The sequence below is a fragment of the Schistocerca nitens genome, chromosome 1 (assembly GCF_023898315.1).
Source record: "Schistocerca nitens isolate TAMUIC-IGC-003100 chromosome 1, iqSchNite1.1, whole genome shotgun sequence".
NCBI classification, from domain to species: Eukaryota; Metazoa; Arthropoda; class Insecta; order Orthoptera; family Acrididae; genus Schistocerca; species Schistocerca nitens.
Window position 1 is genome coordinate 1,059,547,083 of NC_064614.1, and position 238,197 is coordinate 1,059,785,279.

The 238,197-nt window shown below is 42.3% G+C and overlaps 1 protein-coding gene across 2 annotated transcripts; it reads right to left on the reverse strand.

Annotated features, from left to right (window-relative positions):
- Nucleotides 1-30,407: 30,407 nt before the first annotated feature.
- Nucleotides 30,408-219,616, reverse strand: LOC126197697 (inter-alpha-trypsin inhibitor heavy chain H4-like). Of its 2 annotated transcripts, XM_049934657.1 has the most exons (17): nucleotides 219,475-219,616; nucleotides 195,172-195,338; nucleotides 177,271-177,381; nucleotides 174,493-174,631; nucleotides 164,625-164,739; nucleotides 160,031-160,191; nucleotides 136,135-136,338; nucleotides 130,507-130,654; nucleotides 128,099-128,490; nucleotides 118,450-118,728; nucleotides 108,195-108,291; nucleotides 101,081-101,185; nucleotides 80,913-80,942; nucleotides 64,308-64,349; nucleotides 57,508-57,620; nucleotides 48,373-48,512; nucleotides 30,408-30,772 (listed from the first exon to the last, which is right to left on the reverse strand). In XM_049934657.1, exons 1-17 carry the CDS (start codon nucleotides 219,574-219,576, stop codon nucleotides 30,721-30,723), a joined length of 2,397 nt encoding a protein of 798 aa, XP_049790614.1. In that variant the 5' UTR covers nucleotides 219,577-219,616; the 3' UTR covers nucleotides 30,408-30,720. The 2 variants fall into 2 exon arrangements, with proteins under 2 accessions (XP_049790614.1, XP_049790616.1); XM_049934659.1 differs by lacking the exon at nucleotides 64,308-64,349.
- Nucleotides 219,617-238,197: the final 18,581 nt, after the last annotated feature.

A 238,197-nucleotide genomic window follows, 5' to 3' on the forward strand; every position in this document is an offset into this window, starting at 1 on the left:
TTTTCTCAAACAGAGGAGGACAGTTTGTAGCACCACAGTACAACAACTGTCTTTCAAAGCCCTTAAATAAAACCCATCCAACGCTCGAGCCAGCCTTATTAATCAAAACTAAATTCTCTTGCAAATAACTGAGAGAGAAAGCGCTTAAGAGAGATCTTAAAGTGATTTAAAAGAATTTATGCAAGGAAGACAGCAGCAGTATTGTTTAACGCCCGTGCAACAGAACGCCCGTGCAACAGAAACCAACTTACGCACGATCACAAAATTTTTGAACATGATCTAAGTAGTGAGAATCTATTTCACCAGCTAGACATTAAAAACGAAAATAGACATTTAATAAAAGAACTGTAAAAGGAAAAAACCTCTAGACAAAATTAATCACGCTGAACTTACCGCAGTTAGTTCTACTATAAATATGATTTGCACAAGATGCGAGACTGAAATGTTCCTGGAACGGGCAAAAGTCACAATTGTAATTATGTAAGACTGCAGTGGCAGATGCTCACTGTGATTCATCGAACCAGGAGGTATAGCTTACATGACTCTAGCAAATTGGTTCCCCACCCATCACGAAGGCATGGAGAAACCGAAACATAGGACTTACCTCTGTTGCACCGCGTCTGTCTTCAGGCTGACTCTGGTACAGAACAGCACGAGGAGAAAGCAGCGCTAACTCGGCGCAATACAATGTTTACTTCCTACAGCGCCACAAACTCTAAGCCGGCAGGCGAACATCATTCTATTAAAACCACGTTACAAGAAGTCAACGCAAGTGCACTAGCAGAACAGATAACAAACAACACTCGAATGCGATTTCTGTGTGAATGCTTCTACGTAATCTTTTCTTACATTCACAACACATATGGTTTTTACTCCTACCTGATTTTTGTGGTTGCGCTCAAACACTGATGGTTTGCATATCCAAGCAAGTTGCACGTTTCATGCCACTTTGACCGTGCGAGGTGGCGCACTAATTAACAAACAGAACTCACATTGGGGAAGACGGGGGTTCAAATCCGCCTCCGGCATTCTAGATTTAAATTTTCAGTGATTTTTCTAAATCACTTCAAGCAAATACCGGGATGGCTCCTTCCAAAGGCCACATCCGATTTCCTTCCACATCCTTAATAAAAGCTATCCGAGCTTGTGCTCGATCTCGAATGACATGATTGTCGACATAAAACTTAGTCTTCCTTCCTTCATACCAGTATGACTTCCGTTGCACGCAGTTTTCATGGTTTTGCATGTTTTAATGGCCACTGCTGTTTCTTGGTAAGCAAAAGTTGGTTCGACACTTCTTTTTACAGTATTCTGCGAGATGATCTTGTATTCACAATACAAATAATTCGTATTACGATATTTTTGCCTGTGAAAACCTTAGCATGGTTTGATAGGTTACCCTCAAAAATGGCCGTATATGGCGTTATGGAAAGAAAGTAAGCGAAAGAGCTTACCTTTTTTATTTTTATGTCTCCAGTATCTTAAAATATCCGTATTACGTATAAAGATTAGTTTGGGTGATTCAGGAATTTCGTGATATACTTCCATCAATTAAACTTATCGAGTTGTAATCTCAGGAATTTAACAATATCCACGTTTTCTATGTACTTGGCATCATATATTATACAAATGCTCGGAAGAAATCTCGGACAAGTTCAGAAACTCATATGTTGTATGTTTTCAATGTTTGACGATTAAGAATTTTCTAGGAACCGTTCACTAATGCCCATGAAATTTCATATATTCTCTCTCTAAAAGTAAACTTAGTACTTATTACAATATTTCTGTCATCTGCAAACAACACAAATTGAGCATCTGATTATCATATTGATGAATGTTTATTGATATACAGAAGAAGAAGTCGTCCGTCTGGGTAGCTGCGTGGTCAGCGCAGCGGATGGCTAAGCGAGGGGCCCAGATTCGATTCCCAGCCGGGTCGGAGTTTTTCTCCGCTTGGGAGCTGGGTATAAGGTCATAAATGGCATTCCACTGTTGAGATGGCTGAATGGCCACGTCTCGAAAGCCACCAAAATAAATTAAAGGGACTTACAATGACGTGGAAAAAGTTTTGGGGTAGCGATATCCACATACACAGCTGGCGGTAATATCACACACACGTGGTATAAAAGGGCAATGCATTGGTCCAGCTGTCATATGTACTCAGGTGATTCACGTGCAAAGGTTTCCGTCGTGATTATGACTGCACAGAAATTAACAGAATGTGGAATGCTAATTGGAGCTGGGAGCATGGTTCATCCCATTTCGGAAATCGTTAGGGAATTCAATATACCGACATCCACACTGTCAAGAGTGTGCCGAGAATACCACATTTCAGGCATTACCACTCACGCAGTGGCCGACAGCCTTCCATTAAAGACCGAGAGCAGCGAGGTGTTCAAATGGCTCTGAGCACTATGGGACTCAACTGCTGTGGTCATCAGTCCCCTAGAACTTAGAGCTACTTATTAAATCTAACTAACCTAAGGACATCACACACATCCGTGCCCGAGGCAGGATTCGAACCTGCGACCATAGCGGTCACGCGGATCCAGACTGAAGCGCCTAGAACCGCTCGGCCACGTCGGCCGGCGCAGCGAGTTGTAGGTAGAGTTGTTAAAGGAACAGACAGGCAAGAACAGACAGGCAACACTGCATGAAATAACTACAGGAATCACAGTGGGACGTACGATGAACGAATCCGTCAGCACAGTGTGGTGAAATTTGGTATTAATGGGCTATAGCAGAAGATAATCGATTCGAGTGCCTTTGCTAATGGCACGACATCGGCTGCATCGCCTCTCCTGGGCTCGTGACCCTACCGGTTGATCGCTAGACAACTGGAAAACTGTAGCCTGGTCAGATGAATCCCGATTTGGGATGGTAAGTTCTGATGGTATAGCTCGAGAGTGGCGCAGATCTCACAAAATCATGGCCCCCGTCAACAAGGCACTGTGGAAGTTGGTGGTGGCTCCATAATGTTGTGCGCTATGTTCAAATGAAATGGATTGGGCTCTCTGGATGTTCAGCTACTTGGAGACCATTTGCACCCATTCATGGACTTGCCCCAAAACAACGATGGAATGTGTATGTATAAAAATGCGCAATGTCACTGACTCAGAATTGTCATTGGTTTGAAGACTTTCTGAACAATTCGAGTGAATGGTTCAACCTCCCAGATAGCCCGACATGAATCCCATCTCACATTTCTGGGACACAATCGAGAAGCCAGTCCGAGCACAAAATCGTACACCGCCAACACTTTTGCAGTTATGGACGGCTGTAGAGGCACCATGGCTCAATATTTCTTCAGGAGACTTCCAGCAACTTGTTGGATCTACGCCACGTCAAGTGGCTGCACTACGCCGGGCAAAAGGAGGTCCGACATTATATTAGGAAGTTTGTCACTATTTGTGTCACCTCAGTGCACCTGCCGGGTTCCCCAGAGCTTACCGTGAGAGCAGAGCTGCGCTTACAGCAGTTTTATCGCTGACTGCATCTGAATCCTAGAGATTAGGACATACACTACCATTTCGCATGTTGATCTTCTTCTAGTACAGTCAGTGTTGTCGTTCCACACTCAGTTTCACTTTCTTCCATTGGTCGATATGACAGGAGACACTTCGACTTACTGTACTGTCTGCAGAGGGGTTTGTTATGCTATCCATCACTACTTCTTCCCCATCCAGGGACAAAGTTATCTTACGGGTACTAAGAGCAGCATGACATGAAAGTTTGGAGGGTATTGGTACCTACCTTGATTATTTTCCATTATCCTCGTTGTTGTTTCAAGTCCAAAGGCTAGTTTGATGCAGGTCTAAGGCTCGTTACGTCTTTGTAGCTGATGTCAAGACATGGTCTCCATCTGTAATTTTTAAGCCCTACACTTGCCACCATTACAGAGTTAACTAAAGCTTGATGCCTCGGGATATATCCAACTAACCAATCCCTCATTTTAGTCAAGATGTGCCTTGATACTCTGTTCTACTCGATTCGATCCAGTAGTTCCGCATTAGTCATTACACCCACACGTCCATTCGTCAGCGTTCTTCTGTGGCACCACATTTCAAAAGCTTCTGTTGTCGTCCTGCCTGAGCTTTCACTCAAGGCTACACCCTAGTCAAATATTTTCGGGAAAGCCTTCTTAACATAATAACATATGTTAGATGTTACAAGATCTCTCATTTTCGGAAGGCTGAGGGGTTGTTTTGGGGAGGAGACAAAACAGAGAGGACATCGGTGTCATCGGATTAGGGAAGGAAGTGGGCCGTGCCCTTTTCGAAGGAACCATCATGGCATTTCCCTGAAACGATTTAGGGAAATCACGGAAATCCTAAATCAGAATGGCCGGACGCGGGATTGAACCGTCGTCCTCCCGAAAGCGAGTCCAGTGTGCTAAGCACTGCGCCATCTCTCTTGGTTCCGGAGGAGTGATTTAGCTGCGCTGCGAACCCTTGTCCACGTAGATGTAGGTGGGGATCTACACACTTACCTCACTAAACCTAGGTTTGTGTAGAATACTGTAGCAAATTTTGTTTTTCGCAGTACAATGAGTTCTCGTCTGTAAGAGTCATATGTTTGTCGAAAACAATGGTCGTTAGAAACTCAGAACCCTAGTCTGAATAGCGTACTTTCGGAGACCTCTCATACAGCCCTTCGCTTTTCTGAATCCTGTCTTTCACGTAAATGCTCCTACACGTGCTTGCTGATCCTCTAACTTGCGAAACGAGAAGTCCTAACGTTTCAGTTATCTTGACTCATCCACATCTAATTGTAAGAGGGACAATCTCTCTCGTCATATTTGCTGTACAGAAACGAGATGGAGCATCCTTCTCCTGTAGAAAAAGGAAGGAAGATTTGGTTTTACGTCCCGTCGATATCGAGGCCATTAGAGGCGGAGTACAAGCGCGAATTGGTGCCTTTGCCGAGAAACCATCCCGGCATTTGCCTGGAGCGATTTAGGGAAATCAAAGAAAACCTAAAGCTAGATGGCCGGACGCGGGTTTGAAGCGTCGTCCTCCCGAATGCGGGTCCAGTGTGCTAGTTACTGCACAACCACACTCGGTACGCCTGTAGAATACTGTGTTGTCAGTCTGGCTCCAAATGAGCGTGGGAAATTGATTAACTTTCTCATACGAAGCCTGTGTAGCTCATGCGCAAAACGGTTGCTGTGGATATTGGTCGCTAGAAAACGTGGTTGGAATGCCTGTTATGGAAAGTCACAGAGAGAACTGGAAACGTACACAAAATGATAAGAGCGCAATTTAACTTGTGTATCTCGATATTACATAAAATCAATGAGAAGATTCCCGTTCAGTAATGTAAAAGTCCCAGGTTGACTCAAGAGCCCTTCTACAAAAGACAGTACTTTCCGATTCTGGTATCATAGGAAAGATGGTATGTAGTTCCAATTTTTATACGCTCTCTCTGTCACGATCATTATCTACCTCAAGAAACAGGAGTGTTCTTAATGAATGTCTCCCTCGTGGTATTTCATTACATTTTCTTGATAACAACGACTCTGTGAAGTAGATGTTCCCCGAATGCATGTTCTCAAGAGTAGGCACTGATCTCAGACAATTCCAGCCATCGGATCTTTATCTTTTAATGTACGATCATTTAATTCACAGTGAACATGTCATAGGTTTCAAGTGTTCCTGAAAGTGATTTAAAAGTGGTACCAACCGTTATCTGGAAAAACCATCACACCTCTGTACAACTGAGCATGCGTCCAGACCGTCAGAGATAGAACCGTTAGAGATTCCAACTGTAGATTTTATCTCAATTACTTATCTTACCCACGCATTAACATTTTTTACATGATCGATCTTTCGACTGCTTTCGTGCTGAATTTCCACTTTTCCTCCATTCTTCCAACCTTTCTATATTTAGTCACAACTGCAGACAAATTGGCCTATAATTTATCGTATTTAACCCTACTATTTTTCCTCTCTCGTGCTCCTGCCAGTTCCAAGCCAACTATTCCTTGATGCTACAGCAGACTGTCCCACTAGCCCATACCTTCTCCTGCTTAGGGTCTTCTTCCCTCATTTGTTCTTTTCACTACTTCTTCATTACGTAACCGCTCATTTTTATATTTCTTAGATAGCACTGCATTGGGATTGCTTCAGGTATCCTCCTTAGATTTTCTATGATCCACGTTTCACACTTTCAATATTGTGCTCCCGACGTACACTTTGAGGAACACATTCTCCATTTGATGCCAGTACAGCTCTTTTATTTAGCAAAATTTTTGTAGTTTGGCCCAGTCACTTCTGAGGTATTCCCCGTTTCGGCTATCTTTTGTAATCCTTCTTCATACATAGAATCCTTTCAAATCTTCTACTATTATGTCGTCTATAATTACAATGTTAAAAAAGCCGTCCCTTAATGTGTGCTAGAACAATGTCTGTTACTTTCAACAGCTTTTATAAGCCGTCCTTCCACACAGCCTGTAGGGCTACGTCGTCTGCCAACTCTGGCATCGGTATCTCTTCCTCTTGAACTTTTATTCTTTTTCCGAAATTTTCTTTTATTGCGAACTAGTCCGCAGTATTTACTTTGACCTATGGACCTTGTTCACTTACAGTTTATATCATGTAAGGTAAAGTAAGATACTGGTTCACAAACTTAAAGAGTGTTGCACTGCACACAGATTTTTCCAGAATTGCATTTAGCATCTAGTATCACCTACAGCAATCTCACACCATTCGCTGATGGTTAATCCGTTCTCTGTTGAGTTTTCTACAGGTTCTTAATACATTGTGTAGCATCACTGACTCAAGATCCATGCAGTAACGTTGTGTTCGACACCAGTGTCTTGAAACACCGAAATATTCTATGTTTTGCGTAACTAACGCATGGTTCTGTTACACAAAGAAACTAAACTAGAATGTTCTTGTTATATTAAAACAGTATGGGCGGCCGAGAAACGGACACAGACTGGTGCCATCCAAGAACAAAGACATTAGTAATTTGGTTCAAATGGCTCTAAGCACTATGGGACTTAACATCTGATGTCATCAGTCCCCTAGAACTTAGAACTACTTAAACCTAACTAACCTAAGGACATCACACACATCCATGCCCGAGGCAGGATTCGAACCTGCAACCGTAGAGATCGCGCGGTTCCAGACTGAAGCGCCTAGAACCGCTCGGCCACCCCGGCCGGCATTAGTATTTTCTTTAATTTTTTGACCAGTTACAAAAATCAGAATCTATAACTGTCAATTATCTATGTCTCCATGGCTACTCTGCAGTTCATAGCCACGTGCTTGGCAGAGGGTTTATCGAACCACCTTCAGACTATTTCTCTGTCGCTCCACTCTGGAACAGTGAGTGGGAAATACAAACGTTTAAGTCTTATTTTATGTCAACGATTAATTCTTCCTATGTAGGTGAGCTTCAACAAAATATTTTTCCATTCTAAGGCAAAAGTTGGTGATGGAAATTTCATGAAAAGATCTAGCCGCAAGGAGAAAAAAAATTTATTTTAGACATTGCCACCCCAACTCGCGCATCATACCCGTCACACTCTCACACCTATTTCGTGGTAGTACAAAACGAGTAGCTCTTGTTTGAACTTTTTCGGTGTACTCCGCCCTGTCTGGGAAGGATCCCGCACCATGCAGCAATACTCCAGAAAAGGATGGACAGTACATCTCTGGCGCAGTCTTTCTGCCAACAAGGAGCGCAGCCTTTGGTTCTGTTTCTCCATGAACTTTCCAAGCCGGCCGTTGTGGCCGAGCGGTTCTAGGCGCTTCAGTCCGGAACCGCGCTGTTGCTTCGTTCACAGGTTCGAATCCTGCCTCGGGCATGGATGTGTGTGATGTCCTTGGGTTAGTTGGGTTTAAGTAGTTCTAAGTTCTAGGGGACTGATGACCCCAGATGTTAAGTCCTATACTGCTTAGAGCCATTTGAACCATTTTGAACTTTCCAAGTGATCCGATTTAAGTTTTTCGTAATTGTAATCCCTTGGTTTTTAGTAGAATCGACAGCTTTTAGACTTATGTGATTTATACATGAAACCATCAGCTGTATAATGGAATGACAACGAAAATATGTGCCGGATAGGGACTCGAACCCGGATTCCCCGCTTATTGCAAGCGGTCGCCTGATTCACCGCAAGACTCCAACTTCCCTATTACGTCAACCATGTGTCTACAACCTGCTCTCGTATATTCAAAGCCTCCAGTAAGTCCAACAATATGGGATCAATGTGAGGTACCCCGTCGATAACTCTCATTACTTCGTGTGATTAAAGAGCTAGGTGTGTTTCACAAGAACGAGTCCTTGCTAATTTTGTGCCAATAGATAGAGGCAACTCACAACGTTGGAACACAGTATATGTTCCAGAATATTCAACAAATCGACTTTAATGATACTGGCGAATTGCATCTCTTTCCATTCTTGTGTACTGGTATGATCCATGCAACTTCCAATCTTTAGGTAGAGATCTTTCGTCGAGTGAGTGGTTGCCTGTGACTGATAAGTGCTGAGCTATTGTATCAACGCACTCTGGAAGGAACCTGATTGGTATGTATTGTACCAAAAGGCTTGCCTCTGTTAAGTGATTCCAGTTTCTTCGCTATACCGAGGATATTCATTTCTGAGTCACTCATGTCTGCATCTGTTTTTCAATCAAATTCTGAAATATTTACGTCTTCTTTGATTTCTGAAAACCGTGCTTAGTAAGTCCGATTTACTGGCGGTGTCATAGCTAATATTCAAATGGTTCAAATGGCTCTGAGCACTATGGGACTTAACATCTATGGTTATCAGTCCCCTAGAACTTAGAACTACTTAAACCTAACTAACCTAAGGACATCACACACAACACCCAGCCATCACGAGGCAGAGAAAATCCCTGACCCCGCCGTGAATCGAACCCGGGAACCCGGGCATAGCTAATATTACTATTGCTACTGCGGAGCGAATTTATTATTTCTTGCTGGTGAAACTTATAAACGGCAATAATAATAAACGGTGTGTAACGAGTATAGAAGCAGATATTTTTATATGTAGTACTTTAATATGTACACACATCAATTTGTCTGTTGTTTTTTCTCTGTGTCAGTCTTCGCACAAACCCGTCACCGTCCGTTGTGGCCGAGCGGTTCTAGGCGCCTCAGTCGGAACCGCTCTGCTGCTACGGTCGCAGGTTCGGATCTTGCCTAGAGCATGGATGTGTTTAATGTCCTTAGGTTAGTTAGGTTTAAGTAGTTCTAAGTTCTAGGGGACTGATGACCTCAGAAGTTAAGTCCCATAGTGCTTAGAGCCATTTGTACCATTTTGAACAAACGTGTCACAAGCTTTATAACATGATGTATTCTGCATGGTCGTTCCATAACTGCTCCACTAAATGAAGTACGCCTGTCGGTATAGACTAACCGTTTTGCGTCCACTTGTCGACATTTCAAAACCTGACCTGCTGCACAGGGGAAAATAAGCACTAATGGGTTGCTCTTGCCACACATACGTGGAGGTATCAACCACCTAAAAATATGTGGGTTGAAATAGCTTTAATGATTACTCCTGTCGATGACTTAAATACCGATACAATGTTGTCCAGTACACCGTCCTTATCCACCAGTAGAGATTTCCTCACTTGTATCCATTATATCTTGTGTATCTGTATCTAAATTTCGTTTTACATTTTGAACCATGAAATACTGTATATATACAAGAGAAGAAGCAAGCAAAGGCATATGGATTTAAAGTTGGTTTACTGAACAACAGTATTACTCTTCACACATATTAAGAAACAAAACGTGACACATGTGAAAACTTTAGACTTTAAAGAAACAAGCACATACATCATGGCTGATTACCTATCAGTTTCCTAGGTGTGCCTTTCTTCACTGTAATCTGTTATAAGATTCTTCTTTTCCTTCCTGTCCTTAATTGCGGATCTGTAAGAGGAGGCATGTTTCTTCGTATTTGGCATTGTTAGTGGGTGGCTGACTGACGTCACTACTTATCCCCTGGATAGAATTTGTGTACCCCATCTTGTCAGTGGCTAGTGTTATCTCATGTGTAAGTGTGAGACCGTTATATAAATGCTTGCAAATCATGTAACTAAGGCGGGACGTCGGTATCAGCCGGAAATCACTTAACCGGACGTGAAAAACCGCCTACGGAAACACATCGAGCGTGACCCTCGTCGTTAATCCGCCATGTGGTTTCAATCGGGGGTCGGTGAGTCTCCTGTGTCCCGAAACCAGTAGCATTAATACGCTCCACTATCCGGACGGATCAATGTGCTGTACGTTATCTACCTCAATGAACGTAAACATTAATTTGAGGAAGGCGAATTTTACCTTCAATTTATTCGACTCTCCTCATCGAAGTTGAAAATTTGCTGCTTGTTATAAGGTGGAGGACTCTTACTTAGCGTCACCAAGTTGAAAGTGACGCAAGTTATTGTGACCGTTCCACTGTGGATGCTAAATCACTTATAATACTGTTAAGAGAATCTCTTGCACAGTGTTCATTTTGGCTGCTCTTAAAACTCGACTCAATCCTGCACTACTCCTTCGCGAATTGCTGGAAGTGACAAGAATGACAGTTCCCTACACCCGCGAAATAAAATGGATGATACGACATTCTTGTTGAATGGAATGGACAGTGTCTTGAAAGGAGGATATAAGATGAACATCAACAAAAGCAAAACGAGGATAATGGAATGTAGTCGAATTAAGTCGGGTGATGCTGAGGGAATTAGATTAGGAAATGAGACACTTAAAGTAGTAAAGGAGTTTTGCTATTTGGGGAGCAAAATAACTGATGATGGTCGAAGTAGAGAGGATATAAAATGTAGACTGGCAATGGCAAGGAAAGCGTTTCTGAAGAAGAGAAATTTGTTAACATCGAGTACAGATTTAAGTGTCAGGAAGTCATTTCTGAAAGTATTTGTATGGAGTGTAGCCATGTATGGAAGTGAAACATGGACGATAAATAGTTTGGACAAGAAGAGAATAGAAGCTTTCGAAATGTGGTGCTACAGAAGAATGCTGAAGATTAGATGGGTAGATCACATAACTAATGAGGAGCTATTGAATAGGATTGGGGAGAAGAGAAGTTTGTGGCACAACTTGACTAGAAGAAGGGATCGGTTGGTAGGACATGTTGTGAGGCATCAAGGGATCACCAATTTAGTATTGGAGGGCATCGTGGAGGGAGACCAAGAGATGAATACACTAAGGAGATTCAGAAGGATGTAGGTTGCAGTAGGTACTGGGAGATGAAGGAGCTTTCACAGGATAGAGTAGCATGGAGAGCTGCATCAAACCAGTCTCAGGACTGAAGACCACAACAACAACAACGACATTTTTCAACTGAATTGCCACAAGCCAGGGACACAAGTCCGTAGCGGTATTTACCTGGCCCGCAGAAATAGCTTTCACATCTGCAAAACGCGTCCTGAACATGCTGGCTACCTACAATTTGACACAACGCGCACATACAATGCGCATACATCACATCTGTGATACAACTAGTTGGTAGTCCACTGCTTGTTGTGGGGAATGTTAATGCCCAGAATACACCTCACGCAAGCGGTTGCGACAGTCACGATATTAATGGCAATCCAGCAACTTTCAAAGACGAAATTGTTTCGCTACTGATCGACGCACCGTTTCAAAGATAAGCCCACCGTTACAGCCTAGGTCAACAACAATTCTTTGTTTCTTTTTGGCATAGTGTAGAGCTTAGAAAGCCGAAAGGAACAGATCTGCGGACAGTTAAAGTGTGACCCTCGCTCTATGACTAAAATTTAATTTATAATTTACCCTCCGATTACTTCAGTGGAACTCAGTGTGTTACAAAGCTACCGTAGAAGCAGTTTCTCAGCCAATGTGTATCAGATATAAACGTTGTCAAGCATAGTGGAACAGAGTATACCAGGAAGTCATCAATAAATATAGATAGAGAATTAGAACGTAATAAAAAAAATAAGGTCCAGTTTTAGCGCCCCTCCTTTTTAACATTTACACTACTGGCTTTCATCTTATATTCACAGAGAAGGTTGAAGTTCTGATACGTGTAGGCGAGTATATCTCTTCAAGGTTTGCAGGGTACAGCAACTACGTTAATGTCTGATCTCAAACAATGGTGGCGCAGTGGCCAGCACTCGGATTCGACACGAATAGTGTTCAAATCCGCGTACGCCCATACAGATTTAGATTTTCTCTGATTTCTCTACATCGCTTCGGAAAAATGCCACGATGGTTCCTATGAAAGTGCACGGATGATTTCCTTTCCCATCCTTGAAGTATGCCCAGCATCTGCTACAGCATAATAATCTCGATGGTGACAGGACTTTAATTCTTGACATACCTTCCTTCCTTCAAATGGCAGCTTAAAAGACACAGAATACGTCAGAAAAATAATCTATGGTAATATCATCTAGGTACAAAGTGACTCTGCCATAAATAATAATACTAGACTCGTGCCGCATTCCTGTGAAGACTGTTGTAAAATTTTTGCGAATCTTCATCGGTCAAATGTGTGCATAAAACGCGTTGTTCATAATTCGTAGGCACATATCAGTATAATGACAGCTATGGCGAGAGTGAACTTCCAGATAGCCCAAGTAATTATCAATGACCCTCAGTCGTTAGTCACTGAAAATCTAGACAAAATCAACAAATCAACAAATGTCACTAGAAAACAGGAAAATTGTGAAGTGTGCATGTGATCCTGGCTATTACGGAATTGTTAACTTCTTACTTTCATACTCCGATATGCACATTTCTCAGAGCAAGCCATGTTGATTCGTAATCTTTGGTTGTGTTGCTACACCGTCGCTGTGTTGAGTGTGCTTAGAGAGAGCATTATTATTATTAGTCGAGGTGTGTTGAGAAGCAGACGTAGAGCCTAGTATTCAGGAAATTTTTATCTGTAATTGGTCTGCTAAATATTGAATACAAACTGTCTAAAAATGATTCAATAAGATTTGAATATTTATGAACTGTGTAAGTAATTTTGTAAAGAATTGTGATTCGAGGTAAACACACAGCTGTGCACACTTTCGCACAGTTAGCACTCTGTGTCATAAAATTAACTGTAGTACCAAGATTAGGTTGAAGCATTCAGCTCATGGACCGCTCACAGCTAGAAAAGTTACCTCTCCACCCCTGTACATACATTTTGTGGAAAAAAAAGCAAGGTCAGTTTGGGTAGGTTAATCTTTTGTGGAAAGTAAATTTTTGAAAAATCAGTCAGAATTGTTCCTAAAACCATTTATTTTTTATATAAAGTCAATATTGTTCACGCTCTTGAAAGTGAAGTTCTAAAGTAATTCTTTACAACAATATTGTTGTCGAAAATTTTTTTGTAGAACATTATTACCCAAAATTATTCCTATGTTAGAAATTCTATGTTGCCTACGTCTGCATTGCTTGTGGTGGTACACACGTTTTTGAATATAATTTTTAGCTTACCGTTTTAACTTAGCTTTGTTGAGACGCTGCTTGCTGTGCTCCACTTTCGAGAGGACATTTTTACTGTACCGAGATAAATGAAAGAACAGTTCAGAGCCGTAGTCATACACTTACACTATACATACAGAACAGCGTCATTGCAGCCGCGCGGGGTAGCCACGCGGTCTCATGCGCCTTGTCACGGTCCGCGCGGCTTACCCCGTCGGAGTTTCGAGCCCTCCCTCTGCCATGGGTGTATGTGTTGTCGTTAGCGTAAGTTAGTTTAAGTTAGATTAAGTAGTGCGTAATCTTAGGGACTGATGACCTCAGCAATTTGGTCCCATAAGACCTTACCACCACAATGTCATTGCAGAGTTAATCAGCGATCATGTCAGATAGCTTACATTCAGTGTGGAATTTGTTTTCTTGTTATGCAAAGCACATTTCAGTGAATAATGTGATATACCCATGTGAAACATTTTTCGCCTTCTGAGTCTTATTTCGCAAGTTAGCTACATAAATCAGCAGTGAGCTTTATTAAAGTAATTTGGATAATTTATGCAGACAATAATTAGTAGTTCATCTGTCGTGGAATGTGTTTTTCAAAAATGGTTCAAATGGCTCTGAGCACTATGGGACTCAACTGCTGTGGTCATAAGTCCCCTAGAACTTAGAACTACTTAAACCTAACTAACCTAAAGACATCACACACATCCATGCCCGAGGCAGGATTCGAACCTGCGACCGTAGCGGTCGTGCGGTTCCAGACTGTAGCGCCTTTAACCGCTCGGCCACTCCGGCCGGCGGAATGTGTTTTTATTTTCGCGTATTTCTGAGATGTTGAAAACTGTCCACTGTGTCGTCAGGCAACACACCAGTGCTCACTCTACTGCGCAGTATAGGGCCTTAACTAATCGCACTGTTCAGTAATTAGTTTCATACACGTACACTCTACACTACACTACACACACACACACACACACACACACACACACACACACACACACACACACACACACACACGCACTCACACTCACATTCACACACACACACACACACACACACAGAGAGAGAGAGAGAGAGAGAGAGAGAGAGAGAGAGAGAGAGTTATATGGGAGAAAAATTACAATATGCAATATGTTTGGGAGCAACGCGTCTCGTTACAGTCAAAGTTCTGTTGGTTGAAGTCTCTAATTCATCTACGCAGGGTGTCTTACATGAGACAACTTTCGTTTAAAATCAGCTCTAATAAACTGCGTAAATGGATTAATACGACTTTTCAATTAATAGAAACGAGCATATATTCAGGGACTTGAAGTACGACTTCAAGTAAATAGGTTTGACGTATAGTCACTGTTGAAAAACAGGCAACATCCTGAAGCAACCACTATCCACTCTGATGGCTAGAATATCACTGACTGTTGATAGCGGACTCTACATTCTAACTTAATGAAATTTCCATCCAAGGGTAGCATCATGACCGCGGATGTAGTGACTATACTACAAGCACTACTTTTAGACTGCGTGTGACCGCAATTTCGTATGTAACTCTAGCAGCAGCGAGATGGCAAACCCTGCTGCATATGCGATCTCTAAAGTGCTAGATGCGAAAAGAAGACAAATATGTCATCTTCTCCTGCTTTAAAACTCATAGTGAAATTACCAGTAATGAAATAATTGACCCTCTAACCAATGAAACGGCGGCATCAGGGAACATCAATTAGACTTAAAAACGAAGACTGTGTTATAAACGTGTGCTATGTAGATGCATGACATAAATGTGACAGTGAGATTGTAAGTACACAACAATATACAATAGCAATAACTATGCAATAAGTTACCCGAGGTTCCTTCAGCCCACGAAATGATGGAAATGTTCTCTTTTGGATGTAGTACATATTGAAATTATCTGATTGTTTAGGCAACTATTCTGTAAATTTCAAAAATGATTTCGAATGTCCTCTGATCCAAGAATGTAGGAAAAGAGGAGGGGGGGGGGGGGGAAGGTAGAGGGGCCCGGACCTCAGCTGTCACCTATATGAAATCACGCACGACCTAGCTGCTGTGTAGTAAAATTGAAAGATATTTTGATTTTCAGTCAAACGATGAAAAAGTGATGCATACAATCGATTGTTTTAAACTATCGATATAATGACAGAACTGTCGGCTGTCACCCATACCTACTTTAGCAAAGACCAACTACTGTACTTTGTTGGCCTTACTTGAGCCCAGTTATTGTTTTGTTAATCAGTTAAGTTCTTACTTGTAGATGAATTTAATTTTATTGTTTTTGTGCTGTGCGCTGTTGTGGCAGTTTCTATTTATGGATAAGTTTGCAACAAGAAAGTGATTTTGATTCGTCAAATAGCGTTATGGTAAGTTAAAAACACGTTTGCACGGCTGTGTGTGTGTGGTTGTGTGTGTGTGTGTGTGTGTGTGTGTGTGTCACATCTCCTCTTAAATCACTGGACCGATTTCGACCAAACTTGGTACACATATCCATCACTGTCGGGCAACGAACGCTATTGGGGTAAGAACCACTTGTTGATCATCATTGAAGAGATATGAAGTCATAAACAATGAGACGCATGAAAAACAGCCACATCATGCATGACGTTTAAATTTACTACTTCCTTACTACTAATTCTGTTCGCAACATATTTCGCAGAGAGTATCCACATATGCCGCTAACTCTACACACAAATACATAGTTCAAAAGGTATGACGTCATAAATACTGAGATGCGTGATAAACGTCGCGGCATACATGGAGTTTTCATACAGTTATTCTTCACTACTAAGACACCCTCTTTTCGTCGAGTCATCTTAAGGAAATTCCGAACACTTGGCAGGGCTTTCACAGTTTTCACCTGCGAAGGGCGAACGGCGGTAGGCGAAAACGACAGCAACCTATTGAGCTATGAAGTGGCGTTCCCATAGATATTTGGGCACCGCCAGGTTTGTCAGCTAGTATTTCAATACTTTACAAGGCAGAGCAGTGGCAAACATCATTATAAATGAAATTAAATTGAAATGAGTGCATAGAAATACACTTGGATTTGCCTGTATCGCCCAAGTGTCGTGTTGATCGGTAAAAATATCACCCAAATGGCGATGGCTCTATTTTCTCAAAAAAATTACTGAAACTCCTATTATCAGTAGCCCAAATGGCAAAATGTCGCCCAGTCTGGTCAGCGTGACGCTGATAATTGCAATTCTAGATGACTTAAGGTAATAGAAGAATTTTAATTAAAGGAAACATACTTTAATTAAATTCGAGATTGAACTGAGGAACGTGGGATGCTGTGATGTGCTGAACGAATTCTGACTTGGTATCAGATAAGCCGTAAATTTAAATACAGGACTGTAGTGCGAGAAATATAGCAATTGTGTAAATACATTTGAAATAGTTTAACTTCAGAAGTTATTGAACCCAAGCTTACGATTTTCTGTTAGTGAACATTGTATTAGAAGACTGAACTGTGATTTGTTAACAAAGAGGCAAAACATAATATTAGAATTTTAATTTGTTTGGTAAAAGAGTGAAGTTATCATATTACCAAATAAAGAAATTTTTATTTGTGCATTTTGGTATTTCACAGATACCACACATTTATATTCTCGGGTATATATGTTATATTTATTTTAAGAAAAGCTTTTCTTGCTTAATTTATAAACCAAATGCTATTTGTATGAAGGTTTCCTGAAACCAAATCATGTACACAAAATTAAAAAGTAGATGTGCCCTCCGAACAAATGAAAACATGAGTCTTTTTAAGGTCCTTTCTAACAAATTGATCGGACACTCCGTGCGCTCCATTTCCTTCGACAAAATTCTGGTTACGCCTTTTTTGAATGGTCTAGCAATGTCAGTAATGTTCCTAAATTCTCTAAAAATTCCAGAATTATTTTTAAACATTCAAGAATTTTCTGAAAATTTCTGCAGTGTTTTCGAACGTTCTGGAATCGTAGGTGAGATGTTACAGAAAAATGTGAAAAGTGCTTGAGTGATCTTCAGTGTTGTGGGAGTGGAAATCCCGGAAGAGATGTTGTAAACGTTACTGTGACACTCAAAAGGCATAGTTCAGCTCGATTATGTTAGACTCAAATAACAAGACAAAAAGAGGCGGAGGAGGGCGGGGGGGTGGGGGGAGGAAACCGGGATATCTGTCCTGGCCGGGGGCGCAAAATTCATATTCTTGAAGAAAGAAACCTTGTTTCACAAAGCGCCTAGCATTCTATGCACGTTTGTTTATTGATTATTCATATGATTTTGAAACACATCCTTGTTGGTTTTTGAACATTTATGATTCGTTTTGAACATTATTTGAAAGTTGATTTCTGAACTAATCATATGTTGAATTTTGAGTGCGTGCTTAATGTACGTGATGTCTCTGTCAGGGGAAACCCCGTCGCATAAAGAAACAAAAAAGTCTCCAGCAAACAAAAGGGTATGGGGCTATATGAGATGAGCCGAACAAACCCGAATTGGTGAATACCAGTAGCGGTTTTGTGTTGATTGTGTGTGCAAACGATAAGCGTAGTTATAATTATTAGTGAAACTGATAGATTCAGACATCCAGAGTGGAAATAAACGACTAAAAGGGATAAAAGAAAAATTACATATTATCGTCTCGGTGTATCCAAAAAAATGAAATTTTGACAGAAACGTTGTGTCGTATCGTTACACCGCTGAGGGTCCGTTGTAGCCGCTTAAATTCTATTCTCGGAATAACGTGGGAAACACGTTGTATGAACATGTAATAATCCCTAACCGGGAGATTAAACGAGGGATAACCGAACCGGTGATTCTGGCAGGTTTAGTGAAGTTAAAAGGAGAATAAGTTTTGAAAATGGCAGGAATAGTTACAAAGTTAGTGATGATGAGATTGATTGTTAGAAAGAGAAAGAAGAAGAAACTGGTACATCACATGTTATATAGAGGAATAAGACGATTCCAAATGTATGTAAAAATTTTTTACTGCCAATAATTTTCGATCTCATGCTTGAGAAACTCGACTGTATGAATGAAACGTGTAACTATTACGTGATATAAAACTTTTTACTTATAGTAGGTTTAATAGGCATTTGATACTGGTACTTCGTGAATCATATTTTGTCGTGTTATTTATGTAAATGAAGTAGATGAAAATAGCTATTTGTGAAAAAACAGTCTCGCTTATTTGGCGTGTGTTACAACTGCTGCAATATTACAAATGCCTACTTCGTTTTATCTAGCAGACAGTGATAAAACAGACATAATACAATCGAGAAACCACACAACTCTTTCGATAATATTCTTATTCACAGCCTTTTCAGCATAATTCAACCTTTTTATTTCTCATCTAGCAAAACGTTTGACGAACTTTGATGAGGTAATGCGTTCTCTTGCAGAAAGGGAAGCACGTTACGTAAGGCTGCAACAAGATTAGAGAAAAAAAAAACGCTGGGACCTAAGGGTGGAAGAAATGTGCAGTGTCTTCTTGTCTCGTGTCTTTACTCGTTTTATATTTCCTATATTTAATTTCATGTCACACAGAAGAGGAATTTATTAGCTAATACCTAAAAAAGAGTGCAGATTTTCTTAAGACTAATAGCAAATAAGAAGTGCAGATTTTCTTAAGTGTCCTTATTCTTTCAGTCACAAATAATCCCACCCAGTATTAACTGCGAGTTTATTCTAAGGGAAATGTGATGTCAAACCGGCTGACTGGGAGTAGGAGAGGCAGCACAAGGCATTTTAATTACCACTGTCCTGAATATAGGTTTGATGGTTTCCATTACTGAATATGCACATATGAATTCCACAGAGCTAAATACAGTGATGTGCAATAAAAGTATGCTGTGTGAAGAGGCGTGACACTGCACTTTGGCGCACTTGAGTCCAAATGACGTGTCTTTCATTCCCTCGAACGTACATGTTTTGTACATCAAACTCTTCAGATTGAAGTGCTCCACAAAATGAACAAATTTTTGAAAAAATCGGTTTTCCTTTAAATATTTGACGTCCTATCTCAAACTTTCGAGTGGGACAGTGGGGAGCGCTACTATAAAGTTTTTGCCCCGGTTGGGGATATGTCGTAGATCCTGGGCTGACAAATAACAAAGTCGGAAGCATGTCGAATTAAGTGTGCCTATCGAAGCGCTTGTCGCCAGGACACTTCCTTATTGTCAAATAGATTTCCGTCGCACGGTATGGAGGAAACAGCGGATAGCGTTGACCGCCCGCTCCACCCAGACCACAATCTTTTCTGTAGTTGTCCTATAATTTACTGATCTATGTTTATAAGATAAATTATTGGTCAAAATCAGGCAGGCAACTGTTAACTTTAGGTAGATAGGTATCTGTAAGTTACTGATGGACGATCATTTTAATCGGAAGTTGTACATACAGTATGTTAAGACACAGTGCTCCTTTCACTGAGTCTTTCTTTATTTTAGGGTTATCTTGTGTGTATTTTAGCAAGTACATGTACCTCTGGTCTGCCGTGTGCAGATGTTTCTGATTTAGTGGGAAAGGCAATGCCTGTTGTCCAAGCTTTACATATTGCTGAACCATACAGCCGAAAATTCTTAAAACTAAACCGGCTTAACATCTGCCTACTCGTTAGAAATATGGAATATATTACTGTAAAGGCCGGCCGCTGTGGTGGAGTGGTTCTAGGCGCTTCAGTCCGGAACCGCACTACTGCTACGGTCGCAGGTTCGAATCCTGCCTCGAGCATGGATGTGTGTGATGTCCTTAGGTTAGTTAGGTTTTAGTAGTTCTAAGTTCTAGGGGACTGATGACCTCAGATGTTAAGTCCCACAGTGCTTAGAGCCGTTTGAACAATTACTGTAAAGGACAAGGAAAAAAAGATGAATGCAAAATACTAATCCTTTTATGTAATTGTTGCTAAGCGCTAATTATTTACATTACAAATAACAGGATCCGCCTGGAAGAGATGTAAATGTACTTGTGTAATATAAACAACAAAAAATCTGGTGTGAAAACTCTAAGTTGTAACTGTAGTGAAGTTTCTGCGAGTTTCTTAAAGGACATCCGCCGCATGGTGCGTTGTGGAGGGTACGCTGTACCACTTCCAGTTGTCCTCTTTTCCTCTTTCCTGTTCCGCTACCAGGTTTGTTTTGCAACCTACGTCCTCAATTATTTGCTTGACGTATTCCAATCTCTGTCTTCCTCTACAACTCCCTCTAGTACCATGGAAGTCATTCCCTCATGTCTTAGCAGATGTCCTATCATTCTGTCCCTTCTCCTTATCAGTGTTTTCCACATATTCCTTTCCTCCCCGATTCTGCGTAGGCCGGCCGAAGTGGCCGTGTGGTTAAAGGCGCTGCAGTCTGGAACCGCAAGACCGCTACGGTCGCAGGTTCGAATCCTGCCTCGGGCATGGATGTTTGTGATGTCCTTAGGTTAGTTAGGTTTAACTAGTTCTAAGTTCTAGGGGACTAATGACCTCAGAAGTTGAGTCCCATAGTGCTCACAGCCATTTGAACCATTTTTGATTCTGCGTAGAACCTCCTCATTCCTTACCTTATCAGTCCACCTAATTTTCAACATTCATCTATAGCACCACATCTCAATTGCTTCGATTCTCTTCTGTTCCGGTTTTCCCACAGTCCATGTTTCACTACCATACAATGCTGTACTCCAGATGTACATCCTCAGAAATTTCTTTCTCAAATTAAGGCCGGTATTTGATATTAGTAGACTTCTCTTGGTCAAGAATGCCTTTTTTGCCATAGCGAGTCTGCTTTTGATGTCCTCCTTGCTCCGTCCGTCATTGGTTATTTTACTGCCTAGGTAGCAGAATTCCTTAACTTCATTGACTTCGTGACCATCAATCCTGATGTTAAGTTTCTCGCTGTTCTCATTTCTACTGCTTCTCATTACCTTCGTCTTTCTCCGATTTACTCTCAAACCATACTGTGTACTCATCAGACTGTTCATTCCGTTCAGCAGATCATTTAATTCTTCTTCACTTTCAGTCAGGATAGCAATGTCATCAGCGAATCGTATCATTGATATCCTTTCCCTTGAATTTTAATTCCACTTCTGAACCTTTCTTTTATTTCCATCATTGCTTCCTCGATGTACAGATTGAAGAGTAGGGGCGAAAGGCTACAGCCTTGTCTTACACCCTTCTTAATACGAGCACTTCGTTCTTGATCGTCCACTCTTATTATTCCCTCTTGGTTGTTGTACATATTGTATATGACCCGTCTCTCCCTATAGCTTACCCCTACTTTTTTCAGAATCTCGAACAGCTTGCACCATTTTATATTGTCGAACGCTTTTTCCAGGTCGACAAATCCTATGAAAGTGTCTTGATTTTTCTGTAGCCTTGCTTCCATTATTAGCCGTAACGTCAGAATTGCCTCTCTCGTCCCTTTACTTTTCCTAAAGCCAAACTGATCGTCACCTAGCGCATTCTCAATTTTCTTTTCCATTCTTCTGTATATTATTCTTGTAAGCAGCTTCGATGCATGAGCTGTTAAGCTGATTGTGCGATAATTCTCGCACTTGTCAGCTCTTGCCGTCTTCGGAATTGTGTGGATGATGCTTTTCCGAAAGTCAGATGGTATGTCGCCAGACTCATATATTCTACACACCAACGTGAATAGTCGTTTTGTTGCCACTTCCCCCAATGATTTTAGAAATTCTGATGGAATTGTTATCTATCCCTTCTGCCTTATTTGACCGTAACTCCTCCAAAGCTCTTTTAAATTCCGATTCTAATATTGGATCCCCTATCTCTTCTAAATCGACTCCTTTTTCTTCTTCTATCACATCAGACAAATCTTCACCCTCATAGAGGCTTTCAATGTATTTTTTCCACCTATCTGCTCTCTCCTCTGCATTTAACAGTGGAATTCCCGTTGCACTCTTAATGTTACCACCGTTGCTTTTAATGTCACCAAAGGTTGTTTTGACTTTCCTGTATGCTGTGTCTGTCCTTCCGACAATCATATCTTTTTCGATGTCTTCACATTTTTCCTGCAGCCATTTCGTCTTAGCTTCCCTGCACTTCCTATTTATTTCATTCCTCAGCGACTTGTATTTCTGTATTCCTGATTTTCCCGGAACATGTTTGTACTTCCTCGTTTCATCAATCACCTGAAGTATTTCTTCTGTTACCCATGGTTTCTTCGCAGATACCTTCTTTGACCCTATGTTTTCCTTCCCAACTTCTGTGATGGCCCTTTTTAGAGATATCCATTCCTCTTCAACTGTACTGCCTACTGCGCCATTCCTTATTGCTGTATCTATAGCGTTAGAGAACTTCAAACGTATGTCGTCATTCCTTAGTACTTCCGTATCCCACTTCTTTGCGTATTGATTCTTCCTGACTAATGTCTTGAACTTCAGCCTACTCTTCATCACTACTATATTGTGATCTGAGTCTATATCTGCTCCTGGGTACGCCTTACAATCCAGTATCTGATTTCGGAATCTCTGTCTGACCATGATGTAATCTAATTGAAAACTTCCCGTATCTCCCAGCCTTTTCCAAGAATACCTCCTCCTCTTGTGATTCTTGAACAGGGTATTCGCTATTACTAGCTGAAACTTGTTACAGAACTCAATTAGTCTTTCTCCTCTTTCATTCCTTGTCCCAAGCCCATATTCTCCAGTAACCTTTTCTTCTACTCCTTCCCCTACAACTGCATTCCAGTCGCCCATGACTATTAGATTTTCGTCCCCCTTTACATACTGCATTACCCTTTCAATATCCTCATACACTTTCTCTATCTGTTCATCTTCAGCTTGCGACGTCGGCATGTATACCTGAACTATCGTTGTCGGTGTTGGTCTGCTGTCGATTCTGATTAGAACAACCCGGTCACTGAACTGTTCAAAGTAACACACCCTCTGCCCTACCTTCCTATTCATAACGAATCCTACACCTGTTATACCATTTTCTGCTGCTGTTGATATTACCCGATACTCATCTGACCAGAAATCCTTGTCTTTCTTCCACTTCACTTCACTGACCCCTACTGTATCTAGATTGAGCCTTTGCGTTTCCCTTTTCAGATTTTCTAGTTTCCCTACCACGTTCAAGCTTCTGACATTCCACGCCCCGACTCGTAGAACGTTATCCTTTCGTTGGTTATTCAATGTTTTTCTCATGGTAACCCCCCCCCCCCCCCCTTGGCAGTCCCCTACCGGAGATCCGAATGGGGTACTATTCCGGAATCTTTTGCCAATGGAGAGATCATCATGACACTTCTTCAATTACAGGCCACATGTCCTGTGGATACACGTTACGTGTCTTTAATGCAGTGGTTTCCATTGCCTTCTGCATCCTCATGTCGTTGATCATTGCTGATTCTTCCGCCTTTAGGGGCAATTTCCCACCCCTAGGACAAGAGAGTGCCCTGAACCTCTATCCGCTCCTCCGCCCTCTTTGACAAGGCCGTTGGCAGAATGAGGCTGACTTCTTATGCCGGACTTCTTCGGCCGCCAATGCTGATTATTTATCAAAATTTAAGCAGTGGCGGGGATCGAAGCCGGGACCGAAGACGTTTTGATTATGAATCAAAGACGCTACCCCTAGACCACGGGTCTAAGCTAACAGGTAGAGCGTGGTAAAAACGACTGCCTGTATACTACCATATGAGCCCTAATTACTCATATCTCATCTTCGTGGCCTCTACGCGAAATGTATGTTGGCGGAAGTGGGATCGTTCTGCAGTCAAGTTCAAATGCTGGTTCTCTAAACCTTCTCAGTAGCCTTATTCGAAATGAGTGTCTTCTTCCCTCTAGGGATTCCCACTTCAGTTCCCGAAGCACATCCGTAACACTTGCATGCTGATCGAATCTACCGGTAATAAATCTAACAGTTCGCCTCCGAACTGCTTCGACGTCTTCTTTCAACCTGGCCTGGCACGGATCGCACACACGCAAGCAATAGCGTTAACTTACGTTTTTCTACATTTAGGACTAGCTCTCGTTCATCACACTAACTAGAAATTTTGTCTAAGTCATCTTGTACCATCATACAGTCATTGATAATCGACACCTTCCTGTACATCACAGCATCATCAGCAAACGATTGCAGATCGCTGCCCATCCTATCCGCCAGATCATTTATGTATACAGACAATAACGATCGTATCACACTTACCTTGGGCACCCAGTATGTTCCCACTGATTCCGATGAACACTCGCCGTCGAGGACAACGTACTAGGTTCTATTACTTAAGAAGTCTTCTACTCAACCACATATCTGGGAGCCTATTCCGCATGTTCGTACCTTCGTTAACAGCCTTCAGTGGCGTACCTTGTCGAATGCTTTTCGGTAATGTAGAAGTATGACTTTTGACAATGAAATAAGGAATTTGCTGGAAGAGTGAAATCCTATGATTGGCGTGTGTTGCTGTGCGTAACCCGACCGTTTCGTCGATAGATGCTTTGAGAAATGTGGAAATTTCACGTACCTGAGTGTAGTCTTAGGAACACTTGATTGGCTGTGGTCAAATGAGTAGAGGAGGGATGTGCTTGGAAAGATTGGCGAGGAATCCCAGACGCACAAGTAAATACGCAAAAACGTTGGACACGAAGCGGTAGCACTAACTGTTTACCGCTCCCGTGGGGACGATCTTTGTGACTATCCTCAGTTACGCAATGCATATTTAAGTGTAGAAACGGAGTGTCGCGTAAGCGGCCCCGTTACAAACATTCAAATATTACGAACAAATTTAAGAGAAAATAAAAGTTTAATATGGACACGCACTGTGTCTATTGTAAATATTCTAAATGTATATGGCCAACTAAACACTCGTTGTCGTTCTGATATTCAGTGATAAGAAACTTTCTAAAAATTCCACTGCAATGAAAACAAGAGACGTTATGAAATTTAAACATTAAAACCCAAGCCCGGTAATAAAAATTTCAGCGGGTTTACGGAAATTACTTACTTGTGTATTTAAAACATTTATTTCATTACAATCATTATGAGTTGTACAAAGACGTCACTCATCCTGCTCTACAACTGTTTCATAAAATCGAGCCATCGCGGAACATCCAATGCCTACAAGAGTGACGACCTGGTTGATTCGTGACACCCTGTGTTGGACAACAAGAAACTGAATCCACTCCTTTTGCATGGTACTGTCTGTCAGCTCTACAATCTCCTGTCACATGTCGTCAGTAGCTCTATGCTTTATTCTTCTAAAGAATAAAAAGATAATGTTGACAATGGACCAATAACAATAACTCATATCTCGGTTCGTGATAAGGGAGCATTTAAGCTTAAGTCTGATTATCTTGTGAGATGAAAGTTCACTCGTAGTTTACATATAATATAATAATAAAGCATTTCCGAGAAATATTGGCCGCTTCCCAAATCCAAAGATGACATGATTGAATGTATGTGCGGCTTCAAATATTCTACGTGAACTTGATTTTTGTATTTCGTGTAGAGAACAAATGCTGGAGCTGCAGCTCCTGCTACTGTTCTCTTCTTTCTTTGGGCTGTTCCTGACAGCACATTAGGTGCAACGTGGTTTCATTCTTTGTTGTATAATGTATGATAATTATAAATTAAATACAATTGCTAATTATTTAATGCTTTAAGCATTCCATTGCCCTAATTTGTTTTCTGAGTTCTTTTACAATAAAAGTTGTTGGATAGTGTGAATCAAATCGGCTGTCTTAATATGAGGATGCCACTGATCAGCCGCCATTGTAGCAGCTTTAATTGCACATCACATCATCAGTGCTCGAACCTGCCTTCACATTCCATTTTGATGACTTTTATAAGTCACTTTTCAGTAAAGCCAATACTAACGTTGTAATTCTTAATTATCTTCCCACAGCCGGGCATCACATTATTAACAACAGACCGGCTACGGTTACTAACAGTTTCGCCGATTTTCCACCCTCTCCCCTTTTCCCCAGTCACTCAATTGTAATCTGTCATTTCTCACTTTGTTTTCTTTACTCATTTCTCAATGTGTTTTCTTTGCTCATTCCGAACAGCATTCAGAACTGTATAACAGGGAGGGTAGGTTGCAAGAGCCAGTTGCTGTCTGCTACTGTAGTTTCGTCTGCTCCACAAGGTTTGTCAATAGCTATGGAGGAAGTAGAAACGCAGAAAGAACCAGCCTGGTCATCGGAAATGGTACAGCAGTACATGTTAGGTTGGCAGGTAACGACGTCCACATCTTTCGTTCTCCCCCTCCCTCCCCCCCCCCCCCCCCACCAACACTACCCCCACGCACCACCACAGGGAAACCAGAAGCGGTTAGGTAGGGTGCTAAAAGGGTGACAGTTCTGCTCGAGCTTCATGAATAGGGACTGATCTGTGTATAACCCACGGATGGCGGAATTTGAATACTTTCTGTCATTTCATTGCAGTTTCTTTTGGAGTCAGGGTTAATGATATTAGTTATCGGGAGGATAAATTTCATGTGGAGTTTTATTATTTTTTTTTTTTTTTTTACATTGGTAAGCATACTGTGTGCATGAATGAGCTGGGTTCCATGTGTGAGGTAGAACAAAAGAGACTTGGCTCCCAGACCGATTTGGTTGTGGACCACATTGATTAAACAGTAGTGTGATAGCCGCGAGTTTATATTTTGATTTGTTATTGAGTTTTATGAGTAATTCCAATTCCAAAGAAAGCAGGTTTGACCTGGTGTGAAAATTATCAAATTACCGAACTATCAGTTTAAAAAATCGCAGCTGCAAAATACTAACACGAATATTTTTGCAGATGGATGGAAAAGCCGACTAATGAAAGCCAACCTCCGGGAAGATCAGTTTGGATTCCATAGAAATGCTGGAATACGCGAGGCGATGCTGACACTACGAATTATCTTAGAAGATAGGTTAAGGAAAGGGAAGCCTACATTTATACCACTTGTAGACTTAGAGAAAGCTTTTGACCATATTAACTGGAATACTCTCTTTCAAGTTCTGAAGGTGGCAGTGGTAAAATACAGAGAGCTGAATGGTATTTACAATTTTTACAGAAACCAGATGGCAGTTACAAGCGTCGAGGCTCACGAAAGGGAAGCAGTGGCTGAGAAAGGAATGAGCTTATCCCAATGTTATTCAGTCCGTGTACTGATCAAGCAGTAAGCGAAACAAAAGAAAAATGTAGATTAGGAAATAAAAGCCAGGGAGAAGAAATAAAAATATTTACGTTTGCCGATAATACTGTAATTCTGTCGAAACAGAAAAGGAATTGGAAGAGTAACTGTTTCCGAGGGAATCAGAGTGGGAAACGAGACAATTATAGTAAGAGATGAGTGTTGCTATTAGGGCAGCAGAGTAGCTGATGATGGTCGAAGGAGAAAGGGTATAAAATGTAGACTGGCGATGACAAGGAAAGTGTTTCTGAAGAAGAGAGATACCTTAAATCGAGTGTAGATATGTCAGGGAGTCTTTTCTGAAAGTATTTGTGTGGAGTGTAGCCATGGATGGAAGTAAATCATTTAAGAAAATAAGTTTTGACAAGAAAAGAATAGTAGGCTATGAAATGTGGTGCTACAGAAAAATGATGAAGATTATATGGGTTGATCATGCAACTAATGAGAAGATGCTGAAAAGAATTGGGGAGAAGAGGAATTTGTGGCACAACGTGATTAGAAGAAGGGGTCAGCTGGTAGAAAACGTTGTGAGGCATCAAGGGATCACCAGTTTAGCACTGGAGGGAATCGTAGAGGGCAAAAATTGTAGAGGGAGACCAAAAGATGAATATACTAAGCAGATTCAGAAGGACGTAGGTTGGAGCAGTTACTCGGAGATGAAGAGACTTGCACAGGATAGAGTAGCATGGGGAGCTGCATCAAAGCAACAACAAACAACACATGTGTTTTGGTAAGAATACTTGTGTTTGATAGAACTAGGTTCCACGTGTAAGGTGGAACAAAAGAGACTTGGTTTCGAAGATCCGGTATGGTAACGGATTCATTCTATATATATAGAATAAATATATTAAAATAAATACATTAAACGGAATTGCGAGAGCCGCAAGTATGAATTTCAATTTGTCCTTGAGTTTGCCACTTGCAAGTCGGTAGCTTTGTATAGCCACAATGTTACATGGTGGTTGGTGTCATATAAGCCCATTATTTGGTAAGTTACAGTAAATGTATGCACTTTCAGTGCGTGAGTAATGTGTGAATGTGTTTTAAATCCTATTGTAAATCGATGCCATTTCATTGTGGGAGGCAGAGTTTCAAGCACGTGAGAACAGGATAAAAATATACTGCTTCATTTAACTAATCAGTAATATGAAAGGCAATGGCAAACCGCCTCCACTAGGACCTTGCCTAGTAAGGCGGTGTGGGTCTCCCGCATCGTTCCCCTACGCTCTGTAAAGAAGCATGGGACTTCATTTTCATTTTTTCCATAATATGAAATATATTTACTTAGCTGATTTATTTGGTGTTTCAACAACTGACCAGTTTAAAGAATTTTCGCGATTGGTGCTACTTGATTACATTTAAATCATCACCGCAGGGAATTTTCGGTAATCTTCTGACTCCTTCAGCGTTCGTTGAGCATTTGCGTGCTTGCCATTTTTTCTTCAGTTTTGATGAAACTAAAACTCAGGTTTTCTTTGTATGCTTTATGCCTTACGCTTCCATGTGTTGATCAATTCACAGTGTATCTCCTAGACTTAGCACAGGTACACTCTACTGCATAGACCTTACGTTTTATGACAGAAGTAGCAGAAATAGTTGTAGATTTTTATTCGGGATGTTGTGGAGTGAACATGTGTAGGAATGTTAGATTCATCTTCCTAATTTCTGTTTTCCGGCCACTGTGACCGAACGGTTCTAGGCGCTTCAGTCCGGAACCGTGCTACTGCTACGGCCGCAGGTTCGAATCCTGCCTCGGGCATGGATGTGTGTGATGTCCTTAGGTTAGTTAGGTTTAAGTAGTTCTAAGTGTAGGGGACTGATGACTTCAGATGTTAAGTCCCATATTGCTTAGAGCCATTTTTTCCTAATTTCTGTTTTTCTTGACCCATCCTATTCACCCCAGTACAATGTTTAGATTCAATGCATTAGGATAATTCGTTAAACGTTCATGTAATGTAGAGCATCGCATCTATTTATTAATACCTGAATATTGCTGTTTTTGCCGGCCGCGGTGGTCTAGCGGTTCTGGCGCTGCAGTCCGGAGCCGCGGGACTGCTACGGTCGCGGGTTCGAATCCCGCCTCGGGCATGGGTGTGTGTGATGTCCTTAGGTTAGTTAGGTTTAAGTAGTTCTCAGTTCTAGGGGACTTATGACCTAAGATGTTGAGTCCCATAGTGCTCAGAGCCATTGCTGTTTTGTCTGGACTTGGTCCATAAATAACCAAATGGCTAAATAAGCTTTGTGGCTCAAATGTTCAAATATTTTATGTTTTCAACATTGCAATTCCTCATGCTTAATGTACTTGTGGATTAGTAAGCTGAAAGATTCATTTATTTGCTCCTCTTGAATCGCGCGTTCCATGTCTGTCTGTATTAAATAACACGAACGATACGCAAAATTTCCATTCGTTATCGAGAGAAATGAAATAATGCCGTATACATTATTTAATATGGTCTCCCAGTGTTATGATGTTTTTCCAGAGTATAATCCGTCCCGGTAAACTGGCAAAGACTTATATTCCCAACAGGAACGCAGTAGTTCTACATTATTGCTGTAGTAATAGACAGGTTTAGTTTAAAATTTCAGTATAGTTCATGTTAATGTCTTCATTGTCACTGCCTAGTGCAAAGCTGCTCATTCCCATTTTTTTTAACGGGAAACATTAGGCATTGTCTTTTGATGGGCTTGTAAGCTGAAGACCGGTTACCAAGATCAATAAACTACTGAAGGACAACCGCAATTAATATTATAAATATTCACAAATAAGGAACTAAAGTGTAAGACATATATTTTGTTGCGACGACATTTTGGTGCGACGACAAACCGGAACTTAAGTAATAAAGTCGATATGAACAATTTTAGAGGACGTATAACGGGGAATATGGTCTATATAGAAAATTAAGATTTATTAACAATAAGAACAACAGTATGTTTACATGGTAACTAAATGTTACATTGAGTGTATTTCATTTTCCCGCCGTCCTCAGTACACCGCACACAACTGATGCACTTTGGCCTGTGTGTGCTCAGCACTAATCTTCATATTGTTGTCACCTGTGACGTTTGCCTGATTTGACACAGCTTGGAAACCTTCCACCGCTGTCCTGCACTGGAGCTACGCGATTACTGCAGACTTCCTACGGCGATCTGCTACCTTCCGTATGAGTGGCTGTCTTCTTGTTTCGCCGGGCCACTAATTCTTATGCTGCTGGTGTAACTGAGGTGTTGTCGGGACAACATACGCCGAGGAAACTGGAAAAAAGTAAACGCTAATTTAGACAGATTTTAGAGACGCACTTCAACAAATGGCTAAGGTTACAGATCAAAATACCGCAAATTTAATACATAGGCAAGGCCCTTTCCCTGGCCTATTGTGCTCGGTATTTTTCACTTCGGATCGCAGAAACATTAAAAACAATGAAATAGTATCAGCTGTAAAAGAATTCCGCTTCGGTAAATACAGGGTGATTCAAAAAGAATACCACAACTTTAAAAATGTGTATTTAATGAAAGAAACATAATATAACCTTCTGTTGTACATCATTACAAAGGGTATTTAAAAAGGTTTTTTTTTTCACTCAAAACAAGTTCAGAGATGTTCAATATGGCCCCCTCCAGACACACGAGCAATATCAACCCGATACTCCAACTCGTTCCACACTCTCTGTAGCATATCAGGCGTAACAGTTTGGATAGCTGCTGTTATTTTTCGTTTCAAACCATCAATGGTGGCTGGGAGAGGTGGCCGAAACACCATATCCTTAACATACCCCCATAAGAAAAAATCGCAGGGGGTAAGATCAGGGCTTCTTGGAGGCCAGTGATGAAGTGCTCTGTCACGGGCTGCCTGGCGGCCGATCCATCGCCTCGGGTAGTTGACGTTCAGGTAGTTACGGACAGATAAGTGCCAATGTGGTGGCGCTCCATCCTGCTGAAATATGAATTGTTGTGCTTCTTGTTCGAGCTGAGGGAACAGCCAATTCTCTAACATCTCCAGATACTGTAGTCCAGTTACAGTAGCACCTTCGAAGAAAAAGGGACCAAAAACTTTATTGGCTGAAATGGCACAGAAAACGTTCACCTTAGGCGAGTCACGTTCGTACTGAGTTGTTTCCAGCGGATTCTCAGTGCCCCATATACAGACATTGTGACGGTTGACTTTCCCGTTAGTGTGGAAAGTTGCTTCATCACTAAACACAATCTTTGAAACGAAAGATTCATCTGTTTCCATTTGAGCAAGGATAAAATCACAGAAATCGAACAAATGTACAACTAAATGAAACTTTATAGCTCCCTTAATTCGCCGACAGATAGTGCTTAGCTCTGCCTTTTGTCGTTGCAGAGTTTTAAATTCCTAAAGTTGTGGTATTCTTTTTGAATCACCCTGTACTTCGTGTTGGCAAATAGAACAGAGACAGCGAGGTAACTAAAAGAAAGGACGACTGTTCTCGGGATGCTTAGGATTCTCATCGATAAACAAATGGTAGCCTAGCATTGGCAGCTCCGACTGTGTTGCCGCTTTCGTTGTACAAAACATTGTGCCTGCCAGAAGGCGGTGAGCCGTTGCAGTTGGAGATTAGTTTAATGCAGGAGTGCTGAGCTTGTCGATCGCGATCTACGAGTCGATCGCTATGTTTTTAAGAGTCGATCTTCCAAAACCTTTCTACAAAATCTGTTTAAATGTGCTGCTTTTGTAAAATATGACTTCGTTGATAATGAATCTTCGCACGGTATTTGCAGGCGGTAAATCTGACAACACTGACTTCGCCTCTATCGTCTCCATTTGCTTTACGCCTCGTTTAACGCTCGTGCCAAGTAACAGTCTTTCCTCTTGCACAGTTACAGAAATGAAATGTGAAACACTTTCCCCAAATACAACCAGAGCAGTTGGATCAACAGACATCATTAAATCAAGAAACTGCAAAGAAGTACAGGGCCAACACGACAGCACTAAGATTTTGAAAACCAATTATCAAATTTCAGCGCAATGGAATCTGTTCTTCCTGTCATACCTCAACTTTTCCAAAAACGGGTGTGGAAGTCGTTATAAGTGGAATGACTACCCTTTTTCTCTTTTAGTGAGACTGATCTTGAAGAGGGAATAATTGATTTCAAAGTGACATTTCCTTAAGGTATTAATACAATGGAGATAGCTTTTGAAAACTAGTAAGTGTAAAAACCTACTCTAACGTTGTAAAAGTTACTTTGTTCGTATGTTTCATCGCTTTTTGGATCAACTTATCTATGTGAGACAGGATTTTCAACAATGAACGTAGTGAAATGTATGTGTAGAATTAAACTGACCGATCGTCGTCTTTCTGGATGTGTAAGGGTACCGCTGATAAATTATTCACCAGATTAGAAAAAACCAAGTATAGCACTAAAATTTTCATCATTTATAAAAATGTGTAATTTAATTTTTTCACACGTTAATGTCTTGGAAAATTGAGTGGTAGGCCTACAACTTTTGATGGTGAGAAAATTAACATTTTTGTATTTTGTGCGATTAAAATGGTTTATTTTCGCTATGGTGTTGTTTTATGCTTAAACCTTTATGAATTTTTAGTCAGTAGATCTCTGCATGGCCTAAATTGCTTGTAGTAGAACTCAAACCTAAAAAGGTTCATCACCTCTGATTTAAAATTTCTTTTTGCGTGCCCTACAATGTGCTACGAATACAGTCGAAACACTGACATCGGGCCGACACTATGGAGATCCACGCCTTACATCAGTTTCGGATGTTTGAGGTCATTTATGTAGGAAATAGAGACTTTCAGCGTCGTATTTGGGAGACTTTCAGCGTCGTATTTGTTACGAGTTATATATAGCTAATGAAATGAGGTAGGAAAATTTGGAAGTATTTAATACTGAGAGAGGAATTTTGGTGAATCAACGAAAGAAAAGTATGTCGGAGAGTTTGATAGTTTTCTAAGCATAACGCGATATGTTCAAACCTGTTTCCCCGACGGGGAAATTTAACCAGATTCGAAATAACGTAACTCTGGTCCAAATTAAAATAAGTACAGATTTTTCATATACTTAGAGACACTATAGGGAACTAAACCACATGTGAATTTCCGATTTTGGCGTGGTCTTTGATGAGCTAGTTATTACCACTAAAAGGGGCTTTCGATTTATATATTAGAAGAAACAATCTTATGAAAATATACTTACAGGTAAGCATAACTTAAAAGATTTAAAACTTGTATTACTGTATATTTCAAAAGTCTTCAACAAATTTGCAATATATAATCCGTATGACTGTTTTAAGCTTAAGGGCTGTGAAAGACACTGGATGAGCCTCAGGCGAACAAACTATTCACGCAAACTAAGTTGGCACACGGCTTGGTGCCTGACTGGAGCGACTGTAAATGGTCCACCGCATGGAGTGTCAACTTAGTTTGCGCATATAGTATTCTTGGTATGCACGCATCAGTAAACTAGAAGCACATAACGGTGTCGTTTTCTACCAGATGCTGTATCCAGATGACAAAATCAAAACGATCGTCTTAAATTCTGGGCGCGTCCTGTTTCAGTCGCAAGGCAAACGGACGAAGAAGCTACATTCAGTTGCGAGGAAAGACCAGGCTAATTGAGACCGGCAGGTCACAACAGAGGTAAAGTGGCATCGATTGAACTGTCTTCCACTAGAATTGTAACAGCTCGAAATCCAGTAATTTAAAAAGAAATGTTCAAAAATGTTAGTTTAATCTTGCTAAATTTTGCTGTCCTCTTAATCATTAGCCTGATTTATTATTGGGTTTTGTTTTACATTACCAGTTGATAATACATCGTTAACTTTAGCCATTGAACTTGTTACTGATAGTAATAATTAGCTGTCAAATAATAACAACTAATACCTGATTAACAGCATGGCGCAAGTACTGCGCAATATTTTCTTCACTCCAGGTAACAGAAGTTACAAATGACGGCAATGACGAATCTTTACACAGTTGTATTTGACAAATGTTTCTATCATGCATTGCACATCTGCGTAGAATTTGAGTGTGGTATGAAAATGCTATTAACAATGTGCACGTGTGTGTGTATGTTTCCCTTTTCATAATAGTCTTTGCTGTTGTGACTTGCATTGTATTTTGATTGCTTTCATCTTTGTTGTGTCGTGTTACTTGTTTCATACCATATATTGCCTCTGTTATGGAACCGTGGGAAAATAAATGTTTTGTTTTGAGTTTTAAAACTAGGCTATGTAAATCATTCGCGGAGTGTAATTTTAGCTGTGTGATTGAGTGGAGGAATTCGATTTAACGATGCCAGTTGAGAACATTTCTTCATCATATGAAACATGTAATACGCTATAAATAAAAAAAAAGTTTTAACTACCTAAATTTGTGACTGTCTATAAGTCAACGAAGCTCTAGTTTGCAGATTAATGTTTATTGTACAACGTTTAATGATAACAGTTTAGTTACGTCTAAAACCCAAATGTGATATTTAGCTGAGCTGCTTATATTAAATACTTGAACCGTTATGACTTTATATTATTCTGGTATCAAATATTCAGCTCGAAATAAGTCTCTTGCTTTGTATTTCAGAAGTTCTGTGGACCACGTAGTAGTGCTGTATTTTAGCTCGAATCAAAGTGTTCGACTCACGTCACAGTTAGGCAAACTCGGGCTTTTTTTTGAGATTCCGATCGCTGCATGGTATAGCGACTTCATGAGGGGTCATATCGTTATTAATATTTTGAAATTTAATCATAAAAATGATTTTGTAACAGGTACTGCCGTATATTATAGAGTGTAAGTTATATGTAAACACAGCCGTCAACAAACAAATAAAGTTTCACAATCGCGATTCATTCTAATTCTCGAGATTTAGCTCGTTCTCCAATCTAGTGACTCCTGAAGGTAGTATCTCCACAGCCCCGATATACCGTATTTCCGAAAGGTGGCAAAAACATGATTGATGCGCCCCTTCCCGAGCATATGAGATAGGACGTCAAAAGTTTAAAAACATCCATTGTTAAGAATAAGTTGAGTTTGTAGCTCGTTCTCCACTCTAGTGACTCCTGAAGGTAGTATCTCCACAGCCCGGATCTACCATATTTCCGAATCGGGGCAAAAACATGATTGGCGCGCCCCTCACCGAGCATTTGAGATGTCAAAAATCTAAAAACATCCATTGTTAAGAATATGTTGAGTTTGTGGCGCACATCTTTCTGAAGAGCTTGATATATATATATATATGTTCGACGAAATGTAAGACATGTTATTTGGTTGATGAGTGCTTTTCGGGTTATCAGCCGAGTGGTGGCGTCGTCTTGACGCAACGTTTCAATGAGTTTCGTACCCATCATCTTCGCCCATCATCTTCATTGAAACGTTGCGACAAGACGACGCCACCACTCGGCTGATAACCCGAGAAGAATTCACCAGTGGAATACGCCGAGAAAGACTGCAATCGCATGTTATTTGGTTTCAAGTGTGCCAAAGTGCAGTGCCACGCCTCTTCACACGACATTCTTGTATCGCAATTCACTGTATTTTGCTCTGTGGAATTGAATAGTATATATTTTCTAATGGAAGCCCTGAAGCCTATATTCAGGGCAGTGGAAATTAAAATGTTCGGTGATGCCTCTCCTGCTCCTACTCGGTCTGTTGACATCGTACGCCCGCCCGCGCCATAAAAAAAACAAAAAAAAAACAAAAAAAAAAACGCGGGATTAATACTGGGTGGGATTATTTAACCGAAAGAACAAGAACTCTTCAGGAAACTTGCACCCTTTTTGCCTGTTAGCTAATGACTTCCTGTTTTGTTTGACATAAAATTAAATTCAGAAAACATAAAACTAGTAAAGACAAGCTAGGAAGCACACTTATCTTCAATCCTTAGGTCCCAGCATTTTTTTCTCTCTAATCTTACTACAGCTTTGCATGGCATGCATTCTGCGAAAGAATCTCTTACCTCATCAAAGTTCGTCAAACGTTTCGCTACATGTAAAATCGAAATATCGTCTAATACTGAAAAACCTGTTAATACGAATAGTACCCAAGACTGGTGTGGTTTCTCGATCTGATTACCTCTGTGTTGTCACTGTCTGCTAGGCTAAAACGAAATAAGCCTTTCTGATATTGTAGCTACTGTAACACACGCCAAATAAGCGAGACTGTTTTGCCACAAATGTTCATTTTTATCTACCTCATTTACATATAATTCAAGAAGTACCAATATCGTGAGATCGAAAAGTAATAGTAGTAGCAGTACTAGGAGATTTTTATACAAATTTGGAATCGTCATATTGTTGCATGTAATTTGTGTGACGTCACTGTTTCTTCTCCTTCCTCATTCTAACAAACAATCTTGTCATCACTAATTCTGTGAGTATTCCTGCCACTGTCAAAACTTATTCGCCAGTTAACTTCACTAACCCTGCCAGAGCACTGGTTCAGTTATCCCGCTTTTATTCTCCAGTTAGGCATTATTACGCGTTCGTACAATGCGTTTTCCGCCCTTTTCTGAGTACAGAACTTAAGTGGCTGTTAACCGGGGAATGTAAAACTGGCCCTATGTGTAGCAATATGGCAAACATTTTCTGGCAACATTTCATTTTCTTGGAAACACCGAGAAGATTAATACGTAATCTTTCTTACCTGTTATCCCTGTTAGTCGTTCATTTCCACTCTGGTAGTCTGAGTGTATGGATTTCGCTAATAACACCGATCATTCACACACCCAATAAAACACATAAACAAACAGCGATTGGCATTCACTCCTTCGGGTTTGTTCGGGTCAGCTCACATAGTCCGTCCCCTTTTGTCTGCGGGGAAGTTTTTTTGTATTTTATATCTAGATACGACGGGGATTTCCGTGGCAGAGACATCATTATGCGTGCATTCAAAAATCAACTTATGATTCGTTCAGAAATCAACTTAGAATGTATTCAAAAACTAACAGGGATGTGTTTCAAAATCATATGAATAATCGCTAGTCCAAAGTGCGCTGAATGCTAACCGCTTTGTGAAACAGTACTTTTTTCTTCAAGAATATGAATTTGGCACCCCCTGAAATTGACACACAGTGGAAGATACCCTATTTGCCCTCCTCCCTCTCCCCCCGTACATCCGTCCCTGTATCTCCACAACTGGTCTTGCCACTGTTATTTACTCTTGCAATCACAGGTAAAGTCAGTTTAATATAATTTATTACGTTTATTAGTCATATAGTAACCAATAATTTTCTTCTTTGTTTCATCTGAATGTTACCGTTACGTTCTAAGGGTGATTTAGAACTAGTAACAAGTTTACACGTTATTCTGTATGAATGGCGATCAAAAGGCTCGTTGGCAACCCAAATGGTAAATTATTATAGTCGCTAACAACCAAGTAAAACATTATACTGGGCTGAGATAGGGTAACATTTTGGAAGAACAATATTTCCACAGTTGCTTGTTAACCTTACATATTAGAATCACCATAAATATTTATATTAAGCGTTCATAATTTCTATATGAGAACTCCCATTACAAATATGTTCAAATACAGCTGGACTTTGTACAGCGGTAGGATTTGTTGCCATTTCGATCTGTGTTCCACGAAATTGTCAGATATCGATCCGACTTATAACTTTTTCTTGTGGTGACTTTTTAGCTTCTCGCGATAGCCTGCTCTCTCGCCGCATGAGGCACATATCACGCAATTGTTCGAGCAACACTCGATACTGTGTTGAGGCTGGTAGCTTATCGGGAAATCTCGAACTCGTTCGACAGCGAGTATAGTTTACCCATCCCTGCCAAACAGCACAATACTGTCGACAATACAATAAATTTTGTTTCAGCTTAAGGACATCGACCGTACCTATCGAGTGTGTAATGTAATTCTGCTGAGAGTTTTGGTGTTTTAAATTTCAAGGCATAATATGAGAAACAAAAAGGTCAAACTACTGACAGCAACAACGTCATTTTGAAAAGTGGCAATGATTATTTCCACTGAAATTATTAAAGTATACGAGCAGTGCCCAACGGATGCCTTTTACCAATGGAAATTCCTTACATTCATAAAGAAAACTTAGCAATATCGTGTCAAACACACCATTTTGTTCTAGCTTAAACGAAGAATACTGATTTTTTCCTGCATATGATAATACTTCCCGAAATGTTTCTTTGTCGGCTTCACTGCAAACTAGAGGAAGAAGATGTTTTATGAACATTCTACACCGACGACAATGAAGACCTTGACCGAATCATACCAAAATTATACTCCAGTATTTCCATGCCTGTAGGATACGTTGACTAAAATTTCATCGGAGTGCAAGCTTCTTTTCAGTATGAAAAGGCTATTCCTACAGAAGGTGAATAGGCAGAAGAGAAAAGCCAAAATCTGGGCAGAGATAACGGGCAGTGTGTCACCACGAATCGCCGGAAGCAGATTATTGGCAGCAGTATTGAGATCTCTAATTACCTCTCGTCTTTCACCTCCGAGACCGTACTACTGGAAACAGAGGCTTCAGTGGTGTGGAGCCAGAATCAAATGGGACACTGACATTCTGTGGCTTTCGGTGATGACTCTCTCTTCTGGTTTTGGTGGTCAGATCGATGCCAACGCGTCCTGGTGAAACGTCACATGAAGCAACGATGCTTAAGGCCTAACTTCTCTAACTCCTGAAATCACGGTGTTCAGAGCTACTGTATACGACAACAAGTCTTATTTCGCAACTGTTGAATGGACGCTGAATGCTTGCCAGTATGTGTCAAAAAAATTTAAACCCAGTTGTCACATCCTCTATAACCAGGGTACCAAATGGCATATTCCAGCAGGATCAAGCAAAGTCCCACACGGTAGTTCACACCAAAAATATCTTGAGGAATGTGCCCATCCGCGAGTGGCCTACCCGCTCCCCATATTTGTCACTCTAGAGCATGCCCGCGATGTGACAAGAGGACGCGTACTTTCACACTAGCAATCTTTATGAAGTGATGCATGTATACACTCAAGAAAAAAATTATCCGTATGGGACGGAAGTAGGTAGAGATGTGATTACATGGTTCAGTTTCAGAAAAATTGGATGATTTATTCAAGAGAAAGAGGTTCACAAATTGAGCAAGTCTGTAGCATGTTGGTTCACCTCTTTCCTTATGCAAACAGTTATTGGACTTGACATTGATGACAGGGTTGTTGGATGTTAACCTGAGAGATATCGTGCCAAATTATCTCCAATTGGCGAGCTACATAGACAGACTCCCGAAATGGTTCGATGGCTTTGCCAATAATACTGCAAACTTCCTCTGCTGGGGAGAGATGCGGCAATTTGCTGGCTGAGTTAGAGTTTGGGAAGCATGAAGACCACCAGTGGTAACTCTCGATGTATTATCTTGCTGAAATGTAAGCCCACGATGACTTGCCATGAAGGGCAACAAAACGAGGCGAAGAATATCGTCGATGTACAGCTGTGCTGTAAGTGTGCCGGGCATGACACTCAAACGCATCTTGCTATGAAAAGAAATTGCACCTCACACCCTCAACTCTGGTTGTCGGGCTGTATGGTGAGCGACAGACAGGTTGCTACCACACCACCATCTGCGGCGACTCCCAACACGTCTTCGCTGGTCATCGTGATTCATTTCGAAGCGGGATTCATCACTGAATACAATTCTACTCCGCTCAACTAGATGCCAGACTGAAGACGTGTCTGGAAATGTTCCGGACAGCGGTGGAATTGCAACGTAACTGTCGTCCTCCATAAGGCATGATGGCCAGGAGTTTTCCATTGCAGGAACCCTTTATTTGTTATCCGTGGCACCCTTACAGCAAAGGTGTACGTTGACGACATTCTACGCCCCGTTTTGTTGACCTTCATGGCAAGCCATCTTGGGCTTACATTTCAGCAAGATAATGCCCGTGCGCATACGGCGAGAATTTATACTGCTTTTCTTCGTGCTTACCGAATCCGACCTTGGCCAGTAGGGTCACCAAGTGAGAACGTGTGAAGAATTATGGGCAGGGACCTCCAGCCATCTCGAAATTTTGACAATCTAACGCGCCAATGTGACAGAATTTGGCAAGATATCCCTTAGGAGGACATTCAGCAACTATGTCAATTAACAATAATTACTGCTTGTGTACAGGCTAAAGTGGGGTCAATGCATTACTGACCTGCTCAATTTCTTGCGTAAGTCATCCAATTTTTTCTGAAATTGTAATCATTTCTTTGTCTGTGCATGTACGTAACACCAACAGAGTTCTTTCCCAAACGGGTAATTCCTTCGTAGGCGTCGGTTTTTTTAACGATGTATTTTAAGAATAGCAAGAATTTCTTTAAGACAACATTGGGAGTCTGTTTTCTTCCATAACATAATGAATACGACAACGTATTCATGAACACTTTATTGTGATGTTGATGATGGACATTAGTTCCGAATGGAACGAAAGTTTGATCATTTAGTACCCGTTACGTGATTAACACCCTCACAAAGTGTGATAAATTTGAGAGTTGAGTCTCATCGTGTAACACTTTTTATTTATGTCAATACATTATGAAACATTATTTGAGGAGCTCCAAAATGCAGTCTAGTAAAATATTTCTCCTGAAAAAGATCTACACGTAACGAACGAAATATACGTAATGAATGCAATTAAATCCACCTGCGCCAATACGCAGCATATCTTGTTTCGGGAAGCATATCATCTTGTCTCATCTTCCGGCGAAGTGCCGGTGACTCACTGCTCCACTTCATCCCAAAGACATCGGAGGCAGCGGCGGGCATGTAAAACAAGTATGGTACCTCCAAGACGAATAAATGGTCATTCCAAGATCACGCGAATATCAGTCAGCTCCTGGTGTCCACCATACACCCAATACAGGCTGCGAAGCTACGCTGAGGGCCACTGTCTGATCAAGATTACCAAGGAATTTCAGCTACCTCCTTTATTATTTTGTCCTACATACCAAGCGGCCGAACAGATAAGTCTTTCTTTTTTTCAAATTCAATTCTGGGTTTAACCAACGGAGATTTATTTTCCTAAATAATTATTATGTACACTCCTGGAAATGGAAAAAAGAACACATTGACACCGGTGTGTCAGACCCACCATACTTGCTCCGGACACTGCGAGAGGGCTGTACAAGCAATGATCACACGCACGGCACAGCGGACACACCAGGAACCGCGGTGTTGGCCGTCGAATGGCGCTAGCTGCGCAGCATTTGTGCACCGCCGCCGTCAGTGTCAGCCAGTTTGCCGTGGCATACGGAGCTCCATCGCAGTCTTTAACACTGGTAGCATGCCGCGACAGCGTGGACGTGAACCGTATGTGCAGTTGACGGACTTTGAGCGAGGGCGTATAGTGGGCATGCGGGAGGCCGGGTGGACGTACCGCCGAATTGCTCAACACGTGGGGCGTGAGGTCTCCACAGTACATCGATGTTGTCGCCAGTGGTCGGCGGAAGGTGCACGTGCCCGTCGACCTGGGACCGGACCGCAGCGACGCACGGATGCACGCCAAGACCGTAGGATCCTACGCAGTGCCGTAGGGGACCGCACCGCCACTTCCCAGCAAATTAGGGACACTGTTGCTCCTGGGGTATCGGCGAGGACCATTCGCAACCGTCTCCATGAAGCTGGGCTACGGTCCCGCACACCGTTAGGCCGTCTTCCGCTCACGCCCCAACATCGTGCAGCCCGCCTCCAGTGGTGTCGCGACAGGCGTGAATGGAGGGACGAATGGAGACGTGTCGTCTTCAGCGATGAGAGTCGCTTCTGCCTTGGTGCCAATGATGGTCGTATGCGTGTTTGGCGCCGTGCAGGTGAGCGCCACAATCAGGACTGCATACGACCGAGGCACACAGGGCCAACACCCGGCATCATGGTGTGGGGAGCGATCTCCTACACTGGCCGTACACCACTGGTGATCGTCGAGGGGACACTGAATAGTGCACGGTACATCCAAACCGTCATCGAACCCGTCGTTGTACCATTCCTAGACCGGCAAGGGAACTTGCTGTTCCAACAGGACAATGCACGTCCGCATGTATCCCGTGCCACCCAACGTGCTCTAGAAGGTGTAAGTCAACTACCCTGGCCAGCAAGATCTCCGGATCTGTCCCCCATTGAGCATGTTTGGGACTGGATGAAGCGTCGTCTCACGCGGTCTGCACGTCCAGCACGAACGCTGGTCCAACTGAGGCGCCAGGTGGAAATGGCATGGCAAGCCGTTCCACAGGACTACATCCAGCATCTCTACGATCGTCTCCATGGGAGAATAGCAGCCTGCATTGCTGCGAAAGGTGGATATACACTGTACTAGTGCCGACATTGTGCATGCTCTGTTGCCTGTGTCTATGTGCCTGTGGTTCTGTCAGTGTGATCATGTGATGTATCTGACCCCAGGAATGTGTCAATAAAGTTTCCCGTTCCTGGGACAATGAATTCACGGTGTTCTTATTTCAATTTCCAGGAGTGTATAAGTGCAAGTAACGAGGTAACTACCCAATCCGACGTGTGTCCTCAAATTTTTTATACATGAAGAATACACTGAGAGAAACAATGTCAGAATTTCAGCAGCTAAGATACAGCGCAAGTACTTCTTTAAAATGCTGAAATTTGCCAAATTCATAATTTTTCAGTCGGCTGGAGAAACATACACCCCTTCGTAGCTGCAGCAGACAGTGCTTGCACAAGACGGCAGGCATGCATTCTTGTTGGCGGCACATCGGTAAACAGATAACATGACACACGAAACTTCCTGGCAGATTAAAACTGTGTGCCGGACCGAGACTCGAACTCGGGACCTTTGCCCTGTGCGGGCAAGTGCTCTACCAACTGAGCTACCCAAGCAAGCCTCACGACTCGTCCTCACAGCTTTTAATTCCGCCGGTACCTCGTCTCCTACCTTCCAAACTTCGCAGAAGCTCTCCTGCATACCTTGCAGAACTAGCACTCCTGGAAGAGAGGATATTGCGGAGACATGGCTTAGCCACAGCCTGGGGGATGTTTACAGAATGAAATTTTCACTCTGCAGCGGAGTGTGCGCTGATATGAAACTTCAAGTCAGATTAAAACTGTGTGCCGGACCGAGACTCGAACTCGGGACCTTTGCCTTTCACGGGCAAATGCTCTACCATCCTTTCATTCAGGAGTGCTATTCCTGCAAGGTTCACAGTAGAGCTTCCGTAATGTTTGGAAGATAAGAGACAACGTACTGGCGGAAGTAACGGTGTGAGGATGTCCAAGCTAGATCTTTCTGCCTTTCTGCTTTCTCTATAGCCATTGACAAACCTTGTGGAGCAGACGAAACTGCGGTAGCAGACAGATACTGTCTGATATTTTCACTCTGCAGCGGGGTGTGCGCTGATATGAAACTTCCTGGCAGATTAAAACTGTGTGCCAGACCGAGACTCGAACTCGAGACCTTTGCCTTTCGCGGGCAAATGCTCTACCATCCTTTCATTCAGGAGTGCTATTCCTGCAAGGTTCACAGTAGAGCTTCCGTAATGTTTGGAAGATAAGAGACAACGTACTGGCGGAAGTAACAGTGTGAGGATGTCCAAGCTAGATCTTTCTGCCTTTCTGCTTCCTCTATAGCCATTGACAAACCTTGTGGAGCAGATGAAACTGCGGTAGCAGACAGATACTGTCTGATATTTTCACTCTGCAGCGGGGTGTGCGCTGATATGAAACTTCCTGGCAGATTAAAACTGTGTGCCAGACCGACACTCGAACTCGGGACCTTTGCCTTTCACGGGCAAATGCTCTACCATCCTTTCATTCAGGAGTGCTATTCCTGCAAGGTTCACAGTAGAGCTTCCGTAATGTTTGGAAGATAAGAGACAACGTACTGGCGGAAGTAACGGTGTGAGGATGTCCAAGCTAGATCTTTCTGCCTTTCTGCTTCCTCTATAGCCATTGACAAACCTTGTGGAGCAGACGAAACTGCGGTAGCAGACAGCTACTGTCTGATATTTTCACTCTGCAGCGGGGTGTGCGCTGATATGAAACTTCCTGGCAGATTAAAACTGTGTGCCAGACCGAGATTCGAACTCGGGACCTTTGCCTTTCGCGGGCAAATGCTCTACCATCCTTTCATTCAGGAGTGCTAATCCTGCAAGGTTCACAGTAGAGCTTCCGTAATGTTTGGAAGATAAGAGACAACGTACTGGCGGAAGTAACGGTGTGAGGATGTCCAAGCTAGATCTTTCTGCCTTTCTGCTTCCTCTATAGCCATTGACAAACCTTGTGGAGCAGACGAAACTGCGGTAGCAGACAGCTACTGTCTGATATTTTCACTCTGCAGCGGGGTGTGCGCTGATATGAAACTTCCTGGCAGATTAAAACTGTGTGCCAGACCGACACTCGAACTCGGGACCTTTGCCTTTCGCGGGCAAATGCTCTACCATCCTTTCATTCAGGAGTGCTAATCCTGCAAGGTGCACAGTAGAGCTTCCGTAATGTTTGGCAGATAAGAGACAACGTACTGGCGGAAGTAACGGTGTGAGGATGTCCAAGCTAGATCTTTCTGCCTTTCTGCTTCCTCTATAGCCATTGACAAACCTTGTGGAGCAGACGAAACTACGGTAGCAGACAGCTACTGTCTGATATTTTCACTCTGCAGCGGGGTGTGCGCTGATATGAAATTTCCTGGCAGATTAAAACTGTGTGCCAGACCGAGACTCGAACTCGGGACCTTTGCCTTTCGCGGGCAAATGCTCTACCATCCTTTCATTCAGGAGTGCTATTCCTGCAAGGTTCACAGTAGAGCTTCCGTAATGTTTGGAAGATAAGAGACAACGTACTGGCGGAAGTAACGGTGTGAGGATGTCCAAGCTAGATCTTTCTGCCTTTCTGCTTCCTCTATAGCCATTGACAAACCTTGTGGAGCAGACGAAACTGCGGTAGCAGACAGCTACTGTCTGATATTTTCACTCTGCAGCGGGGTGTGCGCTGATATGAAACTTCCTGGCAGATTAAAACTGTGTGCCAGACCGAGACTCGAACTCGGGACCTTTGCCTTTCGCGGGCTAATGCTCTACCATCCTTTCATTCAGGAGTGCTATTCCTGCAAGGTTCACAGTAGAGCTTCCGTAATGTTTGGAAGATAAGAGACAACGTACTGGCGGAAGTAACGGTGTGAGGATGTCCAAGCTAGATCTTTCTGCCTTTCTGCTTCCTCTATAGCCATTGACAAACCTTGTGGAGCAGACGAAACTGCGGTAGCAGACAGCTACTGTCTGATATTTTCACTCTGCAGCGGGGTGTGCGCTGATATGAAACTTCCTGGCAGATTAAAACTGTGTGCCAGACCGAGACTCGAACTCGGGACCTTTGCCTTTCGCGGGCAAATGCTCTACCATCCTTTCATTCAGGAGTGCTATTCCTGCAAGGTTCACAGTAGAGCTTCCGTAATGTTTGGAAGATAAGAGACAACGTACTGGCGGAAGTAACGGTGTGAGGATGTCCAAGCTAGATCTTTCTGCCTTTCTGCTTCCTCTATAGCCATTGACAAACCTTGTGGAGCAGACGAAACTGCGGTAGCAGACAGCTACTGTCTGATATTTTCACTCTGCAGCGGGGTGTGCGCTGATATGAAACTTCCTGGCAGATTAAAACTGTGTGCCAGACCGAGACTCGAACTCGGGACCTTTGCCTTTCGCGGGCAAATGCTCTACCATCCTTTCATTCAGGAGTGCTATTCCTGCAAGGTTCACAGTAGAGCTTCCGTAATGTTTGGAAGATAAGAGACAACGTACTGGCGGAAGTAACGGTGTGAGGATGTCCAAGCTAGATCTTTCTGCCTTTCTGCTTCCTCTATAGCCATTGACAAACCTTGTGGAGCAGACGAAACTGCGGTAGCAGGCAGCTACTGTCTGATATTTTCACTCTGCAGCGAGGTGTGCGCTGATATGAAACTTCCTGGCAGATTAAAACTGTGTGCCAGACCGAGACTCGAACTCGGGACCTTTGCCTTTTTTTGTAGAGCACTTGCCCGCGAAAGGCAAAGGTCCCGAGTCCGAGTCTCGGTCTGGCACACAGTTTTAAACTGCCAGGAAGTTTCATATCAGCGCACACTCCCCTGCAGAGTGAAAATTTCATTCTGGAAACATGACACACCTTGATCTTAATGTGTAAAACGAATTTCAGTTTCCGTTGACCGTTACTCTGACGCAGTTGTTCACAGCAACTATTCGCTTGGATTGGCAGCTCATTTAGTATGCTTAGTAATTAGCAGCTGTCTTTGAGATATCGCTAAGTGTTAATGATGAAGATAAAACTGAATTAAATTTTCTTTGTGATTTCTTTGTATCTGCTTGCTAATAGCGTCTGCTTTTGTGTAGGTTCCAGAGTTTCACATTAATGTGGAATCCAGTCCATGTTTTCAATCTCTTAGAGATGAAATATGAAGAACGTGGTATGCAATTGATACCACCTCTTTCTCCTCAAGATCTACGTATGTGTTACTTATTAATTTCTAGGACATTGATTCCTGTAATGTCGACATTTCGTTAGATATTGTGGAAACATTAGGGGAAATAGGAAATAACTCGATCGATTCTGTGAATTGTGTTTTGAACTTTGATTGACGTGCGAATTTTTTGGAAATTTATGCTGAGGTGTTATGGGACCAAACTGCTGAGGTCATCACTCCGTAGCCTTAGACACTACTTGATCTAACTTAAACTAACTTACGTTAAGGACAAGACACACACCCATACCCGAGGGAGGACTCGGACCTCCTACGGGTGGAGCCGCGCGGACCGTGACAAGGCGCCCCAGACCACGCGGCTACGTGCTAATTAAAACCCAGAACAGAAACGTAGTACGGTATCTTCCAAGTCCAAAGAAAGCGTATACAGTAATAACTTCCAAAAGTCTGAACATCACTTGTGTAAATAGAAAAAAGATTTCTTTCTAAAGGTTTTAACACACACACACACACACACACATATATATATATATATATATATATATATATATATATATATATATATATATATATATATATATATATTCAAAAGCAGCTCATAACAAACACTGAGTGTGTTGTCAGAAATGTCTGCTCAGATAACATTTCACCACATTTTGTGTAATTGCATGTGAGCTGAATTAGAGAGAGAGGAAATTTGTGAAAAACTGAGTGAAAACAGAGCACTAAATAGCAATTGACTGAGACACCAACCAGGGACACAAAACAGGACGAAAAATGTAAGTACAGAAACGTACATAACCACTACCTTTGAAACAGCTCTCCACAAATACGCTATAATTTTCTTCATGGGTAGTTTGCAGACGACATGCTGTCACAAAAGCGACGAAAACGAGCACTAAAATAGATGTATGATAATACAATTCAGTAAGCGATGTAATTTTAAGGTGAGTGTCTAAACCAAACGAAGTAAATTGCAAATATTATATTTCTTAGGCCTGCTGCAGTTAAATTGTTATAAATGTGATATGGTACTTTACAGAAATACGACTTTGACTCACAAAAGTTGACACATTGGCATTGAAACATGTCTGGGTAAATATAAAATTAAACAAATTGTGTTTCCATAAGACTGATTTCCAAAGCAATCCAAATTTGTTTCTGTTTGGCGAAGAAGAGATTTATATGTACAAAGCTAATAATAATCAACTCTCATGTGTGGTTTTAGTGACTTGAGAAATTTTTATTATGTTGCTCAATTAATAGTTTCATAAAATAAGGTACACATCATGTTAGTGGACAAATCGGTGAAATAAAATTTCCTCACACGTCATTTCAGATATTATATGGGAGTGAAATTATACGTTCATAAAAATGCTGATTAGAGATCCCGCAATTTTTCAGAGTTAAGGAATCCTCCTCCCCATTAGCCTTAATTCGGTCCTGTAGACAACAAGTATATAAAGGCTGTCTCACCTGCCCTCAACGACGCACAGGTAACCGGAGAGGAAGACGTCCAGCCTCTCCTTGAACTCGGGGAGAACACAGGCGGCCAGGTGTCGACAAACGCCAGATCCGCCGGGCGGCGTGGTGCAGTTCTGGAAGCTGCCCTCAGTCTGGAACACACAGCATAGGCTGCAGTCAGCTGCCACATCTCGGACTTTCTAGTATCGTAAAGGTGTGCAGAACGGCCCAAAAACATGTACACTCGTTGATAATCAATGTTAATGGAACAAAATGCCATACCGTTACAATTCTTGAACAGGGGAGAGGTTTTTTTTATGTTATAGGTCTTATAATTAAAGTTTTCCGTGAGACATTTAAATCTCGTCTTTATCTGCGATAAACTAAGAACTTAAAATTTACGCCACTGCCAAGACTCCAACCTGGGTCTTCCTGCTTACTAGGCATAAACGTTAACCATTACACCACCGCAGCTATATTGCAAATATTGCTACACGAACTACACTCCTGGAAATGGAAAAAAGAACACATTGACACCGGTGTGTCAGACCCACCATACTTGCTCCGGACACTGCGAGAGGGCTGTACAAGCAATGATCACACGCACGGCACAGCGGACACACCAGGACCCGCGGTGTTGGCCGTCGAATGGCGCTAGCTGCGCAGCATTTGTGCACCGCCGCCGTCAGTGTCAGCCAGTTTGCCGTGGCATACGGAGCTCCATCGCAGTCTTTAACACTGGTAGCATGCCGCGACAGCGTGGACGTGAACCGTATGTGCAGTTGACGGACTTTGAGCGAGGGCGTATAGTGGGCATGCGGGAGGCCGGGTGGACGTACCGCCGAATTGCTCAACACGTGGGGCGTGAGGTCTCCACAGTACATCGATGTTGTCGCCAGTGGTCGGCGGAAGGTGCACGTGCCCGTCGACCTGGGACCGGACCGCAGCGACGCACGGATGCACGCCAAGACCGTAGGATCCTACGCAGTGCCGTAGGGGACCGCACCGCCACTTCCCAGCAAATTAGGGACACTGTTGCTCCTGGGGTATCGGCGAGGACCATTCGCAACCGTCTCCATGAAGCTGGGCTACGGTCCCGCACACCGTTAGGCCGTCTTCCGCTCACGCCCCAACATCGTGCAGCCCGACTCCAGTGGTGTCGCGACAGGCGTGAATGGAGGGACGAATGGAGACGTGTCGTCTTCAGCGATGAGAGTCGCTTCTGCCTTGGTGCCAATGATGGTCGTATGCGTGTTTGGCGCCGTGCAGGTGAGCGCCACAATCAGGACTGCATACGACCGAGGCACACAGGGCCAACACCCGGCATCATGGTGTGGGGAGCGATCTCCTACACTGGCCGTACACCACTGGTGATCGTCGAGGGGACACTGAATAGTGCACGGTACATCCAAACCGTCATCGAACCCATCGTTCTACCATTCCTCGACCGGCAAGGGAACTTGCTGTTCCAACAGGACAATGTACGTCCGCATGTATCCCGTGCCACCCAACGTGCTCTAGAAGGTGTAAGTCAACTACCCTGGCCAGCAAGATCTCCGGATCTGTCCCCCATTGAGCATGTTTGGGACTGGATGAAGCGTCGTCTCACGCGGTCTGCACGTCCAGCACGAACGCTGGTCCAACTGAGGCGCCAGGTGGAAATGGCATGGCAAGCCGTTCCACAGGACTACATCCAGCATCTCTACGATCGTCTCCATGGGAGAATAGCAGCCTGCATTGCTGCGAAAGGTGGATATACACTGTACTAGTGCCGACATTGTGCATGCTCTGTTGCCTGTGTCTATGTGCCTGTGGTTCTGTCAGTGTGATCATGTGATGTATCTGACCCCAGGAATGTGTCAATAAAGTTTCCCGTTCCTGGGACAATGAATTCACGGTGTTCTTATTTCAATTTCCAGGAGTGTATATACGTCGAGTACCCTCCCCAATACAGACTTCATTCCTTCAGCTTATTTTTCCCGGGCACTGGGTTCTCCTGCATTGGACTAGCACCCCTAGTAAGCAAGAAGACGTGGGTTCGAGACCGGTCGTGGCACAAATTTTAATTTCTTTCTTCTTCTTCCTTCATTATCGCAGATAAAGATCAGACTTAAATGTCTCAGGGAAAACTTTAATTATAAGATCTAAAACATCACCTATGGTACAGGACTTTCCCATTACGTCCAACGCTGGGGTGTCATTCCAATGCCGGATAGCCCTATCAATAGTGACAATGTAGGGGGAAAATAAACTGAAGATACGAATTGAAGTTTGTGTTGCGGAGGGCACTTGACTAGGGTAGCTCGTGTAACACTGTTCACTACTGCGCTGAGGTGGTGTAATGGTTAGCAATTCTGCCTAGTAAACAAGAAGGCACGGGTGCGAGTCCCGGCTGTGGAACAAATTTCAGTTTCTTTCTTCTGCTCACACCATTATCACAGCTGTTTTCTGTGTTCAAAGTGATCCCCATTAGCAGCCAAGCAACATCGGAGCCGCTGTATTGTTGACCGAACTACGGCGGTCAGTGTTGTCAGTATGACAGCCGCACACGACGCCTGGCTTCTGTTGATAATCTTCATTTTTCAAGGTCCCTCATAGGTAGAACTCAAGAGGTGTAATGTCTGGAGATCGTGGTAGGGTACTCAACAGCTACTATTCGACCTATTCATCGTCCATATAGATTTTCATCCAAGAGCCTCTGAAGCCTCTACGGCAGTGAGGTGGAGCGCCACCTTGTTATAGGTAATCTGTTTCATTTCCAAATACCTCTCGGTTAGCAGGTGAAGATGCAGCATATGAAGGTACACCTCTCCAGGTACGCTACCTTCAAAGAAGAACGGACCAATCAAACAGCATGATGGCAGAACACCCCACACATTGACATCCTGCAAAATTAACATGTTTGTCCACGTGAACATGAGTATTTTTAGTAGCCCAGTACGAGCAGTTGTGACGGTTTGCCGTGCAAATCAGTTTGAATTGCATCTCGTCAGACCAGACAATCATCCCTGCAAACCGTTTATCCTCGCGAGGCATGCCTTCAAAACAATCGCAGTACGCTATCCTTCGATTTGGGTTAACCTCATTCTTAGCGTGTGGCGATCTTGGAATGTACACTTTCCACTTTGCAGCCTTCAGAACTCGTCGTACTCTTGATCGGCTTAACCCGCCTCCACGTCCAACCTGCTTCACAGATTTTTGAGGTGACCTAGCAAAATGTTGCAACATAATAACACGGCAGCTGCACTTGTTAATGTTTTTGGTCAGCCAGACCTTTCCTTAGGCACATCCTGAACACTAGTGTCGGCTTCAAATTTATCCAGAATACGATAAATTGTTGTACGTGTTGGTGGCTGAGTTCCGTTCGATCTCCATCATGTTTTCGTACGCCCAGTACCACTTCAATACCGCTTTCCATTGCTGAAACGACGATATTACTTCATTCATTGCTACAGGGTCACCTGCTAGAAAACACGCACCGAGATCAATTGAGAATTAATGGGTTGCACTACCTCCCAATATTGTAACGATATCTCATTTTGTTGCAAGGATATTTCTCTGGCCCCTATGTAAAGGCTACTTTTTAGTGTGATAAGAGAGAGAGACATTGACTGATAGAAAATTTAAGCATCTGGATGAAATGAATCAATGTTGGCACAGTTTAATACAGGTACATATCGACAGAAAGTGAGCAAATGATTAGTGGTGCTATGATCTCTGATGGTCACAGCCGCAACCTCATTGCGTTAGTGTTGTCGTCATTTGACTATGTTACCAGGCCTTACAAAATGTACACCGCTGTCCATTAAAATTTGCAACACCATGAAGGTGGTGTGCAACGAACATCAAACTGGTGTGAAGTGTACAACTTGCTTGCCGCGCGGAGTGTCCGCGTGGTCTAAGTCGTCATTTCACGGATTTCGCGGCCCCTCCCGTCGGAGGTTCGAATCCTCCCTCAGGCGTGGGTGTTTGTGTTGTTCTTAGCACAAGTTAGCTTAAGTAGTGTGTAAGTTTAGGGACCGATGACTTCAGCAGTTTTGTGCCTTAGGAATTCATACATATCCGAACATTTTTTGTACTACATGCTTGTTTACGCAAATGGTTAAGAAAACAGCGCAACTGCACAACATAGCACAAAGTAGATAACGCCGTCTACATTCTGTAAATAAGGAAAGATTAGATAGCGTGTTTCTCATACAAAAATATGATTTCTAGTGTTGCTTTCTTGTGAAAAGATGGATTTATGCTTCAATGTAGCGAGATCTCTATCAGCGCATGTCGGTAGTCCACCGTCGGAGGATCACCCGCTTTCGAAACTGTGGTTTAACGTCTGCGACACTACTTTTCCCTTTGTTCAGGATCCCACGAATGTCTTTGAATATGGAATCTATCAGTAGAGGAGGACGATACACAACGCTATGAAGGATCCCAGTTGCCACCTGCGACTAGTGCCTGGTAGGACAAACATAATGTTCGCTCATCTGTGTAGGGTAGTACAGCCATTTCACGTGCCTGAGTCAGAAAGTAAACTTCAAGAAAAGTATCCACGAAGGAAGTGCGACGTCCTCTGGACCACTACTGAGTATCTGGTTGGCCACCAAGGGACGGCTACCCTTGACACGGCGGAAGGGAGAAGCGTGGGACGTGTTCCAGTTCTGCGTACATCATCACAATGGACGCACCCCTGATGGGGTCTCCGGGCAGGAGATCGAATTTTGCCACATTTCGTGGAACGGCGTAATGTTATGGGGATCCAGTGGGTACAAAACACGATCACCTCTGGTTCGCCTAAGTTACATTTATGACGTGGTAAAACTGTTGCTTGTGGCCTACGTTCGAGCACTCCAGACGTTATTATTCAACAAACTAATGCAAGACCATAAGTTCTACAGGTCTGTCAACCGTTAAAAACATCTCGTCATGGGTTACCGAGAGTCTGATTACTCTGGCATAGCCGCGCAGAGTGGCCGCGCTGTTAGAGGCGCCATGTCACTAACTGTGCGGCCCCTCCCGCTGGAGGTTCGAGTCCTCCCTCGCGCATGGGTGTGTGTGTTGTGCTTAGAGTAAGTTATTTTAAGTAGTGTGTAAGTCTAGGGACCGATGATCTCAGCAGTTTGGTGCCTTAGGAATTCACACACATTTGAACAATTCCGGCATATCGTTGAAGAAGCTTGTAATGGCGTACTGGTATGTGTCATCAAAGCTCAGTTCTGCTCGATGTCCATCGAGGTTAGAATCATTGTTGCTGCAAAAGGTGGCTGCCCAGTATATTAATTTTTGCACTCTGTACGCCACCCAGTCATCTACAAATTTAATCGTGTTCTTCCTACTATATTGCATTACACAATAAGTAAAATTTAATGTTTTGCTATCTTTTCTCCTGCTGCAGTTTTAATGACCAACAATACGTAGAGAAAGTGCGCTGCCCCGGAATGTTAGTGAGAACCACATCGGAGAATACCTCGTGATGGTGTGAGAAAACGTCAGCAGCACTTTGCGGAGTTTCACGGGGTGATTACTGTTGGCCAGTAAGGGGCAGTATTATCAGTTCGTGCATTATTTAAGTATCTGAGGTGCTCGCATATGACTTGCTGCTGGACTGAATGTTAACGTGAGGGAAGCCACAGGCATGGTCAACGTTCTGGTCAACCAGCTCTGACCACATTAAAGAAGGGTCGCCGTATTGTGCGCTAGACACAATGTTACCCATTCACTTCAGCACATGATATCAAGACACAAGCTGTCGATTCACTGAAACAAAACCGCACGATTTGTTGGGCACTGTCAGAAGCCAGGTTAGTGAATCTGTGTGAAGTGCTTACACTGCCGTTAACACCACAACACAGAGAGCTGCGTTTTGAAAGACATCCCGAAAGTATAGACTTCCGACTAATGGCGTAGAATAATTTTGAACCAAGAATCTCGGCTCTGCACTAACTGGAATGATTATTATCAGAGATTATGAAGTCCTCGAAGGGACATAGACCAATTGTACCAATGTTCTGGAGCGAGAGGTCGGTATTACCGCAAGTGTTATTGTGTGGCGAGCCATCGGGTGCGACTTCAGGTCACTTCTAGTAGGCCGGCCGAAGTGCCCGAGCGGTTCTAGGCGCTTCAGTCTGGAACCGCGCGACCGCTAAGGTCGCAGGTTCGAATCCTGCCTCGGGCATGGATGTGTGTGATGTCCTTAGGTTGGTTAAGTTTAAGTAGTTCTAAGTTCTAGGGGACTGATGACCTCAGATGTTAAGTCCCATAGTGCTCAGAGCCATTTGAAACATTTTTGATCTTCTGGTAGTCCCAGTGACCTCTGGCGGCACAGAGGTGGCTCACAGACGCTCTGCGTTCTCAGATGTTTCCTACCATTAAACTGTATGTCGGTACCATCTTTCAACAGGACAATACTCATCCACACACTGCACGTTATTGTCTTAAATGGTTGGATGATGTTGAAGTAGCCAGCAAGATCTCCCAATTAGTCCCATGTGTGGGACCAAGGATGTCAAATCTATACCGGAATCAACATAGGGGCTATGGAGGGCCAGATTCAGTAGTTACAGAACAATGTATTGCGAATACATGGAAATAAGGATCCTTTATAGTGTGGTTATATCATAGCGGAACAAATACTGGTAGCATTTACTTCTGTAAAATATCTGGGAGTATGCGTGCGGAACGATTTGAAGTGGAATGATCATATAAAATTAATTGTTGGTAAGGCGGGTGCCAGGTTGAGATTCATTGGGAGAGTCCTTAGAAAATGTAGTCCATCATCAAAGGAGGTGGCTTACAAAACACTCGTTCGACCTATGCTTGAGTATTGCTCATCAGTGTGAGATCCGTAGCAGGTCGGGTTGACAGAGGAGATAGAGAAGATTCAAAGAAGAGCGGCGCGTTTCGTCACAGGGTTATTTGGTAAGCGTGATAGCGTTACGGAGATGTTTAGCAAACTCTAGTGGCAGACTCTGCAAGAGAGGCGTTCTGCATCACGGTGTAGCTTGCTGTGTAGGTTTCGAGAGGGTGCGTTTCTGGATGAGGTATCGAATATATTGCTTCCCCCTACTTATACCTCCCGAGGAGATCACGAGTGTAAAATTAGAGAGATTCGAGCGCCCACGGAGGCTTTCCGGCAGTCGTTATTCCCGCGAACCATACGCGACTGGAACAGGAAAGGGAGGTAACGACAGTGGCAGGTCAAGTGCCCCCCGCCACACACCGTTGGCTTGCGGAGTATAATTGTAGATGTAGATACGACTGTACTATACCTTTACCATCCGAATCAAAGTATGTATCTACACCCAACAGGTTATAAGATCCAGAAGAGGGACCATCAGCGTGCTTGTATTGCCAATTTCACCGTGCATTTCACTTTATTCACAAAAATAAAGTCAGATAATATCTCAGTGCATCAGGTTTCGTTCAAAAGCACTTAAAACAAGTACAGTGATATATAGAGCTTTTCACGAACTGTAGAACAATGTTAAATGAGATGAACAGTTACGTTTTACAGACCATACTTGCTTTGCTACCTCTGTTGAAACGAGAGTTAGGAATACTGACCACGCAACAAAATTACGTGCTTATCTGTGTATTATCATTTGCCGCAAACCTCGTTTTGATATCTTAAGCCGTTCACGAAATAAAATGGTATTACGTCTTACGCTATTTACCTTGCATATACGGTGGTTTGAGTGAATAGTGAGACAGAATGTAGTACCGGGCCATGTGGATACTGGCCGAGGACCATGACTGATCACGTTGTGACTTGCGTAGTTACGTGCATCACTATGGAAATGTGCCCGTAATTTAGCGTGCACTTAGTACCTATTTAAGCGTTCCATAAAGTGGGCATCACAAGACCCACTAAAGGAAATTGGAAGAAGCTCTGTTTGGACGCACAACAAGGCACATATTAATACTGGTATCAAGGTATTACAGCGTCGAGAGATATCAAGGTGGTGTAGCGTCTAGAGCTAAAACAAAATCGGCTGTTCATACTTTAATTACAGCCACTGCAGTATATGCCACCGCAGGTACTACGCAAAATAAATAAATCGGTCATTGTGATTGATAAAATGGATGAGAAAACGGGAGGAAAATGGAAACTGGACATTTCTGCAACGTGAACGTCTTCTAGAAAACGAATATTCGTGCATACATTATTTGAAAATGTGTGAGGATAATTCATGATTTCTACCAGAGATTGCGCAATAGAAATTAACGAAACAGGGTACCGTGATGATAAAATTCATTGCACTTAGCAGGAATTATTTGTTACCTGAAGATCCCTTGCTACCCCTTTTTTGATACGTCAAGATCATTTCCAGTGTCAATTCTGTTTGAGTCTCTAACGGAAAAGCTTTCTTGGCAGTTTTCAGGCGGTTTTTCTTCTTGATTGCAGTTTACGTGGCAGACTTCGTTTAGTGCTTGCTTCTGTTCTGACAGTATTGATTGAAACTCTCTTTTAAGTTTTGCACCAAGTTAATATATTTTTCCTTCTTTTCCATCGAAAACACTTCGTCAGGTGCCGACAGCGTTCCCTCTGCGTTCAGGTTGAAAGAAAACACATCAGTGAAAGCTTGCATTCGTGTATTATCGGATGCGAGTTCAAGCACCAATATATGTTCGCCTTCATTTCCATACAACATGCATACGCAGGGTGGAGTTAGTAATTTTAGACAGTCTGTACAATAAAGCAGCCTCTGTTCTGAGCTAAAGTGAAATACAGTTAAGTTTCCCACAATATGCTATTACAAGTGTCCATTTCCTTTATAGGAGGAGCATATTTCTATACATGCCGTCAACATAAAAATGTTTTTCACTTTAGTCTCATGAACACCCAAATTCCAAAAGAAAGAGAAGGCAATCAGTGGATTAGAAGGGACGTGCTATTAATCAAGATCATTGAACCTTTCTCCATTTGGAACTACCATTTTCTTCCATACCGTCTCTTGCGTATTTCCCTACTACGGCGCTACCAAGAAAAACCTGAAACGTTCGTAACAATAGCCGTAGCAGCAGTGCAGGTACGGAGCCTGTCACAGATCTGTTCCCTTGAAAACTGAGCACCGTATTTACAACAGGGTATTACACATCTGCGCCAGCGGTAACACTCTTGCTAAGACAACGCACCAGCTAGTGAGGACTTACCTGGTTCTCAGCGAGCTGGAAGTGTTGGTCGGTGCCGTTAATATTCAGTGTGACCTGAGATCCGTTCCGAAGTGGACCCAGCCACGTGATGTCCCCCAGCGTTGGCACGACCTCTGCAAAAGACCACAAAGCGAATGCCAGAATATGTGACACTTCATGCATATTTCCGTATTATTGTATTTCTTAACCATTATGTTGTTTCACTGTTGGTAACTGACCAAGATATTTGATTTCTTTTACTGTTGGTCCAACACGTCGCACCACAGAGGTAAGGGGCGTGATTTCAGCGGCATAACCAACATACTTTCAAGAAAAGTGCCTTGAAAAAGCAGTGTATTTCGAAGAGATTGATTCAGATTCACAAGAAAATAACTTCTAAATAAATGAAGATGGAAACTTCAGACAAATTTAAACTTGCACATCGAAACTAAAATATTATATAAGTACCGATTCATGTGTAGGTATCTCCGGCGCAACTGCTAGAACGTGCCGAAAATTTCAGTTTTCGACCGGCCGTTGCTTGTGAGGGCATTCCTTAGCAATAACAATAATTCAGAGTGGCTTGATGGTTGGTTGCAAGTATTTCAACTGGACACCACTTCGGCGACGTCCGTGTCCCTAATCTGGGGTAGGGAAACCTACACTTTAACGTGGAACCCGAACCACGTGTCATTGCTGGCGATTCCTCACGTCGTTAAACGGTGAAGGCTAGGTTAAAGACTGAAAATTTCCGTGGTTTGATGGGAATTCGATCCGCTTAGCTCTAGGTTACCGCTAGACCATAAGAACCGATAATTCTTAACAATAACCTGCCTAAATGTCTAACCGCCCGTGTCGGTACATGGATATCGCATTGCATCACTGGCCTTCTAGGTCACATGATCTCATGCTAAGAGTCTTTTTTCTTTTTTTTTTCGTGCCGTTTTGTCAAACACTCTGTTTACGTGCTTCCGTTTTCAACAACTTTGGGAGAACTGTGACACAAGATAGCCACGTCAGTTAAGGAAACCTATGGAAGTTTTACTTTCGTCTACAATGAATGATGTAGACACATAACAGAGTCTCCAGAATGAGATTTTCACTCTGCAGTGGAGTGTGCGCTGATATGGAACTTCCTGGCAGATTAAAACTGTGTGCCGGATCGAGACTCGAACTCGGGACCTTTGCCTTTCGCGGGCAAGTGCTCTATCAACTAAGGTTCTATAAAGTTTGGTAGATAGGAGACGGGTACTGGCAGAAGTAAAGCTGTGAGGAGGGGGCGTGAGTCGTGCTTGGGTAGCTCAGTTGGTAGAGCACTTGCCCGCGAAAGGCAGAGGTCCCGAGTTCGAGTCTCGGTCCGGCACACAGTTTTAATCTGCCAGGAAGTTTCACATAACAGAGTGTCTGTACACTGGTCATAGAAATATCACAACCGACAGGGAACTTTTTGTCTCATTCAGATCCGATAATAATAACTGATTTTAAATACAGGTCCCTGTCAATTAGTTTCCGAGCAAACATTGTGATGGGAACTGGATGCAAAGGGCATTAGAAGCAGATTGCTTCGCAAAAGGCCTTTGTTCATAGCGACACATAAGACTGCACTAAACAACAAAATGGTTCAAATGGCTCTGAGCACTATGGGACTCAACACCTTAGGTCATAAGTCCCCTAGAACTTCGAACTACTTAAACCTAACTAACCTAAGGACATCACACACATCCATGCCCGAGGAAGGATTCGAATCTGCGACCGTAGCAGTCGCGCGGTTCCAGACTGAAGCGCCTAGAACCGCTCGGCCACCGTGGCCGGCACTAAACACACAACATACGGCCAAAAGTTGATTTTAAACCCGAAGTCGTGATCTTGCCTCGTGGTGTGCACCAACTGGTCACTGTAGCGTTTAACCACCAGATGTGGAGGTGGTTCTGTGAAAATTTGGAGGTGTTTCTAGCACTACAACTTGGGCCCACTTCTTCAGGTTGCCGTGAAACTGAGCCAGAATGTTTATTTCAGTCTTACTGGTGACAAGGCGTTGCTCTGAGTTTGCTGTGCACACTTCAAAGATGATAACAGTTATAATCACAGAGCTGGAAGGGTATTTTCGTGGTCTGGCGAACACCCAGGCACTCTACCCCACCACGACTGGCTGTCTTAATCCTTTATGTGGCAGTGGTAAATGTACATTGAGATGACAATTGCAAGTGGTTAGCGATATGCACAAATACTGGTGGCGGTAATATCACGTACACAAGGTATAAAAGGGCAGCGCATTAGCGGAGCTGTCCTTTGTACTGAGGTGATTCATGTGAAAAGGTTCCCGACGTGACTGTGGCCGCAGGACGGGAATTAACCGACTTTGAACGCAGATAGGTATTTGGAGCTAGACATGTGGAAAATTTTATTTCGGAAATCGGTAGGTAATTCAATATTGCGAGGTCTACAGTCTCAAGAGAGTGGCCAGAATACCATATTTCTGCTATTACCTCTCACCATGGACAACACATTGGCCGCAGGCCTTTACTAAACGACCGAGAGCAGCGGCTTTTGCTTAGAGTTGTCAGTGCTTACAGACAAGCTACAGTGCATTAAATAGCCACAGAAATAATTGAGTGGAGAAACTTGGCCGTGTCAGAGGGTTCCCGATTTCAGTTGTTAAGAGCTGATGGTAGGGTTCGAGTATGGCGCAGACCTCAAGAAGCCATAGAACCAAGTTGTCAACAAGGCACCGTGCAACTGGTGGTGGTGTATGCTTTCTCACTGGGTCCTCTGGTCCAGAGGAACCGCTCATTGACTGGAAATGGTTATGTTCGGCTACTTGGAGACCATATGCGCTTACGGACTTCATGTTCTCAAACAACGATTTCACCAGGCCATAGTTATTCGCGTGTGGTATAAGGAACTTTCTGGGCAGTTACCGTGAATGATATGGCCACCCATATCGCAGGACATGAATCCCTTCGACCATGTATGGGAGATAACGTAGAAGTCAGTTCGTGTACAAAATCATGCACCACCAACACTTTTGCAATTATGGACGTCTATAGAGGCAACATGGCTCAATATTTCTTCATGGGACTTCCAACGACTTATTGAGTCCATTCAACGTCGAGATTCCGCTCTACGCCGGACGATAGGGGGTCTGACACTATATTAGGAGGTATTTGATGAGTTTTGCCACTTCAGTGTATACAGGGTGTTACAAAAAGATACGGCCAAACTTTCAGGAAACATTCCTCACACACAAATAAAGAAAAGATGTTATCTGGACATGTGTCTGGAAACGCTTAATTTCCATGTTAGAGCTCATTTTAGTTTCGTCAGTATGTACTGTACTTCCTCGATTCACCGCCATGATTTCATACGGGATACTCTACCTGTGCTGCTAGAACATGTGCCTTTACAAGTACGACACAACAAGTAGTTCATGCACGATGGAGCTCCTGCACATTTCAGTCGAAGTGTTCGTACGCTTCTCAACAACAGATTCGGTGACGGATGGATTGGCAGAGGCGGACCAATTCCATGGCCTCCACGCTCTCCTGACCTCAACCCTCTTGAACTTTCATTTATGGGGGCATTTGAAAGCTCTTGTCTACGCAACCTCGGTGCCAAATGTAGAGACTCTTCGTGCTCGTGTTGTGGACGGCTGTGATACAATACGCCATTCTCCAGGGCTGCATCAGCGCATCAGGGATTCCATGCGACGGAGGGTGGACACATGTATCCTCGCTAACGGAGGACATTTTGAACATTTCCTGTAACAAAGTGTTTGAAGTCACGCTGGTACGTTCTGTTGCTGTCTGTTTCCATTCCATGATTAATGTGATTTGAAGAGAAGTAATAAAATGAGCTCTAACATGGAAAGTAAGCGTTTCCGGACACATGTCCACATAAAATATTTTATTTCTTTGTGTGTGAGGAATGTTTCCTGAAAGTTTGGCCGTACCTTTTTGTAACCCCCTGTATACTACTGAGTTACATGCTGTGTATTACTTTATTTAGTAAAGACGATTGATGTTATTGGTATTAATATTTCCACAACAGCCTCTATAATAAATATGAGTACCATTCTTATGTGCCTAAGTTATTAGGCGTGAGTTATCAGTGAACAAGTCAGAAATGGTAAGAATATTTACCGATGGGCTTAGAGGCGCTCGTCTACATTTCTGGTTTCCCGTCCGCTAGTATTTGTCACATGTGGATTTTCGTTTTCTGGTACCTCAAGTTCAGTTGACAGTAACATTTAGTACATTATAAAGTTTAAAATCAGTATGGGAGATATTTTTAATCATACTTACAACTAGTTTTAGTCTGCACCGTACATGTCAGCAAACAAATTGTCGTGAATTCAGTTCTCAGTTAAATCCTACTTTACTGGTTATATGCTGAGAAATGCTTCTTCAAATGTACGAGTAGAAATAAATATTTTCGGAAACATTAGAGATAACATAATATATTTTTGCTGACAGTGAACATATAGTACGATTACTCAAAATATGGAACACGACTAGTTTATGCACACCCTTGAATGTAACTGGTATGTTATTTACTGTTTTTGTTTGGTGTTTAGAGTTAGAGGGATCTTATTGGCATTCGTGAATATTTCTTTTGTCTATAGAATGATGTCAAGACATGGAGTAGTTGCGTGGCAGATAAAGTTCTGCCTTTTGCTGGGAGAGGAGGAGTAAATTAGTGTTTAACATCCCGTCGACAGCGAGGTCATTAGAGACGGTCCACAAGCTTGGATTAGGGAAGGATGGGGAGGGAAATCGCCAGTGTCCTTTCAAAGGAAACATCGTTGTATCTGCCTGAAACGACTTAGGGGAATCATGGAAAACCTAAACACTGATGCATAAGGTTTAGCTACTCACATTTCCACAATTTCAAACACTTCTACGGTAGCTGACGGTAGTCTGAATAACAAAGTGCCAAGTCGACCAGTGGGTCCAACGTTTGGTACACAGGCAGCAGGTTGGGTAGGCTGTTTGCCTGTGCTCTACGAAGCTTTTAAAACAAGTCGCAAACGCACTCTGATAATGTGGATTTGTATGCATGGTCTAAAGTTGAACCCCAATCTTTTGGGGACTGTCATCCTTCTGTGGACATATGTGTACTAGCAGAAGTCGAAATTGATCATTTCCTGCAGATTCTTTTCGAACTTACCACTAAAATTACTATGTACAATTAGGAGCTCCTGATTCTTTTGTATTAATATTCACCACCATATAATTCATGATTGTCGTAGAAGCACACAACTGGCCATTAAAATTGCTACACCACGAAGATGACAGACGCGAAATTTAACCGACAGAAAGAAGATACTGTGATATTCAAATGATTAGCTTTTGAGAGCATTCACACAAGGTTGGCGCCAGTGGCGACACCTACAACATGCTGCCATGAGGAAAGTTTCCAACCGATTTCTCATACACAAACAGCAATTGACCGGCGTTGCCTGGTGAAACGTTCTTGTGATGCCTCGTGTAAGGAGGAGTAATGCCTACCATCATGTTTCCGACTTTGATAAAGGTCGGATTGTAGCCTATAGCGATTGCGGTTTATCGTATCGTGACATTGCTGCTCGCGTTGGTCGAGATCCAATGACTGTTAGCAGAATATGGAATCGGTGGGTTCAGGAGGGTAATACGGAACGCCGTGCTGGATCCCAACGACCTCGTATCACTAGCAGTCGAGATGACAGGCATCTTATCCGCATGGCTGTAACGGATCGTGCAGCCACGTCTCGATCCCTGAGTCAACAGATGGGGACGTTTGCAAGACAACAACCATCCGCACGAACAGTTCGACGACGTTTGCAGCAGCATGGACTATAAGCTCGGAGACCATGGCTGCAGTTACCCTTGGCGCTGCATCACAGACAGGAGCGCCTGCGATGGCGTACTCAACGAAGAACCTGGGTGCACGAATGGCAAAACGTCATTTTTTTCGGATGAATCCAGGTTCTGTTTACAGGTTCATGATGGTCGCATCCGTGTTTGGCGACATCGCAGTGAACGCACATTGGAATCGTGTATTCGTCATCGCCATACTGGCTTATCACCTGGCGTGGGGTGCCATTGGTTACACGTCTCGGTCACCTCTTGTTCGCATTGACGGCACTTTGAACAGTGGACGTTACATTTCAGATGTGTTACGGCCCGTGGCTCTACCCTTCATTCGATCACCGCGAAACCCTACATTTCAGCAGGATAATGCACGACCGCATGTTGCAGGTCCTGTACGGGCCTTTCTGGATACAGAAAATGTTCGTCTGCTGCCCTGGTCAGCACATTCTCCAGATCTCTCATCAATTGAAAACGTCTGGCCAATGTTGGCCGAGCAACTGACTCGTGACAATACGCCAATCACTACTCTTGATGAACTGTGGTATCGTGTTGAAGCTGCATGGGCAGCTGTAACTGTACACGCCATCCAAGCTCGTTTGACTCAATGCCCAGGCGAATCAAGCCGTTATTACGGCCAAAGGTGGTTGTTCTGGGTGCTGATTTCTCAAGATCTGTGCACCCAAATTGCATGAAAATGTAATCACATCTCAGTTATAGTATAATATATTTGTCCAATGAATCCCCGTTTATCTTCTGCATTTCTTCTTGGTGTAGCAATTTTAATGGCCAGTAGTGTAGATAATAAATTGAACAGTTCTACTTAATACTACTCTTTGGAACACATTCTGACATGTACCCTCTGACTGTTATGTTGGATGAAAATTTTTTCACTTAAAGGATTAATACTACAGAAAATATTTAGGGTTATTTAGAGCAGCGGGTGCACGAGCAGGTCTTTTCTGAAATCCTTACCTGTTGTGGCTGCTATGGTGATATCGAAATCTAGACTGGGCGCTGAAACAAATGGAACTGACATTAGAATCAGATCGAGAGTAGTTTATTCTATAAGATGTATCAAAAAGTTTCCGTTTGAGGACGTTGGAGCATCTTATATGCAACCCAGTGCGACTCCGATGTGGGTGTGTAAGCACCGACATGCAGAGAAGTAATTAGCGTGGCCTTCGAACGAGAACTTTTTGATCGTCCCTTCTAATGCATATCGTGCACAGAAATAAAATTGTTGCTTTACTCTGTTATAGCTTATATCTTTGACACTTTTCAGAATGCAGACTTTAATTTTTATCTCCTTGACTAGCTTTCTTACTTCTTCTATTTTTAATAGTGGGTGCATAGAAAGATACCAGAATATAAGGTTGAGAGTAGGATAGGCAGAATAGGGGACATCTAATCGAGCAACATAGTCGTAGGTCGAAAATGCACCCTTGTGGAGCTACGCCTATAAAACGGGGCAGCCAGTCTACAAAGAGAGAACGAACATGTGCACATTTAACACAACCTAATTTGCCCCATTTGATCCTCGTTATCTTAAAGAACACTATGTATAGTTAAATTAACTCAAGATAACTGTCGAATTAAACTGTCAAAGCTAGGCTATCATTAAATTTCTACCCTAGTGTGGTTTCGTTACACATGATTCTTTATTATTTTTACTGTAGGAAGCTAGATTATTAACTCAGTCACTACAGATGTATCGTTAACTCCATTAAGTTGTCAAGATAAAAAGCTGCACTTCAGAAATAGGACTGCAGCAAGGTAATCATATTTGTATTGTATGGGGCAGTGCCGTTAATCATTACCTCAATATAGTATGTGCTTTAAATTTTGCTAACTAACGGAGGACATGAACGAACTTCTGTTCCGTAAAATAGATCAATAGCTATAAACTAGGCATCAACAAAAATGGAAAGTAAACATGTCAAAGCCTCTTATTTACTCATATTACATTTTTACAGCAAACGACTTATAATGGATCAACTCAGCCTAATTTCTGCATCCAACATTGCTATAAAGTTGAAATTGTCGAACATATCCTGAAAATATTTTGCAACGAGCTCTTCTGGGGTGTTGACTTCCATGCACTCTTCGCTGGTAGGTAGCCATTCTGTGGCCGTAGCTCGACAACGTGAGTATCCCACTAATCTGGGAAACATCTCTACTATTCGTCGAAATCTTTCTCTTCTGTGGCAGTGCTGCCATTTTTCTTTCGACCTCTATGTGTCAAGTGCCCGAGGCCAATGTACAGCAATTGTTTCTCGTCCTATAGGCTGGAGGCACAAACTACCCAGTTACGCGGCTTTCAGTCCGCTATAAAACGTTTAAATCACACAAATACTGTCTACTCATGTCACATAATAATTACTTTCCAGAATTTTTTGATCTGGTTCTTCATCTTTCTCATCAAATATAATGTAGTTAATTAAATTTTACTTTTCCTCACATTTCTTTGTTAATTTGGAGATGAATCAGTGGACTGATAGTGACTTAAATTTTTTTGTTCTAAGACTTGACCTGTCCTAGATGACTTACCTGTAGCTACTTCACCACAGGAATAGCTCACCAACGCACTAAAACATGTCAACATTCCCACTTGGTCCTGAAGGTGTCTTCCATAACGAAATTTTCCGCATTGAAATAAACTTAGGACATCGAGCAATTGTCTGGTTAAGGACGATAATTTCTGTTCTTCTTTGCAATGTGTACCGTGTGGTACCTCATTACTAGAACGTTTCCTAACCCATGATTTTATTGACATGCAACTGAACTTATATTTGCATCCCTCTGAGCTCTTTTGGTGGGTTACAGTATTATTTTCAACTGACACTGAGTTTCGCTGTAGATATGCCTCAGTATGCCTTTGAGCAGTGTAAATGCATTTGTCAATAGCATAAAAGTCAAAAGGAAGTCCGCACGAAATTCAAAAGGAAGGAAGAAGCAATCAGGATTAGCATTTAACAGTTCCAAAGAATGACGACGACAGCGGCTTGCTGTCGTGGTAAACACCGGCAGCCAAGGCCACGACCAAAGGCGACAGCTTCGTAAATAGGCCCCTTCCACATTGCCATTAGGGGGCACGCCTGTTGCGGCCCTGCTTGTATCTGCGATGTTTCCTGACCCCAAGTAGCCCGAGCTATACCCTTCCTCCACGACTGTATTTAGGATTCAGGGTGGCCGGAGCCAAGCCAGCTGAAGCTGACGCACTGTCGTGGACTCCATCACTTTCGGAGCCCACATGTGGCACCAGCAGTCCACCGCGAGCAACGGACGTCAGCGTCAGGATTTGGTATCCAGTGGGCTCAGAGAAATTACCGATTGATCGAAGAAGTTTTGCAGTGTCTCTATGACGAAATTATCGTCTGCCCTTGTGGTTTCAAGGGAAAAGTCTCTTTTACGTTATTGCTAACAGCGTGTTTATTGTTATTTGCCTACCTAGGAGATTGTTCTTGCTAAATGGGCCCTTGTCAGGCAACTTCAGTCATTGGCGACGAGATTTTTGGTGAATTTCTCTCTAAATTTTCACAGTGCCCATATTAGGTGGTGTTCTTTAGACAATTTTTCCCACATGTGGTGTACTAACACACACTTCTCATTTCAGTATGTTCGCTGTCAACATAGACGTAACCACGCATTTGCTCATAAGAATACAGCCTTCACAAGAACCTTTGTTTCAAACGATTGCCCCAATCACCAGGACGCCATAGGTCTGCCATCGTCTTTCCCCACACTGACTCATGCGGCACCGCCATTCCCATTTTCCGCATTTGATAACAAAGCGTAAATGTCGGTACCTGTATACCTCACCTGGAACAGCATTTCATTGATGTTGGAATTTCAGGTGACAGGCATCAACGAGCTTTTTATAGCCTTACTGAGGTGATGAAGTGTATTGCCTTATTCAACACCCGAATGCTGAAGTCCAACTACATTATTTGTCTTATGATCAGATTAAAATTATATTAACGGTACAGTTTGACTCTGAAATAGAGATAGTAGCAACCAGCCACATTTTACAATGCTATATATTTATTTAGATAGCGCCGATACCGGTTTCGAACCGACAGATTCATTTCAGACGGCTAGTTCACGTTTTACATTAGCTTTCGCCATTTTCTTCGCCAACTGACGAAATTTCCTTGTGGTGTGGTTCCCTACAACAAAAACAAGATGTGTTACAACGTCCTTTTAACCGTAATTGTGCTTCACAACAATTTTAAGTGAAATAACGAATTATTATAGGAAAGATGCTTCGGTTACTTATGGTGAAAAACCCACACCATTATGTTCCAGTGCAGACTGCTTATGATCTAGCAGCAGCGAAAACAGTATCATGTACTTTTTGTGTACATGTATGCACATAATCTAAAGCACCACTTACACACTCAGACGTTTCATCACCTGGAGGTATGTATACAAAGATGGCGATATTACAATCATAACGATGCCAAAGACATCCACTCTCAGATATATTTCGTTATATACATGTACGTGACAGCAGAAATTTGTAAATTGCTAATGTTACATTACTTACTATTTATATTGAAAGAAATCCGATTAAAATTAAGATAAATAAATAAAGCAGTTATAAAGTGTTACTGCAGTGATATTCCGTAAATATTATGGTATTAATTGGAATCAAAGTAAATGATAATGGCCAGATTTACATAAATAAATATTACAACTATTGACATATTATGTAAATATTATGGCATACACCGAAACGACGGTAAATGGTTTGGGGCGGATCTGCAAATATAAATATTACAACAATGGATATTTCATTTTTTTTATTATTACTTTAAATTCGAAACCAGGTGAACGAAATTTTTAAGAAAGGCTGCATTGGCTAACTCAGTTTGTTCACTGAGGACATTTTATGGTGATTTACTTTTTCCTTTATGGTCATCAGTCTACTGACTGGTTTGATGCGGCCCGCCACGAATTCCTTTCCTGTGCTAACCTCTTCATCTCAGAGTAGCACTTGCAACCTACGTCCTCAATTATTTGCTTGACGTATTCCAATCTCTGTCTTCCTCAACAGTTTTTGCCCTATTCAGCTCCCTCTAGTACCATGGAAGTCATTCCCTCATGTCTTAGCAGATGTCCTATCATCCTGTCCCTTCTCCTTATCAGTGTTTGCCACATATTCCTTTCCTCTCCTATTCTGCGAAGAACCTCCTCATTCCTTACCTTATCAGTCCACCTAATTTTCAACATTCATCTATAGCACCACATCTCAATTGCTTCGATTCTCTTCTGTTCCGGTTTTCCCACAGTCCATGTTTCACTACCATAAAATGCTGTACTCCAGATGTACATCCTCCGAAATTTCATCCTCAAATTAAGGCCGGTATTTGATATTAGTAGACTTCTCTTGGCCAGAAATGCATTTTTTGCCATAGCGAGTCTGCTTTTGATGTCCTCCTTGCTCCGTCCGTCATTGGTTATTTTACTGCCTAGGTAGCAGAATTCCTTAACTTCATTGACTTCGCGACCATCAATCCCGATGTTAAGTTTCTCGCTGTTCTCATTTCTACAACTTCTCATTACCTTCGTCTTTCTCCGATTTACTCTCAAACCATACTGAGTACTCATTAGACTGTTCATTCCGTTCAGCAGATCATTTAATTCTTCTTCACTTTCAGTCAGGATAGCAATGTCATCAGCGAATCGTATCATTGATATCCTTTCACCTTGTATTTTAATTCCACTCCTAAACCTTTCTTTTATTTCCATCATTGCGTCCCCGATGTACAGACTGAAGAGTAGGGGCGAAAGGTTACAGCCTTGTCTTACACCCTTCTTAATACGAGCACTTAGTTCTTGATCGTTCCTTCTTGCTTGTTGTACATATTATGTATGACCCGTCTCTCCCTATAGCTTACCACTACTTTTTTCAGAACCTCGAACAGCTTGCACCATTTTATATTGTCCAACGCTTTTTCCAGGTTGACAAATCCTATGAAAGTGTCTTGATTTTTCTGTAGCCTTGCTTCCATTATTAGCCGTAACGTCTGAATTGCCTCTCTCGTCCCTTTACTTTTCCTAAAGCCAAACTGATCGTCACCTAGCGCATTCTCAATTTTCTTTTCCATTCTTCTGTATATTATTCTTGTACGCAGCTTCGATGCATGAGCTGTTAAGCTGATTGTGCGATAATTCTCGCACTTGTCAGCTCTTGCCGTCTTCTGAATTGTGTGGATGATGCTTTTCCGAAAGTCAGATGGTATGTCGCCAGACTCATATATTCTACACACCAACGTGAATAGTCGTTTTGTTGCCACTTCCCCCAATTATTTTAGAAATTCTGATGAAATGTTATCTATCCCTTTTGCCTTATTTGACCGTAAGTCCTCCAAAGCTCTTTTAAACTCCGATTCTAATACTGGATCCCCTATCTCTTCTAAATCGACTCCTGTTTCTTCTTCTATCACATCAGACAAATCTTCACTCTCATAGAGGGTTTCAATGTATTCTTTCCACCTATCTGCTCTCTCCTCTGCATTGAACAGTGCAATTCCCGTTGCACTCTTAATGTTACCACCGTTGCTTTTAATGTCACCAAAGGTTGTTTTGACTTTCCTGTATGCTGAGTCTGTCCTTCCGACAATCATATCTTTTTCGATGTCTTCACATTTTTCCTGCAGCCATTTCGTCTTAGCTTCCCTGCACTTCCTATTTATTTCATTCCTCAGCGACTTGTATTTCTGTATTCCTGATTTTCCTGGAACATGTTTGTACTTCCTCGTTTCATCAATCAACTGAAGTTTTTCTTCTGTTACCCATGGTTTCTTCGCAGCTACCTTCTTTGACCGTATGTTTTCCTTCCCAACTTCTGTGATGGCCCTTTTTAGAGATGTCAATTCCTCTTCAACTGTACTGCCTACTGCTCTATTCCTTATTGATGTATCTATAGCGTTAGAGAACTTCAAACGTATCTCGTCATTCCTTAGTACTTCCGTATCCCACTTCTTTGCGTATTGATTCTTCCTGACTAATGTCTTGAACTTCAGCCTACTCTTCATCACTACTATATTGTGATCTGAGTCTATATCTGCTCCTGGGTACGCCTTACAATCCAGTATCTGATTTCGGAATCTCTGTCTGACCATGATGTATCTAATTGAAACCTTCCCGTATCTCCCGGCCTTTTACAAGTATACCTCCTCCTCTTGTGATTCTTGAACAGGGTATTCGCTATTACTAGCTGAAACTTGTTACAGAACTCAATTAGTCTTTCTCGTCTTTCATTCCTTGTCCCAAGCACATATTCTCCTGTAACCTTTTCTTCTACTCCTTCCCCTACAACTGCATTCCAGTCGCCCATGACTATTAGATTTTCGTCCCCCTTTACATACTGCATTACCCTTTCAATATCCTCATACACTTTCTCTATCTGTTCATCTTCAGCTTGCGACGTCGGCATGTATACCTGAACTATCGTTGTCGGTGTTGGTCTGCTGTCGATTCTGATTAGAACAACCCGGTCACTGAACTGTTCACAGTAACACACCCTGTGCCCTACCTTCCTATTCATAACGAATCCTGCACCTGTTATACCATTTTCTGCTGCTGTTGATATTATCCGATACTCATCTGACCAGTAATCCTTGTCTTCCTTCCACTTCACTTCACTGAACCCTACTATATCTAGATTGAGCCTTTGCATTTCCCTTTTCAGATTTTCCAGTTTCCCTACCACGTTCAAGCTTCTGACATTCCACGCCCCGACTCGTAGAACGTTATCCTTTCGTTGATTATTCAATGTTTTTCTCATGGTAACCTCCCCCTTGGCAGTCCCCTCCCGGAGATCCGAATGGGGGACTATTCCGGAATCTTTTGCCAATGGAGAGATCATCATGACACTTCTTCAATTGCAGGCCACATGTCTTGTGGATACACATTACGTGTCTTTAATGCAGTGGTTTCCCTTGCCTTCTGCATCCTCATGTCGTTGATCATTGCTGATTCTTCCGTTTTTAGGGGCAATTTCCCACCCCTAGGACAAGAGAGTGCCCTGAACCTCTATCCGCTCCTCCGCCCTCTTTGACAAGGCCGTTGGCTGACTTCTTATGCCGGAAGTCTTCTTTACTTTTATGTACATATATTTCAATCTCTTCAGAGCAGGTTCATAAAACTATCTTTCTCAGAATGGTACAATACTTGTACATGGGCTTCAATTCTCTTTATTCCATGACTGTTAGTAGTTGTGTGCATGGAAAATGTGGATTTTGAAATGTTTTTCAAACGTATGGGATCTATATGCTCTTTGAACCGAGTCTCAATGCTTCTATCAGTTTGTCTTGTATACGAAGTTGGGCAACTTTGGCATTTGAGTTTGTATATCCCAGAATTTTTGTTTGGGAGGTTGTTATTCTTTACGTTGTGTACTGCTAATTGCTAACTGCTGGAGTTTGTTGTTTGTGTAGAAGCTTATTTTTTGTGATAGTTTGTCTATCATGAGAGGGCTGTATCCATTGTTTGAGGCTATGGTTTTAATATACTGATTTGTCTTTCTTTTTGAACTGGTTCAAGTGGAATTCTGCGTAGCCGATTCAATGTGGATCTAAAATAACCCATCTTATGCTGGTTTGGATGAAAAGATGAGCTGTTGATACATACATGAGTGGATGTTGGTTTTCTATAAATCTCAAAATCTTGTTTATGGTTTTTTTGGTGATTTTTACGTCTAAGAAATTTATGCTGTTGTTGGTCTCGTGTTTAGCGGTGAATTTAATGATTTTGTGCTTGCTACTCATATTTGTTGCTAATGTGTCTATTTCCTCATTGGTACCATGTGTGTCATCAACATATCTTTTGTAGTGGATGATTTTGCTGTTGATGTGATTGTGTGATTGTTAGCTTCAAAAAATATCAGACGTGCATGGACAACACCTGGTAATTATCCCTCGAGGTCACTCAGGAGCGCACTGTTTGTTCAAAGTCTGAAGTGAGCGGAAGACACGCCTACAAGAGGGTTACTGAGTTGAGATCAGTTTGCAGAGCCTCATTGGGTGCATGGGTTAATATCATATATGGCACCAATGAATCAGCATACGATTGCTTAAACTATGAATTTGTGCACTGAAAACAACCGTCTGGAAGAAGGGTTGTACTATCCATTCCCAGTGTGTTTAGCAATTCCTTGTGAGGGAACTGAAGAATTTGTGGTCAGCTAGTGTCACATGAACTTGGGAATCTAGTAGCTCCAATAATATAGGGCTATTTTGTCAAAAAATGTCATTTTGAGCCCGTGGCTGTGTGCTCACCTTGGTACTGTCATACAATTACTTCAGTTGTAATAACAAAATATACAGACAGAAAGATGGGTTGGCAACGGGTAGCACCCTAGCTGGGATGTTAGCAGATATTTGCATAAATCACTAATTTTTATCACCTAAAATATTCGAAAAACTGTCACTCAAATGGCCTGGAAAATACAAAACATGTTTAAAGTAACTTATAAAATTAATTAGAGAAACGAAAAAAATTGATAGAAGGTTGTAAATGAAATGACAGAAAGGACAATCATATTACAATCTCTTTGTTTTTCCTTAAGAAATCTCATTCTTCGAATATGTTAGAAAAATTTTCTACACTGAACAGCCAAAGAAACTGGTACACATGCCTAATATCATTTAGGACCACCGGGAGCATCTAGAGGTGCCGAAACACGACATGCCACAGACTCCACGAATGTCTGAAGTAGTGCTGGAGGAAACTGGCACCATGAATCCTGCAAGGATGTCCATAAATCCGTAAGAGTACGAAGAAAGGAGATATTTCCTGAATAGCACGTTACAAGGTGTCCCAGATATGCTCAATAATGTTCATGTCTGTGTAGTTTGGTGGCCAGCGGAAGTGTTTAAACTCAGAAGAGTGTTCCTGGAGCCACTCTGTAGCATTTCTGGACGTGTGTGGTGTTGCATTGTCCTCTGGAGTTGCCCTAGTCCGTCGGAATGCACAATGGATATGAATGACTGCAGGTGATCAGACAGGATGCTTACGTACGCTTCATCTGTCAGAGTCGTATTTAGACGTATCAGTGGTACCATACCACTAAAACTGCATAGGCCCCACACCATTACAGAGCATCCAGCAACTTCAACAGTCCCCTGATAAAATGCAGGGTCCATGGATTCATACCTGTACACGTCCATCCTCTCGACACAATTTGAAACGAGACTCGTCCAACCAGGCAACATGTTTCTAGAGATCAACAGTCCAAAGTCGGTGTTGACGGGCCAAGGGGAGTCGTAAAGCATTTCGTCGTGCAGTCATCAAGGGTACACGAGTGCTCGATCGGCTGCGGAAGCCCACATCGATGATGTTATATCGATGATGTTTCGTTGCATGGTTCGCATGCTGACACTTTTTGATGGCCCCCACAGGACAGTTATCAATGTTTGACTGTTATAGAGGTTTCAGTAGGGAGTTTAACGGATTTAAAATAAGGATAAGTGCTCTATAACGCCCCCTATAGATTATGTCTGTGTGCCAGACTGAGACTCGAACTTGGTCCTTAGTACTGGGTTCAGATTTCGAGTCTCAGTCCGACACATAATTTTAATCTACCAGGAAGTTTCATATCACCACTCACTCTGCTGAAAAGTGAAAATTCTCTCTGAAAGTGCTTTATAGTTCTAATAACTGATGGGGTCCCAACAAGTGCTGCTCTATAATTGCGAAAATCAGTGACCTTTCGTCATGTTGAGCTTAGATTGAGTTATTTTCAATTTCTCGTCATTTCTGAACTTAGAAGAAGTGAATTTCGGGAATTTTTCCGCTATTTAAGGCTAGTAAAAGTGAGCTGTTGGCTCTTGTATTTGAAATTAAATGTAGCCCTGGAGAGTTTAATGGTTTAAACTGTGATGTCAAATTAGAGAAGGGGTGTTACTTAAAATCTTAATGTCAGAGAAATATTGCTTAAACATAGCATTAGTGGACATAGGACAGGTTAGTACACATATAGATACATAGTTTTAAAGTAAACTCCAAAATAACTAGTTTGAACTATAAGACCACAAGGGCTGTTGTGTAAACTTACGGGGAAAGGTAGGTTTACAATTTTGGTACTGAAAAAGCACGAAGCGGGACGACATATGTGTCGACAGTTTTTGTCTGCCAACCTTAAACTTGATGCAACAGCTGTTTAAATGATAACATGAAAGTGGAAATTCTGGAATTCTATAAATGACCTGACAGCTACAAAGAGCGACACACATCATAGTGAATAATATGTTGAGGGAAACATGTTAAGTAGATCAGCATCTTGGTTGCTGCTGTATACTGTCACACAGACTGTTCCAGTATCCCAGGTTGGCCATCTTGGATTCTGTACTTAGCAAAAGTGACCCCAGTGTAAAATCTAATGGCCATCTTTAATTCTACATTTAGCACAAGTGGTCTTCGTCCACAAACATGGCAATGCACCATTTTGGATTTTCGAATTTTCCTCCAATTTATACTTAGCTCAACAACAATATTTCGACAGCGACGCCCCACCGTTTTATACACAGGGTAAGTGACCTATGTCAGAGGGGTGGGGAAATCTGGCAACTGCAGATGATACCAGAGGGGAAGAGGGTCGGTTGAGGAAATTCAAAAACTTATCATTGATATCTTCAGTAATATACATACTTTGCATCAAAATCCGCACTGCCTATCTGCTAGTGTCGATGAGGATTTTTGCCATTCAAGATTTTCCAGAAACAACTGAGCCTCACAGACACACTACATTGCTGCCTTCAGTTCTCTCAGCTCTGTATCGTGAGACCTGTAACCCACGTGCTCTCCTCTCTCAGTACCAGCCTCTATCGCTATACGACTCACAATAATGTGTGGTTTCTTCATGAGTCCCAGCACACATCATCCACCTTATGGTACGGTATAGTGGAGGTTGAACTGCGGAATCAATCATAGCTCCACAAATATATAGTTAGCTGCGACCTCGAGGATTCTGCGTGTTTCACTGTTGCAGATATCCCACGTTCAACGTTTGGACTCGACCAACAACTGCAGCAGGAGCAGCAGTGCTTGCGAAATGGGAGCCAGCCGGTCAGCACGACACTGACACTAGAGGCCATATTGAGGCCTACTTCGCAGCCGACGTCCCCATGCCCATGGTCGTCAACAGCAAGGATCCAGGCACTTCGCTTCCAGCAGCTGTCGACGATGACTCCCCTTGACTCCACGACGGTCAACCATCTCTCCTGGTGAACTAGTAGTCCACCTGCTTAATGCCCTGGATATGCATGGCCGAAGAATGACGCTATAGCTGTTATGGTATCGTCAGATAGAAACGAACAGTCATGGGAATATGCGGTACCCCCAGTAAGATCAGAGGTGCCCATTTCGCGAACAAGAGTGCCCACATCGACTTTAGGAGGTGCAGCTATCACGACCCTACCTGCATCCACGACGTCAGGTGGTTACAAATACACCATTCCGTATCATTCTGCCACGTATATCTTAGGACATCGCAAAGCCACAGCCAAACCAATTGAAAGCGACGCACCATCCTGGACACCATCGCCAGCAGTCTATCTCCGACTGTGTAGTAATTCGTCACGCCATCGATCGCTTGGATACATAAAAGTGTTATCATTACCGTTTTCGGAAATATTTAAGACTCTGAACGTGCTTCATTCACAAAAAAGTTTTCTATAGATAAAACAGACTTCGAACATCATTAATTCATTTAACAGTTCTACTAATGTCTTTTACCATGTGATGATATGATGTCCATCCATTGAAATATTAAACGATTTTATATTTGTTTTATCTGTACGAAACTTTTTGTGGATTAAGCACATCTGGAGTGGTGAATCTTTGTCGAAACCGGTAATGTGAATATTTTTTTATACATCTAAGTGATTGTTGACGTAATGAATTATTATACAAACATTACCAAAGTCGCCTACTTCTAGTTGACAAAGTTTTAACGTTCAGTAACATTGTCCTTTGGTATTCAGTGGTCTTAGATTTCTTCTGTGGCTGTGAATTCTGGACAGCCGTCCAAACAGTGGTCCAGCTGGACATTGTTAGTTCACAGAATTAATGTTCCGTTACCGGTATGTAAATTTATACTTATTAGTGGTAATAAAGGTTCAAATGGTTCAAATGGCTCTGAGCACTATGGGACTCAACTGCTGTGGTCATAAGTCCCCTAGAACTTAGAACTACTTAAACCTAACTAACCTAAGGACATCACACACATCCATGCCCGCGGCAGGGTTCGAACCTGCGACCGTAGCGGGTAATAAAGGAATCCAACAATTTGACACTTTTCTGGTGACTAAATTGACTACAGCCATTGTGGTTTAGTGAGAAGTGTCCCGTTTTGTTATCAAACTGGTTATTATTATTTATATACCTGGGAGCTTGTTCTTGTTTAGTGAGGCCTTGTCAGGTCACTTCATGTATTTAATGCCTTTGTGAAACCACTGAAATCCAAACTGGAGGTCGAACAGAGATTTAAATACCACTCATCCCGTATGCATGCCCATAATCTTAATCACTACACTGCCTCGTTCCATATCAGTCTCTTGGCCTAGGCAGAAAGCAAGAAAAGCTTAATGTTTTGAATCTGGGGCTCCTAGAGTAGAAGAGAACGAGTCTCAAAGCAGAGACAAAGTAGAAACTGTAGCATTCTCTGGATTAATGCCTTCGAGAGCGTTTGTACGCTAAGTAATGCCTTTGAGTCATTCAAAGTTACAAGTCTGTATGTGCTGTGACGTTTATAAGAATTTGTAAATACAGGGGGCATAGAGTGAGAGGAATATCCGAACATCTCCGCCCTATGCTTCGCTTCAAGAAGCTACAAGAGGCCAAGTGTTAAAGATGAATGGCCGGCCGGAGTGGCCGTGCGGTTCTGGGCGCTGCAGTCTGGAGCCGAGCGACCGCTACGGTCGCAGGTTCGAATCCTGCCTCGGGCATGGATGTGTGTGATGTCCTTAGGTTAGTTAGGTTTAATTAGTTCTAAGTTCTAGGCGACTGATGACCTCAGAAGTTAAGTCGCATAGTGCTCAGAACCATTTGAACCATTTTTTTTAAAGATGAATGTTGCACGTCGAAGAAATAGTTGCTAACATAACTGTTTGTAGATAATATTTAAACAATCTATACGTTTAAGGAGGAAGTAATGGTTGTTGTTGAAAAAATTAGAGATTCATCAGTCACACGGCGGAATGCAGAGACAGGAGAAGGAGTTATGATTCTTATTGTATAAGGTATGTGGGAATTCGTGGAAACGAAGCACCCGATACCACAGCTAAGAAGGCACGTACCCTACTTAACGGGATGCAAATTACCACCCCCTGGCTGTCGCATTGTCATTGCTGCGAACTCCCGTAATGCGTCTATGGGAGGAACGATGGCTGGGCAAGGCGGATAACGAGTTTCAAATAAGGAGTCCGTAAAACCGTGGCGCAACTTCTTCCATCCAGTTACAGGAAATCATGTCTGCTTAACGGGTCTTCGGACAGGGGACAGCCCCTCAGTCTTTCGCATCTTTTCAGATGTGAAGACCAACTACTTAGAGACGCTTGTCGGGTATAGATTAAGAGTTCCCCATACTTTGACTGAATGTAGTTTTTGTTATTACAAGATGGTTGAAACGAGTTGATTAGCGTGATGATGAATGTGGTAAGTGTTTTGTGGTCTTTGACATTCTCCCTAAACTCTTTGACACGAGATTTTAGCAGAGAAAAGGCAGTCTCATCCACTTATTGTCTAAGTGATCACGTAAGTGCCACCTCCGGATTCGTTGATTTGAGCTTTTTCTGTTTTAGTATTCGTGTTTCAATGATCACAGCCTGTGTTAAGTTTTGCATTCGGAGAGTACTTGTGCGTTATGTGGTAGAGGGTGAGGGAGAGCAAATACAATTTTATATAACTTTTAGCATGTCTGCGTACTATATGTAGGGTCTTTCAAAAAGATTCATCCTATTTCATCAAGTTCTTACAAATGACTGAAAATAGAAAATTCGGGCGAATTTAAACTTACCATCAAACCTGAACCATAGCTTTGGCGTAGTTGGAAGCTGCCGGTTCATATGGTTGAAAATAGCGGTATCCCTAAAGCAGCTACCTCACACACTAACTTGCTTGTTCATTATGTAACGTAGGTCTAATCGATGGAGATGGCCCTAACACATCAACAAATCACGCAGAAAATTACATTTTTCAACAGAGTGGAACGCCATAGCGCTGGCTCAGATTTAAAAAAAATTTTAAACACTGAGCTACCTAAACCATGAATTGGCTATAAGGTAAGTACGATCTCACATGGGCCTCTTTGTGGGCCTGATTTCAAGATGTGAGATTCATTTGTGGGGATTCGTAAAAGACTGCGTCCATGTGCCTCCTCTTCCAATAACTGTGAATGAACTGCGGCGACGCATAGCCACAGCAGGGAACGCAATGACTCCAGGCATGCTTGCAAAAGCATGGGGTCAATTGGGCTATCGTCTGGACGCTTGCCGTGCGTCCGGTGAAAGACAAATTTAACATTTGCGAAACTTAAATAAAGCTCTGATGTTAAACGTAACTATAAACAGTTGCACAAGTTTGTATGTGAAGCATGTAAAAGATATACCCTCTTGAAAATGAAAACTATAGAGTATTAGCAGTTACAATCTTCTCGTGTATACTAAGATGGTATCTGTTCTTTCGGACCATGGAGCTCGTTAGAATCAAAGTACAATGAAACGAACACCCTTAGCTGCTTACAGGCGTTGACATCACTATAACCTAACCGAATTTCATAACTAATTCTTAAACTTACAATGAAATGAACACCCTTAGCTGCTTACAGGCGTTGACATACGCCAACGGGGACTGATGAAAATGTGTGCCGCGACCGGGACTCGAACCCGGAATCTCCTGCTTACATGGCAGACACTCTATCCATCTGAGCCACCGAGGACACAGAGGATAGCGCGACTGCACGGATTTATCTCTGGCACGCCTCCCGCGAAACCCACATTCTCAACGTATTGTCCCGCACTACATTCGTAGTGCCCCCGCCCATTATACGCATTACTCGCGGCGCGTTGCCGATTCCCGTAAGAGTTCGGGCACTGTTTGTGCATTCGCACAGAAGAAGAAGATGGTCAAGTGGCCGGCTATGTATATACTAAGATGGTATCTGTTTTTTTTGGACATGTCCGAAAGAACAGACACCATCGGTGACCATGCAGCTCGTTAGAATGAAAGTACAATGAAACGAACACCCTTAGCTGCTTACAGGCGTTGACATACGTCAACGGGGACAGATGAAAATGTGTGCCCCGACCGGGACTCGAACCCGGGATCTCCTGCTTACATGGCAGACGCTCTATCCATCTGAGCCACTGAGGACATAGAGGATAGCGCGACTGCAGGGATTTGTCTCTGGCACGCCTCACGCGAAACCCACATTCTCATTGGTAGGAATGTAGCCACTGTACAAGACTGCCGGTAGCGGTGGTTACGAGAATGTACGGTCGCAAGAGAAAGGGGCTTCGGACGGCCACACGGTACCACCGGAAGGGTAGACCATAGTGTTTGGCGTATGGCTTTGGCTCTTCGTACAGTATCTGCAGCAGCAATCTGAGCAGCAGTTGACGCCACAGTGACATAACAGACTGTTACAAGTCGTTTATTTCAAGGAAAGCTCCGAGCCAAAAGCCCTGTAGTATGCGTCCCACTGACCCCAAACCGCCGCTACTCACGCCTTCAGTGGTGTCAAGCGAGATCTCAATGGAGGGCAGGGTCGAGTTATGGTCTGTTTTCTGGTGAAAGCTGGTTCTCTCACGGTGTCAGTGATGGCTGTGTGTTGTTTTGAAGGAGGCCTGTTGATAGCCTGCAACCAACTTGTATGCTTGCTAGACAGACTGATGCTACACCTGGATTTATGGTCTGCGGTATGATTTCATACGACAGCATGACCACTCTCGTGGTTGTCCGACGCACCCTGAATGGAAATCTGCACATCAGTCTGGTGATTCAACCTGTTGTGCTGCCAGTCACTAATAGCATTACAGGGGCTGCTTTCCAACAGGATAATGCTCGCTCACAAAACGCTAATGTAACCCATAGCGTCTGTAAACAATCCCTTTACGACTAGATACTGATAGCAGTTGACAATGTGGCAGTTGAAAGACTCACATGTACATGAGCAACTCTTGTTTCTACAGTGTCGTCAAATCTGGCAGGTAAAAGAATCACGTTTCGATATCTCCTGTTATTAATGGCCATATTGGTGTTGTTAAGAGTTTAAAATATCGTTGTCAACTCTTATCTGAAACCGTAGTGATTCCTTGGAACCATTTATTACAGATTTCCAAGGGACTGAAGTTTCCCTTTATGCCTTCGACTACGTAGGGCCCATGTACTCTCCTCTGAATAAACCAGCTGTGTGTTTAGTAAGAATCCTTATTGACCCTATCCTTATTATTCCTATCCTGGCGTCAACTGTCTAATTTGGCCATTCTGTGCGATCCAAATTTTGTGCATGTATTCATCTACAACATCATTTATACTATGTATCTGGACTATTAAATCTGTTGCTGTACTCACCTGCAAAGTCAACCGATGGAAATGACCGATCTGAAACAGATTACCGAGCATTCATTAACATTATGCTCATTATTGCTTGTAATAACAAATTACATAATTGCACTCTATAATACGTACAGAAAGCTCAATTGAATGTATTACGCGTGAAACAAGGGTAATCCCTTAAACCTGTCCAGGTAAAAAGCCTGTGTTCTTAGAAACTATAGAATAACTCGACACCCTGTTGTTGACTGCCACAAGCAAAGTAGCATCACCTTACATCAGTTTTACAGTCTCATCATTTCTTCTTAACAATGTACAGCATTTAATTCGATAGATATACGTTAAGTGTATTTGAGTTTCGAAAATCCTAGCTTTATAGCTAACAACTGTATCTGGGGACAATAAGTCGTTTATAGTGATTCAGTTTCTAAAACAACAATACAAAGTGGATTAACTACATAGTCTATTAAATAACTAATTACTGAAATAGACCTGACTGAAAATGAATAGAGATGATGTCACGTAAAAGTGCTAATTTATTAAAATTCTATAAGCTTGTAATCAGAGAGGATATCAAAAGAAACAAATGCTTTTGCTTTCAGTAAGCTATGAAACAAGTCCTCCTTCACCTGCTGGCATCCAGAATGATATCTCTAACAAAGCTACAGAGAACACATACACATAGCTACCCTTATAAAACAAATGATAAATTTCATACAGCAATTATAGAACATTGTTATTACTATTGAAAGTCAAATTGTGTAATCTTCTTAATAAGAGCTGATTACTGTTTAATGCTTAAAATATTTTAAGCAAAAACAGACAACTGAAATATTTGCTTTTTTTACACAATAGAGAGTAGTAAAATGCCACAGAAAACAAACAGTGCCTTCTGTCATATAGGAGACAATTATATGACACAACAAGCTTTATAGTAGGCGACTCATTATATTACATTTTTGTAAATGATACCCAGAACAGTTTAGTAGTAATGATTATCAATGTTTGTAGTATAGACTACAGTGCAAATAATTCCATGCTTGGTCACATAGGTAGATAAGAGTTTCTTTCAGTTTGTAACAAGAAATATCGTAACAATTGATGTAATGATATATAATGTATGCGAGCACCACGCTTACCACAAAAATAATAAGATTAATAATTTTTCTGTTAACCTTTTTCCAATACATCAGTCATTATAACGCCATTGGTTTCCATTTAATTTTGTATTTTTCGTTTAATTTTCAGTACCTAGTACTTTCATATTTTACATTAAATTTTTATCTCCACACTTCAGTCAGCCTACATCTCCCAATAAACTTCTCATGTCATTTTCTTTCAGTACACTTGTCGTCAATGTAAACTAAGCTACAGTGTGTACATATGGGACTCCACAGAACACAAGTCTTTCATCTCCATGTTCTTCTAAAGTAAGATTATTTTAGATGATATCTTGAAATATCTTGTCGTAATTTCCAAGTATATTTACTTTGTGATAGCTTGGTATGTCTAATTAAAGCGCTTCACACAATGTTGCAGTTAGTTCATTCTTTCATAGGTTTTAACAAATATTTGTATTTATCTTGAGCTCATCCCCCGCTCTGATTTTGACATTTGACGTTATATATCTACCGAATTCTCATTTTCTTTGATGCGTTATTCGGAGCTTGCCATCTGAGCTATTGTTTTTATGTTTCATCATGTTATTGCGGAATGTAATACTACACTGGTGCCATTTCTTTATTCGACTTTGCTTTATGAATCACAGTTAGAGTTAAGTGACTATGAAACATTTTTCTCTTTGTAGCAATCCTAGTTCAACTTACAGCACTTAGAACGGGCGCAGCTTGAATATACTCGTGACTTCTTATCTTAAAGTACTTAGAACAGTGAAGGATATTTATAAACATAAAAAGCCAGATTTTTTCGCAATTTCAACCTTTATCACGTGATTTTCTCCCAGAAGAGAGACGCTGTTTATTGACTTACTTCATTTTCTGTCATTTCAGCTATCTTTATAGGTCTTGTATGCCTGCAAATAGCTTACTGTCATTAATGCTGAAGGAAAGAACCCATACTCCCTTGAGAGTTACTGAAGATAATAACCAAACTCAGAAAGAAATATTCCTCAAGTGTGAAAAAGCAACAACACAAGAGACCCCCGACCCACTATATGATTGGATTTTATGAGGTCCATTTTAAATTGTGCAGATCTAACAGCTGTATAAATGTAAAACATGTGGAAATTTGAGTCTCATATTTTTAAAGGCCACCTTCCCTCATTCACTATCATAAGGCAGTTCTTTGATTTTGTATACAATATTGCTCATTTTATTCGTTGTTACTGTCACTATTATGATAAAGAAGATTTCAAATGTGGCACCGAGCAATTTATATCTTCATAGTATCTCTGAGTACTTTTTTATTAACTTTTCATAACTTCTTTTTAAAAAATGTATTAAATATTCTTTTGTGGAAGCCTTCTCTTACTCACAGTCTTTTATGGGTACCATTGAGGTGTCATTGGCGTATCACCCTTCGATAATTTATAAGGCAAGGCACTTTTCATGGTTTGGTTTTTTATTAAATACAGCTCAAAAAGCTGTTTATATTCCTGACAGCCTGTAACTATAATTCCTATAATATCTAAATGTCGTCCATAATATCTTTTAGAAATTTATCATTAGTTTCTGTTTTTCACAGTGTTCTTGAAGTTACAATATTGTGTAGTTAGCTTCAAGAAGGTCACCTTTCTTACTACCTCATCTGTGAAGAGAGTGTATATGCATGTATCAAGCCTATTACAAGGCATTCCCTTGTATTGGGTCCAAGAGCACAGCATAAATGCCAAAAGAATACGTAAGCTCTCCACCAGTATATTCTGTGTTTCGAATTTTACAAAGGTAATAGCGTGAAAAATCAAATGGAACATTTCATGGACACCCACATAGCATCCTCTAAAGCCAGATTCCATATCCTATCACTACTTTGACATTCTGTCAAATCGTTGTCACTGAGCAGTGAGTATGGTGCTGTTTATTGGCATAGAAATGATGAAGCCGTAGAAGGAGGCATACTGCATGGAGGTGATAAAAGTAATGGGACAGCGATATACACATGTACTGATCGCGGTAGTATTACGTACACAAGCTACAAAAGGGCAGTGCATTGGCGGAGCTATCATTTGTATTCCTCTGAAACGTTTCCCACGTGATTATGGCCGCACGACGGGAATTAACAGACTTTGAACGTGGGATACGTGGGATGGTATTTGGAGCTAGACACATGGAACATTCAATCTCTGAAAGTGGTAGGCTGAGATTCACAGCGTCAGTAGTAAACTGAGAATGCCGAATTTCAGGCATTAACTCTCGCCATGGACAACGCAGTAGCCGACGGCCTTCACTTAACGACCGAGAGTAGCGGCGTTTATGTAGTGTTGTCAGTGCTAAAAGACAAGACACACTGCATGAAACAATCACAGGAAAAATTTTGTGGGATACACGACGAACCTATCTACACTCCTGGAAATTGAAATAAGAACACCGTGAATTCATTGTCCCAGGAAGGGGAAACTTTATTGACACATTCCTGGGGTCAGATACATCACATGATCACACTGACAGAACCACAGGCACATAGACACAGGCAACAGAGCATGCACAATGTCGGCACTTGTACAGTGTATATCCACCTTTCGCAGCAATGCAGGCTGCTATTTTCCCATGGAGACGATCGTAGAGATGCTGGATGTAGTCCTGTGGAACGGCTTGCCATGCCATTTCCACCTGGCGCCTCAGTTGGACCAGCGTTCGTGCTGAACGTGCAGACCGCGTGTGACGACGCTTCATCCAGTCCCAAACATGCTCAATGGGGGACAGATCTGGAGATCTTGCTGGCCAGGGTAGTTGACTTACACCTTCTAGAGCACGTTGGCTGGCACGGGATACATGCGGACGTGCATTGTCCTGTTGGAACAGCAAGTTCCCTTGCCGGTCTAGGAATGGTAGAACGATGGGTTCGATGACGGTTTGGATGTACCGTGCACTATTCAGTGTCCCCTCGACGATCACCAGTGGTGTACGGCCAGTGTAGGAGATCGCTCCCCACACCATGATGCCGGGTGTTGGCCCTGTGTGCCTCGGTCGTATGCAGTCCTGATTGTGGCGCTCACCTGCACGGCGCCAAACACGCATACGACCATCATTGGCACCAAGGCAGAAGCGACTCTCATCGCTGAAGACGACACGTCTCCATTCGTCCCTCCATTCACGCCTGTCGCGACACCACTGGAGGCGGGCTGCACGATGTTGGGGCGTGAGCGGAAGACGGCCTAACGGTGTGCGGGACCGTAGCCCAGCTTCATGGAGACGGTTGCGAATGGTCCTCGCCGATACCCCAGGAGCAACAGTGTCCCTAATTTGCTGGGAAGTGGCGGTGCGGTCCCCTACGGCACTGCGTAGGATCCTACGGTCTTGGCGTGCATCCGTGCGTCGCTGCGGTCCGGTCCCATGTCGACGGGCACGTGCACCTTCCGCCGACCACTGGCGACAACATCGATGTACTGTGGAGACCTCACGCCCCACGTGTTGAGCAATTCGGCGGTACGTCCACCCGGCCTCCCGCATGCCCACTATACGCCCTCGCTCAAAGTCTGTCAACTGCACATACGGTTCACGTCCACGCTGTCGCGGCATGCTACCAGTGTTAAAGACTGCGATGGAGCTCCGTATGCCACGGCAAACTGGCTGACACTGACGGCGGCGGTGCACAAATGCTGCGCAGCTAGCGCCATTCGACGGCCAACACCGCGGTTCCTGGTGTGTCCGCTGTGCCGTGCGTGTGATCATTGCTTGTACAGCCCTCTCACAGTGTCCGGAGCAAGTATGGTGGGTCTGACACACCGGTGTCAATGTGTTCTTTTTTCCATTTCCAGGAGTGTATTTGGGCAGCGTGGCGAAATTTGGCGTTAATGGGCTGTGGCAGCAGACGACGGACACGGGTGCCTTTGTTAACAGCGTGACATCGCCTGCAGCGCCTTTCCTGGGCTCGTGACCGCATCAGATGGACCCTAGAGGACTGGGAAAACGGTGGCCTGATCCGATGAGTCCTGATTTCAGTTGGTGCGAGCCGACGTTAGGGTTCGAATGTCACGCAGGCACCACGAAGCCATGGGTTCAAGTCGTCAACAAGGCTCTGTGCAAGCCGGTGGTGGCTCCATAGTGGTGTGGGATGCGTTTATGTGGAGTGGACTGCGTCCTCTAGCCCAACTGAACCGATCATTGACTGAAAATGGTTATATTTGAAGTCCATTTGTAACGATTCAAAGATGGAATTTTTATGGTTGACAATGCGCCATGTAACCGGGCCACAGTTGTCCACGATTGGTTTGAAGAACATTCTGGACAATTCGAGAGGATGATTTGGTCACCCACAAAGCCCGACGTGAATCCCATCGAACATTTATGGGACATTATCGAGTGATCAGTTCGTACACAAAATCCTCCACCTGCACTACTGTCATTATTATGTAGAACTGTAGAGGCAGCATGGCTCAACATTTCTGCAGACGACTTCCAACGACCCGTTGAATCCATACCACATCGCTGCACTATGCCGGGAAAAAGGAGGTTCGTCATTATCTTGGGAGGTATCTCATGACTTTCGTCACCTAAGTGTATAGGACATTATATATCATAGCTGTCGCTGGTTGGAGCGTCATATATTTTAAGTCGCTAACGCCGTAATGTTCCTTACGAACAGTAGTCTTAATTACACACTATGCGTAGTTTTAAACTATGCTCTTAACAGCAATTCCCCATCGAATTCTACCGGGCACAAAAACTATCTTGTGTTTCACCTACAACACCTCGCGTCTTTGGATGTCATTTGCTTCCATCAACAATGATTTGTCAGAAAGGAAAGTGCGTACCAGTTGAGTCTATCAGTAGATCGGGTTTCACTAGGCATGGCCTGCATCTCAGTAGGTATGGTAGGTAGAGGCTGGCAAAGCTTAGAGGTGACAGTGTAGTGGGTGGAGGTGGGGTCACTCATGGAAAAATTCTTATAGTAGTTGGTGTTAGAGGTGCACCTTTTTTAGATTGAAGCCAGCTGATAGATATACCTGCTTAAAAGAAGACCCTCTAACTAAGGAATCACCTTCAGAGGACATCATGTTTCGAAGTAGAGAAAGAATTAGAACATTTCATCAAAATATAAGAGGTATTAGAGATAAAGTTGGTGAACTGCTTATAGATGTTGACTCTGACTTTATTGGTATATCGGAGCACCACTTAAATAATTTGACAATTCACAGGCTTCCTTTACCAGGATACAGACTGGCTGGTTGTTTTTCAAGGAGGTCCTTGCGGGGTGGCGGAGTGACCATGTACGTAAAAAAACAATATTCCATTTCAGTTCATAGACGTATCATGGCACTGCACTGAATACATATTTGAATGTTGTGCAGGGCCAATTAAATTTAACGACACTAAACTTCTGATGTTTCTTCTTTATAGGTACCCTAACTCTGAGTTTCTGCTCAAGCTAGAGAGGGCTCTTGATTCACTTTGTAGGAAGTACCAGAAATTAGTTGTATGTGGTGACTTCAATAATAATTTCGTATATGATGGTGCAAGGAAAAGGATGTTGGTAGATCTCCTAAATTCATATGAACTGATGCAGACTGTGTTTGTTTTCCAACTAGGGTTCAGGGGAACAATAGACAACATTTATATTCATCCTTCGTTACTAGACGGGCATTCTGTTAGTAAAAGGGTGAATGGCCTTTCAGACCATGATGCACAAATTTTAACACTAAAAGGTTTTTGTACTCAAACAAATGTCATAGATACTCGTAATTACAAACTATGTAGGAAAGTTAATTCAACAGCAATGAAGAGTTTTTTAAACCTCATCGAGGAACAAGAGTGGCAGAATGTTTATAGTGCCGATAACATAGATGCCAACTACAATGTTTTCCTTAACACATTTCTCCTACTCTTTGAGAGTTGCTTTCCATTAAAACGTTCTAAATGGGGTACTAGCAGTAAAAGGCTGCCTGGGTGGCTGGCAAGTGGGATAAGTATATCATGTAGAGCACAATGGGAATTATATAAAAATATTAGAACTAGTCACAAACAAGATGCAGCAGCCCATTACAAACATTACTGTAAGGCGCTTAAAAACGTTATTAGGAAGGCAAAGAGTGTGTTGTATGCAAACAGGATAGCTAATTCACAGGATAAAATTGTAACCATTTGGTCAGTTGTGAAGGAAATGTCTGGTCAGTAGGACGAGATAAAGTCAGTACGTAGTAAAAATATTTCTGTTACTGATAAATCAGATATATGTACAGTATTTAGCAATCCTTTTCTGAGCATTGCTGGTGAATTAAATAAAAATTTATTTTCACAGGGAATCATATAACTCTCTTGGCAAATGCCGTTCCGAGATTGATGTCTGAAATACTCCTCTGTGATACAGTCAAGGGGGAGATTGAGCCAATAATTAAATCACTGAAGACTATGGACTCTCACAGATATGATGAAGTGCCTAGCAGAATATTAAAGTACTGTGCTGTACATGTTAGCCATCTATTTAGCCATATTTGTAATTTTTCCTTTAGGAATGGTCAGTTTCCTGAACGATTAAAGTACTCAGTAGTAAAGCCGCTTAATAATGTAGACAATTTTAGATCTATTTGTATGCCATCAGTGTTTGTTAACATGATTAAAAAGGTTGTGTATGTAAGGATAATTAATCATTTTATATCACATAATTGGCTGACAAATGTACAGTTCGGCTTAAGAAGTCATTTAACAACTGAGAATGCTATAGTCTCTTTTCTCTGTGAGGTACTGGATGGGTTAAACAAAAGGGACATTCTTTGATTTAAGTAAGACGTTTGATTGTGTTGATCACAAAATATTGCTGCAGAAGTTGGATCATTACGGAATACGGGGAGTAGCTCACAATTGGTTCACCTCTTCCTTTAACAGCAGCCAGCAAAAGATCATTACTCACAGTGTTGAGAAAGTGCTGGGGCCACTCCTGATCCTTATTTATATAAATGATATGCCCTCTAGTATTACAGGTAACTCTAAAATATTTCTGTTTGCTGACGACACTATCTTGGTAGTAAAGGATTTTGTGCAACATTGGCTCGGTTTCGAATAGTACACTTCATGACATAAGTTCATGACTTGTAGAAATAAACTAACGCTAAATCACAGTAAGACTCAGTTTTTGCAGTTTCTAACACACAATTCAACAAAACCTCACGTTTTATGTTCACAGAATGGGCATATTATTACGGAAGCTGAACAGTTCAAATTTCTAGGTGTTCAGATAGATAGTAAACTGTCGTGGAAAGCCCACGTCCAGGATCTTGTTCAAAGACTTAAAGCTGCCATTTTTACCATTCGAAAGGTGTCTAAAGTGAGTGATCGTTCGACACGGAAATTAGTCTACGTTGCTTATTTTCATTCGCTTATGTCGTATGGTATTATATTTTGGGGTAACTCTTCCCATTGTAAAAGGACATTTTTGGCTGAGAAACGGGCGGTTCGGGCAATGTGTAAGTACACCACTGCTCACAGGTCTGGGTATTCTGACATTGGCCTGTCATTTCTTGTTAACAATATTAGCTTATTCGCAACAATAAGCAGCTTTAACTCAGGTAATACTCGGCAGAAATCAAACTTGCATTTGGATCGGACTTCTTAACTCTTGTGCAGAAAAGTGTGCAGTATACTGCTGCATCCATTTTTAATAAGGAACCACTAGACTTTAAAAAATCTTAGCAGTAATCCACGCGCTTTCGAATCGAAATTGAAGAGTTTCCTCATGGATCACTCCTTCTGTTCTGTCGAGGAGTTCCTTGAAAAATTAAGCTGATTCTCGTTGTATTGTTGATTGCGTTTACTTAAACTTATGGACTGACTTTTTTTCGGGTTCATAAACATTTTATTTTTATCTGGTATTTCTTTTATGTTGTAATTTCATCTACTGACACGTTCCATGACCTTAGATATTTGTTCCTTGATTTGGTCCTACGGAACTTGACGCGTAAATTAAAAAAAAAGAAAAGAAAGAGCTGACGCATTATTCTGGCGCATAATGCACTAGTAGAAACCCTTCTAGACTGTCACAGTGGTGTGGGTGGAACACCGGTACTAGAGTTATGCTCGGTGCAGATTTCAGGCCGCGCCTTATGGCTGACCCGTGTGGTACAAAGCACGACAACCAGGCTGTGAAGATAACCGCAGCTCCCGCCATGACCGAGCCGCTTGCCGAAACCACCACTCCGCCGCCTAGCCTTTGCTGTGTTTCGTTCTGCGGCCGTCAGCAGAGCCATGCAACTGTTATTTGGATTAACTATCCGTGGACAGGTTGTCAGCGGTTCTAACAAATGTTTGAGATGGCTCTGAGCACTATGGTACTTAACATCTATGGTCATCAGTCCCATAGAACTTAGAACTACTTAAACCTAACTAACCTAAGGACATCACACAACACCCAGTCCTACAAATATTTGAGGTTATTGGTTACGCTGCATATACATTTATTTTTGCTTCCAGCCAGTCACAGTATACACGTTTGTATTTTATTATGATCTGAAGAATGCATGTGCCAGCAATAACAAACAGTAACAGAATAGCTTTCTGTGGCATAAAGTCTTAAGTTTCAAGTGGCGGTAATCAAGCTTACGTTGAAGAAATTAAAATCTTGAACTCTAAAAGGTTGAATCGCTGATAACAGTGGTCAACAACTGTTTTGCATCTGATGTATTATCTCGAATATATTTTCAGTTGCAGGGACAAAATGAACCATTGGAAATGTGATGTCACGTAAGGATTCCGTGATAGTTAACTTTTTTTCTTTTTATCAGATAATTTTGCTGTTATCTGATCCCATGGTCCAAGTATAACCAAAAGGTCATAAAGAGCGCTCTCTGTTTTCGCTTTCCAGCAATAGCATAATATTATGTATCGCAATGTCTCTTCAACAAATAAATCTGCGTCTCATGGTGAAAGTTTCCTGTTTTTGTTGCCACCTTGAAATCAAGCCTATTAGGGTTAGCTGACGGAAGTGAATCAGGAGCTCCACCAGAGGAGTAATCCGTCCTTGACACGTAAAACTCTTTGCCTACCACAGTACTCCAGACAGAAGTAAACAATTTAGAATGCGACACGAAATTATCAAAATAACTAGTCGAAAATCTGTGTTCTCGATAGCTGCAATGAAACCCTTTAACTCACGGAACAAAATTTTTACGGGTTACAACTCGGAAAAATGGTTTTACTTCATACTTTGAAAATCAAAACGGCATGCGTACGTGCATAGATGTGTACCGTTTGATGTAAGATTTGTGTGTTCAATATAACCCTTAATGCTGGTGACTGTTTACTGTTGCCCCTGGAAGTAGCTTAAAAGGCTGTTATTGCATAATGGCTTAAGCTTACAGCGGTACCGTTGGCTCATTCACTGCATAAGAAGGAAACATGAATTGATGGTCCTCTGAAGCCATGAGATATAGATGAATGGTTAATCTGCTGTCATTTAAAAGTTGCTGCATTACTTATAGGTTTATTGCATGGCTTAGTTAAATACCATTATTTCCTGTGTTTGTGGAACAACCGAGGCAACAAATACTTCTACAATGTCCAAAACGTCCTGTGAGACATACTTATATTGAAGGAAGGAAAATGTTACTAACTAATCATGAGTTGTGACAAAGTCGAACTGCTTCCGCTACGTGTAAACTTAGACTAGAGGAACATCTACATCTACGTGATTACTCTGCTATTCAGAATTAAGTGCCTGGCAGAGGGCTCAATGAACCACCTTCAAGCTGTCTCTATCGTTCCACTCTCGAACGGCGCGGGGGGACACTCATTTCTCCTTATGTAGGTGGGTGCCAACAGAATGTTTTCGCAATCGGAAGAGGAAATTGGTGACTGAAATTTCATGAGAGGATCCCGTCGCAACGAAAAACGCCTTTGGTTTAATGACTGCCCCTCTAATTCACGTATCATGTCTGTGGCACTGTCTCCCCTGTTTCTCAATAATACATAATTCGCTACCCTTCTTTGTGCTTTTTCGATGTCATCCGTCAGTCACACCTGATGCGGATCCCACACCGCACAGTAGTACTCCAGAATAGGGCGGACAGGCGTGGTGTAAGCAGTCTCTTTGGTAGAACTGTTGCACCTTCTAAGTGTTCTGCCAATGAATCGCAGTCTTTGGTTTGCTCTACCCACAATATTATCTGTATGATCGTTCCAATTTAGGTTATTTGTAATTGTAATCCCTAAGTATTTAGTTGAATTTACAGTCCTCAGATTTGTGTGACTTATCGCGTAATCGAAATTTAGCGGATTTCTTTCAGTACTGATATCAATAACTTCGCACTTTTATTTATTCATGGTCAAATTCCACTTTTCGCACCATACAGATATCTTATCTAAATCATTTTGCAAGTCGTTTTGATAATCGGATGACTTTACAAGACGGTAAATGACAGCATCATCTGCAAACAATCTAAGACCGCTACTCATATTGTCTCCTATGTCGTTAATATAGATCAGGAACAATAGAGGGCCTGTAACACTTCCTTGGGGAACGCCGGATATTACTTCTGTTTTACTTGATGACGTTCCGTCTATTACTACGAACTGTGACCTTTCTGACAGGAAATCACGAATCCAGTCGCACAACTGAGGCGATATTCCATCAGCTCGCAGTTTGGTAAGAAGACGCGATGTCGAAAGCCTTCTGGAAATCTAAAAATATGATATTTTCTGAATCCGTGTTGACTAAGTATTAATAAATCGTTTCCTTCGAGGTACTTTATAATGTTCGAAAACAGTATATGTTCTAAAACCCTACTGCAGATCGACGTTAGTGATATGGGCCTGTAATTCAGCGTATTACTCCTATTTTCCTTTTTGGGTATTGGTATGACTTGAGCAATTTTCAAGTCTTTAGGTACGGATCTTTCTGTGAGCGAGTGGTTGTGTATAATTGCTAAATATGGAACTATTGTATCATCATATTCTGAGTGTAAATTAATAGGCGGTGGTACTGATCCCCCATTGTACACGAAACGGGTCAGATCGTCGTTGCAGAAGCAACGAAAAAAGCATGCCAAATTTAAAAGAACGCAAAATTCCTAAGACCGCAAAGTTTTACAGAAGTTCGAAATATGGCGCGTACTTCAATGCGAGATGCTTTTAATAATTTCCACAACGAAATTCTGTCTCGAAATCTGGCAGAAAACCCAAACAGCTTCTGGTCATATATAAAGCCCACCAGTGGCAAGACGCAATCAATACCTTCACTGCGCGATAACAATGGTGAAGTCACTGATGACAGTGCCACTAAAGCAGAGTTATTAAACACGGTTTTCCGTAACTCCTTCACCAAAGAAGATGAAGTGAATATTCCTGAATTCCAGTCAAGAACAACTGCGAAGATGAGAAACATAGAAGTAGATATCCTCGGTGTAACAAAGCAGCTTAAATCACTTAATAAAGGCAAGGCCTTCGGTCCAAATTGTATACAATTAAGGTTCCTCTCAGGGTATGCTGATAAAATAGCTCCATATTTAGCAATTATATACAACCACTCGCTCACAGAAAGATACGTACCTAAAGACTGAAAATTGCTCAAGTCACACCAATACCCAAAAAGGAAAATAGGAGTAATACGCTGAATTACAGGCCTATATCACTAACGTCGATTTGCAGTAGGGTTTTAGAACATATACTGTATTCAAACATTATGACGTACCTCGAAGAAAACGATTTATTGACATATAGTCAGCACGGATTCAGAAAATATCGTTCTTGTGAAACACAACTAACACTTTATACTCATGAAGTAATAAGTGGCTATCGACAGGGGATGTCAAATTGGTTTAATATTTTTAGATTTCCAGAAGGCTTTCCACACCGTTCCTCACAAGCGTCTTTTAATCAAACTGCGTGTCTACGGAGTATCGCACTCAGTTGTGCGACTGGATTCGTGATTTCCTGTCAGAAAGGTCACAGTTCGTAGTAATAGACGGAAAGTCATCGAGTAAAACAGAAGTAATATCCGGCGTTTCCGAAGGAAGTGTTACAGGCCCTCTATTGTTCCTAATCTATATTAACGACATAGGAGAAAAAAATGGCTCTGAGCACTATGGGACTTAACTGCTATGGTCATCAGTCCCCTAGAACATAGAACTACTTAAACCTAACTAATCTAAGGACATCACACACATCCATGCCCGAGGAAGGATTCGAACCTGCGACCGTAGCAGCAGTGCGGTTCCAGACTGTAGCGCCTTTAATCGCTCGGCCGACATAGGAGACAATCTGAGTAGCCGTCTTAGATTGTTTGCAGATGATGCTGTCATTTACCGTCTTGTAAAGTCATCAGATTATCAAAACGACTTCCAAAATGATATATATAAGATATGTGTATGGTGCTAAAAGTGCCAATTGACGCTGAATAAATAAAAGTGCGAAGTTTTTGACATGAGTACTAAAAGAAATCCGCTAAATTTGGATTATGCGATAAGTCACAAATCTGAGGACTGTAAATTCAACTAAATACTTAGGGATTACAATTACAAATAACCTAAATTGGAACGATCACACAGATAATATTGTGGGTAGAGTAAACCAAAGACTGCGATTCATTGGCAGAACACTTAGAAGGTGCAACAGGTCTACCAAAGAGACTGCTTACACTACGCTTGTCCGTCCTATTCTGGAGTACTGCTGTGCGGCGTGGGATGCATCAGGTGGGCCTGACGGATGACATCGAAAAGTACAAAGAAGGGCAGCTCGTTTTGTGTTATCGCGAAATAGGGGAGATAGTGTCACGGACATGATACGTGAATTGGAGTGGCAATCATTAAAACAAAGGCGTTTTTCGGTGCGACGGGATCTTCTCATGAAATTTCAATCACCAGTTTTCTCCTCCGATTCCGAAAACATTCTGTTGGCACCCAACTACATAGGGATAAATGATCATCACGAGAAAATAAGAGAAATCAGTTCTCGCACTGAAAAATTAAGTGCTCCTTTTTCCCGCGTGCCGTACGAGAGTGGAACGGTAGAGAGAAAGCATGAAGGTTGTTCATTGAACCCTCTGTCAGGCACTTTATTGTGAATTGCAGAGTAATAACGTAGATGTAGACGGAGACCGGTGCACAACCTGGACCGGAGACCTTGGCATTATTAAGTGATTTAAGCTGCTTTGTTACACCGAGGATATCTACTTCAATGTTTCTCATCTTGGCATTTGTTATTGACTGGAATTCAGGAATATTGACTTCGTCTTCTTTGGTGAAGGAGCTTCGGAAAACTGCTTTAGTGGCACTATCATCAATGACTTCACCATTGTTATCGCGCAGTGAAGGTATTGATTGCGTCTTGCCACTGGTATGCTTTATGTATAGCCAGAATCACTTCGGGTTTTCTGCCAGATTTCGAGACAGAATTTCATTGTGGAATTTATAGCAGCATCTCGCATTGAAGTACGCGCTATGTTTCGAACTTCTGCAAAACCTTGCCAATCTTGGGGGTTGTGAGTTCTTTTAAATTCGGCGTGCTCTTTTCGTTGCTTCCATAACAGGGATATGACCCGTTTTGTGTACCATGGGGGATCAGTACCACAATTTATTAATTTTGTGGTATATATCTCTCAATTGCTGTCGATACTATCTCTCTGAAATTATTCCACAACTTTTATACGCTTACATAATCAGTTCGGAAGGAGTGAAGAGTGTCTCCTACAAAGGCGTTATTAGCTTTTTTAAATAGATATACTTTGCGTTTCTTTTTGATGGTTGTAGGTGTTGCTTAGCAGCAACTGCCTTGTCGTCGCTAATTGCTGTATTCGTCAAGATATTCTCTATTTGTTCAGGATTAGTTTTTGCTAAAAGGTCAAGTATGCTTTCGCAACCATTTACGCTTCGAGTAAGCTCTGCAAGAGCTCCTCATAAACTGGGTGTTGCTTTCAATCATTTCAAAGCCTTTTTTACCAGGAGCAATGAGGCAAAGTTGAAGGAAGGTGTGTTTATTCGACCACAAAACAGAATACTGTACATCGTTTAGGTTTTTGAGGCTGAACTCGCGCTTGTAAAGTAACATGGTTAGGCTTCTTCCAAAGCCATTGTTTGTGGTTTTTTGGGTAAAGGAGGATAAGAGAATTAAATGATTTATTTGTTTGCTGTTTAACCTAATCAGATTAAGGTCTTACGGACTTCTCTTAGATCGACAGTGAAAAAAACAGCTGAATAACGGTATAAAAATCGAGTGTACAATATTACAACAGTTACGCTTCTTACGTTCGTCCCTTTAGTTCTCCAAAAAAAACGTAGATGTTGTTAGCTTTGTGCAACGTGAAAGGCTTCACCAAGATGTTCTTATCCTGGAACACGCTATCGTGGATTCTGGAACCCTTCAACCATGAGATATTCTGGTGGTTTTTGTTTAATGAGCCACGTTACAAAAGAAAAATATCCCCATCCCAATTTCCCAAATCAACTGACACTGAACTTTGAAATACATTGGCATTTATAATTATAATTACTTATTTGGTGATATTTGTCACATTTTGTTCAACATGGGGTTAGTTTCGGTGGTTTATTTAAGTATTTGCATAATTTTCAGGTTGTGTCATACTTTGGTTTGATTAATTAACACTACACTGTATAACAAGACTACATCTGGGTGACTCTGGAGTATTGTAGATAGTGATGCAGTAGTAACCAATCAGGTACACGATACAGCTTTTTGATGTTACAATATTTCGTAAAATTTGTAATGCATAAGTTTAATTTGAGATTATTGTTGCCTTTCGATGTTTGGGAAAATATATATTTTTGTCTTGTTGTTTATCTCATTTTGTTACGAAAGACTATCCGAAACTAAAATTTATCATTGAACTTAACTATGTACAGTGATCATTTAATGTAAGCTTTTCCACATATATGTCGTCAGTACTGAAAAATCGGTATCAGTGAAATTCTGTTGATTGTCGACATAAATCCTATGCGTCTTTGGTTTATGTTTTTCTTTGACTGTTAGTGGTAGTAGTAGTAGTAGTAGTAGTAGCAGTAGTAGTAGAGAGCTGTATGTGAGCTGTGATGGAGAGAAGTCGAGATGCAACTTATGGACCCCTGTGGCTTATTTGTCGATGTTTCATGAAGTGTAAAATAATTAGTTTGGAGTTATTCAAAAGTGAAGAAGATAGATGAAAGCGACTTAAGCTAGTATTTCATTTGAAGGAAGTTACATCTAATACAAGTTACGTCGATCTGGGTACAAGAGGAAATACGTTAGTGATGAGATGCTGAGTGAGTGAATTAGTCCATAGTACTGAAACCATGAGGAAGATTCTGTTCCACTTTCAAGATTCAGGAACCATATCGCTGAAATCATAACCGGTTCATTTTCGGAATAAAGAGCAATATCGACAAAAGCTTTTGCAGCGACGAACACAAGATTTTTTTCAACTAATGTATTTTCAGAATGAGCAGTATTAACGAATTAGTTCTTGGATATACGTCTTGCAATTGATCTTAATCAATTGTGTCTGGTAACCAACGACAGAATTGTAATTGTGCTTTTGTTTCGTCAGTTAATTAACAATATGTCGATTATAAGCAGGGCAAGGTACCATTAGAACTGGAAATAAAACTGGTACAGATTTCTTACTATTTTATGTCTTAGAAATTTGACGTAGCATAGGAAATCTGGTTCCATCTCTGAAACTACCATCCCAAAGTTAGGTAAATCGATATACTTAGAAACTAGATAGAGAAAAAGTTGCTGCTCAGTGCAGCCACAATTACGAGCCTATTTAGGAGTTCATTGGCTCATTTTAAGAATCATGGCTGTACACGATGTCAGAATCAAGTTTTCTCCCTGTAAGTCTTGGGATGCTGCAGGCAGACGCAACGCGACTCACAGCAAAACCTACGGGCTGGATCTTTGAGTACCGTGAGAGGATCACACAGCGCAATGGGCTGGTGAAGCCACAGATGTGGCGGGCTGACGTTCTCTGTATCGTCAAAGCGCTATCTTGGAACCCAAAAAGATAGTTGCAGGTTGCCTATTTAACAGTTCCCAGGGGCAACAAATATTTTATTTTCAATATTTCCCGTGATTAAGGACACAATTAAAAATTTAGAACGATGCCAAATCTGTTCATTAAGAGGTATAATCTTATGTTAAAAGTTCAACACAATAAGAGATATATTGCTGTTAAAAGCTTTGTGTTTGTTTTGAGGCAATGTAAGCCAGACTTCATTCATTTAGTATTTGAAATGAGAGCATTTAGCGACATTCAACAAACTTTACACATAATTTACGAATTTTTTTTCTCGCTGCCACCCTCCCCTTCCCGCTCAGGGCCCCTTCACAGACGCACAGAAAATGGTGGAAGGAAAGTTAATAGCTTTCTACATTTTTGCTGTTCACGCAGTCAAACTGCATCATAACTTATCACTCACCTAGATAAATGTTAAGCTATGTATTCCCAATGTACAGTCATAACAGAAGAAGCCTATTTAAATCATTTAATGTTAGCGTGCATTAAGTATTTATCACAACAAACATAATATACCATAAGCCGAACCAAAAAAAGACCCATTACCTACATCGTTTACTGTTCTTTTAAGTAGGAATGATATAAGGACCTATCACATCACATGAATCTGCATAATAAATTCACACATCAATGTGTAATTTCATTTTGTTTTGCATGCTTATAACTGTATATATCTACATCTACATCTACAAGATTACTCTGCAATTCACATTTAAGTGCTTGTCATTGGTTTCATCGAACCACAATCATACTATCTCTCTACCATTCCACTCCCGAACAGCGCGCGGGAAAAACGAACGCCTAAACCTTTCTGTTCGAGCTCTGATTTCTCTTATTTTATTTTGATGGTCATTCCTACCTATGTAGGTTGGGCTCAACAAAATATTTTCGCATTCGGAAGAGAAAGTTGGTGACTGAAATTTCGCAAATAGATCTCACCGCGACGAAAAACGTCTTTGCTTTAATGACTTCCATCCCAACTCGCGTATCATATCTGCCACACTCTCTCCCCTATTACGTGATAATACAAAACGAGCTGCCCTTTTTTTGCACCCTTTGATGTCCTCCGTCAATCCCACCTAGTAAGGATCCCACATCGCGCAGCAATATTCTAACAGAGGACGAACGAGTGTAGTGTAAGCTGTCTCTTTAGTGGACTTGCTGCATCTTCTAAGTGTCCTGCCAATGAAACGCAGCCTTTGGCTCGCCTTCCCCACAATATTATCTATGTGGTCTTTCCAACCGAAGTTGTTCGTAATTTTAACACCCAGGTACTTAATTGAATTGACAGCCTTGAGAATTGTACTATTTATCGAGTAATCGAATTCCAACGGATTTCTTTTGGAACTCATGTGGATCACCTCACACTTTTCGTTATTTAGTGTCAACTGCCACCTGCCACGCCATACAGCAATCTTTTCTAAATTGCTTTGCAACTGATAATGGTCTTCGGATGACGTTACTAGACGGTAAATTACAGCATCATCTGCGAACAACCTAAGAGAACTGCTCAGATTGTCACCCAGGTCATTTATATAGTTCAGGAACAGTAGAGGTCCCATGACGCTTCCCTGGTTACAAATGGTTCAAATGGCTCTGAGCACTATGGGACTCAACTTCTGAGGTCATAAGTCCCCTAGAACTTAGAACTACTTAAACCTAACTAACCTAAAGACAACACACACATCCATGCCCGAGGCAGGATTCGAACCTGCGACCGTAGCGGTCGCGCGGTTCCAGACTGTAGCGCCAGAACCGCTCGGCCACCAGCGGCCGGCACGCTTCCCTGGGGAACACCTGATATCACTTCAGTTTTACTCGATGATTTGCCGTCTATTACTACGAACTGCGACCTTCCTGACAGGAAATCACGAGTCCAGTCGCACAACTGAGACGATACGCCATAGGCCCGCAGCTTGATTAGAAGTCGCTTGTGAGGAACGGTGTCAAAAGCTTTCCGGAAATCTAGAAATACGGAATCAACTTGAGATCCCCTGTCGATAGCGGCCATTACTTCGTGCGAATAAAGAGCTAGCTTCGTTGCACAAGAACGATGTTTTCTGAAACCATGCTGATTACGTATCAATAGATCGTTCCCTTAGAGGTGATTCATAATGTTTGAATACAATATATGCTCCAAAACCCTACTGCAAACCGACGTCAATGATATAGGTCTGTAGTTCGATGGATTACTCCTACTACCCTTCTTAAACATTGGTGCGACCTGCGCAATTTGCCAATCTGTAGGTACAGATCTATCGGTGAGCGAGCGGTTGTACATGATTGCTAAGTAGGGAGCTATTGTATCAGCGTAATCTGAAAGGAACCTAATCGGTATACAATCTGGACCTGAAGACTTGCCCGTATCAAGCGATTTGAGTTGCTCGCAGCCTCTAAGCTATCTACTTCTAAGAAACTCATGCTAGCAGCTGTTCGTGTTTCAAATTCATGTGCAGAATGTGTATGCATGTAGCATGTAATAAGAAGTGCATCACGTGTAGATGCACAAACAAAACGTAGAAGGTGAATTGGCGGATAGCTCTAAAACGAAAAATTAAAATACAAAATACAGCTCCGACATCTATATTACGCAAGCTTGTTGGTTCTTCTAGGAACGCACATTCTCAGAACTTTAACAGCAGACAATAGCGTGATGCAGAACGTCTCCGTTGCAGCGTCTGCCACTGGATGGCTGACCATTTCCGTGAAAATTTCGTGCTTGTACTTACTGAATGAACCTGTAACGAAATGTAGTGCTCTTTTTCGCATATTCTCTATTTCCTCCATCAACCCTGTCTGGTATGGATCTGAGACTTATGAACAGTAATCGAGTATTGGTCGAACCAGTATTTTGTATGGTACTTCCTTTGTTGATGGACTGCATTCCCTGAGGATTCTTCGGATCTCAGTCATCTGGCTTACTCGTGATCACATAAGATATAAGGCTATTAGTGGACAGCAACATCTAATGAGAAGGAAATGCTAGTATCCTTTTGACAAGCAGCAATATCAATACATCATTATATCTCGTATCTTATAGCGGGTGGTAAGTGGTGCCCTAGTACAATACTCACATGAAGGCCATGAGTGTTGCATCCGGGTCCGTGGTAACGCCTGCATTGCGTGAACGCCAGGAGGCCCTGGTAGTCCAGGTTGGAAGAAAGCCAGAGGAACTGATGCTGCAACACAACAAATGTTCCACTGCAACAAGTGCTGATATCTTGCATCCTACTCATGAGATCTTATTACAGCGTGGGCAGTAAGATCTATCACTAGTTCTGTTGAAGAGACAGATGAAAAAGTCTTGAATCTCTAGTTTATGTTTCAGAAGATCATGGAATGTGCCCATAACATTGTAAGCATTTATTAACGACTTGTTAAATCGGCTTTTTTAATTTGAACGATTGCGTAACTGTGCTACTTTGTCTGTACTAAATCTAAATTATCTAGCGACTTTTCAGGAAAGCGTTTGGTCTGCAGCGCTGGTGCATTTGGATCGTAATCAATCGTGAAGGAAAATGGAAGTCTCCTAATAGAGATTCCCTAGATTTTTCCTGATGACGTCGTAAATGCCTAAAGGCCATAATATACATATTTGAGTGGATCCTGTTATATTGCTAGAGAAGGCCGAAATGCACGCTATAATCTCACGCAGGCTGGCGTGAGGTCTGAAACAGGATACGTAATGAATGCTATAAAGAAAAGTACGTAGCTTCTGGAATACTTAACTTTAATCCATCATTTGTATACATCGTTCTTGATGAGACATGCTTCATACGATAACTATCAATTGCTATGGCGCTTTTGCTAGGTCGTAGCCATTGACTTAGCTGAAGGCTATTCTAACTATCTGCTCTGCAAATGAGCGAGGCTTCGTTAGTGTGCATCGCTAGCTAAGTCGTCCGTACAATTGGGGCGAGTGCTAGTAAGTCTCTCGAGACCTGCCGTGTGGTGGCGCTCGGTCTACGATCACTGACAGTGGCGACACGCGGGTCCGACATGTACTAATGGACCGCGGCCGATTTAAAGCTACCACCTAGCAAGTGTGGTGTCTGGCGTTGACACCACAGATCCGCTACTGTCTAAAGGATTATACTTTGCAATGACTGCAGTCTCTACATCTGTATCTTAATGTCTACTCATATCGCTCACACAAGTAAATTTCCCTGTACGTGGAGTATAATGGAGTTTAAGGCGTATACCGTCTGCGCTATACTGGAGAAATGTTAATGTCCTATCTCCATAAAGGCCTAAATGAATTTCAAGGCCAGTTTTCTCCAAGTTACGGATGCCAACAGACATTTGACTAACGGAAATCTTAGTTTTGACGTGAACATGACAACAACAAACTCTAGACTCAATAGCGAATGGTGATAACGTGTACTCGTAGACGTGTTGGAGTTCTTTAGTTACAAAATTAGGTATACCACTCCTGTTGCTACTGCCGTGTTGTCAGTATATAGGGTAATCTTTCTAACACTCTCCACCCCTCTAGTTTTGACGTACTGCCATATGGTGTCATACGGGGCTTAGGGCTTAGTGTAGAGAGCTGCACAACTTCAGCATCGCCAATTCTGATCATAGTAACATTCTAGCTGGACTCACAGAGGGCTACCTCCCCAGCAGAAAAGGGACACTCTTTCTGACATGGAACGTGCTGGGAAATTTGTAAATCAAACAATCAAACGTCAAAATCTGTCTGCATGTATCGCCAAGACCTTCTTCTTGCCCCTACCGCTATATGAATGTGCTTCGATCAAAAAAAGGACTGAATCGATGTATCGCAATATGATGTGAGAAGCAGCAGAACAGCTCAGGAATAGCAATCGCTCATGACTTTATTAAAGCAATTAGTACCGGATTCTCTTTTAGCGGTACAAGGAAATTACATCACATTGAAGCTGGGGTACATGGAAGTAGATTTAAACAGTACTGCCTTTAAATAGGATTATTGTGTCATAATGACATAAGATATGATAGAATGATATAAGATGAACATCAACAAAAGCAAAACGAGGATAATGGAATGTAGTCAAATTAAATCGGGTGATGCTGAGGGGATTAGATTAGGAAATGAGACACTTGAAGTAGTAAAGGAGTTTTGCTATTTGGGGAGCAAAATAACTGATGATGGTCGAAGTAGAGAGGATATAAAATGTAGACTGGCAATGGCAAGGAAAGCGTTTCTGAAGAAGAGAAATTTGTTAACATCGAGTATAGATTTAAGTGTCAGGAAGTCATTTCTGAAAGTATTTGTATGGAGTGTAGCCATGTATGGAAGTGAAACATGGACGGTAAATAGTTTGGACAAGAAGAGAATAGAAGCTTTCGAAATGTGGTGCTACAGAAGAATGCTGAAGATTAGATGGGTAGATCACATAACTAATGAGGAGGTACTGAATAGGATTGGCGAGAAGAGGAGTTTGTGGCACAACTTGACCAGAAGAAGGGATCGGTTGGTAGGACATGTTCTGAGGCATTAAGGGATCACCAATTTAGTATTGGAGGGCATCGTGGAGGGTAAAAATCGTAGGGGGAGACCAAGAGATGAATACACTAAGCAGATTCAGAAGGATGTAGGTTGCAGTAGGTACTGGGAGATGAAGAAGCTTGCACAGGATAGAGTAGCATGGAGAGCTGCATGAAACCAGTCTCAGGACTGAAGACCACAACAGCAACAACAAAATGACTGTGCAATCTCGTTTGGTTTCCAAACTTATAGAGCATTTTTTAAATTGTGTAGGGCTGTGCTTTACTGAGGAAAAAGGTTTCTCTGAAGTCACCATGAAAACTTGGGCTACGTCTAATTTATCTTGATTTTGGCCTTCCACGACTGCTGACTTCCTGTCTAAAGTCAGTGCCACAAAGCCGTAGTAATTTATAGCGATCAGAATCGCATGATGCTTGATTCCAGCGACGTCCTGATTGCCAGATTCCCAGGGTATTTTATGTACTTGTCTCACATGTCATCGAGCATCAGCTCCAATGTAACGAACAAGCTCATAGTTTTCAAACGTCTGCGTAGCCTATGTATATCTGACTCCATTTATTACGTACTGAGAACGTGTGCCACAGATATGTCTTTTGCAACACGACAGTCAGATTTGGTGCATTACGTTTAGAAAACTAAACGCTTGTGAGATACGAGGCGTGGCTGCATGGTGACATGGAGTCCGACATATTACTTCTTTCAGATCAAACAGGGTGCCTACTTTCCTCAGCTTTTACTGCTTTTATAGTATTTTATAACTTTTTATTACAATAACAAAAAACTATTTGAATTAATCGAGAAGTTGAGTCGTCGTACAACAAAAGGACGGAGAGGAAATTAATATCACGTTGTAGCTGTACTGTGCGCTACGCTAGTTTGAAAAATTCGGAAATGGTACTGCTGTTATGTAATGTGTGTAATGAGTGTGATGTGTGTTAATACCAATGGATATTAATGCAGACGACCCAAACGTGCAACGTATTTCAATTTTCAGTTCAATTTTAGATTAGAACCAATAATCTGTTATAAGAGTGATTCAAATGCCATGTCCCATAGTATAAATTTTCCTTTGGTGGCGATAGCGAAGACGGCAAATAGAGAAAAGTCCCACCATCGCCACACCGCAGAAAGGATTATTCACGTGCAGTGCGTAGTAACACAAGGCCGGTTACCCTGATTGGTCCATATTTTTAACGATACACTTACTACTGCACACTACACGTATCATCTTGATTAAACGGTACTACTGAGGAAACGGCGGACATCCACACTTCGGACGAAACGTCAATCAAGTCGCGGATGGGGTTATTCCAAGTGTTCGATTGGTAGAGAGGGTACGCTGGAACGGCTGCACAGTTCGACAGACCTGTTGCCACTGTACTTTTTTCCTTCAGCGGCCCTCAAGGCTAGAATGCACACCAACAAACGAAGAACATTGATTGATCTACAGGAGAGTATCACCAGAGCCTGGTCAGAAATACCAACAGTGACTTTACAATCAGTGTTCAATAGAGTCCATGCCACTTATATAAGTGGATACACCGATACGCATGTATTTATCCCGTGCTCGTGATCCTCATCACTGCCATTTCAACACGTATGTAAGCTAATCATTTACGTCGCTAATACAGACAGATCCGGTTTAAGAATACCCTGGATTTTGTCCTAGCGCTACACACGGATGTCAATAATTTGCTTTCAATATTGGTAAAAAAGTTGGCTTAAAGCTTTGGAAAGATAAGCGCCTAGGGAACTTCTTATTACAATGAAATGAACACCCTTAACTGCTTACAGGCGTTGACATACGTCAACAGGGACAGATGAAAATGTGTGCCCCGACCGGGACTCGAACCCAGGATCTCTTGCTTACATGGCAGACGCTCTACCCATCTGAGCCATTGACGACACAGAGGATAGCGCGACTGCGGAGATTTATCTCCGGCACGCCTCCCGCGAAACCCACATTCTCAACGTATTGTCCCGCACTACATTCGTAGTGCCCCCGCCCATTACACTCATTACTCGCGGCGCTTTGCCGATTCCCGTAAGAGTTCGGGCACTGTTTGTGCATTCGCACAGAAGAAGAAGATGGTCAAGTGGTCGGTGAGCCTTAACTATATATTTACTAAGATGGTATCTGTTATTTCGGACATGTCCGAAAGAACAGATACCATCTTAGTAAATATAAAGGGAACTTCTCTTATTGGCGACAAGTGTCACAGCGCAGATGTAGCTGTTTTTATTATAGGCAAAGATAGGAATAGTCACTCTTTCTTCTAAGATTTGTACTTTATTTCATCGTATTCCCATGTTTCCATAAATTACGCTACGGTGCGAGCTCGAAATTTCTTCTGTTTTTACTTTCTGATGCCATATGTTTAAACTTCGTTGGAAAAACAGGAACATTAATTGTGCGTGCTTATTTTGCACACCAGTTTGAAAGTTAACTGTAACTGGTGTCAACTTTTGGTTCCTGATATTTTCTACATATAACTCGCAAGCACTTGTGGTCAGACAATCTGTGACCACTAATCGATGACTGTGGTGATGACAGTCTTTGCTCACTCGAGATAGTGAGTCTAAACGACGCTCTTTGTAAAGCCGAATGTGTCGCCCAATAGGAAGTCTGCGTTTGTGTGCCAGGGACGGAATGTTCCGTATTTGGATGTGATACAAAGTGTCTCGCCTGGTGCTTAGCTGTGGCTGAACCGACGTATGTAGACGGAGATGTTGGGTGGTTGTTTCAGCTTGGATTTATATGTGTAAACTTAACAGTGACATTTGCTTCCTGCATTTTTTGGCTCCGAGCTACAAGTTACAAGGTAACACATTGCAAAGCGTAGTTTGGCGTGATGCTTTACTGCAGACTAAACACGTCTGTACTATTCCACATGTTTTGTACTGTGAGGTAAGCGGTCTCGATCCATGTGGGCCACAGTTGCTGTATCTTGTGCATTTGGATCGCAGGCGAATTAAATAAATCCCTTTGTCGTTGATCTAAAGATTCTTTACTTTCGTCGGTTTCTTGAACATGTCGTGAGTAAAGTCTTTGTTAGGCAGTGGTACAGGATCAGGCAGTGGTACAGAATCAGGCAGTGGTACAGAATTCCATGTGGTTCATGTGACTCTATGCTCTGCCATGAACTATGAGCTGTGTCTTGAGTTGAAATTTACACACCGTCTCTTTCAATTTATTTACGCTCTCCTGTCTTTATTAAACTGATGCGACACATTTAATGATTCTATTTACTAAGACTTGCGCTCATGGACTTTATAAATAAAACGATATTAGGGATTATAATCTGGTCATTAGCCTTCAGCATGCATTTTTACTTTCTGAGAGTGGCTTGCACAGTCAGTTCTCATTAATTCAGCTCAAAACTGCTAATAGTGTTTTCGTGTCAATCTTTCAGGCTGCAGAAAGAAAGTTTGTTTTGCTGCCTATGAAGCAGCAAACAGTTTCGCACGAGCATTCCATAGTGCATTCTGTTATTCAGGAGCTTCAGTCTGCGTGGGAAAACATTTTAGCCACAATTGTGACCCAAGTAAGCTCATATCACATGCTTCATCCATGAGACGGAGCGTTTATAAATTTCGTAGGTCAAATGGTAATTGCATTGATAGGAAGCCGGATCTTTAGGCGTATTTAAAATTCATTTAAGCCCACTGGTTACTCATTTCACAAAGTTATGAGGCCCTGTATTGGCTAAACGTTAAAATAAAATCTTCGTGAGTCAATATTCACAGTTTATAAATGGATATTTCTAAGCAGAACAACTTTTTTGTATACATTCTTATATGTATTCAGAATTTAACAACAACCAATGTACTTACATTTGGTCGACCAATCTGCTAGGATCTTTTCGCATATTTCTGATTAACTGCTGTATCCAGTTTATGTAAGCTAAAACGTACTAGTTTTCTATCATAATTACTTTAAAATAAGCACAATAGTTTGGAGATCTACGTAATCCTTATGTGCAGGTTAACATTCCTCCCAATGCGGACATATTCAACGGACTGACTTGCAGCACTTTCCCACACTATCGAATTTAACTATCAATGGTCTCAAAATTATATACCCATTCTATTAAGTAAATCAGCTTTGCGATACTTAGGCTTTGCTCTATTTCTCGATATTTTTCAACTCATAAAGTGCCTCTTACTAGAACGATAACTATAAGAAGTACTGTTTGTTACTCGACTTTGACGTATTATAATTTGTATTCGTAGCTGCAACAGTTATTCAGCTTACCTGTTTTACTAATAGATTAAGTGTTTAAAAACAATCTTAGCGCAACGTGTAAACAAACAGCTTTGCATTCAACTCATTTGATAGTTCCAGTTTAATGTTGGCGATATGCACAATGCATATGCTATGCTCGCTACATCGAAGTTCCTACTCTATGATTGATACCTTATGTATTAAAACAGTATCTCCATTGATTCACTAAGGTTTTTGTGAAACAGACGAATGATAGTGTGAGAAATTTACGTACGCGCTTCACGGAAGAATTTTAGAATACGCTTAACTTTTAACGCTAATGAAACAGGTCATGGAATAAAATAATGACCTAGTGGTGATGGTAATTGGATATAGGAATAAAAGAGTATTACATTTTATTTGGAAACAGTCGGATCGGATTTATGTCACTACTTATGGAGGCGCACGCCGAAAATCAGTGGATGATCATTACCTTCTAAACCAGGCGCGTCGGGTTCGTCGAGGTTGACTGCTGACGTTGCGTTCGGCTTGACTACCACCAGTGACGTAACAGATGTCACGAACGAGTACTGTAAGAAAGAAAAGGAGAATTTAGAGGTTCACCAACATAGTAGATCAAACGTCTCGCTGGAAGAATGAGAAGCAGGGTATGATATAAAGAAGATAATTATACTACTATCATCACTTCCCTTGTCATTTGTAGGAAACTGAATGCTTTGCCTTCATTTGTAGGTAACCATCTTTATCCGTCTGTAGAACAATGTCGCGCCTATGATTGTGACGCGAGCTCGGAAGGTGCTTTTGTGTTGGCGTTGCTAAGGGTCAGTATGTAAATGAAAAATATGACTTAACTTACTTCTCTATAATTATCTAATATCGCTAAAGGCTACTGCGATCTTCAAGTTGCCTCTCCACATATAAATTGTTCTAAGGAATGTCACCCGCCCTCAGTTCCAGAGACATTGACTGAAATAACACCGATGCATAATTCGATAATACGGTGATCAGAAAACGTAGGTGCCTTCTCCACTCCGTCTGCTGACTGAATATTGTCGACGGGAATGTCTTTAACCATCAAGGTGCGAACCGGCGAGTTCCTCATCAGGCGCCACCGTAGTGTCGACCGTTAGCGACATTAGCAACGAAGATCTGTGACCAATTACTAACAGATTTAAAAACATTGTATTGAGAAAAACCAATAATTTTTTCTACTATCTTAAAATCTTCGACTGCATTTTCGGACGATAACCCCGTGTTTGGCATAATTTGAGAGACCATAATCACACTGATTCCAAATAGCAATACCGTCCATTATTACTGGCGTCTTTCTAATATAGAATCTTAGAGCATATTCTGAGCTCAGAGTTATGAAGCATCTCGAATGGAATGAACTTATACATGACAACCAGCATGAATTCCGAAAACATCCATCAAGCGAAACCCAACTCGCGATTTTCTCACATAACATCCTGATAACAATGGATCAAAGCTGTCAAGTAGATTCATTTTTTCTTGGCTTGCAAAAGCCGTTTGATTCAGCACCACACGTACGTTTATTAATGAAACTACGATCATATGGGACATTAAACGAAATTTGTGGAAGGATTGAGGATTTCTTGGTAAGGATGAAGCAGCGTGTTATCTTGGATGTAGAGGTAACTTCAGGCGAATATTGCACAATCGCTGTTCGTGTTGTATGTTCATGGCCTGGCAGACAAGATTAATAACAACCTCAGACTTTTACAGATGATGCAGTTATCAATCATGAAGCATAACTTAACCAAGGTACACAAATATACCGTCGAAGATTGTCGAGATTTCAAATTGGTACAGATACTGACAGCTTGGTTTTTATGTTCAGGAATAGAAAATACATAGTATCTCATGACTGCATCACCAATGACTCACAGCTGGAAGCAGTGAATTCATACAACTGCGTGAGTGTAATAATTTGTGTGAATATGTAGTGCAGTTAAGACGTAGGATGGTGTTTTAAGTACTTCCGGTGACAGACAGCAGTTCGCTAATACGATACTGTGAAAATGCAACCAGTCTACAAAGGAGATTCGTCACAGAACACTGATGGGTCCCAACTATTAAAATATTGCTCGCATCGTTGGGATCTATATCACATAGGACTGATATACTGGACATAAACAACGTTGCGTATAATTAACCATAACCAACTGCAAACTCACCTCAGAATAGTAGTCGTGCCCATCAATATTCAAGAAACTGTTCATATAAATATTAAAAAAAATTGAGGATAAATAATTTCGATATGACATTGCAAGGACTGACAAATAGTACTATAAGCGTGCAATTCATTAATCGCAAATACTTAAGTAAAAATTAGGTAAATTCATTAAATAATAGCCACTGACAAGAACCGTCAAATAAAAGCCACATAAACGTTGAAATTACAAGTTTTCTCGCTAGCAAAAAGAAACACAAGCATGTATTATAATTAGCAGAGTTGTAAATATTCTCTTTCCAAATGGTTCAAATGGCTCTAAGCACTATGGGACTTGACATCTGAGGTCATCAGTCCCCTAGAACTTAGAACTACTTAAACCAAACTAAGGACACCACACATACCCATGCCCGAGGCAGGATTCGAACCTGCGACCGTAGCAGCCGCGTGGTTCCGGACTGAAGCGCCTTGAACTGCTCGACCACAGCGACCGGCTATTCTCTTTCCAGCCTGTTTGCGTCTATCTCCACAGCAAAACGGTTGAAACAACTCAGCCTGTCGCAACGGAGATAGAGGAGTGCATTTGTACTGAGGGGCAATGGTTAAAACGTGCCAACTCGGGCTTCCGCAAGCCTGCTGCACCTGACGCCAGTTTGAGCCATTAGACCAACGCGAATACAGAATAGCCAGGCATATGTCTGCGTAGATAGTTTTTCTGGAGCAACCTGATCATAAATGAGGAATCAGCAATATTAAAAAACCAAACTTAAAGGAGACAGTGGAGATTAAAGAACTGGGGAATATGTACCAGCCACGACAGAGTCCAAGTCCAAAAGAGAAAAACTTTTCGTGTGTTTATGAGACATCTTCAAACAAATCAGAAGGTGTCTCGCGATGCAAACTATCTAAGAAGTTATTGAATACTCTTTCAGGAACCTCGAGTATGTTACATGTTTTTAAATTTGACCAACAGTTTACTCATTCCATAAAATTTTTGAAAGAGGACAAAGTGTGTGCAAATATGTTCTAAGGAGCTGACACCGTTTTGCAGTGTATAGGCTTCAAGACGTAGGGCAAACGTTGAACGAAATAGGGAAAAACAAGGCTCAGTGGATATTAAAACCACATTCTGGTGGTATGTAACTTAGTGCGAAGAAATATTGGTATGTACTTTTCAGAATAATTAATATGAAAAATGAACTTCACGTTTACTACAATCCATTAGACGAGTTTAGAATGAATTATTTTGGGCACTCAGAAGGAATTCGGCGAACTCACAATACGCATCCCGGAAAAAGTAATTAAAAGTGGTATAACTATGGTTATATTTGACTGAAACACACTAAGGTTACAGAAACTAGACTTTGAAAACCTTAATTTAGTTGGTGTTGCACTATAATAGACTTCCTCAAGTTATTTAATGCAAGAGATCTCCACTTTCAGAGATGATTCCGCTTGCTACAGAAGACATATCAGAGGTGACCTGATAATGATTCGAAATGAGAACAGCCAGTACATGTCGACAGAGGGCGTAGTTGCAGAGAAAGCCGTTCATGTCCAAACAAATAAATAATCCCCAAATATGACGAAAAGGAAGAAAAGGACCAATAAAATCCACCATTTTCTGGCCTACAATGAACCAAAATTATTATGTTTTTTACTGAACCTCGGTATGTGATACTCGTGTAATAAGACATTTCATCAACTTCCGAACCCAACTAAAAACGCTACAATGAAAACTTACAGAAATACCAGCTGCGCACCACAGTGGGAAGACAGGTAGGCAAGCTGGATTCCTTTAGCCTTCTTGGATTAAAAGAGCAGAACAAAGAACAATTGAGATAAAAAATCTAACCTGTAAATGATAACAAATTTATTCTCAACATTTGACCCATCTACCTCGGCTTGGATAGGTGCAAATCAGCCTGCCCGTTCCGCTGATAACGTGCGGCAGCTTGCCCCCCCCCCTCTCTCTCCTCCCCCCTCCACACCGTGGCACGTTAAAAGCGGAATTTGTTCATCTGTGATAATTATCTGTTCTGAATTCAACCAAAAATTTTAGACATAGCGTCTATCGAACTACAATGACTGTTTACGAAAAAGCTGGTCTTTAAGCCGTCCAACTCGACTTCTATTACTGATTGATGACCGAATTTAGTTAAATAATTTTCCGAATATGCTATGAGGAAACATGGTTGGCAGAGCTGATAACGTAATACGTTATACCAGGTGAAACTAGACAAAATGAACCATAGCTGGAACTGGCTTGATCATTTAAGTACAGCCACGCCCCAGTTCAGTGCACTACTACGTCACTACTTCATACTGGAGTCACGGAAAATGATGGCAGGAGCCGGCCAGAGTGGCCGAGGGGTTCTAGGCGCTACAGTCTGGAACCGCGCGACCGCTACGGTCGCAGGTTCGAATCCTGCCTCGGGCATGGGTGTGTGTGATGTCCTTGGGTTAGGTTTAAGTAGTTCTAAGTTCTAGGAGACTGATGACCTCTGAAGTTAAGTCTCATAGTGCTCAGAGCCATTTGGACCATTTTGATGGCAGGAAATGCCCCACCGGCAGTCGCGAAGGCTTGCCGTTGACGTCAGTAGATCTGCCGACGATGAGAAGAACAGCTTACAGAAAGGCGACGGAAAGTGCGAATAGAGTTTTAAAGTCGATGGTTTGAAAATTACGGAATGACGGACACGACATGTCATCCCCGAAGACAAAGTAGAGAAATACACATCATAAATATTCCAATGACGACACGTATAAAGGTGTTATTAGGCAGCAGTTCCTGAAGCATTATAAAGAATGAACATAAATAGCAACTTTGCGAAAACATCACAGCTTCTTTTCATGTAGATCTAGACTTCAAGGCCATCAAGAAGACTTTAGTACTCTGTAGGATTTGTGTTTAAATTGTACTAGCTGGCAAGAAGCATCATGTGTTAGCGATACAACATATTTTTCAAAGTAAGTTTACAACACTAGATTTCACATAAAGTGTAGCTTAAGAAATATAGCGGCCAGATCATATGGAACCTGGCTTGATACTCATAGCACTGTGAATAAATGTTATCACAGTGATAACTACAAGATGATTACTTTACACGTTAATGTACTGCAACAAGTCAACAATTTAACATTGACTGGCTCTATTGTTTTACAGTACTCACCTTGTACTTATCACTGTGATAAAATTTATTCACAGTGCTATGTACAAGATGAATACTGTAAAACAATAGAACCAGTCAATGTTAAATTGTTGATTTGTTGCAGTACATTAGCGTGTAAAATTGTAGGTTAGGACAGCTTTCAAGTTATAAGAATAATGAAGTATGTATCAGATAGTATCTATCGGATAGATTATATAATGGTAAGACAGAAATTTAGGAACCAGGTTTTAAATTGTAAGACATTTCCAGGGGCAGATGTGGACTCTGAACACAATCTATTGGTTATGAACTGTAGATTAAAGCTGAAGAAACTGCAAAAAGGTGGGAATTTAAGGAGATGGGATCTGGATAAACTGATAGAACCAGAGGTTGTACAGAGTTTCAGGGAGAACATAAGGGAACAATTGACAGAAATGAGGGAAAGAAATACTGTAGAAGAAGAGTGGGTAGCTTTGAGGAATGAAATAGTGAAGGCAGCAGAGGATCAAGTAGGTAAAAAGACGAGGGCTGGTAGAAATCCTTGGGTAACAGAAGAGATACTGAATTTAATATATGAAAGGAGAAAATACAAAAATGCAGTAAGTGAAGCAGGCAAAAAGGAATACAAACGTCTCAAAAATGAGATCGACAGGAAGGGCAAAATGGCTAAGCAGGGATGGCTAGAGGACAAATGTAAGGATGTAGAGGCTTATCTCATGAGGGGTAAGATAGATACAGCCTACAGGAAAATAAAAGCGACCTTTGGAGAAAAGAGGACCACTTGTATGAATATCAAGAGCTCACATGGAAACCCAGTTCTAAGCAAAGAAGGGAAAGCAGAATGGTGGAAGGAGTATATAGAGGGTCTATACAAGGGCGATGTTATTGAGGACAATATAATGGAAATGGAAATGGAAGAGGACGTAGAAGAAGATGAAATGGGAGATATGATACTGCGTGAAGAGTTTGACAGAGCGCTGAAAGACCTGAGTCGAAACAAGGCCCCGGGAGCAGAGAACATTCCATTAGAACTACTGACGGCCTTGGGAGAGTCAGTCCTGACAAAACTCTACCATCTGGTGAGCAAGACGTATGAGACAGGCGAAATACCCTCAGACTTCAAGAAGAATATAATAAAGCAGGTGCAGACAGATGTGAAAATTACCAAACAATCAGTTTAATAAGTCACGGATACAAAATACACTCCTGGAAATTGAAATAAGAACACCGTGAATTCATTGTCCCAGGAAGGGGAAACTTTATTGACACATTCCTGGGGTCAGATACATCACATGATCACACTGACAGAACCACAGGCACATAGACACAGGCAACAGAGCACGCACAATGTCGGCACTAGTACAGTGTATATCCACCTTTCGCAGCAATGCAGGCTGCTATTCTCCCATGGAGACGATCGTAGATATGCTGGATGTAGTCCTGTGGAACGGCTTGCCATGCCATTTCCACCTGGCGCCTCAGTTGGACCAGCGTTCGTGCTGGACGTGCAGACCGCGTGAGACGACGCTTCATCCAGTCCCAAACAAGCTCAATGGGGGACAGATCCGGAGATCTTGCTGGCCAGGGTAGTTGACTTACACCTTCTAGAGCACGTTGGGTGGCACGGGATACATGCGAACTTGCATTGTCCTGTTGGAACAGCAAGTTCCCTTGCCGGTCTAGGAATGGTAGAACGATGGGTTCGATGACGGTTTGGATGTACCGTGCACTATTCAGTGTCCCCTCGACGATCACCAGTGGTGTACGGCCAGTGTAGGAGATCGCTCCCCACACCATGATGCCGGGTGTTGGCCCTGTGTGCCTCGGTCGTATGCAGTCCTGATTGTGGCGCTCACCTGCACGGCGCCAAACACGCATACGACCATCATTGGCACCAAGGCAGAAGCGACTCTCATCGCTGAAGACGACACGTCTCCATTCGTCCCTCCATTCACGCCTGTCGCGACACCACTGGAGGCGGGCTGCGCGATGTTTGGGCGTGAGCGGAAGACGGCCTAACGGTGTGCGGGACCGTAGCCCAGCTTCATGGAGACGGTTGCGAATGGTCCTCGCCGATACCCCAGGAGCAACAGTGTCCCTAATTTGCTGGGAAGGGGCGGTGCGGTCCCCTACGGCACTGCGTAGGATCCTACGGTCTTGGCGTGCATCCGTGCGTCGCTGCGATCCGGTCCAGGTCGACGGGCACGTGCACCTTTTGCCGACCACTGGCGACAACATCGATGTACTGTGGAGACCTCACGCCCCACGTGTTGAGCAATTCGGCGGTACGTCCACCCGGCCTCCCGCATGCCCACTATACGCCCTCACTCAAAGTCCGTCAACTGCACATACGGTTCACGTCCACGCTGTCGCGGCATGCTACCAGTGTTAAAGACTGCGATGGAGCTCCGTATGCCACGGCAAACTGGCTGACACTGACGGCGGCGGTGCACAAATGCTGCGCAGCTAGCGCCATTCGACGGCCAACACCGCGGGTCCTGGTGTGTCCGCTGTGCCGTGCGTGTGATCATTGCTTGTACAGCCCTCTCGCAGTGTCCGGAGCAAGTATGGTGGGTCTGACACACCGGTGTCAATGTGTTCTTTTTTCCATTTCCAGGAGTGTACTAACGCGAATTCTTTACAGACGAATGGAAACACTAGTAGAAGCCGACCTCGGGGAAGATCAGTTTGGATTCCGTAGAAATACTGGAACACGTGAGGCAATAATGACCCTACGACTTATCTTAGAAGCTAGATTAAGTAAAGGCAAACCTACGTTTCTAGCATTTGTACAGAGAAAGCTTTTGACAATGTTGACTGGAATACTCTTTTTCAAATTCTAAAGGTGGCAGGGGTAAAATACAGGCTATTTACAATTTGTACAGAAACCAGATGGCAGTTATAAGAGTCGAGGAAGATGAAAGGGAAGCAGCGGTTGGGAAGGGAGTGATACAGGGTTGTAGCCTTTCCCCGATGTTATTCAATCTGTATATTGAGCAAGCAGTAAAGGAAACAAAAGAAAAATTCAGAGTAGGTATTAAAATCCATGGAAAAGAAATAAAAACTTTGAGGTTCGCCGATGACATTGTAATTCTGTCAGAGACAGCAAAGGACTTAGGAGAGCAGTTGAACGGAATAGACAGTGTCTTGAAAGGAGGATATAAGATGAACATCAACAAAAGCAAAACGAGGATAATGCAATGTAGTCGAATTAAGTCGGGTGATGCTGAGGGAATTAGATTATGAAATGAGACACTTAAAGTAGTAAAGGAGTTTTGCTATTTGGGGAGCAAAATAACTGATGAGGGTCGAAGTAGAGAGGACATAAAATGTAGACTGGCAATGGCAAGGAAAGCGTTTCTGAAGAAGAGAAATTTGTTAACATCGAGTATAGATTTAAGTGTCAGCAAGTCGTTTCTGAAAGTATTTGTATCGAGTGTAGCCATGTATAGAAGTGAAACATGGACGATAAATAGTTTGGACAAGAAGAGAATAGAAGCTTTCGAAATGTGGTGCTACGGAAGAATGCTGAAGATTAGATGGGTAGATCACATAACTAATGAGGAGATATTGAACAGAATTGGGGAAAAGAGGAGTTTGTGGCACAACTTGACAAGAAGAAGGGACCGGTTGGTAGGACATGTTCTGAGGCAGCAGGGGATCACAAATTTAGCATTGGAGGGCAGCGTGGGGGGTAAAAATCGTAGAGGGCGACCAAACGATGAATACACTAAGCAGATTCAGAAGGATTTAGGTTGCGGTAAGTACTGGGAGATGAAGAAGCTTGCACAGGATAGAGTAGCATGGAGAGCTGCATGAAACCAGTCTCAGGACTGAAGACCACAATAACAACAACTATTACTTCCTCCCCTGCGTATTTTTCACGTGTAAACACAAGGATGTTTTATAATGTCAAAATGTGTAGTACGGCACACATATTTGTCCCGCTTCAGTAACAGTCGGTAAAGAGAACAAAGAACACTTGCATTTTTATTAATTTCTTTAAGGCGTGAGAAATGATTTTTCGATTTCTTCTCGTATTTTTCATTTCAGCCGAAAGCGATTGCTGCCGAGCAAAGTTCATCCCGTGTAAATTAAAGACGAGTCTCAGAGATACTGACTATGTAAACGTTCACTGCGAGTTTGTGACAGCAGGAGGTTCGATTTTGTCGAACTCCGTTATCAGATGACATTATTATGTTATTGTCGAGGAAATAAAATGAAAGAACTGGTTCTTATTCATGTACAGTTACATACTGAATCAGATTTAGATGCAGAACTATTGTACTTGAGATTATTGTACACTGACCGTGAAGTTCTTTTTTACCTGGTAGGTTTGAGGGCGCTTGATGTGGTAGATGAAGTATGTGATTGGAGCAGAGACCAAATGGGGTGTTATATTGACGATATGAGCCGAAAATGCGGGAGCTACTCTTGCAACGGACAGATTGTTGTGGCACAGCGCCTACCAACGACAATCCGCTGGCGTGCTACTGTCGTGTGTATCTGAGGAAACCGGAAGAAAATGGTGAAACCCTGAGGAGGCAACAAGGTCTTCACGTCCAGGCCTCATCGCACAAGCTCGAAGTCGGAGGCGTGCCTACGCTGTAAAGCAAGATAGGCAGCGATGTGTGGCAGACCGGCCGACAGGAAACAATAGCAATGCTGTTGCAGGCACAAGCGATTCTCAGCACACCGTCCAGCCCTCATTCTTGGACAAGGAGCACAGCCCCCTACTTTTTGCTATATTGACCAAAAGATCGTCAGTTGCGACTACAGTCGGCGCGGGATCATCGAGATTGGACTGTGAATCAATGGAAGCGTGTTGCCTGCTCGGATAAACCACCTTTCTTGTTACTCTAGGTTTATGGTTGTGTTCGATACCCCGTCATTCAGGCGAATGTCTGTTGGAAACGTACGCAGCACGGTCGCACGCCGGTAGGGCAGTATTATGCTATGGGGAACATTCACCTGGAATTCCATGGCTGCTCTGTTACAATACCAACCTTGTAGTGTTTATGTTACATAATGATAACTTCCGCTGAGCGACAGCAGGCCAGTAGGGAAGTATGTTAAAATTTTCAATTGCAGATTTTTTATGAATTAACGTACACAAAATGTTTCTTTGATTTCCTTTTTTTAGGACTGTTAGGTTTCTCGCAGGAGGTCGAACGTAATTGTGCATACTCACTGAAGGTGGTGGATTCATTTTCCATCCAGGCGAGTCAGTTTCATAAATGCGTAGTGTCTGTTCTTTCGGATACGTCCCCAAGAACGATCGAGTAATGATGCAATTAACACCGGGTATTCGTCTCTCTTTGTTGGATCACTGGACAGTACCAGTCAAGTGTGTAAACATTTTATGTTGATCGGTGTGTTACCCTGAGAGCGATGTCCTTGGCCCTGGTGCGGACAGTCTCGTTGGGCGTTGCGGCGTCCTGGTCCAGCAGCTGCCGCACCGTCAGGTAGGCCCACAGCCGCTCTGCTGACGTCACGTTGACCACGGCGGGCGCCGGTACGGCGTCTGTCGCGTTGCCGTCCCTGCTCCTCACGGCACACCACGGCTCTCTGGTCCCGGAGGACAGCCGGCCCGCCACCACCAGCTCCCCGCCGCCGAACAGCGTCGGGAACCTCGACGTCGTCAGGGAGTCCTCGTCCACCTGTTGAGAAATCCACTGTTTTTAGCATTTCTAAATGCAGATCTACATTATGTGATCAAAAATATCCGGACACCCCCAAAAACACACGTTTTTCATATTAGGTGCATGTACTCCGTATCAGGGACCGCAGTAGTCTTCAGGCATCGTGAGACAGCAGAGTGGAGCGCTCTGCGGATCTCACGAACATGGTTAGGTGATTGGTTGTCACTTGTGTCATACGTCTGTACGCGAGATTTCCACACTTCTAAACATCCCCTAGGTCCACTATTTCCGATGTGATAGTGAAATGGAAAAGTGAAGGGACACGTACAGCACAAAAGCGTACACGCCGACATCGTCTGTTGACTGACAGAGACCGCCGACATTTGAAGAGGGTCGTGATGTGTAATAGGCAGACATCTATCCAGACCATCACACAGGAATTCCAAATTGCATCAGGATCCACTACAAGTACTATAACAGTTAGGCAGGAGGTAAGAAAACTTGGATTTCATGGTCGAGTGGCTGCTCATAAACCACACTTAACGCCGGTAAATGCCAAACGACGCCTCGCTTGTTGTAAGAATCGTAAACTATGGACGATTGAACAGTGGAAAAACGTTGTGTGGAGTGACGAACCGCTATACACAATGTGGCGATCCGATGGCAAAGTGTGGGTATGACGAATGACCGGTGAACGTCATCTGCCAGCGCGTGTAGTGACAACCGAAAATTAGGAGGCGGTGGTGTTATGGTGTGGTCGTGTTTCTCATCGAGGGGTCTCGCTCCCCTTGTTTTGCGTGGCACTATCACAGCACAGGCCTACGTTGATGTTTTAAGCACCCTCTTGCTTTCCACTGTTCAAAAGCTATTCGGGGATGGTGACTGCATCTTTCAACACGATCGAGCACCTGTTGATAATGCACGGCCTGTGGCGGAGTGGTTACACGACAGTAACATCCCTGCTATGGACTGGCCTGCAGAGAGTCCTTTGGGATGTTTTGGAACGGCGACTTCGTGCCAGGTCTCACAGACAAACATCGATACACCTCCTCTGTGTACCACTCCATGAAGAATGGGTTGACATTCCCCAAGAAACATTCCAGCACCTGATTGAGCGTATGGCTGCAAGAATGGAAGCTGTCATCAAGGCTAATGGTGGGCCAACGCCATATTGAACTCCAGCATTACCGATGGAGGGAGCCACGAACTCGTAAGTCATTTTCAGCCCGATGTCCGGATACTTCTGATCACATAGTGCTTGTAATACTCCGGTATTTTCATCTATTGGAATGTCCTTTTAGTTGGCTCTTTTATTGACTCAGTAACTGCTTTCCTTTTTCAAGGTCCATAATATTTATTTTACAACTATGTCTGAGGTGTTAACTTAACCAGCTTCAGTACGTATCGATTTAGCTACTTTCGTAAACTTTGTGACCAACCACCTTATCGGAAACATAGTCACTGCTGAGCGGTCGACCATCAGCTTGGATAGTATAGGTTCCCACGTGATAGCATATTCGAAAGGAAGTTGTGTTCCATTTCCGGATGTGGTTCTAGCTGCATTACTGTCGTCAGATAGCTGCTAAGACATACCTGCTATGGGAGGTTTATTTTCATTAAGCTTGCTGTTCTGATGAAATCACTTCTGCGTGGCTGAGATCCATGGTTTTGAATAGTGTGTACAGCGTGCAAGATTATCAGTAAGCTCATTGCTGTTTATTTTGCTGTGCTGAACTGTAGAACATTCTACAGCTTGAGGTGAGTTAGGTCGTTATTTTGTATTATACTGGAAGAGTATTTGGATACAGTATTGTAGGGATAAACAGATAGCAAATTATTAATAAACTGACAACTGAATCATTTTTAAGCTCATTTCATTCAGTTTTCAGTTCGATTGTTCTATATGAAAACTGATTTGGAGTTCATGGTTTGTTTTGTGGTTGGTATCGGATTACGTTTGCGACTACAGGAAATGAAATACGAATAGGACTCTTCCGATGAAATTGTAATTTATGTTTGATATATGAAGAATAATACAACTGATTATTAACAGTAAGAGTTACATAGTTTATTTCAAAGACAAATCCTTCTCTGTACTCATGCTTTACGTAAATGTTCTGAAAGAGAAGGCAACTGTTTTGATGATGTGAGGTCAGACAAACTATTGGCTGAGGTAAAACTCATTCTGATGATCAAGTTTGCATATTGTGTGGCATGTGTGGGAGCAGATGCTAGAATTCAGCAAAAATCTGGGAGTACTAGTTCATTAGTAGTTACTGAGCAAGATAAGTCGACGTCCACTACCTTGTTGCTGGTCGCTGCTGCTTACGTGTGTCGCCGAAATATTGTTATTTTATTTACAAGAGATGGTAGAGTTCTATTGAATGGTTTCTCGAATAGTTAATTATTATATTGACTGTAAATTAAGAAGACATGCTTAGGTAAATAGCTTCTGTGCACTGCCTGTCGCTGTAATCAAGATGCCAACAGTGGTTAGTGCCACTTGTTGCTTTCACGAAGTTGGTTTCTTATGTACTTGTGTTACTCTTGAGATATACAGGCTCCTATAATTACGTTGCGGACATTTATATGAAAATGTTTTCTGTTTGACGAGGGGTATTTCATCGAGTCAGATAGCATTAGAAACTTTTTCATGGGCATTATATTCGCCGTTGCTAATCATTAGCTGCGCGGCGTGGCCGCGCGGTTAGAGGTGCCATGTCACTGACTGCGCGGGCCCTCCCGCCGGAGTTTCGAGTCCTCTCTAGGGTACGGGTGTGTGTGTTGTTCTTAGCATAAGTTACTTTAAGTAAATTTAAGTAGTGTGTAAATCTATGGACCGATAACCTCAGCAGTTTGGTCCCTTAGAAATCCACACACAATGTACAATGCTAACCATTAGGTATATCAGGACTTCCTCACCACTTCCTATGAGGGTGGCTTACGGTTTATCAAGCAAAAAATCTCCGTTTCATTAGTGAGCTGTGCCGTTTTGTTTTGGTTCATCTGGTTGCATGCTACGGTTTTGCGTAGCAGGAGTTGCGATATGCACACATTCAGTCCCAAAAACAAAACAAAAATATTATGTAACTACATTTTTTGGTATGGCAGTTTAAAAGTATATTTCATTCCATTTTAAACCAGGTTACCTCGTTCTATAAATTTTTCAAACCTAAATGGCTGATACAGCACTGTTGAATATCCACCATCCAATAAAATTCACAAAATTAAGTCATTTACGTTGCTAGACACAGAGTTTGTACAGTCCACCAGACTTGAAACCTGACCCTGTCTGCCCGTGCCATCCGGTGAGCGAAAGCTAACGTGCAGGTATTGAAGCCCCTAGGCCGTTGATAAGTCATCATACTTCACCTGGCCTACTGGCAGCAACGTGGCGTGACCACATGGCTCACGCATACATAAAACGCTTGCAATAAACCCACCTTGAGGATAGCCTATACTGCCTGCACCAGTCTGTGTGCAAGCTGACTGGCATTCGCAGGCGTCCGTAGCGCAATGGTTCAAAAAATGGTTCAAATGGCTCTGAGAACTATGGGACTCAACTGCTGTGGTCCCCTAGAACTTAGAACTACTTAAACCTAACTAACCTAAGGACATCACACACATCCATGCCCGAGGCAAGATTCGAACCTGCGACCGTAGCACCGTAGCGCAATGGGCAGCGTTGGAACTTCTTGCTCCAAACCAACAAAACCTTAAACTATCTCATTCATAAGTTCGCCAACGTCGTAAGAGCCTACGGTCTATAAATGTTAAACGCCATTCTCTCGTTTCCGTATCTTTTTATCTTGCCCTACTTTGTAAGCTTACATCACATTTCACTAATTTCTCTTATTATTGACAGGAATCGGAAATTATTTTGTTGGTGAGTGAATATCTCACATGTAAGTAAACAATGGAAATTTAAAAATCGTGACTGTGTATTTATTAGCAAACCCATTCCCTTATTTTGATGTTTTAAGACGGTTCAGTGAAACCGACTCTAAGAAATTTCGGCTCTCTCACACACTTGTCATTCCTTTACTATTCTCTGGTGAGTGTTATTGAAACATTCCACATGAAAATCCTAAAGCTTATATCGAGCATCGTATGCTACATTTACCGGTTTTTCCGGTGTATGTATGACTGTTAACCTTCGACATTTCGGTCACTGCCACTAAACTGACACTGACTCACTATCGGTCTTTTCCATTTGTTTATCTTATAATTCATTATGTCTTCTGTCGACAATGCCTGGCATGGTTAAGGTTTTTTTTTTTTTTTTTTTTTTTTTAAATGTTGAGTCGAAACGCCTTCAGGCGTCCTAGTTTCCAATTGTTACTTTATTTTTCAGCCCTACGTTACGTTATTTTCAGGCCCTCTGACCGACAGGTAGGAAGAATCCTCCCTCTGATCCAGTCAAAATAGGGGCCAGCATTCAGTGACTAGTATTGGCAGATTTTTAGCACTGTGCTTCCTTCGATTATCACTTGCCGGTCCTGTTAGCAATTTTGTCTACACAGGTCTAGCAAATTTTGAAATTTCGTTATAAGGTTTAATATGGATTAAAAACTCTCGAAAGCTATTATTTGAAAGAAGTGTAATGATGAAAAATACTAAACATAACGAATTCAATGTATCTTTGTAAATTACAAATTGTATAAACTTTCTAAACAAATTGAAAATGAAATGTATACCTTATTGTTTATGGCAGCTACTGAACATTAACCCAGATGAGCACGACCGACTGCCACAGTGAAACCAACTGTCCAGTGAGATTTGATACAAGAACTATATGGATTAAGCGTTTATCACAGTGATGCTTTAGCATGATTTAGAGTTTCATTCATGCTAATATAACAAAACATAGTTAATGCATATGTAAAGCGTGCTTCCAGTCACCAGCTATTTGAACAATGCACCCGATGACCAACAATAGCATAGAACAGACTTCTTTACACATGGATTCAACTTTGATGAACGAAGTACAGCTATTTAAAGACACGAGGACTAACAACTTCCATAATATTGTTAAGAAGCCATACATGCATTATTCTCGAATTCATTTTTATGTACACAGCTGATCACAGCAAACGGAATTTGTGAGCACCAAAAATACTACCAAGAAGGGCAAGTAATTTAATATCTTCTCCAAATCTTTTGCTAGCGGGTCTCCTCTACTGTCACATCTCGCTCCAGTCATCAGTCAACAAAATCTACAGAAATAGAAAGTCTTCTGCCGAACAGCATATTTGCTTCCGCATCCACTCATCGGCTTCTGAGATCCTAAAATACCACAGCGAAATAGCAGCAAGAACTCTGTTGCTGAACATGAATGAACTGTGCAGGCAGCAGCTGAGTACCGAAGTGCGCTGTTGGCACATAAATCATGGTACAGACAGAAATTTGTTCGGTGGTGGCCGTTTCTTTGCGATACTAAAGTCTATGGCACTCAACCTGTGAACTTTTTTATAGCCTGACTGCAAGTAGTGTGCAGCTTTTCGCACGACACAGCGCTAGAAGATGTAGAGTGGAAAATCAGTCGCACTTCCATCCCAGACTGAGAGGATATGCTGCCTTACCCAGAACTGAACCTGGACCTCCAGGGCAGATTACTGATCTGCCCCCTACACCACCAAGGCCACTACCTAGTAATATGATTCGAACGAAATCACTAAGAATGACAGCATCAGATCCCAGGGGAAAGAATTCTTCTCGTAGGGAGCATATTGGCACACATGGGGGAGGGGGTAGGGAGCCTTGCGTAGCTCTTGTGGTTCGTTCTAAAAGCTGTCCTTCTTTCTTGTTTCATTTTTTGGTCAGTTATTACGTCCCCCGTGTTACTCTGTCCTTGTCAGAAATCTATCTTGCCAACGTCCTGGTATGGCTCTTCCCTTTAGTTAGGGAACAACACTTCCTTGTGATCATGACAATAATCCCTGTATAAATGAAATATCAGCAAATGTTGGTAGCGTTACCTCTTATCTAAGACACATTCAAATGAAAACGAGACAGGTGGAAAAAAGCAAATGAATCGCTTATATTTCAAAAGTAATCACGATAACTATTAATAGGCATTAAAGTGCCAAAGAAACTGGTATGGGCATGCGTATTCAAATACAGAAATATGTAAACAGGCAGAATACGGTGCTGCGGTCAGCAACACCAATATAAGACGACAAGTGTCTGGGCAGTTGTTAGATGGTTCAAATGGCTCTGAGCACTATGGGACTCTCAGGTCATCAGTCCCCTAGAACTTAGAATTACTTAAACTCAACTAACCTAAGGACATCACACACATCCATGCCCGAGGCAGGATTCGAACCCGTGACCGTAGCGGTCACGCGGTTCCAGACTGTAGCGCCTAGAACCGCTCGGCCACAACGGCCGGCGCAGTTGTTAGATCTGTTATTGCTGCTACAATGCCAGGTTATCAGGATTTAAGTGAATTTGAACGTGGTGCTATAGTCGGCGAACGAGCGATGGGACACATCCTGTCCTGGGTAGCGATAAACTGGTGACTTTCCCCTCCGACCATTTCACAAGTGTACCATGGATATCAGGATTCCGGTAACACATCAAATCTCCGACATCGCTGTGGCCGGAAAAGTTCCTCCAAGAACGGGCCAACGACGACTGAAGAGAATCGTTAAACGACAAAGAAGTGCAACCCTTCCGCAAATTGCTGCAGACCGCATTGCTGAGCCATCAACAAGTGTCAACGTCCGAACCATTCAACGAAACATCATCAATATGGGATTTTAGACCCGAGGGCCCACTCGTGTACCTTAATGACTGCACGGTACAAAGCTTTACGCCTCGCCTGGGCCTGTCATTGGACTGTTGATGATTGGTAACATGTTTCCTGGTCGGACGAGTCTAGTTTCAAATTGTATCGATCGGATGGACGTGTAAGGCTATGGAGACAACTTCATGAAGCCATGGACTCTGCACATCAGCAGGGAACTGTTCAAGCTGGTGGAGGCTCTGTAATGGTGTGGTGAGAGTGCAGTTGAAGTGATAAGGGACCCCTGATACGTCTAGATACGACTCTGATGGGTGACACGTACGTAAGCAGCGTGTCTGATCACCTGCATCCATTCATGTTCATTGTGCATTCCGACGGACGTGGGCAAATCTAGTAGGACAATGCGACACCCGACACGTCCAGAATTGCTACAGAGTGGCTCCAGCAACACTCTTCTGAGTTTAAACCCTTCCGCTGGTCACAAAACTCCCCAGACCTGAACATTATTGAGCATATCTTGGATTCCTTGCAACATGTTGTTCAGAAGAGACCTCCACCCCCGTCGTACTCTTATAGATTTATGGACAGCCCTGCAGGATTCATTGTATCAGTTCCACGCAGCACTATTTCAGACATTAGTCGAGTCTATGCTACGTTGTGTTGCGGCACATTTACACGATATTAGGCAAGTGTACCAGTTTCTTTGGCTCTTTAGTGCATATATCCTACTGTAAGACAAGACGGTCAATGCCCTCATATAAAAACGCCTACTGTTGTCTATGGAACCAAGAGTGTAAGACATGCATTCTTTTGTCTGTAGCAAATCGACAGCCACAAATGTCTTTCTTCAAGACTCCATAAATATGAGACTGCCAGTGAAGATACAGGGACTGTATGTGAAAGGGCTTCCCTGTAAAACTTCAGTAGCGTAGTCCAAACGCCCAGGAAAGTCTATGGATGACATCATTTTGTTGCCGAATAATGCCTGCCATCATGTTGCCGAGGTTGGTTAGACTATGCTGCATAATATCCGGTAGCAAGTCGTTACACATCCTCCATACAGTCCCGATCTTTGCCCATGGGATTTCCATATTTTTGTAGCTCTGAAGAAAGACGTTGGTGTCTGTCGCTTTGCTTCAGACAAAGGAGTGCACTGCTTGGTACAGTCATGGTTCCATGGGAAAAGCATTGACCATCGTGTCTCGCAGTGGGATAAAATTGTTAACAGATGGGACGATTACTTTTGAAAAGATAAACGGTTTACGTGCTTATTTCCAACTGTGTCGTTTTCATTTGGGTGCCCCTTAAACAACGATCGATTTCCAGACTGGGGAACTGTCACTAAGTTAGAAGTTTGTATGACACGAAATTATAGAAAAGCCATACCGTAATTTTTTTCGTGGCCAAATTGTAAGGAAAATTGCCGGTTACATTAGATGCAGCACGTGGTATGGGAAGCCGCTAAACCAGGGCTTAACAACTGGCCGGTTTTGAGCGCGAGTACTCGCGTCTGCTCAGGCACATGCTCGCGAGCAGGTTCAAGGTCGCGGAGTAGGGAGGGAGGGGAGGGAGGGGAAATGCGCGCGCACGTTTGAGTGTGATCTCGCGTTCTTAGCAGATTTAACTAGCCATCTGAATGGTTTGAACATTTTACTACAAGGTAGAGATCTGCTAATTACTCATTTAATAGATCGAATACGAGCTTTTAAAATGAAATTGACACTTTGGGTGAGTCAGCTGGAAACAGGAAATCTAGCTCATTTTCCTAAATTATCATCCATGCAAGATGTTCACAAAGACTGTGAACGTTATTAAAATAGTTTAGTTGCCCTTAAGAAAGAATTTGATCAACGCTTTCAAGATCCGACAGCACTAGACAGTGATTTTGATCTGTTCTCCTCTCCATATTCAGCGAATATTGAAGAGATTCGTCCTGAGCTGGAACTAGAAATTATTGACCTGAAGTGTGACAGAGAATACAGAGGCAAATTTCAGAACAAGAAAAAAATTTGGAATTCTACAGACACTTCCCTCAGGATAGATTTCCTCGTTTGTACAAACTGGCGGCTAAAATAATATCAATGTTCGGTTTCACGTATGTTTGTGAACAACTGTTCTCTGCAATGAAATGTAACAAGACGCGCCTGAGAAACGCATTGCCTGATCGAAATTTAAACTGCACGCTGCGCCTACAATGCACAATAACAATTACTCCGAACGCAGACGCAATTGTAAAGGGCAAAAAGTACAAGATAACCGAGAATCCCACACTTCAGTGACACCTTTTATTGTGTAACAGTTCACAAATTAATACGGATGCAGAGGTATACACTAAGCTAATAAAATTATGTGGCACGTGTACATTCTCCTTTATTTGTTTCATTTGCCGCAGTAATAATTCGTGAGTGATATCCCTGCAGGTGGCCGCGGATTTACAGTGACTGGCGGCAGCTGTTGTGTGCCCCACGTGACTCGCCCCACTCTCCGCTCTGGTCCGGTAGTGGGGGTAGCGTGCTCGCGCTTCTCCGTGCTCGCTCCTTGCTGCTCACAGCTTGCTCCGCGAGCACGTATGCTGTGAAGCCCTGCGCTAAACGAAGTTTTGTTGGCGAGAGGTTTGCACTGAACGTTGCCCACACCTACCTGCTGGCCGTCGTAGTTGAACGTGACGTCGGCGAGCAGCGGCGAGGCGATCTGGCGGTAGAAGTTGCGCAGCTGCAGGTGGGCGTCGGCGGCCTCGTATATCCTGCGGCCGACGCCGCTGTTGCGCAGCGCGAGGCGTCGCAGGAAGCCGTAGTCGGCGCCGGTGCCGAAGGCCAGCGTGAAGATCGCCGCGCCCGACTCTGCGTTGCGCGCGGTGATGCGGCGAACGATCTCGTCAGTGTCGCTGACCTGGCCGTTAGGCTCGCCGTCCGTCAGCAGCACCAGCATGGGCGCGTGCCGACGTCGCCCCGGCGCCGAGCCCCCTCCCCCACTGTGCACACCGGCATCCGACACGCGCAGTGCCGTCTTCAGTGCACTGAACATGTACGTGGCTACGCAGCGCGAACATACGTGAAGTTGTTAGCGTTTGGCTTCCAAATCACTGTACTACATTTTGTTGAAAAATTAATTAAGTGAATGAGATTTTCACTCTGCAGCGGAGTGTGCGCTGATATGAAAGTTCCTGGCAGATTAAAACTGTGTACCTGTCCGTGACTCGGGACCTTTACTTTCGCGGGCAACTGTTCTACCATCTGAACTACCCAAGCGCGACTCACAACCCGTCCTCACAGCTTCAGTTCTGCCAGTACCTCGTCTCCTACCTTCCAAACTTCACAGAAGCTCTTCTGCGAACCTTACAGAACTAGAACTCCTGGAAGAAAGGATTTGCGGAGACATGGCTTAACCACAGCTTGGGTAGAGCACTCGCCTGCGAAAGGCAGAGGTCCCGAGTTCGAGTCTCGCTCCGGCACACAGTTTTAATCTGCCAGGATGTTTAAAAAATGGTTCAAATGGCTCTGAGGACTATGGGACTTAACGTCTGTGGTCATCAGTCCCCTACAACTTAGAACTACTTAAACCTAACTAACCTGAGGACATCACACACATCCATGCCCGAGGCAGGATTCGAACCTGCGACCGCAGCGGTCACGCGGTTCCAGATTGAAGCGCCTAGAACCACACGGCCACACCAGCCGGCGGGAGTTTCAAATTGATTAACTATTTAACAAGGCTATAGTTATACTCTTCTAAGGCCATGAGTGATAAGTATTAGAACCAACGCTTCAGTACTATAATTGGGTTCAAATGGATATAAGATACAGTAGTTATGCGGGTAAGAAAAGAGTTGCACAGAGTAGACTAGCGTGGAGAATGGCTTCAGGGCAGTCTTCAGACTGGGGAGAACAACGCTAAAAGACAGAACATAACTGGAAACCTATTGTGACATAAAGCTTATCGGTAGAACATCACTAAACCAGACGATGGGCAATATATCATCTCCGGCCACACACGGGGACATCCTTTTGGATTGTGGATGCTGGGGCTTATTTGTAGTGTGTAGGGAAGGGGGATTGGTCCAACCAGGAGAAGATGAGTTATTCTTTCCATACTCCTCCTGAATGGGTTGTAGATGGAGCCTACTATGCTGGCTTAAAGGAGACTGATTCTCACTTCATAGAAGGTGAATTCCAGCACTTGTACGAAATAAACTTTGTAAAGGTGTTATTGAGAAAGACGTGGTCAATGAAACTGTTCAGTTGTGGTTTTGCATCTGATTGGCTAAGATGCCTTGATATATGACTATTTTTTGTGGAGCTCATTAAACTCATGACGTCGAGGGGTCAGTTGGTACCCCTGGGTGGTGAAGGGGCTGATATGACAATTTAAGGGTTGTGTATATATAATCGGGAATGAAAATAAGTGACTGATAAAGTTCTTCTGATGGTACAGAAGCCTACGGAAGTTTTAAATTGTTTTCCCTTATCCAGACATGGAAATTTTACTTAGTGAGCGACCACATGCTTAGTAGGTAGAAGTATCACAACAGAATGGAAGTATTGGCTAACTGGAAATGGAGTTTAATACAAGAATCAGACTTGGCATGATCTAATTGAATCGATGAATTTTTATTATTCCCGTGGAAACCCAGAGTTTGGTGTCCTTTGTACGACTTATTTTCTTTTTACTTTGACTGGCATCTGTTTCAGTCTACTAGTCGGATCAGATTGTCATCCTGATAGCAACTGGATTTCTACAAGGCATTTGCTAGTGGCTAAGGAGACGTGACACTTTTACCTCCATCTTGTGGGTCAAAAATATATTAGTGAACCTTTTGTTATACTGATTTAACATTTTATCGGCACAGAGGATTTATCTGGTCCCACTAATAAATATTTCCAGTTATGTCTGCAGTACGATCAACTGTATAATTTGTCTCTCACACCACGCTTTCTTTTGTACAATAATATGCGTTAAAAATCATTTCCTAGCGAAAACACAGAAATAGCAAATTTTTTTTGTATTCTAATTACTGCATACTTGAAGTCCTGGATGAGAATACAACATACCTCCGTTCGCTTCAAAGGAGTTAATGCTGTCTTTGGCCTTGACGATGTTCTCAGGTGTGGCTTCGACGATGGCACTGGAGTTGAACTCGGGGTTGAGGTTCCCATCCCACACAGACTCAAACGTGAGTGGCACGTCTGGATGCCACACCTGCAGCCAAACATCACCATGCGAGTCTCACTACCATCAGCATGCTACAGAATTGATTCACGAAGCCGAAAACACTCTTCATATGAACACAGCAAAGCATATGGATGATCAGTAGGACAGAATATACAGGGTGATTATAATGAAAGTTAAACTTTCAAAACGCTGTAGAAATAACACCACTGGTCAGAATGATGTCAAATTATAACGGAATATTATCGGAGAAGGAGGAAAACGTGTGGCAAAAGAATAAAAATAGTGTGAAAATTGAGCAATAGATGGCGCTGTATGTGTCAATGTTTCAGAATAGGTAAATGAAAACACCTGTCATGCGCACGACCCACTGCAGTTGATTTAAACACACCGGGTACACGGCTTTTCCTCCTTTCGTGTCTGCGACGTTCGCCATGACTATCACAATGCAGGATCGCGCTCGGCTTGTAAATCTGTATTACAAGAATGCTGACTGTGCACACGTCCCTCTGCAGAAGTTCCGGACACTGGAGGTTTTGAAAAAAAGGCATTGGTCCGATTATTGCCGTGGGTCTGGAGAAAATGACTCGGAAATTCGAAAAGACGGGTTCTTTCGGCGTGCAACCTGGTAGAGGGACGAAACGAATTGATTCGACGTCAGTGGAGGCAGTGGCCACAGAAATGCTGGAGGAGACCAGTGGTGGTGTGCAACGTGTAGTGCACGGAGAATTACTCGAACATTGGACATAAGCGCGAGCACGATGCTTAAAATCGTACGAAACATCTATCTTTTATATCCATTCAAAATTACCCATGTGCACGAGTTGCTTCCTGCTGACCTCCAAGCAAGAGAAACCTTTGCTTTAGAATTTCTAGCTCATGGAAGTGGAAAATGATTGGTCGTCGAAGATTCTGTGAACAGACGAAGCCCACTTCCATCTGAGAGGATACGTCAATACACAGAAGTGGTGAATATGGTCATCGGAAAATCCACACGCAAATAAACCAGTACCACTTCATCCTGAAAAGTTCAATGTGTGGTGCGGGTTTACGGCATCATTTTTTTCGAAGAGACAGGAGCTTCCGGTCCTGTTACCTGTACCATCACTGGTAAGCGCTATGAGTGTCTTTTGCGCAACCACATCATTCCAGCTCTCCAACAGCGTGGATGTGTGGATGGGATCATTTTTATGCAAGATGGAGCAGCTCCGCACTTTGCAAAATCCAGTTAAGCAGCTGCTGAAGCGCCGTTTCGGAAATGATAGAATCATCAGCCGCCTTTTCACTGCAGCCTGGCCGCCCCGATCACCTGATCTTAATCCGTGTGACTTCTGGCTGTTGGGCTATCTGTAAGATGTCGTGTTCAGTGTTCCGATTGCAAACTTAGCTACACTGAAGACATGCATTGCGAAACACATTCGTAACGTAACCCCAGAAACACTTAGATCAGTATTGGACATGCTGTTTCTCGACTTCAATAGTGGACAGCGTATTGAACATGTTTTCCGCCAGTCACACAGATATTAATAATCGTATTTGATTTTGATTTATGCTTCTTATGCGGTTTTTGGTTCAGGTCAATTAAAAACCGATGTGAGTGATGCTTATTATGAGGTTATTAGCCTCAGGATAGTTAAAAATAGATTTTTTCCCATCTGATGTGATATGACCTTGCCGTGCTGGATGGGCTTACATAACTAACAGTATCACACCTGTACACCCATGCACACTGAGAAGTACAGTTTGTTTAATGTAAAAATACACCTTATGCATTGTTGTATGATTCATTTGTTATTTGTAGTCGACAATTATTAAATTATGCTGCTTACAGAGCCATCTATTGCTACATTTTGTAGCCATTTATTTTTCTTCTGCCAAAAGTTTTTCCCCTTCTCCGATAATATTCCGTTGTAATTTGACGTCATTCTAACCAGTGGTGTTATTTCTACAGAGGTTTGAAAACTTAATTTTAATTATAATCACTCTGTAAATTGCCTTGAAGAAAGGTTGTAAGATGAACATCAACAGAAGTAAAAGAAGCAGAATAATGAAGTCATGTGACACTGAAAGAGTAGATTACAAAATGAGACACTATAAGTTGTGAGAGACTTGTACTATCTGGGCCGCCAACTCCCCCTCCCTGATGATGCCCTCATCCCCTCCATCTACCCCTCCTACCAACTTTGATCCTCCCCTTCCACCCCCTGTGGTTTCGCAAGGGCACCCTCTCTCCCCTCTCTCTTTCTCCCTCCCTCCTATCTCCCCAGTCTTCCACTACCTCCCTACCTTCTTTCCTCCCCCTCCCCGCTCCTCTGCCACTGGCATCTACACCCTCCCCTCTGCCTCCTCACCCAGCTTTTCCCCTTTTGCAGGTCCTCGGACTCGTACACACACAGTCAACATTCGCGCGCCGGAGATACCGCCATCGGTTTTTTGTGTGCCATCGTGTTAGTGACTTAGTGTTTCACCATCCGTGCTCCATCGTTCACGTGTGTCGTTTCTGTCATCTATGTTCATGTACCTGTGCTAACCTTTTTTTTATTTCGGAACGCCTGTGAACGGCTCCATGTATTTTCCTTTGTGTGTCTACTGTTTTTTGTCCATCGTTTTGTTTTTATTTTCTATGTCTTCCTCTGTACTAATTGTAATATCTGTGGCCGAAGAGCGGCCTAGTTTTACCGCTGCCGGCCTACCTTGTATAAGGTATTAAAATGACAATAAAGAGAAAAAGAAATACTATCCGGGCAGCAAAATAACTGACAATAGCAAATGAAAAAGGGATGTAAGTGCAGACTGATTACGGCAAGAAATTCGTGCCTGAAAAACAGAAACCTGTTAGGGAAATATGTTATGTGAGCTCGACGTATGTAGTAAACGTAATAAAATGAAAATGAGGTGCATGGCGAAATGAAATGACCTAAAAAGAATTAACAAAGTCTAAAATCAATTAATACACAAAGTAGTAGAATTAAGCTAGTATTATTCATTATAATGAACATTTTTCGAAAGCGAGTAACTGTGTTACAATTTAAATACTGAAACACTGCACCTGTTATGGTTTTTTCAACCTTAGCACGACTTGTTTCAGGACTTTATTGCCATGTTGTAGTGTTACTATTTACATTAATATTCAGATCCTCCGCTTCCCTTAGTTCTGTTAGCACGACAAATCGTTCCACTTACAGGTTTCTGTCCCCAAGTTGTTACCAAGTCCCCGTCGGCGTCATGCTTGCTGCAGATACTACAGTTAGTATTTTATGTGACACCTGCACGTGTGTGTTGTTATGCACCTTTTCTCTTGCAGTCATCTTTTTTATTTACAGAACATAACACTGTGCCAGGTACGTATTTTCATTGATAGCATAGCACATTTCAGGACCGAAAATAAGTCTCCATCATAAGTAGAACAACACAAACACACAAAATTACATAGACTACTGCAGTAAATGACAACACTTGTAAATGTTGTGCTACGCATGAAAAAGGGTTTTTTGTGCAGTGTTTTATTGCTCTTAATGCAATAATAGCAGCGTTAAGTACTGCTTGCTTCCACCTGAAATGTGAATATGAATGGTTATGGTAGAGCTTAGAAGACATATTAATGGGGGATAAAACTATATCCGAACAAGCCTTGAAGGCCCAAGAGTACCGATCGGCCGCCGTGTTATCCTAAGCCCAAAGGCGTCACTGGATGCGGATATGGAGGGTCATGTGGTCAGCACACCACTCTCCCAGCCGTTGTCAGTTTTCGTGGCCGGAAACGCCACTTCTTAGGCGAATAGCTCCTCAATTGGTCTCACAAGGGCCGAGTGCATTGCGCTTGGCAACACAGCTCGGCAGACCGAACGGTCACCCTTCCAAGCGCGACATCGCCTAACTTCGGTGATCTGACGGGAACCGGTGTTACCACTGCGGCAAGACCCTTGACATTAATGGGGGATATCCATTATGAAAATGATTTATCCCCATTCGTCTGAAACGATTTGAGTTACAGTATTTAAAACCATACTCAAACAACATTTCAGTCATCCGTCATAGACGGACAATACTACACTCCTGGAAATGGAAAAAAGAACACATTGACACCGGTGTGTCAGACCCACCATACTTGCTCCGGACACTGCGAGAGGGCTGTACAAGCAATGATCACACGCACGGCACAGCGGACACACCAGGAACCGCGGTGTTGGCCGTCGAATGGCGCTAGCTGCGCAGCATCTGTGCACCGCCGCCGTCAGTGTCAGCCAGTTTGCCATGGCATACGGAGCTCCATCGCAGTCTTTAACACTGGTAGCATGCCGCGACAGCGTGGACGTGAACCGTATGTGCAGTTGACGGACTTTGAGCGAGGGCGTATAGTGGGCATGCGGGAGGCCGGGTGGACGTACCGCCGAATTGCTCAACACGTGGGGCGTGAGGTCTCCACAGTACATCGATGTTATCGCCAGTGGTCGGCGGAAGGTGCACGTGCCCGTCGACCTGGGACCGGACCGCAGCGACGCACGGATGCACGCCAAGACCGTAGGATCCTACGCAGTGCCGTAGGGGACCGCACCGCCACTTCCCAGCAAATTAGGGACACTGATGCTCCTGGGGTATCGGCGAGGACTATTCGCAACCGTCTCCATGAAGCTGGGCTACGGTCCCGCACACCGTTAGGCCGTCTTCCGCTCACGCCCCAACATCGTGCAGTCCGCCTCCAGTGGTGTCGCGACAGGCGTGAATGGAGGGACGAATGGAGACGTGTCGTCTTCAGCGATGAGAGTCGCTTCTGCCTTGGTGCCAATGATGGTCGTATGCGTGTTTGGCGCCGTGCAGGTGAGCGCCACAATCAGGACTGCATACGACCGAGGCACACAGGGCCAACACCCGGCATCATGGTGTGGGGAGCGATCTCCTACACTGGCCGTACACCACTGGTGATCGTTGAGGGGACACTGAATAGTGCACGGTACATCCAAACCGTCATCGAACTCATCGTTCTACCATTCCTAGACCGGCAAGGGAACTTGCTGTTCCAACAGGACAACGCACGTCCGCATGTATCCCGTGCCACCCAACGTGCTCTAGAAGGTGTAAGTCAACTACCCTGGCCAGCAAGATCTCCGGATCTGTCCCCCATTGAGCATGTTTGGGACTGGATGAAGCGTCGTCTCACGCGGTCTGCACGTCCAGCACGAACGCTGGTCCAACTGAGGCGCCAGGTGGAAATGGCATGGCAAGCCGTTCCACAGGACTACATCCAGCATCTCTACGATCGTCTCCATGGGAGAATAGCAGCCTGCATTGCTGCGAAAGGTGGATATACACTGTACTAGTGCCGACATTGTGCATGCTCTGTTGCCTGTGTCTATGTGCCTGTGGTTCTGTCAGTGTGATCATGTGATGTATCTGACCCCAGGAATGTGTCAATAAAGTTTCCCCTTCCTGGGACAATGAATTCACGGTGTTCTTATTTCAATTTCCAGGAGTGTATTTTGTACCGTCAGAGACTCATAAATGACCCTTACCTGCACTTCAGAAGAGAAAGGTATCAAGGAAAAGACGTCGCCGGCGTTGAGCTCGTCCAGGATGGTGTGCATGGCCGTCTTGAGCTGCTCGATCTTGCGGCCGTGCATGGAGCCGCTGACGTCCAGCACGAAGACGACGTGTTTGGGCAGCGGCGGCAGGCCGGGAGGCGCGTAGAAGTGCACGAAGTAGCCGTCCTCGCTCACCTGCACACGGGGACACCACTACTAAAGGAAGAAGCAAGCGGAAAACAACAGGACAATGGTAACGTATTTTGCGTCTACATATCTCTATTTTAACTTGATGTTACAGTAATAGCAGAGGAACCACTGCTACAGAGAGATCATCTTACGAGGTGTGGCTAGAAAAAAACCGGACTAGTACTGGTGAAACAATAAAACGAGTGCAATAAGGCTGAAAGTCGCGTGGCCTGTCACGTGACTCTCGCTCCGCCTACTGCTCGAGTTTCATCTGCCTCCTGCACTCAGTCTGCCCGTGGCGTCTGTTTTAAGTAGTTGACGTTTTGTCTGTGCGTCGGAAAATGTTGAGTGTACAGAAAGAACAGCGAGTTAACATCAAATTTTGTTTCAAACTAGGAAAATCTGCAAGTGAAACGTTTGTAATGTTGCAACAAGTGTACGGCGATGATTGTTTATCGCGAACACAAGTGTTTGAGTGGTTTAAACGATTTAAAGATGGCCGCGAAGACACCAGTGATGACACTCGCACTGGCAGACCATTGTCAGCAAAAACTGATGCAAACGTTGAAAAAATCGGTAAACTTGTTCGACACTTTCCTTGTCAACTCCTGTTAACTCAGACACTGCTCTGATTGTTAAACGGCGATCTTGTCGAACAAGTTTACCGATTTTTTCAATGTTTGCATCAGTTTTTGCTGACAATGGTCTGCCAGTGCGAGTGTCATCACTGGTGTCTTCGCGGCCATCTTTAAATCGTTTAAACCACTCAAACACTTGTGTTCGCGATAAACAATCATCGCCGTACACTTGTTGTAACATTAAAAACGTTTCACTTGCAGATTTTCCTAGTTTGAAACAAAATTTGATGTCAACACGCTGTTCTTTCTGTACACTCAACATTTTCCGACGCACAGACAAAACGTCAACTACTTAAAACAGACGCCACGGGCAGACTGAGTGCAGGAGGCAGATGAAACTCGAGCAGTAGGCGGAGCGAGAGTCACGTGACAGGCCACGCGACTTTCAGCCTTATTGCATTCGTTTTATTGTTTCACCAGTACTAGTCCGGTTTTTTCCTAGCCACACCTCGTATGTCTTATTTGGAAACGTGGCAGTCCGATTATTTGTATCAGTTGAACTAATATTGGATCTTTGCGCTCACGTAATCTTAATTTTAAATCGGTGTATGAGTTTCTCCATGCATCTACATGAAAATCGTTGTTTTTCTGATTTAGAAAATGTACGGGGTAGAGTCAAATGGTAACCTTAAATATTTTTTAAATATTATTTATTGTGCAGAAGTGGTACAACGCTGTATCACGTCTCAACATAATCTCCCCCACGCTCAATGAAAGTCCTCCAGCGCTTACAAAGTGCATAAATTCCTTTAGAAAAACATTTTTTTGGTAGTCCGCACAACCACTCATGCACTGCGTGCCGTTTCTCTTCATGAGAAGGGAACTTCTTTCCTCCCACTGCGTCTTTTAGTGGTCCAAACATATGGAAATCACTTGGGGCAAGGTCTGGTGAGTATGGTGGATGAAGAAGACACTCAAAATGCAGGTCTGTGATTGTTGCAACTGTTGTACGGGCAGTGTGGCGCCTTGCATTGTCATGTTGCAGAAGACCATCTGCTGACAGCAATCCATGACGCTTTGATTTGATTGCAGGACGCAGATGATTTTTTAGGAGATCTGTGTATGATGCACTGGTGATAGTGGTCCCTCTAGGCATGTAACGCTCCTAAATGACGCCTTCTTCGCCCCAAAAGAGAGTCAGCATAACCTTCCCTGCTGATGGGTCTGTTCGAAACTTCTTTGGTTTTGGTGATGAGAAATGGCGCCATTCCTTGCTCGCTCTCTTCGTTTCCGGTTGGTGGAAGTGAACCCAGGTTTCGTTTTCAGTAACGATTCTTGCAAGGAAGCCATCACCTGCTCGTTCAAAGCGCCGAAGAAGTTCTTCACAAGCATCAACACGTCGTTCTCTCATTTCAGGAGTCAGCTGCCGTGGGATCCATCCTGCAGACACTTTGTGAAACTGGAGCACATCATGAACAATGTGGTGTGTTGACCAATGACTAATCTGTAAACATGCTGCAATGTTATTCAGTATTACTCGGCTGCTGCAATGTTCTGTGGAGTCACCATTCGTTGTGACTGACCTGGACGAGGAACATCATCCACTGAAGTCACACCGTTTGCGAACTTCCTACTCCATTCGTAGACTTGCCGCTGTGACAAACATGCATCACCGTACTGAACCTTCATTCGTCGATGAATTTCAATAGGTTTCACACCTTCACTAAGCAAAAACCGAATAACAGAATGCTGTTCTTCCCTAGTCCAAGTCGCAAGTCGGGCGGCCATCTTGATACTGATACTGCGACGGTATGTGCGCATCGGCACTGTGCTGCCACCTACAGGCTATCCTGCACGCTGTCTGTGGCACGCTTACCAACTTACAGGATAACGGCGCTAAATTACGTTTTGTTATTACAAATTTAAGGTTTCTTTGCTTTCCTTAATCTGGATAATACTTTGGACCGAGTACTACTTGATGTTATACAGTTTGTATCTCTGTCGAATATATTCATCGATCCCGCCGCTGAAGATATCGACGTTATCGAATCAAAGAGGTTACATGCCCTGGCAACTCAGGATAGGCGGTGCTCCCTCAAATCACCTGCCCAACACACCTAAGGACCAGAATGCGTTTATAATCAACAGCCGTGACTCCACAGCCGTGTCATTTTCCGAATGAAAATTGGGCGAGGGTTGGAACATAAACAGTGGCAACTTTTTCGTCACCACCGATACAAAAGAGTTACATGTTTGCACCTGTTCGCGTCCTTCTAAGTCGTCACCAGCATTGTGTAGAACCCGTTGCCAGCGATGTGGAAGGCATAGTATACCTTTAGCAGAGCCTGTTCTGTTGATGGTGCGAATGGAGCGGTCTAAAGTTATGGTCATTCTAGTGTACGACTGTAATGATTTTATCCTAACGCCTTACGTTCCTCCACGGCAGACCGTCAGTCCACAGTGTTACTGTTCGTTTTCGGAGCATCACCTGCAACCAGCTTGGCAAAAGAAGCAGCGACACTTTCTGCGCAACCCACCCACGAGAATGCGCGGGTGCATACAGCGCAAGCTGTGGTTGCTCTGTTCAGTCGATGGGACTGGGAAGTACTGTACCATCCATCCTACTGCCCGGACTTAGGCCCTTGCGACTTTGATTTGATTCCGAAGATGAAGGAACCACTTCGTGGAATTCGCTTCAGAACTGTTCCAGAGATTCGACAGGCAGTAGACCGCTCCATTCGCACCATCAACAGAACAGGCTCTGCTAACGGTATACTACACCTTCCACATTGCTGGCAACGGTTTCTACAAAACTCTGGTGACTACTTTGAAGGATAGTAACAGGTGCAAACATTTAACTCTTTCAGGTTCTTGGACCATCACACTGTTTTAATCTGCCACGGAGTTTCATATCAGCGTACACTCTGCTGCAAATTAAAAATCTCGTTCTGGAAGCATTCCCCTACCTGTGGCTATCCCATGTCTCTGCAGTATCCTCCCTTCTAGGAGTGCATATCTTTCGAATTCCGAAGGAGAGCTTCTGTGAAGTTTTTAAGGTAGGAAATGAGGTATTGGCAAAAGTAAAGCTGTGAGTATGGGCTGTGAGTCGTGCTTTGGTAGCTCAGTTGGTAGAGCACTAACCCATGAATGGTAAAACTTCTGAGTTCGAGTCTCGGTCCGGCTCACAGACTGTGCCTGCCAGGAAGCTTCATGTAACTGGTTGTTCAAATTTATATTTATAAAAGCTGTGCACCTTGGTACACAGGAACCAAACCAGTACCCTCGAAAGTTTTCCCTCCGAGAGTACAAGTACCTGAAGATCAAATTGGATGCGTCCTGTCGCGCGGGATTAGCCGAGCGGTCCGAGGCGCTGCAGTCATGGTCTGTGCGGCTGGTCCCGGCGGAGGTTCGAGTCCTCCCTCGGGCATGGGTGTGTGTGTTTGTCATTAGGATGATTTACGTTAAGTAGTGTGTAAGTTTAGGGATTGATGACCTTAGCAGTTAAGTCCCATAACATTTCACACACATCTGAATATTTTTTTGAATGCGTCCTGGTACTCTACCGTAAAAGTAAAAGTCGAGTACTTTATGCAGTTTTCTTATTTGTCTATCATGGATCTGCTCTTTTCCATCTTCACTTCTTTATAATTAACGGAGACGGTCGCCAGATATGTTCAGATATCAGCTTCCTGAGCGCTGCTGTATGCTGATGATGTTCTACTGCCGCTGAAGTCTCGAGCAAGTTTCAAAAAAAGCTCCAAGTATAGAATAACCGCCCTGAATAGTCTGGAATAAGCCTCAATGTAATGAAGATCGAATACTGGTCAGCATGTGCAAATAATAACACCATCTAGAGCGACGGTACAAATCAGCCAATGACACACATCTTCAAGTATCTTGTGTCAAAAATCGCTGACGGTAACTCACTCGTTCCCGAAGTCACAAATCATCTTAGAAATGCATTATTTAAATGACGTACAGTGAATGGTGTGATTTTTGATCGCTAAGAAACATCCGAATCGACGCAAGTCAAAAACATTCCTACGGTGGCGAATCTTGGCCTGCAACTTAAGAACAAGAGCAACGACTTGCTGTAATTGAAACCAAAATGGTTCTGTGGACATCAGGCCTGACACTTTGTGATTACGTAATCCATGACGAAATTTGTAGGCAATACCGAGTGGCACATTTCGTTGATAAAATGGAGAAAAAACGTCTACAATTGTATAGACACTTACTTCGATCAGATCAAGAAACAATAGTAACACGGGGGTTCTCAGTGAAAATCAATGCTAAAAGATGTGTTAAGGGACCGAGGCAATGTTGGCTAAATACTCTCGATGGAGTCCTCAAGAAAGCGAGTGCCCACTCTGATCAAGCACGAGATGATGCGACCTGGAGACAGGGAACCAGAAACGTGGACCCCCTACAGTGCGGTACAAACGCCCAGAAAGAAGAAGAAACAGACGACATAACGCAGAAGAGCACGCGCCAACTACTTTCTTTTTGTACTTGCCAAGTAACAAAGAACAACATTCAGAGAAATGTCAAGGGATTATGTAAGAGGAGCAGTCTTGATGTACGGGGGAAGGCAAGAAGTCGGACTTCGACTGCAAGGCTGCCATGTGGAAGCACTGTGCTGTATTCCGAGAATGATCTGGAACATCGACGTAGCTCGGAATTCGGTTCACAGAAAATGTATGACAAAAAAGATGCGACGGTAAACCTCTCCCGGGAATTTGGATCATCAGTGTTAATGGAGTTGAAGGAAAAACAGTGCACTACAAAGTGAAATTTTTCACTGTGAAATAAAGTAAGGACAAATTCCACTGTACATTTATCTTGAAGTCTGACGCCTAAAAGAGTTTTTATTTAAGCGTAAATCTGAATCGATTGCAATAAACAATGAATTCAGTGATTTATTTGCTGATTTAAGATTTCGTTTCTCTCCAGAGGAAATACGGACCCCTACGCCTTGCGTTTTGCTTTCGTCGTATCTGATTCTCGGTGTGAATTTTTATACTGCTGATCACTAAATTGTTGTTTCACAGTGCGGTTTGGTAGCGAGTAATATTCTTTTATCATTGTGAAGTCTACTTTCTTACGGTAGGCGCAGTATATTGTACCTTGCACTTTTTTTTTTTTTTTTTTTTTTTTTTTTGCAAACCTGCGAGGCAGAAAAGGTATTTCCATGAGTTCTAATTGACAGTCATTGCTGTAAATAAACATTATATGTTCCGTAACGCTGTAGGGAAGGCAGATTCTTATGCAGTGGTTCAGAATGTGGCGCTTTTACGGCAAGCATAGCCTAAGTACATTAGCGCCCACAATGGCTCGATGACAAATTTTCTTTATACCGAACATGGTTCGGTACTTGTTTCTAGTCGTTACGGACACTTTCCCAGGCCTACTTTTCTGAAAGCTTCTCGAGGTTCTACAAATGCGTCAAATAGAGAACGCTCTATCGAGAACGATCCTGTCCTAAGATAAGAAGGTAAATTTGCAGGGCGATGAACTTCAGATAGGCGGATTACGGATAAGTATAATATGAGAGATGTGGCTTATATTGCAACTTGTTAAAATATTAAATTATAACAGTTAAATTTTAGGTTCTTGGCATAAGCCTGTTTCAAGGCTCAAAGACCGCAGAACGACGATGCACCAAGTTCTCTCAAATGATCGTGTTGAATTTCAATTTCAAGTTCGTTAAAATGTATTCAGTATTTTTTAATATTTTTTCAAGATGAAAAATTTGTGACGTGTTTCCATATACATTTTACGAACCAATTTTCGATAAAAAGCCTCAACTTTCGATAATACTTATCTTTATGTTTTTAATGGTCAAAACGTTTTCTCTCTTTCTTTTTCAGTACAATGGTGAGTATATTTAGAAAGCCTTTTAAGCGCTTTTTCTACAAATTTCAGAAGTATAACTTTGATTATTGCAATTATGAATTTTTCTCTTATATGTTCTATACTCCATTCACCGAAACAAGAGACGTACTGTAAACACGGCAAGGCGCGTGACCACAGCGTTGCCGTCGAGGGGTGTACAAGGCAGGGGCGTCGGAAATTAAAAAATGAAAGTCATGTTTTTTATAATCTGGCACCTGAACATGATAAAGTGATCCGAGAACTACCTTCCGACACCTTTTTGTACATTACATTAAAAGTTATTGTCACTGAAAAAGAGAAACATTTAAGCTTTCAGGAAAAGTTGTTTTTTCGCGTTACTCTATATTTAACACGCCATATCTCCTAACCTGTGTGTCGCACAGCAAAATAATTTTATAATTGAATTCATTACTATATGTTGATGACGTCTGCAAATTTTCTGCCCAATAGAGTCAGTAACAGAGAAGTAATAAATTAAAATCTCACGTCTGATGCAGAACTTTCACCAAATCATCATCCGAAATATAGTAAGCGACAAACTTTTCCCCTTTAAATTTTCTTGTGGAGGTGTAAGCGAGAAAATTTCAGTAAGGTTTGAATTTAATTGTGTAGTTTGTTCGAATGCGATGGGTGCAACCGTCTGTCCTTTATCAGCGATGCATTCTGCGGTTCGCAGGCGCGGCGCTCAGTCAGTGTGGCCGTCTCAATTGCAGGTGTGAGCTCGTTAGTGGGTTTTGTACAGCGGCGATTTCAGGATATCTTAAGTTCATCTGTAAAGACGCTTGAAAGACTAGTTGTTGATTATTAGAGTTAAGTGTATGTGTTCGTAGTCACGCTGAGCATTCACTGTTTATGTGCGCATCCAATAGTATCGCATGGTTTCTTATTTTGTATATTCACTTATTTCATTAGCATCACATACGGACGTCCTCATTATGTCATCCACGGATTCAGCGAGCGAGGTCGACGTATCAGTTCTGAGTCCACCAAAGAAGCGAGCAAAGAAGAAATCATTAAGTTCTTCTGAGAAGCACCTGGCGCTTAAAGTGTATAAAACGGAACTGTTACATTCAGAGCAGTCGATGAGTGACATTGTTTCGAAAACAGCTGCAGCTACAGGTGTTGGACGTTCTTCAGTGTATCGTGTGATAAGTGAGTACAAGGCCACACACTCTTTGAAGTCTCCCAAAAAAAGGAGAATTACGACAGAAACTTTCTGAATGTGTTGATGACTTCGATAGAAATGCGATACGAAGGAAAGTACACGAATATTTTTTTTCGTAACGAATTGCCAACAATTGACGAAGTGCTTACAGTCGTGAACGAAGATGCAGATCTGGGCAATTTTCGGAGAACTACATATTATAAGTTATTGAGAGAAATGAATTTCAAATATATCCGGCGTGGGCGCGATAGCATTCTAATAGACAGGGATGACATCATTTTATGGACGCGGCGTTATCTTCGAACCATTAAACGTTTGAGAGATTAAGGAGACCCATTTACTATTTGGACGAGACGTGGGTGAACGCAGGACATACCCGAAGTTACGTCTGGGTAGATTAAACTATAAATTCCTCAAAACAAGCGTTTCTGTCCGGATTATCCACCGGAAGCAAGAGCCCATCAGCTAAAGGGAAACGTCTTATTATCGCACACATTGGCAGCAGAGCAGGGCTCGTTGAAGGATGTTTGAGGACTTTCGAATCCAAGAAAAGTGGAGATTATCATGAGGAGATCTACGCCGAAACCTTCGAGAAGTGGTTTCAAGATGTTCTTCCTCGGCTTCAGGAAAATGCAGTTACTGTTCTTGATAACGCGCCATTACATTCTCGGAGAAAAGAAAAAGTTCCCAATGCGAATTCCAATAAGCACGAAATATCAGAGTGGCTAAAATCTAAAAACATCGATTTCGAAGACGGTATGTTGAAGAAAGAACTTTTAGATATAGTTAAAAATCACAGAACAGCACACAACGAATACGTAATAGATGAAATGGCGAAGAATGCAGGGAAAACTGTTCTCAGAATTCCCCTGTACCACTGTGAATTAAACGCCATCGAGTTAGTGTGGGCCAGAGTCAAAGGCTATGTTGCTGCGAAAAACAAAACATGCAAAATGCCGGAAGTTGAAGTACTGCTAGAAGAAGCAGTAAGAACAGTGACTGCAGAGGATTGGAACAAGTGCGTCCTCCATGTCGTAGAAAAAGTGGAAACTCAAATGTGGAAATTAGACTGCATTATAGAGGAGACAGAGGAGTGGTTTGTTATAAACCTCAATGAAAACAGTTCAAGTTCGACAGAGAGAACCTTGTTTCATCCTTTACCATTATTGTTATTGGTATTGTTATTAAAATTAACAATTAATTGTGTTTGAATGGAGCGTTTTGTTAGTAACCTGAATGAAAATAAATCTGCTTCGAATGAATGAACTCATTTAACGTTATTTTAACATTATTTTTAGATTTATTTCGTTCATTGTTGCCCAGGTTTCTCACGGTCCACTGTGACGGCTAGGCAGCCAGTCGAACGCCGCCAGCTGCAGAGCATGCGCCAAGGATTTTCCACACCCCTACGTATCACGTGAACACCGAACGCTTTCTCTGGAAACGAGTGTAGTCATTCACGTGACAATGTTTATGTTTCGACCCAGCTCTCAGTGAATAGACTTTAAATTATTTTCCCTATTTTCTTTTCGCTTCTTTTCTCATACAGTTAATACAACCTATTTTTGAGGATAAATACTGTTTTGTTATTTCTTTTCATGTTTTCATGTTTATGCAATGGACGAATTTATTATTTTAAGATCTACAGATGATGTCAGTTATATATAAAGAAATTAATAATCAAGTGTTAATGATTATTGATGAAGAAAATAATTCTTGGTTCTATGGAAATATGTTTGACAATAATTTAAGATATGGACATTCTAGCAAAACAAATTACAGACCTTGTTAAAGAAAAATATTGTAAAAAATATAAAAATTTTAGGAGTCTGTTTAACAGTACTCGTCTTCATACAAAATTTATTAATGAACCTGTTTTATATTCTTTAAATATGAATTCGAAACTGACCTTTGCAGAAAATTTTGAAGATTGTTTTTATGAAGAAGTTCTACCATTAATTCGAAAACATGGTGAATATAAAATAAAGGATAACATAAAAGAGCTCTATGACTGTTTAATAAATCATTTGAAAGCTCTAAATAAAATCGAAGATAATAATATAATAAAAATCAGATGAAAACTTTATTAGACCTAAAGAAACTACACACAAATGTAATGAGGAAATTGGTCCAATAATAAATTATGAAAAATTAAGACCTAGTTTTTCTTCTTTTAAGATCATATGATTATAATTTTAATTATGATTGTCATTTGAATGCAAGTTAAAATACTTCAAAAACAAATAAACACTATTAGAAATATGCATCCATATTTTGAAGAAATTTTAAGAATTTATGTACCTAATTCAGTAAATATATTACAAAGAATTGAAGAAAGATTGGATATTGTTTTTGTCGAAATTATTTCCATATATGGGAATTCCTCACAATAAGAATTGATTAATAATATAATTAAACTTGCAACTGCTGAAGTTGACTGAAGACTGCATTGTGGTAACGCTTCTCAGAAAATAGAACTGAAAATCCAAGGACTTTATTCATAATTAAATTTTATATAACATTCATAACGATTTTTGTATACATCTAACAAACAAAACGTTTTAAATGCTTCTGATTCAATTAATTCAAATTTAAAATTCTCAAATAATACCTACATAACATCATTCTTAGTAAGTTTCATTTGAATTTAAAAATAAACTCTATCTTCTTTAATAAAACAATAAGTGTAATGAATATTATATTCAATGCCAAACATGTTTAAATTTTCAATAAAAAGTTTATAAAATAAGTTAATTTTTTCGATCCAACTATTGCATGAATTATCAAATCCTACAACTTAACATATACTTTATACCTTTCTTTTTCAAAACTTTGTCAACAAGATAGGGATCTGGAAAATTTGTTATCTGTAATTCTTGTTCATAAGAAGATCCTTTTACTTCTTCTCCATCAAAATCTATTAATTTGCAAATCACTGGATTAGAATGAATAAAGTCCACAATATCAAAAATTTCCATTGACCAATTGGTAGTATATCTTTTCTCGAATATTCATTTCAATTTGCTTATTCTTACTTTATCACCTATTTCATATTTTTCTTTAATATCTAGCAAATTAGTTACTCAAACAATTTTCAGTATTTTTTCATTTTCATTGTTTAGATCTTTTGGTTTCATTCTTATTGTGGAATCTTTTGAGTTATTATATACATCAACTAGATTATTAACCAAATCGATTGATTTATAATTTCTTTGTAAATCAGTTTTGTCCCATATTTTTTTTCTTTCAGTGCTCTATTAAGTTGTTCAACAATAGATGTGTTCAGTTCAGAACAACTTGAATAATGATTATATTTTTCATTAATTCTTGAATCTCTTCATTATAAAATTCCTTACCATTATCTAACTGTAAATTTCTTGGTTTTCTCAACTTTAATATTTTTTCTGAATTATCAGCTGTATTCTTACATGTTTTATCTTTAGTGGAATATTCCAAATAAATTTTGAAAAAAATTTCATGAACAGTTCATAAATATTTATTATATGCTTTACTTATTTTTGATATTTCTTTGAAAGTACTTGAATCCTGTTAGACTAGATCCGATTGCAATAACCATTAATACTGAAAGAAATTAAATTTCTATTTTTAAAACTTTTATTCATCATTTTATGTAATTCACTGACAATTTCTTTATGAACACGTCCTTTACAACTTTGTACATTATCAGTGTATGTATAAACAGTATTCATCCCACCACCTAAAAATTATTTAACGAATTTCCTCTTTTTAGTTTTACAAATTGAACGAAGACCTTCAGTTGTTTGTCTTCCATCTTTAGTTGTTACTGTGTGATGATTATTTGTTTCAGTAAATTTTTTACGCTTCAAACAGTAGATGTGATATTTGTGAAGCATTAAACTTTTGACCATTTATATGGAAAAAAAATTAAAATAATTAATGTTCTAATCTATCATCTTCATTTGATTCTAATAACAATTCAAAAAATAAAATTATTTTAAATCTACAGGGACAGTTTTAATAGCATCTTTTAATCTTAACCCTAAGACCTTTGGTATTTTACTGTTAATAGATAATTGCTTTAATTTATTCTGTGCAACTTATCATTTCTTTTTGAAATATCGAAATCACTGTTGGCTCTAGACATCCCACAGAGTGGGTGCATACACCTGTCGGAATGGGCGTCCTTCCTTCGCATTCATAACCCCCTCTCACCACGGATATGTAGTTGTTGCATCGATACTGTATTTGTAAGTGTAGGTGAGTGTAATGGACATGTGTAAACTGTTGTACTGTTTGAATTGTGTGGTGGGGATGAGAGAAAGGAGAGCAAATAGAACCAAGAGGTCGAAGAGCTGACGTCCCCATACAATGGTAGGATCCCCATCAAATGCACTACATGGCTTCACTCCGTGAAACATTGTAGAGAGGACTGGAATTTAATCCAGGACGTCAGGACGGAGGCTGGTAACTCTACGCTGATGCAGTTACTGCCAAATACTGGAATGAAAACTTCACCCACCACCAAGATTCGACCTGACTTACCATCGAGTCGAGCTCCACCACACAGGAGTGTGTTAGCGACTTCAGCGGTTTCTGCCTCAGAAATAACTGTATAACAGATGGTCAGATAAGATGATCTTTATGACAAGGGTTCAGTTGTAACATCCCTGTTCGTGTAGAGTCAATAATGTCGATATTAATTCAGGGATGAATGGAGCAATATTTTCTTCACATATTATTTCCTTTCAAATTTGTAGAATAATTTTCATAGCCTGTTCACATGAAGAGAAACTGGTAGCAAGCACAAGATTTGGGACACTAAAACACTACTGCACTGTGTTTGTTTTCATCACTACCCACTATGTGACGTAAGTGTATAATAAAACTATAATGACTAACTTAAAGGGGTTGTAGAGAGTGTCTTCAGGAACGAACTGCGGAAAGGAAGCCATATCTGTAAACGGTACAGAGACGAACGCCTGCTGTTAGGCCATTTCCTTGGCAGAAAATGATGGTCTGAGAGCTGTCAGAGATCAAGGGAACTATCGACAACGATCCTGACACATAAAGGGCTTTACGTGGCATTCACGTCTGTCGTACAAATACACCATAGAGACCGCTAAGGTCTGTAGCAGTGGAAGCATAGGCGTATATATTCAAGATTGCTGCCAAATGTATAGTCAGTCAGCAGGCATTATCCTCAGTAAATTCAGCTTTCCTTAACGTCACTGGATGACATTGCTGCATGTTGGCTCCTGTCCACAATTTGTTCCCCAAGACAAACCCCACAACACTATTAGCTCGCCACTGTTATTTTAATAAACTGTGTACATCGCATTTATGAGAATTAAATTTCGCTAACTGCTCCATAATTTGTCTTTACGTTGCTTCTTACAAGCTATTTTTCAACGAATGCTAAGAACTTTTTCATCCATACAAATACACTCCTGGAAATGGAAAAAAGAACACATTGACACCGGTGTGTCAGACCCGCCATACTTGCTCCGGACACTGCGAGAGGGCTGTACAAGCAATGATCACACGCACGGCACAGCGGACACACCAGGAACCGCGGTGTTGGCCGTCGAATGGCGCTAGCTGCGCAGCATTTGTGCACCGCCGCCGTCAGTGTCAGCCAGTTTGCCGTGGCATACGGAGCTCCATCGCAGTCTTTAACACTGGTAGCATACCGCGACAGCGTGGACGTGAACCGTATGTGCAGTTGACGGACTTTGAGCGAGGGCGTATAGTGGGCATGCGGGAGGCCGGGTAGACGTACCGCCGAATTGCTCAACACGTGGGGCGTGAGGTCTCCACAGTACATCGATGTTGTCGCCAGTGGTCGGCGGAAGGTGCACGTGCCCGTCGACCTGGGACCGGACCGCAGTGACGCACGGATGCACGCCAAGACCGTAGGATCCTACGCAGTGCCGTAGGGGACCGCACCGCCACTTCCCAGCAAATTAGGGACACTGTTGCTCCTGGGGTATCGGCGAGGACCATTCGCAACCGTCTCCATGAAGCTGGGCTACGGTCCCGCACACCGTTAGGCCGTCTTCCGCTCACGCCCCAACATCGTGCAGCCCGCCTCCAGTGGTGTCGCGACAGGCGTGAATGGAGGGACGAATGGAGACGTGTCGTCTTCAGCGACGAGAGTCGCTTCTGCCTTGGTGCCAATGATGGGCTTATGCGTGTTTGGCGCCGTGCAGGTGAGCGCCACAATCAGGACTGCATACGACCGAGGCACACAGGGCCAACACCCGGCATCATGGTGTGGGGAACGATCTCCCACACTGGCCGAACACCACTGGTGATCGTCGAGGGGACACTGAATAGTGCACGGTACATCCAAACCGTCATCGAACCCATCGTTCTACCATTCCTAGACCGGCAAGGGAACTTGCTGTTCCAACAGGGCAATGCACGTCCGCATGTATCCCGTGCCACCCAACGTGCTCTAGAAGGTGTAAGTCAACTACCCTGGCCAGCAAGATCTCCGGATCTGTCCCCCATTGAGCATGTTTGGGACTGGATGAAGCGTCGTCTCACGCGGTCTGCACGTCCAGCACGAACGCTGGTCCAACTGAGGCGCCAGGTGGAAATGGCATGGCAAGCCGTTCCACAGGACTACATCCAGCATCTCTACGATCGTCTCCATGGGAGAATAGCAGCCTGCATTGCTGCGAAAGGTGGATATACACTGTACTAGTGCCGACATTGTGCATGCTCTGTTGCCTGTGTCTATGTGCCTGTGGTTCTGTCAGTGTGATCATGTGATGTATCTGACCCCAGGAATGTGTCAATAAAGTTTCCCCTTCCTGGGACAATGAATTCACGGTGTTCTTATTTCAATTTCCAGGAGTGTATTATGAATGTGAAATTAATCTTGTCTCTTAAGATTTCACAACTAGACTGCTCAATCGATTTCGATGAATTTAGGATGGAGATAGCTAAAACACTGACAAGAACACACATTACTTTAGAATTTAAGAAAAAGGAAAAAAAAGTCCCATTGGAGAATTAAGTAGAGAATGGAATATATTTTTTCTTTACATCAGTGAAAATCATGTTAGAGATAATTAAATTCGTTGCATAACATACACATCGTATATAATATGTAGATACTTGAGTAGCATAATGCAAACATATATGCTCCTGCCCACATCCTCCACACATACTGTAGGGTTCGGCAGTCACGGTACACATGAAGCTGCGTCACACCTTGGGACATTTGGAGACACCAGAGGGAGGGGGTGGGGGTGGGGGTGGGGGTGGGGGTGAGGGAAGAGGTTGCGCACCATGAACCATGCTTACCCAAACATGCAGACACGTCAAGCCAGCTGACGTTATTTCATGTACAATGGCTTACTTACTAAGCGTCATTCATCATAACAAGCCTGCTAATACATGAGAGCAGGTGCAGTCTGCATTCCAGAATTCATATCCGAACACCTATTGTTCGCAACCGGCCTACTGTGAGTACCTCAAGATCCATTTGAACTGCTATTTGTCACCGCTTGGCCTCTATACCTTCCTAAGTTATAATTATAGTCCTGAGGCCGTGATGAAGAAGTGTGCTTTCTGTGGAGATAGGACAGAATACAGTGAATGTAGATGGCACCTTGCATGGAGTTGAAGGAGAAGAAGAAGAGAGGGAGATAGGACAATGTCCAGTTGATACTTTGCCACAGTGTGCGGATTGAGATAAAGTAAAATAAAATTAATGATAGTACACGTACCCTGGGTCCAGTGGACCCAGAGAGAGTTTTAACTTCTAATTGTTGTATGAAAGCCTTAAAACTGATCCACCACTCATCAGATATGCCCTCTTCTAATACTCAGTAACACATTAAAGATATTACCAGAAATCTATGTGATTAGTTTTAGGTGTCGCTTAGATTTTCTTCTTCAGACCACACAATTACATCATCTGAGTCCAGTGAGCACTGAGATTTATGTTTCAGTATCATTTAATTAGATAGAGCTGCAATCAAAAAATTTTCAATGGATTTATGAGAATACATTAGTAGAAAACATACGCATTGTTGTGATTGCAGAAAATACATTATTACAAACTTGAATATCTGATTAACTCTCAGATAGTGCACTCCTGCGTTGTGTAAGAAAGTGAAATACTACAGATGATTGTTACAAATGTGTAAAGCAGTATAGAAATATTGTAATAGTTTGCCACGCAGCAGTGTTGCGTTTGATATTCGAGACTCATTTGGAAGAAAGTTAAGGCTCATTTTCAAAACTAAAAAAATACATGAACAGCAGTCCACGGAAGAAGATAGTACTTATACCATTTCTTCATATTATTCTTTTTCAGATAGAATGTTGGAATCTACATCTAAAAATGTAGCATGAAAGAAGACAGCATACGTTTTTCAAGCTCAAATTTTGTATCAGTTGTTACTCAGTGGGTAGCTGAAGATGACGATTTACTTTAGACATAAGTACTGCTTTGGATTAAAGCCATGAAGATGTTCCTTAGGCAGCAACATGCAACTCTTTGGATGAAGAACAAAGTAATTTTGGGGGAGGTAGTGGTGACGATGATGATGATGATGATGATGATGATGATGATGATGATGATGATGGAATTAATAATGCTCTGGTCGAATAAGCAGTGAAACTGCAAACATATATATTGTTCCAAATTGTATGCCATGGAGTAAAAGCACCCGCACACCCCCCACCCCCATCCAGTGCAAAATAAAACGTCTACACACAATTTGATGAAATATATACCAGGACCAGCAAGGGTCGTAATCACTTACCTATTGCAATTTATTTATTCCTCTAGCCGTTGTGGACGAAATTGTGAGATGCACAAGCCTAGAGGCAATGAGAGTTTGTGTATCAAGAGAAATAAAGTGGTACATTGTAACTACAAAAGAAATGTTCACCTTCAGGGGAATTTTGCTTCATGTTGCAGCAGATAAAGGCTCGTATGTTCCAGTTAGGGAACTAATCCTTTATATAGGGCTGCAATGTCTGTGAGCTAGTTTGAAGAAATAAGAATTTTCATTAGATTTGATGACAAAGGAACGAGAAAGGCTAGGTTACAAACTGATAAGCATGCTGTTATAAGCTAGATCTGGAAAATGTTTATAGGATAGCGCAGGAAAAATTCCACAGTGGCCACTAAACGGAACCCGTCTCACGAAATATATGCCAAATAAGCCTGAAAATGTTATGGACGTGCTAAGCTGGGATTGTGTATACGGCACAAGAAGAGAACAAGGTGAGCCACTGGAAAAAATTTTGGGTTTTACCATAGAATGACTCTTGCAGGAAATATTTCTCGTACAATAAAAATGCTACTGTCTCTTGAGTAAGAACCGAACTGTTTTGGGAACAATGATGATGAATAAAAAAAAATTCCGAAAGAGATGAAGTCACACAAAAGTAGACAAGCTCAAGTCAATTTGTATTTGCCAAAGAAATGACACAGATTAGTTTTTCGCCGAAGAAAAACAAGTGTGTGGTACTCTTACGTACCATGCATCGTGATAGCTCTTTAGATGAACAACATCCAAAAGAGAAGTGTGAGACTGTGAAATTTTATAACCAAACAGAGGATGGTGTGGATGATGTGGATCAGCTAACAAAGGGCGGTGTGGATGTTGTCGATCTGCTAATGCGCTTATATTAAGACAGGTTGCTGAAAGTGAAAGTGCTTTGCAAAAGCGTGCCGGCGGTCTCTGACGGACCACCACACTGCAAACAAGATCGATACGTGGCCTTGGTGCCGAAAAGTAACAGACATCTAACTCGTAGGCAGATCGCTTCAGATCTTACATCCGCTACCGGTAGTGTCTCTCTCTCAGAATCAATTTGCGGCGATTAAACCAGCCCGGTTTGTATTCTCAGTAGCCTGTTAAATAGATTTCACCTCAACTATGCCTTCATCGAGAAAGAGTTCGCAGGTATAGGGAGCATGTTGAGGTCCAGAGTGATGTTCTCCAACGAATCCCGCTTCACTGTGGCAAGTGATTCTAGCTAGTGTGGAGAAAGAGAGTCCCGCTTTAAGCATCAAGTTATGGTGTGAGTAGTCATTATGTACAATGGATCAACAGTGTTGCATTTCTTTGTGCGAAGTACCGTTAAAACACCGCATGAAGATTATTCTGTGTCGTGTCCGTTTGTTTAGGCATGCTCTTGGTAGTTGTGTTTCTGAATGAATACACCCTTCCCGAGTCGTAAAAAAACTAAAAACGGCCTCGAGAGAAGAATTGAACAATCTCCCCAAAGGATTCCTTAGCAGTTTCGTAGCCGGCATGAATAACAGGTGCAAAATGTGCATAAGTGCCCGAGGAGGGCGTAACCATTGGCTTTTTTTATATCTGGAGCGTGACCTGTGCCAAATATCTAAGTTATTTATGTCTGTTATACTGCTTTCCCAAATGGTGAAATCTATACTATATGTCATTATAAACATACCTCTCCATCTCTATTATGTATGTACTGTCATATCGTCAAATGTCCAAATGTGTGTTAATTCCTAAGGGACCAAACAGCTGAGGACATCGGTCCCTAGACGTACACGCTACTTAAACTAACTTATGTTAAGAACAACATACACACCCATGCCCAAGGAAGGACTCGAACCTCAGGCGGGAGGGGCCACGCAATCCGTGACATGGCACCTCAAATCGCGCGGCCACTCCTTGTGGCTATCGTCCATAATTGTCTGTGATTACGCCTCCACAACAATTGCCAGCTGTGTATGCAACCGGAGCAGAGACGAGTCGGATACCATCATAGCGAGAATATGAGTCGCCAAGGTGGACATTCTTGACATAAGTGACTTCGACAAAGGGCAGATTGTTGTGGTCCAGCGTCTACGAACGAACATCTTTGAAGCAGCGAGTCTGGTCGGTCTTTCGGGTGCTACTGTGGTGAGTACTTATGGAAAATGGTTGAAGGACGGAGGAGGCTCCAGTAGGCGAGAAGGTACAGGACTCTCACGCATCATTACAGAACGTGGAGATCGGAGGCTTGTTCTCTCTATAAACCATGATAGGCTGATAGCTATGCCAGATCCGACAGCAGGGTACAATGCTGGTGCAGGAACAAGTGTTCTGGAGCGCACTGTCCAGCGCACATGTTGAACATAGGCTGTTCAGCAGTCTACACCTAAATGCTCCAATCTTGGTCTACGACATCGTCAGTTAGGATTTTAGTAGCACAGGATCACTGAGATTGGATGGCGGATCAATGGAAATATGTCGTCTGGAGAGATGAACCAAGTTTCTTGTTTCACCAGATCGATGGTCGTGTCTGGAGAGGCTGCCATACAGGCGAACGGCTGCTCTCAACATACAACCACGCTATGGGCGCAGGCTAGTGCCGGGTAGTACTATTCTGTGGAAGAAAACCACCTGGGCATCAGTGGGATCTGTCATAGTAATCGAAGGCGTCATGAGAACTATGGGCTGTGTGGACATTATTACAGGCCACCACCATCTTCCCTGACGTTAATAACCTTTTCCGTCAAGGGAAATGACAAGGCCAGAATAGTGCTATAGTGTTTCGATGAGCGTGACAGTGAAGTCATATAGATATCTTGGACGCTAATCACCGGATCTGAACCAAACAGAACACATCTAGAACACTATCAGGTCCCATGTACGCGGCCGCAAACGTAGTTTACGGGAACTACGTGACCTACGCATAGATTTCTGGTGCCACATACCTACGGAAGATTACCAACGACTTGCCAAATCCATGCCATGTGGAATCATCGCTGTATTACGGTGAATCAGATGCTGTAAAAGAGATAGTCGTTATGTTTCGGATTATCAATGTATCCCGACGGTGTACGTAACGCTGACAAGAGCCATACAAGCTCATATCATTTCATTGCTTTGTTCATGTTAGCTTCTGCCTTGTTTCACTATATAAACCACTTCATAATGACTTAAAGCCAAAATTGCCATTGCGTGATTTACCCTAAATGCATTGTAAGGAAAAAAAATTCCAGCGCACTACAAAGGAATTATCCGAATGGAACGAAAATCGGTAGATGTGATGTACTCGTACATATACAGACAAGCAAATGATTACAATTTCAGAGACATTCAATGTTTTACTCAAGAGAAAGAGCTCCACAAACTGAGAAAGTCACCAACACCTTGGTCCAGCTCCATGCCATAAGTTACTTGGCTTGTCATTGATTGACCGAGTTGTTCGATGTCCTCCTGGAGGATTTAATACCAAATTCTGTCCACTTGACGCGTTAGATCGCCAAAATCTCGAAATGGTCCGTAATGCTCCAGACGTTCTCAACTGGGGAGAGATTTGGCCACGTCGTCGGCCAAGGTAGGATTTGCCAAGCACGAAGACAAGTGGTAGAAACTCTCGTCGTGTGTGGGCGAGCATCTGTTTGAAATGTAAGCCCAGGATGGCTTGCCAAGGAGAACAGCAAAACGAGGCATAAAATATCGTCGCCGCACCGTTGTGCTGTAAAGGTGCGGCGGATGACAAACAAAGGGGTGCTGCTATGAAATGAAATGACACCCCAGACCATCACTCCTGCTTCTCGTGCAGGATGTTGGGCGACAGTCTGGTTGGCATCCCACGACTGTCTGGGCCGCCTGCAGACACATCTTAGGCCAAGAATTGTCTTTATTGATGAGTCCCGCTTAGAAACGAGCCCGATGACCTGTGAAGAAGTGTCTGGATGAGCCCCATATAGAGGTGGAATATCAAAATGACTGTCACCCGCCATATGCCCTGACAACCAAGAATGATAACCTGGGGTGTCAATTCTTTTCACAGAAGGGCCCCTTTGGTTGTCATCCAAGGTACCTCACAGCACAGCGGTCGTCGATTATATTCTTTGTCCCGTTTTGTTGCTCCTCACTGCGAGCCATCCTGGGCTTACATTTCAGCAAAACTCCCCTCCCGCACTCAGCGAGAGTTCCCAACACTTCTCTTCGTGCTTGCCGAATCCTATTATGGTCAGTAAGATCGACAAATATCTCCCAATTCAGAACGCTTGGAGCATTATGGGCAGTGACCTCCAACCATTCGGGATTTTGGCGATCTAACGCTCTAGCTGCACAGAATTTGGCATGATACCTGTCAGGAGGGCATCCAGCAAGTCTGTCAATCAATGGCAAGCCGAACAATTGCCTGCATACGGGTCAGAGGGGGACCAAAGTGTTACTGATTTGCTCTATTTGTGAATCTCTTTCTCTTGAATAAATCGTAAAATTTTTCTGAAATTGTAACTATTTTTATACGTGTTCATCACATCTACTAATTTCCACCCCGTTCGGATAATTCCTTCGTGGTGTGTCTTTCTTTTTGTCTTAGACTGTATAGGGGCGATCAAATGTTTCCGTTCGAGGGTGTTGCTGCAGCGTGTATCCAATGTAGTGTGACCCCGATGTGGATATATAAGCACCGATATCTAGGCAAGGAATTAGTGTGGTATTCGTATCTCTCCGACCTGCTTGCGATAAATGCGGAAACGTGAACCATGGCAACGTTATTACCAAATGCGTCCAAACAGGGACAACGTGCTCTTTTCCTTTTCTTGGCTGCCTGAGGACGAACACCGGTAGCCGTCCTTCGGTGAACGAAGAATGCCGGCCGCGGTGGTCTAGCGGTTCTAGGCGCTCAATCCGGAACCGCGCGACTGCTACGGTCGCAGGTTCGAATCCTGCCTCGGGCATGGATGTGTGTGATGTCCTTAGGTTAGTTAGGTTTAAGTAGTTCTAAGTTCTAGGGGACTGATGACCACACATGTTAAGTCCCATAGTGCTCAGACCCATTTGAACCATTTTGAACGAAGAATATATATGAAACAAGCACGTTCCCATATTGCCAACTCAAATAGGAAACACTCAAGCACATATCCTATAGTCCTGATCTCTCTATGTGATACTTAGATCTTCAGTCCCTTAAGAAAGGCCTTGGAGTGTCGAACATTCCTAATGGACGTGTATGTGCAGCAGGCAGATGCAAACTTCTCCGCGCAGCAGATCACGGTGTATTACCAGACGCGTATCCTGAACTTGTTGCGTCGGTTAGATGATTTTCCTCAAAGCTCCCGGTGATTTTGCGTGATTGCCATACCGATTCTAGACTGATCGGACTTTGAACGGAAACTTCTTGATCGCCCCTTATGCATGCGATGGTGAAATAGTTGCCGTTAAAAAATTCACAGAGGCATCTAATCATAGGCAGAATACAATTATATTTCTGTCTCTCTTATATTGTTTTTTGGCGCTTGGAAATAATGGCTAGGGTAGTATGAGGGTGTTCCAGTCACAGTTAAGTTAGAGTACAAACAGGGAGCATCGACATCTTACCGTGATACCTGACGAAGACAATTGGTAAATTACTGAAGTATAGTGAGAGTAAACCGACAACATGAACCCGACTGCAACTCAGACACTTGGAAATCACTAGTTCCGTACTGGATTCATTTCTGTTATTTAGCACCGGTTTTCGATTGCCACCACCGTTGTTCTGTGATATACACTACTGGGCATTAAAACTGCTACAACACGAAGATAACGTGCTACAGATGCGACATTTAACCGACAGGAAGACGATGCTGTGATATCCAAATGATTAGCTTCTCAGAGCATTCACACAAGGTTGGCCCGGTGACGACACCTACAACGTGCTGATATGAGGAAAGTTTCCAACCGATTTCTCATACACAAACAGCAGTTGACCGGCGTTGCCTGGTGGAACGTTGTTGTGATGCCTCGTGTAAGGAGGAGAAATGCGTACCATCACGTTTCCGACTTCGATAAAAGTCGGATTGTAGCCTATCGCAATTGCGGTTTATCGTATCGCGACGTTGTTGCCCGCGTTGGTCGAGATACAACGACTGTTAGCAGAATATGGAATCGGTGGGATCAGGAGGGTAATACGGAACGCCGTGCTGGATGCCAACGGCCTCGTATCACTAGCAGTCGAGATTACAGGCATCTTATCCACATGGCTGTAACGGATCGTGCAGCAACGTCTCGATCCCTGAGTCAACAGATGGGGACTTTTGCAAGACAACAACCATCTGCACGAACAGTTCGACGACGTTTGCAGCAGCATGTACTATCAGCTCGGAGACCGTGGCTGCGGTTACCCTTGACGCTGCATCACAGACAGGAGCGCCTGCGATGGTGTACTCAACAACGAATCTGGTTGCACGAATGGCAAAACGTCATTTTTTCGGATGAATCCAGGTTCTATTTACAGCATCATGACGGTCGCATCAGTGTTTGGCGACATCGCGGTGAACGCACATTGGAAGCGTGTATTCGTCATCGCCATACGGGCGTACCACCCGCCGTGATGGTATGGGGTGCCATTGGTTCCACGTCTCTGTCACATCTTGTTCGCATTGACGGCACTTTGAACAGTGGACGTTACATATCAGATGTGTTACGACTCGTGGCTCTACCCTTCATTCGATCCCTGAGGAACCCTACATTTCAGCAGGATAATGCACGACCGCATGTTGCCGGCCCTGTACGGCCCTTTCTGGATACAGAAAATGTTCGACTGCTGCCCTGGCCAGCACATTCTCCAGATCTCTCACCAATTGAAAACGTCTGGTCAGTGGTGGCCGAGCAACTGGCTCGTCACAATACGCCAGTCACTACTCTTGATGAACTGTGGAATCGTGTTGTTTGCATGGGCGGCTGTACCTGTACACGCCATCCAAGCTCTGTTTGACTCAATGCCCAGTCGTCTCAAAACCGTTATTACGCCCAGAGGTGGTTGTTCTGGGTACTGATTTCTCAGGATCTATGCACCCAAATTGCGTGAAAATGTAATCAAATGTCAGTTATAGTATAATATATTTGTCCAATGAATACCCGTTCATCATCTGCATTTCTTGTTGGTGTAACAATTTTAATGGCCAGTAGTGTATCTTGCAACAGGCGTAAATAAAAATCGCATATATTAAGAAGAGAAAAGCAAAATTGTCAAATTCGATAGCTGCACATCACAGAGGTTAGTATGCTCTTTCTTGCCTGAAATTGTGGGATTTGTTTAGGAAAAAAAGTGATTAATGAGATCAGCGAGCAGAGCGGAGACTCACGAGTATCTGGCTGGGGCTGGCGTCGCGGTCCACGTCGTAGCGCACCACCAGCTGGCCGGAGACGCCCTCCTCGCCCCGCTGCCGCTGCTCCTCCTTGGTGGGCGACCAGCGCACGATGGCGCTGGATGGCGTGGGCCGCTCGATGCGGGCCAGGGGGTCCGCTGCAACAGGTTAACACTCAGCACTTCTAGTCTACGCGTTTCCTAATTAGCGTTGCTTATACACTGATGTAGCTGTAAACCTGAGTTGCCTGACTACAGCTGCGAATGATGCAGGTGTTCCGAAGCCTAGCCCCTAAGGTACACAGGAAAGCCCGGCTGGCTCACCGAGAGGCTGAAACAACTTGTCAGTCCGTCACACAGTTTTCGAGTTAGCGATGTCATCCAGTAAGACTGTCACCAAGCACGTTGCGGATGGATTCACGGCAAACTTTGCTTTGTTAACTTGCAGTCGTGTCCCTGCCCATTTCCCTGGGTGAGGCTCGCCAAATGCCTTCCTCGTCGGGACGTAAGTCGAAATATAAGAAAAAGGCGTATGCTTCGACTGCATGCGTGCAACGTTCGACAAAGGCGAAGAGCTCGGAACAAAAGCGTACTCCAGATGAAGATGGCTTCGCACAGATCTTTGTACCACGCTGGAAAGCTGAATAGCCCAGAAACGAAACAAATCCGCTGCCAGTCGTCTTCTAATTTTCCGGAGATAATTACAAACTTCTCAAGCAACTTATAGGCAGTGAGGCTTCACTATTAGGCCCAGGGAGAATTATTTCACTAGATGACTCCATGGTTGTGATAATAACCGAGAAAAATAGGGTTTTCTTGGAACGTTAGCAAAGACGACACAGGGAAACCAAGCAGCAACTAAATCGAATTTGGTCTAAGGTTAAGGACACTATCAATCGGAACTGCTATCAGAACTGGTCGAATCACCTGATGATGCTACGTGTTAGTGATGAGTCATCGTGGAGAGCGTCGAAGACCTTCTAATGCAGACGAGATAGGTTACAACCACTGCAAGTCGGCTCAGGGACTGTCTGCAGTTGGCAGCCAAAGTCAGTGGTCTTGAAGACATGTCTGAGACAAATTTCATTAAGACACTGTAGATCCTGGTCACGTCACTCTCGTCGACCAGCAGCTCCCTAATTTTCTGTCAACCAACGCAGACGAGGGACAGCAGCTGGAAGAAGTCAGACAAGGTAGTTCGACAATTCCACTGCCAAACATTTGCAAAGCAGGAGGTCACCAGCCAGTACAACAACCATCTTCTGCTTCAGGGGCCTCCCATTGCCACATTCCATCTAGCAGCAATTTCCAACAATATCCTGGTCACAGGAAGGTATGTAGTAGATTGGAAGAGAGCTGAACCTATGGCCAAGCGAAATCCTGGTATAAAACTGATGGTTCTCACCTTCCCATCCGCCACCCTCCATAGGAGATGCTAAGTGCTTCCTATCCATGAGAGATTCCAAAAACTTCATATACAATAACTGGTGAGGATAAATGCTTTAAACTTCTTGAACAATCTCCGTGGCCTCCTCATTATAAATTAAGTGGCATCCAGAAGAAAACTGCGAAGTTAGTGATAACTGCAATATCATGCTAAGGAAAATGGAACCGCCAAGTTACAAACACTATTTGTGTAAATCAACTGTCGCTCGGAAAACGTGTTTGATCAGTCTATCAAAATGCATTTAGAACTAACATGTAAACATGTGACTGCGAAATGTGGTTTCAAATACTTCGTTTTCGTTTTCAGGGAACTGTAACAGAAATTGTAAATGTGGCTAATGTAATGGACCTCGAGATTGAAAGCCGAAGTGTGAAGACTGGTTGATGTAAATGTCGTGTGACTACGGCCTCCCGTGGGGCAGACCGTTCGGCGGGTACAAGTCTTTCGATTTGACGCCACTTCGGCGACTTGCGCGTCGATGGGGATGAAATGATCATGATTAGGACAACACAACACCCAGTCCCTAAGCGGAGAAAATTCCGACAAAGCCGGGAATCGAACCAGGGCCCTTAGGAGTGACATACTGTCGCGCTGACCACTCAGCTACCGGGGGCGGACGACTGGTTGATATCTCATAAAAACAGATTATGGCGGCCCACACGTATAAGCCTTTCATTTCGCAAACTATTCAGGTAGAGGGTGTATGAGGAAAAGTGAATTGTCATGCAATAGTAATACCAAAACGTAGACTTTTTTGTTATAGTGAGCACAGGTTTCAGGCAATCAACTATGCACAGTGAATGCTGTAGCCTGTATTCAGAGTAGGGTTGTCAGACTCGGCGAATGGCTATGAATGTTTTTGTGAAAGGTAAAGGTAATTTATTCTGCTAAAGAACGAATTTTTCACTCCGCAGCGGAGTGTGCGCTGATATGAAACTTCCTAGCAGATTAAAACTCTGTGCCATACCGAGACTCGAACTCGCGACTTTTGTCTTTGGAAGATAGGAGATGAGGTATTCCCAGAAGTAAAGCTGTGAGAACGGGTCTTGAATCGTGCTTGGATAAGATCAGTCCATAAAGTACTTCAAAATATCCACGGATGTGCTGCCGGTCTATAGTGTCCAACGGGCACAATACTTTGGCGATCATACATGTCGCCATCATCAGGTGAACTGACGGACTGAGCTCCTGTGAACGTGCCGGCACAGAGATCCGTACGCTATGGCTGCTCAGAGGGAACTGGGTTCGGTCGCGGCGGCGGCCGATTTAAATACCCTCCGCCCGCGGCGCGCTCCCTCCGCCGTCCGCGCCCCGCTCCACGGTCGCGCGGTGGAACAGATTGCGACGGCGTCTGAGATGACGTCGGTGTGATGGCTCTGTCCGCCGTGGTCGTCACAACTATACGTTTGCTCGATTTACTCTTGATCAACCCAATCGCTGGTTCCCAAGCCTTGCTAAGATTATAGCCACAGTCAAGGTTTATGAGGTCGTCATTGGTGCGAATTTCGATGGCTTCTCTAACAACGCTGTCCCAGTATCTCGACGTCTGTACCAGAATCCTCGTGCGGTCATACTCCATGGCGTGATTTTCCGACAAACAAGTACTTGCTCACAAAAGAGAAAGCCACCTAGTCCGAGTCTCGGTCCGGCATAGTTATAAAAATAATAGTTGAAATAAAACTATTTATCTGTGTCAGTCACTTTTTATTTTCTCCCTCGACTCGTTTCGAGAGTTTATACTCCATCTTCAGGTGGAAAACAGCGATATCTAGTCACATGTGTACCGGGTGGATGCAGCTAGTGCACATTTTTGTGAAACGATACCAAAGTAGGGAAGGCATACTGTCCTGTTGTCTTCTATTTGTTGTTCTTATTTACGTTTCTGCCTGTTCCTTTTTTAATCCGTTCCTGTCTTAACTTTCTTAGATATTTTCTCTGTGAGTGTAGGTTGAAAATCATTTGCGGCTGCTATCTGTTTGATGACACCAGCTTAATCTTGGAGCGTTTCCGTACTTAATCGCATTTTGTGTGCTCTGTGCAACATGGATCTATAGGTTGCTAATTCGCGTGTGTGTGGATGGCATGAAGAAGTATGGATATTTTACATCCGTAGTTGTCCGTTTTCTGTAAATACTAAGCACGTGTTCATTTCTTTTTTTAGTCATCGTGAGGTCCAGAAAGTTTATTGAGTTCTGATTTTCATATTCATAAGTGAACTGAACGTTCTTGTGCAATACACCTACGAATATGAGTTTGCATGCAAGTGGTACACATGTAACAATATACCGCTATTTTCCACCCGAAGATGAGAGTAGAAACTCTCGAAACGTGTCCTAGGAGAAAATAAAAACTGACACAGATAACTTTATTGTCAAAACAGTCGCAGTTTCCTTAAAAAACTGTCCAACATGGACGATAGAAGCTTACAGTTTTAACATCCAGGAAGTTTCATACTCTAGAATATTGCCTTCATGAGCATATTAAATCGAATCTACAACTGTTAATGTTTATTAAATTTTCTCAGCGCATTTGAAGCGTTAATTCTCTATGAAAATGAGACCATTCATCTATGTCCAATGTTGGCTTCGTCACAAAGAGCAACAGTCTATCGAAGAAGTTACAAAATGGTACAAACGTAACTGACGCCCTAGTGCCCATTGAGATTTGCGTTTACATCAGCACCAAGAATCAAGTCACTTTCAGCATTTTATATCCAGCACGACATATAATACACGGTATTATCTTAACCGTTTCTCGGTGTCAAGTGTCCGCTTCCACGTATGTTGAGTATCATACCAGTATTATTATTTATGTTTTATCTTCCACAGTCTCTTTGATGACTGTGCCCCCGCTGTTTGAAGAGTGCACTAACATTCGTGTATTCTAAAAGAAGATGTTGTATTTATTTGTAAGGCAACAGCAGGCTATTGTGAAGCCCTGCATGTGATTTACCACGGTCGTTTGGTGCTGTGCTGAGTAATCACCCAGGCTCTGAGACTAAGATTATCTTTCTGGTGTTAATCCCAGTGACAGTTACTAAGAAATTGCTGGGCAACAAGATATATCAATCTAAAACAGTTTTTTAGTATTCCTTAACGTCTCATCCAAGCTGAAACTCACTTTTACCTAATTTTTGAAGACTTACTGTCATTGTCCGGCGACTCTGGTACTTCGTTGCTCTCCTGCAACCTGGGCACCTCCACCAGCCGCAGGGGTGCCTGCTCCTCTATGCGCACCTCCACCGCCAGGTCATCTACGAGCTGCAACAACAAAATGTTGGCAATCATTGTTTAGTCCTGCTGTAACAAAATTTCACTACTATCAGTTTGACATTATAATATTATTATTGCTCTCCATTGCTATTACCATTCGCCCTGCGGCTCTAGAAATGAGGCAATGGAAAATCGTGCATTGACCTAATCACTTAAAAGAGGCGAAACAATTCTCGTGAAGTATTGCAATAATTGTGACAGTTCGTGGTCATGAGAAATCCAACAATTCGCGGTGCTATTATTGACTTTAAGGGTTAGGAATATATTTTCCATTGTGGAATATGTTTTTCACTATAACTGATAGAACTTTGTCATCATAGCTACTGTGATCTGACGTGTCGCCATATGCCTGAATCTGATGCGTGACGGAGAGAATAGAGTCTTCAGTATAGTATCTATTTATTTTCAAACTATCTATTTGACTTTATTTATCAGTAAGTGCTAGTACCCTCTCCTCTCTTACGACTTCCAACCTTCTTCCTTGACAACGTTTGGGAGCCTGGATCCTAATCCCGATACAGCCGCAGTGTGTGTGTGTGTGTGTGTGTGTGTGTGTGTGTGTGTGTGTGTGAAGACTAATTTTTTGATCATTTATTTCGTCACTTAGAGATAATTAAACCTTCTTATCCACAGAACTACACTACTGGCCATTAAAATAGCTACACCAAGAAGAAATGCAGATGATAAACGGGTATTCATTGGACAAATAGATTATACTAGAACTAACATGTGATTACATTTTCACGCAATTTGGGTGCATAGATCCTGAGAAATCAGTACCCAGAACAACCACCTCTGGCCGTAATAACGGTCTTGAGACGACTGGGCATTGAGTCAAACAGAGCTAGGATGGCGTGTACAGGTACAGCTGCCCATGCAGCTTCAACACGATACCACAGTTCATCAAGAGTAGTGACTGGCGTATTGTGACGAGCCAGTTGCTCGGCCACCTTTGACCAGACGTTTTCAATTGGTGAGAGTCCTGGAGAATGTGCTGGCCAGGGCAGCAGTCGAACATTTTCTGTATCACGTCAACCTAAAATGTGTCAGCTCATTTTAGGTTGACATAGCCTAATAGCCATAACATCTTCACTTGATAATGGCCTAAGGCCGAAAATGCAGTCGTGAAATAAAGAAAGTGTTACAGTCACTGGCATAAATATGATGTCTTTTATAAAGTTCTACATGACTGTGGATCACAGGTATAAAAAGTTAATTAATTTTCTTCCGTTTACTTGTCGTCATTTTGGGCATATACAGGTACGAAACGTTTTACAAGTTCTGAACGGCATATAGTATGTTTTTCTCTAGGTTTAGTGAAAGAGAATTGGCTAGAAACCATATATTAATGTCCATAAAAATTTGATTAACCAACCTTCCTAAGGCTGTACTTGATTTACTGTTTACTGAAATGTTTGTATCATCTGCAAACAAAACAAACTTGGCATGGAAGGTGATTGATATACACGAGAAAAGTGAGGACCTTAAGATGGAACCTTAAAGGACAGCACACGTTATTGCTTTCGCTGGGTGATCCCTGATAACTTAATACACGTCTCTTTCCTATTGACAACCTTTGTTTTCTGTCAGGGATACAGGATTTGAACGATTTTGCAGCATTTCCAGTTACATCACAGTATTCTAATTTACATAAAAGTATTTTGTGATTTACACAGTCAAGTGCCTTTGACAGATCACAAAATATACCAGCAGCCGGTAATTTATCGTCCACTTTATGTGAAGATAGCCTTCTCAATATGGAACACTTTAGAAGTCCGAATTGGCACTTGGATAATATTTTATTTGTGATCAGATGGTTAAGAAGACGCTTAAAATTTTGAGAATGCGGTCAAAAGTGCCGTTGAATGGAAGTTTGATGGTGCTTCTCTATCTCATTTCTTACATAAAGACTTAAATTCAGCACATTTCAACTATTCAGGAAATGTTCCACTGTTAAAAGACTGGTTACACTAATAACTTAAAATGTCATTAAACTCAGAGGCACACTGTTAAATCAACTGTGTTGATATAGTATCATGGTCACTAGAATTTTTGCATTTTAAGGATTTTATGGTGGACATTACTTTCGCTGACATTGTGAGGTCATACTCATATTATTGTAGTTATTTCTAGTGATTGGTCTGAAATTACTAGAATGTGCCCGCACCTTGAACAGTGCGTCACATTGAGAGATTCCAGACAAATACGTGTCATTATTAGTAACACCCACGAGAATCAGAGACTATGGCAATCCATGACGTTATACCTCAACGAAAACAAGTCAGGTAACAGGCAAATGGCAGTAGTATGTAGTCCTCCATTCCGTACAGATCCTAGATTTCGTACCCTCCAAACTCTGTTTCTCCCAATACAGTGTAGTGTTCAGGGGCAACGTTTTGCTGATACACTAAAGATGGAAGTGGCTGTGAAGCAATGAAAAAATAGTGCCCACCTGATGTATCTCAAAGAGGTGTTGACAGTTGGATCCTGTGATGGCGGAGATTACGTTGAGAAGCAACTCTGTATGAAGGAAACGCCACTTCAGCTGCATTAGTTAATTCAGAAATAATGACCAGCTTTGCATTACTTCCCTTACAGCCATTGCATGACCTCCTTGGCGTGGCGGTTCAGTTTCCGAAATCTTCAAATGCCATATTTCGAAAATGGGAACGTTCTTCTCTTTCGAGCCTTTCAAGTACTGTGGATCCAGTATTCATACCACGACTCGTGTCTGTACCGTTCATCTTACCGTGCAATTGGCACTTACCACCCGCATCTCGTGGTCGTGCGGAAGCGTTCTCGCTTCCCAAGCCCGGGTTCCCGGGTTCGATTCCCGGCCGGGTCAGGGATTTTCTCTGCCTCGTGATGGCTGGGTGTTGTGTGATGTCCTTAGGTTAGTTAGGTCTAAGTAGTTCTAAGTTCTAGGGGACTGATGACCATTGATGTTAAGTCCCATAGTGCTCAGAGCCATTTGAACCATTTTTTTTTTTTTTTTGGCACTTACCAAGCGTCGCAAAAAAGAAAAACGAACGAGCCACAACAGAAGTCACGTACGATAATCAAGCAGCTAAATCAGTGTACTGTCGTTAATTTATGTGCGTAGGAATATTGCTCATAGCGAATGGTGATGTTTGGTGATGTTCGTTACTCCTCCTCCCCCCCCCCCCCCTTCCACCCGCAACAACCAACCATCCGTCTTTGATGATTTATAATAATTTTTTTTCTATTTTATGAAATTTAACTATGTTTTACTATATTTATGTTGATACGAGGATCTCTTATTAATTGAGTATGCAAACATTTCAACTTGTTTTTGATCTTCTTTGTAATACTTTGTTAAATGACCCATGTAAAACCACATGTTGTATGCAGAACTGTTATACGAACTGTGATGTGAGAACGATATCGATAGTAACAGTCCAACAGAGATAATCAGCGTGTGCGATGTGGTGTGTAGAGGTGCAAGTATGTTTTGTCACGTGTTAGTACTGCGTCAGATTTAAGAACAGTCAACATAGACGACTGACATATTATGTTTCGCTCACGTTTTGAACTAGACGTTAGACTGGCTGAATACTGCGAGCTTCGTTGAGCTATAAAGAGCATTGATAATGCACAATGAGTGGACGGTGATTGTTGTTATTAGAACCAATTTTTTTTTGCATACAACTGAATAGCACAGACTTACGTGGTTGTAAAGATTATTACTTTGTTTGCAACTTAACGAAGTGCCAGGCGTGTTGAAAAACCGCCGCTGTAGAAATATTTAAACTGTCTGCTACACGTGTGACTGGTTCGTCAAAACTGTAAATTTTGGGTCTTAATATGCATCCTAAAAGCGGACAGACAGTACCTTCCCGATCGGAGAGTTAAACTGAATTTTACACTGTTTCAAAACCGTGTACAGAACGTTAAAAGGAGGGCTGTGTGTGCAAAAGACATTACGGCCACGTACATAGCAACTTCGGTCTATATGGCAACAATGACGCTTGACTAGTTCGTCACTAAAGGAATGCCACGTAGGACAATATTACCACCTGGCGAATAATGTACTAAGTAAGAGGTTATAACCATTGCAACACACGACTGATGGAGCTACTATAATTACTCCGTAGCCATCGCTGACGTAGCAATTAACTGACCACTTGTAACTAGAGGTGTACAAATTCCCCTTGCAGCCTGCTTGCCCCTAGCTCCTCTGCAACCATTCATGCCGGTCAGCCTGCCGCGACGTAAACACAAGAGTACGCATGTACTGAGGCATAGTGGGTAATGCGACCGACTTGGGCTCCCGCAAGCCCGGGTTACCTGGGTTCCCGCAGGCCTGCCAAGCTTCACGGGACCCGCTCAGCTTGCTGCGCCTGACAACAGGTTGCGCTGTCAAGCTACCGTGACTAGAGTAGCCAGTTAGTTAGCCCGCAGTTCATTTATCGCAACGATGGGGGCAGCACAATGAATAGGTCGGACTTTAGTGAGATTGAAAAAAAAAATTGACAACTGGCGAATACATGCTGGTAACGAAACAGAGCACAAGTGCCCCATAGGAAACGTTTTCGTGTGTTTATGAGGCCGCTTCAAATAAATCGGTAGGTGTGTCTCAATGCAAACTATGTAAAAAGCTCCTAAGTACTTATTCAGCAACCTCGAGTATGTTACGACATGTGTGCAAATTTGACAAGCAGTTCCCTCACTCCGGAAATATCTTGAAAGAGGACAAAGATTTAGTGGCCGAAAAGGGCGTCGAAATGTGTGCTAAGGACCTGAGACCATTTAGCAGTATAGAGGGAGAAGGATTTCATGGTAACCCGCAAACTATGTCAAAATCTTTTGTAAGGTACTCTATTCCATGCACTGTCCGAAATATTATGTAGACAGTAATGTTCCTGTTGATGGTCAAGTGTGCAAAATTTCTTCAAGATCGGAATAAAAATGTAGGTTGGTGTAGAAGTGTGTAAGTAAAGTACCCTCCGCCATGTACCATTCAGAATTTTAAGAAGACAGCACCCTTCATCCTGCTTTGAATATCAAGTATGCCAAATTTCATCAAGATCGGAATAAAAACGTACAATTTGTCGAATTCCGTTACGTAAAGTAACCTCTGCCATGCACCCTACGAAATTTTAAGTATACTGTGACCTTCCTATTGGTTTCAAGGTATAGTGTGCAAAATTTCATCAAGATTGTATGCAATACAAACACACGGACACAATGAAAACGCACTTTCAGTTTTTCTCAAATTTTCCAATTTCTCGGTCGATTTTCGAATAATTTTATTTCATAAAAACCTTGTCCTGAGAATTACGAACACAGCAAAAAAAAATTGCCGAATTGGTCCAGCCGTTCTCGAGTTTTACGCTTATCAACGCATTTGGCAATTCATTTTTATTTATATAGATAATAAACCCGAAACATACGCGTAAAGGAAGAATGTACAAATAAAACCCAATATTTTTTACCTGAAATTAATATATATAATGTTATGGCTTGTCTTTTGGTGCTCAGGTAAAATAAAAACTTTTAATTAACGTTCATAGTACGACAATGAAGCGCGCTGACCAAACGGCTGCGTAGCGCAGCTCAGCAGTAATATGGGCAGGCAAGCAAGTTTCCCGCAGCCTGCCCGGGTTGGGTTCTGCTTGGCTTGGCTGGGAGTGAAGCAGCCTGCCCGTTCTGTTGACAACGCGCGGCGGCCTGCCTGCCTGGCCACCAGGCAAGCATGGGCGGGTTAAAAGCGGAACATGTACACCTCTGCTTGTAACACACACAGGGCTGTTCGGAAAGTAATTTCCGATCGGTCGCGTAACGGAAACCACTGTGAAAATCGAATGAAGCTTTGCACAGATGTGTTGGGTAGCGTCTCTAGTACGCCCGCCGATCACGTCACATCCGTTTTTCAGTTCTGAGCCCACAATGAGTACCGATAAGACGCCGATAAAATAGTGTCTCCCGCCAAGTACGAAGGTCTGTTGAGAAAGTTCACCTGAAGGAATACAGCCCACATAACGTAACTTTTTTTTTAAGAGGTGGAGCCCCTCCACGCCCACACCGGCATGATGGCCAACACAAAAGGTGTACTGCCATCTCTGCATAAGGGTTAGTATTCACTAATGTGAGGTGTCGCAGGATGTGGGTACTACGATGTTTGCGTACGTCTGGCTAAGATTAGCCATTTATACGCGCTCATCTGGAGATAGATTGGGTCGAAAATCGAACGAAGGGTAGCGGTTTTTAAGGGCAGAGGGAAAAAAGTGCCAAGGCAAGCGCCAAGGGAAAAAAAAACCTCTGCGATAGTTAGGTCGGGTAGTAAGAGCAGTAGCGGATGTCTTGCTGACTGCGATAGGTCATGCAAGGATAGGTTATGTTAAAAAGCGGGTATCATGCAATCGGATACCGTGTCATGCCAAGTTTCGTCATACGAGATCAGTCCTAGACTGATGTGGGAGCCCCTGTCGCGCTGTCAGTGATGACATGGCGCGGGCTAGGGCCCAGGTCGTCCATCGGCGTCTGGCGGGCGTGCGTCGTAGCCAAGTGTAGCGGCACCACTCCTCGCTTGTCGGCCGTGCAGAGAGGCTCAATACGGGCCGTGGCTGCGTCTTCCTAAACCCGTAACTGTCATGCTCTTCCTTTTTCAAGACAATTCTCAGCCGCATTCTGCAGAGGCATTGAAGATGTTCCTGCAGCGTTTTCGATGGTAAGAAGTGGGTGATCATTCAAAATACAGCCTGTGAATAACACGCTCTGAGTTTTCACTCTGTTCACATGTACAGTTGGCTATGAAGACAACATTTAGGAACAGAGGACGAGCTGTAAAGTAGTGCAGAGAATTGGCGGAAAGGGCAGGCGGCTGCCTTCTATGACAAGGGTATTGTAAAGTCGGTACAACGGTACGACTAATGTCTAAGTCGGATTGCCGGCTATCTAGATAAGTAACTCGAAGTTGTAGCTAACTGTTGCAACTAAAACATTTTTCATTTTCATAGTGGTTTCCATTTCGCGGCTGATCGGAACTTACTTGCCGAATACTCATTGTAAACTGCAACTCAAAGCGCTCCATTCCTCTAAATAGTTCAGATTGTAATTTTATTTTCTTTGTTATGAACTTTTAACCAGTTTTTTGAAATTGTTGATCCCACTACTGGCTGTAGCTTTTGATATTTACAGCCTCCATCTTTCTCTTTTATTTTATTATTCTTTCGGAAGGGTGCATTATTACCTTCGTATGCAGTACTTATAGTGGGAGAGTTTACATGTCCAGCTTAGTTTGTGGTAGCTTCATAATGTGTGACATCCGACATTAGATTCCGAGCTCCGACTAATAGAAGCTAGGCTACTCGCATGTGATTGGTGCGAGGAACAATATCGGTGGAAATTTTAAATTTGGCAGCTGTCTAACTACAAGGACTATGTTTGCGTTTCGTGCATCGTCATACTACAGCATATCCAGGAGCAAGTGCGAGCTTATTTGTTTTTCGTAATTAACAAAATAAATGGTTCAAATGGCACTAATCACTATGGGACTTAACTTCTGAGGTCATCAGTCCCCTAGACTTAGAACTACTTAAACCTAACTAACCTAAGGACATCACACAAATCCATGCCCGATGCAGGATTCGAACCTGCTACCGTAGCAGCAGCGCCGTTCCGGACTGAAGCGCCTACAACCGCTAAGTCACAGAGGCCAGCTGTAAGTAACAACTGAGCAGTATTACAGCCTGCTCTTTCATTATTTACAACGTACTACATACACTTTTGAGCTTGCTGATCAGTTTCTCATACAGATCATATCACTAACTTCCGTAGTCATACAGGAACTTTAGAATTAAAAAAAAATTAAAATTGATACACTGCGTTTCCAAGTTAAATGTTCAGATAAATTCACAGTCGAAATTTTGTAAAATAGTTCACGTAAAACTAATTTCCTTGCTTTCGACATAAGTAGTGAATCAGTGATGGCAAAGTGGTTCATCTCGTCACACGTGTCATGTGACAGTGAGTTGAACTTTGTCATTGGTGAGTGTGCTAATAATGAAATAATACAGCGCTTTCGTTATTGTGAAACAAATTTTATCGCACCAACACTACCACTAAAACACTGCTGTTCGAGAACCACATCGCATTCGCATTTCTCCAGTAGCTCTTATTTTGGCCAGTTATGCAGGAGATAGAGTTTCTCACTTTCGTCATAATCAACGAGTCAACAGCAACATTTTAGGCATAATATAGACGACAGCCGGGTCAAGAGCTCTGACATTGTTGCGTGAAACGACGTAGACAAAATAGTGAGCTGAGAATATAGAGGAAAGAAGGGAAAGGTAGAGAAGCGGAAATGAATGCGCTTTTGAAACCTGCCGTGGGCAAGCCTTGTGGCACAAGGTGTACCCCTAGGCCGCCCCGCTCTTCACTCCATTACCCCCCTCGCCCCCTCGATGGCCGAAACCAGGAGAGGATAACGTAAAAAAGCAAAACGTCATTCAGCGTATAACGGCTGATAAGGACAAATATCACATGGGTGTTTCTCCAATACAGTGGGGTAACATTTATGTCTGGACGGGGAGGGAACTGGCCGAATACCCTTATCGGGTAAAACAAGCTATAGGTGGCGTCCACTTCACACATCCATACGATAAGTAGACTAATAAAACAAATGTTGAAAACTCCTCGCAGGGAGAATGAAACCCGGGCTGTTGTCGTTGCCTCGTCAAACACGATTTGTGGAAATGACTGATCGAGTTCTGATCTACACCGTGTGTTACTTGGGTCTGGACACGCTAGAAGTGTGTGGCGGTGTATCAGGGTCATTCAGTAGATGCACAGGCGATGTTACTCTTGCCATACTATGTAGCTGTGTGTGTTTGTGTGTGTGTGTGTGTGTGTGTGTGAGAGAGAGAGAGAGAGAGAGTGAGAGTGTGTGAGAGAGAGAGAGAGAGGGAGGTGTGTGTGTGTGTTTGTGTGTGTGTGTGTGTGTGTGTGTGTGTGTGTGTGTGTGTGTGCGTGTGAAAGAGAGAGAGAGAGAGAGAGAGAGAGAGAGAGAGAGAGAGAGAGAGAGAGTGAGGGTGTGAGATGTAAGCGATACGGATGCGACTTAAGATTCTAGCTTTTCTTCTATTGGGGAGAAGTTACGTTCTCCATTTCGTGGGGGAGCCCTTTATTATCTCCAGATTTTCGGATCAGATGTTGGCTATCCACTCTTCTTCCCAGTTTTGTAGAATATGGAGTCTTAGGCGAGTGCGTAAGTCAGCTTCTGGGATTTGTATTTGCAACGGGTCAGTTGTAGAGGTTTACTGAAGTAATGTATCAGCTTGATCACTGCCCGGAATGCCTTCGTGGTTCGGCTTGCAGAGGGATACCACAGAGTTTCCTGTATTACAGGGTTCGTATTTGCCTCGCACAACTGAGAAAGACCCTGCACAGGAGAACATATGTGGCAGGATACTGTTTTATGTATGAGATAGCTCTGTGTACTGTTACTGATTCCGCAGTGTAGATACTGCGTTTAGTGAGATAGCACTGGTCTTCGTTATAATATTTTGTTGATAAATGCATAGACGACTTTTTCATTGTTATTGGAGCTGCTGGTATATATACAATTTAAGATTGCATACGCGTGTAGAACTGAATGGAACCTACGGCTATTAATATTGGGTCTGTCTCATTCCTAGCTCTCGGATGGGCAGTATGGGACAGAAGCGACCGTCGCCTCCGGTGCACGATTTGCACTCTGTTTCCATGTAGCGGACGTACCTGCCGGGGGTTGATGTTGATGCGCAGGTTGTAGGCGCCTATTTCCCTCTGCAACAGCTCCTCGTACGTTAGGTTGAAGGTTACTTTTTTCTGCGCCTCAACATTCACCGAAACGTGTACCACGTTGGAATCCCGTGCGCTGCAACATTCAACAATAACGTTGCCCACTAAAGAGGACTGCAGTAATAGCATAAAAAATATGTAATACAGTGAACGAAAGTCACTTATTCAAAGAATACATGTAGAAGCAAAGAAAAGACGCAACAAATTATTCTGACTTCAAATAACAAATAAGACATGTGTTTCTGGACTTCCTGATTCTACACACATTGTTGTTATACATATGATCAATGCAGAGTTACTAAACAAACAATAAATATTGGTAAATGAAATTTTACATATCGCCTACAGTATTTATTTTCATCCGAAATCCGATTTTTATTCTAGATAAGCACTTTAACATGGGTGGATAGTATAAAGTTGGCAATCATAGCAGGACCACTTTGTGCTATCCGTCGCAGGCTAAGAGTACGGATGAAGAGCATTGATAGGACTTCAGATGAAAATAAGTAGTATAGTCAATATGTAGGGGAAGGCGGGGCAAGATGGGGAAGCTAACTTTAAACCCTTACAAAAGGGTCAAAAATAAACAATTTCAAGTAGGTTTGATTATCATTTGTTTACTTAACCCTTGAATTACAATAGCATGCAAAGAAACCTGCAAACTTGTTACTTTTAGTTAGAAATATCTCGATTTGAAACATACCCATATGCGGGGTAAGAGGGGGAACTAGCACGAATTCATCTCTAAAGCTTAAATAAGGACTGGAATAACGAAATCATGTGGCGATAAGGTTTCGAAACATCGTTCTGCGAATTGTAGAATCAGGTATTACGCTTTATTCAGGCCTCTTACTTTCACATAGTACACAAGTGTGGACAGCCTTGTCATCATCATTTTCTATCCCTGCACAAGTGTCGTGGGCCCAGCGTCCGCAGCTAATACACCGTATCCAGCAGATAATACACCGTATAGCAGTATAAACATTCTTCACTCTCTTCCTCGTTGTCATTTGACCTCAGTTTATTATCCCTTGAGCGTGAAGGGGTGGTTAACACGTCAGTAACGTTTGTCACTTTTTCGTTCTCATTATGTTCTTTTGGTGGTATCCCAGGTTCATTAAACGTCTTTGAGATTAGTTTTTGTTTACATTCAGCACGTTTCGGAACTCCTTTTCGTTTAATTTCTTCAGATAGTTCACTCCTATAAGGAGATTCGGTTAAATCTACGGGTTTTCCAAGACTGTTATATGGTTTCCTTTTGGTTTTTTATCCACCTTTGGAATAGCTAACACCATTTCAGGGCTGGTAACCTGAAAGTTAGACGAAACAGAGGCTTGATCGTCAGTTGTTAATTGTTCAGGTGTTTTACGTCTTGACAACATCTCTGGTATTTGGTCTTCCGTTTCTGTAACTTCAGATGTGTGAACTTGATGAATGTCTGTAGTTGAACAGGGGAGGTAACCACTTTCTTGAAACACATGTTATAGGACCTCGAAAGGAGTAAAACATTGCAAATCAGTATAACGGTTGCACGTACCTTGCAAAGCTCACAGAAACCGCCGCGAAACTAAGGTTCAGCAATGTCAACACACTGGGACCTGTGTATTGATGATGTTGACGTAGCTATCCACAGATGGCAGCACTCTAACTGTAGCTTATAGCCCTTCCCCGTCTTACCCCACCTCCCCGTCTTGCCCCGCCTTCCCCTACAATTACACTCTCCAGAACATTCTTGGAAATGAGGAAAGGTTGAGCCAACAAGTTGCGTAACACAGGTTAATTAGAATACTTGACCTAGGTTTCGGTAGTTATAAAATTATTTTCGTCAGAAGCAGTTTTTTAACGCCTAAAAATTACGCACTGGCTACAAAAGGCTCAAGTAAAACAGAAATGGCAAGGTGCCGGATAAACTACCAAAATCCAAGATTACACACTTACTTGTTACATATTGTATATGCATTTTTTATATATTTTATTTCGTTATATATTTTCTATATTAAAATAAACCGTTTGGACCTTATCAGCCGCGCGGGATTAGCCGAGTGGTCTAGGGCACTGCAGTAATGGATTGTGCGGCTGGTCCTGGCAGAGGTTAGAGTCCTCCCTCGGGTATGGGTGTGTGTGTTTCTCTTTAGGATCGTTTAGGTTAAGTAGTGTGTAAGCTTAGGGACTGATGACCTTAGCAGTTAAGTCCCATAAGATTTCACAAACATCTGAACACTTTTGGATCTTATCAAATGAAATTTCACCTCAAAACAATAAAATACAAACATGTGGTGATAATCTTTTCCAAAACTATCGCTTATAGCTTTAGAGATGCCGATTACAGCTATGTTCGAGACTTTATTTTAATTTGAAGTCACGGTAATTTATTCTATGTTTGTTCCCTTGTCTCAGTTATATATACGACAAAAGAGAGGAACCAGCTTAAGCAGTTTCTCCGCCTTACGACTCGCTGCGGAAAAAAAAGAAAAAATACACGACAAACTGAGAGGTATCTGACTTCATATGGTGGCAAAAGGGTTTCCAGTACTATCGGGAATGACGTGATATTACAACAAAAATACACACATACTTACCAGAAGGTCCTAGGTTCTCTGAAGTGCATTGCTACTTCTGCGACATTATTAGACGAGAATTGTGTTGTAGTTGCCTGACTGTGGGCATGCGCCAGCCGCAGCCCCTACGACGTCACCATCAGTGATGAGTACCCACCTGACAGCGACGTGTGCTGCGCCGCGGCCTTCTGCCACCGCTGCGTCGTACTGCTGACGGGCCTCCTCTTTGCCTCGAACGTACGCCTCGTACGCGACGTCGTCCATCTCTCTGTAACAACAGCCACCACGTCACTCGCTCCCTCTTAAAGCGTTTGCACACATTGGGTTCATAGAATGATTTATCCATAGTTAACACCAGAACACCCAACATGGAACATAAACCTCATTTCATCAGATGAAACGTCCCCTTCATGCACTGTGTAATGACATAGTAAATTCTCATCGATGGTAAGATGAAGTCTATGGCGTAAGCCTGTGATCAGACTGTCGGTCTGGTGCAGCTAAAGTGCAGCCTTCCCATCCGCAGTCGCATTAGGATGGCGAGGGATGGCGGGTTCCTCGCCCCGACCGCCTTTTACCCCAAAGCAACAGATCTCCGGTTCACATTCTGACAGCAAGATGAACGGACTTGCCGGCCGCGGTGGTCTAGTGGTTCAGGCGCTCAGTCCGGAACCGCGCGACTGCTACGGTCGCAGGTTCGAATCCTGCCTCGGGCATGGATGTGTGTGATGTCCTTAGGTTAGGTTTAAGTAGTTCTAAGTTCTAGGGGACTGATGACCACAGATGTTAAGTCCCATAGTGCTCAGAGCCATTTGAACCATTTGAATGGACTTGTCGCCATTCTGTTGGTACTGGCACGAGGAAAAAAATCCTTGCCCCTGTCTGGGAGTGAACCTGGGATCTCTCGTTCCAGAGTCTAGCGCCACGAAACCAACGTGGCCGCCATTACTGGTACAGCAATTAATTTTCTTTCGTAGTTTCTTCTTAATCAGTCTTCAATCATCTTAGCGTATGCGCCGATATACAGAGGCATTAGCAATCATGTGACACATTTGAGTAGAGTGAAAATCTAAATAACTATGTCGTAATCAGTGCAAACAATTTTCTATATCTTCAGTGTTATGTAATAATTGAAAATCACCCTGGTTTATTTAATATTTGACTATAATAGAAGCAACAGAAAGTTTGGAATCAACATTTCAAAGAATAGTTTAGTTGTTGCGTACTGGCAAGGGCAGGCAGGTGGTCCATTTGGGAGTCAGAGGCTGTAGATGGCAGTGGTCAGTGTCAAATATAGGGTGCACTGGGTTCAGGACGATTAAACTGTGTGGTGGCTAGGATTCCTGTCCTCTCAATTTTATGGGTCAAGCCACTTGTTTTTTAAATAACTTTTCATTCGTCGCCACTATAGGCCGAGCCAGAGTTAGCACTCAAAATCTATACGATTGGTTCTTATTGCAGGAGAGGAGAGAAAGGTCTGTGACTTATGGGTTTTGATAAATAACTCTGATCATTTGGATAATTTTGAGCACAGCCCAGACGGTCCTAGATTGTGATTAGCTTTTTCATTTTAATGATGCTAGAATACTAAGCTATAACACTGTGCAAGAATGAAAATGTAAATCGAATGAAAATAGCCAATTCCTACCAGTTCTAATGTGCTGATCGCGAATACCACAAAGACAATTCAAAATTAGCTCTAGTTTTCATTTTACACTGTTTTATTACGGTGAGATAATTACGAGAGTTGGAACTTTGATAGTGGCAACTGTTTATTTACAGCTCGTACAAAATAGATAAGTGTTTCAAAGTGGATGTGTGCTAGTTAGGTTTAAGTAGTTCTAAGTTGCAGGTGACTGATGACCTCAGACGTTAAGGCCCATAGTGCTCGGAGCCATTTGAACCACTTTTTTTAGATCATTACAGTTTTGTTAAAATTAGGTTCTGTTTAGTCAAAGATTAGCATACTAGCTTAAGTTGGATAACAGTTTGTGGGTACATAGCCCGCCTGCTTAGCTGGGTGGTAACGTGCTCGCCTCACATGCAAGTGGGCCCGGGTTCGATTCCCAGCCGGGTTGGAGATTTCTCTCCGTACGGGGACTGGGTGTCTTGTTGTCCTCATCATCATTTCATCCTCATCACCGGCGCGCAAGTAGCCCAATGAGGCGTCGCCTGAAATAAGACTTGTCCTTGGCGGCCGAATTTCCTCGGATGGAGCTTCCCTGCCAAAGATGGTTAAAATGGCTCTGAGCACTATGGGACTTAACATCTGAGGTCATCAGTCTGCCAAAGATGCCAGACGCTTATTTTATTTTTGTGGGTAAATTGTTTTGGTAATACGTAGACTTTTACAGAGTTGGAGGTAAATTTGGGCTAAATTTCATACAGAAACAAATACAGTTGGGAGGTTACACTTCGAACGTGAAACCATCTTCTTGCACCATTTTAACACAATGCTGATCCTTGACTGGCAAACGAAGCAGCGCAGCTTGGTGCCATTTTTATGTGTTCTTTAATATTATGCTCTGACTTGTTGGAGACAGGGAAAATAGAGTGTGGCATAGAGCAACTGAACTAGTTCCCCCTACTGGCTGTTTCATTTTCAGTACTTCGCTGTGACTGGAAAGAGGGGGAAGGAGGCTTTTTAATTATCCAGTGTTGGCTGTTTCTTTTGTAATAATGCACTGTGATTGGGTGGCAATAGGAGGGGTGAGGTTTAATTTCTCACAAAGAGAACTGGGTTATTTCCATCAGCTTGGAATTTTTTGCTTGGTTATTTCGTTTCAGTATTGCATTGTGAGTGGTTGGCGATAGGGAGCGGGGAGTAGAGGGCGAGAACGTTTTTATTTTCCCATTAATACAGCTTAAATTTTCTGATTGGACCTTTCTTTCTTATACTGTGCTGTGCTTCATTGCTAATAGAGAAAGGGGAGGAGAGAGGGAGCAGAGGGGTTTTTCATTTCCAATTACTGTATGATTGGTTTTATTGATTGGTGGATTTTATTTAGTGTCAATATCATCGACAGATGTCATTTATCCTGTCCCTGAATGTAGGCAACACCAATTCAGTCAAAGTGTGCCTGATGTATACCTTTACTATTGTTGTGTAGTCACTTCGGATATTTTAATGAAGAAATACACTGTTGTTGTTGTTGTTGTTGTTGTTGTGGTCTTCAGTCCTGAGACTGGTTTGATGCAGCTCTCCATGCTACTGTATCCTGTGCAAGCTTCTTTATCTCCCAGTACCTACTGCAACCTACATCCTTCTGAATCTGCTTAGTGTATGCATCTCTTGGTCTCCCCCTACGATTTTTACCCTCCACGGTGCCCTCCAATACTAAATTGGTGATCCCTTGATGCCTCAGAACATGTCCTAATAACCGATCCCTTCTTCTGGTCAAGTTGTGCCACAAACTCCTCTTCTCCCCAATCCTATTCAGTACCTCCTCATTAGTTATGTGATCTACCCATCTAATCTTCAGCATTCTTCTGTAGCACCACATTTCGAAAGCTTCTATTCTCTTCTTGTCCAAACTATTTATCGTCCATGTTTCACTTCCATACATGGCTACACTCCATACAAATACTTTCAGAAAAGACTTCCTGACACTTAAATCTATACTCGATGTTAACAAATTTGTCTTCTTCAGAAACGCTTTCCTTGTCATTGCTAGTCTATTTTTTATATCCTCTCTACTTCGACAATCATCAGTTATTTTGCTCCCCAAATAGCAAAACTCTACTACTTTAAGTGTCTCATTTCCTAATTTAATACCCTCAACATCACCCGACTTAATTCGACTACATTCCATTATCCTCGTTTTGCTTTTGTTGATGTTCATCTTATATCCTCCCTTCAAGACACCATCCATTCCGTTCAACTGCTCTTCCAAGTCCTTTGCTGTCTCTGACAGAATTACAATGTCATCGGCGAACCTCAAAGTTTTTATTTCTTCTCCATGGATTTTAATACCTACTCCGAATTTTTCTTTTGTTTCCTTTACTGCTTGCTCAATATACAGATTGAATAACATCGGGGGGAATAACGAATAATTAATTCACATAGTATAATACGCTGAAACTTCCTGGCAGATTAAAACTGTGTGCCGGACCGAGATTCGCATTCGGGAGCTTTGCCTATCGCGGGCTAGTGCTCTGCCAACTGAGATATCCATTCACGACTCACGCCCCCTCCTCACAGCTTTACGTCTGCCAGTATCTCGTCTCCTACCTACTGGCAGAAGTAGAGCTGTGAGGACGTGGCGCGAGTCGTGCTTGGGTAGCTCAGATAGTGGCGGCACGGTAACTCAGCGTGTTCGGTCAAAGGGTTAGCCGCCCTCTGTAATAAAGCAGCTGAGTGAATGGGTCAACGAGATGATTTAACGGGTGTCACTGGGCATCCACCCCGAACCAATACAACGAACCATAACGAACAGAACGAGACCAGTTAAAAAAAAAAAATGAAAAAAAGTTGGTAGAGCACTTGCCTGCGATAGGCAAAGGTCCCGAGTTCGAATCTCGTTCCGGCCACAGTTTTAATCTGTCAGGAAGTTTCATATCAGCGCACACTCCGCTGCACAGTGAAAATCTCATTCTATAATGCACTGCCCGCTTCCACACTGAATTCTGATGCATTTTATACACACAACTTTTTCCGTTGTATTCTCATTGACAGATACGTAACAAATTTAAGGATAGCCTTGTTCCTGAAGATGTGTTTGTTCATATGTACACGTTCAATACGAACAGCGTGGAGACATGTTTGAAGTAACGCTCGAGGTTTCAAACATTCTTCCATCCGACCAAGCGTAAGAAATCAGTAATCCTTTATCATTGTTATCAGGGTTGTTTAATTTGGAAGTTAAATTTATTTCAGAATATGGAGTTGTCTGTAGAAAAGTGGAAGTGGCCATCATCGGCTAATTATGGAAGTGGCGAAATCTACTACATTGCCCTGCTGCTTTGTGTAAGTGTCCATTCAAAGTGATTGAAAATCTGTGTATTTACTTCGCGATATTAATGGTGTGTCTCTTAGCTAACTGAACGGAACATTGTTTATACTACATTTCTGAAACAAGTTGTGTTATTTTTTAAAGTACCTATTCCCTAGTGACCTCATTTGTTGCCGGCAATGAACTTTGCTCTACACACGTTTCTTCTAAGAAATAATGACAGAGAACTAATAAGAACTGAAAACTCGAACGAAAGTTGTCATTATTACAAGAAAAGATGCGGAGGGAGCAACGAAAGGACAAAAACTTTCAGTGACCTAACGTAATCTCAGTTTCCCTTTCCCACATGGATCCGAAAGAAAGTCTACGGTGTACTAGAGGTGCCCTCCATTTCTCCACCTCCCTGTGAAAATCTACCTCGGATCAAAAGACAAAGACAAATAGTTGAAGTGGCCGGTGCCTGTCATGAAACGAAGTGAAGGTGACGGTTACCAGCCCCGTTTCCCTTCATTCCCATATTGGTATCGAGCCGTTCCCATCCCACATGGCACTTCACGTCCACATTTTGTGGGCAGTTGTTCAGCTTGCTCTCTGTCCGCTGTTGCGAGAATAGTGAAGCCATTTTGTTCAGGAAGCCAAATTTAACCTCATTTCGCAACGCCTCACACTGAGGCTACTGCCTCTCGTTTATAATAAAGAATTCGTAAAGTGGACATTCCATTATGACATAGGCAGATGTAGCAATGGCTCCACAATCATAGCTGAGTTAAACTTTTTCTCTGGAATCTATACAAATGTTCCGAGCATGGGCTGTATCCTGTTAGTGCACAGAAATAGCTGTCGGGTCAACGTGAACCATACGGTCTCGCTCCCTCGGGAAGAAGCTATACCTCCACGTTCCAGTAAAAATCCACTATTGATCTCTTCACGTGCTTCACTTATACTGTATATAGTAGGTTAAAAAAATCAAAGGTATAAACCTTTTAGTGACAACAGAAGTCACACAAAAATTATCTTGAAAAAGGAAGAGATATGAAATGACTTTTCTGGTTTTTGTATGCTGGATGTTTTTCCGTCTTGTTTCATATGGTAACTGTGGCTGGGCTCTGAGCACTATGGGACTCAACTGCTGAGGTCATTAGTCCCCTAGAACTTAGAACTAGTTAAACCTAACTAACCTAAGGACATCACACACATCCATGCCCGAGGCAGGATTCGAACCTGAGACCGTAGTGGTCTCGCGGTTCCAGACTGCAGCGCCAGAACCGCGCGGCCACTTCGGCCGGCTTATGGTAACTGTGAAAGTCAAATCGTTTCCGAGGAAATTTTCAGGCAAAGAGTAGCTATCGTACTAATTTTCAACGGAAGAAAAATAAAAAATCAGAAAGTATAAAATATACTCTCGTCACAAGGCTCGTGACGAGAAGCACATCTCAAACACGGAATACAGTTTGCAATCCTTGAGCACTTCAACAGCGACGGGAAACCTTAATATGGATGGCCGTAGGAATGTTGGAACCGCCGTCCTCCTAGTTACGATCCACTTGCTTGCCGTTGCGTCAACTCACACAGTGTGCGTACATCGCTCTGCTGGAAGAACATGTCTCCATGTCGTTACAGGAATAACAGGAGTTTAGGATGGATGATATACAATTATACAGTACTAATCAGTGTTTCCTCTGGATCTTAGTTCCACAGGGTTTAAAACACAGGCTTGTGGAGAAATGTTTCTATTTTATTTGCAATTGTGATGGTTGAATAACTGAAGTAAAAATTCCCAAACGGTACAGCAGAAAGTATTCAGTCTCACTCAACACGTCCGAGAGACCAGTCATGCCTAAACTCATAGGACCGTCGCAGAAAAGTATGGTAAAGGTGTAGCTATTAAGACTGCCATCAAGCGACTGTTAGCAGAGTTCAAGAAGACAGGAAGTGCAGCAGGTGCAACAAAAAGGTGTTGACCGAATGAGTTAACACCAGAAATGTAGAAAGAAGTGGAAGCTGCGTACTTATCGAGTCCCATGAAGTCTGCGTGTTTTCTATCCAGCCTCTCTGTTGATAATTCTCACAACGCAGTGCGCAAGTCCCTGAAGAAGCACGCTGCTCATGGGTTGTCACCCAAATACGATGGAAAATGTGTAGTTTCTTGTCATTGGTTGATTGCATCAATTGCGCCTTGCGGTTAGGAAGTCGCTGACTCGTTGTCATCTGCCGATGCATTGTTTCACCTTCATGGATATGTCATTCTATAAAATTGAAAATCCACAGAACTGAATAGGCCCGCTGTGTAAGCACAAAAAGTAGTTGTTTAGTGTGCAGTGTCACGTAAGCGAATCTTCACCACATTCTTTCATGAAGCAGTTGTCAGTTGTTCATGGTCTTATGACTAGCGTTCGTGACTCTCGATCACGGGGCATCGGATTCGATTCCCGGCCGGGTCGACAATTTTCTCTGCTAGGGAGTGTGTGTGTGTGATGTTATCATCATCGTATCATCATCGACGCGCAAGTCGCCGAAGTGGAATCAAATGAAAAGCGCCAAGTGGCCGAACATCCAATACGAGATCTCTCTGCAAAGAAAGCCATAAACACAATTTATTTCGTGTCGTAGTTAACAGTGTCCGCTACATACAGATCGTGCTATTGGTCGTCAATGCTATTCCTGAATATGAAGCACGCTAGACATGGATTCAACAGGGCAATGCTACGGCTCAAATTGCCAAAACGCTATGGGTCTCTTGGATGAGCGATCCCAGTGATTTCGAAGAATTTGTCACATCCTCGGTCTCTTGATTTACCCCCACCCGTCTTCATTTCGCAGGTATACCTTAATGATGCTGCTTGTAAGACTGACCGTCATTCTATGCAGACGCAGCTGGAAACTCAACTTCTGCAATTCATCAAGCGTTACAACATTTGCTTAAGAATATGCAATATCACATTATGTGAATCACGTTATCGAAGTCGCTTTTCAAGAACTTCTGTAACGTAGCCATTTTCCAAAAAGACCATGTTACTTTTTGAACAACCTGTGTATGCCGGGGTTCTGGTGGACGCTGTACTCATAATCTTCTATTCCCAACACCGTGGGAATTATACCACCACTTAAACCATTACCTCTAGTTACGTCTACCACTTTTTTTTTTCTTTTAGTCGTCTTCTGAGCAGCACTTGCAACCTACGTCCTCAATTATTTGCTGACTGTATTACTCTACAGTTTTTGACCTCTACGACTCCCTCTAGTACCACCGGATGTCTTAACAGATGTCCTATCACCCTGTCCGTTATCCTTGTCAGTAGTTTTCACATATTCCGTATCTCTTCGACTTTGCGCAGTACCTCTTCATTCCTTACACTATCAATCCACCTAATATTCAGCATTCGTCTGTAGCATCACATCTCAAATGCTTCGATTTTTTTCTGTACCGGTTTTCCCTCAGTCCACGTTTCACTACCATACATTGCTGTGCTCTAAACGTATATTCTCATAAATTACTTTCTCAAGATGAGACCTGTGTTTAATACTATTAGAGTTCTCTTGGCCAGGAATCTCCTTTTTGCCAGTGCTAGCCTGCTTTATATATCGTCCTTGCTCCTTCCGTCATTGGTTATTTTACTGCCTAGGTAGCAGAATTCCTTAACTTCATTGACTTCGTGACCATCAATCCTGATGTTAAGATCCTCGCTGTTCTCATTTCTACTACTTCTCATTACCTTCGTCTTTCTCCGATTTACTCTCAAACCATACTGTGTACTCATTAGACTGTTCATTCCGTTCAGCAGATCATTTAATTCTTCTTCACTTTCACTCAGGATAGCAGTGTCATCAGCGAATCACATCATTAATATCCTTTCACCTTGAATTTTAATTCCACTCCTGAAGGTTTCTTTTATGTCCATCATTGCTTCCTCGATGTACAGATTGAACAGTAGCGGCGAAAGACTACATCCATGTATGACACCCTGTCTAATACGATCACTTCGTTCTTGGTAGCCCACTCTTATTATTGCCTCTTGGCTGTTGTACATATTGTATATGACCCGTCTCTCCCTATAGCCTACCCCTACCTTTTTCAGAATTTCAAACATCTTGCACCATTTTACATTGTTAAACGTTTTTTCCAGGTCGAAAAATCCTATGAACCTGTCTTGATATTTCTTGCGTCATGCTTCCACTGTTATCCGCAACATCAGAACTGCCTCTCTCGTCCCTTTACTTTTCCTAAAGCCAAACTGATCGTCACCTAGCGCATTCTCAATTTTCTTTTCCATTCTTCTGTATATTATTCTTGTAAGCAGCTTGGATGTTTGAGCTGTTAAGTTAATTGTGCGGTAATTCTCGCACTTTTCAGCTCTTGCCGTCTTCGGAAATGTTTGGATGATGCTTTTTCGAAAGTCAGATGGTATGTCGCCAGACTCATACATTCTACACACCAACGATAGTAGTCGTTTTGTTGCCACTTACCCCAATGAGTTTAGAAATTATGATGGAAAGTTATCTATCCCTTCTGCCTTATTTGATCTTAAGTCCTCCAACGCTCTTTTTAATTCTGATTCTAATACTGGAGCCCCTATCTCATCTAAATCGACTCACGTTTCTTATTCTATCACGTCAGACAAATATTCCCCATCCTAGAGGCTTTCAATGTATTATCTCCATCTATCGCCTCTCTCCTCTCCATTTAACTATGGAATTTCCGTTGCACTCTTAATGTTATCACCCTTGTTTTTAACGTCTCCGAAGGTTGTTTTGACTTTCCTGGACGCTGAGTCTGTCCTTCCGACAATCATTTCTTTTTCGATGTCTTCACATTTTTCCTGCAGCCATTTCGTCTTAGGTTCCCTGTTTTTCCTGTTTACTTCATTCCCCAGCGACTTGTATTTCTCTATTCCTGAGTCTCCCGGAACATTTTTGTACTTCCTCCTTTCATCGATCAATTGAAGTATTTCTTCTGTTACCCATATTTTCTTCGCAGTTACCTTTTTTGTTCCTATGTTTTCGTTCCCAACTTCTGTGATGGCCTCTTTAGAGATGTCCAGCCCTCATCAACTGTACTGCCTACTGAGCTCTTCCGTATTGCTGTATGTATGTGGTTCAAATGGCTCTAAGCACTATGGGACTTACCCTCTAAAGTCATCAGTCCCCTAGAACTTAGAACTACGTAAACCTAACTAACCTAAGGACATCACACACATCCATGCCCTAGGCAGGATTGGAACCTGCGACCGTAGCGGTCGCGTGGTTCCAGACTGTAGCGCCTAGAACAGCTCGGCCACCGTGGCCGGCTCTTCGATATCTGCAGTCTTTATTACTAGACGGCTAAAACGGTGCAAGGTACCAGTTGCAGGATGTCTATTTAACGGCTTCCGGGGGCAACAAAAATATGATTTTCAATATTTCATATAAATATTTATTGACTGAATTGAAAAATTACAAATGCCGTAATAATCCACTCATTAAGAGGTATAATCTTACTTTAAATGTTTAGCACTATAAGCCAAATATATATGTTAAGAACTGTGTACATATATCAAGACAGCGTAATTCACTGCGCGCAAATTGTCCAGATTATATACATCCAATTCTTGAGAAACAGAGCATTCAGTGACTTACAACGAACTTTAAACATATTTACAAATCATTTCGAAACTTTTTTCGCTCTGAAACCTATCTCCCCCCCCCCCCCCCCCCCCAAACATTTACGCATAAAATAATACATTTTCGCTGTTCTTGCAATGAAGTTTCAGCATCATGTACGACGGTTTGTGTACGAAAAGTCAAGAACCAATTGCATAAAAAATGTTTATTTCCTTAAACAGTTTCACACACTTAGTGCCCTTCTTCAGACGGCTGTACCGAAAACTATACTACGAATAATAGAAGTTACATAAGAATATTAAAATTAAGGAGGAAAAGTATTAGAAAATTAAAAATTTATAGATAGCTGTCACATTATTTACGAGTGTCAATAATAAGATGCAAGCGGCATATTGCTATGATTCTAAAAAAATACAATTGCTTTAGGTATTCCAATAATGGATCCATTAATACAAAAAGAGCTCCTTTGAGGTTGATCTCAGGGTGGGGGTGAAAGAAGGATAAAATAATAAAACAAAATTTTAGGCTACTATAGTATTCAAAATGTAAGTGCTCATAAACAATGTAATAAGTAATACGTAAAAACTGTAGTGGACTGACAAGGCAGCCAGTCCACAGTGACGGGTAACCGAAAGGCACGCGTACACACACGCCGACTGGCGTTAAGTCTGAAACAGGATACGTGATGAAAGCTACAAAGAAAAGAACGGAGCTTCTCGTATACTTAACTTTAATTCATTGTGGTACATTTCTCTTGATAATACAAGTGAGACTCTCCCCAGATATGGTTAATGCGCCTTGCTAGGTCGTAGCCATGGACTTAGCTGAAGGCTATTCTAACTGTCTCTCGGCAATTGAGAGAAAGGCTTCGTACTTGTAGTCGCTAGCAATGTCGTCCGTACAACTGGGGCGAGTGCTAGTAAGTCTCTCGAGACCTGCCGTGTGGTGGCGCTCGATCTGCGATCCTGACAGTGGCGACATGCGGGTCCGACATGTACTAATGGACCGCGGCCGATTTAAGCTACCACCTAGCAAGTGTGGTGTCTGGCGGTGACACCACAAAAACCTTATGATAAAATAAGTTAATATCAACGAAAAGTGGAGTTATGGATATGGAAATTCGGGAACTAATATCCAAACAGCTGTAGTGAGATCAGTAGCATGCCAACAGGGAACCTGTCTGCAAAAACAAAGTGGGAAGCGCATCATAGGACGCGACCCTGTAACTGGAGTATGTGGGGAGACAATTCTAGGAAAAGAAGCGTGGGCACAAAATCTGTTATACTGACACAACTATTACTGTAATGTATGCAGGTCGCAAGTACGTTTCGTGAAAGAAATGTAACTAGCGGCATTTATACCAACTGTATGGTACTGAAGTTTAATAATGCATCGCTGATTTGGTGTAGAGATGCCAACAGCGTGATAGCAGGAAATACGGCCGTGCAAACAGTGAACGGGATGCACCAAGGTGCGGGAAGCAATAACTGCAGTAAAGGGAGAAACAATGCCCAGTAAGCAGATAACGCTAAGAGACAAAAATAACTACAGCAGAAAGGAAATGTGGGCATCATTGTATACTTTTGTTACAGTGGAATTACTAGTTCAGAAATGTATACAAAGTCTTAAATACGCTTCGTGAAGTAAACACAACTAGCGACATTCACATAAGTTGTATGAAATACGTATAGTAGATTTGACTATCTCATCGTCAATGGCTAAAGATGCTTATTAATCGTAAACACTACTTGAAACTATAGAGTGGAGCGTCTGTAACTTTAAGAATAGAATGTGTGTAGGTCATTGTTTACATATACTTAACCACCTGTAGCAAAAATACAATAGTATATGGTTTAGTATCTGCAACAATAAACGGTTAACTACACAGTAATGTAAGTGGCTTAGCACTTAGAACTGGAAATACTGCCCTACTTAAAGCTGTACATATCTAATAACCTGTCACTACAGATGATCAACTAAAGAAAGTTAAAAAACTACCTCTATGTAACAAATGTACCAACAGTAAAATGCTGACTAATTGTAGCTGTGAGCAGCTGTTTAAATGTCACTGTCTGCAGGTAACCAACAGCAAAAAATGCAACAACGTATGGCCAAGCTGTAATGTGTCAAATAGAACTAAAAATTTACAGGCTGTACATAGCAAATCAGTGAGCGTGCAGTGTCAGGGCGCCACGCTTTCGCAATTTTACAGAGGAATGCTGTAGTCTCCCTTGTGCCAAATTTCGAACTTAAGCTGTGCAGTGGGAGACAATTGCGAGCTATCGAAAAAGTGATTCTTTTATTCTGTTGCGCAGTGTAGTTGTTATGGGCTCGCCCGGAAATAAATAGAATCTAAGCAGTTTGTGATATATTGTTTCACAGGATGAATGACTGTTGAGATGAAAATTAGGTTGCTCTCCGTAGAAACGTTGAGGAAAGTAATGTGCGGAAAAAAAGCTAACTTGAAGAATTAGAGTACGATGGAATATTTACTAAGACGTGAATAACTTCCTTCGTACTAAAGGAAAACAGAGATTCTAATACACGCAACAAATAATTAGGAGGTTGAGTGTGAACACCACCCTGAGACGAAGAGTTTGTTGCAAAAGCAGGAACCCTGGTGAACATCATTAAATATGTCGTCAGACTGACTACACCCTCCGCACCCAAAAGAAAGAGCTCTCCGTTTACGTTCTGTATTGATACATGATTCGTACTCCGACCACAATGACTATTGTAACCATCATGTTTTTGTATCACGTCTTTATCGGTGCTTATTTTTTATTTTTCACTGGTATATTTAATGTAACTGGTTGCAAGAGATTCAGGTTCAGCGGGAATTGTTTAAGCATTCTGTTCACAAATGTTTTGTTTAAGCCGTTCCCCACAACATTCTTTGTGACATTTTCAATAACAATAATACTCAGCAACCTCCACCCCTCACCTCCCATGTCGGCTGAAAGAAACTTAGAGACTTTTTGGTAGATTAAAACTTGAAGAGAGCCTTGTACTGTGTCAGATAGCTAATTTTGTAAAAAGATACCTGGGACTTTACATTTTTGCCCATGTGCAGTTTTAATCACTCTGAAATTTTGTGAGTTATCTTTGTCAGTTCAACAGTACATTAATACCCAGATATGGGTACCCTATGCAGCACACTATCTTCCCCCACAAATGGATTTGTTATGCAAATCAGGTGTAGAGCATATTATTTGAGCAGAAGTCGAATGAAACAGAGAAACGTGTCTCAACTTTTATCTAATAAATATATGTACTCTATAAAGCTACACAAATATTTTCTCACTGAAATTCTGTTGCTGTTGTTGTGGTCTCAGTCCAGAGACTGGTTTGATGCAGCTCTCCATGCTAATCTATCCTGTACAAGCTTCTTCATCTCCCAATACCTACTGCAACCTACATCCTCCTGAATCTGTTTATTGTATTCATCTCTTGGTTTCCCTCTACAATTTTTACCCTCCACGCTGCCATCCAAATACTAAATTGGTGAACCATTGATGCCTCAGAATATGTCCTACCAACCGATTCCTTTTCCTGGTCAAGTTGTGCTACGAATTTCTCTTTTCCCCAATTCTATTCAATACCACCTCATTAGTTATGTGATCTACCCATCTAGTCTTCAGCATTCTTCTGTAGCACCACATTTCGGAAGCTTCTATTCTCTTCTCGTCTAAACTATTTATCGTCCACGTTTCACTTCCATACGTTGCTACACTCCATACAAATACTATCAGAAACGACTTCCTGACATTTAAATCTATACTCGATGTTAACAAATTTCTCTTCTTCATAAACGCTTTCCTTGCCATTGCCCGTCTACATTTTATATCCTCTCTACTTCGACCGTCATCAGTTACTTTGCTCCCCAAATAGCAAAACTCCTTTACTACTTTAAGTGTCTCATTTCCTAATCCGATTCCCTCAGCATCACCCGATTTAATTCGACTACATTCCATTATCCTCGTTTTGCTTTTTCTTATGTTCATCTTATATCCTCCTTTCAAGACAATGTCCATTCCGTTCAACTGCTCTTCCAGGTCCTTTGTTGTCTCTGAGAGAATTATAATGTCATCGGCGAACCTCAAAGTTTTTATTTCTTCTCCATGGATTTTAATACCTCCTCCGAATTTCTCTTTTGTATCTTTTACTGCTTGTTCAATATACAGATTGAGTAACATCGGGGAGAGGCTACAACTCTGTCTCACTCCTTTCCCTTTCATGCCCCTCGGACCTTATAACTACCATCTGGTTTCTGTACAAATTGTAAATAGCCTTTCGCTCCCTGTATTTTATCCCTGCCACCTTCAGAATTTGAAAGAGAGTATTCCAGTCAACATTGTCGAAAGCTTTCTCTAAGTCTACATATACTAGAAACGTAGTTTTGCCTTTCCTTAATCTATTTTCTAAGATAAGTCGTAGGGTCAGTATTGCCTCCCGTGTTCCAATATTTCTACGGAATCCAAACTGATCTTCCCCGAGATCGGCTTCTACCAGTTTTTCCATTCGTGTGTAAAGAATTCGTGTTAGTATTTTGTAGCCGTGACTTATTAAACTGATAGTTCGCTAATTTTCACATATGACAACACCTGCTTTCTTTGGGATTGGAATTATTATATTCTTCTTGAAGTCTGAGGGTATTTCGCCTGTCTCGTACATCTTGCTCACCAGATGGTACAGTTTTGTCAGGGTTGGTTCTCCCAAGGCTATCAGTAGTTCTAATGGAATGTTGTCTACTCCCAGGAACTTATTTCGACTTAGGTCTATCAGTGTTCTGTCAAACTCTTAACGCAATATCATATCTCCCATTCCATCTTCATCTACATCCTCTTCCATTCCCGTAATATTGTCCTCAAGAACATCGCCCTTGTATAGACCCTCTATGTACTGCTTCCACCTTTCTGCTTTCCCTTCTTTACTTAGAACTGGGTTTCCATCTGAGCTCTTGATAGTCACGCAAGTGGTTCTCTTTTCCCCAAAGGTCTCTTTAATTTTCCTGTAGACAGTATCTGACTTAGCCCTAGTGATATACGCCTCTGCATCCTTACATCTGTCCTCTAGCCATCCCTGCTTAGCCATTTTGCACTTCTGTCGATCTCATTTTTGAGACGTTTGTATTCCTTTTTGCCTTATTCATTTACTGCGTTTTTGTATTTTCTCCTTTCATCAAGTAAATTCAATACCTCTGCTGTTACCCAAGGATTTCTACTAGCCCTCGTCCTTTTACCAACTTGATCCTCTGCTGCCTTCACTATTTCATCTCTCAAAGCTACCCATTCTTCTTCTTCTGTATTTCTTTCCCCCATTCTTGTCAATCTTTCCCTAATGCTCTCCCTTCAACTCTATACAACCTCTCTGAAATAAATATTACATTTCCACTATGACTGACAATTATATTTTTAAATAGTTTTGAGTGTAACACAAGAGCTGTTATTCTGATAATTATTTCTTCTACACAACGGACCTGAAGATATCGATATGAGAGTCGGCTTTGGGGAATCATGTAATAATCGGGAAGTAGTGAGCCGCATAAAAAGTATGGTAGCTTTGATGGATTCCTTTACCCACTGCAGATATAGAGGTCAGTAGCTTTTGTTTCCCAACATTTGTGATTTCTGTAATATATGGAACAGTAGGGACTCCAACAGTACGGTTTCAGCAGGCATCAATCGCCAACGATGTAAACAATAAAAGTTTAATGAATGATTCACCAATGATGGTAAAGTATCGAAAATGCCAAAAATGGCTCACCAGTCACTTGGTGATGACTGCTTAAGTTTGAGAGGAAACCGAAAAATACGAAAGAATGGTGGAATTGGGAATTGAGGCTCGTTGATGGCGAGGTCATTAGAGATGAAACACAAACATAAATGTCGTAAAGATGAGGAAGAATATCTAATCTATCTTTGTTAGAAACGTTTTAGGAAAATCAGAGGAAAATTAGCATGGCCACTCAAACACGATACTCAAGAACATAACAGAAAATTCGAATGGAAAGGATTTCAGCATATGCCCAAAGACCTTAATTTGACATCATGTGATTTTTCAACTGTTACCTCTTGTTGAAAGATGCTGCGTTAAATGCAAATCATGACTTTAGTAAGTAAAGTAGTAGCTGTCATCACGCGCAACAACTTCCTGTAGTGAAATTATCTCGTAACAACGGATTTAACCAGAAAAATATGGTGACGAAACATGAATTGCGCCATCCGAAAAAAAAAATCACCTGGCTCTTTATCTATGGAGTTTAGGCAGATACTTACGATTTCGTTTCTTCGACGTATAGATTGAATCTTTCCGAATAAATAAGGCTCCTCACGTGTTCCATGGGACGTCAAGTCTCGACGCATTATGTACCGTTACAAATATTTTTAAGGTGAAATTTTAAGTGCACATACGATAAAGTAGTCTCAGGTTAGCCTAGTACGATGTTCGGTTTAGTGTTGTATACAACCGAAGTACATAAATGCGAAGAACAGCCATTCCGCCTTATTCTACTGACCAGCGCTTTTACATGGTGGTAGAACTGCGGCACCTGCCGGCACATGAGATTTGGAAGTCGGGCAAGGAGACCGTGGCAAACAATGGCCATAGATCATTCATTGTTGTTGTTTTCGACTGCATTAGACTCTGATCGAGACTAACCTACGCAGTCACAGTACTGATACAGTCCGGTCCATATCACATCGACGATGTTTTTAGTAGAATGGCTTGGTGTTTTAGTCCCAGTACCACTACTTGCCTCTTCTCGTGTACAAGACTGTGTGTAAGATACTGCCATACATCAGCGCTGCTCAGTTCCTGTTGATTTACTGGATTCTCTTGGTGTTTTGCTGTCCATGTTCACACATACCGTTAAAACATGTAAATATCGCATTGGACTACTAATGGAGCATTCTATCGCATGGACACATTAACTTTCACATGATAATTTTTTTGTTTCTAACAGGTGACGAACTGACGTTTGCTGCTGACACTTGACATCCCACGAAATACACGGTGAGCAATATGTTTTGGTGGACTCGACGAAGTGCAAAAACGAAATGCGATGGTTCAAATGGCTCTGAGCACTATGGGACTCAACTGCTGTGGTCATAAGTCCCCTAGAACTTAGAATTACTTAAACCTAACTAACCTAAGGACATCACACACATCCATGCCCGAGGCAGGATTCGAACCTGCGACCGTAGCGGTCGTGCGGTTCCAGACTGTAGCGCCTTTAACCGCTCGGCCACTACGGCCGGCACGAAATGCGACTTTCTGCTGCAACACGGGACGTGCCTGACAACTCTTAGGGGAGACACCTGACTTGTTGAACACATGGTTGAATATTATTTAAAAAATAAAAATAACTGTTCAGTGTTTCATTGTTATATGAGTAACCTTAGTGCATATTTGATAACGTTCATCAGTTTGAAAATAGAGTAAGTTTTGTGGCTGAATTGCATGCAGCACTCAGTCGCTAATGCTTGCCCTGGTCTCTCCGTACTCACATGACGAAGCGGGAGATGAAGGCTTTCTCAGGCAACACAGCGTCAAAAAATATTTCCTGCGCTTGACTCGCAGGGTTGCCAATCCTGCTAGTAACCAGCGTCTTAGCATAACGGTTGCGGACCTCGGACAAAACATGCAGTCTGTACACCTTTGGTTGTTCAAGTCCCTGGAAAAGAAAAGTAAGTCAGTGAGAGATAACTGTGACTACACGCAATCTGACCCATTTCCACACCCATCGTCGCACATACACACACACACACACACACACACACACACACACACACACACATTAATGAGCAAGTGAATAACTGAAGAAACTGCTAAGCTGCCTGTTTGACCGAAGAAGTGAAGCACACAAGGGAATGAGGAAACTATATGAAACTTCTAATTTTTAAAGGATATGTCATGTTATTTCAGTGACTATAATATTGAGTCAAATTTACAAATAACTTGGCAATATGAGTCCAGTTACAGTACTACGTAGCACCTCTCTCTGGCCTGGATTCATCCACTGATTTGGCTACGATAGGTGTTATAAGGCGGCCGTCGTACTGTGGTGAGGTTGTAACTGGTTGTTGATGTCACGGCTAATGGCACTTGGACGGAACTGACATAGGAAATCCCACACAAGTTCCATCGGGAACATATCTGGGAGTCTTACTCAACATAGGAGTACCTGACCATCACACACATCCATAGAGACACGTATCATTTGTGAACGAGAATTGTCTTGTTGAAAAATCGCACCACAGTGCTGTCACATTAGACGTAACAAATGAGGGCACGTGATGTCTGTGACATACCGTGGTGCCATCAGATTTTCCTGAATCACTAACAGTTGCGATCTAAAATCATACTCGACGGCGCCAATGAACTTCTCTAAGAATGGGACCTCTCCAGAGCTCGCAGTCATACATGCTAATTAATGGTGATCATCTGGGGCATTCGGAGTAATGTCGACTGCAGTTCATCACTGAATGTAACGTGACACCATTCATCAGCAGCCTACGCTTCCCGGTCACAGCATCACTCAAAACGCAGCTGTTTATTTTATGGTGTCAGCGGTAGCCTACACATGCGACGGTAATTCCCTACTCTGCCTGCTTCTAGTCTCAGACCAAAAGCGAGGGATGATATAAAATGTGAGTTGCTTTCGTGTCAATCAGCTGCACAACGATTCTAATTCACGCTATACAGTTTTGGGAGCTGTACAATAAGTTCGTTGAGTTTAAAAAAGGATATGGGACCTCAAGCTGGCAAAATGAATTTCCGAAACTGGTTGCTTTCAGAATAAAATAAAATATCTTAAAGTGTACGGCTGTTGATAGAGTTTATTGAATTGAAAAGATAAAATGTTTCCATCCGGCCATTACTTGTCCTCGGATGTGTAGGGGTACCACGTTGAAATATACGCCTCCCCATACGTTCCCATGCAGTCCATCATTCTGCCACTGAGACATCTGAAACCCTCACAATTCTGGATATTGCACAATTCAAGCACTCAGCCAAACAGAGACCCTCAATGAGGACCCTGTCAAACTCTGTTTGGCGCTGATAATACTGTCTCATACAAGGCGTCTCCTGCACAGTGATCACTCAACTTTTCACGCTGTTCACACGGTGTCGTGGCTGTTCTACCTGTTATTGGGAATTACAATTCTAATAATTTACATAGCTGACCATGTTGTGTACAAATATAGGTTTATACAGACGTACTACCATCTCTTCTGTATGCTTCATTCTTTTTTCATCAGGCATTGTGCTGTGATGAGATTGTCTGTTAGATCCATTTCATGTAGCTTTCTACTATTGCTTGACTGTTGTTTTGATCTACCACTCGCAACCTTCTTACGAAGAGAGGAAGTGGGTCATTTTATTCGCTTTATTATCATTCGTAATTACGCACCAGTGTCCTCCCCATATCCTTGTCTTATCATTTAACGTGTTGCATAACTGATGCGAGTGAATGTGAGTTTTCTTGAGAGCAGCCAGTGAGCCGTGTTATTTTGTTCATGTATCGTTGAGATCCATTGCTGTTGAGCTAAGTTATCTTTGCTTTCGCATGTCTTATCTTCCGGGTTGGCGGGCGAAGCGAGTTGGTTGTTAGCCTTCGACGGGTAACCCTCGCGGGGACACGAGGGTCAACGGCTGCCGAACGAGCGTGATGACCGTTACACGTTGTGGTGTGAAATCGGTTGGGCGTTTTGCTGACATGGGCAGCTTGGAGATACAAGCTCTGTGACTTCTCTGGGAACAAAATTTGAAGAGAAGCAGTGAAGCTATGGAACACGCTCCCTCGTATTGTGTACCTGATATTGAGTAAGTCATCGTGATTGTGTTTGCTCGCCGACGCACTCAGAGATTTTAAACTTTATTACCATGGTGAGTCTTTCATAGTCGAGCCTTAAGACGGTGTGGAAGAGTTCACTTGCCCTAGTTAAATGGTGGCCGTTATTTGAAAATTTTCTCAGAAGTTGTACTACTGCTTTGTGTCTCTTGCAATCAAATGATTGTCCATGTGTGAGTCAAAGGTTCTTCCGAGTGTTTCTATATTTCAGAGTTATTGGAATGTCTTTGTGATTCGCGCAAAAACTTTTTTTTGTGCCAGCGCGTTGGCGGGGAGTGAAATGTCTTCCGAGATCTAGGCCTGGCAGTGATTAAAAACCTGACCACTACCGGAGTTGGTCACATATCGCCTCCCAAAGTTTAGTAATTATCTTCCTTCCGTCAAGGCGGGTTAAGCTGGTAGATACATATATTGTATGTAAGCTGTTTGTATATGGACTTGTTTTCTTAAATATTAGGGACTGGCAACTGTCTAAACTTTAAACTGCATAGCATCTGCTGCGTTACTTGTACAGCTTTTTCTAGTAATTTTCTTATTAACACGTCTGAACACGTTAACATTTATTTCTTAAAGATCAGTGTTTCTGTTGTAGTGTTTTAAGTGGTTATATCATGTTATGTAATGGACTATTAGCTTGGCACTAGTGTTCAAGTATTAAGTCACCTTTTACCAGTAATTGTTCTCATTATATCTATTTTGAGTTAAGTCCTATATGGGAGTTTGAAATTCTCAAGTTAGTCAGTAACGCTGTTCTCTTAATTTGGAATTGTTTGTTACAGACTGAGTACGTTGGGTTTCTAACTGTATTTGCAAACTTTTATCTAGTGGCTCGTTCACAATTTTTATTTGTCAATTTTTTAAAAGGGATAATGTCAATAAACTGTCTTAATTATAAATTGTGACTACCAGCCATGATTCCATCCCACTTCCTCTTTTATGGTATTTACGATATGGTGTGTAAGTGTGGTACGATTAAGGAATCACGTATCAACCAGCATCTGTTGTCTACTACTTTTAGTCTTGCCAATTGTTGTAGCTCAGTTGGAAAGGTAAAGACGTGTAGCCTCGTCATTACGGAATATGAATATCTGATTGACAGAGTCAGGTTCACAAATCACTGCCGTAGGCACCTTTGGAGTGTACTCCTCACTACAGGATTAGAGAAAGCGGTTAGTGTGTGGTTTGTACTAGAGGCAATTTGCTGGAATAACTGTGTGAGAATAGACGTGTATCTAGACAGTCTGTGCATGGAGGTGTTTTATTTAGTGTGTAGTATTCAACCATTCTTATTTCAGCCTTTGGGATATTAAGTGTGAATTGTGGGAGTAATTTCGTGAGTGCATTCACCATTTTCACGTTTTTGTTAGGGAATGCTTAATGCCTGCGTTAGTTAGGTTCTATGAGGAGTGCAGCATAAAGAAGTCTAAAACCACTGATGTAATAATCAGTAACCAGTCATGCTACCCCATCACATACAAACACGCATTTTCAACTTTGTGCTGAATAGAGTTCTAAGATTGCCATTTGTCAAATCGTAACAAAGAACTAATTATCCTAAAATACATCGAAACCAAAAATGGTTACGATCCTGAATTAGTACAGAAATTATATTTAAAAAAAGTCAAAGCTAAAGAGAAGTTAGGTAGATAATAAATCACTTGGGAAAAGATAAAATATAGGCCAAATTTGAGATATACTAAAACTCCAGACTGTGGAAAAGTATCTCATATAATCAATTATTTATTTCAAAAAATATCACTGTAATTTCATATCAAACTGAAGATAATTTAGGGCAAAAATTACACTGAAATATTCATGGAGTATCAGTCTACAATCAGTCAGGTGTGTACAAAATCAGCTGTCTGCGAAGTGACAAAATATATATTGGCCAGACTGGGAGGAAATTAACAATTAGGTTTAATAAGCATTGGTATCCAAGTAGTACCTCTGCATTAAGTACACATGTAAGATCACACAATCACACATTAGATATAATTGCTGACCATAATATTGCTGGAAATATTGCATAGAGCTGAAGAAGGTGTGATGATCTTTCTAGTAGAAACAGAGATTTTTGCAAATAGGATTATTCATTCACAAAAAGTTCTCAATGAGCAGCTGCACCTCAAAAACAAAAGTTCCTTACATAATTTCATTGACGGTTTCAAATATTTCAGTGGAGCTTCTTAAACTACAATTCTGCTCAGTTATGTCCTCCCTTGTTTATTTCATCTGTGCACTCGCTCCCCACCTCCCCTCCCCTTGATATTACCAACTTTCTGGTTTCTTAGCCTACAGGGCTCTTTTACATATATATTTTACTTTGAGTTTGTATTTTACCATATCTCTTTATTAATTTCTGGCTGTATGACAAATGAAAAATCAACTACATTTTGTGATTGTTAAACATTCGTTGTCATATTCTACTACCTGATAAGTGGAATTTCAGTTACATTTTGTGATTGTGTAGACATTGGATGACATATTCTTTCAACTCATGTGTAACAAAAGATGAATTTTACACATACGTTTTGCTTTGACTTTTGAATTTTTATCTGTATGATAAATGGAATTTCAGTTACATTTCGTGACTGTATAGAGATTGGATGACATATTCTTATTAGAAATACGTAACAGTCTAGACACAAACAATGTTTCTTAAAAAAAATTAAGTGCTTTACATCTACATATTATACTTTCCTTTATTTGGTACTACAATCTTGCTAGGATTTTTCATTTATATTGGCAAATATGGTTTTCAGAAGCAACATATGTCAAAGTATGTATGGCATATTAAATCTGCGATACGTTTTGTATTTCCATTGAGTCAACGGGTTTTTTCTGTTTTGATCTTATTTCGCTTTGCTTTGTCACGTAGTCCACTTTGTATGTTGTACAGCTCCCGATGAAGATGGTTTAAGACCGAAACCGGTAGCAGAATAAGAATCATTATCACAGACAGGACAATGTAATGCATTTTGTAAAATTCGTACATGTTTTTGACTAGTGCCTAAACAAGGTGATTTGTATAAAATCGTTAATGTTAGCGCCCAGCTGTCTTTACGGCTGTTGTGTTTGAAGGGGATCACTACAAACGTGAAGATGTCAAGCGACGAACAGGGATGTTTCGCAAAGTCGATTAAGTTCATACCCGACTATTGTGTGGGCTGTACGTTGATTTAAATATTTTAGCTTGAAATTTGCATCTAAGTACAGCGCTCTGCTCGTCAGATGATTGTTGATATGACTGAATTTCGAAAAGCATCATTGCTTGTCACTTGACGTCTTTATATAGTAAGTTATTAACACAAGGAATTTGTTTTGTCTGAGCCGTAGACTGACAGCACGACTCAGGAAAGACATACTTTAACCTCTCGGTCGTTTTTGTACACTAATAATGTTGGTTTAGTGAATAGTTGTATTGGTAGTGATTTCAGAGTATTTTATTATGAGTGCCCCATTGTCTGTATCTAACAAGGATGAAATGAGGAGGGTGATCCATTTTTTGTGTTCTGAAGGGGCTAAAGCTGCGGAGACTATCAACAGGAAGTAGTGGCAGCTTGGTTATAGATGTTTTCTGAACGAAAAATATACGAGTGAATAAAGCGCTTTAAAAATGAACATACACACTGAGGTGAGAAGTCATGGGATATATCCTAATATCGAGTCGGACCTCATTTTGCCCGTCGTAGTGCAGTAATACGACGTAACAAGGACTGAACGAGTCGTTGCAGACCCCTACAGATATATTGAGCCCTGCTACCTCTACAGCCGTTAATAATTGCGAAAGCGTAGCCATTGCAGGATTTTGTGCACGAACTGACTTCTTGATTACGTCCTACAAACGTTCGATGGGTGGCCAAATCATTCGCTGGAACTGTCGAGAATATTCTTCAAACGAACAACTGTGACCCGGTGACATGGCAATTGCGAATGGCTGTAAATGGTTTCCAAGTAGTCGAGCATAACCGTTTCCAGTAAATGATAGGCTCAGTAGGACCAGAGGAGACAGTCCATCCCATGTAAATACAGCCCACACCATTATGGAACCACCATCAGCTTGACAACTTTGGGGGATCTGCGACACACTCGAACCCTAGCATCAGCTCTTATCAACTGAAATCGGGACTCATCTGACAAGGCAACCGCTTTCCAGCCGTCTAGGGTTCAACCGGTTTGGACAAGAACCCAGATGAGACGCAGCAGGCATTATCGTGCTATTAACAAAGGCGTTTGCCATAGCCGTAGCCCATTAACGCCAGATTTCGCTGCATTGTCCTAAGATGTACTTTAGTAGTACGTCCCACATTGATTCATGTTTTTCTTTTTTCACTCAGTGTTGCTTTTCTGTTATCACTGACAGTTCCATGCGAACGCAGCTGGTCCTAAGTGAAGACCGTCGTCCACTGCGAATACTGATTTCCCTAACGATTTTCGAAATGGAATTTTCCATGTGTCTAACTCCAAATACCATTGTACATTCAAAGTCTGTTAATTTCCGTCGTGTGGCAGTGATTACATCGGACATATTTTCGCACGAATCACCTACCTTTTTGTACCACGTGTACGCGATGTTACCGCCATCTGTATATGTGTATATCGTTATCGCATGACTTTTGTCACCTCAGTGTCTGTGTCTGCGACGAAGGACGTTCGGTGGGGTAGAGCAGCAAAAGCAATACACGGGGCGAATGATTCGTGATGTTCGTCGTGTTGGAACTGATGGCATTGCGCTTATGCGCTATGAACACTATTCACGGCTCAGCATTTGCAGTCGTCCACAAATCTCTAAACTACAGGAAAGCGTGTGCTCGCTGGGTATCACGTGAACTGACAGACGTCATAAACGGGAACGTTTGCAAATATTGAAACTACATTTACGGCGTTTTGAACAGGATGGAGAAGACCTTCTCAGTCGCTCAGCAACCGTTCATTAGATGCCGTTCCATCACTGCGAACCGCAGAATAGGTGGCTGAGCATCGTCTGCAAACATCTTCGCCTACAATACAAAAAAGTTCAAATGGCAAGTCTCTGCGAGAGAGTTAATGACGACACTGCGATATGAAAGTTCCACTTTTGATTCATTACACTCCCAAAGGAAAACAATGGGCAGTGTTAAGCACATTTTTTGCTACTGCGAGATCTGGAACCCAAAACCAAAACGAAAAGGAGAGAGATGCTTACAAAGGACTTCCCTCAAACCTCAGGAAAAACAATCCTATTCATTAAAAATCTTGGTTTAGAGCTGCTGGAGTACCCAATTTATAGTCCTGACATAGCTCTAAGTCATTTTCATCTTCCTTGTCTCATGAAGGAACATCTTCATGAGTCAAAGTCATCACCAGACGACGAAGTTGTGGGGACGATACAAGAGTGTATGCGGATTACACCACAAAACTCCATCCAGGACAAAATGAGAAAGTTGGTTGAGGGGTAGACCAAGAGCGTAGACGCTGAGGAAGATCATGTAGACTAATGACAGAAAGAAGATAAGGATTTCTGGTGAAATGGGTATAGGGTAATAACAACAGCAGCAGAATATGGTAAAACTGGAGTAGGATTCATTATGAATAGGAAGGTAGGGCAGAGAGTGTGTTACTGTGAGTAGTTCCGTGATCAGGGTTGTTCTTGTCAGAACCGACAGCAAACCAATGCCCACAACGATAGTTCAAGTATAAATGCCGACGTCGCAAGCTAAAGATGAAAATAAAGAGAAAGTATATGGGGATACTGAAAGGGTAATACAGTGTGTAAAGCTGGATGAAAATCTAATAGACGTGGGGGAACGGAATGCAGTTGTAGAAGAAGGAGTAGAAGAAAAGGTTACAATAGATTATGGAGTTGGGACAGGAATCAGAGAGGAGAAAGACTAAATAGGGGTTCTGTAATAAGTTTCAGCTACTAATAGTGAATACTCTGCTCCAGGAACACAAGAGGAGGAAGTACACTTGGGAAAGGCCGGGTGATACGGAAAGTTTTCAGTTAGATTACAACATGGTCAGACAGATACCGGATACTGAATTGTAAGGCGTACGCAGGAGCAGATATAGAGTCAGATCAAAATGTTGTCGTGATGAAGAGTAGACTTACGTTTAAGAGATTAGTCAGGAAGAATCAATACTCAAAGTAGTTGCATACAGGCTACTAAGGAATGACAAGATTCGCTTGAAGGTCTCTAAGGCTGTAGATAAAGCAATAAAGAATAGCTGAGTAGGTAGTACCGTTGAAGAGGAATGAACATCTCTAAAAAGGGCAATCACAGAAGGTGGATAGAAAAACATAGGTACAGAGAAGGTAACTGCGAAGAAACCATGGGTAACAAGAAATACTCCAGTTGATCTATGAATGAAGAAAGTACAAAAATGTTCAGGGAAATTCAGTAACACAGAAGCACGAGTCACTGAGGAAGAAAATAAATAGGAAGTGCAGGGAAGCTAAGGCGAAATGGCTGCTTGAAAAATTTGAAGAAATCGAAGTGGAAATGACTGTGGGACGCACTGACTCAGCATACAGAAAGTCCAAACAACCTTCGGTGACACAAAAAGCAAAGGTGGTAACATGAAGAGTGCACTGGAAAAAAGGGCATTTCTGGCCAAGATAAGTATTTTAGTATCAAACGTAGGCCTTAATTTGAGTAAGAATTTCTGAGAATGTACGTATGGATCACAGCACTCTATGGTAGTGAAACGGACTGGGAAAACCGGTACAGAATAAAATCGAAGCATTTGAGATGTGATACTACAGACGAATGTTGAAAGTTAGGTGGACTGATAAGGTAAGGAACAAGGAGGTTCTGTGCAGAATCGGCGGGAAAGGGATATGTGGAAAACACTGATATGGAGAAAGGACAGGATGATAGGGCATCTGTTAAGACATGAAGGAATGACTTCCAGGATACTAGAGGGAGCTGTAGAGGGTAAAAACTGAAGATGAAGACAGAGACTGGAATACACTGAGCAAAACGTTAAGGACATAGGTTGCAAGTGCTACTCTGAGGTTAAGAGGTTGGCACAGGAGAGAAGTTGGTGGCGTAATGCATCAGAGCTGTCAGAAGATTTATGACTCAAAAAAAGTTACTTACAGTGTTGTCTTCCCGATAAAAAGTTTCTCAGTTAAAAAATCCTTTGAATTTCAACTTGCCCTCATATATCTAAATTGAAAGCGTAGTCCGCAAACAGAACTTCACTACGTCTTTGCAGACTATCACTTGATGAAAATTATGTTCGATATCTTGAGATGTAGGCTACGTAAAATGCCTGGAATGTTTAAGTTTCGACATATACCCTGCACTTTTAACTTCATCAGTTTTCAAACTAGTTTGTTGGCATGGGAAGACTACAGTATCAGCACCGTAGCACCGTTTTACAACTGTTATTTACTTTATTACCTACTGTAGAATTCAGAGATCAAAATACTCGTATTGTGCGAGTCTCAGTGGATCTGGATCTGCCATATCACATATGGGCACTAATTTGTATCACAGCCTAAATTCAGTGGTCCTGTACAATTGTTCTTGTTGTGCACCTCACCCCGAAGAGGAGTATGATGCAGTTTTCCACGATATTCTATCTTCATTTCCGCATAACGACTGTAACCTACAGCCGTTTGAAGCCGCTCATTGCAACACATCGTGGTCTTCGTCTATAGTTTCTAACCCCTACACCCTTCCCATACTTCGTTCCAAATTGATGATTCCTTAATATCTCCGGATGTGCCCTCTCTAAAGGTCCCTTCTTTTAGTCTAGTTGGGCCATAAATATCTCCTTATCACCAGTGCGAATCAGTACCTTCTCATTAGCTCTTCGTCATCTTCCTTTGTTGTCGATCCGTAGATTGCTCGGTAGCATTTCTCAGTTTTCCCTGCCTTATACAAGTCTCTTTATTTCCGAGTACGTTGTCAGTTACATATCTTGTTTTATCTGCCTGATGTACCTAACTGTTGAAATAACATCATGTAATGTCTTTAGCTGCTGTTCCTCGTGCGTCCTTTCCAGGCATCTTTCCTTCTATTAGTTTCAAAATTAATGCGAAATATCTGTATAGGTGTCCAACCGAGCGGTTCCTCCATTCCTTGATAGTCCTCCTATAACGATCTTTTCCCTCGTATTCTGTGAAAGTCTTCTCTTCTCCAACACAATGTCTCAAAAGTTTGTAGTCTTTTCTGATCTTGCTTCTCTGCCGTCCATATCTCCGAGTCATATAGAGCAACGCTACACACGAAAGATTTTACATATTTTTTCCTGTTGTTTAAACTAATATATTTCGATGTTATCAGCTTCTTCTTATTATTGGATGATGTTTTAGATTTGTAATTCTATGTTTAATCTCGTGGCATTAATCTATCATCCATTGATATTTCACTACACAGGTACTTAAAGTTGGTAATCTGTTTCAGATTCTCTCCATTCATACGTAGGTCTGCTGCTACTGGGACTTCAGTACATACCAGCATTTAGGTTTTTCTACTCATTTATTTTCATATTATAACTTTCCGAGAATGCTTTGTTCATGCCTTCTATAGCCTTTGGAAATTCGGCTAACACAGATGTATCGCCTGCAAATCTAAGCATTTTTATTTACTTCCATTTACAGTTACTCCTTCGACATACTTGTATGTATCTCTACATTCGATTTTTGCATCTTCAGTTCATGCATTGAAGAGGACATCATTATTTAATCTTGAAAGTTTTTGTGTAATTGTCTTTTATTTCTACAACTGCAGTCTGGTTCCTGTAACGCTGTTGTATTATTTTCTTGCGTAAGTGATGTGACTCTAAACATTACAGTTTGCAGCATTTTAGACCAGTGTACAATGTCGAGAGTCTTTTCTGAGTATTGTTTCGCGCGGTATTGTTAAAGTAATTATTTCATTTTCGGTTTTTCTATCTTTCCTAAATCCAAATAGATTTGCAGCGAGTTTTTGTTTAATTTTGATTGGTATGCTGTTCCTAATGATCTTCGTCATTATCTCGGAGCCATGGATACAAGTGCACGATATTCACACGCTGTTGACTTTGGTTTCTTAAATACTGGTACAAGAACTGATCTTTGAAAATCTCTAGGGATATCTCCTTTTTCATGCAACTCATTGATGAGATATAAAAAACTTTTTTGGTTTCTCATCTAGAGCTTGGAGTATTTCTCCAGTTATTGAATTATAATAAGGTTCCTCTTTTGCTTTTTATTCTTTAACTACTTTATCGAATTATCTCTAAGTATTTTAGGTCCATGTTCATCCAGTGAAACACCTGTTGCCTTTCCCATTAACTTATCCTTTGACCCAGGTCCGTCACATAGCTTCGCTTTTTATTCCTTCTAGTGATCTCATAAATCATAATTCTCCGTGACATACATTCCATCATTGCTTTTGATTACAGATCCTTGGGCCTTACCTTTAAAAATTGTGCCTTGGCGAGCTGGTGGTATTCTCTCCCTCCTCTCGCTCCCTTTTTTTACAATTCACTCTCTTCATACTTCCTTTCAATTTTAGTATATTCTTCCACACTCCAGACTTCTTTAGCTTATCTTAAGCATTCTTCTATAGCTCCACATTCCGAAAGCTTGTCTGGAAGGTTAATCGTCCAAGTTCAACTTTCGTACAAGTCTCCACTCCAGACAAATGCCTTCACAAAAGATTGTATTCGATGTTAACAAATTTCTCGTTTCCAGAAACGCATTATTTATGTTGTCAGTCTGCATTTAATATCTTCTGTTCGCACTTGTATGATATGAAATAAAAGTAATTGATCAATCTATATTAATGATGAATTACAGTAAACGGTGTTTGGAATGTGGATGGAGTTTCACTTGTATGTCTCCATTCCGCTATGAACGTAATAGCCCCTCATGTAATTGGCGGCATCATTTACATTTGCCGACTTGTAAGAAGTTATTAATGCAGAGCAAAGGCCTACTCTTACAGCGCTAATTCATTTTTATTACAGGGTAAAGGACACCTTAGTACATCTTCGCCATACCCTTTCGTAAATGTCATATAGATGCAGGCGGTGCGGACAGAGTATCACGCGACCGAGGCTGATACAACGCTGCATTGCTGTTCTCCAAGCCGGTATTCCCACAGTTCTGATAACCTTTGGTATCTCGAATAGCTGACGGAATAGCGTGTTTGGGAAATTTTACGGTTCTTGTGCTTTTGCTTACGTTGTGGACGGCAAATGTGGCTGTTTGCCAGACGACCTCGACAGGGTCCAGTAATGGGTACAGCTTCCTATTCTACCGGATGCTTTCAGTATTTTCTAGGAGTACTCTTAGTGCCACATCTGCACTACAGCTAACAGTCCACTGAGACGAGTTGTACATTATATGACAAAAGTATCCGGACATCATGTAACGCAGAACATTAGATGTCGCGAGAGGCGGATACGCTAGTACAAAAGGAGTATTGAGTAGCCAGTACAGAAGCAGGAACGGCTGAATAGGCCAGTCAGGACAACTCAGTGACTTCGAACGCGGGCTACTCATTGGATGTAACCTGAGTAACATATCCATGAAGGACATTTAAACTCGTCTAAAGTTGCCCAAAACAACTGTTGGTGACGGGATTGTGAATTAGAAACGAGAAGCAACATCCATACCTAAAGCCTAAAACAGACAGACATCCTGTATTAACGAACAGAGGTTGTAGAGCATTGCAGAGAGTGGTTGTAAGAAAAAAGGATGAAAACAGCAGAAGGAATCACTCGTCAGTTCCAGTTTACTACCAGCAGACTGGCTAGCACAATGACTGTGCGTAGAGCATTAAAAATAATGGGGTACAATGCCAGAGGAGCCTCTCATAAGCCACACTTTTTTGCAGTCAGTACTAAGTGGCGCTGGAGATGGCATAAAGAGGTACGACACTGGACAGTCGAAGTCTGCAAACGAATGATTTGAAGTGAGATGAACTACGCGTTACCAGTGATTTGCTTTTAAGGAATGCCTGAAGAACATTACCTGGCAAGATGTATAATAGGAACACTGTAGTGCGGAGGTGTTGCTGCAGTACCGAGGTGTTTATCGTGGTTATGGTGTGATCGCCTTATTGCGCTGAAGAAAACGCTGAATGCGGAAGGATATGAGCACATTTTACAACACTGTGTGTTGCGTACGTTGCAGGAACAGTTTGGAGACGGTGACTGTATCAGCATGACAGTGCACCCTGTCATGAAGCAGCTTCCGTGAGCCTTCCTGAAATGAACTGGTCGGCCAAGTTTCTCGACGTGACCCCATTAGAACACTACTGGAATGAGTGTCGACATCGCTCCTAACCGGAGTCTCTAACACCACTTCCTTCTCTGGGTTCGGGTCTCGACGAAGAATCAGCTGCGATTCCTGCACCTACTTTCAGATATCTCATTCAATGTGTCGCCAACAGGGTTAAAGCCGTCATAAGGCGAAGTGTGGTCACACACCATATACAGGATGAGTCACTAACTATTGCCAACATAGATTTTCAGTTCTCCTATAATGCCTGTTGTGCAAATTAACATTTCCATGATTCGTGAATGTATCCTCGTCAGTAAATAAAATCAAATTAATAAATGTGTCATCTCTCTGAGTCTGAAGTTGAGCCCATCAGCACAATTCAATGTGACGCATACAATCCGTACCAGTTAATTCTTGTTGGAGACTGGCATGGTAAGGATATTTATGGCGTTGCAGAACACGAACAACAATACCCTGGCTTATGCCAGATTTCGTTGCGATTTGACGCGAACTAACACAAGGATCTCGAACCACAGTGGCAAGAGTACCAATTTCCGTTTCCTAGTTAGTAACTTTCCTTGCAGCGTATAAGTCTCTAGTTCTCAGTGAATTCCGTCGGCATTCTCCATAAATGAGAAGTATATCGACTTGTTCTTCGAAGGAATACATCATTCACATTCGCTTGATTCGACGATTCTATTCTTACCGTTCCTATCAGAGTTGAATTGCGAAACCGTCGAATGGTGTTTACATGTCAATGGAAAGTTACTTGGACACGCCGTATTCGACGAATATTTATTAGTTGCACGATATACGAGAGAGAATTGTCAGATCATGTGCTTCGATAAGTGCCCAAGTGATAAGGAATATCACTCAGTCCGAGGTGGCCGAGCGGTTCTAGGCGCTCAGACCGAAACCGTGCGACTGCTACGGTCGCAGGTTCGAATCCTGCCTCGGGCATGGATGTGTGTGATGTCCTTAGGTTAGTTAGGTTTAAGTAGTAAGTTCTAGGGGACTGATGACCACAGATGTTCGTCCCATAGTGCTCAGAGCCATTTGAACCACTTTGCAGTACTGCATTGATACAAATGGTCATCACTTCGAACAACACCTGTAAATTGACGTCCATGGCACCTTTTTGACCTTCATTAACTTTCAAAGACCTTACTGTTACACATCATTCGATTCGTCTCTATACCCGCTATCAGAAAATTACTACCAGTCTATAGCATCCCATTCAAGAAGCAAAGTTGACGTTCTGGTCTCTGATGCGACCCCACCTAGCAACGAAAAACCAACGTCATATTATGGCCCCCGTTGTCCCACGCAAGAACTGTCCCACACATTTTTCAGCTACTATCATACTTTAGGAGTTATTCTAGGTGTCAATAGCTAATATCTCACCCTGTATATGTCCAATAATAGGTTTCCGGGTTCTTGTGATCGGATACTATGTCGCTGGCTCACCCTCCACAAGACAGCAACGTTTAGCGATGCTGCCTCTCAAGGCCTTCTCCCTTTTTTTGTCTCTCTGACTTCCTTCTTTGAGATCCGTGGCTACTGCCGAACGAGATGATAGCAAGCGGATCACAAGTCGACTGATAACTTGCTCCGGTGACCTCTGCTATAGCGAGACGTCGAATTACGAAAACCTGTTCTGAATGAAGAAAGCTTTCGTTGCCATTAAGAGTTAATTTCAGCGCGCTTCGTGACTCAGATATAACGTACTAATGTTCAGTACAGTTTGGAGACGATGACTGTATCAGCATTGATTGCTGCATCAACACTGATTAGTTCATCACATTCAGTGAGATTTGTCTGGGCATTTCCCAGTTAACACGTGAAGCAGTTGTCATCAAATATCCATCGTCACTTCGACGGTTTCTTACTTGATCACCATCGTTAAGAATATGGACATGCTGTATGTGAAATACGAGGTGCGGCTAGAAAAAAACCGGACTGATGCTGGAAAAAACATTTATTTACAATTATTTACAATTTCATGTTATCTCCTTCAATGTACTCTCCTCCTCGGTCTCTACACCGCTCCATACGAATTTTCCACTGTTCATAGCAATGCTGCAGATCATTTTCGGTAAGTCCATACATTACTTCCGTCGCTTTTTCTTTTACTGCTTCAACAGTCTCAAATCTAGTTCCTTTCAAAGCTGACTTGACTTTAGGGAAAAGAAAAAAGTCACAGGGGGCCAAATCAGGTGAGTAGGGTGGATGATCTAAGATGGGAATGTTGTGTTTTGCCAAAAACGTCTTCACTGACAACGCACTGTGAGCTGGGGCATTGTCTTGGTGAAGGATCCATGACTTTTTTCTCCACAAATCGTTCCGTTTTCTCCGTACTCGCTCACGTAGGGTAGCCAGGACGCTAATGTAGTAATGCTGATTCACTGTTTGTCCCTCTGGTACCCAATCAATGTGCACAATCCCTTTGATGTCAAAAAAAAAAAAAAAAACAATCATCATTGCCTTGAATTTCGATTTTGACATTCGTGCTTTTTTTTTTGTCGTGGAGAACCAGGAGTTTTCCAATGCATCAATTGGCGTTTAGTTTCGAGATCGTAAGTAAAAAACCACGATTCATCGCAAGTAATAACATTTTGTAAGAAGGTGGGATCACTTTCAATGTTTTCCAGGATGTCAGAACAAATCATTCTTCGGCGTTCCTTCTGTTCAATTGTGAGACACTTTGGAACCATTTTTGAACACACTCTGTTAATGTTGAAACCTTCATGAAGAATCTGCCTAACACTTTCCTTGTCAACTCCTGTTAACTCAGACACTGCTCTGATTGTTAAACGGCGATCTTGTCGAACAAGTTTACCGATTTTTTCAATGTTTGCATCAGTTTTTGCTGACAATGGTCTGCCAGTGCGAGTGTCATCACTGGTGTCTTCGCGGCCATCTTTAAATCGTTTAAACCACTCAAACACTTGTGTTCGCGATAAACAATCATCGCCGTACACTTGTTGTAACATTACAAACGTTTCACTTGCAGATTTTCCTAGTTTGAAACAAAATTTGATGTTAACACGCTGTTCTTTCTGTACACTCAACATTTTCCGACGCACAGACAAAACGTCAACTACTTAAAACAGACGCCACGGGCAGACTGAGTGCAGCAGGCAGATGAAACTCGAGCAGTAGGCGGAGCGAGAGTCACGTGACAGGCCACGCGACTTTCAGCCTTATTGCATTCGTTTTATTGTTTCACCAGTACTAGTCCGTTTTTTTTTCTAGCCACACCTCGTAGGTACAAGTTTTCCGCATGTAACGTTCGCCATAGGCTAGTTTGTGGGATATTGGTACGTGCAGAAAGTTGCAGTGTGCCTGTAGTAGAGCTACGCTTCACCATTTCGACAATGTGTTGCTGTTGCTGCACAGGTTGTCGATTTACATGTTCAGAAGAAAACTGGGAACTCGGAAGAATACATACTTCACTGAAGGTGCTGGAAACTGAGACAAACACTTTAACGATCAGGAAATTGATGTATCGGAAGATCGACAACAGCAGGAGCACCACCCTGCAGAAGCCGTAAACTATCACCGTATCCGCATATTCTTCATTAGCGTAGGTGCGCGGTATTTTAGACAGCGCGTATATAAACACAGTTAACTAATGCTTCTCTCTGATACACCATCAGCCCCTCGCACCACTTCACTCACAACACACCATGGACAACTGCGCTTTCGATGGGCTATTTTAATGACAGAAAGACATTTAGAGCAATGAATGGTAACCATTTGGAATAGGGAATATGTCGATATGAGGTTTTTTTGTTTTAAATGAGTGTTTGTGTCAGATCCCTGAATACTGAGATTCGTCTTGGTACACCCTGTATAAGCGATCTATAAAATGATATTAACGGGCAACAGAAAAATCCCTGTAAAGCAACCAACCATTTAAACAAGAAAGCATTAATACAAAGAAAAACAATGGGAAGAAAAATATAAAAAGTTGTGGGCTGACCAAAACATAACGGAACAAGCATAAATGTACGTAGATGGAAAATGGGATGGATGTACTAGCATTAGCGGAAGTAGGAAGAAGCATTAAAAACAATTAAAACATAAATGTAGCTGGTATAGATGGCATTACCGGCGAGTTGTTAAAAATGCAACGGAATTCTTCTTAAATCAACGTTAAATGTTGGGAGAAAACGTGAATCCCGTAATATGGTCAAATGCTGTTGGTCTATCAACTTTTAAGAAAGGAGTCAAAAAATCGTAATGATTACATGGGAATAACTGTTTTATCAGCTGAATATAGAATATACGCAAAAATCGTAATAACTATATGGGAATAACTGTTCTATCAGCTGAATATAGAATACACGCAAAAATTTTAACTCTTAGGCTAAGGCCGACAGCCGAAAAAGTTTTAACTGAAGAGTGGATTCATATCTGGATGAACAACAATCTATGTATAATATATTCACGCAATTTTATCATTTATAGACATAGTTTGAGACCCTGGTCGATAAACAAAATAAATTCTTGATGGTGTACAGCAACTAACCACTGACTGGTTTTACGTTACTTTATTCAAAAAATACTGTTTTCGGTTTCCAATTTTTTACAGATCATCGGACGGTTTTTTTATGCTTTCATCAAAACAGATTATACGTGGACTGTTCCGAAAATAAGGAACGGTAGGTCGCGAAATGTAAGCCATGGTGGAAATCAAAACTGTTTTATTTGCAACGGCTAGCTACACCTTCCAGCTACTTCTCTACACAGTCGTCGCTCAGACATCTGTCGTAGCGTTGTACCAACCTTTCAGTTCCAGCGTTATAGAAGACAGCCGCCAGTTCTTTTCGATAATTTTCTTCTCTGGACTGCAGCTCTTGGTCAGTGTCAAAATATTGTCTTCATAGCCATCGGTTCATCTGAGCAGAGATGTACCTCAGGGGTAGCCAATTAAGGGCTGTATTGTGGGTGATCAAACACTTCCCATCGAAAACGCTGCATGAGCATCTTCATTGCCCCTGCAGAGTGCGGCCGAGAATTGTTGTGTAGAACGAAGCGCATGACAGTTATGCTATGTGGATTGCATAGCTTCAGGCGAAATCCTTCACCAGGCCCTCATACTTGGCAGGAGATATTAATTTGTAGCCATCTTTACGTTCTTACTGTGAGCTCAGAACTGAAAAGAGCGACATGATGCGATCGACGGATGTACTAGATGCAGTGCCCAACGCATCTGCGCAAAGCTTCATCAGATTTTCACTGTATTTTCCATTTCGCGATCGATCGTTCCTTACTTTCCGAATAACCCTCGTACACTGGCTTCTTGTGAGTTGTCCTAAGTTAAACAATAATTTACAAATTTCAAACGTGTAACCAAAATGGTTGCGCCACATACTTGTGTTGAAATACAACTTACATGTAATGTCTGTCTTGCGCATTTGCATTAGCAGGTTTCTTGCAATGAAATACAAGTACATTTTCAAGGATGTTTGTGACTGTGAAAATACAAATATCCTTGACAATGGATTTCATTGCGACTACGAAAATGCATACAACCTTGAGAATCATTTTCATCGCAAGAAAACTACTAATACTAATGTGCCAAATGGACATTTCACGTAAGCTGCATTCCAACATAAATATATAGCGCAACCACTCTGCTGACACGTTTGTGATCTGTAAATTATTATTTATCGTAGGGCAACGAAAAGGAAACCAGGGTATAATCTGTATTGATGAAAGCATGAAAAATAGTCCAGTGATGAATTGTAAAAAATGCGAAATCGGTGGCGGTACTTTCTGAGTAAAGTATCCTAAAACCGATTTATGGCTACTTGCTGTACACCTTCAACAATTTACATTATAGGATGAAGTATTCATTTAGAAATTATTTGTAAAAAAAAAAAAAAGAAAAGAATTTAATGAAGAGGCACACATCGCATTTATGGACTACGCTGTGTCAAGATGTTTGACAGATTAAACAGGACGACGCTCTGGGTAATATTACAAGAAACCTGAGTCCCGCTGCACTTGATACGAACCATAAAAAAAAGCCCATATAATGAAACTAAATTTTGATAGAACGTGGGGCGAAATACGAAATAATGGCTTTACAGCTAACAAAGGAGTTAAACAAGGCACCATCCTATCTCCACTATCATTCAATTTATATATAAATGACGTGGTTAAAGTATGGAATGAGGAAACAAAAAATAACAAAGGAGTAAAACTAGTTAAGGACCTTTATATAGGAATATTCATACAAGCTGAGAACCAGACTATAATAACCTCTTCACAAGGAGAGTTACAAAGAAATTATTTTTAAATTAAAGGAGGTTGAACAAAATTGTAATTTCATAATATCTACAGAGAAGACAAAGGTAATGTCATTCTGAGAGAAATGACAGGTGTGATGAAAAGTGGTAGCAGAATTGAACCGGTATGTCATTTTAATTATCCGGGCTGCAGCATTTCTTTTGAGTACGATAACGATGAAGAGAATAAAATAGCAAAACTTCAGGGTCTGTGGAACAATAATAAGAAAACAATTAAATAAATCCAACTGAAATTCTACAAAGCACCACCTATTCCATTGCCAATTTACAAACCTGAGGCTTGGATAGCAAACAAGGCAAACATAAATCAAATAGCGACGTCAGAAATGAAATTCCCCAGATCAATAAATTACGTAAACTAGAAGACAGAGTAAGGAATAAAGATGTTATAAATGAGCTTAAAATATTTGCAATAACAGAAAGAAATCGACAAATAGTAGAAATGGAAAGAACATCGAAGAGAAATCAATAAACCAGACATCCCACAGTTTCTTAGTAATATATACTCAAAGGGGTAAGGGATTTGCGTCGGGCAAAGAATCTATAGAGCTAAGAAGCTGATGCCGGAACTCGTTTGTAAAACCAAATCCATAGATATAGATTATGGTGATTACGATCTGCTGCTTCAGTTGCTGGAAGATATCCCTCTGGACAAAAAGTAGCCCGTGTATTACGAACAAGACTGCTACCTTGCCCATAACACAATAATAATTACAGACCTTAACAGAAAATTGGAGGTCATTGGATTGGTCGATTTGAAAACATGAATTTGTTTCCTTGTTCAACACACTAAGCCTCCCTACAATTTTATCTTCGGAAAAAACCCGCATCTGTGCAATAACATGACCAGACGAGATCTGTCAGGCTTTCTCGGTGCGATTGATTAATAATGTACACCTGGGCGTTCTTCCGAGTTGTTCCCATTTTATGCGTAAAATGAAAACAACTCGACAGAATACCCGGGTGAACACTATTCTGTCTAGACAAAATTCAGACAATTACTGTCTGCCTCGAATCGCTTTTTATCGTGTGTCAGCGCTCCAGGTCAACATTTTGAGCACTTGCTGTGTCAGTCACAATGATAAACCCATGAACCGTGCCTGAGTTAAGAGTTTTATCACATCTGACACAGCACAGTAGACGTTTGCGGAACCTCTTCTGCTGATGGCTGAACTATGTTAGCATCGCTGTTGGCTTGTTATTATTTGATCAAGCTCCACATGTGTTATGCTGTTGAAGTCATCTTCGATAGTTCCTTCCAGATCCACAGGAGCTATACGCAGTTACATTTAAAAAAGGAGTCGGCGTCTTGATTCGACAGCTACAAATGTTAAAAATTACCTGTGTATATCAGATAATGCACTACGTTATCCGCTACAGCTTAGTGTAAACCGCTCCTCCGTATGTTTAAACATATGGAAATATTTGAGGTGACCGTCATACCTGCATCACCATGCGTAGTGTAAGACGTTGAGCGTTAGTTTGTAGCACCAACAGGTGATCCAGAAATACACGGAATCAGCAGTCCGAAATGACGCCCTAAGGTTTGGTATCTTGAGCGATCTGGGTATCATTTTACGTGGTTTCAAAACTGAACTCAAAGATTGTTATAACAGGAGAACGCTATGTATACAGTATCACTGGTTTCTAGACTAATGACATGCACATGTTTCGCCCTTTTAGATCACAGATGTGCATTCAGCTTAGGAAACAAATTGCAGATTGACAAACAGCAAAGGTTCATGAGCTGTGGACTTCGCACAGAACGCAAAATACGTTTGTGGAAATGTAAACTCTAAGCTGAATCGGACGGCGTGTTACAGTGTGAGATTATCGAGGTGCAACCTGAACGTATAACTGATGTGAAGTCATCATACAACTGTCATTCAAGGAATATTGAGGACCTTCAGCCCAGTTGTCAATCGTGTGATTATTGCCAGAATATGTTTCAGGAGAACATTCTCCCTTTTTCAAGTATTAAAAACGAGGAAAGCAGATAAAACAATCTGCCTTATATGGTCCAACATATAAGGATTACGGGCGTCCTGAGTTCTAAACCACCCTAAGAAATTTTATGCCATTAGATCTCCTCACAACTTAAAAATAAGTTGCACCCGTGCATTGTCAACTCAAATCATAAAACATCAAAAGCCGGTGCATCCACCAGCCCCGAGGTACAATTGCAAACTAAAAGCCGCTGCCATCGCCCACCAACGATGATATTTACTTAATACCTAAATCTCTGCACCAACGATACTATTGTCTATCATAAAATATTTGAGAAATACCTGTCTGTACCGAGTCCATTCTAACTTAACACTACAACTACGCTGAAATCTGAACAGAAACCGCATGCAGACATCCTATGTCACTAGGTAAAATATCTTGATGGATGCTTCTTAAGGAGGACATCGTAACAAGTGTGCCCAGAAGTATCCTTTAGACACTTCCGATCTCTCATTTAAAACGCCAACGGACTTCTCTTTCAACGCCGATAAATCTCTATCTCCTCTAAATCCGATATAAACCACCCTGTTTCTTCAACAACCTCACGTTTTGTTATATCTCCCAACGAATGCTGCTCATTCTTGAGATGCTTTTTCTACAGCTGACGAGCCGTTCTCTTCCTTATTATACTCATTAAATGTAACTGTAAAATTCCGTCCCGTCTGCCCCACATATCTCGCTTCGCAATCCTGACATTTTACTTCATACACTCCCGATTTGCTTATCCAGTTCTGATCTGTGTCGATCTTATGCCTGGGCAGTCAGTTTCTCAACAGTCACAATTCCACTCGCCCGTATACATCTCCGCAACCATCGTCCACATTACGGCCCGTGGTGCATCACACTTGCTTCAGCGCCGGTTTTGGATAGAGCCATTTTGCCATGCACGGTATGCTTTAAGCACTGCAAGTGAGCAGCTAACAAACTTCGCTGTATCGAAAATGTTTCTACCCTTAGATCGAAAGCTACTGATAGTGCCGTCTGGGACGTCAGATAAAACGTTGCGTTTCCGCATGCACAATGTCCGCACTGTTTGCGTGTTTGCCACGTCATTGCCCCCCCCCCCCCCCCCCAGTCCCACCCGTTACCCACTCGACAAACCTTACGTACCAGCCAGAGCTAGCTAGCTCTGCCTCCTGCTGTCTGTGAGTGGTTATTGCGCTTTGATGTCGAACACAGGCTGTGGTCTTCTTAATGTGAATGGGTCGTTTATAAGCTTTCAGCAGCGTATGCTTGCCAAGACCATTCAGCCACCCCGAATCACATTGTTGATAGTTTTATAGGAGTATTATTGCTCACTGTATATAAATGATCAAGTCCATAACGTCGGAAGCACTGGGTATTTAGAGATAGTCCAAATGGCTCTGAGCACTATGGGACTTAACGTCTAAGGACATCAGTCCCCTAGAACTTAGAACTACTTAAACCTAACTAACCTAAGAACATCACACACATCCATGCCCGAGGCAGGATTCGAACCAGCGACCGTAGCGGTCGCGCGGTTCCAGACTGTAGCGCCTAGAACCGCTCGGCCATTCCGGCCGGCATTTAGAGATGCTTCAAGGCTAGGAAATCGTAGCCCAATTCAAGAAAACATGGAGAGGGTTGTCGGTTTGTGCAAAGATTACCATGTGGCCCTAAACATAAACTGATTTAATGGGATGCGCACAAATAGGTGGAAAGATCATTTCATGTTTGATTTTACAACAGCCAAATGATTACTGGAAACCGTCACACACATGAAATATCTGGGAATGTGCGTTCGGAGAGATTTTAAGTGGAACAACCACATAAAACTAAGCATAGGAAAGCCAGATGCCCCACAGATTCGTTGGAAGAGTCCGTAGAAAGTGTAGACGACACACTAAGGAGGTACCTTCCAAAAGTGTAATTGAGCGACACGTTTCCTACTTAAGATAGCTACAGGAAACTTACTAGGAAATTTAAAGGCGTGAGGAGCGATTCGTCACGGTTTCGCTTAGCAAGCGCGAAAGCGTCTCGGAGATGATCGTCCAACTCCAGTGAAACACGCTTCAAGAGGTGGCGCCGTGTATTACATTATGGTGTACTGTAAAAATTCTCATACCGTGTCTCCATAGAAGAATCAGCATGTGTAACGCTTGCTCCTACGTATATCGTGCGAAAAGACCATGGAGGCGAAGCTAGATTCGAGCTCACACCAGTCCTTTCCGTGCATTATTCGCGACTCGAACAGGAAAAGAAGAAGTGAGAGTGGTGTGCGAAGTACTCTCCACCACACACCTCACCGTGGCTTTCAGAGTACAAATGTGGATTTAGATGTACATAACAACAAAATAATTTCCTCGAATAATTCTTTTAAGATGAAGATTCAGCATTTGAAAACAATTGCAACTGCAACTGAATCTAGATTACGAATGGAGTGACTGATAAGCGAGATAACCTGAGCATAGACGGCGACCAGCAGCACCGCCGCCGACACCACGACCGCCCTGAAGTCCATCGCCAACTGCAACTGCGGCTGCAGGCCGCGCCGCCGTCCCATCACCAGCCAGCCGCCCAAACCCTGTGACGTCAGCAGGCGACCTTTGACCCGCAGCGCTTGTCGCCGCCTCCGCGACTGGAAGCCTGCTCCCTTTACTCGATACCGCCCGCCTCTTTCCATTAGTGCAAACAACGCTAGCCTGACTCACTATTGATAATATCGACTTCGATGCGACAACTCATTCTACTCACGTACCAGCCTTCGCAAAGTTCTTTTTCTTTTGAATAATATCGGTTATTCCAACCGAAAGCTGTTAACCTATTCTCATCCACTGCTCGATCAATACGAATTTGCATGAGAAGGTTTGTCGTCGAAATTCAGTTCTACTGGGGGCTCATATTAACACTTCCTTGGCCTACCTTACACTACTCAGTTCTTTAACATGCCCAAACAACTAAATTTTATTCTCCAGTCTGCTCGTTGTGGACTATATCACTTTCATTTCTCTCCAAGAATTTGATGTTTCGATCTTATCTTCACGCTTGACTTACAGGCATCATCACATAAAATCTAAATCCATTGTCCTGACTTCCATTCTATTTCTCGTAAGTGGCTACATTTCTGCACCATAAGCAACTACATTCTCACTACCACTATGGAAAGCCCTTTTTTGGTCTGTTGGCTAATACTATTGTTCCAGATTAATTCACGTAGAGATTTCGTCGCTCATTTACCCATCGTTACTTTGATTTCAATAACTTTGTCATAATATATAACAGAATATAAAAATTTAAATTTTCACATTCTGAAAAATATTTTTCTTGAAAATCAAATCATTCCTTTTTTACCTATACATACGTACTGTGTGTTCTCAGAATTAATTTTTAGATGCGCCTTGTCCTTGTAAAAGTTACTCTGTATGTATGACACTTCTTGTCTGCTGCTTGCGAAAAATATTTGGTCATCTGCAAAAAGGAGTGAATGCATCCATCTAACTTAAACACCGTAGTACCATTGACTTACACTATGTGATCAAAAGTACCGCTCGGTCACAGAGGCCGGCCCAAAAACATGCGTTTTTCATATTAGGTGCATTGCACTGCCACCTACTGTGAGGTGCTTGATATCAGCGGCCTCAGTAGTCATTAGACATTGTGAGAGAGCAGATTGGGGCGGTCCCCGGAACTCACGGACTTCGTACGTGGTCAGGTGATTTGGTGTCACTTGTGTCATACGTCTGTATGCGAGATTTCCACACTCCTAAACATTCCTAGGTCCACTCTTTCCGATGTGATAGAGAAGTGGAAACGTGAAGGAACACGTACAGCACAGAAACGTACAAGCCGACCTCGTATCTTGACTGACAGAGACTGCCGACGGTTGAAGAGGGTCGTAATGTGTAATAGGCAGACATCTATCCAGATCATCACACAGGAATTTCATACTGCGTCAGGATCCACTGTAAGTACTATGACAGTTAGGCGATGGATGAGAAATCTTGGGTTTCATGGTCGAGCGGCTGCTAATAAGCCACATGTCACGCCGGCAAATGCCAAATGACGCCTCGCTTGGTATAAGGAGCGTAAACATTGGACGATTGAACAGTGGAAAAGCGTTGTGTGGAGTGACGAATCACGGTGCACAATGTGGCGATCCGATAGCAGGGTGTGGGCATGGCGAATGCCCGGTGAACGTCATCTGCCAGCGTGTGTAGTACCAACAGTAAAATTCGGAGGTGATTGTGTTATGGTGTGGTCGTGTTTCTCATGGAGGGAGCTTGCACCCCTTGTTTGTTTGCGTGGAACTATCCCTGCAGGGGCCTACACTGATGTTTTAAGCACCTCCTTGCTTCCCACTGCTGAAGAGCAATTCAGGGGTGGTGATTGCATCGTTCAACACGATCGAGCACCTGTTCATAACGCACGGCCTGTGGCGGAGTGGTTACACGACAATTGCATCCCTGTAATGGACTGACCTGCACAGAGTCCTGACCTGAATCCTATAGAACACCTTTGGGGTGTTTTGGAATGTCGACTTCGTGCCAACCCTCACCGACCGACATCGATACCTCTCCTCTGTGCAGCACTCCGTGAAGAATGGGCTGCCATTCTCCAAGAAACATTCCAGCACGTGATTTAACGTACGCCTGCGAGAGTGGAAGCTGTCAGCAAGGCTCAGGGTGGACCAAAACCGTATTAAATTCCAGCATTACCGATGGAGGACGCCACGAACTTGTAATCCATTTTCAACCAGGTTTCCTGATACTTTTGATCACATAGTGTACATCTAATCAACGACCCTCATCTAATAATCACATAAATGAACTGACTGAATAGCTTGTGGGAGTCCACAATAGACTAAAACTACTGAGAGGCCGAGCGAGCTTTACATCCCATGACCATCGTCCATTCATATGAAATTCTTATCCGACCAATCCATACATGGGTCAGTGTAGTCTGGACTTTTTTGTTGCTCTCTCCAAATCCTTGAACGACTTTCACCACAACTCGCTTTCTGAATCCGGATATCTCTCACCGTCCATAAACTGCAACAAAGCATGAATTTTCCACATCTCCTCAAATACGTAGACACCCTGGCAGACCATGAAATCATCCCATATACCTATCCTTCTTTCTAATCATTATCTACTTACCACACTATTCAAAATGAATGCTCCAATCCGCCCTTTGCTTCCTCAGCTATCACCTCACACATCTCTCAACATCTACATCGCACGTGTCAATTCCTGTTCATACAGACAGCTCACATCCTTCTCCGAATCACATTCTCTCCAAAACTTCTCGCATCACACAATTCCTAGGCAACGTTACCAAGAGCCCTAACAACATTGTCCAGATTGTGGAAAGATTTTATATCACATCACCATCATGTTACTGTAAACATCATATCCTAGTTAGTTAGTTCGTTACATGTTCCATAGATCACTTCAACTATTCTTTTATCGAAATGATGTGGAATGAGTCAGTTTACAGGATATTTACACATGATTAGTGTTAACATTCGTCAATGGAATAGAAGAAGCTGTATAGGAGAACTGATTTTAGGTTAGATTTAAACAATGCTTTGCTTCCTGTCAGACATTTTATGTTATTGGAAAAATGTCCAAAAATTTTTGTTACTGCATGTTGATTACTTTATTGAGCCACTGACAGCTTTAGAAATCGATAATAAAGATGATTTTTTGTATAGTATTGTAGATATGGACGTTACCGTTCTGGTCAAACTACCGTGGATTATTTATGACTAATTTCATTAGCGAATACATGTTTTGTGATGACGCAGTTAAAATGCCTAGCTCGTTAAAAAGGTACCTACACGACGTCCTTGGGTGAACATCAAATATTCTCCTTAGTCCTTTCTTTTGTGCAATCAGTACCTTCTTTCTAAGTTACCGTAGAAGATTACTCCATTAGCAAGTGGAAATATGCAAAATATGTTAGGAGGCTGATTCATTTATTTACAGGACGAGAAATTATACGAAAAGCAAAAGTAGCTCAACTTAACTATTTCAGAGTCTCAGTAATAACCACGTTCCGATTCAAGTACTCATCAATATGCACACCCAAAAATTTGGCGGATTCGGCCCTACTTACTGAGTCTTATGCTGCATCAGTTGTTGGTATGACTCTACTTGTTGTGCAGAACTGAATATAGTGTGTTTCCTCAAAATGTAGGGAGTGTCCATTTTCAGAAAATCGTTTAATAAGTCTCTGAAAAGCATCTCTAACAATACCTTCTGTTGCTTTCTCTCTAATGGTATTTATTATAATATTAGCATCGTTTGCAGAAGAAAGCGCCAATCTACTTGTTGAGTGCTACACGGAAGAATATATATATATATATATATATATATATATATATATATATATATATATATATATATATATATATATATATTAAGATTTCCCAAAAATATTTCAGAGACGAAAAATCTACAAGCAACAGCTCGTGTTTATACTAAGACAAAGTGGTAATGATTCGTCGAGCTAAAATTGTTTGCTTGCACTTCAGTTTCTTTGGTGACATTGAATAGCCTCGTACTGTGGATTGTTGTTTCGTTTCTGTTGTAGTAAGAGCCAACCTTGTATCGCTGCAGTGACAATTAGGCGTAAAATCTCATCATCATCATTATTATATCGCTCTATGAAATTAAAATTCACTGATTATCTGACTGGCTTTGTGCATATCCGTCACCATTATCGGTACAGGGTGCGATCAGAACTTTAGGTAGTTTAAACAATTAATCATTTTAAAGAGAAAGCAACAGGAGAATTTATTAACATTGTTTTCCAAATAACAGTTAAGTGATTCGCAGAAGAAATTTTATTTTGAAGTAAAAAAGGAAGAAGAAAACCGCGACATATGCAAACCTGTACATCGAATAACACCAAATTTTAAAGCAGCACATGAAGAGAAGTGTGTAAACAGGACAGAATGTTCCAATCTATCTCCTAAGATAAGTCGTAGGATAAGTATTGCCACGCGTGTTTCAGTATTTTGTAAGGAATCCAAACTGATCCTCCCCGAGGTCAGCTTCTACCAGTTTTTCCAATCGTCCGTAATCAATTAGTGGCCTGCCGCTGTGACAGAGTGGTTGTAGGCGCTTCAGTTCGGAACGGCGCAGCTGCTAGGGTCGCAGGTTCGAATCCTACCTCGGACATGGTTGTGTGTGATGTCCTTAGGTTAGTTAGGTTTATGTAGTTCTAAGTCTAGGGTACTGAAGACCTCAGATGTTAATTCCCATAGTGCTTTGAACCATTTGAAACAATTAGTGTTAGTATTTTGCAGCAGTGACTTATTAAGCTGATAGTTCGGTAATTATCACACCTGTCAACATATGCTTTCTTTGGGACTGGAATTATTTTATTCTTCTTGCTCACCAGATGGTAGAGTTTCGTCAGGGCTGGCTCTCCCAAGGCTATCAGTAGTTCTAATGGAATGTTTTGTACTCCAGGGGCATTGTTCCGACTTAGGTCTTTCAGTGCTCTGTCTAATTCTTCACGCAGTCCCATATCTTAAGTTTCATCTTCATCTACGTCCTTTTCCATTTCCATAATATCGCCCTCAAGTACGTCACCCTTGTGTAGACGCTCTATATACTGCTTCCACCTTTCTATTTTCCCTTCTTCGCTTACAACTTGTTTTCCAACAGAGCTCTTGATATTCATACAAGTGGTTCTCTTTTCTCCAAAGGTCTCTTTAATATTCCTGTAGGCAATATCTATCTTACTCCTAGTCATATATGCCTCTACATCCTTACATTTGTTCTCTAGCCATCCCTGCTAACCATTTTTGAGACGTTTATTTTCCTTTTAGCCTACTTCATTTACTGCATTTTTATATTTTCTCCTTTCATCAATTCTGTTACCTAGGTATTTCTACTAGCCCTCGTCTTTTTACCTACTTGATCCTCTGCTGCCTTTAATATTTCATATCTCAAAGCTACCCATTCTTCTTCTATTGTATTTCGTCTCCCCGTTCTTGTCAATCGTTCCCTTTTGGTCTCTCTGAAACTATCTCCAATCTCTGGTTCTTTCAGTTTAACCACATCCCATCTCCTTAAATTCCCACCTTTTCACAGTTTCTTCAGTTTTAATCTACAGTTCGCAACTAATAGATTGTGGTCAGAGTCCACAACTGACCCTGGAAATGACCTACAATTTAAAACGTGGTTCCTAAATCTGTCTTATCATTATATAATTTGTCTTAAATCCAGTGTCTCCAGGTTTCTTCATGTATACATTCTTCTTTCATGATTTTTAAACCACGTGTTAGCTATGATTAACTTATGCTCTGTGCAAAATTCTACCAGGTGGCTTCCTCTTTCATTCCTTAGCCCCAGTCCACATGCACCTACTTCTTTTCCTTCTCTTCCTTTTCCTACTATCGAATTCCAACCCCCATTACTATTAAATTTTCGTCTCCCTTCACTATCTGAATAATTTCTTTTATCTCATCATCCATTTCTTCAATCTCTTAGTGGTCTGCGGAGCTAGTTGGCATATAAACTTGTGCTACTGTGGTAGGCGTGGGCTTTGTGTCTATCTTAGCTACAATATTTCGTTCGATGTGCTGTTCGTAGAAGCTTACCAGCGTTCCTACTTATTTATTCATGACTAAATCTTCTCCTGCATTATTCCAATCTGATTTTGTATTTATAACTCTGTATTCACCTGAGCAGAAGTCTTGTTCCTCCTGCCACTGAACTTCACTAATTTCCACTATATCAAACATTAACCTATCCATTTCCCTTTTTAAATTTTCTAAACTACCATCGTCCCATTTAAGGGATCTGACATTCCACGCTCCGATCCGTAGAACGCCAGTTTTCTTTTTCCTGATAACGACGTCCTCCTGACTAGTCCCCGCCCGGAGATCCGAATGGGGGACTATTTTACCTCCGGACTATTTTACCCAAGAGAAAGCCATCATAATTTAACCTTACAATACAGCTGCACGCCCTCTGAAAAAACTACGGCTGTAGTTTCCCCTTGCTTTCTGCCGTTCGCAGTACCCATACATCAAGGCCGTTTTAGTTAATGTTACAAGGCCAGATTAGTCAATCATCCAGACTGTTACCCCTGTAACTGCTGAAAAGGCTGCTGCCTCTCTTCAGGAACCACACGTTTGTCTGGCCACTCTAAAGATAACCCTCCATTGTGGTTGCACCTACGGTACGGCTATCTGTATCGCTGAGGCACGCAAGCCTACTCACCAGCGGAAGGTCCGTGGTTAATGGGGGGTGGGGAGGGTGGGTTGCATGTAGAGCTTATAGGTACGTGATACATACCCCTATTAACTAGCACTCGTAAAGATCGTATCATTTATGCTGTAATCCCTTAATACAGACTTATAATATCACTCGTTGTCTTGAGAACGGTTTAGTCACACTGTTTGTCCTATCACGCTCTGTTATAAAACAGGCCACGGGTAACTGTTCTACTTTGGGCATAAATAATAATTAATTCGATCTTTGCGAGCCGTAGCAGTTGGTGGTAACAGACATTATCCAGGTATAATATTACATGTCGTCCTGGAGAATAGTTCTATCATACTTTTTTCCCTGTTACATCCTGTTGCAACTATACTGTTGTGACTATAAATAACTGGTTCAATACACTGTTTCTCCTGTTACATTCTGTTACAGCGTAAATCTCCGGCAACTATACTGCTTTGACCATAAACAGTTGATATGATCTTCACGAGTGCTAGTTGCTAGTAGTATATATTACGTACTTATAAGCTTTACATGCCTATAGAAGTTTGGAGACGTACTTCTCGTGGACATGCCATTTACTTGGTCCACTTCCATCACATCTCAAACCTGCATGTTATCTCCTACAATGTTACTAGCTGTGTTCAGTGACATTGGCGAATGTGCTGTGATTTCACTGTTTGAAAGAGAATTTGGAAAAAAAAAACATCCGAGTTGTTTCGAGTACAAGAACTCAAAATAATCACTGAACGAAAGCGTTCAATCGGTATTTTCATTTGCAAATATTTTACCTACAATCTAAGTACCTTACAAAAGACTGCAACAGCATATTTCAATCCCCGCAAATCGGGATTAATGCTTGGAAAAAGACTGTTACTAGGTGAAACTCTCGAAAGAAACGAAGGAAGCCTGTCACCATGACTGGGTTAGATACAGAATGACCAAGGAAATCGGTTTGGCGTTCCAAAATAAACCACCCAGGCAGACGCCGGACAGAGAGACTGTGTTTTAAACAAATATCTGTCCAAGCAAGATTGCTCAAGTAAGTTGCCGAGCCTTTACTAGCAGTCAAATACATTGCTGGAAAATCTTACTTCAAAGCTCAGTATCTTACTCATTATGGAGGGATCCCGACTTAGTTTTCCAAATAAATCAACAGCCGTGATGCAGAAAATGGAAACCAAACAGTGTCCTCATGATACTGGCGTCAGCTGATAGTGTGTGTAGTGTTACAGTGCGAAATAACGTGTGTATAGTGTTTGCAGTCTGCATGGTGACCAGCATTCAGATATTTATTAACATGACAGCACAAGCTTTTTAAGTCAGTAGCTAACATCTTACCAAAACCTATTGTACATTGAGCATATTCCTTGTGAGGTTGCACAGTTTTAAACAGACTGGCCTTGTATTCGAGATGAGCTCTAATCTCTGGCTTGTCATCTTGATAATTTAGGTTTTCCCGAAATTACCTCAGGAAAATTTCGGAATTGTATCTACTTAAATCCATGGCCAATTGCCCGTCCCACACTTGTCAAACTAGATTCCGCAATGATATAGCTGGTCTACATAAAGCACGCACGAGATTTTCATATTCTTTGCCTCGCTACGTGAAAAAAATTAATCTTACAGAAAAAAAAGAGCCAGGCCCTTTTGTAGGAAATTTAATAGAGTTAAATCTTGTACTGAGATACGTTTGCACTGGAGCCAACAGTTATTCAAGAAAAAAGTGCAAAAGTACCTTTTTAAAGCACTTTTTCCTCACATTCATCCTCACCAGTCAGGATTTCTCGTGTGTTGTTCGTGGTACTCTCTCCTACAACTATACAACAATTACCGATTGCAGGAACTATCCAAGATGTTCGACCTGTTTTAGTCTATATTGATTCAACTCTTACGCCACTAGCAGAGTTGGCTGCTTCCTTAGCATTATTAATTAAACGTGCCTTTCAGGGTAATGAACGAAAAATTACTTTTATAAATGTTAGGCTAAAAATAATTAAATTGGCGATTCGATCAGAACTTAACCCTTATAAGTACAGTAGTTCCGTAGTCAGAAGGCCTGACAGAAACAACGATGGAATTGTTTATTTTATAGTATAAAAATTCATTAAAACAGATAATTTACACAAACGTCAATTTTACAATTTGTAAGCCTAGTCAACGAATACCAGTAAAGATCGAATGTGGGAAATAATTCGTGTAGTCGCAAATACTTGTACAGTGGTAGGAGGATGTGCCATGGACAACCTACTACATGAATAAAATTACAACCACTACTAGTTTACTGTCAATTATGTAAGCACACAACAAACGACAAGGAAAGCACAGTAACGAAAACTACCAGGTTGAAATACTTCTTTTGGTCACGAGACACTTTCCACCCGGCTTCTCCGAAAGCGAGCGAACGCTCCACGGTGCAGTGTTCCAGCAGAGATGAGACAGTAGGTCATCGGTGTCAGGAGATTACGTGTGCAGCGGTCGCGGCCGTGGCCTGGGCATTTACGTTAGAACTCTGCTAGGCGACGCTACTCCCTGACGTGTGGTTCCCACGCAAAAATAACTGCTGCAGCAGAATCTTTCCAACGGACCAGTGTCACATCAGAACATCAAAATGTGTAGGAGATGAGATCAGGGCTCAAATGGCCTACTGAGGAAAATAATTCACTCTCACAGATTGGCAGATTACAGAAACTATTCCAGGATCTGAGAAGTGAGGTACCAAACTTGCCGTTAGTCAGCAGCTGTGCAGCTACGTACACACTCCTCAAGCCATCGCACGGTGGGTAGCAGAGTGTACCCTGGACCGCTTTTAGTCATTTCAATTCCTGTTCCATTCGCAAATGGGCCGAGGGAGAAACGACTCCCTGTATGCCTCCGAATGAGTCTTGATTTTTCGTATTTTATTCTCGTGGTGTTTACGTTGTGCAATCAGCTTGAAACGCCGTTTCTCTAAATTTTCTCAATAGTATTCGTCGAAAAGAAAGTCGCCTTCCCTCCAGGAATTCCCATTTGAGTTCCCGATGATTCTCCGTAACACCTGCATGTTGGCCGAACCTACCGTTAATAAATCTAGTGGTCCGTCTCTGAATTGCTTCTATACTGAAGAGCCAAAGAAACTGGTACACCTGCCTGATATCGTGTAGGGCCCCCGCGAGCACACGGAACTGCAACAACACGACGTGGCATGGACTTGACTAATGTCTGAAGTAGTGCTGGAGGGAAATGACATCACGAATCCTGCAGGGCTGTCCGTAAATCCGTAATAGTATGAGAGGCTGGATAGCTCTTCTGAAAAGCACGTTGCAAGGCATACCAGATATGCTTAATAATATTCATATCTGGGGAGTCTGGTGGCCAGCGGAAGTTTTTAAACTCAGAAGAGTATTCCTGGAGTCACTCTGTTGCAATTCTAGCAATTTTGGACGTTTGGGGTCTCGCAAATCCGTCGTGATGCAGAATGGACATGAATTGATACTGGTGATCAGACAGGATGCTTACATACGTTTTACCCGTCAGAGTAGTATGTAGAAGTATCAGGGGGCCTATATCACTCCAACTACACGTGCCCCACACCACGGACCGAGCGAGGTGGCGCAGTGTTTAGTTCACTGGTCTCGCATTCGGGAGGACGACGGTTCAATCCCGCGTTCCGCCATCCTGATTTAGGTTTTCCGTGATTTTCCTAAATCGCTCCAGGCAAATGTCGGGATGCTTCCTTTGAAAGGGCATGGCCGACTTCCTTCTCCGTTCTTCCCTAATACGGTGAGACCGATGAACTCTGTGTTTGGTCTCTTCCCCCAAACAATCCAATCCATCCCACACCAGTGCAGAGCCTCCACCAGCTTGAACAGTCCCCTACTGTCATGCATGGTCCTGGAATTCATGAGGTTGTCTCCATACCGTACACGTCCATCAGCCCCATACAATTTGAGACGAGACTCGTCCGACCATTCAACATGTTTCAAGTCGTCAACCGTCCAGTATCGGTGTCGACGGACCCAGGCGAGGCGTACAGCTTTCTGTCATCAAGGGTACACGAGTACCGCTCCGAATGCCCATATCGACGATGTTTCGTTCAATGGTTCGCACGCTGACACTCGTTGGTGGTCTACTATTGAAATCTGCAGCAATTTGTGGTAAGGATGCACTTCTGTCACATTGAACGATTCTTTTCAGTCGTCGTTGGTCGCGGTCTTGCAGGATCTTTTTCCGGCGATGTCGGAGATTTGATGTTTTGCCGGATTGCTCATATTCACGGTACACTCGTGAAATGGTCGTACTGGAAAATCCCGCTTCATCGCTACCTCGGAGATGCTGTGTCTCTTCGCTCGTGCCCCGACTACAAGACCACGTTCAAACTCACTTACATCTTACTAACCTGCCACTGTAGCAGCAGTAACCGATCTAATAACTTCGCCAGACACTTAGTGTCTTATACAGCCGTTACCGACCGCAGCGACATATTCTGCTTGTTTACATATCTCTGTATTTGAATACGCATGCGTAATAAGTTTCTTTGGCGCTTCACTGTATGCCTCCCTTTAATCCGACCTGTTGCGCATCCAAACACTCGCCCAGTACTCAAGAACAGATCGCACTAGCGTCATACATGCGGTTTCCTTTACAGGTGAACCACACTTTCCATAATTCTCCCAATAAACCGAAGTCGCCCATTCACCTTCCCTACCACAAACCTCACATCCTCGTTGCATTTCATATCGCCTTGCAACGTTACGCCCAAATATTTAAACGACCTGACTATGTCATACATTACACAACTAATGCTGTATCTAAAGGTTACAGATTTGTTTCTTCTACTCATCTGCACTAACTGACATTTTTCTGCACTGAACTAGCTGCCATTCGTCACAATGGCTAGAAATCCGCCAAGAGTCACTCAACGACGTCAATTTCCCGCACACCTCAGAGTCGTTAGCAAACAGCGACAGATTGCTGCTCACACTGTGCGTCAGATCATTTATGTGTATAGAAAATAATACCGTTGCTATCACTCTTCGCGAGGGCTGATAATATCCTTGTCTTTGTTGAACGTTCGCCACTGAGTACAACATACTGGGTTTTAATACTTAACAACTCACTGAACCACTCAGGTATCTGGGAACATATTCCCTATTTTCATATCTTCGTCAGCAGTCTGCAAAGGGGCACCTTGTGAAATGCTTTCCGTCTTAGGTTGTTTGCAGTCGACGCTGTCGTTTATCGACTGGTAAAGTCATCAGAACATCAAAACAAACTGCAAAACGATTTAGAAAAGATATACGTGGTGCGAAAATTGGCAGTTGACCCTAGATAACTTAAAGTGTGATGTCATCCACATGAGTTCTAAAAGGAATCCGTTAAACTTCGGTTACACGATAAATCAGTCATATCTAAAAGCCGCAAATGCAACTAAATACTTAAGAATTACAAATACGAACAACTTAAATTGGAAGGAACACATAGAAAATGTTGTGGGGAAGGTTAAAACGCAGTGTTTTATTGGCAGGACACTTCGGAAATGTAACAGATCTACACTCGCTTGTCCGTCCTCTTTTAGACTACTGCTGCGCCGTGCGGGATCCTTATCAGATAGGATTGACGCAGTACATCGAAAAAGTTCAAAGAAAGGCAGCACGTTTTGTATTATCGTGAAATAGGGAAGAGTGTGTCACTGAAATGAAACAGGATTTGGGATGGACGCCATTAAAACAAAGGCTTGTTTCGTTGAGGAGGAATCTACTCACGAAATTCCAATCACCACCTTTCTTCTCCGAATGCGAAAATGTTTTGTTGACACCAACGTACATAGAGAGAAACGCGCACCATGATGAAATCAGGGAGACTGGAACTCGTACGGAGAGATATAGGTGTTCGTTATTTCCGAGCGCTGTACGAGATTGGAACAGGTGGTAAGTTCCTAAGGGATCTAACTGCTGAGGTTATCGTTCGCAAGGCCCACACACTTGCAAATCTAACTTAAACTCACTCACGATAAGGACAACGCACACACCCAAGCCCGAGGGAATTGTGCAGGTCGTTTGATGAACCCTCTGCCAGGTACTTAAATGTGATTTTCCGATTATCCGCGTACATGTGTACCTGTACATGAAACCTAGAAATAAGGAATCCGCACGTTGCCCTTTATCCATAGTTCGCAAGACATTATGAGAGAAAAGGGAAATCCGAGTTTTAAGTGAGCGATGCTTTCTAAAACCGCGATGATTCGTGGATTTTCGGTCTCAAGGAAATTTGTCACATTCTTCCTAAGTATATACAATATTCCTGAATTCTGCAGCAAACCGATGTTAAGAATGTTGGTATGTAATTTTGCGGGCCCGTTATTTCACCCTTTTTTTAACACGAATCACCCGCGCTCTTTCCAGTTTCTTATGACTTTGTGCAGGGCGAGAGATTCACGATAAATGCGAGTTAAGCCTGAAGGGCCAATGCTTTAGAGTAGTCTCTGTGAAACCGAGTTGGGATTCCGACTGGACCTACCACTTATTTGTTTTCAACTCCTTCATTTTCTTCTCTACGCCAGTTATGCTTTTTACTATGTCCTCCATAACGGAGTCCGTTAGATGGTCAAACGAGGATATGTTTGCACGATTCTCCAGCGTGAACGATTTCTTAAATGTGAAGACTTGGGTGTTAGTTCTGCTGTCTTCAACTGAAACACTAGGATGGCCAACGAGAGACTGGATGGAAGTGCTAAATCCACTTAGCAGTTATCGGCCAGGTCTTTTGTCAAGGCATTAGAATTATATATTAAAACCTTCAGTTGCTGACGGACGCTGATATATATCAACGGGGACAGGCGAAAAAGTGTGCCCCAACCGGGACTCGAACCCGGGATCTCCTGCTTACATGGTAGACGCTCTATCCAGCTGAACCACAGAGGACACAGAAGTGCGTGCAACTGAAGGGAATATCTCGCGCCCGCCTTCCATGAGACCCACATTCTCACCTTATATGTCCACACACTACTTTCGTAGTGCCCCTACCCAACACACTCATTACTCGTGGAAGACATTCTTACCAAGTTCCGTAAGAGTTTAGGTAATATGTGTGCATCCGCACAGAAGAAGAAGGTCTGAAAGAACAGACACCATATCCATATAAGTACATAGTTCTGGCAATACCGGCTGTGACTTTCTTCTTCTGTGCGGATGCACACATATTACCCGAACTCTTACGTGACTTGGTAAGAATGTCTCCCTCGAGTAATGTGTGTGTTGGATAGGGACACTATCAATGTAGTGTGTAGACATATAAGGTGAGAACGTGGGTTCTTCCGGGAGGCGTGCGCAAGATAGTCTCTGCAGTCGCACTATCCTCTGTGTCCTCGGTGGCTCAGCTGGATAAAGCATTTGCCATGCAAGCAGGAGATCCCGCGTTCGAGTCCCGGTCGGAGCGCACATTTTCACCTCTCCCCGTTGAAATATATCAACGCCCGTTAGCAACAGAAGGTATTAATATATAATTTTAATTTCATTCTAGACGGCTGCAGGTCATCACTATATCCATATAAGTATTTTTTAAGGCATGTCGGTGCCAGCTGCACGCTTCGCCCATACATCATTTCACATACGCAGGACTTCGCCTGTCGTCATTTGCACGTTACTTTTGAACCGAGAGTGTAACAGCCTTTGCTTCTTCACCATTTTCTGGATTTCGTTGTGAAACAATGGTGGGTCATTTTCGTCCAGATTCCACTTACTAGGCACATACTTATCGAGATTACGATTTACAGTCCGTTTAAACTTTGCCCGTTAATTATTCTAAGTTCATTTTACTCCACCTTGGAACTGTGGCAATGTCAGTTGGATCTTTGGTCAGAAGTTTAAGAGGAACGAAGGCAACACTCACTAAAAATTACACAAACGTATTTTGTCCGATTTTTCATAGCCAGACGAATAGTGGAAAATGGAGGAAAGGAATATCAAATTGAACAACGTGAGATCTAGTTTTGCAAAAAAAAAGAGTTATTTGCTTGAAAATAATCAGCATATTAGGAAAAAATTAAGTAGTCATTTGAAGGAAAATTTTTGTCCAAATGTTCATGGCCAAAGTAAGATGGGAAATGGACAAACTGGATATCAAACTGACGAACATGAGATATCGTTTTGCAAAAATGTAGTTAATTGTTTCAAGGTGAATAATGAAATGAAATGAGCGTTTGGCGTCATTGGTCGGGAGGCCCCTTGCGGGGGAGGTCCGGTCACCTTGGTGCAGGTCTTATTACATTCGACGCCGCATTGGGCGACCTGCGCGCCGGATGGGGATGAAATGATGACGAAGACAGCAAAAAACACCAGTCCCTGAGTGGAGAAAATCGACGACCCAACTGGGAATCGAACCGGGGCCCGTAGGACGGCAATCCGTCACGGAGACCACTCAGCTACTCTTTTTTTTTCATTTTGTTCGGCATTGTTCGTTGTGTTTGGTCTGGGCAGACGTCACAAGATATCCGCTCAAGGTGATCGCTGATTCCTTTACTCAGTTTTTTATTACAGAGAGCGAGCAGCCCTCTGACCGAACACGCAGAGATACCGTGCCGGCTATCGGGGCCGACATTGCTTTGAGGTAATTATGGTGTTCAAGAACCTAGGGAAAAGTGAAATATTCCAAGACAGCTGCTACAGTTATGCTTCTCGTGTCTTGTTTCTCACATCCTTGCTGAGACACTATGAACACCTACTTTTTGCCCCAATTAGGTACCCGTTTCAGCTTCTTGGGATTTTGTTTTCTATTGTTGAATACCATTTTGAGGATTAAATTTTAATTTCACTCATTACTTCAGTTAGGAGAACCTCTTAGCAAGACATTTTTCTAATTTTTAGGGTAGCATATATAGGCCAGAGTAATCATTTATGACGAGTTAACTTTTGTTGTGGAACCGGGAGTCGAACTTTAACCTTTACCTTTCGCTGATGAGTTAAGAATGGGAGAGGGGGGGGGATGGAAGTTTGCAAAGTGCGCTTTTTGCCAATAGCCAAGAGAACTACCAGTACTCGGTTTACTTTCCAGAGTCTCTGCTTATTATGGTAACCGTTTTGCACTACAACTGATACAGAACGGTTTGAGATTTTTTGTAAACATTGGTAGAGATTCCTCAATTTATCCTACAATTGCAGAACATTGGAGTTATATACAATATATCAGACGTTTTTATTTGTGGCTGGTTTCACGTTCGTCCCCGGAGATCAATCACTGTGCCACAGCCAAAGCAAGCCAAGCTTTAATACAGGCCTGGCCAAACAGCCCTCCGCTAGTGCTCGGGCAGCGCTCCTGCCCAGCGCTGTGAGAGCAGCGGCGAATGGGCTGAGGGGCGACAAGGAACAGGAAAAGCAAGGCTGCTGGTGGACGCCGCTGGAGCCAGGCACTCGCTTTGTCAGACGCCAAGCCCTTGGCTGAAGTACTACTTGTGTTAAATTAGATTTACGTTCTCCATTAGAAATACTATGACGTCTGTACACTTCTGCAAAATGATAAAGTGGGAAAGCCACATCGTTCAATGCCAAGTGGGAATTGCCTTACTTTTCTTATCGTTTAAGAAACATGCAGAGTGATAGATATACAATCTCAATATTATGAGAAAGAAACAAAGTTACTGGAACGTCATTATAACACCAGGCACAAGGACCTGTCTCCTGACGAACGACTGAGTTAAGGGAAAGTAGAGTGGTGACAGAATCTTTTGTGGTTGACATCACAAGTTATTTGAATTCATTAAACGTGTCAATGCAGCCGGCCGGGGTGGCCGAGCGGTTCTAGGCGCTACAGTCTAGAACCGCGCGACCGCTACGGTCGCAGGTTCGAATCCTGCCTCGGACGTGGATGTGTGTGATGTCCTTAGGTTGGTTAGGTTTAAGCAGTCCTAAGTTCTAGGGGACTGATGACCTCAGATGTTAAGTCCCATAGTGCTCAGAGCCATTTGAACCATTTGTTAATGCAACGAGAGAATCATTTTGTATCAAATATTGCGTACAAAAAGTAATCCTATGTAAAAATCAGCTTGAGGTTCACGACATGAAACATTTCGCGTAACTCAAGGCAGTCATTTATGGAACAGACATGACTGACTACTAATATTTTCAACATTCCGCGGCCCTATCAGCAACTGTATAAATATTAATTATAAATTAACAACAGCCTCAGTTGCAATGTTTACCTAGATTTACCTGGGTTTCAGTTGGGATAACCCAACCTTCTTCAGAATAAAAGGAACTAGGATTTGTCCATAATGCCGGGATGGTTCCTTTGAAAGAGCATAGCGGATTTCCTGCCGCATCCTTTCCTAAAAGAGCTTGTGCTCCGTCTCTAATGACCTCCATGTCGACGGGACGTTAAACATTAATCTCCTCGTCCTCCTTCAGGCCAGTTGTCATCTTATTTCCGTCGAACCGCTAATACTTAGAGTGGTGGCGCGGTTGAAGTGTATTCCGGACAACATATTACCGAGGAAACTGGAAAAAAGTAATTACTGCTGTGGGCACATCGCATTGACACATATCAACAAACTACCACGATTGCAGCTCACCATACTGGAAATTTAGGACATATCCAATTATATCTCTCTAGCCTGTTGTTCTTCGCATTTTTCTCCTCGTATCACAGATATGACACTAAATGCAAAAAGTTTCAACCATAAAAGAATTTTCTCTTGGTGAAGTGTTGCGAGTCGACAGAGAAAGCATGCAGAAAAAATGGTTCAAATGGCTCTGAGCACTATGGGACTTAACTTCTGAGGTCATCAGTCCCCTAGAACTTAGAACTACTTAAACCTAACTAACCTAAGGACATCACACACATCCATGCCCGAGGCAGGATTCTAACCTGCGACCGTAGCGGTCGCGCGGTTCCAGACTGTAGCGCCTAGAACCGCTCGGCCACAGAGGCCGGCGAAAGCATGCAGACTGCAGTAACTGTAACAAATAAGATAAATAACGTAGGAAATATTACCAGTGACCTCATAGAGTGATTCACTGTAAATCGATTGGCATTTGACAGCTAGGGGGCTGTAAAGTTCCACCCACCAATACAGAGACGGAAGCTTTACTGACACTGTTGGCTCCACTTGTGCTGCCTCTCCCACTGCACGAGGCCTGCCAGTTCTCAGTGAGCCGTTGCAGTTTCACCTGAGGTAGGATACACCAAACGTTCATTTCAGAGTTTTTTACTTGAATTTTGTGAGAAACACAGACTTTAAGCTTCATACTTGTTACGAGTTAAATACTTCCTTCATAACACATATGAAATTAGCAATGATCTGCTGCCAAATACGATAACTTGCTGACCTACGAAAAAAATAGTATTTCAATGAGTTCGATAGTTTTCGAGATAGACGCATTAAGTTCGAAGCAGCTTCCCTCTGGAAACATTTCACCAGTTCCGGAAAAGATTGTCTTATGCCTGGCCCTAATTAAAATTAGAAAAAGATTTTTGACGTTGCTAGAGATTTATACCATACCCGAAGTTCAGATTTTTACGTGATTTTTGTAGTAGGTGAAGACTTCAAAACGATTTTCTTGTCACAGTGGAGATTGTAGCTCTGTGGCGACTGCTCGGAGACAGTAGTTGCGACAACGTTGCAATTTTGGACCGTAAATATCGTATGCCAACTAATTACATCCGAATACAGTCTCTTAGTGTGTCGAGAATCTCTGATAAACCGGGTACCTAGTTGTCTAGTCTCTCGTGGACTATAGGGAAGAATCAGCCGTACGACTCTTGACAAGGCCGCTGAAACAAGCCTAAGGATATTTTACATTCACATATTGTAATACACAACCTTACTGTGTGTATAACAACCTACACTACACTATCCGATCAAAAATATCCGGACTTTAATGTGGGATAGTCTACCTTCCATCTTTATGACGGTTTGAACTAATCTAGGGACATTTTCAGTGAGTTGTCTGAATGTCTCTGGAGGAATGGCG

What these genes read in the sequence shown, in the direction of transcription:
- LOC126197697 (XM_049934657.1), bottom strand. Translation starts at nt 219,576, where the DNA reads ATGGGACGGCGGCGCGGCCTGCAGCCGCAGTTGCAGTTGGCGATGGAC. An exon ending in TCAACATCAACCCCCGGCAG is followed by an intron (nt 164,740 to 174,492) that starts GTACGTCCGCTA and finishes TTGTTGTTGCAG; the next exon opens with CTCGTAGATGACCTGGCGGT. An exon ending in CTCCTTTGAAGCGAACGGAG is followed by an intron (nt 128,491 to 130,506) that starts GTATGTTGTATT and finishes CGCGCTGCGTAG; the next exon opens with CCACGTACATGTTCAGTGCA.